This window comes from Lepisosteus oculatus, chromosome 4 (assembly GCF_040954835.1).
Source record: "Lepisosteus oculatus isolate fLepOcu1 chromosome 4, fLepOcu1.hap2, whole genome shotgun sequence".
In the NCBI taxonomy this organism is placed as follows: domain Eukaryota; kingdom Metazoa; phylum Chordata; class Actinopteri; order Semionotiformes; family Lepisosteidae; genus Lepisosteus; species Lepisosteus oculatus.
The window spans coordinates 56,308,024-56,551,816 of record NC_090699.1 but is presented as its reverse complement, the minus strand read 5'-3'; the positions used below and the strand labels follow the sequence as shown (position 1 = coordinate 56,551,816).

The 243,793-nt window shown below is 39.9% G+C and overlaps 9 protein-coding genes across 27 annotated transcripts; 8 read left to right on the top strand and 1 right to left on the bottom strand.

Annotated features, from left to right (window-relative positions):
• Positions 1-296: 296 nt before the first annotated feature.
• flnbl (filamin B, like) lies at positions 297-111,010 on the top strand. Of its 3 annotated transcripts, XM_006630951.3 has the most exons (46): positions 297-698; positions 41,806-42,054; positions 42,443-42,540; positions 44,810-44,957; positions 47,612-47,730; positions 48,994-49,071; positions 50,135-50,297; positions 51,786-51,986; positions 58,613-58,750; positions 60,424-60,550; positions 62,852-62,988; positions 63,854-64,047; positions 64,518-64,631; positions 65,128-65,271; positions 67,329-67,452; positions 68,147-68,307; positions 68,786-68,876; positions 69,128-69,297; positions 69,422-69,539; positions 70,596-70,858; positions 71,518-72,115; positions 73,715-73,888; positions 74,705-74,867; positions 76,464-76,624; positions 78,208-78,375; positions 80,780-80,903; positions 81,504-81,657; positions 82,406-82,595; positions 83,118-83,365; positions 84,363-84,446; positions 85,718-85,820; positions 86,623-86,763; positions 89,013-89,141; positions 89,750-89,923; positions 90,850-91,008; positions 91,445-91,648; positions 92,613-92,765; positions 94,037-94,159; positions 99,992-100,258; positions 101,326-101,463; positions 102,363-102,478; positions 103,939-104,071; positions 105,311-105,487; positions 107,781-107,999; positions 108,283-108,486; positions 108,959-111,010. In XM_006630951.3, exons 1-46 carry the CDS (start codon positions 407-409, stop codon positions 109,144-109,146), a joined length of 7,821 nt encoding a protein of 2,606 aa, XP_006631014.2. In that variant the 5' UTR covers positions 297-406; the 3' UTR covers positions 109,147-111,010. The 3 variants fall into 3 exon arrangements, with proteins under 3 accessions (XP_006631014.2, XP_006631012.2, XP_069045499.1); XM_006630949.3 differs by lacking the exon at positions 84,363-84,446 and having other exon boundaries at positions 311-698; XM_069189398.1 differs by lacking the exons at positions 101,326-101,463; positions 102,363-102,478; positions 103,939-104,071; ... (2 more) ...; positions 108,283-108,486; positions 108,959-111,010 and adding an exon at positions 96,576-96,792 and having other exon boundaries at positions 311-698; positions 99,992-100,077.
• Positions 111,011-111,791: 781 nt separating this feature from the next.
• On the top strand, positions 111,792-113,806 carry LOC107077418 (protein SPMIP1). Its single transcript, XM_015347917.2, has 2 exons — positions 111,792-112,395; positions 113,451-113,806. Exons 1-2 carry the CDS (start codon positions 111,966-111,968, stop codon positions 113,567-113,569), a joined length of 549 nt encoding a protein of 182 aa, XP_015203403.1. The 5' UTR covers positions 111,792-111,965; the 3' UTR covers positions 113,570-113,806.
• A 1,516-nt stretch (positions 113,807-115,322) lies between these two features.
• On the bottom strand, positions 115,323-123,414 carry LOC102682366 (deoxyribonuclease gamma). 7 transcript variants are annotated; one of them, XM_069189395.1, is made up of 9 exons: positions 123,225-123,414; positions 120,925-121,013; positions 120,196-120,288; positions 119,268-119,386; positions 118,670-118,782; positions 118,237-118,394; positions 117,563-117,659; positions 116,288-116,338; positions 115,323-115,717 (listed from the first exon to the last, which is right to left on the bottom strand). In XM_069189395.1, the coding sequence occupies exons 1-9, from the start codon at positions 123,366-123,368 to the stop codon at positions 115,418-115,420; spliced, it is 1,164 nt and encodes a 387-aa protein (XP_069045496.1). In that variant the 5' UTR covers positions 123,369-123,414; the 3' UTR covers positions 115,323-115,417. The 7 variants fall into 7 exon arrangements, with proteins under 7 accessions (XP_069045496.1, XP_015203401.1, XP_015203399.2 ...); XM_015347915.2 differs by having other exon boundaries at positions 115,323-115,644; XM_015347913.2 differs by having other exon boundaries at positions 116,288-116,335.
• A 1,067-nt stretch (positions 123,415-124,481) lies between these two features.
• Positions 124,482-135,942, top strand: abhd6a (abhydrolase domain containing 6, acylglycerol lipase a). Of its 5 annotated transcripts, XM_015347980.2 has the most exons (10): positions 124,482-124,639; positions 125,393-125,436; positions 129,824-129,960; positions 131,206-131,362; positions 131,899-132,012; positions 133,028-133,160; positions 134,118-134,275; positions 135,048-135,102; positions 135,552-135,652; positions 135,740-135,942. In XM_015347980.2, the coding sequence occupies exons 3-10, from the start codon at positions 129,842-129,844 to the stop codon at positions 135,920-135,922; spliced, it is 1,020 nt and encodes a 339-aa protein (XP_015203466.2). In that variant the 5' UTR covers positions 124,482-124,639; positions 125,393-125,436; positions 129,824-129,841; the 3' UTR covers positions 135,923-135,942. The 5 variants fall into 5 exon arrangements, with proteins under 5 accessions (XP_015203466.2, XP_015203464.2, XP_015203465.2 ...); XM_015347978.2 differs by lacking the exon at positions 124,482-124,639 and having other exon boundaries at positions 125,272-125,436; XM_015347979.2 differs by lacking the exon at positions 124,482-124,639 and having other exon boundaries at positions 125,272-125,460.
• A 7,930-nt stretch (positions 135,943-143,872) lies between these two features.
• Positions 143,873-149,024, top strand: rpp14 (ribonuclease P/MRP 14 subunit). Of its 2 annotated transcripts, none has more exons than XM_006630947.3 (6): positions 143,873-143,976; positions 144,551-144,653; positions 145,570-145,654; positions 146,187-146,263; positions 146,525-146,603; positions 148,759-149,024. In XM_006630947.3, the coding sequence occupies exons 2-6, from the start codon at positions 144,559-144,561 to the stop codon at positions 148,813-148,815; spliced, it is 393 nt and encodes a 130-aa protein (XP_006631010.1). In that variant the 5' UTR covers positions 143,873-143,976; positions 144,551-144,558; the 3' UTR covers positions 148,816-149,024. The 2 variants fall into 2 exon arrangements, with proteins under 2 accessions (XP_006631010.1, XP_015203469.1); XM_015347983.2 differs by having other exon boundaries at positions 143,939-144,021.
• Positions 149,025-151,850: 2,826 nt separating this feature from the next.
• Positions 151,851-175,873, top strand: pxk (PX domain containing serine/threonine kinase). Of its 4 annotated transcripts, none has more exons than XM_015347998.2 (19): positions 151,851-152,137; positions 154,388-154,438; positions 155,187-155,234; positions 155,607-155,793; positions 156,288-156,365; positions 157,030-157,103; positions 157,462-157,536; positions 160,223-160,327; positions 161,327-161,428; positions 163,213-163,374; positions 164,330-164,447; positions 164,983-165,061; positions 165,809-165,857; positions 166,361-166,438; positions 166,624-166,710; positions 167,021-167,090; positions 169,017-169,076; positions 170,538-170,568; positions 172,888-172,976. In XM_015347998.2, the coding sequence occupies exons 1-18, from the start codon at positions 152,036-152,038 to the stop codon at positions 170,555-170,557; spliced, it is 1,545 nt and encodes a 514-aa protein (XP_015203484.1). In that variant the 5' UTR covers positions 151,851-152,035; the 3' UTR covers positions 170,558-170,568; positions 172,888-172,976. The 4 variants fall into 4 exon arrangements, with proteins under 4 accessions (XP_015203484.1, XP_015203483.1, XP_015203485.1 ...); XM_015347999.2 differs by having other exon boundaries at positions 151,852-152,137; positions 170,541-170,568; XM_015347997.2 differs by having other exon boundaries at positions 170,538-172,982.
• A 1,407-nt stretch (positions 175,874-177,280) lies between these two features.
• On the top strand, positions 177,281-182,356 carry pdhb (pyruvate dehydrogenase E1 subunit beta). Its single transcript, XM_006630945.3, has 10 exons — positions 177,281-177,376; positions 177,471-177,530; positions 178,636-178,743; positions 178,850-178,912; positions 179,000-179,035; positions 179,377-179,662; positions 180,051-180,161; positions 180,509-180,600; positions 181,040-181,181; positions 181,884-182,356. The coding sequence occupies exons 1-10, from the start codon at positions 177,341-177,343 to the stop codon at positions 182,027-182,029; spliced, it is 1,080 nt and encodes a 359-aa protein (XP_006631008.1). The 5' UTR covers positions 177,281-177,340; the 3' UTR covers positions 182,030-182,356.
• Positions 182,357-183,539: 1,183 nt separating this feature from the next.
• kctd6a (potassium channel tetramerization domain containing 6a) lies at positions 183,540-193,151 on the top strand. The gene is made up of 3 exons (XM_006630944.3): positions 183,540-184,196; positions 184,816-184,938; positions 190,932-193,151. Exons 2-3 carry the CDS (start codon positions 184,912-184,914, stop codon positions 191,616-191,618), a joined length of 714 nt encoding a protein of 237 aa, XP_006631007.1. The 5' UTR covers positions 183,540-184,196; positions 184,816-184,911; the 3' UTR covers positions 191,619-193,151.
• Positions 193,152-194,793: 1,642 nt separating this feature from the next.
• On the top strand, positions 194,794-210,414 carry ccdc71 (coiled-coil domain containing 71). 3 transcript variants are annotated; one of them, XM_015348006.2, is made up of 2 exons: positions 194,794-195,205; positions 205,433-210,414. In XM_015348006.2, exon 2 carries the CDS (start codon positions 205,492-205,494, stop codon positions 206,644-206,646), a length of 1,155 nt encoding a protein of 384 aa, XP_015203492.1. In that variant the 5' UTR covers positions 194,794-195,205; positions 205,433-205,491; the 3' UTR covers positions 206,647-210,414. The 3 variants fall into 3 exon arrangements, with proteins under 3 accessions (XP_015203492.1, XP_015203493.1, XP_069045494.1); XM_015348007.2 differs by having other exon boundaries at positions 194,794-195,216; XM_069189393.1 differs by lacking the exon at positions 194,794-195,205 and adding an exon at positions 203,646-204,033.
• The last annotated feature ends 33,379 nt before the right edge of the window (positions 210,415-243,793 follow it).

The following is a 243,793-nucleotide window of genomic DNA, read 5'->3' as shown; positions in this document are numbered from 1 at the left end:
ATAAGAGCGATATAAGTGACAATTACAGCTGTCAGATACAGTATGTTGCGACAGTATGTCCAATATTTTTTACTGGATTATAAACACGTTTCTTTCTCTGCACCCCTTGAAACTCCTGCTTTGATCATGTTTGTGATTATTAATTGCGTCTTTAGAAAATAACCCTATTTTTTTTCCTACTGAATTTGTCACATTCACTTTTCGCCACTGACACTGAAACTGAATTTGACTTTCACTGCGGGAGGGGGGGAGAGGCGGCGTCACCGTAACTCAGGTCCAGAGTTGCGCAGGCGCGACTCACATTGTGCAAGGAAAGACTCCGAGTTGCAAAAGGCACAGCGGTTCAAACGCTCGACGGAGAAGCCAGCCGAAACAAGTGTCCTCAGTGGCAAGAAAGGAACCCGAAATGCCGGTGACAGAGAAAGACCTGGCTGACGATGCGCCATGGAAGAAAATACAACAGAACACCTTTACCCGCTGGTGCAACGAGCACCTGAAGTGCGTGAACAAGCGGATAGCTAACCTCCAGCTAGACCTGAGCGATGGCTTGAGGTTAATCGCTTTGCTGGAGGTTTTGAGCCAGAAGAAGATGTATAGAAAGTACCACCAGAGACCAACCTTTAGGCAGATGAAGCTGGAGAACGTCTCGGTGGCTCTTGAGTTTTTGGACCGAGAAAATATCCGCCTGGTGTCCATAGGTAAGTCACATGCAGACGACGTGCGAGGGGGGGAGAAAAATAGAAAACGGATCCGTGTGATCAGTTTCACCTGACACCAAATAAAACCGGGCGGATGCAAGCGAATCGGAAGTTTCTAAAATCGATGACACAGGTGCTCTGTACCTTTAAAAGCGGGTGTCTTTAAGTTTAAGGATCACCATTTCTTTAAGGTTAAACTGCACTTAGTTGCTGTCTGTGTAACTTTGTGCCTTGTGCAAACATTATTCCGACAGTCCGAAGTAAAAGCGCATCACCTGTACAAATTAAATGGATATTTATAGGGTGAATAAAGTGCTGCTACTTTACAGTTTATTACTTAATATTGGGTATTAATGTTAGTTATTGCATTGTCCTTGAATGGTGTGGTTAGCTATGATGCTGCTATTGATTGCACTATACAACTAGTTTCAATGTTAAGGTACAACCTGAGTTCTAAAGTTGAATTAAACATATTGGAATATCCTAATCTTATGTTTAGCATGCTCAAATTGCTGGTTGGTTGGAAACAGAATGGGTGTCCGTGCACTGGGGTTTAGATTAAGGATCTGAAATCAGGTTGTGCCGCATTCTTATGCGGTTGTGGCGTTTTTGTTAATAAAGTACTGCAGAATGTGGGAAAGTGGGTCTCAGGGCGCTCTGTACCTTTCACTGGCTTCGCTCTAGAAGCTGCGCAATTCACCTTCGACCCTGGGAACCTCTGATCTCGGTATTTGCCGGAGGCGTCATCAAGAACCGACCTCGTTTGCTTTCCGTTGACTGCAATTTAGACTTGGGAACCTTTATTGTAGTATATATATATACTCCTTGCAGTAAAAAGCCATTTTAATGTAGATTATAGACCGTCCAAGCTAGCAAATTAGTAGCCTTTTACAGAAAAAAAAGTTTAGGATTATCACAGTTTTACGCATTGTGGTGCAGCGCAAAAATGTAACATTCTCTTATCTACTTAAACCACAGGTGATCGTGTGAGATTTACTTCCTTCGGAAACAGTTTGGATTTACAGGATTCCTATAAAAACGTTTCATGTTTTTATAGGAATACAAGGAGGTGTTTCACTTTAACACCTGTTGAGTTTTTTCCTATGATAAACTCTATCTCCCAGTGAGGTTGCGCTAAGAATACAGTTACTGCAGTATTCGCTACCGACTGGACTGGAAGCGCGCTATTAAATAGGGAATTTCACATAACTTGTGCCATGTATTTTACTTAGAATACACGTTTGTAAATTCGTGCGCTAGATATAATCATGGCTGCGCATGAAGTTATCTTTTTTTTCTAAATCACGTTTTTACGTATTCAAACATTCCCGATTTCAATTTTCCTTGTTTTCGGATAGGGATAACTTAAATTTATCAGAGAAAACAAAGCTGCACAGGAATTAACGGAAGAAGGCATGCTGTTAATTTACAGACGCGGTTATGGGCTCATCACAGTGGTCAGGATGACGCACCTGTTGTTTAAGATGGGGGGGCGGTATTCTTTTATCAGCACAGATACTAATCAAAGTAAGCATGACACTGTCTTAAGTCTAGCCCTCAATTAATCATCCGTCATCCAGGATGGTAAATTTGGGGGAAACCAAAACACAGGAAAACATAACCATGGAAACGCACCTATAGTGCGTGAGTGAAGGTCAGTTCGGAAGCCAGGTTCCTGCTGTCTCCATGTGTTGCTTGGAATGAGTAACTCGGAAACCCAGGAAGACAGGAAGCAGAGCTCACACGTGTTAAACAAGGGAAGGCCAGAAATCGGAGATATGCTCTCTGGCTTTTCAAATCTAAGGCAGTGGGTGGAACAGATCTTTATTACGGAGAAGAGTACAGTAGCCATTAAACACGCCTTGTACATAATGCTCTCCAACGGGCTGAAGAGTTTAAAGGTCGACAGTTTAATCGATCTCGCACTCTTATATTTTCTGATAGTGAAATAAGTTCTGCAATGTTTATTTTCTTCTCATCAAATAGAGAAAATTAGCAAGCTGTGTAGGTCTGATTGATGAGAGGGCTTACTCTCGTACTGAGGGCTTTATAAGGACACAGTGTGCTATTCAAAGAACTCATAAAACTGAACAATACTGCTCAGTGAGACTTTTTTGTTGTTGTTGTGAAGCTTCTGTTTGTCCTGTGAGTCTATTTATTCACACTGTTTATCTAAAAGCATTTTGATGGCAAAGGAGCAGACACCAGTTAGAACTTGTAGCCCTGAGTTTCATAAACTCATTTTGTGTATTACTTTTATTATTTTTACAGATTGTGCTTTGTAAAGTACAGTACGTGAATAGTAGGATGTGTGTCCTTTTTTGTGGAGAAATGACTGGCTGTTTACCTTTGCAGAGAGAAAACCACCATTATTTGTTCTGTAGAGTTGCTGTCAAAAATATTCCATGGCAACACTCAACATCAGGCAGGTGTATGCAAAAAGCATATTTTCAAGTAATCTCTACAATGGTGCCAAATCCTATAATGAAACCTTTAAACAACAGCTTTAATTCCAGAGTAAAGAGCACCTAGGACAGAGCTCTGAGATTGAATACCAAGTTCCTGTGCTTTTTAAATGACTGGAGTTAGCTTTGATCAAGACCTAAAGGATAAGAACTGGTCTCTTCCTGACCAAAGTGAATTGACACTTCCTGCCCTGTGGAAAATAAGCCTTTTTTCGTCTCCTTCTTGATTTGTGGCATTAGTGTCTGGTGTTAGACATTAATGCCACAACCAAGAAGAGATCAGGCTGGGGCTCATGGACTGGAGAGGCTGAGCAAATAAGAGATAAGTTGAGAAAACTGGGGTGTTTTGAGACAGTCTGTGTTTAAGGAGAAACATTGCCAGGTCTACAGTACAGTTTGTGTTCCTAAAACAGCTGATGTTGGTTCTGTTTCTAACTTTCATTTTTGTCTTAATACACTCTGTTAAATCTGAATAAACCTGTGGAGATGGCGTTTGTGCCAGAGGCTGCCACATGTTCAAATCAAGAAGACAATAAAGACCCGCCAAAATGTGGGGCATCTACTTGACCAGTTTTGTTGGTTAATAAACTGATTTGTTTTTATTAACAAGAGGTTCTTCTGACATCTAATATGTAGGACTGTACAAACTGCAATGCCTGTGTTATTTAAATCCCCTTTATTTAAATAGTCTAGAGACGCATCATTGCTTTTTATTGAACAGAACAACTTTTCATTAAAAGTCCCCGGAGACCCAAATTGGTCTGAAAGTGATTTTAGATTGGAAAACTGGAAGGATCAAGCAGTTGGACTTGAACAATATTAGCCCAATAAATTAATGTGATTTTCACATTCTTCATAACCATCTGTCTACCATCTCTTTTGACCAGCTAACATATGAAGGTGGATGCTCTGTCCCATTCGTGTAATATAACAGAGCTGTAATCCCCAGACCAGATGTTTTTGACATTGTCTGTAGCACAGCTGCTTGGAAATAATGCTGCTAAAATAAAATATCTGGTTGTGATGAACGTGATCATGTAATTTAATTGCTACAGTTTTTTTAAAAATGCATTGAGTTCACTGGATGCATGAATACCAGGGTCAATTTTGACACTTTTGGTGTTGAAACTTCTTAATGCCAAAGCATTGCTTACCTTTTCTGCAGAGTTCTGATACTGCTATTGCTCGAGTTGAATTTGATCCATGTCTGCATTTCAAAGCCCCTCTGTATTCTTTATAAGGGATGGAAACTACTAGTGAAAATGAGTATATCAGTATTGTGTTACTGTTAAAACCACATATGCCCTCCATAAAAGAAAATTTCAATACCAGAAGCTTTTGTCAGAGGATTTAGCACGTTATATAAGTGCATTACATTTTTTTTTTCAGAAATAGCAATGAATGTTTAGGGTGTGAGACTTCCTGAAATTGCCACAGTGGCTTCTGGCTTGCTTTCGCTTGAGCGCCTTAGTTGTTAAAAACGAACCTTGGCGTAAAAAAAAAAGAAAGATCTTTTAACAAAACGGTCTGCGGAAGAGTAAATTGGATCAAGGGTGATTAGACAGCTCCCCAGAAATATCCACCTTGACCTCAGCCGAATCGGCTTCTGCTGGGAGCAGTTTGAGAGTTATGCATTACTGCTGCAGAGGCTTGGTGAAGGGATAGTCACATTATAACAATTTTGTGAGCCATAGTACTACTGTAGGCGAACGGATAATTCACTTCACCAGCTTCACCAGCCTGCATGATAAACCATTCCAAACTGTTTGTCTTTCTTTAGATTTGCTTTTGTTTTTCATTTTGTTGCTGCATCAGTGCTCTTTGTCAGGCCTCTTCATTTTTATTTTGCTATGGCTATATTACTTAATGCCCAGTTCTTCTGCTGCTGGAACTGCAGGTGTGGATTCTAGTTACTGCTGCAGTGCAAGGTTAAGTGAAATATTATTAAATGCCTATTGACTGTTGGCTATTTATAAAGGTATTACAGATCAGTCGGGATGGGACTGAGCTCTGGTTTCATTCTTGTCAGTGAAGCGCATTGCTTCACCTGACTTGCTACGCTAGTTTCAAACCAGAGTGCCCTCTAGAGATACTGCCCTTCCCGAACCAGTTACAGTAAAGAAAACCGGCTGTTTCAGGTACCGTGAGAAAACAAACCGCCCTGACTCGGAGCTCGGCACAGACTTGTTCAGGGAAACCTGCTGTTGGAAGGTTTTGAAAGGGTTTAATTGAGGTATCTCGCAAACGGAATGGTAACATCCGGAATGGCGGAGGAATTTGGTTACATTTTGCTCTGATTTCTTTCCAAAACGTACCCAAGCTCTGCTTCTTTCCTTATTTCAGATGGCTAGCCTTTTGCGAACTCCTTTATTGGGGTTTGCATTAAAAGCTCACACATGTAAAGTATGCTGTATTATGTTGGAATGTTCATTTTTCACTACTTTTTGGAATTGTACTGTAGCGCCCACGTGAGGGGCTTAACAGCTGCTCCGTCGCCTTTAGCCATGCGGACACAGGGCAGGCTGGGAGCAGCGCCTGAGGGGCGGGACTTGGGGGGAACGGGACTGTATATAAGGGGGCAGGGGCTGTGAGGCAGCCTCCTCCATCCCATGTCTGTGTTGGTGTAGGTGCATTGCTGTAACCCCTGTCCCTGTGTGTGTACCATTCCCCGGTTCTGGTTAATAAATGTGTTGTCCAACCCCTTTTCCTGAGTCCTACGCCTGCTCCATTCCATACCAATCCCCGCGGTCATTACAGTACATTTTTAAGCATGGTTTATTGTTTGAGACGTGAGATGTTGCAGTATTTTCAACTGATGTACATTGCCCCTCCTTTGGGATCCTTTTCATTGCCTAATCATGTGCAGAGATACACTGCTGGTCCTGCAAATGTGGAAGCTGAGGGAATTGACAGAAGGAATTGGGTTCCTTTCTATTGACTGGTAATTAATAGTATACAGGGCCAACACGCATTTCAAGATAATTTCTTTGGCCCATTAAGAATTTCAGCTAATTTGTAAAAGTTAAAATATTTGCTCTGTTTTTTAACAATGGAACAAAGAAACGTGAATCGTTCAAAGTTGTATTGCCTGCTTGTACTGACAAACACACGCTGTGGTATTTCTGTGTAATGGTGTGAGCTGTTGCTGGCGAGGCAACATGGCAACTAGAGCTTCTGCCTCACCTCTCCAGGGAGCTAGGCTGAGCTCCGGCCTGCCCTCTGTGGAGTTTGCCTGTTCTCAAAGTGTAGTTCTGGGTTTTTGCTGGGTATTCCAGTTCCCTCTCCCTTTTCAAAGACATGCTACCTAATTGGCTAATTGGTGCCTCAGAATTGTTCCCTTGTGCTTTTGGATGAGCCCTGCAATGGCCTTGCATCCTGTCCAGGGTGTGGTGCCACGTTGTACCCTACACGTCTTGACTGGGAATCATCCCCCTTTTCTGATAATTTGTTCCCCCAGCTACTCTAGAGCTAAAGTAACTTATAATCCCTCCCTGAATGAAAGACAAGACTTAAAATATTTGAACATTTCCTGTGATGGACAAGTCTCTGCCATTATGGTGGATGCTAGCACCCTGCAACTCACATCTGGCAACCCATTGAAGCCCAGCAGGTATGAGCCTGGCCAGTACCTGGATGGGAGACCTCCTGGGAAAGCTAAGCTTGCTGCTGGAAGAGGTGTTAGTGGGGCCAGCAGGGGGCACTCACCATGCGGTCCATGTGGGTCCTAATGCCCTAGTATACTGATGGGGACACTATGCTGTAAAATGGGGCCGTCCTTCAGATGAGACGTGAAACCGAGGTCCTGACTCTCTGTGGTCATTAAAAATCCCAGGGTGTTTCTTGAAAAGAGTGGGGTGTACCCCTGGTGTCCTGGCCAAATTTCCCATTGGCCTTTACCAATCACGGCAGTTACATCTTCAAACTAATGATTTTCCACGGGGGTGCTGGACAAAGCACGATTAAAACTGCTGTTGGATTATCCATAACAGTGGCAGGTTCAAGGCAGCAGTGACTGACTGTCTCCTCTACCTTTGCAGTTAAATTGCATGTTTGAGTCTTTCGTGGTTAAGCGCTTTACACTGTCCTAGCTGTGGGAGGAGAATGGTGTGAAATTGGGATAAATTCACTTCCTTCTTTTAAAAAAGCTGTGTGTTGCATAGCTATGACCGAGAATCTTTATGCACAGAGATCAGATGGCCTCATCAAGTCTGTAACTCTTGCTTTTTTTATCAATGCTCTTAAGTTAATATGCAACCGTTAATTAATATTGAGTTTCGACCCTAAGTGTTATATTGCGATTAAGGAGTAGTAATAAATATCGAGCCGATCATCAAATATGACATAGCTAACTGCGAGCTGGGTTTCTTTCAGTCTCCTAAATGGTCTCTGGCTTGAATCATGGCAGTCTTGTTCAATACAAGTCTCTTTGTATTTCTGTATCGCTTTCACCAATGTTTTGGCAGACCGGAGTAGAGCTAGATCATATCTGGCTGCAAGGGAAATTGTAGCATTTAGAAATTGTTCACAGACCCACAAAGGTGACACTAACACATTGGCCTCCCTCCAAGCATGTCCCACAGGTGTTTATTCACTTTGATAGGATTTGCAAACAGCCCACGCCAGTCTTGTTAGATTGTTGTTGTTGTTGTTGTTGTTGTTGTTATGTGAAGAACAACAACCTGCATTTGAGGTCCAGCTGTGGGGAGGAGCTGGTGAAATTTAAATCCCCAGATTGTAGCAAAAGACAAGTCTTGAGGGGAGCTGTTTCAGGGATACTCAGGAGCCAGGAGAATCGGTTTGGCATGACCTCTGTAGAGCTCAGTGGTTTAAGGAGCTGATACAGTATATGGGGGTCATAGCCTTGCTTATAGCCATTGTTGATTCAGAACAGATTTGCTCTTTTTAGCAAGAGAATACTTACCTTGATACCATCCGTCTTCCCCATTTTTTTTCCTGTGCGTCTACCTTGTTCAGACGAAGACTTCAGCCCTGATCATCACCATGAAGTAGCTATGTAGATGCATTCCAGTTGCTTTACTTTACAGCTGTTCTGACAGCCCCGACCTAGGTTTTGCAAAGTTATTTGCTGTTCTGTAGAAAATCGATTCGGTGCGGGGGGAGGAGCACCACCACCCGTTTTGCTGATTGTGGCAAGAACACAACGTTTCCACAGTGGTCTTCTGCATTCCCCAGACCTCAGTGAGGGCACGAGCTCTTTGCTGCCTCAGCAAAGGAGCTGTTCAGCTCCCATTGGTTTGAACAGTGCGGGATTGTGTCCTGTGTGTGTCGGCATGGGGCTGCTAGATGCCATACCTCAGTGAAAAGTAAACAGCAGTGGAGGTGATGTGCTGGGCTGTGTGGCCAGTTTATGAATGATCTCATATGTGTGGATTTCCCACAAAGCAAAGGGCAGTTCAGGTGCCTTGACATCACTCCCTCCCCCTCCCTGTTTCAGATGTTTTCTGGATAACCGCCAGTACAAGGGTCATTTGTCGGCTGCTGCTTTATAAATCACCACATTTCAGTCTCTGTTAGCAGTCCGAGCGCTCTTTCTCTGTTAAGCACATCTACATCCAGCTTGTATGCGTTCTTCACTGTTGCATTAATGTTTAACCTGTTGTTCTTCAGCTCTACGAGTTGCTGAACCTTAGGTTGTTCTCACTGGTTGACCTGGATTGTAATGGAGCAAGGGAACTGCCTGGGGGGTACCTTTTAACAGGGCTCTGAGCATTGTGTTCACACATTGTCATTTTTTAGGGAAACAAATCCAGTGGAGGTGGTTTTGACATCTGTCTCGCCTTCTTATTTTCTTGAAAGTGACCTGAGCTCCCAACTTGTAAAAGTCAGTGTGCCACATACACCTTGTAGCCTGCCGCCTTCTAATGGACTTCATTTTGATCAGCTTGGTAAAGTAGTGTGTTCCAAACTCTCTAACCATGAATGACACTAGATATAGGGTTGTCGGGTTACTCCAATCTGAAAAGAACAGGTCTGTTTTCTTATTAGAATTTAGTTATAATACACAATATATACCCTACTGAGTAAATAAACATTTTATTTGGAAATGGCAATCCAGCATGTGTTGCTGTCTTGTTTCTTGTTTGCCTTGTACAGTAGTTACTTGTATCTTTGTCATCCCTGTTTATTTACAGGTATTTTGTAACAGAACATAACATTAAGGACCAAAACATATTTCAGTCCGGTTTCACATAAACTCAGTTAAGGCTATACAACCTGATTCAAGTATGTTAAAGAAATCAAAGGGCTTTCAGATCAGATTCATTACTTTGCAGTGAATTCCCCTTACTGGGGGGAACAAGGAATAGAATCATGTGGTCAGGTGGGCTGTCCCTGCTTCTGCTTCTACAGAAACAACTAAACACATCTGAAAATGCTACCCAGCAGTTGAAGAGCTCTTTGCACTTTGGGAGCATTATTTAGCAGTAATTGCCCCACACCATTTTTTAATTAATGCAACGAGAGGTGTCCTCATTTCTGAATGTAGAGATGAATCGTCCAGTCAATGCTAGGTTTTGGTTCACCCGGGTCTTGATTAGGTCATTTCGAATATGTTTAATTGCTTGGGTTGTATAAAATGGAGAAAGGATTTTTCTTGTGTTTTTATTTTAGGGGGTTATGGTCTTGGTTTTTTGTCATGAAGTCAGCTTCTGAACTTGTATACATCTCCTATATGAAGTTTGAGTACAGGGTACTGTATGTAGCTGCTCTCTCTAAGGTATTTTCATTTTGAGTACAATAAAGCTCTGTATTGTTAGAAAAGTAATCTCTAAGTACACAACTGACCTAAGGAATCTGAGCATGTATCACAGATCTCATTAACTTGCAAGGTCATGTAGGAGCTGAAAGTGAAGAATAAGTAGGGATATTTTCTGGCCTGCAGATTATCAGTCCAGTCTTTTGCAGCAAGAGTATTTTGGAGTACTGAGGTGTGAATGGCCTTGCTTGGTAACAGATTGTCAAGAAAATGATTGTGTTAGAATGCTGCTTGCTGCAGAGAAGCAAGTCATGAAGTTAAGTTCTGGTTAAGTTACACAATAATTAATTTCAGCAGAAAATAACAATTCACTGAAAACAGTAAAAGTGTAAGACACAGTAAAACTTTACTTTTGTGTGTTTAAGGAATGTCTTTCAAAATGGCTGGTTTGAATGAAATGTATAAAGAACTCAAATATTCCATTATGTTTGCTGTTGTTATACCAGTAATTATTTTGGTTTTGTTACAGGGAAAGATTCGGTACTGAAAAAAACTATTGGCTGTAACAATATGTAGCTCCTCTTTTTCAAATAACACCAAAAATAAAGCTGTTGTGCAGAGTTTCAGAGGGTAAAGGCATTGACTTCTCCAAACATTTCCTCCAATGGACAGGTTTTCTGAATTTGGGGATAAGGGGAGAAGGGTTTTTAAGTGCAGAATGGCCCCAAACTTAATTTACCTGAAGGTGGTGTGCAATACCTTGAGGACAGGTTTGTGTTAACCGATTTGTCACTGTAGTCTCAAAGACAGAATCATTTTCGGGGAATCCAATCCAAGGTTTGGATGAATACCCAAGCCCCTGCCCCCAACAGACACGCACGTCTCTGCTGAGCACAAGGTTCCTCTTTCAGGAAGGCTACATCTCTTCCCTGGCCATTTCCAGCCGTCGCAAGCTGATCTGTCTCTTGGGGACGGCACTCTGAAAGGGAAAAGGTACATCAATCACAGGGAATCAAAAGCTCTGGCATTCTCATTAGAAGATCCCAGGAAGAAAGCGCTGCAACATCAGATTGCACATCCCCAGCTTCATTCATTCATGTGCCCGAGCTCATCGTTACTGCTGGGAGCGGATCTAAATTCAGCCACGTGCTAAAATGAAGCTCTTTTATCTCCATCGACTCGTGGCTCCTCCAGTTACCCCTACGCTCAGTTTCCTCTGCGTGGGGTAGGTCATTTTGTTTTTCAAATAATCTTAGCTGGATGGATGGATAATACTCTGGGTGGACCTATCTCTTTTGGTGGCTTTCTAACGGCCTTGCAAGGGAACTCGACTGAGTTCATCGTGTAATTACTACTAAAAAAGGTGTTTGCCGCTGAAAAGTGTTAAAAAAATAAGATTCATCTTTTTTCAGTTAAAAATCTAAACCCATCAATAAATGTGTTAACATTTCTGAAATGGTGCTAGACTGCTTTGATATAAAGAAAGTTTGGTTCTTTCTACAGAAAAGGTGAGATATGCAGTATAAGTCCATGAGTAAAGAGAGAATCGACAATGAAGAAGATAAAAATGATGTTTGCCATCTATTGACTTTTTTGTATTGGCTTGTCTGGAGAATTGAAAGCACCTGGTGCTGTGACACACGTAACCAAATTTGATTTTCCCATTTTTAGTACTTGATCAAAAACAGGGTACTGTTTTTCTCCTACACCAGAAGGTGGCGAATGTCTGAAACCAGATTTGCCAGATGCATTAACTGGCATTATCCCAAATCTATTTCTTTCTAGGCAACCGTCAGTAGTCAGCTTCTTCTAGGCGTATGGGTCAATGATTAACTCATCCGTGGTTTCAGCATTCCGTCACATATACTGTAGGCCATGTGTCAGTGGATATGAGTGTGAATCCCCCATGTTCACCTGGTCTTGCAGCTACTGTGGTTTCCATGACAATGGTAGCCTGTGCCTCCCTCACCTGTTGCTGGTTTTCCCCCCTTTCATGGTATAAGAAAGACTTCATTTTGTAAGTCTGAGCAGCCATGTGTCTTTCTTCGCTGAGAAAGAACACGTTTAAAAAAAAAAGTTAAAATATAGTTTTGAGGGTCTCTCTTATGGCACGGGCGTCTCTTGAAAGCTAACGCTGGGGACAGAACCTTTGAACGTCTTCCATAACATGATAAATCTGCTTCTGACTTGCTTGGCCGGCGGTCAGGGGATCTTTCCTCCCAGGCGGCGACGCCGTTGTGCCCACCTGTGTGCAGCTTGGAAAGAGAGGGTGTTTTCTTTCTAAGAAAAAGGGAGCCATTATGCGCAGTGGAGCTTTCCAGTAATGAAAACACTGGCAGTTGCTATAGTGCTGCCCCTTCAATAATACTACCACTACTAATAATAATATTCACGGTCATGCTGACTTTTTCAAGTGCGTGTACAGGCAGCAAGTGGGAGTAGCTTGCCTAAGAAAATGATTTTCTTTGTCCACGCTGGTTAATCCCCAGAGCGTTCCCACCACATGTAGCTGTTGTTGGGCTTCACTCACAGGCTGAAGAACCTTCACATCCCATTCCCCCCCGCCTTGCGATGGGCTGCAACTTATCAATTTCCATTAACATGCTCTGTCACCTTCTAATTGTTAGTTTTAAGTGATTACAAATGCCTGTTTACCCAAAGCCATTGACGTGCTTCACCTACAATGGGTCCCGTGATTTATGTGAAACGTTGTGTTTTCTCTGTGTCTGGCCGCGGATGGATTTACAAAAAGCCAGTCTTAAATCTCTTAATCTGTGAGTGGGGAGCTGCGTCAGCGTGCGTTGGCTGCAAAGGAAGAAAGCTTATGCCACCCTGAAAAGCAGAAAGGAGGAAAGCACAGTTTTAGCTGTTGAGCCTTCTTCAGGTGTGAAGCTATCTTCAGGTCTGAAAAAGGCTCAACAGCTGAAAGGTTATGTTTCTCCTTCCTGTGTTTCAGCATGGAATTAACCTTTACTTTTTGCTTCAGTCTCTTTGCTCCTTTGGTTAATATGCTTCTAAGAAAAGTCAGGCAAGGAGGCCTTGGCCATTCACTGAAAATCTACTGTACATAGATTTCAATTACTATAGATTCAATTACAATTAAGATATTAACATATAAACCTAGAATTTGCGTGCTGTTTTTGTATGTTTTCTTTTGTTGATTTCCTAGCTTACGGGATCTTCCTCCTTTATCGGGGAGGGTGAGGTGAACCTGGTTTGGGATCTCGCCTCATGACCAAACTGTGTTCCTAACTAAAAGTGTTTTAGAGTTAAATGCAGTGGATTAGTTGCAGCTGTATACAGAATTAGGAATAAGGATTACGTTACAAGTGTATGAGAATTATCAACTGATAACAGCAGTCGGTGCTGATGAACATCAACACCTCAGCAATTTTTAGACTGAGTAAGCATAGATACACCATAAGCTTTCTGTGTGGATCTTTGTATCTTATTGAACAAAAAATAAGCGAGCCTTATACTTAGAAAAAATTAACTTGTTCCAAGGTCAGCACAGGAAACATTCTCCCTGTTGCCATGGCAATCTTGGTAAATAAAATCTCAGTGGTTTGAGCACTGCAAGGCCTTAAAAAGACTCTGGCCTTCTGCCGGTGGCCAAATTCAGAGGCATCCTTCCAGCAAGCTTATGAACAATTGGCGTCTCTGCTATAATGAACATACCAGGACACTGGTCTGTTCTGTAAGCTTTTCCCTAATGTCTTTCATTCACAAAGTGTTCCGGTGAACATCTTGGGTTATTCCTGGACTCCATTTGGCTTGAATCGGTCGATTTCTTGCGTGTGCTTTAAAAGGACAGCTGGTTTGTATTCATGTTAAAGCCATCTCCCGCAACGTTTACTTTGCAAGTCTCCTCTTTGATTTATAATTTCCCCGATTTGCAGAAAGCCACAAGAAAGTAGTAAGTGACTACGAAAGTGTTTTGAATTCTAAAAATGTGGTGGATTACAGGCAGATGTTTCGTGGTTTTTGGTAGTCGGTCTAGATGATTCACACTTTTTAGGTTTCCTAAGATGACCTGACTTGTGTGGTTCCTATTGCTGACATTAAGTGGAATTGATCAGAAAACCATAGATCCGTTAACAGCATTCTTTTTCCGCTTGATCTGTACTTGACTGCCGTAAAGTACTGTATCATGAGAGTGTTTTTTATTAAGCAGTTTAAAATGATTCAGTTTTCCCTCTGATAGCACTGTCACGCTCCAGATGTCTCTGTGCTAGCCTGATGTCTTCCCACAGTTTAATATGAAAGTTTGGGTGACTTATACATGAGCAAAATATGAATTTTGATGTAAACTTGTTGGATCACAACACATGTCACTATACGGTAACAACCTACTCCCCCCAAAAAAAACAGTATCAAAAAAGGAAAAGCTTCCATGTAGTCTCTGCCCTTTCTGTGGAATCTGTGCAATTAGTTTCTATTATTGGTTTCCTGATGAAAGAATCAGTGTTTTTCTTAAACTTTTTTTTAAGCACGTTCATTGCTCCTCTACCATAACTGCCGGGAGCCAAAATATTTACTTTGAATTAGATTATCAACTATTTCAATTGGTTCCTGACTCTGGATAATCCTGTTAGGTCTATACTCAGTCCTGTATGAGCTATATGTAGTAATGTGATAGGATCATAATTCCTTTTATAAAAAAAATAGCTAAAACTCTCCTTCACAATAGAGAGGTCAAGAATAGAAAGAATGAAGCTGACTGTAAGGACGGAAGCATTAATACAATTAAGCAGTGTTACAAGGGTCTTATAAAAGAACATTTGAAAGTATAGATTTGAATCAAAAAGATTGTAAAGAAATGTTTTAAAATAGTTTTCTCTCCTTCCCAAGAGTTACTATATGGATTCCAGAAATATCTGTATGTTACTTGGAAAGCGCTAGTTGGTATTAAAAATATGGTTTTTGAACAAGCTCATTAGGTTAAGAGTACAAAGAACTTTACAACTGAAAATATATCTACTGAAACGTGATTTAACTCATGCTTGTTTTCACAATGCTGCAATGTTGGAGAGTGGCAAGAGTTTTGGCATTGTTTTTTTTGCCTGTTGCGTTTTGTTTTGGCTTCAGTCTGTAATATATGACTAAAGACATTGAAATAAAAAAAATAAACTCGAGGCCTTTTGCATTCATTAGAAAGAGGCAAGTTTAGACACCGTGTTTCAGCTTTCTTTCGGCTTTAAAGATTTGAAGCAGTTGGCAAGTTCCAGTGAATCCATTAAGGTTTCTTTATGCAAATACACATGCCTGTTTCAGACCTGCCGTCCCGAGATTTAAGGGACACTGCCGTCACCAGAGGACCGAGCTTGACTGGGAGGGAGAATGAGTTCCCTGCCACAAAACATCAGCAGCTGTGGAAAACCATTTCGGCTTGCTGTATGTTTTGAGTGTCCATGTCGAACAGCAGTTTGTCACCCTGCTCCTTGACGGATACAGTTTTGTTTCAGCAGTCTTCTGGATTACCGAACAGAGCCAGTTATTTCCCTGAACTCAACCGATATGGCTTTGTTTATAGCACGCAAGGGTTTAAGAGCATTTTCAAAACCTGCGTGACTGCCTCAATTGGAGACTTTGCAGAACAAGAGAACGTTCTTCCACTTAATGTCTCAACATGGGTTCCCACATCGGCAAATGGCAACTTCCTGAAGTGTTCACGGATATCTGCAGCACATTGATTTACAACTTTTACAAGATCTGATGGCCTTTAAACTGTCTCATGTTTGATTCATTCTAAATCAATATCTATTTGTTGTATATTTAAACTGCTGTATGCTTTTGTTTACTATTGCAAAACGTCAAGGGACTGTAGGTGCACTTTGGTTGCAGTGTAATATTCACAATACATCTCTGCCTAGCTATGAAATGCCACATTTTTCTTCTGAGAGAAAGCATTTTTTATTTGCACTCAAAAAAGCTGCTGTGCATAAACCCCTTCTTAGAAAAAAAACTAAGTATTAGAGCACACGGACTCTCAAGGCTGAGTAGCAGGAATTGTATGATTTTCTGATTGCGTCAGATGTTCAACCTTGAGTAAGATGGATGTGGAATTTAATTTGGAATTGCTGGAGTAGCAGGCTGTACTAAGATTTGTTTGCAGTAGAATAGGTGTTAATTGCAACAAAATTTTGGAAGGCCAGGGTAACTGCTTGCTTTAGAATAATTAATAAAGAGTGTCAACATAACCACAGGTCAGGGTTTCACCTTACAGGACCACTAGAATTCTGGGATGCCCATCCAAGCTGGATGTATCAAATCAGCACTCTTCTAGAATAAAGAGCTTTACTCTCACTAATAGATGCACTCAAATTCTTAGGGTAGTGTTACTAATTTTCTGCTATGCTATGTGAGTTCTTGCCATATTGTATCATATTTATGATTTTCTAATGTATTAGTATTAAGTTATTAGTTTTTATCTGTTTGTTTTTGTATTTCGATACACACGATTGGGAAGTCTTGTTACGGATGGTGTCTAAAATGGGCTCTCAAGCCAGAAAAGCATGTGGTTTGGTTTTGGAGATCTCGACAGGGCTTCGGTAGCCAGTTCTGAATGTTTTCTTATACACATCCAACAATCATAAAGGCCCTTTCCCTCTTCCCAAAATGTGTGCCATTCTCTTCCAGTCAGCCACACCTCTTCTTCCATCCACCATTCCTCTCCAGCAAATTCTGCACAGGGGGAAAACAGCAATTACCTCGGTCTGGGAAGCGAAGCTGATGAGCCTGAATCCTGCGCCTTAAAACATGTTTATACAGGCACTGCTGTGTCATCTTGGTGAAGGCAGGTACTTGGATGGGTACTTCTAGGAAGCTGAATGGGCTTGTGTTTCCCTTTCCCTGGGCTTTTGTCTCTTCGACCTGGTCATACAAAAGAGGGTCTTCTGAGATTACAAGTGTGCAGTCCGTTGCACAACAGCCTTCTGTCTGATATTGTGTAACCCAATATGCCGGGTGGAACACAGTAGGTAGAAGCCAGCAATTAAGACCCCTGTAACTGGTAACGTGTTGAGGAGTGAACAGCATGTTTAGGAAGAACACAGCAAAAGGTATTTCAGCCATCAAAAAGTCTATTGGTGGACCCTATTGGTGAAATCAGGATGAGCACTGTAAAACTGCCGCTGCAGTGTGATTCTCAGGGACATACTGATGAAGTCTATTTTAGGTTTTCCAAGTACTTTTTAATACTATTGCCACATCTACATGGATAGATATTCAAATAACTTTAAATCTTTTACAACCTTTGGACATTTCCTCCATGAAGTGGGTATTGGAGACGGTTATATATACATTAAAACTTATTTATAGGCTTCAGGGTTTACAAGGCAAAGTCTCTAATTGAAAGCTCTTTGAAAGAGAGAAGATACTCCTGTCCTGAACAGTTATCTGTTTGGTTTGGTAAGCAAAGTAGTGGACCGTCCCGTCTGGTGTGACAGGGAAGCCCCTTTCTGACCAGGCTGGTGGGAAGGCTAAATGTGACCAATGCAGGCATAGTTCAGTAAAACCAGTGTAGGGAAGCAAGTCAAGCCCTCAATTTCTAATGTTGTTCGAATGTTAATGAAAAATAATTATTTTGCATCTGAGGCCCCAAGCTGTTCTCCACCTGAATCACAGTGACACTTGGGTGACATCTTTCTGATGTCTTTTTCCTAGAAAATCCCATCCTTGTGTAGATAAGCTTTTTCTGGTTTACTCCAGCATTTGTACAAGCAAGGGCCCAGCCCACTGAAAGGCATAAGACTTGGCTTTTGCTGCTGGCGACAATGTACAGTGTCCTTTGATGCTGCCTGGCCCAGCTACTTCTGTCAAGTGAGAACATACAGTGTTTTGTGCCGATTGACAGGATTGAACATGACTTGACTGCAATGAATATCACATTTTGGCAAGAGCTGGAGCATAACGCAATGAGGGAAGAACGCATTCCTGTTTTGTGTGGAGGTTTGATTAGAGATTAAAGTCTTTGCTGACTCTATTGCACCTTGTGGTACTAATTATGCATTTACCCCATGCATAGCTCCCACCTCAAATTATACACTTTCTCACCAGTTACCTCTGGAGCTTGCATGAGTCAAAACCAGCTGGGTTGGGATCATTTTCAGATACCCATGGAAATAAATGTTAGACTTGCAGTGTACGTGCACAAAACTGGAACAAAACAGAAGACTCTAATCATGTCTTCATGCGATACATTCAAGGCCTCAGAGCAGACTATAGTAATCTCTCGTAAGAAAACTGGTGGCAAACCTTTTTATGTACTGTAAGTGGAGGTGTTTGGGAATATTTTCATTACTGCTATTTAAGATTACTTCATAGGCCGTGATGTAGATTTATTACCCATTTAGTGTAGTTTGAGGGGGTTTCCTTTGTGTTATTGTAAAAGCACAAGCAGCTGTCAAGTCTAAGAGTTCTTGATTTCAGAGAAGAAAAGTTGTCTGATAAAAAGTCCCAGTTATCTTAAAATATAGGTGTTTCCTTTTATTCTGCCACTCTTAACTGGTTGTTTGTGCTAACTACCTCCAATAGGAATAAATAAAGCACAGCGCAAACTAGAGAAAAGAAAAGATGCAGAGAAGTGCCTCAAGTATACTGATAATTTTGTAGAAATGAAAGTATTCATTAGAGACAAAACAACAAGGAGGTGAAAGACCATTGTACAGATTGTCCCCTTCAGTTTTCACTGTCTCTCCCTCAAACTGGTATATTTGTGTGGTCATCTCGACTTGATAGACAGTATGAATGAGCACTCATTTCTGCCAAGTGTGCACACTGAAGCCACACATCTCCTCTGTCCCTGCATGGAAAAAGTGACTCGCACACATCATCACTGCCAAGGGTTTCCCCCAAAAAGCTAATCACTCCTGATTGTTCCAGTGTGTTGATACTGGAGCCAAAACCAACCCCATTTGGTGTCTCTAATCCTCGCCTTCTGCCATATGGGGGACAGGGCTCTGAGGTCATTTTCATGCAATTTGGGCAGGCAGAATTAGAAGCAGGGTGGAATACTCCCACCACCGTGGTCCAGTTCACCTACCCTGTGTGTCTAATCTGGCTAATTAAAGATCTCCTCCAAAATTCCCAAGCTTGGTCTTGCAAGCAACATATACTGTAGTTCCCACAAGAGAGTGCAACAGCATGCTTTCTAAGGCCTCGGCACCCTATTTTCTTTATTAAAGATCCAGTGCGCAAGACTTCATACATCTGTGAGCAGCAGTTGTAATTGAGCTTTATGTCGTAAAACCACACAAAACTGTGACCTCCCACTGGGCAAAAGGGAACATTTATACTTAGACCAGGGTGAAGTCATAGTCTTGGAATAATGCGCTTTCTAAACAGCAATCAAGATCAAACCCAGAAATGAAAAAGTGCCTGGTTTACTCCAGTCAAGAACAGCGGATGGGGTGCTTGTTTGAATTAGCGTGCAGAAGCATGTTTATTGCGAAAAATCTGCCAAATGTTTTCATATTCAAAAGGATGTGATAACCAGCAACCATGCGTGGCTGAGATGGCTTTTCTACATTTCACAGAAGCTTAAGGGCCCTCTGGAAGAATTAGAAGCTGGATGCAGCATTTCCTACACAGTGATAGCATACTACATTGTAAATATTAGTTAACTGCAAGGCTAAAGTGGTCACATTAATATTGAATGGATGAGAACATTTCGATGCAGCTTTCTTAATCATCTGGATAACGCTAATGACCCTCTGCCCAATGCTATAGATCTCACTTCACTGTACTTTATTGTTGTGGTGCATGAGAAAAAAATCTCTGAATCCTATTGTATATTGTTAATCTTGTACTGTAGTTGTCAACATGGGTACCGTCTAGCCATTTAAGTCATGTAGAGGTTAAAACTATAAAAACGTGTTGAGTTTTGTGGAAGTTTACGACATACTGTATAGCCAACACCTTAGCTTTTCTGTACTTAGTCAATAGATGCCAAGCAAGTTAAAGAAAATTGTTATTTGACAATTTGGGCCAGTGAAACAAATCAAAGGGTTGCAGTATTTGTGTCATATGCCAGTTTTGAGAAATTAAAATTTTGAGCTGCCTCAGATGTTAAATGATATGTGCATGATCCGGTTCCACTTATTTGTTCTGTCTAAATTTTTTGCGGGAACATTTATCTTAAGAACATTTAATACCATGAGTTTTGCAAAGGCTTCACGGAGTGTACTGTGAAGTATGCACATAAAACGGGCTCCAAATTCTACCCCTCTCCAATACAGTACATTCACACAAACATCTTGTATAGAGCCTGCTCTGGGGACGCTTCGTATGCTAAACTCATCCACCCATGTAACCCATTTTGTGCTTAACTCTGTGAATCAGCAGACATTTGGAAGAACATATTAGAGTAATTGTTTTTAATCAGGGCAATTACCACTTTGACACACAGTTCTTTGTAAGCTGGCCTCTATGCTGGCCTAACATGTTTCCTCTCCTGTCCACGATTCAGAACTACGCAAAACAGACTTCATTAATTACGTATAATCTGCTGGAGTGATGCGGGAATCCATTACTGCCTAGCAGGAGGGCAGGAAAAAAGCCTTTGGGGAAACTGTTTTTTTGCCAAACGTTTAAGTCTGGTGGTTTGAAACCAGTGAAGAGCCCCCTGCTGGAGTTGGCCCTGCCGTCTGTAAGTGATGGGCCCCTACCAAGTCCTCGTTTTCGTGGTGTTAAACAAGTTGTTTGTGGTAACTACCTCCAATAGGGATAAAGAACAGAGCGAACTAGAGAAAAGAAAAGACACAGAGAAGTGCCTCAAAGCCATTTGGTTTAAACATACTGATAAGTTGCATGTGCGGCTCTTAGCTCCCCTTCGCTTTTGGATTTAAAATTAAACGGATACGGAATGATAGATCCTTCTGCTAGTCTGTTCAACCTGCATTCCCGCTCACAGCGTAGATTCCACTGCAAGACGTTGCAATGGCCTTGCCCTCATCTCTTCTTCTTCATCCCCCACTGCGTTCATCAAGACTGCAGAACCAGATTCTACAGGTTACTGCTGGTGCGGAGTTAAAATTGTTCATCTTGCGGGGGGGGGGAAGGTTTTTTTCTTGCCACATATGTCCAAAGTTTTGTAGAAGTTTCTTTTTTTTTTTTTTTAGTGTTCCCAAGTGTTTTTGGTTTGCTTTGGTTTCGCAGGCCACCTTCAGTCCTTGGTTGTCAGTGGGTTGTGTTCCTAGTGAGGTGGAGAGGTGGATAGGTGGAGACATTGTGTCAGTAAATACCGAATAGAATGGCAAATGTGAGAGTCTGGTATTTGAAAACGGTATGATGAAGCCGTGGTTTGGGAGAGCTCTCCAGGCCATAAGGTGCAGGGAACGGGCTTCTGTCCATGCCTGGCTACTTACGATACATGGGTGCTGAATGTCCTTGTTTGCAGAAGGAATGATGATCTCATTGAGGAGGAATTCATTCAGCTAGGTACAGAGTGCTCTGCCCCAGGGACTCATTGTTCGAGACAAAAGGCGGTCAATGGTGATTTCATGTGCATAGTGAGCTTGTTTAAGGGTCGAGGATACTCGGGCAGATGTAGCTGTGCTGGTGGCTTTTGCTTACCAAATGACACTTGAGAGAGAGGCTTTTTACTGCTGCGACACTAACGCATTGCTCTTTTTTCTAAATTTCTTTTAATGTTTTTGGCCCCTGTACCTTATAAGACTGCAGTCTTCTAGTGTCCTTTGTGCTGTTTGTGAATATTAGGAACTGGAAATATTATTGTAGCAGAATTCTGGTTTTCTTTGGCATGTAGTTTTAAAGCAAGTGAGTTTTCTATTTTGTTGCACATAAAAGCGTGGGTCTGTTTGTTTCATACGTTATTTCATTCCATTAAGAACCTAGGAAAATAAAAATGTTTGAATGAATTTAATGAGCCTATCCTGTTGTCCTTTTGTAAGGTCAATTAGATTATTCTTGTTTGTCTTCCATGAAGTGCCGCAGAGATTAAAAGAGAACTTCTAAGTGATGGAAGACTTGTTCGGGAATTAAAACTCTTTAGCCAAAAATCTGGAAAAGGAAAAAAAAGGCTTATTTAGGTAAATAAGTGCTTCAGTGAAGTAACTCAGAAAGAGAATTAGAACATTGAGTTTTGCAGTGGTTTTAGGTGGTTGCCACAGGACTGCACTGTGAGTTTATTGTTTGTAAAGGTGGCAGTTGTGCTTTTAATTCTAATAATAGATATAAATAGCCTGATGACGTGGGATATTGCTGTTGGAATTGTGTCCGCCAGCTGTGTACATGATGAAAGTAATCAGTAAGCAATGCATGGAAACCGCTGCAGAACTGAAGCAGGTCAGAAAAGTGCCTGAGTAGAATTAATACAGCACTGAAGTCCTCTTCTGGTCAGCAGGTGTGCTGATGGTGTGTTTGAACCAGTCGGAGAGCTGAGCCACTGGCTTGTAGCGACATCTTCGCTTGATCTGATTTTGCTCCGGTCCCTCGTCAGCGGCCTGAACGAACCTGCGCCGGTCCTGAGCAGGCTTGTGCTTGGTCAGGCTCTCTGAATGCGTGGAAAGAGCCAAGCAGCAGTGGCAGACACAGTGGGTTATTGAAGAGCTACCAGTGCTCTTGTCTTAAACAATAGTCATTGTTTGTTTGGGCATTGTTTGGCTTGAATGCCCTTTTTTTTAGAAGGTCCTTTTATTTCTCATCTTCAGACAGGGACTCTAGTGTTCTCTTCTGTGGTACAAATGCAATTTGCAGAAACGGGGGTTGGGGGGGTGGAATATACTGTAAATGTCCAGTCTTTTCTGTTCCTTCATAGTGACCCCCTGCTTTTTCTTCTAGTAAGAATGGACCACAATGCTCATTGAACTGCACAATCATGCACGTTTCAGTATAAATGCAGCTTTGACTCTTGCAGTGATCATAATTTACCTGCATTGATGATATGAAGCAATACCATGCTGTTTGTGGTGGCTGCAGAGCTCCTCAAGGTTGCAAACTCCCCCCTGGGAGTGGATGTCTGCAGAGATTATGAGAACCATGTTAGCCCCATGTTAACCACCGTGCCAGTGATCCGAACTGCTTGTACTGCCAACAATGACGACAGCCCACGTCATGTCTCTTTTCCACAGAGCCTTAAACAGCTTCAGTTGCTCCATTGTGCAGCCCATACACAGACGTTTAAAAAAATGCTGTGATGGCAGAGAAAGCTGATGTTCCAAAACATGCATGAGAGAAATGGAAAAAATATTGGCCGACAAGCACAAATATGTCATTTTTTTAAAACAGGGTCTATGCTGTTGTGGTTTCTTTTGTGATTTGAGTTGGATTAAATAAATTAAAGCGCGAATCTATCCGTGTGATAATAAGTGAAGAGCTAACTGAAGTCATTGATCTTCTTGAGTTATCCGTGAGATGACAACATTGTCATCGAAGCCGTTTGGCACCGCCTTTGTCAAGTATAAGTGTGACTTATCGTGTCAGAGGGGATATGTGAGGCAAGAAATGAGAAGGCTGGAGAACGTTTATTAAAAAAGCTTAGTATTAAAAAAAGAAGTCCATTACCAGCAATGACTTGATTGTGTTGCACCCAGTCCCAAAACTACAGAAAACATGAGTGCCTCAGTAAATTACCTGCATTTTCATAGGCAATAAATGTGTTAATTTTGACTACTGCATGGTAATATTTAGTAATTGCTACCAAAATATTAGTTCACTCCTCAGCACTATGTATAATAATATAGTTCATTCATTTCAGGATGCCTCATGTACTGTAATATAGAAAGAAACAAAGTAGTGCGTGCGGTTTGTTTAGCTACTTTTTTGTGTCCATGAGAAGCAGACTAGCACTCCAATTTTTATTGGAAGTGTTGGTTTTTAACAACAATGAAACATGCAGAAGAGCCATAATACTTTACTTACCCTTTTCCTTTTGTTTGCCGCTGAAGTGAGACGAAATGAATGGCGGTCTGTTGCAAATGACTGTATTAGACAATAAAGTTCAACAGAATATTGACTAAAAAGTTCACCAGAGGAAATACACGTTAATACTTCTCTTCCCAATCTTTTCACAAAGAGCCCTTCCCTGTTAAAACAATCAGACTGACTTCTGCTGCAAATGTTATTTTAAATAAACCATGCAAATTGTGGAAACTAGTGGAATTTCAGTGATTTGTGCTCTGTAACACCATTACCATACTGCGAAAAAAGCTTGCCTGAAGAAAAGTCAGTTTTCTGACCTCTTTTTGTTTCACATTTGGCACGCTTGCTCTTTTCTGTAGCATCCTGTTTACAGACAAGGATGGCAGGTGTATCCACCAGTACCTTTTACATGATGAAATTTTAAAATCGCAGCCTGGCCCAAAGGGAAATTAGACAAGCGTGTCTATGGAGGTTTTTGAAATTGTAGGGGGGTCTAGTGTGGTTAGTTTGCTCTTATTGAAATGTAGGTTGAGGATTATGTTAGGGGAACATCTGGACAGGCCAGTTTGCAGATGGTTCCTAGTTTGAACATCCTAAAGTGTTCAAGTGCAGGCTGAAGAAGAGACATATTAATACGTTTATTTTCAAGGTTTTATAGCAACCTAGTAACAATATAGTCAACGTCTTAAGCCCCTCTTTCCCTGTTTGTAATCTCATCACTTGTAATTTAGTATCTGCAACACAATAGAAGAATACTTCTTATAAACCTATACCTTATGTACATAAAAACATTATGTGTTCACATATAAAATAATAGGTTCACTAGTTCAAGTTTGGCGGGTTCGAGACAGAGTACGTCTTGCTTGCATGTTATTCTGTTGAAACCAACCTGCTAAAATCAGATTTTTAGTGACTTGTGATGGCTGCTAGAGAGATATGTGCCTTTTCCCTGGCTTTACTTGTCCTTATATTTGTTCAGTGCAGCTTCTGGTGAAAATTATCATTGAAAAGCTTTGAGCAGGACAAATATGTGCTGTTTAATTATATATGCATTATCAAGTTAGTAGGGAGGTGTTTTGCTGCCACCCAGAAAAAGTATTTATTGCATATTTTCATGATAGCTGTCATATACCTACATGGTGGTAAATTATTAAGTAATTTAATGAATTTGATCACATGATAGTAAATTATAGCACAATTCACGTTTACTTATTTTAAAGCCTGGAACTCAGTAACGAGAACAAATGGACGTGATGCTTGACTGCATTGGAACTTTTGTTGGAGAAACACAAATCAAAAAGAGTCCTTACTTCCTTTAGAAACCCCTTTCCCAGCTATGCTGCATTGTTATTTAAGTTCCCATGCCATGTGATATTACACAGCAAGGAAGTGAGCTGTTTTCAACATGGTTTAATTATTTTCCAATATATTAAAACTTAATACTCTTCTTGTATGTGTGGTGGCTGACATACAGATCCATGATAATCACATTGCAGTTATGTTCTCACTATTCACAATGTGAGCTTCTGAACAGCACACATCGTCCCTTATCCTGTTTGGATTTTTGTACAAACTAAATAGATTACTAATTAGAAACTGAAGAGCGCGTGCATAAACCTTCCTTTCTGGTGTGGCTCATTCAAAAAAACCTGAGATCGCAAAGTGTTCACACCGAGAGAAGTAAAATGATCTGAACTCAAGCGAAGCGCGGCCTTCTTTGGCTGTAACGAAAACAAACTCTAAAGGGGATGGGGTATTTTCGGAACATTTGCATTGTGGTTCCAAGCTTAACCTGCACTCATTTCGGGGGTTAAAAAATTAAACAAGTGTGAATAATAAAGTCAAAGTCTGTTCTGGCATGCGTTGTCCATCTCTGACTTCAGGATGGAAGTCATAACTAGACTTTACGGTTATGAGCAGCAGTGTTCAACCTCTTGTTTGTAGTACTATAGCCTCCTGGGGAAAGCTCTTAATTCCCAGTGCTTATAAATATAATGCTCACTATTGGGGGCTGTCAGTCACCCTGACAAGCTGCAGTCTCCCGATTGCTCACTGAGGTACAAAACAGACGTATAACATTAAAAAAAAAACTTTCCTTTTTCCTTTCTGTTTGTTTATTTAAGTGCTGCCATAAAGACAGATCCAGAGAAATCTAACACAAATGATATTTCCTGCAAAACGACCACAAAGATGTTTTGTCTGCTATTTGATTATAATTGCTGTATCAGATTGCAGTTTCTAACTTGGGGCCCCTTTTGTTTATTAAACTTGTACTTGTATTTGTTTACTTTATGGGAGAGAACTGTAATTAGCAGATACGAGTATTGCCAATCTTTTCTTGCTCAGTACGTGCCGTCTTCTGCATTCCCATGTCAGGCTGAGCCTTCTGACATCATGCCTGTGGGCTATGCTGTGAGTGCAGACACCTGGGAGTTTCTGTAGTGGTTTAAGCACTGTTGGTGTCCCCTGTTCAGGATGATTAAATGGTTCTTCTCTGGAAAGTAATTTGAGTGCAGAGTGTATTATAAGAAGCCGCATCCTGTCCATTGATCCTCGCATTTGATGTGTGAATTCTGCTCCTGATTTCCAATTTGAAAGAACTCACAATCTTCATCCCTACCTTGTCAAGAAAATAACATGCTTTCCTCCATGTAGACTTCCATTTGGACATCACGGCATAGGATGATAGCTCTGGGATCATGGAAAGATCAGGAAATGTTTTTGCCAGTCCCTTCTGGCTTCACGGCATATACACATTCAGACAAAAATGACGAGCCTGATAATGCTGGACTGGATAGCTGCACATTTCGAAGACTGAAAACAAAACTGGGTAGAGGAGGTTGCAAGATTCTGGTTCAGGCTTGTTTTAGGATTCAGTTAAAACAGCAGGGAGCTTATTTTTCAGAAATCAGAACCATGTATGGTAACTGAAGCCTAACGATGCTGCCTTATTGATTGGACGAGTGTCTGATTGAATATCTGGGGTATCCTATTCCATCCACTCCTGAGAATGAAGAGCCTCTGCTTGCCAAAGCCTGTAATGATGGATCAGTTCAGAGTCCTGGGAATGAGAGTTGGAAACTTTTTTTGATGTAGGTTTTTTTCAGGACAACACAGCCAGGTAATTACACGTAGGTACAACTGTTAGAAATGCAGAACCGTAGACAGCCAGTGTGTTTGTTGTAATCCTGGCTCTTGAAGACGTATGACACAAGCTATGCAGCCCCTGTTATTGCAGCTGATAACCTGGTATCATTCAAGAAAGAGCTTGATGAAATCCAAATGGGTGAGATGGGTTGAATGACCTTTTCTTGTTATCTTCCCATGACTCACTTTAGTATCCATCTGAATGAAGGCAGTGCAGCTCATCATCCATTCTCGTGTTCTAGCAGTCCTTCGCTCATCATTCCTATAACCCTTATCCTTTGTATCATCCTAGAAATCCTGTGACTTTCCACTTCTTTATCAGACCTGCAGCAAGATGGATTCTTATTTCAGGACTGCCATCCTTCCAGTCCGATCTTCTTACTGCAGTCTAAACATTGAGTGCAGTATTCATCTTGCTAATTATCAATTAGAAACAATGGGCTGGTGCAACATTCTCTTGGAAAGCAAACATAGGAGTGGACCATAAGGGCTGTAGCTTATAGAAAATGTGAGTTAAACGTTTTTCAGTGAAGTGACCATACTCCTTGACGAGTGTACCATGTATGGTCCGTCTCCTCTTTGCTGAGCAATAACATGGCACAGACTTTTCTACACTGAAACAACATTGTGAGGCATAGGATTTCTCAAGAGAACCATTTCATAACGGCCGTGGGAAAAAAAAGGCGGGGTGTTATTTTTGTAATTGTGCGGGTGCTGTGCTTTGTGGAAAGCGTATGAGGGCATTTTGTTTGAATTTCTGGAAACTTTTAGGCTACTTAGTTAGTAGCCAAATGTTGCGTACAGTGGAATGGCAGTGTGTTATGAAACACTCTGTTGTCCATCACCCAGACGTGATATCCTTCTCTGCTTGTGGTCCTGTCAGCACAGCACTCCTTCAGTTCTCTAAAAAGTGACAGGGAGTTGCTGCCAGAGGCTGAGAGGATAATAGCCCCAGTGTTCAGAAAACGTGCTGACACACTCATTGGTTGAGGCATACGAGGTGCTAGTGTAACAAGCTTTAATCAGTTGGGCGACCCTAAACTAGAATGTTTAGCTTCCCAACAGAATTGGACTGATGGTTAGATGAGAGGGATTTTAAATAAACATCTTTAAGATCAAAGTTTCTTGCACTTTGACAACTTCACAGTAGAATCAGGGGAATTTAGAGAAACAGTGGAGCCATTCAATAGATTCTAGATGCCATGTTTGGCCCCACTGAAGCAGGGTAGAGTTAGAAAAAAAAGCTGAAGGTAGTCCTAAATTCTTCTCTTCATGTTCAACAGGCAGTGTGGGAGAGAGCAGGGGCCGAAATTCCTCAAATGCACAAATTAGAAGCTGGCGAATTTTGTGGATAAGAGGTTTAAGTTATTGCATTTCATAGCCACGGTAATATTTGTCTCTCTCCTTTTTAAAAATTTAGTGATGGGATACATCTTTGGGTTTTTTTATTAAGTAATATTTGAGGTCTGGGCAGGACTGCGCACTGACAAAAAAAGACAACATTTTTTTCCAGTGTAGAACTTGCAGTCCTAGTTGTATAGAAAGGTCCAGTTTATGTGCTGAAGTTGTTATTTCTTGATTTTATGTGATTCTTTTATACCAGAAATGTTATACCCTTGTATGGAAGTACAGAAGAAATGTGTGGATGTGGCCTGTTTCTGGATAAGCAGCAGATCATCTGCATGTGTCATCACTGGTCAGGGGATATTCAGAAGGAGGACATTTTGTGGATCCACAAAACGGGTTTTTCCAATGGGTTTATCTTCCAGAGGCAATTCTTTAGTGCATACTGTACCTCGTTATTTGAGAATATGGCTGCAAATAGGTTTGTTATAAGTGATGTTCATCTCGATTCATTCTGAGAAAAGGAATGCTAAGGAACTTGCTCTGTGAAGCTGTTGGAAGGTACTCAATGTTCATTTTGAGAAATTGGACATATCCTCTCAGACAGCTAGTGAAATAAAGAAAAATAAAGGTGAACTATTTTCGCTAGCTTTCTTTTCAATGAGACTTAATGTTCTGACATCATGGCCAATGGAGTTTAGGTATAACTTAGGTATAATTTTCACTTTTACTTTCATATCAGAGTAGTCTGGACAGAGCATAGTTTACTCATAACCTTGAAATACCATAGTTTTTTTTTATTATCATCTCGGGTCTGATAAGCAAATGATCCAATCATTTCTTCGATCTTATCCGTGTGGATGTCTCCTTCAGGTTTTGCAGTATCGGTGTAACGTTGTTTGTTGTGCTGCTATGGCAACGTAAATATACCAACACTAAAACAGTTTCCCAAATTCCCCATTGTTGAACTTTAGGGTTTCGACGGAAGTGAAAATACAATGTAGCACATTGTATGAATTACAGGACACGCTCATTCTGTAAGTTTTTGTTTTAGTCCACTTTTTAAATAGTTAATCGCAAATATGGGACAGTATTGGCGATACGCAGGTGTGTTTCCTGCAGGCACTTGGAGAGTTCAAAGTTTCTTCAGGGTCGCCTTAATATGAATGAAAGTGTGACAGTTAAAAACAGCTCCACCATTGACACTGGAACAAAGTGTTCCTATCTCCAGCATAAAACGTATTCAAATTTACACCTATTACTGATAAGCTAGCATTTGAAATACCAGTGTTTGGGCATTTCTTCATGGCAGCCATTAAGTAAACTATGTGTGTCTGTTGATCCACTGCTTGATCATCTAACCGATTTGTACAAAGATGAAAGATTCTCTAAACTGCCTTTATATTTTTGGAAGAAGTGATTTGTTTGCCAGCATTGTTTGATTTGAACTATGAAACGATGCAGGTTTAAAGATAAGAAACCACCCATTTGGTCAGCATGGGCATCAGCTCTCCTCATGCCTTAATCTTCTGATCATTTCCAGAATTAAACTCTCATCCTGCACCTGCAGTAATCTAGATGAGCTTGATGCAGTCCCATTCTGGATTTTCCAACTCCCAGTTATATGTACCTAAAGCGTTATATATTTGTTCTTAAGTTAAAGAAGTTTCGTTCCCCTTGACTGTCCATTTAAATCATTCCTTTCATTCCTTGGATTACTGTTTGCTTATTCTCTGGAAATTTTCCTTTCCTGTGGTGTCGATGATAAAAAGATCGAAACCATGTTCTAGGTGGGGTGGGGCCGAAACCTTGTACTTTGTGCAGGAGACCTGTGCAGATTTCTGTGCTTTCTGCTATCAAACCCAAGGTTTCTTTTGGCATCTTAAGAAAGTGTCTCTGTGACCTGGTTTAAAGAAGTAGCTTGTACTGTTGGCATGTCTTCCTTTTATTGTTACTTTATTGTTTACTGTCTCACGCTATGTGTGCTTTTATTATAGATTATAGTATTATTGCACTCTTATACCTTATTCAGGCCTGGCATGAAGCTTTTACACTTGAAAGAGATCTGAGTTGCTCCGTTCCTTTTTCACTAATAATAATAATGCATCGTGATACCGAACTTTGTCCAGTTAAAATGAGAAGAGTTACCGTGAGTCCGTCAAGACAATGGAAGCAAAAGACATGGTCAAGAATGATCAGCTTTCGGTCCCTGCAGGGTCTGATGCAGACGCTCATACTGTTGCCTGATGTTTATAACACGAGTGCAGAAGAGCTGGGTCAAAGCTGGAATTTTCCCACTATATTTAAGGTGCTTGTTTGCTCCATGTTAGCCAGGTCTGTGGAAATGTCTTGTGAAAAACTGCTGGCTGGACCATAATAACCATCAGAGCTCTAGAGTACAGTGACAGCAAATTTTAGGGTGTGGAAGAACTGAAGAGTGATGCAATGGGGAGATAAAACTATTTCACATAAACTGTATATATTTTATTATATATGTGCTTTTATTATATATTATAGTATTATAAACTGTATAAGATCACAACAAGTCTTTAGCTTTTTTTTTGCTTGTTCACTCGTCCCCTCTTTTGTGTGCATTGACTGTAATTTATAATGTTTATTTCATGTTTTTATGACATGTCCCTCTGAAGGGCTGTTGTTTCTTGTCATATTAAATCTGGGAATTTCCTAAAAGTTTGTACCGTGAAGTGTTTGGTTTTTCGTTCAAGCGGTCAGGAGGCTGAAACTGAATTGTCTGGTTAAGACTACTTCAGCTGGTTGAGTCAGGCTTATCGTCTATCTCCAATGTTGTCTGTTTTGTAAGGCCTGAAGAGAGAAAAAGTGGTTCTTCAAGATAGCTCAAGATTAGCAACCGAAACAGTTCTGCTAAAAAAAAACGCTATTCAAATGCAAGGAATTGCTAGCAGTAATTTGCTTCTTGTGTTTCGGTCCTGTGAAGAGTTTGTCAGTCTTTTCAAAAGCAACTGTTATTAGTATCGCTGCTTATCATGGAAGTAGTCTTACCAGAAGAAGCAGAACAAGAAATTGAACAATTAATCAAAAATGATGAATACCTGTACATTCACTGAAAAAACCGACCTTTTAATCATTCCTGTTTAGCAATTTAGTCCAATTAAATAGTGTACCCTCGAATGAAAGATGGAAGAGGCCAGGGGCTGTCATGGAAAGAGGTTGAGTAATGTGATTTAAAAAAGCTGGTAAATGCTGAGGAAGATTTTGAGCAGTTTGGTGGGTGCAGGCTAGGCAACGTTCTTCAAGCATCAAGTGACTGATATTCCTCAGCCGAGAAAGGGATTTTGCATCTGAATGCGTTATTAATTGCTTTTCTTGGTGGCGTTTTGACTCGTCCGCCTGGCCAAACTCCCGTGCCAGGGCGAAACCTTCAGACTTTTGTTTTTTTGCTAATCACGTTAGGAAGGAGGCGGGGAAAATAAAGAAGAGTGAAACAATGGAGCAGTAATTTATCAGAACTATTAAATGTTCCATAAATCTGAATGGGCTCCTTTGTTTTGTAATGCAAGTCTTTAATCCCAGCTCCAAGCCTTCAATTCATCACTTTTATTCCCACTTTGGTATGATTTCCATTGTTCTCCATGAGTAAGGCGCTGTCTTTTTAAATTATTGGTCCTGCGAAAGGTTTATCGGGGTCGGTTTGGAGACAATTTTTCCAACTTTGCAGCCTGTGACGATGTAGTTTTGGCTCTTTCCTCTCTCTTTTTCTTTCCCTTGCACTCAAGTGTCACTTTAATTCCCACGTTTTCCCACAGCTCCGTGGAGCATAAAAAAGCCTTCTTTGAGTTTTTTTTAAACTTTTTATTTAACTGTGAAAGCACTTACAGATAGAACAAAAATAATGTTATATTCTGTTTTATATAATTGACCTTATTTACATTATGCCAGCATTTGGAAATATAATTAGTAAAAACCCAACAAATGGCTAATAGCCTGCACAAAAAGATTGCTTCATCTTCTATCGCAGAATAAAATCAGAAGTTAGTGGGGTCATAATTTTAATCCAGGCTTGCGAGTATTTGCTAAACCTCTCCACTTGTAACCCAAGAGAAAATGTTTTCTTTTTCATTATATAAGTCTCCTTCACAACATTGATCTGTTTGTTCAAATCTTGAGGGGTCTTCATCATGTTTTGACCCTAAAACACATTATTGTCAACACTTTATCTCTCCTATGTCATCTTTATAAAACAAGTATTTTGTGAAGGAATACTTAATAAACAATAGTGTGTATATTACCAGTTGAGAAATGCACACTGAATGTCAAAAACATCAAGCTAACATGATATGTTGCAACCTGGGCCTGTGAGGTTTTTACTCAATGTTGTAATGTTCCTCACCCATACCCTGAGGCTGGACTAGATAGCCATCTCTTCTTTGCTTTTAAGGTATAGACAAAGATAGGGAAACAATCTGAAAAGTATGATAGCAGTTCGCAGTTGTCCCTTCATTTTATGTGAAATTTATACACTAAGGGTGTGTGCAAGTCCATAGAACAATGACTTTTTTTGTGGAAAACTCAGCATGCTCATAATTAGTCCTAGTCCTTCAGTAGATTACTGAACATTTTGACCACATTAACGCCCTTTTAGTGGTGTGGTTTTCATTCATACTTTATAAAACTGGTATTTGACCAATCTCCTGCTCATCTGTTTAAAAAAAATGCAATGTGGAGATCTTTTGCTAAACTGTTTTTGAATGCGTGGGCCTTTCTGTGTGGCTTGTTGTTGTAGTTTGTGTATGTGTTTGCTAGACTAATAATATTGTATATAAAAACTGAACACAATTTGAACACAGGCCTAAAGATAAAAAAATGGAATGTCTGTGGTAAGGGATAAAATGAATGAATACTGTCTTACGTAATAGTGTTAAGATAGTTAAGTGCATGTCTACCACAGGAAAAACAGCCCTCCAAAATACAAGTTTGTTACTCCTGGGGATACTTCTGTTGGACATTTACAAAAGGGTAAAGGATTAACTTGGTTTTTAGAGGCCCTGGAAATGCACTTCTGTGTGGAAACAGTATGGAACATAAAAATTGAAATTGTAAATAAGCAGAAAACGTGCTAGACATAAACTGTAGATATTATCAGAGTTCTTTGTCTATTATCCCCTATGTATTATGCTGGTATGGTACTATGTATTCGAGAGTGTGGGGGAGAACTGCTTCCAATTATGCCCAGAATTCCATTTTAATTTGGCATTTTATATAAGCCAAATCACTTTAGACGCCAGTGTGTGTTGTGCCCAATACATAATGCCCTTTTTGTGTATATTGTGTTTTTTTCATGACAAATTTTTAAAAACTCATTGCAGCTGTAAATGTTACTATGAAAGTAAATATTTAGTCCGAAGAATGAACTCAGTGGCTGTTAGAACTGCCACTGAATGAAATTTTATCAGATTTATAACTAGAGGTAGCAAGGCCAAATGGATTTAATAGTACATATTTTATATAAGTTTAATTATTTTTGTTACAAAACGCAATTGATATTTCTTGCCACTTTTACATACTGTAACTGTCCCATGTCTGTTTTTTATTGAGACTTAAACTTATCTCAGTTTTTTTAAACCTTCTTGATTTTAATATTTTGGAAGGTTTTCCAAAATGTTGGAAGCCTAAGAGACCCTAATGGTTTTTAGTTTGTCACACATCATGGAACTGTTGGATTGACTAGATTTTAGTGCCTCATCTAGGTAACTGAGTTAAATCCTGTGGAGAGAAATCTGCACACATTTATCAACCAGGCTGTTAAATGATAATGTAAACATTCATTTTCCCCTATGCCTGATATCAACTTTAAAGCTTCTTTGAATGAACACTGCATATTACACATATGATGTCAAATCATTTGACTATATAAAAACTGTAGGAATTCATAACACTAAAACTATTTTCTCTCTTAATTCAACCAGGAAATTCACCTTACTTCTGAAAATAGTTGTCCAAACTGAACAATTTGTAAGACAAAAAAACAAATCAACTTAAAGCACCAAAAGAGAGATGTCTGTTGACGAGTTAATACAGATTGTTGCTGAATTGAGACTGTAATTTCATAATTTCAGGTTGCAGTGAATTTTTTATTTTGCCAAAGGGAGCATCACTTTAGCTATCCCAAAAAGATGAAAAGAACCAGGACACTTAGTTTAGTGGTTCTTAAAGAAGCTTTCAAGAAATGTTAGTGATTGCACTTTTTCCATTTTTTTTTAACTTGGCAGTATTATTGCTGTTTTTAGTTAGCTATTCCTAAAAATAATGAGAAATGTGGAAAAGTAACGGCTGTTAATGAAATAAAAAAAGTATGGCTGTGGCTTGGAGTTAATTAATGTGTGCATCTGTACTATATAAGAGGTTCACATTGGATTAGAAAGGACATTCCATAGAGTTTAGAATCCAAATAGTAAGAAATTTGTCAAGTGGTAATCCTTTCCTGGGACAAGTTTCTAAATTTTTGCCAACCAACCAAATTAAAACATCAGTGGTTGGTAGGCCTCAGTGGTAACCCAATCCCTTGTGTAGTTTTGACAGTATCTCTGCAGCAGGCTGGGGTAGATTTCTTCATCTGGTGGACTAACCTGTTGGGATAAATTCCTTCCTTAGCGATGTATACAGTAGGTGCTGGGAGCAGTCTTGCTGGCAGCTCAGGTGATCAGCTGTCAGTGGGTTTTCTGTGGGACTAACCAGACAGCATGTTGTGACGTCTTGGCTGAAGAGCTTTCCTATGGTCTCAGCCTTCTTTCATTTTAGTGCCATATGTACGGGACCTGTTCATTATATTAAAAAAACTATTTCTAACTCAACATTACAGACGAAACGGACTGCAGCATCATTCATTATATTTCTTATATACATAGTAAGATAAGCTCTGGGCCATTGTGAGTAAAACAGGCATAAACGGTCATTCCCACTCATTCATTAGCCATGATAATTCAATTCAACCATCCATTCATCCACTGTCTAATCTGCTTATCCAGTACAGGGTGCAGGGGAGCCCGGAGCCTCTCCTGGCAAGCTATGCGCACGCTGCAGGATACATACTGGATGGGATGCGAGTCCATCGCAGAACACACACTGATATCAGGGCCAGTTTCCCTAACCTACCAGTATGTCTTTGGATTGTGGGAAGAAACCCATGTGAACACGGGGAGAAAATACAGACTCCATACAGATACAGTAGTACCTCAAGAACTGAACGCAGGGCCACAGTGCTGATAGGCAGCAGTGCTTACCACTGCACCATCCTCAGATGTGAACTTATCCAATTTTCGTGTTTTACCTTTCCTGCTGTTATTTAATGTCTATTTTTCTACATATAAAACCTTTGCCACTCAGCTTAAATGGAGCCATCTTCAGTAACTGGTTTATTTGTTTTCCATGGTGAGCACTATCTCAGCTTTTTAATGAAAGAGTACATGTTTTAAGTTATTGAAAAATATGCTAAATAAGATTTTGTTTTTTACTAGTTTAAATGAATTTGTGAAATTGCATAGTTTGGGTGTGAGGTAGAGCCTGTAACGTGACATTACCGTCATTCCGAACACTCGGAGGCCCGGTGAATAAAGAACGACGGCAGTGGAATTTTCTGCTTGGTATTTTTGTCAGGCTGAGTGGACTAGCAGTTTAGCGGATTAGCAACACTTGGGAAAAGGGGACTCTCTCTTTCCTGAGTTGACCCTAAACTTCAGGATAATGGGCTGCCATGGTGATAACCTCATTACCGAGACGACTTCACGGTGGGTCGGCAGAGACTGCGCCAAGTTTGGTAATGGCATCACCAACCCCCTCCCCTCCTCCCCACATGCAAAAGAAACAGCTTCCTTTGCGTTTTCAGCTTGACGCGTCTCAAAGCCACCTCAAAACGACAACCGCTCCCACGTTTTCCAGAATTACTTTTGTTAGAGGTTCTGCTCCAAAAAGTTTGAATTCTGCTGCGCTTTATTTCAAGTCAGATGTTTCACTTCAGGCGTATTATTCATGTTATGATTATCAAAAGGTCTGCCCAGCCAAAGGCTTGCATTCCAGAAGCTCTTTACAGTAAGGAGAATGCGTTCCAAACTTTCATTAAGCTGTGCAACGCTGCAGGAACATAAAACATTCATTGAACCCTGCAGAATGACCCTTTAGAAATGAAGAATTTGAGGAATATGATTTTAGTAACATCAGTGTTCAGTTTTTGTAATTGTAAATTAATGAGAGCATGAAAGTAACAAAGATTCATCCCATGTGTTAATGAATATACATTGTGGCTTCTCACAGCTGTAATAGTCACTCCTCAAGAATGCCGTTCACTGATTTGTTAAGTGCAATAAGTACTATTTGTTAAACTGTATTTGACAACTATATCTCTTCTACTGTATGTTTACTGAACACTTCACATCACTTTCGATAACTGCTTATCCAATTCAGAGTCCCGGACCCTATGCCAGGAAGAAGTGGGCATTCACTCTGGACAGGGTGCCTGTACTTCACAGGGCAGACACAAATATACACCCACTCACACCAGGGCCAGTTTTCTCAGAAGCCAATTAACCAATTAACCTAAAAGTATGTCTTTGGATTGTGGCAGGACACCTGAGCACCCAGCAGAAACCCAGGCAAACAAGGGAAGAACATAAAACCCACACAGATAACCCTCCAGGATCTGAATCCGGAGCCTTAGCGCCGCGAGACAGCAATGCTAACCCCAGTGCCACCGGGGCCGCCTCCTTTTGACCACGTTCATCCAAACGTATGTGTAACAGAGCTCAGGGCAGCGAGCATGTTACAGAAGTGACATCAGCACTTCAAAAAATATATAGTGTTGGATCAGAGGAGCTGGTCCTGTGGAACGTCACTGCTGTCTAGGGAAGGTGTCGTGTCCGTTTGAATCCCGACAGGGCTAGAGAAGAGCTTCACGTGTTGCACTGGAGCCCCGACTCTGATTTTTCAGGCTGACCGTTTGTGTATCCAGGAAGAATCTAGGAAGAAGTCTTTGGTGCAGCTGAGTTTGCTACATTCTAGGGAGTGTGGATCCGCACTTCACCAGCGACTATGAATTAATCCTGGCAGGGCTAGAACAGCTTTCACATTGTATTACTTGGGAAAGTATCCTCGTGTAGGTTAGGACTCCAAGATTGACAATATAATTTGGCAGCTTTATAGAAATCTTTGGAGCTGTGTAAAAAGGTATTACCACTTTGGGACATACACATCTCTTCCTCGTAATGTCCTCCTTTCACCCAAGGTGTCTTATAGACCCATGTCTACTTGGCATTGGACCAACATGCAATGTGGGTTCCAGTGTGTGGCCTTAGTTAATTTTAATTGGAAAAAAAGGCTAAGAAAAATAGAGACACGCTGAAACGAAATGCACATCTTCTTCCAGGGGTGCTGGATTAGACTTACAGCAGCAGCTGATCTGGTAGCATGGTGTTCTCACAGCAGGGATATTCTCCCCCCAAAGCTGTGTGCTGATTGAGATAACATTGAGCAACCCTTTGGGGATCCCCATGTGAAGCCCAGCACTAATGAATTAGGCTGTGCACTGGCTGCAGATCTATTGAACAGAGGGATAGGTTTACCACTGTCTGACAGTGGGAGCTCAGTGCACAAGCTTAGCAAGGCTTTGCCAAAGGAATGTCTGGACGGGTCCTGCTCGTTTGTGAAAGCGCTTGTCTTTGCTGTTAGTACGCCAGTATGGGAGAGCCCCTCGTCCATCACATGCAAGTGCTGCACACTGTTTGGACTGGAGTCATCAAGATGTTTTTCCAGTTGCTGTGTTCCTAGTCCATACTCCTCCTTAAGATAAGCCATGTAATGTGGGATTTGCACCATTCAGAGGTACCAGTTGTTCTTCATTTGCAGTATTTTACTCATTTGGCTGTTTTAAATTGATGGGAATAAGTGTTTTATTGTATTGCGCAGGTTATGTCTCTTTTTCTCAGTATTTGAAAACTCATATGACATAAAATTCCAAATAAATCCTGGGTATACAAATGTGGAAGAGTGAAAGTAAAATTTAATTGAATAGGCAAACTAGAATTCTCTCATACCCAAAACAGGGGCCAATTGAAAATGGCTCGTTTGCACGCTACGTTAGTGGTTCCTGGAGTGCCTCTGTCTCTTCGGCTTTATATTCAGCTGGATTCTGAATTACCACAGGAAACTGGCCACTTGAATTGAACTTTTCTTAATATGACCCTTTTGACCTGTTTCTTCACTCTGTAGTCAGTCTCAGAAGTGCACTGCTACAGGTGGATTTCTGCCTGGAATGATTTAATGCTACACATTCATGCCTGGAAATTTAGAAAGTGTTTTGTCGCACCTCAGTTTCCATAAGAGGTTGAGCTGTTGTTCAAATAAGAAAGAGCTCTTTTCTGGTGAGGAACTAATCAGACACAATTTGCACTAACTCTGAATCTAGCACTTTCACAACAAAGCAATCTTTGCTCTGCAGAGGTCCAGTACTTGCAGACCACACCTGAATGAAGATAATTTGTATGGGGTAGGACATGATTGCTTATGCATATGCATAGATTCTCTGTTGTCCCTGGTTTCTCTATCCTTTTCTAAATGCATTTTCAAGAACAGTATGCAATTTTCTGTAAGAAAAGCCGTTTTAGAACTCCATTTAAAAAAAAATAGAATATTTGAGGGTTCATGTCACTGGTTATAGGAACACGGGTCGAGTTCATATCTACTTTTAGATCTAATTTGAAGTCATATCTGTTTTGTTACAGATTAAACCAGCAGAAACAAGAGCTCTATTGTTGTCAAGTGTACATTGATATAGACTATGGAGGGTGTGGTATTCGTAAATATATTTTATGCAGATGTCAAATGAAAGTAAAAAGGACCTTTGGAAGTTTTATTCTAAACCTTATGTTTATCTAAATTATGGTCTTATTTAAGGTACCTGTATTTCGTGAAGATATTCAGAAAGGTCAATAACTTACACAAATATAGTACAGTACTATGCCAGGTCTTTAACTGCAGGAATATGAAATGCGTGAAGAGACTGTCAGCTTTGTTCTGTAGACTTTCCCTAAACCTGAAGTGCAGCATTCAATAGGTCTTCTGTGATTTCCTCGTTTTCAGTATCCCAGAACATAATGAAAATGCACTGTATGTACAGTATATACATACATATATATATATTTATTTCTGCCTGCTTTGGCATGAGACCCAAAGCCTGCAGATGATTCTGTGCTGTCTTAATTTATTTTGACTTGTGGTTTTTCTTCATCAAATGAAAAATGATGAAAATCCCCTGCACCTAGAGTGAGAATATTGGCAATGTTCATTATGTTACATAAGCACAGTAGATTCCAGCCCTAAAGCTTTGAATGGTGCTGCCTCAAAACAAAGTTACCATGCTCATTAGTAATTTGATGTGGAACACCGCCTATCCATTTTCTGGATGGGATTCCAGTCCACTGCAGTGTGCAAACACACACTCAGTGCAGGAATTTGCCCAGAAGCCACTTCACCTACCACCTGTCCTTGGACTGTGGGAGGAAACCAGAGCATCTGGAGGAAGCCCACGCAAACATGGGGAGAACATACAAACTCCATGCAGATACCGTAACACTCCAGGTCCATAATTCAACCCAGGTCCCCAGGGCTTAAGTAGAAGAAACTGTAAACACATTTTGGCATAAGTGTGAACAAATCTCATATGTTGTACACTTGGGAATAAGGTGGGATAGTTCAGATCATCTGTCTTTTTAATGAAGTAAATGAAGTGAAAAAAATGAAGTGTTTTGTCACATTTCTTTAAAAAAATAATTGTGCCTTGTCAGGGTTCCTGGAGAACATCCTCTTGGTGCGTCATTAATGATCGTCCCCACTGCTTCTTGTCTTTAGCAGTCTCCTCAGAATCTGTTTGTAAGGATGTTTTCCAGAGCTGGTTTAGAATTCAGTAGTGAACTGTGCAACAGAGTACAATGGGATGTGTAAGGAAATTTGGGAACAAACGCTGATGATAGCTAACCTGCCCTTCTGACAGTCCAACTCCGAGTCCTGTTTTTTCCTCTTCTCATTTCTCTTACACACTTCCTCTTTTTATCCTCTATTTACTGGGCTTTTGCTGGTACAGCTCAGCCACATGGATCTGGGTGTATCTGGCGGCATGTTGGGCCAAGGTTCAGCTATGTGGCTCATTGTTTTCCGCAGGGTGACAGGATGTTTGTAGGAGATGGCTGATAGGCTGCACAAAGAAGGAGGGCCCAAGCAGCGAGCCCTGCTCCCTGCAGCGAATGTGTAGGCCAGCGGCAGGGCTGTCCCCGGCTCTAGGTGGGGCCGACGCTGACTGGAATTTCCTGGATTAGGAGAAGGGATTTACTGCAGCTCTGTGCGCTTTCAAATATTCTCTCTGGCTTTTGGCACACTGAAAATGTTAAGAAGCACAGGCATGTGGATAATAAGAACCTCTTGACATTGTTGGTTTCACAATTTCTTACATTTTTGGAGTTTTATTGATTTTTGTAAATGCACAGGAGGGTGAAGTTACCCCAGTATCAGTCTAGCCAGTAAATGCCATGCATGCTTGTCGAATTGAGTCTCCTCATCGTCTACCTAATCCCCCTGTTTTCTCAGCCTTGTGTTTCAGCTAAGCGCGTCTGCAAAAAAATAATGTTCTCATTTGTGCCTTGGATAAAAGAATCAGCAGTCTGTGAATCAATAATAAGATAAGATACAGTCCATTTTCTAGACTGAGAACATTTGTTGTTCCCATCTAAACCCCTTTCTCATTTAACATCACGTTCTCATATCAAAACCCGTTTTCTCTAAAACGTATTACAGAAAAGGTCTGAATTTTGACACTGTGCCCTGTGCAATATTTTATTCTTCTGTGATATGGAGGAAAGGTGCTTTGAAGCAGTAGGTTATCAGACTGGAATCTCTATAAGCCACTGCTCTATATTGAAATGCCTAGCATGTTTGGAGCTGCAGGAGTTTGAGATAACCCTTTATTTAACATAGCTGAGAGACCAAAAAGCTAAGTTAGCAGCTTCTTGCAGACTTGTATTTAGATGGAGTTGAGGCTACACCTCAGCTGTATCAGCTCTTGGATGTTTGTAACTTGTCTGTCTGCTCTGGTTCTACATACTATGTATGCTTTTATACTAGCTGAAATGGGATCCTGGCCTAAGAGTCAATAGAAGGCTATAGAGTTTTGGGATTTTTGCTTAGGGATCTTACTTAAGAGATTCACTACTTCGATACCCTGGAGTTATAAATCAAGTTTACTGTTAAGAGTATGTTTGAAAATACATTTCCAGAGTGTAGTATTTTATTTTACAGCTGTGAGAGATTCTGGCATAATATAACTGTATAGTTGCAATCTTTAATCTAGAGAGACATTTTATGTTAGAGTGCCTCAGTTTCTCATAGTTCTAGTAATGAATTGTATAGATCTGATTGGATAACGTCATCTCTTTCCTTGTGCAGGCATGTTGTGAAACAAATTCAGTTCAATGCATCTATGAGAAACTAGCTTTGCCATCTTGAATTACTGTGACCGTTGTGTCTGCCCTGCTTGCAGACAGCAAGGCCATCGTGGACGGGAACCTAAAGCTGATCCTGGGCATGGTGTGGACCCTCATCCTGCACTACTCCATCTCCATGCCCGTGTGGGAGGATGAGGGCGATGAAGATGCCAAGAAGCAGACACCCAAGCAGAAGCTGCTGGGATGGATCCAGAACAAGATTCCTGACCTGCCTATCACCAACTTCAGCAACAACTGGCAGGATGGGCGGGCACTGGGGGCGCTGGTTGACAGTTGTGCCCCAGGTAGGTCTTCTCCCACCATCACTAGGCATCTTGCCAAGCCCAGAAGTCATAAGACCCCTGTAGGGACGTGCTGTGGAGCAGAGACCCCACCACCTCAGAGTCTAACCATGATGCTAGCTGACTGACTAGCAGTAGAGAGACACGTGACACAAAAACACGTGACTGATTTCCAACACAGACACACAGTATGAACTATGTGCTCCTCTTTTTCTGTTGGCCTTTTGTGTTGTCTGTCTAGCCTTTGTTCTTTATATTTGCTTGAGTGTTTCTTAATGCATTATGTGTAGGACTGTTCAGAAATTTCTGCCTTTCTTCTGGCCTGAGCTCATGCACTGGTGTTTAATGAGGCAGAGAGCCGATCAGTAGCTGTTTGGTCTTGGCATTGCAGGCCTGTGCCCAGACTGGGAGACCTGGGACACAGTGAAGCCGGTGGAAAATGCTCGAGAAGCCATGCAGCAGGCAGATGACTGGCTGGGAATCCCTCAGGTGAGGATGACACAGCACCAGTGCTGTTTCAGCTGATTTCAGTTGAGCTTTTTTCATGCTTTATCTTTTTTTTTTCTCAGTTTAGGATTTGCTGGTTAGTTCTGTTTCTTTATCAAGAAACATTTTTAGTTTAGAATTGCCAGCAGTTAATCCACTTGGGTCAGGCATACCCTGCTGTCAGACTTGTACAGAGAGTTAGCACAGATGAAAGCACGTCTCTCACTGACACAAGTACAAGCTCCGTGTGCCTAGTTCCTAGGAGCCACTCTTCTGTGGCAAATGGGGAACATTTGGCTGAGTCAAACTCCTCCAACCCCATGTCACTTGGTCTGATGTACAGTGCAACTTGGGGAATAAAAGTCATAGCTGCATGTAACAACTCGACTTTTATGTTACAAAGATGATGATTAATAGTAGCTTTACTTCTGTGTTATAAACATCGCTACTTAAAAGCAAATGGTTATACATTTTGAATAGTGCACCCTGCAGGTGATACAGTATGCATTTGTATGTTGGGGTCAGGTTGATTTGGGAATGGAGGTGTGTTGAAGTCAAATTTACTGATCTCTCTGAAAGGTTAAACTGTTCTGCGAAAAGTGGGAAATTCAGAATTGACCACATTCAACTACAGAATGTCTTATGATCTTGGATTTAAGAGGATGTTGTTGGTATACATCTTTCCTTTTACAGATTACATTTACAGACTATTTTACATTTAATTTCCAGTTCTTAGTAAATCAACCCTTACCTGCTTGTTGCAAGTCACTTACATGTTCTAGAAAACATTGTCGTTCCAAAACAGCTCTGCCCCATGGAGATTCTGAACTTACCTGGCAATATTAAGGAAACAGCTGTTGTATTCTGCGTCATGTGTGGGACGTGACACAGTGAATGTCTTTCTGATACAGCAGAACAGAAAGCACTCCCCTGAACCACACCTGTGTTTGCAAGGTGTGGTGGCCAAATCCAGGCCTTATCAGGATCCCTGTGAAACTTCCCATTTGGCAAAGGTGTTCCTGACTGCTGTTAAAAGTGTTAAATGCTGACTGATTATCTGAGATCCTGGTTTTCCAGGAGGAAAAAAAATGAAATTCTGTTTGTCTAAATTTCAAATACATTTTTTAAAATTGTTTCCTCTGCCATCATTTGAGACCGATATGTACAATTTAAGCCAGCCCCTCTTTTGACAAAATTAGAAATAAACACATCCCTTTAATACTGTAAATGCGTTAAAAGGGAACTACAACTCTATTTTTATATTTGGGGGGTTAGAAAGAATCAGCATTGATGAGTGCATTTCAAACCACAATAAAAATAAAATGTACCCAGTAACTTGTAAAACCTCCATTTTACATCACAAAATAGGCTAAATTTCCAGGTATTTGCAGCGCCATTTTCCGCAATTCAGATTGAGGCAACAAAACTTCTGGTAACGTGTTGCGGCCTCTATGACATTGTAAAGAAGCAGGCCTGTGAATACATCTCTTTTTGCTTTTTAGCAATTTAGATCTTTTATTTAGATTTAAAAAACCATAGTACAATTTTTCACCTTCTCCTTTGTAGTCGTAGCTCTTCAGAGCTGGAAGTCTGTTCTATGAATTTGCCTGCTTGTCAGCAGCAGACTTGCAATCTAACCTGATAAGGCTTAAAATTGCACATGCCTGGGGAGGGCTAGAGTTTTGATCTTGAAAATGACAGAAACACAGTGTAAAAGTGACAGTGGTTCTCACAAAAAATAAAGCTAATTAAATCCGATATTCAGCAAATAGAGCTAAACTTTTTTTCCTCTCTTATGAAATACTCAAATTTCCCTGTGAGTTTTTGGAAAACCTTGTCTTTCCCAAGGTGAATGGAAATACAGTGTTTTTCCAGAGTTTTTTTTAGGATCTGTGCTCATTGTTCTTTGGGTGTATGTCTGAGTGCCAGGCTCCTCTGTGTGTGCCAGGCAGATCTCAGTTTTAATCCTGGTCGCTTGTAAGGTTCAAGCATGCAAAGCACCACTCCCAAGACAGTGGATAACTGTCCCACCAGGTCCTCTACTGTGACTGAGTTCTACACTCTCTAGTGGATGAAATAGGGTGTTACTTCTGTAACTTGCTCAGCACTCTGAGCCCTTTTTTACAGTATATGTGTACTCTGGTATCTTATGATTAGATTTTGTTAAAGGTATTTTGATGAGCCATCAAGTTGGTGGTCTCCTAACCTCTTTTATTAAAGGGGAAAGCTGCATTGCCTCTCCTGATGATTGTCCTTTCCGCCCTGTGTCTAGGTCATCACTCCAGAAGAGATCATCGATCCCAATGTGGATGAGCACTCAGTAATGACCTACCTGTCACAGTTCCCCAAAGCTAAGCTGAAGCCCGGGGCTCCCCTCAAACCCAAGCTCAATCCGAAGAAAGCTCGGGCCTATGGACCAGGTAGGCAGCCTCTACTTCTCTCCTCACACTGCAAGGACCCTTTGCACAAGTTAAAGAGTTAATAAAAATGAGGGTTGGCTATCATGTGACGCTGTAAGAAACAATTTTAACAGTGTTTTTTTGAGTAGTACAAGAGTTATACAGTACTGCGGCACATATTGTCTTGGAATCAATTAATAGCAAATGCAGAAAACGTAAATTTTCCCTTTTTTCTCTCTTTTTTTGGGATCATTATTTAATTGAGTTGGTGGTTTTCAGAAATTTAGTTTGAAAAAGTAACTCCCCCCTCACCATTGCCCAACAGCTTCTTATGATAGGAGTGCACAAGCTTTCCTTAAGGAGTATCGTAGGTGTCTGATATGTGTAGTAGTGGTCATTGACTTGTGGCAGAGCAAACTAGACCAGCTAGAAAACAAGGCATTTCCTCCTACATTTCATTAGCAGTTTAAACTAATTTTCCATCCAAACTGAGAGTCTGAAATCCCCAATAGTTAAATAATAAATGAGGACATTTTTTGTTCTTTCTCAGACCGCACTCGTTGGTTTTGTCATCAGTGGGGCATTTGCAAGCACAGTAGCCTTATTCTCAAGGTTTTGCACACTCCTAAATATTTAAACTTGTGAAAGAAATAGTAAGCGACCTAGAGGGACTGCATCAAAAAGGAATAAAACCGTGGGTGTTCATATACAGTATGTGAATGAGATGGTGGAAGCAAAGTCAGTAAAAAAAAAAATGTGATATTTTTTTAACCTTGTAACTGTGGAATCATGGGTGCTGGAATCATGTCATGTAAGTTTGTCTTCAGTCCCATTAATTTTCCTGGCTTATTGTAAATCAGTTTCATTTAACTTCCCAATTTGGAAAATGTCTTCGTGGCCCTGATTTAGATGTATTTTTGTTTCTTTCCGTGTCCGTGTTTGAATATTTATCCTTCAATAAAATATATAGGGAAAACGCTGATGACATAACATCATCACCTAGGGTTTCAGTCTCCTGTTAAAGATGTGTTTGGGTTTTCTGAGTGCTTCACACTTCTCTTAACGGGTCTGAGGCATTCATCACAGTTCCAGCCACTGAATGGGAGCACTGTGTGTGCGCTCATCGACTGACCCTCTGGGAAAAGGCTCCGAGAAACAACACTGCAAAAACATTCATTCATTCTCAGGGCTGTGTAAATAGAGGATTTTTTGTTATTCTTATAAACGCTTTACTGAAGGAATTAGTCAAGATGACTGCCTCGAAGTCCTGATGCTGGTCTAGTTTGCTCTGACATGAGAAATTATTGGCTTGATAAATAATTTTCTAGACACTGGAGAGTATGGGAAAATCAATTAACTAAAGCCTGTTCTTGCCAAGATAAACTTATCGCCCTATTGAAATCTTTCTCTGTTTGATTAATACAAATTTGAGCAATATAAAGAGAAGTCTTGTATTGTTCTTGCTTCAACAGTATAACTCTTAAACGGTTAAGAATTACTTCATGTTCATAGGAAAACTGGAAAACTATAAGACTATTTAGCTGAAAATATATAATTGGGTGTTTGTGGTGGTATTCACTGTGGTAAGATTGGGCTCAAACTGTTTGTTCTCTTAATTTCAGGAAAAAAATCATAATTTATTCCTTTGGTAAAAAAAATGAAAGGGAGTATCATTTGAGAAGAGAGGGTGGCTTGTAGTGGGAACAGTTATTTCTGTTTTTGTTTTGGGGAAACAGTTTTTTTTTTCTTTTCAATGTTCGCATTTAGTGGCTGGCATTGAAAAGCGGTTTTGAAAAGACAGTCAAGGGTGAGCAATCTGTGGGACCCCCTGAAACGACTTAGAACAATTGGTGGAAATACCTGTTCGTTAGTTTCAACAATAGATCGTAACCGACAAGTCCGATAAGCAATCTTTAATTATGGCCTGACCTGGACTTGGCAAATACAAAGCATTCAATGCATTTTTCCAACGGTTCTTTGACAACATTGCATCATGAAACAGGATTGATCCTGTAAGCCATCCTTATTTAATATTGTCAAACTTTAGGGTAGCTGCAGTAGACTGGTAGGTATAATGACTTTCTGTGTACATCCAACTTGCACATGTGTTTTTGTGCTTGTTCTTTCTATTGTGTTTGCTCCAGCTGTTTGGGACATGTTCCGTAAATATAATTTCACTGTCTCATTAAACAGAATCAAGGCTTTCTTTTTAGAAGACTTTAATGCAGGTTTGGCAGGTTGTTGGTATCAAAAAAGGTTGGATTTATCCGCCTTGTGGATATTTTGGATTTAAACTGTTACATGATTTTCATCAGTTTAGTCTGCTGGCCAGGGGGTAGGGATGGTGATTCCAGTTTCTCATGGCAGAAATGTTGCCCATTAGGGAAAGGTGTAAATGAACAAGGTAACCAATCCAATAGGAGATATGCTCCAAGGATTTGTAAAAAAGACATACTTTAAAGAGGACTGAGCTTTATTTCCACAGTGGAGTCACTGAAACTCGTGTAATTAAGGGAGTCTGCATCTCCGAATGTTTCTTTTGTCACTGGCCTCGTAAGCGTCTTCTGAACGACTCATTAGTGTTGGAGACGGGAACTCTACGGCCCGTGCGCTTTGATACGGATTGGGTTGCAGCTCTGTGATGCGGGTGGCGTTTGTGTTCGTCTGCTGTTCAGGGATCGAGCCTGTTGGGAACAGAGCCATGCGGCCAGCAGTGTTCACAGTGGACACCTTCAGTGCGGGTCAGGGTCAGGTGACCATCTATATTGAGGACCCCGCTGGAACCAGAGAGGAGGTGAGTTCGTCACACCCGGAACGCCCCCGGCAAAAGACAGCCCAACACAACCCTGAGTTCTAGAAAACACGGCTGATAAAGGGAGTCTGCGACATCAGCCCCCCCTTTACTTTTGGTAAAAAAAATTAATGTGCAGATACTTGCATCTTCTTCAGTGCTGTCTTATCTGAAAAATGTGCCTGGATATTTCAGCAGCTCTCAGTGAGTCAAAAAAAATCAAATGATTTGTAATCTGCACGCTTTCAATGTTGGCTAATTTTCTTTCTCAAAGAACAGCTGACATGTATTTATGAGCTGCGAGGTGTCTTTTCAGACATTTCTTGTGGGATGGGGAAAAGGGCAAACTAAGCTGAACAAAGTCAACAGTGAAACATGCAGCATGGGCAGAATAAAATATGCTGAAATGCAAGGAAAAATCCTGTGACATAATCTCTCTTGAGCTGCTTGTGTTCAGTGCATGTAAGTTGAAGCAAGCAGGAGGCCATCTGCAGATGGCTTTTTCTTTTGTGTTGCCGTATCTTTTGTAAACATCTGCTCAGATTTCCAGATGGATTTCTCACTTCTGCTTGACTTAAAAGAAAGGTGTTACAGTTTAGCAGTATAGAGGAAACGTGCTCTAGAATTGTCTAGGTCCCAGGGCTATATGCCATAGGTATTTTCTGTTTATCTTTATTAATGGGGCGGAGTGGTGGCTCTGTGGCTAAGGATCTGTGCCTGTGACTGGAAGGTTGCTGGTTCAAATCCTGCAGCTGGCAGAGGAATCCTACTCCGTTGGGCCCCTGAGCAAGGCCCTTAACCCTAACTGATGTTCCAGGGGCTCTGTACAATGGCTGACCCTGCGCTCTGACCCCAGGCTCTCTCCCTATCTGTGTGTCTCATGGAGAGCAAGCTGGGGTATGCGAAAAGATGAATTCCTAATGCAAGAAATTGTATAGGGCTAATAAAGTGATGTTATGTTATGTTAATGATGTGAACAGAATCTTCAACAGAGTCTGTTGCACTGATAGACTGTGAATGAACACTTACGATATTTATTGTTTAGATAATGTCTAACATGAATCTGATGCTAAGTGACTACAGAATAGTTACTCTTCAGTCCCAAAAAGACATATTTTATATATTTTTTTAGAAGCATAACTTTATTTAGCATTTTATTACACGTAATCTGTAAATTGTCCGTTTTGCATATCGTCTTTTTAACTATACTGAGTTGTGTATGTATGGTGGTAGTGTGGATGAAATTTGCTGTCTTCTCCTTACCAGGTAAAAGCTGTCCCTAACGAAGACAAGAGCAAAACCTACAGTGTGACCTATGTGCCGAAGGTGGTGGGGCCTCACAAGGTACACTTCTCCATCCACTGCCACCCCACAGACTAGATCAGTGCTCTGCTCTATACTACGTCATTGAGAGGGAAAGTTCGGGGTGGATAACAACAACCAAGTTCAACCAGCCTCAGCTGTCAGTAATTTGTAATCATCTTGAATGATTACAGAGGCTTCTCACCTTAGCCATTATAAAAATTGTATGTAATCCCATTGTGTCCCTTGCATACATCTTTAGCATTCTACTTCCAGCCCATCTCCACCTCTGCAGCTGCCCCTTGGTCACTCCTCACTCTGCATGAGGCTTAAGGCCAGGAGGACTGGCCTTCAGCCATGAGGGTTAAGCTAAATTTGCTGTGACTAAAACACTCCATCAACCTTTCAATATGCTTAATTCTTGGGTGTTGTTATTCCTAGTGAACAGTTAATTGGTTAATAAGGGCAGTACTTTAAGAACAGATGTTTGGTGTTGGTGCTTAATAACTAAATTAATGACTTACTGTACAGTACTGTTGACTTTTGTCATTTGGTTTTGGAGAATCTTTTAGAAAATAGCCCCAAATAATCAAACTACTGCAGGTTTAGTAACGTCTGTTTCTTTGAAGAAGTTTGGTTTGATCATTTTACAAAGATTCCTTTGATCCAGATTAATGTAAAATCCTGTCATCTATGTAAGAGTCCTTTGTAAACCTTGTACCATTGTAGACCGTGGTATGCAAAGGTCTCTGTAGGGCAGTGACATCCTGTTAAAAACATTAGTGGTAAAGTGGTGAGAAGCATTATTAAAGCATGTGTTAGGTGTATAATTTATACTATTTGTGCTTTCAAAAAAAGATGAACAAGCAATGTTGTGTGAATCCAAAACTTCCATGTGGAAATCAATCAGTCAGTCATAGATATTATCTCTTCTTTGATTTTATTCACCTCCTTTATCAAAACGTGCTGCGCAAGCTGTTTGATAAACTCAGTTATAGTTAGCATGTTTGCGAGCAGGTTGGTCCAGAAGTATGCTCTGGCACCTTGCTTCAGGTCCAGTGCACTGTGATTGAACCGACCTGCCTTTTGTTCTTCTCCTGCCCAGGTTACTGTGCTGTTTGCTGGGCAGCACATTTCCAAGAGCCCCTTCGAAGTGAATGTTGAAAAAGCCCAGGGAGATCCCAGCAAAGTCACAGCCAAAGGGCCGGGCCTAGAGCCTTTAGGGAACATCGCCAACAAACCCACATACTTTGACATCTACACTGCAGGTGGGTGCACTGAGCTTCATTTTTAGACTTCATGTCCTCCTCTGCTTTTCTCTGGAGTCATCCCTTTGCATCTGAAGAAGGTTCTGATTGTCTGGATTTCATGTTAGTGGGGTGTTGAACATTTTCAACTCTCTGTGTCCCCCTGAGTACATGCAGACATACCATGCTGTTAGTAAGCGACTCGATCTCTCCTCCAGTCTGTTCTGAAGCTTGGGTACAGGACTTTGTTGTCTGTGATGTGTGAAAAGAGGAGGGATTCAAAGGTGGGCAGGTTGGAGGAGTCTACGAACTTCTTCGTTCTCCAACGTGGGTTCACAACCTCAAGCCTAGGCATGTGAAAGGCCCAGTTGCGTATTACACATCGATTCGGTACTGTGAAAACAAAATGCCCTGTTCTAAATATGAGAAAAAATAAGTAAATAAATAAAACAGTGGTAACAACAAAATCACAAAATCAAGAAGCTGTCAGTTTTGCAGTTGAAGAAATTCAGCTTTATTCATATTGGTTTGCTTTCCCGTCTTTCTGTTTTGCTCATGTTGGGGGATGTTTGAGTTGCAGGAGACAGAGTAGGTTTGGGAGTGAAAATGGTAGTTTCTGATCCAGTGCCATGAGATTGAGAGTCCTGAGCAATGCCACACATGCCCCCTCCCATGGGCTCAATGTGCTTTCTCTAGGTGTCCAATATTACTTTTAAATCAATTAAAAGAGCATTCCAAAACTAGCAGAAGCAATTACCTTTTATAAAAGCGATAGAGGGAATTGTTTTTATTTTAACATTTTACAATACATTAGCCATTAGCCTTTTAGAAGAGTAGTTGATCATTGTATTTTTACTAGTTTCTCTTTTGTCTGTTATTAATAGTTATAGGTTCTGATTATGTTTCTGCAGTGCTAAGCAACTGTTTCAGGCCGTTTTGACTGTGGCAGGTATGAGTGAGGGAGTGAATTACATTACCCTGCGCTTTTGTCAAATACTGAAGGCTATCTAACATTAAAGGAGTTCCTCACCTTGTGTTTTTGCACTCAGCATTAAATCTTTCCTATTGACATTTTTGATGCAGCAGTTAATTAGGTTGTCAGATGAAAAGCAAGTTGGAAGCTACTCAGGTTTCCTTGTGGTACATTCGCAGAGTAGTGTTTCGATTTTGCCTCGCTGATGTAGAGTATTAACTCTTAATTGTGCTTAGAGGATGCCTCCTTGTTTGCTTTACCTGTGATATCCAATTCTTCAATGCTTTTGCTATAGTATGATGTTGATATTCGTCATTGTTTTAACCAGTGAGGCCCTAAATAACAAACAGAGAACTGGGCAGAAAGCTAAGGGTAGGAACAAACAAGGAATTGATACATGGGAAAACATGATGGAGTAAAGTAGAAAGAATTTGTACAGCAGTACATTAATTCCCGGAGAGCTTAAAGTATATACAGAAACAGGGCGTCCCAAGCACAGCGGCCTTGCTCAGCCTTTCTGGTCGTTTCCTGCACAGGGGCTGGCGTGGGGGACGTCTCGGCAGCAATCCGGGACCCCCAGGGCAACAGGGACTCGGTGGAGGTGATGATGGAGGACAAGGGGGACAGCGTGTACCGCTGCACATACAAGCCGGTCCAGGCCGGCCTGCACAGCATCGACGTCAGCTTTGCCGGGATGTCCATTCCCAAGAGCCCCTTCACTGTGGACGTTGGACAAGGTACCGCAGGGAGAGTGTTCCTTGGGCAAGTCTGGGAGGGGGGGGGGGGGGGCGCTTCTGCCTGTTTTTTCCCCAATATCGGACTAGGTGTCTGGATCATATGGTCGCTCATAAAAAAGCATTTATTGAAAACCCCAGACGGAGGTCACTAGGGTTCTGCAGCATTTGTTCTCATTACCGATATGACAAGGGGGAAGGGAAAGTTTTGCAGACAAGTTGACCTGAGCAGACCTTTCGTACTGTTACCCAAGCTTTGATCTGTTTTTTTTCCCCCAGGTGCCATGCTTGCTGTATGCTTGCTCTAGGGATAAGTCAGGCTGATTGTAAAGGTTAGACCTTGCATGTTGGCTGCCTTCACTTCTTTGGGTCAAAAGCCTTCGGTTTTTTCTGGGGGTACTAGTTAGATAAGGAGGGAAAGCATCAATTCTGTCTGCCAATGCCCCCCCCTTCCCCGTCCCCTACACACACTCAACCAATTTATTTGCTGTTTGTGTGCGTCCAGTCCAAACCCGAATGAGATTTTATTTTTCTTCTCTCCTTGTGCTGTGCTCTTGCACTCCTCTCATAATCCCTGCTTCCTTCCTTGGTAGACCTGTCCTCCCTCTGCCCCCATGCGCCTGTCAGCTGCGCCCTTGCCTGTAAGCAGAGGCTGGGGTAGTAGATTGGCTGTGTCTGTATTAATAACAGGAAATCCTTATATAGTACTTTTTCATCATAAAAGATCTCAGAAGTGCTTTACACATAGGAAGGGACACACCTCATTCCAGCACTGGGTGAAGTGTGTCAGACATTATTCTCCAGGGACCCCACTGTTAGTTCCCTCGCTCTGACAAACAGTGCTTTGGACCTAAGGCCTTGGTTAAATGGTATCTCCTACAGCACAGTGTTCCTTGTCTTGTGGCATTGATTGTCCTCTAAAATTCTGATCTAGAGAATAAAGTGCCACCTACAGGTCCACTAAGGCCACTTGCAGCAGCAACCTGGATTTCCTTAGAGATATTTCATCCCCCGTGACTGACCAGGCCCAACCTTTCTTGACTTCTGAGATCTAACGAGATCAGGCGATAATAACGTTGAAGCTAAGTACTGTGGCATACATTGTGCATGTGTGCGTGATCTTCTTTACGTTTCTTAGAGGTGGTTCGATTTGAGGTCCCTAACCCTAACCACAATAATATTTAGGGTCAAAATCCTAACACAGCCCCACAGGAGGAAACCGGTACAGAATCATGGTCTGTGAAAAAAAGGTACAAGAAGCTTTGAGTAATTGGCAGATTTTGTAGAAAGCAATCTGTTTTGTTCCTAGTGAGAGAAACTGGTAATTAAACAGTGGATGTCAGGAACTCGGGAGCCCTTTACAAACACTATAAAGTTTTTATAAAATGAGTGTGTTTAAGCCAGCACACAACTTAACTGTGTGTGGCTTTGTGTTTCACAGTGCCGGTTGGCTGAAGTTACTGCTAGTAGTTTTTTACATTTTGAAAACCTTGGCTACAATTCTTCTGCTCAAGGGGTGGCTAGAGGTAAAAATAGCTCGTTTAACATAGTTTTCACAGAACAAAAGCAGTGCATACCTGTAAAGCAGGGGAGTTAAGATGGTCAGACTGGACTGTTGCAGAAAACGGAGCCCTCAAATTCAAGGTGAAGAAAACGGTTATCTGGGTTGGAACGGAAATTCTTTCCATAAGATTGAAGACCTGAACAGGAAAATCACCTGTTTCAGAGCCACACTGCTTTGTACCTCATATCTCTGCAAGCATTCCTCCAGAAATATTGCTTATGAATGCAGCATGATCCTCATCAATTGTATCATATTAAACCTAACCTATCATCTGCTTAAGGTGTTCTTATTGATTACTACCCTCATATTGATATTAAATGTAGTGTGCTTCTATTACTTAAAATTTATTTTAAAATTCTCAAGAATTGAGCTTACAGGGTAATTAAATGACAAGCAAAGTCCCTGTCGTTGGAAGTGTTTTTATGGAAATCATAATTTTGATTGACACTAATTTGACTAATTGATTTACAAGAGGGATACTTTATGTTTGGATACAAATAAACAATTGGTGGCAGAAGCATTTAAAATTGTCCCTCAGTGTGAACACGTACTGTTAAAGCATTCACTGGCCAGACTTGTATTAGTGAAATGAGAGCAGGTGACCTGACCTTTACAGTAGGTTACACATATTGATTTTTCAAAAACATGATTTGCAAATGTACTTTTGTTTAAAAGATAAAGTTCTTAGTTACACAGTACCCGCTGTACTCGATAATACTTCTCACAGCCAGAAAGGATTTTGCATCAGCCCTGTGTTTCCTCCGAAAGCTTAGCGTTTTGTGTGGAGGCACTACTGTGCGCGGAGTCTGGCTTCCATCGACAATGAATGTGGAAGCCAGTGAAACGATTGGAGACTCATAAAAACCCAAATTCCTTCTCCGTGAGGCAGGTTTTTCCCCCACTTAGCGCTGCAGAAGCCAGCAGTGTTTATGACACGAGCTGTTTTCTTTTAATTATTTTCATTTTGAAAGAAAAGCGCTTATTATTACTGTTTTCCCTCTGTTTGCGTGCAGAACCAAACAAGCAGCTCTTGCCTAATTGGAGACAAATTGACGCGGCCTTTGGTATGAAGCTGATGTCATCCGCTCGTCCGTTTTTATAGATGTAACAAAAGTCTCTTCGAGAAGCTTTGTCGTCTTTTGCCCGGGTTGATGAGGAAAGCAGACATTCGTGAGCAGAAGTGTTTTATAATAATTTCCAAAATGTCACACAACATGTCTTAATATCCTTACAGTGATGACAACAGTGTTTACCTTGGTCTTTTACATAAGAATCTGAATATCTGGAAAAATTGAAAGTACAGAGTACTGAGGCACAGGTCTCAGTGTAATTTAACGGCGTAGATTAGTAGTAGTTCCACACACACAGGAAGGCTGAGCCTCTGCTCAGTACTAACCAGTGAACAAATCAGTGATGTTTAATTGTGCATATCTTGCTTAATTGTGAACGGTGTGTGTCTCTATTGTTAATGAATCTATTTACTCTTCTGCATTGCAGACTCTATAGTCCCATATGTATTCTCATAGTGCAAAGGCATTGGTTCATCATATATGAGTATATGGTGAACCAATGCCTTTATATGGTAATGTTTGGATTTCTGTGGTAAGCAAAAATAGTAACCTGTGCTAAGTGGTTAGCCACTGGAGATGCTAAAGTTCCACAAAAATAAATGAAAGATTAATAGGTGCTGTGCTTCCTCCTGCACTCTCTGCATAGCGGCCTGCTGGGGCGTGATGGCTTAAATAAACAGGAAGGCTTTCGGTAGCCTTCTTTCCTCCTTCTTCATTCACAATCTAGGTGTGAGGGAGGGCGGGGTTCTTTATCGCTGAGGCTTGAGAGTGAAAGACTGATAAGAAGGCTCAATGTGAACACACTGACTCTGAAACCAAGAACAAATGTCTGCAAGTACGTCATGGAATTGGAGACCATTGTGAACGCTTGTTTAGAAAACAAGATCTAAAAGCACAGGTCACCCCTAGCTGTGATGCAGACTGTTTTATTTTTAAATCTGAAAGGAATAGGGTTTCATCGTCATCATTATTTTGGGCCTTCTGCATGGAAGATAGACCTGTATTCTAATGTGCTAACTAATTGCCAGAATGTTCAGTAAAAAACCAATGGCATTCCTGGGTTTCTTTTATAGACGTACTCTTGACAGAACACTTGGTCTTCTTTTCAGAAGCGTTTCTGTCTTCATGACTTCAAACATGGGTTTGCCTTCTAGCTTTAGGCCACAAGCTAACCGGGCTCATTGGTGTCTCTAAACCTTGCTTGTGGGTGTGCCCTACGATGGACTTCTGTTCCATCCAGGCTATAATCTCACCTTGCTTCTTGTGCTTGCGGGATAGGCTTCAGGTTCGTAGCGTGGAATGTTACTTCAGGGTTTAAATAGTGTGTGTGACTTTCCAGCCTGCTGAGTACAACGGTGCAGTGCTTTGTGTCTCCCTTTGTCTAAGGAATGAGAACTTGTTCAGTTTAGAAGCCTCCACTTTTGCCCGTGGTGCCTGCGGAAATGACTAATTAGGCTTATGTATACAATAAAGAAAATTCAAGAATTGGTGTGGGAGGTTCTTTCACCTCCAAGGAGCTCTTTGGCGTGTCTAACAGGATTGACAGGTTTCACACATCTGCGTGAAAGACAGACCTTTCAGTAACCCCAAAGGAAGAGTATCGTACAAAACAAAATTCTGTGCTGCCTTACAGTCCTCGGTACTTGTTTTGTATTTCTGCTTCATTTTTCTGTCTTTCTTTTTCCATTTTTCAATCCATACTTTTCAAGTCCTAGTCTTTCGCCAGGTGAAGTCCTCTGTGTGAGGCAGGTGGGGAAATAAAATAAAATAAACATTCCCAGATAACTGCTAACTTCTCCCAATGGGCGAGACCAGATTTGTGATTTCAGTTGGTTTTTGCTGGGAAAAAAACAGACAAAAGAAATCTATGGAAACTTTGGAACATTTACATTCTAACAGTAACTTTGGAAGTTACTGTTAGAATGTAGATGCTGATTAGGGCTTTCAAGTGTATTTGAAAAATTTAATTTGTAAGTTTATGTACAGTGGTTCTGGTTTACTACTTATTGTTTTGTGGTGGTATTTCTTAGCAACAATTACAACAGTGTGGTAAAGCTTCCACCAGAAACATCAATACAGTACATTGTTGTCAGTGTTTTGCTGGTAACTCAGCATTCATCAGCAGTAGGAAAAAGATTTCCAAACTCCATCTTATGACGGATGACACTAGAGATTTTCTTTTCTTTTTTCTGCGAGTTAAATTTCCAGCCTTGAAAGCTGTAATGTGCTGCTTCAGATAGATCATTGGGGTATAATCTTAAAATAAAGGAGGAATATTCAGGTAAAAAATGAGACCAAAGGTATTTGCCAGGAGTTCCTGGCCTTTCCTGTAAATGACAGTGAATAAACATGAGACTGAGCTGAGAGAAGGCATCAGACTCAAGGAAAGGAAAGAATTTGTTCATTCCTATATATTTGAAGGGTTTTCGGTGAGAGCTCAGACAGCAGGGGAGCAGAAGGAGGACTATGTTTTCAGTTCAAAAAAATGATGTGTGTGGGTTTCGTTTCTGACAAAGCACAGTTGTTCTTGATTTCAGAGTCGGTGTCCCAGTCTGTCTCTCTGCTAGAACAAAGTAACAGTTTCCCATGTAAGCTATAGTAGGTGTGAGTATTTCATTTGCTTCATTTGTACAGCTCTTTCTGTAGCCCAGACCTCTCTTTTCTCAGCTTCTTCGCTTTAATGGTGACAAATTAGAATTAGGTATCGCTTTTCGGCAAAAGAATCTCAAAGACGCTTATAAAAGTGGTAAAAATCCAAACTCTAATGGACTTTTGGAAATCAAAATAAATGGAACTCTGATAATAATGGTGATGAAAATGGCCTCTTGGAGTGTATGAACCAATCCAACAAGTCCCTTTACCCCACTGCATCAGGAACCTGGCTCAACAGTTAGCAGGTGTTATAATGCCTTTTACATCATCACATACTAATGCAAGAACTCAGGAAAGGCTGCAAATGAGACCACTTACTCAGTTTGCTTGTTGGTTTCATAACGTCTGTTGGGCTAAGAATCCTATTCAGCCTTTCTTGCATTATCCTGGTAAGACAGGTGTCTAATTTGGGTCAGTTAAGAGCTTGGGTAGAATGACCACAGGAGACATCATTTCCCCATTCTTTAGATTCAACAGATTGCTTTAATGTGCCCCAAACCTCGGTTTCTTCCTCATTAAATCTCGCTAGATAAGAAAGGATGCTTTCTGGAGGCACTAGCAATGTGTTGTTCATTGTAGTGTGTCTTATGTATTCATGAAGATGTCTTCTTATGAAGAACATTTTCTGTAAACCCATTGTTATGACACTCCTGGTTCCATAGGGATGAAAGAAGTCAGCACAGGTCTGAGATTTATTTCCAAAGGCTCCTGGAGGGAAAGTCTGTCCTCTCAGAACTTTAACTCTGAAGCCATGTCAATAACTTATCTTTTATACATCACTGCAAGCAGCCAATGACCCCCCGTGTTACCTTATAAACAGGAAAATGCTGTGCTCGGAAAATGGACTTTGGAATGGATGTTTGAGATCGACACCAGAACATAAACTTTGTACACCAGAACACAAACTCCGCAGATTGGCCAACTGCTCAGAAACGTCACCTATTTTTCAAGGGCCTCAAAAAGGAAGTTAGCCTTTAAAATTTGAAAAAATGAATTCTATCTGGACTTCATTGTATACAGTTAGAACTTAAGAAGGAAGCTAAATAAGCCAGGATCTTGGTAGTGAAAATGTAGTCTTTGGCAAATCCGTTTCCATCTCATTATTAAGAGATTTGCTTTAACCGGAGTAGGTAAATATTTGAGGGAAATGAGATGAAACGGCAAAACGAGGCTCATGGAGTAATAGTTTTGTTTTGAGCACCATCACAAGCAAAATGAGACCTCAGGGTTACTTGAGCCGACTGCCTTCACCAGGGCACGGGAGAGCTCTTCCGAGTGACCCTGTGAGACCGACAGGACCTCAGGCCGCCCCTACTCTGACCGGGCCTACGCCTCTTTTCCAGCCTCCAATCCCAACGCCTGCCGAGCCAGCGGGCGCGGCCTTCAGCCCCGGGGAGTCAGGGTGAGAGATGTGGCGGACTTCAGAGTGGACACCAGGAATGCAGGAAGCGGGGACTTGAAGGTCACAATCAAGGGGCCAAGTGAGTAACGGGGCCTTTTTGATTCCCGCCAGTTTTCTAGCCTGGGCGGCCGGAACAATCATTAAACACTGACTGACGCTATAATTTCCACAGAGGTTTAATGCAGCAGCTCACCGCATTGTAGCCGTAAATCTCTTGCTCCGTACTAGACCTCAACATTAAAAAGAGACCCTGCGGTCTCTTGGAGTCGTGGATGTCCACTGGTGCCCATGCCATATCAAAAGAAGATTGGCTCACGACTCCTGTGAACCCCTTCCCCTTACATCTAGCTGGTGATGTAATTGTTATTAAGGCCCACTCCTTCAGAGCAGTATGTCATGGCAACATACAGTATTTGCAATCTGAAGCACAACTCTAAAAACCCATTGAGTGATCCATAACCGATTTATTAACACGATGTACTTAACCCCCATATAAGAGTGGCCTGCAGGCTTGCTTTTTGGAGAAGTCTGTATTTCCTCATTCTCCCCTGCGTGCCGTCGTGAGGTTCTGAGCTGTGAGATGTGAGTACCCTGAGTCCGCACACACAGAACATGAGTAAGAAAACACACAGTTGGCCATGCCAGAGTCAGTGGGTCTATCAAAACCAACAGGCAATTCTAATGTCCAATAGGCAATTCTCCACTGTTCCTATACAGAAGAAGCACTTGCTTTTGCAGATGAAGAAAAGTCAACTGCTGATCAGTTTTAATAATGGTGCTGCCTTGATTGTAACAAGATGCTTGTGAATGGGGAGAACTGGATGAACTGCATTCTGCTGTCTAAAGATAGAGTAGACCATGCCACTCTACAGAGAAAAGTGCCTGAAGGGATGGTTTAACAATCATCATTGGAAATGAGAAGATAATTGCTTAATTTTTACATTATTTTGTGTATCTAATACGAGTTTAAATTTTGAAAAGAAATGTAATAAGTAAGAGCACCTCAGTTTTCCTCTGGCGAAATACAACTACAGTACAAGCTAGACTGGAGACAATTTTATTTTTTACACTGGACTGATATAGGCGTAGCTCTTCCTTTAACAGCCACAAACTTTAGATAAATGCTGCACGCACATTAAGCAACACAAGTTGCATTTGTTTCCACCTTTGAAAAATACCAGAGACCGATGGTGTTAAAAGTAATTAGCTTTAATACAACAGAGGATATGAAACAAATATTAACTCCGGGTTCTGTCAAATTGCCCTAAGGATCTGTCCTGTGTGGGAGTTAATCAAAATGTACTGTATATGGAAAGCCTAACGCAGTTTCTTATTAGGATCTGCTCTCCTTAATGGTGTATTTCATTTAATTTAATTTGGGTTTTCTAAAAAGGGTAATTCTCTTCGAGTGAGATCTAGAGCATGCTAGCACCATTTCCTCTGCATAATATTTGTCTGGAAAGTAATTATCTCCTACATTATTCTGCAGGCCTCCAGGCTTGCTTTGTGCATGCAGCCAGCTATACTGTCTGTACCACTGATTAGTAATACTAGAGGTTTCTGGACTGGCTGGGGTGCTAGTCAAGGCTGTAAGGTTGGCACAGTCTGGATTCTTTTGCCCCAGATGGAGCAGGCAGGACCCAGAGTCAGCACGGTGTCTGTCAGGGTGATTAATGTGGCTGTCAGAGCTGTTGGCAGGAGATGTTTTGACAGGCTTGGTGTTACAATGACGTTCCCCTCCCCCCCGCATAGAAGGCCTAGAGGAGCCTGTGAAGAAGAAGGACATTCAGGATGGAAATCACTTCTTTGAGTACTACCCCCACTCCCCGGGCAAGTACTCCGTGACCATCACATGGGGTGGCCAGCACATTCCGAAGAGGTGAGAGACTCGACAGGTTTCCTTTAGATGCGCAAGGCTGTTGATCGTCCTTGACTTTTTTTTTCCCCTCTGAGAGTTAAATACGTTTAGAAGCCAGAAGAGGCATTTGGGTCCAAGCATGACAAAATAAACAGCAATGTGGTGCTTGTTGTTTATTTTCTGTGGTAACATATCGTAATGACACCCCATAACTTCAGACACCCGGCTATAAATTGTTTGATTTGGAAAGTGAGAGTGTATCACGTTCTGTCATCTTCCCAGTCCTTGGAAGTTCTGTTTATATGACATTATTAAAAATTTCCTTCAGCTGTAGCTACAAGGCACGGCTCTCAGGGCCATCATTCACTTGATGGCATGACAAGCAAAAGGGCCTAGTCGTGTTTTTGTTGCCTTACGTAGGATCTTAAAATTGTGTACGTAAAAGTGTGTTTTGAAAGCAGAGATGTAACAATTAGTTTTAGGTTCTCATTTCTGCTTTATTAATAAGCTTTAACTGTACCACTTGCTGAGCAGAAAAAAATGAAATTTCAGTTTTGATGGTCTAAGTAGCACCTCTTAAGACAACAAGGATTCTTAAAAATAAGACCCATTTGGTCTTATATCAAAAATCACCAATTCTAATATAATTTTTTACTTTTTTCCCCCCCAGTAGTATTTTGGAATTGGAGGGCTATACAATGCTGTCCCTATATGCCATATTACATTATTTTGTAATCTGTCATTTCTTTGTATCACTGGACATGACGCTGTCTTATTGGCTACCTGATTGTTGAAGATGGGTATGCTGTAAACCGAATTGCTGTTATCGATATTGTTTAAAAAAAAAATAGAAAAAAAAGTTATGTTACTGTATGTTAGGCCTGCTCTAAAAGGCCAGAATTGTCCAGAATGCATTGTTAAGGACTATACAGGCTGCCGTGAAAGAAACGTTTTCAAGCATGCTAAAACCTGGAAAGTGCCTGTAGGTGTGCAGACTGACGACCGAAAAGAGCAGTGAATGACCTCATCCAGGTGGGGCTCTGGGGTTTTCCCAGCTGTGCCACAGGGGACTTCAGCAGACAGCCATTTAAGTGTGAGCACCGCATGAAACTTATTTAGGTCTCGTTACATTACCCAGAACAGCCATCTACTGGGAGGCTGGTAGATGTGGACTGGTCATTTCAGAAGGATTAATTTAATGAACAAAAGGGTTAGAAATAGTGGACTTTTCCCCCCCGCCTTGTTAAGCATGAGGAAATTAAGACTTTTTTTTACGACTGGCAGATTTGATTTTTTTATAGACCAACAGGAGAGAAACGTTTTTTAAATTGCTACTGTTATAAAATTAACCTTTTTAGACATTTATGGGGCATTGAGGCATTTTTCCACGTTTTCATTAGAAAACCTTTCAGGCGTCTGTTACAAGAGCTGTGAAGTTGACCTTGTCTGGCTAAAGCAGAACTGGGTTATTTAGGGCATAACTGAGCCTGGCTCTGGTGTTGCACAGATATCTCCTGTGTGCTATCTGTAACTGGAGGCCACTCACAGTCTTTGAGGAAAGTAGTTAGCATCAATGTTTCATCAGTAATTTAAAATTGCATTTCATTATATATATAGTACTATCTACCATGCTAACATCAGTAATATTCTTAATGAGTTAAAAACGTTCTTTCCTAGGACTCTTTGAAAGGAAGATGGAGACATTTTTTTATACTTGTTTCAGACTAAGTTCATTAACTATATTTTGTTTCTTTGATACCTGCAGACTGATAAGTCAGTTTGTTTTGCCGGAAATGTTGAGAATGTGAGAGCTTCTGCCATTAGTGTCATCCACATACTGAGCACTTATTCCTGTTTTTCTGTTTCTGTGCCGTAGTGAACAGGACTGCACACCTGTGTCGAATGCATTTGGTTTAGCAGATGTAGGCAGAAAATTTCAGAGCATATTCAGATTCTACCCATCACACATCACACCCAACTCTCTCAGTACTGAATGTCCGCCAACAGACCTAGTGAATCCATTCAGCAGCCTGTCAGGATGCCTAAGAAATAGCATGGGTTTTCTGTAGATGCTAAAACACACCTTTAATCCTCTTTTTTTTGTTCAGGTGAATTTGTGTGTATGCTGTCCAGCTCACTCTGAACCCCTTCTTTGTGCAACTCTTAAAAGGCATCACAATGAGAGGTGGTGTCTTTTTTTTTTCCTTGAGTCTGGCTGTGACTCCTCTGTATTCGAAGAAGAAAGGCTTGTGTGCTTTTCAAGAGCGGCATTCGAAATTCGAGACCGTGATGCCTGAATGTGGGGTCTCCTCTCCCTGACAGCCCGTTCGAGGTCCAGGTTGGCCCAGAAGCTGGTCCACAGAAAATCCGAGCGTGGGGTCCAGGCCTGCATGGAGGTGTCATCGGCAAGTCTGCTGATTTTGTGGTGGAATCTGTGGGAACCGAGGTTGGAACTTTAGGTGAGTGCGTAACTGCCTCTTCATTTCGATCGGGAAAGATCTTTAAAGCAGTTCAAAGGTTTAAGGCATTTTAGGTGTGGACCTAATCAAACTCTGTGCTGTTTTCGTCCAGTTTGCAGCCTGCAACAGGCCTCGTAAATCAGTACTAAATTGATCAATAATAGACGACTAGCAAACCATTTCTTCATTGACACACCCTATGGCTTAACAACTACAAAAATACATGAAATATTTTTTTAAACCATGACTCTTCCGTGATCCGTGAGTGATATAGTCTTGTCACCAAGTACTGTAACATACCTGGAATGAGCAAAGAAATAACTGAGAGACCTAATTGCGTGATTGCAAATAGGTGCTGTTCAGGAATAACCGAGCACAGAATTATTCCTAGTTCTGTTTCATGTGAAATTGTTTGCCTCTGAACTGCTGTGTAAATGTGAAAAAAGCAGAACAAGAAGTATGTGATAAAAGATTAATTGACAACGGATGACACTGCAAACTTCTGGATCGCTTGATTTTCATTTCTATTATGTATACTAATGAAGGCTGAAGGAGTTGAAGTAGGTAGCTGCATCAGCATGCCTAGGGTGCAAGAGAACAAGTAAAGGTTTATTCCATGCTGAATAGAGAAGAAAAGAAACATAACATTTCGGCCTGTTGGGCCTTCTTTGGGTGTCATCAAGGCTATGTTTTTATCCTGCCGTCAGGGGGACAGTGTGGCTGCAGAAATATTGGGCTCTGGTTTTGGAGCAGGCTGCTGACGGTGGTGAACACTTCTGTCCTGCCCCGGGCGTGCCTCTGTGTGTGAGCTCGTGGAGAGACAGGTAGAGGCCACACCTCTGAGCTGCGTCTGTCTCTCCTGCAGGGTTTGCCATCGAGGGGCCCTCGCAGGCCAAAATCGAGTGCGACGACCAGAACGACGGTTCCTGCAACGTCAGGTACTGGCCCACCGAGCCCGGGGAGTACGCCGTCCACGTCATGTGCGACGACGAAGATATTGAAGACAGTCCCTTCATGGCCCAGATCGTACCAGACACTGGCCTCTCAAGCCCAGAGAAGGCAAGTGCTTTTCCCTCCCTAGACTGTAGTGACGTGGATAGATCTATTCGTTATTCTCAACCCTAAATGGATCCATTTGTGAAAAAAATTGAACTTTTGGCAGATTGTATCTTTGGAAAGTTTTCTAACAAAGTTTCGTCTGGAATGTAGCATGGTTTATTCTACTTACAAAGTCACAGTCTATGGACCCTGCTTGTGGTCCACAATTTCTTACTTCTGTGCCTTGGTGCTGCAGTTCTGTCACAAGGTGAAGGGAGCACATCGTTGTCATGTTTTGAAAGCAAAAAAGTTTCTCATTGTAACGTCTTGAAATTCTGTCACCTTTGTTAAATATGACGAGATGAGAAACTTTATCAGGAATTGGTATCTTAAATCCTTGTAGTAGCACAATTAACCTTTTGTCATGCAAGCTTGCCCTGATAAGGAGTCACTGGTGGAGGTCTAAGTAAGTCTACTGGTTTGTGTTTCAGGTGAAAGCATATGGTCCTGGCTTGGAAAAGACCGGCTGCATCATCAACAAACCAACTGAGTTTACTGTAGATGCTAAAGATGCTGGGAAAGCTCCCATGAACATCTATGCACAGGTATAACTCCTATTGAAATAGTAGGAAAAGTACCGACAATAGAATTGTTTCATGTTCATGCTTTAATGAAAATAATCAATGAGACATTTTCCCACAATGCAGAGGTTTTAGAGTAATCCTTCATAAAAATAATTGGTTTAGTTACACCCTCACTGGCCAACGATATTATGGACCTCCAACGAATACCTTGAGCATCAGGAATAGCTGGAACATAATTTATTTCCTCCTGTCTTCTAGTAGGATTGTTGTCATTTGAGGATGTGTTGAGGACTGATCTTTTAGCTGGGTCCACTAGTGCTCAGTGTTATTGAGAGGTGGGGATTGGCCCATCTCATTCTTCTCAAGCCAGACATGTACTGTATCTCCTGCCACTGAGAAAGTTTGATTTGACTGGTGGGGCTATTTGCTGGGGAGGACTGTGTGTGTTTATCTAGCAGAAGTAGTAATGTTCTAGTGCTGTGTCCTCACGCCCAGTGTCGACTTCTTTGTCCTACAGAATGCTGAAGGAACTCCCATCAATGTCAAGATGAAGGACAAAGGAGACGGCACCTACAACTGCTCATACACACCCACCTCGCCTATTAAGCACACCATAGCTGTGGCTTGGGGAGGGGTCAATGTGCCCAACAGTCCCTTTAGGGTAAGGCCACACCAGGAAATGCCACAAGGGGGCGCTCTGCCAAGGCTGTATCCTCTCATTCTCGTTAAGACGTTTACAGAAGAGCGTCGAATTCTTACAGCTTAGGGCATTATCCCAGGGTATCACAATCCATAGGTTGATGGAGTTTTTTTTTATTATATATTATCTGCAATTGGATGTTATCCTCAATTGGAAATGTTTACTTTTCTGTTAAATTAAAAATACCACTGTTGCAATTGATTGTAAGTGTAAAAAGATAACTCATTGGTTTGACTTTTGAATGTGTTTTTGATACACAAACAGTTGACATTTCAATTTATGAGCTGGGTAAGATTGCCCTGTAGCAGGCGTATTCATTCTGTACTGTGATCTGGGTATGATATCTAATTATTTACAGCTATTTAGAATTACTTTAATTAATCTGTATGGGGTTTCTGAGACTGTGATCAAGTATTTTAGCCATTGACAGGCAGGCAAACTCTGCTGATTGAAACTAGGGTTTTAAGCAGTTGCCTGTAGGTGCTTTGAGAAGCTTGTAGATGTTTTATGTTGAAATTTAAAAAGAAAATATTTGTAACCATGCCTTTGAAGTGATATGTTGCCTAAAAGATTTGAGGAGATGCCGAGGTCATTGTGTTACAGATAATGTAAGACTATGAGAAAGTAATTATTAATCTCAAACAAGCACCTGTGTAACTAATGATGAAGCGAATTGGTATGTGTTTTTTGTCAGTAAAGCGAGTGTTCTTTCCATATTTATCTTGTGAGAGATTAAAAACAGGCAACTTGTTGATCGGGAAAGGTTTACAAGGTCCACATGTCTTCAAAGAAGCTGATTTTCTTCACTTCCCTGAAGAGAACACTAACCTCCTAACTAGTGGACTGTGTCTTTGTCAAGACCCAGTTGGAAACACCAGAGACAGACCACTAGAGTATGTGTCCCACTTGAAGGATGGAGCACTGGAAAGGCAGTTTGTTAATGGCAGCCTGCTTTCAGAGTTGTTCAGCAGAGGGTAGCCTGATCTCCTACTCTCTAAGAGTAAGGTTGCCTCTTTGTGCGGATTTGGAACATGAACTTTGGTTTTCCCAGCAACAACGAAAGTCAAAGACTCTACCTCATGAATGTTTTCTCCTTGCGAATCGGTCTACTGCCTCAGAGCAGCACGGCACATCGACAAATGATTGTTGTTTTATTTTTCATTTGATGACTGAAGAAAAATACATTTCACTAAAAAATAAATTTTATGAATAGATTTCTGATGCAACTTGTTGTTGGTGTCGTAATTGGTGTTTGCATAGACAGTGTATTTATGAGGTAACGATCAACCATTTAATTCCAATTCTCATTTACAGAAGTAGGGGTTTGCCTTTGTGCCTTTAGACTTCATACCTTGAAGGCAGATGACTATTCTATGTACATATTGAATATATAATAGTATCCAGTCTTATCTGTTAATTCTGTTTTTCAGAATATTTTTAGTTTGACTGTGGATTAATGAACTAATTTGTGATTTAAATTTCTTGTGCGTTTTTTTTCTGTTTGAAGTTTCTGGAATGCCTCTGACTGGCTGTGGGTCAGAAGAGTTTGCATTCCCACTCCTTATTAATTCAAATTCTGCACTTTCCAGGAATAATAGATGTGTTTCACGTTTATTATTGTCCATTTGAAAATTGTTGCCTTTATTTTCCGGAACAGTTTGCAGAAGCTCTGAGGTAGATCTAAATTGGGTTTTATCCTTTTTTAATGCTGACATTTTTCTACTGTTTTGTGTTAAATCTCTTTTTGTCTCTCAGTAGCTACATTTTAGTGGAGATCCTTTGTTCCCTTCTTTCTTTGGTTGATCTGCAATTCTGTGATTAACTCCATCAACCTAATTAAAACCTGAAATTCCAGCAAAACGCGATAATGAGTCAAGTGAAAGTTGTCTTTAAAAGCTGAAATTTTTTTTTCCTGTGAGGTAAATGTCAGGTAAAATGTGAAAACTGGGGGCGATGGAAAGATGTTGTGGATGCAGGTCTGAGTGGCTCAGCTGTCCAATGGTGTTGTGTTGTTGCAGGTGAATGTGGGGAAGGGCAGTCACCCACACAAGGTGAAGGTGTTTGGGCCCGGAGTGGAGAGGACAGGACTGAAGGCCAATGAGCCCACCCACTTCACTGTGGACTGCACTGAGGCTGGAGAAGGTAAACAGGATCACAGGGCTGCTGCAATTATTCAACGTACAGTTAACGAAATACAAAGTTTTTCCCCAAACTAGTAATGCCGTAGAGTGGGTACATTTTAATCCAAGGCTGTCTCTTTATGGTGTAATTCAATCATAAACCTTGATCAGTCCTTGAAAATGATTATATATACACCTTTCTGGGTTTTTTTGTTACAGCTCCTTATAGTTACAGTACATTTCATCATCATAACCTCATATTCTGTGTTTAATTTGAACAGTTAAGAATGGGCTACTCTATTAGATTAATAAGTGGTACATCATGGTTTTGCATAGCACTCTCTATTTCTGCTCTTTGCTACTCTGAGAATCTCTGTACATTGTCATGTTTGTGTTGAGGGCTGGAAGTAACATTTTCTTAATTGCATACCAAATATACATTACATATTCCCCAAGGCTGTTAGGTTTCTTTGACTTATTTTCTCAATCCAATTTATATATTCTAATTCTAATACTGGGACTTTGTCAGTCAAGCACTTGTGGAAAACCAGCTTCCAGTTTCTTTTCCAAATACCTTTCTGCTATCTGGAATTGTGGGCTTAAGAGATATATAAGATGGAAAAATAGCACAGACTGTGGCACAGTTTACGTTGTTTCTTCCCATCATCCTTGAGTCAGAAGACAGCCAGTCATCACAGTTGCATGTCTGTTTGTAGGTGATGTCAGTGTCGGTATCAAGTGTGACGCCAATGTTATCAGCGATAAGGAGGAAGACATTGACTTTGACATCATCCCCAATGCGAATGACACCATCACGGTCAAGTACACTCCCCCTGGGGCAGGACGCTTCACCATTAAAGTGCTTTTTGCAGGGCAGGTGGGTGTTATCAGGGAACCCTGGGTATACTAGCATGGAGCAAAAAAACATTTATTACTGGACACTGAACATTATACGCTATATGTATGAAACTCTTACCAAACGGAGATTTGCAATGAAAAATGATGCTCATTCACACACTCACAGATTCTTCCATCCACACTATCAATTGTAAATCAGTTCAAAGTCAGTGCTGAAGTAGTTTCTGATCAGTTGAAGAGTTTCTCTTCAGGGGTGTTAGCAGGAGAGGAGAGGTCAGCAAGGCATCATACAGGGCCTCAAGCTGAGCCAATCCAATCATGTGCAACAAAGAAATTCAATCAGATCAAATGCAGATGCTCATTTTCCCTTTCATAAAAGTGTGCTCTAACAGACCTGATTGCAGTTGAACATGCGTTTCTGCTCCAGCAACTAGGATTTGACATATTCAGTCTCTCTTATGGCTAGTTTACCATCCTCTTTATTGTCTATCTCACAGGAAATTCCAGCCAGTCCCTTCAGAGTCAAAGTGGAGCCCTCGCATGATGCCTCCAAAGTAAAGGCAGAAGGTCCTGGACTGGGAAGATCGGGTGAGATCTTTTTGCTGAGTTGGATGCAAGGAGAATTTTTCTAGGGACCTCCTATGGGAAGCCTCCCCTGATCCATTCGGAGTGAATGAAAATGCAATGGCAGAATAAACCCCCCCGATTTAGAAATCCTGACGTTTTTTTTTAAAACTGCCAACATAATTCTGCTTTCAACTTGGCAAGACGAGCAAGATCTGCGTCTCCCTCAGACAGCTCTTGCAGAATGAGAAGGGTCTTTTCCTGTGCCCCCGCAGGAATGGAGAGTGGGAAGCCCACCCATTTCACCGTGTTCACCAAGGGGGCGGGAAAGGCACCACTGGACGTGCACTTCACCGGGCCCGAGAGAGGGGAGCCGGTCTGCGACTTCGAAATCATCGACAATTACGACTACTCCCACACCGTCCGATACACCCCTGTCCAGCAGGTGGGAGCCCAGGTTGCTGATCTTGTCGGCTAGGGTCCTTTAGTGTGTGTGAGAGAAGAAAGAAGCAATATCCTCTTGTCGTGTCTCACAGAAACAAAGTTCGTGTGCTGTCTTTTGTCCTCAGGGAGATCTGGGCGTTGCGGTAACCTATGGGGGTGATCCCATCCCAAATAGCCCCTTCAGTGTGGGAGTGGCAGCTCCTCTGGACCTTAACAAGATTAAAGTTGATGGCCTTGACAGCAGTGAGTGTCATTTTGTCCACATCCTCACCTTTCCTGTGTTTAAAGTAGGTATTGGCGACCACTTCTGCCTTCTCATTTTACTCCCCGATCTAATTTTTCTGCAATTAATCCACTGCTTTCTCCCTTCCACACTCTGCTCTCCCCTTGCCTCGCCATTCAGTGATCGACTGCTACAACTGTCCATTTTTTTAAATAGTTTGGTCTGCTAGCCAGCTTGGAAGATGACAGCTGCTTCTTTTACATAATTGGCATGTCAGATAATTTGTTGTGCCCACTACACTGCTACCTGGGGACTGTTGCACAGAGATCTTAAGTTGGTTTTGTACTGTTTCACTGTGAATTACTGATATGACTAAGTTTAAACAATGTAAAAGTAAATGTTTGCAGTATTTATACTTTATATATATTATATATACGTTTTTCCCCTCATTTCTCCTGAAACATATTGTCTAACTATTTGCAGGACACAATGTACAATTAACACTTCCTAATTGGATGACAGTTCTATTTTATAGGTATTTTAAGGTTAGCAGAACTTTTGTTTTATGATACAGTGCTCAGTAGCCCTCTAAGAGTGCCAGCTCCCTGTCAGGGTTCTGTACACTGGTAAAACTAGTTAACCTTTCACTGTTAAACTAAGGCATTCTGGATAGATTTGGCCATAACCTTAAAATCGCAACAGGCTTGTATAGATGGCATTTTTTCCCTATAAATTTCGCGAAATCTGCATAGCAAGGCATTTCTTGTGGTCTGTAGAAGAGAAGCAGACTCCTCAATTATAACGATCCTGTTATCCTGTGGTTGCGCCATGCTGAGCGAGCCCATGTAATTAAAGACGTGGTTATTTCCTTCTCAGCACCAGAGCTGTTCTCTTATCATTCAGGAGGTTTTCAAGCAAGACTGTAAAAACACACATGGTGTTCCTTTTCAGGGAACCACGGTTCCCCTGTGCTGTAGGGCCACGTGACCACGGTGCCCCTGTGCTGTAGGGCCACGTGACCACGGTGCCCCTGTGCTGTAGAGCAACACAACAACCCAAATGTGCTTGTGCTGTAGGGGTTGAAGTGGGCCAGGACCAGGCGTTCATGGTGAACACGAAGGGGGCCGGAGGGCAGGGCAAGCTGGACGTGAGTATCGCCAGCCCAGCCAACAAAGCAGTGCCCTGCACTGTGGAGGCCTTGCCAGGGAAGGACAGCAGTGTGGTCAGATACATCCCCAAGGAAGAAGGCTTCTACTCGGTGGATGTCAGCTATGATGGAAACCCAGTGCCAGGAAGCCCCTTCCCCGTGGAGGCCTTACTTCCTCCCGACCCCACCAAGGTACCTCTGTCAGACAGCTGTCTGGAATACCAAAATGCTTGAAAAGTTACACAATGTCAGTTTTACTGTGCAAATGGGAAAGACAAGTGTTTTTTTTTTAAACATAAATACGGTAGATTGAGTTAGAAAACCGTAACTGTAAACACAGTGACTAGATAGAAAAAAAATGCATCTTTTCTTTCTAAATAAAGGAAACAATGTGTTGCCCAAAATCTACTTCACTTTAAAGAATGCCAATTTTAGCTTTTAGTGTATATTTAATACTTTATACTATACATATTGTAGTTTCCCTCATCTCTGTCTTCTCAGACTTGAGGACGACCATATGGATCTGCGTTCAGTGGACAATTAGAAACAGGACTGGAAATTAGACACTTGAAGGATGCTGATCTTTCTGTTCATTGGCTTTAACACTCTCACTAAGTCTCCCTTAGTCTGAGAAAGTATAGTAGATACTTTCAGCATTGTGTGAAGCAACATATTCAGGATTTTATTTTGGAGAACAAATGAAGTATATTTAAAAATCGTGTGCACTAGGTGTTAAGCAGCTGTTAAGCTGCTTACATATTCTTTTGATCCATCCAGTTGTATCTATGGCAGAACAGCTGGTTCTTTCACAGTTAACTGACAGTGCTGGCTATGTTAATGCTGTTCCCCAGGTGAAGGCCTATGGCCCAGGTCTAGAAGGAGGGCTGGTGGGGAACCCTGCGGAGTTCACTATTGACACTAAGGGGGCCGGAACGGGGGGCCTGGGCCTGACAGTGGAGGGGCCTTGCGAAGCCAAGATCGAGTGTTCGGATAACGGGGACGGCACCTGCTCTGTGTCCTACCTTCCCACGGAGCCAGGGGAGTACCTGGTCAACATTCTGTTTGAAGAAGTCCACATCCCCGGCTCCCCCTTCAAAGCGGACATCCAGCTGCCCTTTGACCCCTCTAAGGTGGTGGCGTCTGGCCCGGGGCTCCAGCGGGGCAAGGTGGGCGAGCCGGGCCTCGTCACCGTGGACTGCGCCAGGGCCGGGCCTGGCAAGCTCTCCATGGAGGCCGTCTCCGACACTGGCGCCAAGGTGGAAACCAAGCTCCACGACAACGCCGACGGCACTTACAACGTCACCTATGTCCCTCTCTCTGCTGGCATGTACACCCTGCTGCTCAAGTATGGTGACAAAACTGTGCCAAACTTCCCTGCCAAGGTACGAGTGGACCCAGCTGTGGATACAAGCAAAGTCAAGGTGTATGGACCTGGAGTTGAGGGCAAAGGTAAGAACCGTTATGAGAGTACATTGGTATTATTTAGAACACAAGAATTGTTACAAACGAAAGGAGGCCATTCAGCCTTTCTAACCTGTTTGATAGTCGCGTATTGATCCAAGGATCTCAACATGGCCAGGGTAGCATGTTTCAGACTCCCACAAACCTGAAGTGCCTCCTGTTCTAAGTTTCAAATTGCAAGTCCAAGTAGTTTCCGCTGGTGTCCCCTAGTTTGTGTTGTTTCACTGTTTATTTAAAAGAAATCTGCTGGGATGCCTTTGAAGATTTAGAAGACTTGTATCAGGGAACCTTGCTGTCTTCTCTGTTCAGAAATCCTTCCGCCTCTTAGCGCTCCTTTGAGGCTGGAATGTATCTTGCTGCTCTTCTCTGGACATCAGTAACTTCTTTATAACATGGTCACCTGAATTTCCACAGTATCCTGAATGAGCTGTAACTAGTTCATTATACAGTTTTAATAGAACATCCCTTAAATAACGTTCTACGATTTTAACTATACAGTATATCCTAATATTATTTGCCTTTTTATGTGTGCACATATGGCAACACAAACACATAAGTCTTTTTCATAAGTGGCATCTTCTGTCTCAGTTTCCCATTTTGTATATAAAGTTTTATATAGTTTATAGCTTTAGCTTTATAGTTTATAGAGTATTTGTTTGTTTTTCTGTGAGTAAAAAATAGCAACAATCACATATCCCAATAAATGCTAAATGTCTGATTGAACTGTATAGCCACATTGATTTTGCAATTAACAACAATTTTCAATCATCCTAGTCCTAGCAGGTACTAGCAGAGGTAAATGCACTTATTAATTGGAAAATAAAGTGCTTTTCTGCTCGCTTTTCACTGTCACTGTAGTGACTGAGTATGTCTATATGATTTGTTAAATATTGTGGTTTCAGTCTGTGCTAACAGACTTTGTTGTTAATGATGTTTCTCTAATATCAGTGGAAATGAAAAATAATTGGGTGTCTTTCTCAGAGACATATTCCGTTCTAAAAACGTCAGACGATCCAGAGAAAGGTCTTAAAATTCCAGAGATGTTAAAATCAGCTTCCTTAAGAAATCTCCCTTTTCTGCTCTCACTTAAAAGCAGTGACCTCAGAAATACTTACTGGCAATTAATAGCACATTTGAAATGGCTTACTGATATAAATACTGTGCTCAGCACTGTAGGAAAGGGAGTGTGCCTTGGGTGGTAGCATTTACAAAGGGTGGGTGCAGAATGGGAAGTGTTTGAGGTGGAACTGTTAATTGTTAACCTTTAAAGCACTTATTATATTCAATATCATCTATTACCAATATTGTGGCAACTCTCTATGAATGATTGCAGAAGGTGTGTATGGTTTGTATGCTAAATTCTTCCATGTGTAGGATGTTTAACTCCCAATGGCTCATCTCTAGTATTTTAGTATTTATCAAAAAATGCTGAGAGGCCACTATCCAAAACAGAGGTGGTTTATGATGGAGCTTGAATTCATGATCTGAATTATAATTCATGATTTCAGATCTGGGAATAGCCCAGCCAGCAGCCATGAATAGCCCCATAAGTCTTTTGTCTTCTCACTCTTTGCTCTTTTCATCTAGGAGTTTTCCGGGAAGCTACTACTGAATTCACAGTGGACGCTCGCTCTCTGACCAAGATTGGAGGGAATCATATCAAGACGATCGTTAAGAACCCCTCGGGTGCCTGCACCGACTGCATGGTGAAGGATGAGGCTGATGGGACCTACTCTGTGGAATACACACCCTTTGAGAACGGTACGGTACAATACGTTTTGGTAACAGAGGTTAAAAAAAATCAACCTTAATCTTATCTTTTGAGAGGGGAAAAAGCTCCAAAGTTTTGCAAGATTTAAAAAAAAATGTTTTAAAAAAAGATCTGGGGAATTCCTGAAAGGAAAAAATAAATAAGAATTAAGAAGAAACACTGCAGTGGATGATGGCAACACAAAATATTTTTTGGCGTTCTGTTTTGCACTACAGCCAGTACTGTCAACTGAATCAATCTAGATTCATAATGCTAGCAAACCTAAATCCAGTCTGACAGTAACCATTGACTCCAGACCCAAATGAAAAGCAGATTCAGAATCTTTGCAATATACTATGCAGTACAGAATGGGTTTGACTTTTCAGTTTCACCACGTAATAATCTCTCCAGGTATGCCAGTGCCTCTGGGAGTGATTCAGATTTTCTTTTTCAACACCAATCCAACCCTAACATTATCTGTAATCCTCTGCTCTTAACCCTAGCTAGATTTTAACCCCTGCTGCATACAGATCTGCATGTATTTTTATGCTTATAGGGTGTTCAGAATTGGATGGTTTGGTAGCCTTTTCTGTGGTCATGTAAAATGTTGACAGTAGCTCCTGTTTTTTGACATGTGTGTGATTACATAAATGTCCAGCATACTGCATAAGGAATGAAAACTGGTCATGACCATTAAATAAAATAATAAACTGGGTATTTCACCACTTTCCAAGGCTCTAGCCATTTCATGTATATAACAGTGAGGATCAGTGCTAGCGTGGTTTCCCAGTTTGATGTTCAGTGGCTGTGGTTTGCTGTGTCCTCAGGTGTGCACAGTGTGGAGGTGCTGTATGATGACGTCCCTGTACCCAACAGCCCCTTCCAGGTGGGAGTGTCAGAGGGCTGTGATCCCTCTAGGGTGGTAGCTAAGGGACCTGGGCTCCAGGAGGCCCTAACAGAGCAGCCCAACACTTTCTCCATTATCACCAGGTGAGTCCTTGTGGAACTAACCTTTCTGTTCTGTTTGATGCTCAGCAGGTACGGCTTCTCAAATCTGCTTGGGTTCTACAGTATTAAAAATACCCCCAACAGTGCGATTATGCAATCATGGTATATACCTAATAATAATGTAATAATAATAATGTTTCTTTATTAGCCCTATACAATTTCTTGCATTAGGAATTCGTCTTTTCGCATACCCCAGCTTTTCTCCAAGGAAACACAGACACACAGACAGGGAGAGAAGTTTGGGGTCAGAGCGCAGGGTCTGCCATTGTATGGCGCCCCTGGAGCAGTTGGGGTTAAGGGCCTTGCTCAGGGGCCCAACGGAGTAGGATTCCTCTGCCGGCCGCGGGATTTGAACCGGCAACCTTCCAGTCACAGGCGCAGATCCTTAGCCACAGAGCCACCGCTCCGCCCAAAAAAAGAAGTCTGTTTCCGCCCGGTTACGAACCGGGGACTTTTCGCGTGTGAGGCGAACGTGATAACCACTACACTACGGAAACGGTGGTGTCACTACACTACGGTGGCACCACTACACTACGGTACCTGTAGGTGTCAACTCAGTGAATGGGCTCCACAAAGGGCAGCTGGTTACTCTTTTCCGAATATTATTAATGTGTAATTTTAGCCAGCTGTACACTCATTCCCCCGGTGGGAGGGTTACAAAATAATGGGAGGGTGCTGATGGTTACACTTGTGAGACCGCCATTATTTATTTTACAGTTTCTAGATGCATCTTTTTCAGTTTCTGGGTTAAAGTCATCCATAGTCCATTGTTTGGATCACCTCACACCTGCTTCCATTCAGTCTTGACTTTTCATATTTTCATAGGATCGATGTTTTACAGTGCATTGAACACACTCTTCGTTTCCTGAAACGTGAACTGATTTGAGAAATTGTTCATCCTGACCACTAGCTTGGAAAAACAAAACATTCTGAGAGCTTTAAAAGAGCAGAGGCTCTAGTCGACGTCGGATCAGCAGGAATAGGATCGTGAAACCCTGATTTAGAAAACATCTGCTCGAGTTTAAACAGTTTTAAACAACGTTATGTGGTAACAACCATCTTTGTGTAAAAAAAAAGCTGAGTTCAGCTGATTAAAATCAAATACTTAATATGCCACATTCCTAAGAAATCATTATAGGTTTTTGTTAAATAGGTCAAATAAGTAACACTCACTACTGCATTTATACTTAAATTCCTCCCCGGAATATGTTGATTATATGTTGATTCAGAAAGAGATAAAAGCCTCAGTGTGACAAAAAAAATCGCTTGTGGCATAGTTGCATTTTCTCTAAAATGAGAGAAAAGGATTGTAAGCATTCAGAAAAATCTTGTGTTTAAAACATTCGCAGTAGAGAAAGAGAGGAATGTTGAAGCTTGGAAGACACATCACTTAAAAGTACATCTCCAATTACAAGATGGTACAGAATTTCATAAGGCAGTATAATTGTCTGTTGCACCCTTTGTAATTTACATGAAAAGCTCTATATGATTTGTGGGGCCTTTTTTTAAAAAAATAGACCAGTTTGAAGCCCTTCCGTTGTTTCTGAAGCTTAAAAACTGGTTTGGGTTTTGTGACAGAGGAGCAGGCATTGGTGGTCTTGGAATCACAGTGGAGGGACCTTCAGAATCCAAGATGTCCTGCAAAGACAACAAAGATGGCAGCTGCAATGTGGAGTATATCCCCTATGTCCCAGGGATATATGATGTTAACATCACTTACGAGGGACAGCACATACCAGGTACATTTCAGCCAGAGAGGCGGAACACCGGGGTGGAAGCACACATGGAATAATGCTCTAGGAGCTTTCATTTGGCAACAGTGGTCACCTGCTGAAAGACCTGCATTTACTGTGATTGCTGCTGAACAAACGCTTGCATTGTAACCTGCCTGAGTTGGGATTTTTGGCTAATCTTGAGGAGTGGCCAACTGTGGAATTTGCTTAAATCCCACTAAATCACAAAAATGCAGTTATGGAAAAAGCCAACATAAATGGAGAAGTCCATTTGATATGGTTAGCTCTCATGGAAATGCATTCTCCCCTTCACAGACATTTTTTGGTATGCTTTAGTTATGTTTAAAGTGAACCAATTCGATTTTAGTTTGTATGGTTTATATTTGCTGTTGTTCATTTTATTTTTCAGCAGTGACTTTCTTCTGATTTTAGATTAAATTGTAATCAAGAAAGCAACAGTCATATAATTTTAATCTTAAACCTACTAGAATGCTCATATCTCCTTTATATACATTATCTGTATATTATTTGTGATATCAGTTGTCCAGTGAAAGCTGATGATTCTACAGGAGATTTGGGGTGATTAATTATGTCTTGGGTCTTATTGCTGTATGTAGATTTTCTGGGTTGTGATTTATTCTTTTTTAGAACTCATAACTGAATGACAACACAAATAGTGATGTAGGTTTCTGTTGTAAAAAAATAATGAATTAAAAATTTGGGGAAAATGATCAGCTTTTGTACATTTAAAGAAATCCCTTCATTTTGACACACTTTGCTTGTAAATGCATGAGTTCACCTTAAATGTGAATTCAGATGATCTTTCAAGAAACAACAAAAATTGATCATAATGGGGCTCCTGAATGGGTCAATCAGGAGAGCTACTCACTCTTCTGATTGAAGCTCAGCAGGGAGATGTATCATTGACGCTACAGTATGTACATCAACATGCCTCATTCTGTCCTGAGCTGATCATCAGTTACCCTGAATCAATTGTGTGTCTGTGTAATAGTGACACCAATTGCTGGTCCCATAATATTTGCTTCAGAAAAAAAAAACATGCATGAGTGTGGGAGCATTAATTGTAGTATCATCAGTATTTCAGAAAATACTGATATCAAGAGGCCTTGTGAAACTTTTCTACAGTAAATTTGTCAGAGTATTTTTGTTCTTTTACTTTTTTTTCCAATAATCAGGCATGGTTTCCCATTTCTCGTAGTATGCTTTTCACTGTGCTTTGCTAATGTTTACTCTCTAACATGGTTTTGGCTAACCCCAGTAGATTCTAATAAGAGACCCTGCATTATATTGTTTTAATTATTGTGTGGTGAGGGTAAATTATTGGAAGTACAATTAATCTGTTAATTTTACATTAAATTTACATTCCAGTGGAAACAGGGGCTTGAGGTTGTTTAGTTTGAATGCCAGTGGAGATTAGATGACACAGGAGAATGACTATTAAAAGGGCACGGTTAAGGGAAATGTGATTGGTGCTTCATGTATTAATAAACCACATATAAGAGAGGAAATTTGTCATTCTTGGTTGTGATAAAAGACACTAACTGCCCCAACTTGTGTGTGTGCCACAGGAAGTCCCTTCAAGGTGCCGGTAAAAGACGTTGTGGATCCCAGCAAGGTGAAGATCGCCGGACCAGGCCTGGGCACGGGGGTCCGAGCTAAAATCCCTCAGCAGTTCACTGTGGACTGCAGCAAGGCTGGACAAGCACCGCTGTCTGTCTCTGTATTGGCACCCAAAGGTGTGTACCCCGCCATCTGTTCCTTATGGCACAAGCCATCGCTTTGGGTTCAAAAATAAATAAATCAGTGGCATTTGAAAGGAAGAATAAAAAATGTGACTGTTCACAACGGGCTGAGATTTGAAGACCTTTGACTAACAGCATATATGGCATTGCTGTGTTGCAAACCGACTTGTTGGACACCGACCTTGTGAACAGTTGTCAGTTTTCTGAAGCAGCTGTTTCCCGTGAAAGGCTTTTCAGAAATCCACTAGGAAGAACTTTACTTTCCCCTTATGTTACAGCTCCGGCAGCAACATCATGGCTGTAAAACTGTGATCGTTGAGAGCTGGCAGTCATAGGTCAGCTGGATTTAGTGAAAGTTGACGTATGGGTGTGAGTTGTGGCGAGTTGTGTTCCTGAACAGACTGGAAGGATGTGGGGGAAAGAGGACTGGTGGGGACCCAGGTGCGGTGAAGGGGGAAGGGCTAGACACTCTTCTCTGCCTCTATCTGTCCTGTAACGGCAACAGTTTTCTGTTCTAGCTGATGAGATGGACTCCCAGCCCTGGCGCAGTCACCTGAAAGCTTTTACGGATCTCTTTAAGCTCGAGCCAAAGGGCGATGACAAAGGGACAGGTTGGAAGCTACATATTCAGCTCTCCTGCTTGCCTGCAAATGACAGGACTCGAACAAAATACAGATAAATGAAGCTGCAGGTGGAGGGATCTCTAGAGGCCTAAATGTTGAATAGCTGAAAGTTTCCCTTATGAAAATATGCAGTGGCCAGGTGAAAAGGGGTTTTTGAAAGCAGTTACCTTTCATGGTGCTACATCATTGGTCATGCTGATGATCGTTGTGAGATCAAAAACACACTAGCTGCCCTAGAATGTCCTGTATTTTCATAAGGTTAAAACTGCATCAGTTGGTATGTGTAAGGCAGCTCTCTGATTCCCATGCTTTGGTCTCTGTCGCGAAACTCCAACTGAGTTGTGGTTCTCTCTGTTGTCAGCTGTTACGACTGCTAGAGCTCTCTCCTTCAGCTTTGTGGTACTCAGTGGTGACAATCACTTGGCCTTTGTCTACCTTTCCAAAGACTGGAGACGTCTGTACAATAAAATGTCACACAAAAAAAGTGGAGTCACCTAGTGTCATAGAGGAGCATTGACTCTGGATAACTCTGTCCCACCTCCTGACAGAAAAATTATCTGTAACCTGAAAGCATTATTGATAAATATATTCTCACTTAATGCAGTATGATCGCAAACTGTTGCAGAATATGTATCTTTCTATAGTTTATTTTATCTCTGCTAATATTGTGCCATTAAAGAGCTTCTTCTTCAAAAAAGCTGTCTAGTTATACACTACTGTCTCACTCAGACTGGCTTTAAATCCTGAGAACGGTGTGTTGCAGAAAAAATAAAAGGGTATTCAATGAAAAAGCTAGACAACAGCTGCTTTAACAAAGAAAATGTGTACAATTTTGCACCCTGGTAGTAAAACAGTAAATAACAGCAGCATTTAGAAATGACTTAATTGTATACCCATACATTATTTTCCATTTCATTGGAATTGTTAAAAAAAATATAGAGAATGTTACAAACTTTTTTCCCCTCGAGAGAGGTTCTGAGTTTTGCCTCATTTACAGCACATTCAGTACTGTCTGTAAGTCAGTCTAGCCTCATGTAGAATTTGTGTTCTTAATTAAAAACATTTAGGAAATAAGATATATGGTTAAATACTCCATAACAAAACTTGGGCTCGACTTGCAGATTTCTGTTAAACTGTATTTGATTGTAATTTTCAAATCAAAATCTGAATCAAGAGTTTTAATCGCACATAATTGCAGATTTAAAAATATTTACGGTAATAATGCATGCCTGTACCTGGTTGTTGATTTCTTTGTGATTTGTGATTCTTCTAGCCTTCAGGTTATGTGCTTTATTTAATAAGTGGGAGATTGTTTTTGAAAGCCACCATCTTTGATGAATTCTTCCAATTGATCAAATGATCAGGTTTCAGATTTTTTAAATATTTGTTAAAGATAAGAATGCAAATTTTGAAAATGGTTTGATTATAGTCAGAGAGTCAGATATATGTTTGCGTGGGTGATTAAGACAAAAGTCAACTATTTGTATTCTGGTGTGATGGCGAATTAAGAAAATGATGGCACACGCTACTGAAATCTCCTTTGTTTTGCAAATGTAATGTCTTTATCTTTTGGAAATAGGAGCCATGTTCTCAAGGACTATGGCCTTGTTTTTATTATATGCAGAAAAACAAAAAAGATTGTGTTACCTCAGTTTGTGTGACCTGTGTCTGTTTCAACATCGGGGCTTTATGTGGGTGGCCCTTCTTCAGAAACCTAACCAGCCACTTTTCCTCTCTGCACCAGTTAACGGCCTGCTCTTTGTGTTGGTGTCTAGGTGTGGCTGAGCCAGTGGACGTGACTGACAATGGAGATGGAACCCACACAGTTGCTTACACCCCCTCGGTGGAGGGTCCTTACTCAGTTTCTGTCAAATACGCGGATGTGGATGTCCCTCGCAGGTAAGAACAGAAACATTGGAGGACAGGTGAGATTATGGCAGCACATGAATTAACTAAGTAGCTCGTTAACATCCTAGCAAACCAAGAACCTCCAAGACTCACAAGATTCACAGTCTGCAGCAAGATTGAGCTATTTGCTCTAGTTGCACCCCTTTGTAGAGTGGTCTTCCTTTTTCCAGTTGTGAAAGAATTTTGTTTTTTACCCGCTCATTAAGATTGGAGTTGTGCTATAAACAGCACAGTGGTGTGGTCTCTGGTTATTGCGCAACGTGACTTTTCATTGTACCTGAACTGGCAATTCTCTGTCCAAATCCTTGGATCCCACACACTGGGGTTCTGGATTTTTCCAGGTCTCTTCAAAAATGTTTGGGGAGGAAGGAAAAGTCAGTTGCTATTCGATGAATAACTCTTCAAAGTCGATTTAGGTCTCCAATGTTTTGAAGTTAGTGACCGTGTGGTGATTGAATCAAAACACTGGTCTTTTGTTTTATATAATGTAATCAGACAGTAATGTAATCAGACTGATTGCGTGGTAAAAAAATCACGTTTTACTCCATTGGGTCCTCAAAATCATCGTTGGTTTCTGTTGCTTGTTTACAGTCCGTTTAAATTCCGAGTGTTGCCCACTTACGATGCCAGTAAAGTTCGAGCCAGTGGCCCAGGCTTGACCAGTGGACTGCCAGCCAGCCTGCCTGTGGAATTCACCATTGATGCCAAGGATGCTGGGGAGGGTCAGCTGTCGGTGCAGATCACAGTGAGTGGACACAAGAGTTGACGCGGGCATGAGTTTAAAATATCATGGCTCAGAGGCTCAGCAAAGTGGGCAGCAGCTTTGCTCTCCGTACAGATTTCTATTGATTATTTTTGCACATTATTTTTTGGGGGAAAGAAGTTACCTCAGTAAATTGGTCTTAGGATTGTGAGCAATAAAAATGTTTTCAGCACACAGACATTTCATAGAACCTATTATTCAGTTTGTAGTGACGTGGAGTTGTGATGTTTCGTGGTGTTAGGATACTTATTCTATCAAGGATCAGGCTCATCAGGTTTTACTCAGCCCTGTTAAGTCATCTGTACTGAAGCCAAGAAAACGTCCACATACATTTAATTAGCATGACAAGTGAGGAATCTGGCTTAAATAAAACTCCAGTGGTAATTCCAGTTACGTGATAAATGGGCATTTGACTAGAGGCCAATAAACAATACTTAAAAAGGCAAATTTGTGATGTTGCCTTGCTGGGAAAAACTAGTGCTTTGTAAATTTATTACCAGAGTTGGATAATTGATGATAATTCAAGATTTGCAAAAGCTATTCTAAATCACCCAGATCAGCTCCACTCTAATTTCTTCCCGAAAGGCTGTTAAAATCTGACTTCAGCCGCTCTCCTGGCACCCTGGCTGTCTGTAATACTTGCCCTGTTCGCAGTCATCCCATCACTCTCTCTGATCTTACCCTTGGAAAGAAGGAGCGCCAGCCTGACGTTGTTCTGTTTTTCCATCAGGATCAGGAAGGGAAGCCAAAGAAAGCCCAGATCCACGACAACAGGGACGGCACCTACAGCGTTTCTTACGTCCCCGACAAGGCTGGGCGCTACACCATCGTCATCAAATACGGGGGAGACGAAATCCCCACTTCACCCTACCGAGTTCGCGCCACCACCTCCGGAGATGCCAGCAAGTGCACGTTGGAGGGTGAGTGTGAAGTGTTCGGAATGGGCGAATAATTTGCCAGGGCTCGACTGAACTCCCGCTCATTCTCTGTACGGCCCAAGCCAAGAAGAGCAGTTTGCTCTTTTGCCAGTCTTTATACAGTATGTGGATCGGGAGCTGTAAGAGAACAATGGAGGTTTATGTCCGTTAATTGTATTATTTAAGGCCATGTGTACGAAAGAACAGTTGTCATTTAAAAAAATCCAACTGTAACACATTTTGAAAAAGACTGCTGTTTGAGAGAAATCTGCCTGTGTTGGATATCAGTGGTGAGTTTGCAAGTATGTGTTGCAAATGCCTGTAAATCTGCATTCTTGCAGTAATTATTTCCCCGGTCAGTCTGACCTGATGTCTTGGAATGCTTGGATGCTGTTGATATTGCAGGCAAACTCATACATTTATGCCTTAGTCACAAGCACAGCAGCTTGAATTGAATAGAGAAAAGCATTTTGAATCTCTGTGGCACATTGCTACAGGACTGGTTAACATCACCTTGCTCTCCAGGTCCTGGACTGGGCCCAGTCATTGCCATCGGACAGGAAGTGGGCTTCGTGGTGAACGCAAAGCGTGCTGGGAGAGGGAAAGTGTCCTGTGTTGTGGTCACCCCAGATGGGACGGAGGTGGAAGCAGATGTCAACGAGAATGAAGATGGGACCTTTGACATCTTTTATACCGCCCCCAAATCAGGCACTTACATTATTTATGTCCGCTTTGGTGGTGAGAACGTTCCCAGGAGCCCCTTTAAAGTCACGGTAAGAGCCCTGTCTTGACTGTTTTTTTCTTCAGCTTTATATAACATGCTGTGTCATTTGATCTTTTATATCAAGCATTTGAAAGTAAACTCTCTGTGAATTTAATTTCAAGCTGAGCTGCCAGTGGTTTCATACCAGTGTTAAACAAATGAGGACATATTTTTCTTCATTTTCTCCAGGTAGCACAAGGAAACAGCACATGAAATTCTGCCACTTTTTTTTTTATCATATGACATGGCATTGCATTTAACTACATAACTCTATTAATGTTACCATGACACTATTAATGGTCTGGCACCATTCAGGATCCAGGCAATTCATTTTTTAAATTTAATTGATGTCTGCATGAATATACAGTAGCATTTTCCTTTCAGATATACAACCTAATGCTCACCTCATGGGTAACCCATCAATTAATTGACTTAGCCCTGAGGGCTTTGACACCACAGTCTCCCTAAAGTCTCCAGCATGACCCTCAACAGGTAATGTGTAAGGTGGGAATTCATAGAGCAAACCCCATCATTTTAACCCGGTTGCGCCAGGAGGACAGTGGATATGCATTCTTATGTCTGCCTGTTTTTGTATTGTGTACATCTCCAAGCAGCAGCACCTGTATTTAAACTGGTGGATGTTTTCTATCCCTTTCTGGGATTCTGACTCAACAATTGTCTTATCTTCTCTTCTAGCGTTGAGCTCCGTAGTAATATTTGTTAAATTCTGTTCTTAGAATGAGTAAATACTTTTAGAGCTCTGCGTTGTCCTGATTATGTTCTTCTCCCATGCGTTAACTAGCCCTTTTGTTGGGTTTTTTTCATTGTTTTGAACAACCCAGAGATGTTTTGTGCAACATTGATGGCTTTTGTTTACATAGTGAAAAGAAGTGTGGTTGGTTCCATCGCACGGCAAATTTGAACCTAATCCCAGAGGGGTTTGTGTGTCTGTGGGTGCATCCGTGGTTGGGGCCTGTGTTAGAGTAACCTGCCTTATCATCCTCCAGGCCACAGATGAGGCCCCTCTGGTGCAAGAGCAGAGTGTCCAGCAGCAGCAGGCAGCCCCTGGTCTCCCCGGTTTCCAGCCCTGGGTACTGACAACTTGCCCTCTCCCTCCTTTCCTTTTCACACAGACTGCGAAGCTGAGAGGCCTCCTGAAACCTCCACAGGCCCCTGCCGTTCATTTTTTCAAATCACTCTGAATGATTCCTGTGGCTGCCCCACTGATTACCAGCTGACCCCAACTACCTTTCTTCCTCAGTGTTTTGTCTCTTTTGTTCTACTCCTTTCTACCTTTTTTTTCTTACCAACTAAACATCATAGTTTTTTTTTCTTTTTCCAATAACTGTTTTATAAATTCTTCCCACACCACTTTTCTCTCTGCACAGAGATGGGACTGAGGCCTTTCCTATCTGGTCTTTGCACTGATCTGAGCTGCTGTCATCATTTTAACCCATCGCATTGGTTTTAAATCTAAACCACTCCCCTTCTGTTCAGTTCGCAGTAGTTTTTCATTTGGAAACAACTATAACGGCTATAAAAAGGCTCAAACAGATTTATTTGCATTAAAATTCCTTGAAAGATATGTCATAAGGAGCAATGTGAAGTAACGGTAGACACCTAATATGTAAATATGGATTTAAAAAAAGCTGTATAAGGTATATTTTGATTAACTTTTTTCTGGCTTTCTTTCTAAAATTGAATCCTTCTTGTATAACCAAATGGGGTCATACAAGATGACTTCCACATCCACAGCTAGTGAGAATGTCTATACCTACTTTGTCAGTTTGTGTACCTTTGTGGTGATATTGAAGGAGAGCTGAAGCCAATGTCAGGCTTCGGGCCTGTTCACCTGAATGACTTCATATATTCCAACTTTCTTCCCCCCTGGCTGTCCTTTCTAAGGATATTCACTACATGGGAGAGCAAAGATGATGCATCTGAATGGTTAGCTGTCTGACCTCACCACAGTGATCATTCAACTCTTTGTGTTTCCAGCTGGCTTGGTTGGTTGCGGGTATCTTGTTTTCCTCTTCCAGGACTCTGAGACACTTGCCTTTCCAGGTGGAGACAGTCTGAGAACTCATGTACTCCATGCCTGCTCTGTGGGTGGTTCACTTCATCCCATTTTGCTGTCTTTGTTTCTTTTCCATCGGTATCTTTACAATGAATCATTCTGATCAGATGATCCGGTTTAGCTTTATTGTGCTATGTTCACTTTTGCTTATCCAGATTCTGTCAGAGAAACTATTGGTAGTTTAGCCTAGAGCTATTGTGAGAAACATTGACCATCAAGGATTGTTGATCATGTAACGTTGGTTCGTAGTTGTGATCCTTCTCTATGGTTTTTGTCTGGTATTAGGTGACAGATGGAGCTTACATTCCGGTCAACAGCATGAACGGGACAGGATTCCGGCCTTTTGACATGGTCATCCCTTTTGCCTTCAGTAAGGGAGAGATCACAGGTGAGACTGACCACTGAACTGTGCCTAAAACAGGCAGCTGACATTCGGGACCAACAGTGGGACTAGCATGAGACCTCTTTTCTGAGGCGGCTCAATCTACTTTCTTTTCATCAGGGGGAAAGACAGTTCCGAATCAAACACAATGGTGAAGCAGTTTCCTTTGCTTTTAAAAAAAAAATGGTTAGCTTTCAAAACTAAAGCTGAAAATTTCATGGCCATGAGAGCCTCATGATGAAAATCTGATATCCATAATTTCCTTAAAACATGAGACTCCTAAAGGTCCTATAGGTTATTGAGGATTGAGGAATACTCTCCTTTGACTGTACAGCTATCCCTGGAGTTTTAGGTATCTCAGTCAAGAAAAGAGCCACTTCTTGGGCTCTGAGGTGGATCAGTCCCTGAAGGCATTTGGCTAAACCGGCGGTGAGCTGCCAAGGGGATACAGTCGACAGATCAGTGCTGGGTAACTGGGACCTCGCTGCACAACAGGCAGCTCTTGTAACTCACTATATGCATAGGGGCTTACAGTGTTGTCAGATACAAAAGCCTCTTGTGAGGAGCTGGCCGAATGCTGATCATCATTGTGAGAGGTGCCCCATTTAAAAGAAAGCATCCTCCATTCTCTCTCGTTTCGCTTCTCTCAGAACGAGGGCTCTAGCAGGAACTGTTTCAGTGGCCACCCTTTCCAAATTGTGAGGTTATTAAAAGGGTTATATATGAAAAATGGAGGGAAGCATGTCTTGTAAGTCCCGTTAGGTTCATTGTTTTCAGTAGAGGTGCTCTTAACTTTTTCTCTCCCCAGGTGAGGTCCACATGCCATCAGGGAAGACTGCCCAGCCAGACATCATTGACAACAAAGATGGCACTGTCACTGTGAAGTATGCCCCTACAGAGGCCGGCCTGCATGAGATGCACATTAAGTACAATGGCACTCATATTCCTGGTATGGCTTGGTTTGACTTGATGGTTTTTGAAAGTGACTTTGTCCTATTTTATGTGAAAATAGTTCATCTGTTTTAAAAATAGGCTTAATGTAGCGGAGCTAGTTCGGATACGGTGACGTCATCGCCCTCACTGCACATAGCAGGGACCTCAGCTGCCTGGGCTGAGGGAGGTCTCCTTTAGGTCATGCGGCTAGTTTCCTGTTGCGTTACGCCGGAGACCCGGGTTCGCACCCCAGGTGCTGCGGGACGGAACGGGTGGCGGAGGGCACGAGACCGTGTGGAATCGCAACGGTCACATATAGTCGATTTGTAGTTCCTTGAAACCAAAACCCTCTTCTGAAACTCTAGATTTCAAAATGCCTATGGCGATGAATGGTTAACATTCTTCAGTTCTGTCCCATCGGTACCAGGTTATTTTTGTGCAGACGTTTTGTCTGAGAATCTTTTTTCTTTACTACAAAGGATAAATGGGCTCCCTTTTCTCTTTCCTTAGTCTTAGTTAAGCAATGGCATGTTTAGTGGTCTCTGAAAAGTGTTGAAAGCAAAAAAAGACGATGAAATCCATTCTTGGACCCCAACATTTGTGTTTAGAATATGGTGATGTGTTGGAAACTCTTATGGTTATCAGGGCTGTGTACACACTTTAATCAGCATTTCAAATATCGACCTCCAGACGTGAGACTTTCAGTATTTCTCACAGAGATTAAAAAACATTCACTCATGACTTGAGCTCCAGGCCTCTTTATAATGAAGCATCACTACGGCCACTCTATAGGGAAGGAAACCAGGCAGATGTAGGAGCGTTAGTCTTTAATCTGGCTTTAAACAGCTTTAATCTAAAGAATTTTTGTGGTGAAAGGAAATTCTTAAATGCCATAAGGTTAGGGGAATACAGACTGTGATGGTTTTGAATGGAGTGTTGGGGTGTTTGTGATCTTTACAGTACTTGTCGGTGCTAAGGTTTCTCTCTCACGTTATCATAGCCCAGACATGACTGGACCTTTGTAACACAGATCCAAGTTCCATTGAGTGTTTTTTGTCCTTCCTTCCACCTCTCAGATCAGAAGGGTGTAATAATACGTTACCTTCCTCATAGATAAGGGAGTCTTTGTTAAGGGAACAGACAGAGGACTGTGACTCAAAGTCTAGAAAAACCTAATCACCAGGATTCTTCTTATGTGGTTGGAAAGGTTGGACAAGATCTAGGCTGACGAAATGACTGAGAATTTTATTGTGAGTTTTGGAACTACAGAGTATCAAACAATTTTTTGTGGAAGAGGTAAGCGTTATGATCAGATTCTGATCAACAGTGATCACGCTGGGAACCATATTGATAACATCTATGGCTTTTAGTGGAGTTATAAAGATTTTATAAATGTTTCATTTGCCACCTATATTGTTACTACATCACTGTATAAAATACAGTGTACAGTGTTGTCCTGATACTTAAGTTAAGTGTGTATTTGCATTAAAATGATACCCTGTGACAGCCAAAGTAAAGTTAAGAGTGAATGTGGATTAAGAAGTGAGAACTGATTAAAGCATTTTTTCTACTTCTATTTGCATGCTTGCCTATTCCTTAGTACTTGCATAGACTTTGATTAGATATATGAGCAAAATATACCAAGTGTACTCACAAAGAAAATTAATTCATAGAGAAAATATGACAAATTCAGCATGGTCATTAAAAATCCAAGGGTGCTTCTTGAAAAGAGTAGGGAAGTTACCCAGGTGTCCTGGCCATATTTCCCCCTGGCCTTTACTAATCATGGCATCCTAATAAACCGCGTCTACGTATTTGCTTCATAACTCCTCCACATTGATAATTGGTGTGTGGTGAGCATTGTGGTGCACTTTAGCTGCCGTCACATCATCTAGGTGGGGTCTACACATTGGTGGTGGTGGGGGGAGTCCCCATTACCCGTAAAGCGCTTTAAGTGGTGAAGTGGTGTTTCCAGACAAGCACTATATTAGTGCAGTATATTACCTATATTAATAGATAAGTATAAGGAACTACTATGTATAAAAACATGGCATTATAAGTAAAATTACCAACTGTTTTTTAGTCTAATTTAATTGCATTTTCATCATTTTTTGTTCTGAACGTGTCCCTACCAGTGATATGGGGTGTTTTTCATCATGCCCTTTTTTATACATGGTAAATTGTAAGTGCTGTTGTGAATGGTCAAAATTCTTGGCCAATCTGTTTGTTTCTGAAGGCATGTGTTTATTGCTCCTGTGCTTTCAGAGAGTCCGCTGCAGTTCTATGTGAACAATGCTAACAGCCCCAATGTCACTGCCTATGGGCCGGGCCTGGTGTATGGTATTGCCAACAAGACGGCCACCTTTACCATCTGCACTGAGGACGCCGCAGAAGGTGGGCGGCCATGATGACACAGACAATGGAAAGAGAAACTTTAAAGACCACACACTCACATGAATCACAGACTACCAGAAGTGCTGCTTTTATAGTATCTGGGTATAATAATAATGTGGTACTCTTTTCCAAGGCACAATAAAAAAGGGAAAGCTAGCTTTTATATTATAGTAACTACAGTGCAGTTCATCACCATTTCTATGTGCACTTGACTGAAATACAAAAAACATGCATTAGTTTATTTATTCCATTAGTAATATTGCCAGGGACTTAGTATTGTCACTCAGTATCATCCTACTAGCAAATGTAATACAGCATACATATTATCCTTGCACTACCTACAGAATGCTTTGTTGCCCTTCTTGCATAATGATCTTGTGCCCTGCAGCGATTTACCGAAGCTGTCTTAAGCACTTTTAAAGGAAAAGCTATTTTTTTTTAAATATGATTATTACCAGTCTTTATGCTCCCCAAATGTTTTTTTTTTTTCTGGAGTTTGCAGATGTGCTGCATTCAGCTGTTTGAGTTTTTGAAGATGAAAATGTCCATAACCCTGTGCTTTTTGTGTTTGGGGACGCACTGGACTGAGTGATGTGTTGTTGTAACAGGTGGTCTGGACCTGGCCATTGAAGGCCCATCCAAAGCAGAGATCAGCTGTACTGACAATAAAGACGGCACATGCTCTGTTGCCTACTTGCCTACCCTGCCAGGAGATTACAATATCCTGGTTCGCTACAATGACAAGCATATCGCTGGGAGCCCGTTCACTGCCAAAATTACTGGTAAGCACTCTGAGATCAGGCGACAGCGTCCTTTGTAAATAGCTGTCCTATCTCATCTCTGTCCCTTCATGCATTTAGAGCCTTGAGAATTAAACAGCTCAGGGCTAAGTGGGGACATGTTATGGATGTCTGTGAGGATTAAGTTGGGAAGAAAGCGTTGCTGATTAGTAAGTGTAATTTGTTTAATTTGAATTGAAAAGTTAGGGGTACAAGTGGTGGAAATCAGGTCTCTCTATAAAGCTGCTGAGCTTGCTCTCCATGATGGGGTGAGGAGCTCAGCGATCAGGGGGAACCTTGGATTAGAGTCACTGCTCCTCCGGATTGAGAGACATCAGCTGAGGTGGCTCATGCAACTGCTGAGGATGATCTTGCTTCGGCAGTACGTACACTAAAATTGGAAGACATCTGGTGAGGATTCCTCCAGAGTGCCTTCCACTGGAGTTGTACTGGGAAGGGATCCCGGGACACGCTAGAGGGGTTATGTCTCTCAGTGGGAACACCTGGGAGTCCCCCAGGTGAAACCGAAGAAAGTGAAGTTTGGTCCGCTCGGCTCAGACTGTTACCACCGCAACACTCATCACGAGTAAGCGGTTACAAAATGAGATGAGAGGTGTGAATCAGTCCCCCTTCTTAGTCACAAAAGAAGTACTGCCTTTCAGAGGACACAGAGTTTTTCCTTAGATTCTATCTGTGGAAATTAACACTTACCCTGCAAAACCTAATATACGGGTGAAATACTGCCTCAAAGTTGTTGGTTTGTTTCCACTCAAGAATAGGTTGCACTTCCATTTTAGGGCTTAAAGAATGGATCAAAGAAATGTGCTTCTGAGAGATCCTTCTCTGTGAGCACCTCCTCTAGATCAATGGAAGTTATTGTTGGGATGGAAGGCTCTTTAAGCCAGCCCTTTGTTTTTTCTTCTTCTTAGAGGACAACAGGAGAAGGTCACAGGTCAAGCTGGGCTCGGCCGCTGACTTCTCCCTGGACATCAATGAGACCGACCTCAGCCTGCTCACAGCTAGCATCAAGGCGCCATCTGGACGAGATGAGCCCTGCCTGCTCAAGAGACAGCCCAACAACCACATTGGTGAGATAGCGGGGGCACCATCAGTTAGCCAGCGCTGGCTGGGAATTCAGTGTGCAGAACAAGAAACAATGCTGTTGACTGTGGCTTACAAATGTTCTTTTGTTAGACCTGCAAAGGGGTATCAATATAGAAGTATTGTACAAGGTGTATAAAATCTTGATAGGGTTGTTGCCCTTTTTAAAGTATATTTAAATGTATAAAACCATCTCAAGGCTACACAGATGTAAAGAAAATCAAACAGTTAAAGTTAAATCTGTTCTTAGCTAGATTTATTTCAGAGCATAAAAATGATTTTCTGCTAGAGTAAAAAGCGTTTATTGTCCTGGCAGTACTTAACACTGAGGTCTCTTAGTTTTATACACATTCCTTGAAAGGGAAAAATGGTAGAACCATGAAGAAAACATTTTTCCTGGTATGGTTTGATTTTTCCCTGCAGGTATTTCCTTCATCCCAAGAGAGGTCGGGGAACATCTTGTGAGCATTAAAAAGAATGGCCGGCATGTTGCCAATAGCCCCATCACGATCATGGTGGTGCAGTCGGAGATCGGAGATGCCAGCAAGGTCAAGGCCTATGGTCAAGGGCTGGTGGAAGGACATACCTTTGAGATGTCTGACTTCATCGTAGACACCAGGGATGCAGGTCAGCTTTGCTGTTCCATGATGCTGTAATAGCTTGTCAAATATCAGAACTAATTATTATAGTGGCTTCTTCCTCCAGGATGGCCTAATAAATGCCTTTATCATGTGACACAAAATAACAAAGTTTCCTACATATCCCTGTGATTGAAATGACTTTTACTTTACCGCAAGTGAACGGTGTCAAACGATCACATCACAAATACCACAAGCGGTACCTTTAAGCACACATTTAAATTGGTTTTGATTTGAATAATTTTAATTTTGTGAAACGAGTGTTATCAGATTTTAAAACTGATATATTCTCTTGCACAGGTAGATTAAGAGCTTTTCTCCTGGTAGTGTTCAGGGTGTTTCATTGCTGCTGTTCATAAAGGTGTGTGTTAGTGCCAGCATGTCTTAGTTTTGACATGCTGGCACTAACCAGCTAATTATGGCTAATTGAAGCTGCAATAATTTTCAGCCTTAAGTATTAACTATGTCTCTGCATACTGCTCCAAAGACAATATGAAAAGCCTAAAGGCCATCTACTGTATGAATAGGTGACTTGTTTTAACATTGATTGTTAATTTTTAATGATATTACCCATCTGTGCAAAATCATACATGCAGTGACTTTGCTTGGATTCCAAGAATTTATTCATGCAAATTACAACTCAGTGAACAGTCATTCTAATATAAAGTCCATGTTCAGTTATAACCTCACAAAACCACTTTTCACAAAACAGGGCCTCCAGTCAAAAACATTTAAACAAAATAATCTAAACCCAGAAGAATAAGGTTTAGTGTTTAAGTTAGTTTCAATCAGTAAGGGTTATGGCTGGAGGTCACATCAATTACTATGGATTAGCTACTGCCAACCCCTGGCCTATGTGAGCTGTTCATTTCACCTGTTGGATCTCCCCAAAAGCCCGTTAGAATTTGTTACTGAACTTTTTTCTGTCTTTGGTCATTTTTTCCTGTCTACAGGTTATGGGGGACTGGCTTTGTCCATTGAAGGTCCCAGCAAGGTGGATATTCAGACTGAAGACTTAGAAGATGGAACATGTGGTGTGGCCTACTGTCCCACAGAGCCTGGAATCTACATAGTATCCATTAAATTTGCAGATGAGCATGTCCCAGGTACGATACAGAGACGTGACTAAATTGTCTTCTTTAAAGATAAAACTACATGGTAGACTTTCCATTTTGACAACAAATATACCTTCTTACATTTTTATTTTCCATTATTACCATTTTAATCCCAGCAAATACAAACTAAATCATTATGAGAGGCCAAAGGTTCAGCCTAGGGCCATATAGTATTCTGAAGCTTTGAGAGTTTAGGCTCTGTCTATTACTATTGGACAATCATGGCAAGTTAACTTGACATTTAGAGAAAACTCTAATGTTGTTTTGGTGGTTTCCTCAAATTTATATGGGTTTTCACCCCTTTGAAGCAGTTTCTTCTTACAGGCAGGTTCTTGTCTCTCTTTGTAGATCAGGATATAGACCATCCTAGTCTACAGAAAATGTTTTTGTACTCTTTGTGACCTCTTTGAAGTTGACAACCTGTGAATGCTTCAGGATCTGTCCTCTGTCACCTAAAATCAGTCCCCACCATGTTACTGTTGTATGTTAGTTACATAAAATGGATGATATTCCTGAATGAGATGCCGTCTGAGACTGTGCTTTTCATCCCTCTAAAATCCTACTACACCTGACAATCCACTTTAAAGTTGTACATAGAACAGATTGTGCAATTCCACATATGCTATGCTAGAGATAAAGATTGCTTCCAGGACTCACAGACATACTAATGCTGTATCTACTTATCCAGTATCTACCTACACATTTTGAGAATGAGTAATGTTAAATTGTTCTTAGGTCCTAATCAGATCCTAATACCCACTATAGTGATGGGGTACTATATTGTAAAAAAAAGCGCCGTCCTTCGGATGAGATGTAAAACCTATGTCTTGACTCGTTTTCTCCCTGGGCTTTACCAATCATGGTCTCCTAATAATCCCCATCTATGAATTGGCTTCATCACTCTGTTCTCCTCCTCACTGGTATCTGATATGTGGTGAGCGTACCGGCACACTATGGCTGCTGTTGCATCATCCAGGTGGGGGCTACACATTGGTGGTGCAGGAGAGTCCCCATTACCCATAAAGCCGTTTTAGTTGAGTGTCCAGAAAAACACTAAGTGTAGAGATATTATTGGTAATATTAAGTTGCCTTTTAACATTCTCGCTTGGATTTCAGAATGATATGGATGCGTTGTCATGGATAACACAAAGTCAGTGTGAAACCGTGTCCCAGCATGTTAGTAGTAGGACGCGATGGTATGGAGGCTGTGGTTGCCCTTGTCTACACGTGGAGGTGTGACATGGCCAGTCTTGTCTCACCAGGGAGCCCGTTCACTGTGAAGGTGGCTGGAGAGGGCCGTGTTCGAGAGAGCATCACACGCAGGCAACGGGCAGCTTCCGTCGCCACGGTGGGAAGCGTCTGCGACCTCAACCTGAAGATCCCAGGTACTGTAGGTTGACGTGCCCTTTGCTCTCAGGAATGTTTTACAGTTGTGCTTGTGAATTATTTGTCCTGAAAATCCATCTGGGTTGTCAAAGCAGTACTTCAGACTTGTGCCTCATAAGATGACCACAGTAGTAGATTCCAGTTCTTGTTTCATGTCGAATACGGTCCTGTCCCAGGTAACATTTCTGTACTGTGCTGAGCTAAGAACAGAAGTGTTGGTATCCAAAATCGAACCACGCCAATACCCTCAGCTCTACAGCTTCTGCACGGCTTTGGTAGATTATGGTGCAGCATTTAACAGATCTCCTTGGTTTGCTACATTACCACGAAGGCAATACAAGTACCGAATGTAAGAAAGGTTGCACACAAAAGAAGCAGCAATTCAGTAGTTAGTAGCTAATTGTCATCTGGTTGTTTCTCGAAGGAAACTGGGGCACTGACTTTGACGCCATGTCTAGGAATCTCGTTCTGGACTCTAGACCCACACCTCTTCTAAGGAACTGTCTCCTTTTCTCGGTTTTAGATGCCCTTTCATATAGTTTCTACCCGTGGTTGTCTCTGGTACTGTATGTGTTTTGCTATTTATAGCTTTTGTTTTACTACTCCAACATCTCTTATTGTAATCGTATTGTAAGGCTTCCCATGTTAAATTGTTCTGTTGCTTGTGATATGACTGACAGTCCCCAACTCACTTCTTGTGTGGCTGTCAGACAAATCTGTCCAACAAATGCCCTTTCAAGATCCAACAGGGGGCAAGTAGTTTCACCATTTTCTCTTTCACCACCATTCTGAACATTCTGTGCTTCTCCGATCCTCTTATTTGTAACCTTTCTTAACCTTTCAGTGAGACACACTGTAAGCTACTTGTGGTTAACTTTCTTAAAATTGAGTCACACTGGCAACAAAAAAGTATACTGTACATCTTTAATCTAAGAGGGTTCCTAGATGTAATTTGAGGTGAACACGATTCATAACTTTGTGTGTGATTTATTTAATTCCATAAGTCTCTTAATTTTTTCCCCAAATGCTAAATTTAAATTTAAAATGCTAGCTACGCACCATCCTCCAATATTGAATAATTAAAATGAATACATCTGAGAAAGCAATTTGAGATTTGTAGTGAACAGTTTATCCAGCTAAGTATATACCCTTTGCTGCTCAGGTCTTTAAGGGAGCTTGCCAAGGTGTGACTTTGAGAACAGTTTTTGCCTCATTGATAAGTAGAACCAGATGGGCCAGAAAGCAAATGTAAACGGTACGAAATCCATCAAAAATTTTGAGGGGGCAGAAAGATTTAACCTTGTCCGTGCTGTAATTTCCCTGATGACTACCGCAGTATTGCACAGCTGTTTCTTTGCCATCCTGTCAGTGCTTTGTCAATGTCTGTGGTGTGTTCAGCACAGTCTGGACACGCCCTAGGGGTCCCCAGACCCCAGATCCTCCCCCCCTCCATTCCCCCACCAAAAGTTCTCATCCTGAGGGGTCTGACAAAGAGGGTTTGAATTAAAAACTTGCTGCTAAGGAATTTTACATCATGGGTGATTTCCCGAAATGATTTTCTCTCTGTTTTCAATGCTGTATATTCTAAATGTATTACCTCTTTCAACTCATTGGAATGTATTTAAATTCATGTTGTTCAGGCACCACAAAAGACACCTACGTGGTTGTTAAAACATGTAGGCTGGACACTAATGCCTAGGCACAGCCATGGCCACCTAAATGGTAAGCCCCCTGTCATATCACAAGCTTTATGCCTAAATTTTGGTAGCAGCCCATCACTCCATCATTCCAGCAGCAATTTTGTATCAGACAATATAAGTAAATAGATAAGAAAACCAGGTTTCCAGCTGTATTTTGTATTTTCATTAGTTCAATGAAAGCACTACCTTCTCTTAAATTCAAGAGGTTAGTTCTTTAAGATGCAGCAAGTAGGTTGGTAACTCCCAGTATTTCTTGCATGTGAATATATGACAATAGTTAAAAACAGGCTGAAACAGTGCTGAGTTAAGAAGAATACCAATGGATCTTGCATGTAGGACAGATTTACTGGCCTGATGAAAGCTCAGCTTATGTTTGTAATCTAGGTTACAAAGAGAGAGAGGCTCATATTAACTTAGTCAACCCCCTTGATTTTCAAGGTTTTGAAAAGCTCCGTCAAACCATTTTTATTATCTGCTAGCAATTCAATGCGTTTACAGTAGGATGTTTTGGGAAATTTCTCAAGTCTTTGACGTGGCCTCTGAAGAAGTGAGGAATGGTTTCTTCGGTAACCCCTTGTACCAGTTCCTTAATGAAAAATAAAGTGTGGTAAAGGATGATGTACTGAGTCTCTGACTTCTCTCCTTTCCTTCTTACAGTACGTCCTTGCTTTTCTCTGTCCCTGTGTCTGTCTTTTCCTGTTCCCTCTCTCCTTAGTGACCTGGTTCCTCCTGGCCTTGTCTCGGGAGGGCCTGTCTGGGGGCCTCTATCAAGCCAGGTGCTCTCTGTGGTGTGGTGGGCGCGTGGGGCCTACAAGGGGGGGCTCTGTCTGGTTTACGGGAGGAATAGTCAGCACGCGGATTGGCGCTGCCCCCCTGGCAAGGCCCTCGGGGCCGGAGGGTGCGTTTTAAGCGCTGGGCATGTGGACAATGAGGTTGGCAGAATGCGCTCCTTTTCAAATAATTCCAGCATGCTGTGTTTGTGTGCGAACTGCAGTGCTGTACCCTTTCTGTTTCCTGCCTCTCCTGGTGTTACCCAAGAGTTTGCGTTGCTTTAGCCTGTTCACTGGAATGGCAGTTCCAGAACTGGCATTTAAGGCCGTCATTCCCTATCGGTTATGCATCACTGGGGTCTATTTACATGTCTGCTTCTTCTTTGATTTATTTTACCGGCTTTGCTTATCTTTATCCACAAAATATACAATAACACCTAAAGTTAATAGTCTTGTATTGCAGTTTTCCTTAAGATAGCAAAAGTTTGTTTGTACTCAGTCAAAACATCCTAACTGAAACAATTCCCTGCAAAATGCTGAAAGGAATGTGATAACATACTGTAGTGTATTCATGAATATCAACCTCGGTAGAAAATCTACTTTTTAAGATGTCCTCTTTCCTCATATTTCTTAGGAACCAGGAACAATAATCTTCATTGTGTCTGATTTCTTTGTACTTACCTGCTGTTGTGACTCATCAGTCTCGCTCTGACATGCTACATGCATCTGTACATTAATGGAAAGTAGCCAACTGGAACTACTTCCATTAAATGAAGTGGATATTTTGGCAGATGCATTTTAAAGTTAGGGGTGATGTGAACTTCAAAAAGAGATATCTAAACTCTTGGCCTACCACCAAATAAGACATTTAACCATATGGTAGAAGCTATTTACAGCAACTGATTAAAAACTGTAAAATGATATTATTACTTACAGGCTTGAGCTATATTTTCATATCTAAAGAAATATACGTCTCATCTAGCATATTTATTTGGGATATAGATAAGTAAAAGACTGAACTAATTTTAGGATAACACTTCCTTAAAAATGTCCAGTTAGAAGTTAAATTCTGTTTTGTGCTGGACTGGATGAGTACTCTTGTGGAGTTTCCCCACCCTGTATTTATGGTCTAAAGTTTTGCCAGTAGCCATTTTGAGACCATAAAGTAACCTGGATAACAGGTCAAGGCCACACCCAAACTGGAAACTAAAGTCCACACTGCCTAATCCACTATCCTAGTGTAGCTCATTAAAATGTAGCCATAACCCTATAACCATAAGTGAAGGTTAACAGTAATTCTAACACTAATCCTTACATGGCCATTATACAAACTCTAGTTGCACGGTATGGTCCAAATGTGCTCTGAAAATAATCATAATACAGTTAAAACCTTTGTATTTGTGTCTCCATGAATTACAATTTCTCAAATGTAGATCTTAATACCTTCTGGGGAAAACAGGGTATGGTTCCGTGGCTCATGAAGTGAGCATTTCCACAGTAATATTTTTTGCGTAACTTTTAGCTATTTTAGAAGCAGTGATAATTATTATTGGTAGTAAGTATTTTAGTGAGATAATACAAGTTATTACACTTGCAAATAAATTGGATCACTGTTATGATAAATGCAGCTTACCCTGTATTAGAGTTCACGTTCTTCATTCTTGGTACAGCTAATTTTCTTTACTCTTTATGACATTTTATTACTGTTACAAATGCAGCACTTTATTACAGCACAGTAATAACAGACTGGTAAGTAAATTAAGTATACTCACTCCCTTCCCACTTAACCAGCTTACTCTTCAACTACTGCCATTTGTGTAATTCTGTTTCTTATTTCTTTTTTATCCTTTTCTGTGAGACATATGAGAACTGAGCCTGCGATAACTTAGGGGAACACAAAGGTGTTTTTATTTAACATTTATTTTGCGTAACAGGTCTGCACTCAATGTACATCTAGCGCTTTCCTGAGGGAAACTAACTAAAGCATAACCCACAATGCACTTCTGTAATAAACATGCTAACTCTGTTAATCAAGCTGTGTAGCCAAGTAGTTCCAGGAGGTGATTATGTATGCATATGAATAAGTGGGAGCTCTTATTTTCACTCCTACTGTGTAGCTCGCGAACAGGCGTAAATGCAGATAAAGTGGTCACTAATGGTTTCACGCAAATAAGCAAAATCAAGAATGCAGAACTTGTGAAAATTGAGATTTTACTGTTTTCTTCTGCGACACTCCTGATGTAGCCAGAATACGAGTACAAAATGAATTTGTACTAACATAACTGACATCAATGTTTCTACTGTACAGTACATAGTCTTATTCCCTTTATACACATCCAGATCTGCCAGACAGCAAATACTGGAGATAAAGGTTATAGTTCCCATAACCTTTTCCTTGGGGACTCCTGTATTGACAAGTGTTCTTTCCACTTGTTCATCACCATTATGAATTTATTTGATTTGCTTGCTTTTCGTACTCGTGTCTGCACTCAAGTCCTTATGAAATGTATCAGAAAAATATGTAAAAGATTAATATACATTTTCAGTTTATACAGCTTTTGCAGTCTAGCATCATCTTTTTATTAAACCATTTCATAGGACTTTGCTCCCTGCAGGGGAGCAATAGGAGAGCCCTCCTTTGGTGAGCAGACCGAGTGGTTTATTGTTGAGTAAAGTCTGGAAACTCAGAAACTGATACGACACAGGGTTGATACCAATTGGCAAATTCCCAAATGTAAAATTGAAATGAATAAGATCTTCATCAAATAATAAAACCTGTTCTTACAACACCTCGCCTGAAAGAAAACCAGAAGGGCACAGAGATTCCCTAAGGACTAGGCAGAGACCCAGTGGAGTCAGGAAATGGATTGGGCTGAGCTGAGGTGAAGGTTAGGCGTTCTTTACAATGTAAACTTAGTAAGTAAGGGTGACAGTTTCACTTTAAATAGATTGTTAAAACAAGACAAAGATTAAGACAAGTGTTTGCCGCTGCCACCTGTGCATGTTAGCAAATTCGAATAATAATTTCATGATATAAGTTATATATTTAGCTATTGACCATTAGATATTCTCAAATTATGTTATTGGGTGGTTATGAAAGCACAGCAAACATGCTTTTTCATTAAAGCTGTTCCTGGATCTTGTTATTCACTGATTTTTGCAGAGCTGGTTTTGGGAGATCTCAAGTCAGCCAGTACCCTCGTACGATTCAGCATCCCTCAAGTCCCAGACTCATGCCAGTCTGGCTTTCTTGCTGTACTAAGAGAGGCTGCCCTGCTTGGTCTGTGGACAGCAGCTCTGCAAGCTCCACTTCCCTGTGGTCCCGGCTTTTATACCTCGTCGCCTCTTTCTTCCCTGCCAGAGATTGACATCCACGACGTATCGGCCGAGGTCACCAGCCCCTCGGGGACGACGGAAGACGCAGAGATCGTGGCCGTGGGCAACAACACCTACTGTGTGCGGTTCGTGCCCCACGAGATGGGCGTGCACACCGTCAGCGTGAAGTACCGTGGGCAGCACGTGCCAGGCAGCCCCTTCCAGTTTACTGTGGGGCCACTGGGAGAAGGGGGGGCTCACAAGGTGCGAGCAGGAGGCCCGGGCCTGGAGAAGGCAGAGGCTGGCACCCCAGGTAAGGTTCCGGTAACCCAGCCAGCACATTTCATTGCCATGGTGACCTTTAAAAGTGAAATCCATGCTCACTTTTCCCACAAGTAAATTTCTGCTTTTGTCAAAGAACTGTCTTGAAGTGAAACTTTTTGATCTCTAGTATCCCTTTTTCCTCCATTTCTGCAGGGTATCATCCTTAGTTTGCATATGTATTTGTTTGGTTTCTTTGAGGAAATGGAGGGCTGTAGTGCGGAAGCGTTTTGAAAATGACTGCTTTCCATTTTTATGATTAATTTCTGGCACAATAACATAATAACAGAAAGTTGTTTAAAAATGCAAATTCTCCTCAAACATTTTTGTAAACAAAGTACGCCAGAGTCTAAAACTGACATGCCTTTGGTCTAATATTTCAGAAAGTTTGGAAGCCTTACCCCTTTTCTATTACCGCTTTCAAACGAATTGGCACAGAGCTTTTAAGCTCATTTCAGGCAACTCGGAGAAAGCTATTTTGTCCTCAACACAACACCATGTTTCTTCTTCAAATTATAACCTTTATATTCACCTTCTATATAAAAGCACAGTCACTGTAAATTGATTTAGGCCTTATCTTACAGCGGTGTTTTCCAAAACCAATTGTAAAGAAGCTTCTTCCTTCAATGGTTCAGTCTTTCATTTGCCTTTGTAATAACGTGCTACAGAGCATTTTACAGGAACGGACGTCTTATGTACAGGAGTAGTAGACCACTAGTAGTAGAGAGGAGGAAGTCCCAAAGGGAGAAAATAAATCTCTAGCAGTCTGAAGCCCAGTTGCACCCTTCTCTCCAGGCAGTACTGTGAATTTTGTGCCACTAATTAAAAAGTATTAAAAGACACAAAGTCACTGCTGAGCTAATACGGGTGTGGTGCTTCTGTCATGTTAAAGAGTACAGTATTTAATACACTTGTGATGAGACACCAAGCAGAAGATGCACAATTCCAAGCGGTTAGGCATGTGTACGACGTGCAGGGATGGCTATATAAAATGCTGGTATCAATACAAGAAACAATATGGGGATGCATGTGCGGGAGTGATCTGCGTGTGTGTTCCAGCGGAGTTCAACATCTGGACGCGGGAGGCGGGGGCAGGGGGTCTGTCCATCGCCGTGGAAGGGCCGAGCCGTGCTGAGATCGCCTTTGAGGACAGGAAGGATGGCTCCTGCGGAGTGTCCTACATCGCTCAGGAGCCTGGTAGGCTTGGGTCGTGCCATGGACGAGGGTGGACTACGTCCCTGCTGTTTATTTCCTCAGATGTCTTATTGATAACGGTCTTTTTCACAGACTTCTCCTCTGCCACATTTAATCACAGAAAACTGCATGTTCAGAACCGTAGTGCAGGTGGTTTTATTTTCATTTAAAGTACAAATTTGCACTTTGAAAGTACAAGGCCATTCGATTCATTCGGCTGTATTAAATGAAAAATTGTGTCTTGCTGGGTGGCACAGTGTTTAGCATTGCTGTCCCGCAGCATCACGGGCTGCAGACACACAGAATGCCCCGATGTCAAACAGCCTCTCACATCCTCCAGAGGGCCACAAGTAAACCAAGTGACTTTACCCTGTGTGGGTTTTCCTGCAATGGCCCAAATACAACACAACCCCCCCCCCACACACTCATTAAAATTTAAACTTCTTTTTATACATAAAGATTTATATATTCAATATTCTTATTTAATTTTATGTAATACTTTAGCATGGGCTCAGTTCCTGGGGTGTTGTCTACTTGGAGTTTGTATGTTCTCCCAGCATTCATGTGGGTTTTTGCTGGGTGAACCAGTTTCCTCCCATAGTCCAAAGACACTGGTAGCTTAATAGGCTTCTACAAGACTTGGCCCTGGTGTGAGTGTGTGTGCATTTGTGACTTTATGTGCCCTGTGATGGACTGGCATCCTGTCCAGGGTGTATCCTGCCTTATGCCCATTGTTTGCCATGGATAGGCTGCGGCTGTCCTGCGACCCCAACTTAGATGAACAGGTTAAAAAACAGATGGATGGATGGTATCTTCCTCTGAGTTATGACACTTATTTTTAGCAGCCCATTACCTTTGGGGGGTTTTTAACAACTTTCTGATGGAGTTAATTTTCCTCCCAGGTGACTATGAGGTCTCTGTGAAGTTCAACGATGAGCACATCCCAGACAGCCCCTTCCTGGTGCCAGTGACAGCGCCCACCGATGACGCCCGCAGACTCACTGTTGCCAGCCTTCAGGTGAGGCATAAAGAAACATCTCTGCACTCGGTGTGTCCTCAGCTACCCAAAACGGAGGGACTCCTGGCTGGGAGAAGCTTGACCCTGGGTTAGGAAAGCTCAGGGCTCACTAATATGGCAGTAACACTCAGCCTTTTCTCAAGGATTTAAGTTTAAAAAAAACTGTCTCTCAGGAAAACAGAAAGTAGATGGTTAGGCTTTCATTTCAGGTCATTAAGATTCATAAGCAGGAATAATTCCATTCTTAATGTTCCTGCATAGCCTGCTATTTAATTGGCTTGAGTTTCAGCTGGTTGCTCTTGAAATGTATAATGGTTTTAAGGCCTTTATTTGTTCCACCTCGATTGTAATGCTACAAGAAGGTGTTTATTACTTTTCACTTCTGGTTTTCATTACATCTTCGATGTAAATGACTTAGCTGAACTAATGGGGTGGAAAAGAATCAGGTTATCAGGTGCTAATTGAAACGTGCTTCCAAAACATACAGGAACACTGCACTTAGGGACTGGATTTGCCAACCCCAGCCACACATACAGAAGTCTCTTGGGGTCCACTGGTGTTGCTGGCAAGAGTAATAAAACTGCCCATTGTGCATCAGCACACTTTGCACTTTTTAAGTGGACATGATAAATCAAACCAGATAAGGATGTTATTGTAATAAGGCAAACTGATTTTATATACTAAATAATTTTGCAACATTAACACCTGTCAGACATTTGCATGGGTCTGACTATTTCAAATTAAAAGACAAAGAAATAACAGATCAAGCTCACTCAAGAGTGTGTTCTCAGTCCAAGCTGTCGCAAGTAAAGGAGTGGACCTGACTTTTGGATAGCTGAGGGGCATTCAGCTGCTCGTGTGGGACTAAAGATGTTTCTCTTATGTTTCATTTAAAGGCTTTTAACAGGAACGACGATCTTTCCTGACCATTAGCTGGTTAAAGCAGAAAGAGGGAGACTGCACACTCACCAATTCCCACCCCGATTTCCTTCCTCTTTCCTGTTCCAAGCAGAACCCCTGTCATCTGGTTTACTCTCTTTGTTCCTAGACAGCTGTCCCATAGACTAGTGTGAAGTGAGGCAGCTCTCCCTCTTTAGGTTTTAGCTGGTGGAAGGTGAGCTTTGGTAGCATGAGATATGCATGGCTCTCTGTTTTGGCAATTTGTTTCACAAATGTATAAGATGTCCTTAGTCTTTGAGATTTTGATATTGTATTCATAAATACCTGGCATTACCTTGCAGGCCTTCCTAACGGAAATGGAAATAGAAAAGGCTTATTAGCCACCGGGTCCAACCTGTTGCCTTTAGATTTAGGGAAAAGGCGTTCTGAAAGAGGAATGAATCGTGTTCACATGTCAATGATGTGAAGTTGACTGACCACGGTCCAGTTTGGGTCCTTGTTCAGAAAGCAAAAGGAGGGGTGGGACACACTTGACAAGCATTGCTGTTCACTGTCTTCAGGAGTCAGGCCTCAAAGTTAATCAACCAGCCTCCTTCGCCGTCAGGCTGAACGGGGCCCAGGGCAACATTGACGCCAAAGTTCACAGCCCCTCGGGAGCCCTGGAGGAGTGTGTGGTGTCCGAGCTGGAACCAGGTGAGCCCTCCCCGCTGAGCAGGAGCCGGCCGCGGATCCCATTAGCAACTTCTTTGCAATAATTCGCGCCTTGCTCCATTTCCAAAACGTTTTGACAGCAAACATTTTTTTTTTCATACTGCAACCTGGTTGGCGATTGTGTATTACTTGTATATTATTTTGTATATTACTATATTACATCAGTTTCATTTTTATTTAATTAAACATTGATCAAGTCTTGGAGGCTGGTGAACCAGACCATCAACACCATATACGTAATCATTTATACCATTTTTGCTCTTTATACCATTCTCATAAAAAAAATTGAAATTGCTCAATACCTTTGTTATTTCTTTAGACCATTGAGCTACTGTACTTGTCTGAAGTCTGCAGATGTATTATATTACATCCACAGCCTAAAGAACTTTGCTTGCTTTACTCTTTAGTAACCTTTGCATTATGCTTCAAGAAAGCGTTCTTGTACTGCAGGTCAAAAGAAAATGTCAAAATGTATTAACTGCCCAGTAGCAATAATACATTTATAATTTGTCAGTGCTCCTTGGGTAGAGTGGAGAGGTGAGAAACTATTTGAATTGGAATTTCTCATATTAAAAAGAAAAACAAAATGAAGAAAAGTAGGAATTTGGTCCCAAAACTAAATATGGCATGTAAAATATTTGCAAACAAACTCAAGGGATATGTTGTGTGACCAGGATTCCTCAAGTGCTGCCAGGGATGGAGAGTGTAGTCAGCCAGGGTACTCAGCCAAACATTGACTCCTGCAACCACCCAGGTGCTTCTGTGACAGTGACATTCCTCCTGCTGGGGATAAAGCTCCTGCAGAGTGTTGTGCAGCTTGCATTTAGTCACAAGTTGATTGGCTGTCATGGATCGGTGGCTCTGAGGCACTTGTCTGCCATCCTTGCTGTCCCTGTGCAGAACGAGACTCGCTGCCATGAGCCGAGAGGTACAAACAAACAATTGGCAAGTCAAAATTGGGTAATATGTGCGACAACAAAAGCAAAATGATAAAAAAAAGGAATATGTTCAAGGGAATGATCTCTTGCTTGTCTTTGGAGGGTGTTGCTCTTGAGAGATGCTCTTTTTTTGTTGCTTTCCTGACGCTCCAAATGTCCCAAACATTGACCCTGAGTAGTTACCTTGACCCCTTCAGTCATGCGGCCTGTAGTGAGAACAGGCCTGTGCTCTTCAGTGAGAGTTCCCTGACCTGAAGCATGCTCCTTCTCCTCTTCTCCTCAGACAAATATGCCATTCGGTTCATCCCTCGGGAGAACGGAATCCATTCCATTGATGTGAAGTTCAACGGGAGCCACATTCCTGGCAGCCCCTTCCAGGTCCGGGTCGGGGAGCCAGGGCAGACAGGAGATGCGGGGCTCATCACTGCATATGGGGCTGGACTGGAGAGGGGAACCACAGGTATGGCCCCACGGAACCCCAGTGTCTAACCCCAGTTCCTCAGGCTCCTGCTCACCATTCCAAATAGCACCATGTCCAGATCACTGGGCCCCAATCCAGCCGGTTCCAAAGTGGTGGTGAATTGACCAAGTCCTTGAGTCAGTTAGGTGAAACATGATCCTTAAAGGCTGAGGAGCACTAAGACTTTGATCCTAAAGGATCTCCAAATGACTTAATTTAACAATCACCTGTGCAATTGATCACAATGAAAAGGTTCCAGGCCTTTAGAAACTGCTGAGCTCATGGGCAGGTAGGCAGGAGGACATCCATTCTCTCATGAGCGATACAGTAGCTCTTGCTGGAGGAATGGGTCTTAAAAACGCTGGTGCAATTCTGGAATCAATAAGAATATAATAAACAAAACTGTTGTACTTAAGCTTTGGTTTCCTCCCACAGTCCAAACACATTCTGGTAGGTTAATTGCCTTCTGGGCAAATTGGCCCTGGTGTGAGTGTGTGCTTTTCTGTGCGTGCCCTTTTGTGGACTGGTGTCCCATCCAGAGTGTTTCCTGCCTTAACACTCATTGCTTGCCAGGACAGGCTCCAGCTCCCTTGCAACCCTGGATGAAGTGGTTAGAAAATGGATGGATGGTTGTTACACTTAATGCCTATAAATTGTAATCGAAAATGCGCTCTGCTTCAGGTTTTTAAAAACCATTTGTGGCGTCATACTTGAATGCTATCAGACTGCATTCTAAGCTTTTTTTGTAGCTCTTGAGTTACTGAAAAACGATATAGAGCAGAACGGGAATGTTTGTAATCAATCTTTCATCTGTCACAGTTGAAGCCTGGGGCACATCATTATAGCGCGGTTCCACACGCAACCTGTTGTGCACTGTTCCTTACTCGGGCAAATATTCAGAGACAGTTCTGCCAAGAACTTGTGTTCTTTGAGAGAATTCCCATTTCGTATTCGGTAGATGGAGGAGGTGTTTTTGTTGGCGTCAGGCCTCTTTCAGAGCAATGTCAGGTTCCCATTTTCTCTCCTTTTGGAAGCTCACTTTGAACCAAGCCCACAATTATAGTATATAACGAGGGAATAGTCGATATAACCTTACAGTATGTTCATGTTCGAAGGCAGCAGCTGTGGGTGAACTTGACTTAGAAGAACTGCCACTGTGAGTCGAGACCTTGAAAGAAGGGGAAGGAGAGAGCTTCATGTCAACCAGAGCACAAAAAACATAAGTGGTGGATTTGTTGAAATGCAAAAGCAGAATGTCAGAAGATAAAGCAACATGACTAATGTCGTATGGGAGCGTAAATCAGTGGGGTGTTTTTTAGGCCAGACTCAGAAATGGAATACAATGACCAAGCACAGCTTGTAGAACTGATTACATGATTGCCACTCTGGGGGTTCCATTTGTTTTGTCAAGAAGGCTTTCTCCTGTTTATCTTGAAGAGAACAGGCAGTAGCCGAGTTGCAGATTCAAAAGAAAGATGAGTGTGACTCGCCCTCCTGCTTCAACGGGAACAGAGGCCCTCATAAAAATAATCACACTGCAGCAGTGTGTCCACAATCTGAGGCCTACTTGGCACCCATTGTGGACACAAATAACTGATGAATATCTCTGTTTAAGGATACTGGAACTCGACACACACAAATCTGAAAGGAATAGTTCTCTCAGTGCTGTATGTGTGCATATGTATGATGTGACTCTATCTTTTACTTTTGATTTTCACAAATTAACCTCTCTAAGTGTTCTGTATTAGTAGAATTGTTTCTTCATCTTATTCAAGCATGTTGGTGCCATTCCTACTTAAAACAGTGGAGGGAAGATAAATTCTTTGCAATATAATGGCTTGCCAAGAATAATTGTACGTTATGACATGGAGGCCCCAAAGTTAATTCGTCCTTCCTAGCAGCTGCACGCTTGCAGTGATCATTGATGGAGCTCCTGTGACGGAAGAACCTAAGAATGGTTACGAACAAGAGGGAACCAATGGGCCCATCTAGCTTATTTGACTGCTCAGGAGCTGATCAATTAAAAAATCTCACAAGAGTTACTTGAAGGGCACCAGGGCGCATGGGCTTTGACATCATGTTGAGCAGCTGAGTAGTTTGGGCTAGACTCCCACATTCTCAACCCCTGTAAACCCCTGTGGCTCTTTATTCTCAATCGTCAGTGCACTTTGTTAGTTTCCACTTTTGTCTTCTGGAACCCAAGAGCACATACAGTATATTTAAGACTGAGTAGAATTGGAAGACCCAGTGCCGTGCTGTTGGTAACCTTCATTTATTCTGGATGGGGTTGCAGGTACACAGGCGGAGTTCACCATCAACACCACCAAAGCTTTGCCTGGATCCCTTTCTGCCACCATAGAGGGCCCTTCCAAGGTGAAGATGGAGTGCCAGGAGTGTCCTGAAGGCTACAAAGTCCAGTACACGCCCATGGCTCCAGGCAATTACCTGATTGGCATCAAGTATGGTGGACCCAATCACATAGTGGGAAGCCCCTTTAAGGCAAAAGTAACCGGTGAGCTCTGAGGCTACTTCTGACATGCATTGTCTATGGAACTTTATTATACCACTAGGGCAGCAAAGGATTAAAAAAACAAAAATTGTCAGCGTAAAATTAGAGGATATGTCTGAACCACTTAGATGCATTAATTTGTAAAATGCCAAGGGATTGTCATGAAACTGCCAATACGTGGTGTGTGAGAGTGAGATTAGAAACACGATGAAAGTAGAGGCGACTTCAAGGCTTCTCAAGGTGAGCTTTTTTGCACACGTGTGAAATGCTCTGTGTTCTGCCTCAGGGCCTCGACTGGTGACGGCGAGCAATGCCTGTGAGACTTCCACATTGATGGTGGAGCCAGTGACGAAGACGGCCTCCACCAACGCCTACAGTGCAATCCCCAAGTTCTCCTCTGATGCCGCCAAAGTGGTCAGCAAAGGTGCAGGCCTGAACAGAGCTTACGTGGGCCAGAAAAGCAGCTTCTCTGTGGACTGCAGTAAGGCTGGTAAGGACATCTCACGGCCAGACAGCCAGGAGTAATACCCGTCAATGTACAGTATCTTACCTCTGCTATGAGGTCTGCTGCTCCTACCTAGCTTTTCAATCACAGATTTGTGGGAATCAGACATATGTGTTCTATGATAACATTCTGGAAAAAAAACATCTCAGATTATATTCCTCCAGTGTTTCGTGATTTCAGCACTTCAGCTGCTAATACAGCTTTCAGTATTTTTTTCTTCCAAGGAAGAAATAATAGGAGTTCAAACATACACAGCTCATAATGCCAAATGTTGACCATTAGAAGGAGTTTATCCAGCACAGAATGGCTGAGGTGTGTTCATAATGCCATAATGCCAGTCTGAGAATGCCTTCTCCAGCTCTGGGGGTAGAAAAATATTTTTTTGCTGCTTACTCGCCTGTACTCATTTAAATGCCCTTAAGTTCTGCAGAGGGTCATGAAGACTACTGTTTTTCAGGTAAAAACATGCTTCTGGTTGGGGTGCACGGGCCCACCACACCGTGTGAGGAGGTGTCGATCAAGCACCTGGGAAACCAGCACTACACTGTCAACTACATCGTCAAGGAGAGGGGCGACTACATCCTGGCTGTCAAATGGGGTGACGAGCACATTCCAGGGTCTCCCTTTCACATCACTGTCCCATAATTGCCGCAGACACCCTTTTTACAGAAAAGACTGGGAGTGGGGCTGTGATACATGAATAGAAAACCCATCTGAGCTCCATGAGGCCCAAATCAAACAGCTGGAAACTTTGCGTTTGATGAAATCGGTCTGAACAAAAATAAATCGGCTTAAATTGTAGACCCCTTTCTCCTGCTTTGGCAAGTGAAAATGTTCATTTTCCAAAAACAGATTATTTTGTCTAGGTCACAACCCTCTTCTGAAAAGAAATGCCACTTAAAAACACAATAGTTATTTTTTTAGAAATAACACTCTATTAATCACTACTAACATCAATGTAACTGGAAAGTTTGCTTTTTAAAATTCTGTTACTACTGATGAATATCCCCTTGCCTTTTATTGTTTGTAGGTTTACAGATCAGTCGTCCATGCATGAGTCTTAACAGAATTGTGATACGATTTGTATAACCTCCTGCTGTCTGATATTTTAATCAATATAAGAACTGGACTGTAAAGTTTACATGTTTTAATTGTGATAAAGTATTTAAGAATGCCTGCTTTGTGCTCTAGTAAAAGCACAAAAAATAGATCTTAGCTCTAATTCTTCATGTTAATTGATTCTGTGTTAGATGAAGCTTACATTCCTAAGTTTCAAGATTGAGAATGCACACAGACACATCATCAGAAAAAGCCAGAGATGAGTCTGTATCTGCACCGAAGTGTATGGTAGATACATGATTAAAGATTAAGCAGCACGTCTTCATAAAATAAAGTGTTTTTCTCTACCATAAGCATGTTTCTAGTGCAGACAAAACACAGGAGCTGGAAGGTGACACTGACTCTGAAGGTCTACTCTATTTTTCTATTTTCCTCTTTGCAAAGTCTAATTTTAATGTGGTTTGGTTACTCCTCATGGGATTTGCCTCAGGTTTGTACTACAGAAAAAAATGTCAGCTTTTGTCAGCTAGGCTTACAATGATACATTTTCCAAATGCCAATAAGATGACTTGAACTCTGTCCCCTTTGGTTTGTGTGTTGTGTGAAATTCTGCAATCACTTTGCTCTGATCTTGGTAGCACTGTAGAGACATGTACAAGTACATCTCATGTCATACACTACTCCATATTCTTCTCAGCCTTTATCTTTGTCGCTTTGAGTGGTGGTGCTGTAAGTCTGATTGTCTGATCTTTTGAGATGTGTCCCTCTGTACATTATCGGTATTTTGATCACTTTTGAAAATGGGTTTTAAAAATCGAGGGAGCTGGAAAGTACACCACTGGTAGAGATAGGTGGCTGTAAAATTGTGGCATTTTTTGTTTTCTGATATTTGAACGTGCTGTAAAAAGGTTCCTTTTGGCTGTTTTATTTCATTGCAGCACATAAATGCATAAAGACCTTTGAAACCTTCAAGAAAAGTAAGGATAAAGATTGAGTTTTTGTCAGTCACCACAAAGAATTTTGACCAATTTTTATCATCTTCTGTACGTCTTGTTATTAAGAATATCTGAACACTCAGCTTTACACTACATTTTCCCAAAGCACGCCACATTCCTTACAGATTCATATCTTGTGGGTATGGGGACAATTCTCATCCAAATCATTTAGAAAAATAAAGGTTTAACCAAAAGCCTTGGACGTATATATGTATAACTTCTACTGGTATGTTAAGACACTCAAATGATGTTATTGCTGAATGAGGCTAGTTTTGATACAGATTTGTTGTCTTATAAAATTATTTTGTAAACGGTGAATGTTTGAACTAAATAAAACAGAAAGAGCTGTTTTTTGCATTTTGTATTAGCCTGTGTGCCTTAATGTTAAAAGAAAGAAAATGCTTAGAATTGATGTACATTTGGTAATTGAAACAATAAACAAAAAAAAAAAGAAATTGCTACTGATGATTTTGTGTTATGGCTGTCTGACAGGCAGGCTGGCTTTGATCTTTATATCTTTCTGAACTTTCACATTGTCTGATTCTTCACTAGTGATACTGGTTTGTCTTTCCCTATTTGACACTTAACTCAGGAGATTTGGTATCTGTTTCCTTTTTTCTGCATCTCTTTTAGACTTTATTAAAAATAGTTTGCATGTCAATCAGTTCATAACATTTCTCATTAAAAAAACTTCATATCTCCATACAATCTTGAAAGGAAAAAAGTTAAAGGTTTCAGTTTTTGTTTACCTGTGATACTATAATATATGGTCTTAATATACACTAAAGTGATAAAAAATTAAAAGAACAAATAGAAAGAGTGACATCTTCTGGTTGGACTGAATATATAACTAGTTCAGAAAAATACAAAATAAGTCATTGAAGTGACGTGGAAAGAAAATAACTATTACATTAAAATAACCCCTTGATTTTACACTCAATTATAAAGCTATTGTTGTGAACATTTGAAATATTTTTCATAATTTGCATGTTGTGTGCTTTGTCTATTTTATCTCTACTGTAACCACCTCACTCTTAGTTTTTCTGGTCTTATCCCAAGCTGCTGAAATGTTACTAGAAGATTCATGGAGGGTCAAGGTCCTTTTGAAAGACGTAAAGGCATTTAATTGTACTCCAAGCCAGGTTCTTGGGAAGTGCAGTTACTCTAAAGGCCTTTTGTTTTTCTTCTGCCTATCAGGGCCGTGTGACTTTGTAAAGCTTCTCTGACTTGGAGAGAGGCATGCTCAGGCCTTTGGGTAACCATGGAGAAAGCACAAACAGGAACTGTTCTTGGGTTTCTGTTGCTGCGCTGTCTCTATGGCAGTAGCCTCCTGATGAAGATAGGCTTTCCTCTCTCGGCTCATACACCAGCACTCTGAAACACCGCCTGCTGGAGAACAAGGCCTGCAGAATGAGGGACTTGCTGACAACTCAAAATCAAAACTGTTACAGGGAACTGATTGAGAAGGAAGCGTACACCCGGCTGGCATGGAAGATCAAATACGGGAAAGACTATCCAAGCAAATTTGCCTCTACAAAGAGGAAAGACGCCGAGACTTCAAAACTTTCCATCAACAAAACTATCTTGCCTCCTCTCGTCCAGGATCAGAAGACTCCAGAAGAGAAGAAGAAGAAGTCAACAGAGCTGAAAGTGGGGCCTACTAGTGAAGCTCCTCCAGTAATGAGGTCAGTGACCCCCCAAACCAGAGGGGTCCTGTACCAAGGATTCTCCAAAGAAGGTAAAGGCAGGTCCCTCTACTTACGGAACAGAACAATGAAAAGCCCAGAGAAGAAGTTTGAGCACCCCATCATATCATCCTGGGAGTATGGCTGGAGACTAGGTGAGTGAGAGACACCAGCATCAAGAAAAAGGCATCTTGCTCTGTGCAAAACGAAACCACTTTTAATCTGTTACTGAAAACGATGCACTTTTTCTGTTGTTGTTGACAAAAACACTGAAGAAAAGGGCAATAAAGTGAAAGTCAACAGAATATGTTACACAGCTGTTCATGAAAACATTTTTTTCTGTAAAGACTTCTCCTGAAAAAGTACTTTTTGGAGGGTTTGGAAGACCAGAACCTTGTTTCTGGTCTGGGAATGCCAAAGAATTTTGTTAAGCTACATTTTATATTCAGGGACAACTGGCTATATTAAGCTAGAATTTGTCATTGTAAGTTCCCTATGTTAACTATGCTTTGCATTTTAATATAATATTGGTACTCTTTAGAGGTGGATCCATTTCTTTTTAATCAGCTCCTTAATAAGTTCCTTGTAAAAAATTGTGAACTTGTAAAGTGTACAGGCCTTGCTCTCTGATTTATATCTGTAGGTTTTTCAAGTACACTAGAATGATTTGTCTTTCTACAGATTTCTGTTCACTAGGCATATATGTACAATGTCTTGCTCATCATTCAGTTTCACAATCTAGACCTGTGTTTTACCCTATTAGGACATGGTATTAGTTTGATGTCCAAGTAATACTGTTGACAATATTTCATTGACTAGCTATAAAACAAATATTTATAAAATCAGGCTGTTTTTTTCAGTATACAGTAACTACATGGTATAAGGTGGTATTCTTTTGGTAAGTACTCCTTCAAACTCCATTTCAGTTTTTAAGGTAAGAAGACCATATAATACCTAGAACTTAAAAACATAACAAAATAACACAGCACAACATGTCCGTTTTTTGGCAATCTCCATTTTTATTAAGAAATAATGTGTGTCAATTCTGTTGCAAGAGCAAATTGCAAAACAAAGCTAATTTTACACATTTTTTTGTCTTGCATAAAATTCCAAGTAAAATCTGGTAGAACCCAAAATCAATAAAATAGGAAGGAGTAATGGTCCATGAATAAAGAACACTGAATTTATTTTTAACTTACTTTATTTCTAGGAGATTATGCCAAAGAAGACAAATCTCCAATCAAGGGAAGATCTAGAATCGTAAAGGACACATTTTATGCCAGAAATGGAATTTTCAACTTCCCTTCTCCAACAGATCAACTGGGATAATGAGGAAAAAACATCCACTGTTTCTTTGCTTTAAATATATTATTTTTTGTCAGCCAATATTATGCTGTTCCTATTGAGGATACTGTGAACATATTAGTCTTTAATACAGAAGCAGAGGAATAAACCTCAGGCATGCTAAGATTAATGGAAAGACTTATAATTCCTCAACTCTGTTCACAGGATAAAACTACCTTAGAAAAGCCATCAATGATCCATTTCATAAAAAGTGAAAAGCTCTTTTTGACCTACTGTACATTAATGCTGGTTGGTATTCTCTGTTGGTATTGTTTGATGTTCTTCTGTGTGTGTGTGTGTGTGTGTTTATAGCAACACACCTCCCTTTAAATTGCAATTAGCTGCCACAGGATGTTCACAAAAACACTTTGGCAAAACATATTCGTTACCCTATGAGTATCGGTCTTTTTATCATTCTTAAGAAGTGGCAAAAATAAGTGCATAACCATATACAAAATAAACAGCAGGAGTGAAATATGAGTTCAAGGAGTTCTGGTGATCAGCAATACCTGTGGTTGAATTTGTACTGAAAAAACACATTGGATGAAATGTTCCCCTTGTTTCTTATTTATCAGACTCTTTTTAACTTCGAAACGGAATCAGCCAAAAGCCAGCTTAAATGACATAGAAAATCCACATGAAAATGTGAAATTCTATGTATTGGTGAGTGCAAAAGCTAGCTTATTGCTAGTTCTACAGACTCCTGGAAATGTGTGTGAACAATAGCCTTACCTGTTACCTAGCAACTGTGAAATCCAAATACCCTCGAGCCAGCAGTACATATTTTATGGTTCCTAAATAAACTGCCACACTTTGGTCAGAGTTTCTTTAAAGAATGAATCCCGTTCCTCTGACTCATCTTCAACAGATGCCCTCAGCAAGTTCAGTCATGTTTCAGATACTTAGTAGAAGCTGTTTTGTAATAAGTGGAATTATTTTAATTTTCCATCTATTAATAGTTGTTTCAAAGGACAGAGGTTAGGTTGGCTTCTGTGGTTGTTGTGTTTGCCTTGCCTACAAGGCAAAGATTTTTTTCCTTCAAAACGTTTGCATTATTCAGACTCCTTCCAGAAAAATGGTATATTCTGTGAGGAAATATTTGATTATTAGTTATAGCACTAAATCGATAATGAGTTTCAAGCGTTTCTCCATTATTATCATCTTCTATCATTTACAATCAGGGTGCTTCTGAGTGGCCAACCATTGGAGATAGGCAAGAGCCCTTTAATTATGGAGAATGTCATTAGCCATCTGAAATCCCCCCCAGCCTTGGCCCAGTACTGATCAACTGATGATCAATATAGTTTTGTCAGCATTGTCACCCCTAAGGTAATCTCACTTCCCCCAGCTGGCACAAAGCTTCCTGCAGGAACTATGGAACAGGACAAGAAGCAGCTGATGGGCTTGACTTCAGAGGAAGGTGCCCTTGTCTCTCCTGTGCTGGTGTCACACCCTCGTCACAACAGTGAGGCAGCTCCATGAGGTTGGGGTGATCAAGGTCTAGGATATGGAACTGAAAAGGCAGAAAGCTGCAGTTTTAAATGCCTACTTTGCTTGTTTTGATAAAGTGGATCACCTTTATTTATAAAGGTTTGTTTTTCAGAAAAACAATAAACAAGGAAAGGGCACACCAAATTCTGGAGCTATGTGCTTCTGAAAACGTATGAGCTTTCCAGTAATGTGTTGGAGTGCAAGAATCTCATAAGTCTAATTTAGAGAACAATAAGAGGAAATTGAATGTATTTCTATATTATCTATTTATTTCACATCTAGCATTCTGACTTTTGAAGCCTCCTTATAATAATAAAACTCACAGGGTGCGAACATGGTGAATCAGAGTAGAGGCAGCTCTGTGTTATACAGTTTCAGGCCAGTAGCTGCAGACAGATTTTGTTTATGGTTTGTTAGTGGGGAAACTCTGCAGGAAGTGCTCCAGTAGAGTAAGAGGCAGAGCTCGTTTTCTTCCGTGCTCGTTTCTTTGGACTCTTGCTCAGGGGAGACGGTTCTCGGCCTGAGATGACGCTGAAGGCCACTGGGAAGTGATCGCTGACTGCTAGAGCCTGTGGGAGACAGGCGATGCAACATGGAGCCACAGGGCATGACAAGATCATAATGCAGACTGGTCCTCGAAATCTTGGGATGGAAAAGGAGACAATCTAACATTGCTGTTCTTTAACACAGTTGCAGCTATGTAGTGCAGTTTAACTTTGAAACTGTGAAAGACTTAAACATTAATAATAATAATAATAATAATAATTCCTTACACTTATATAGCACTTTTCTGGACACTCCTCTCAAAGCGCTTTACAGGTAATGGGGACTCCCCTCCACCACCACCCACCTGGACAATGCGACAGCAGCCATAGTGCACCAGTACGCTCCCACCACACATCAGCTATCAGTGGGGAGGAGAACAGAGTGATGAAGCCAATTCATAGATGGGGATTATTAGGAGGCCATAATTGGTAAATTTGATTAGGATGCCATTTTTAATGACCACGGAGAGTCAGGTCCTCAGTTTTATGTCTCATCTGAACGACGGCGCCTTTTTTATAGTATTGTGCCCTCATCATAATACTGGGGCATAAGGACCCACACAGACTGCATGGTGAGCGACCCCTACTGGTCCCACTAGCACCTCTTCTGACAGCAACCTTAGCTTTCCCAGGAGATCTGCCATCCAGGTACTGGCCAGGCTCATACCTGCTGAGCTTCAGTGGGTTGCCAGTTGTGAGTTGTAGGTTGATATAGCTGCTGGTTAAGAACATTAAAAATATTAAACTATGATCAGCAGTTTATTTTTCAAAACGGCTAAATTCCCAACTAAAATATTTCCATTTATTCACAACCCTTTAATTATACAACAGAGATTAAATGTAAACTATGTAATACCTTGGATACTAATCATGGAATACCGTAAATCACATTTTCTAAAAAACAGATAACTGTGTTCTGTCTGAGGTGAAGCAATCTGAGGTAACATGTTTTCATCCATCCTTCTTCTAACCCTTTCTTCCAGTTCAGGGTCACCAGAAGGGAGCCAGAATCTACAGTATTCTGGCAAACAAGGGTGTAAGACAGGATGTTTATTTAATGATTTAATTAAGTTCAGTTGGGAAAAAGAAGTCAAAACAGGCGTGAAGGGGAACTGCTATCCCAATTTCTCAGACCCATTATTAAATCTCGGGCACAAAATAAATTCATTGGCAGTACAGAAAAATTTGACATGTTGAATTAAGCACAAAATCGTGAACTTTGTGAAAGTACTGTAAGTTGCCATGTTGTTGCGAACCACTGGTCTCGCTACGGGCGAGAGGGAGAGTCCCCATGAATTGAGACGTGATGCAGCCCTTCGTGCTCACTAGTCACTAATGTAGTGACTAATGTTAATGAGATGTACGAGTGAATAGATACAGGTTGTGCAGCAGACATTTCACCACATAACTGCTCCAATGTGATCTGCATCCAGATTTAACAAGTATATGTGTATTTGTTGGCAAAACTGTTTCAAAGTTGAGAGCAACATTTCTATTGCATTAAAAGATATTTTCACATGCCTGCTTACTTACAATACAATAGGGCTGCATCATGTCACTGGACGTTTTGTTGCCTTGTTCTGAATCGCAGAATATGGAACTGTGCACACCTGGAAATGTAATCTATTTTGTGATGTAAATTGGACGTTTTACACGTGACTGTGTACATTTTACTGTCATTGTGGTTTGAAATGCACTCATCAGTGTTGAGTCTTTCTATCTCTGAAATATAAAAATAGTGTTGCAGTTACCCTTTAAAGCTCTTCACTGAATAGACAAATATTTTTTAAAATACTCTTTGTCTAGTATTTTTATAAGAAACATCAACATACGACATACTGTTAGCAAACAAATGTAACAAAGTCCTTACCAAGTTTAAAAAATAAGTAAGAAAAAGTGTTTGGTGTACATATGCTCTAGCACAAAATTGAAAATACAATACCTCTTTCTCTGTTAGTCCATAGGCAGTTTTAAAGTCGTATATTTTCACTGATTTTGGATCCACAGCTTGGACGAGGTTTTGCCCATGAAGAACAATTCTGCAGGAAGACGGATGGGATTGGACCAACACGTTCCAAAAGCAATTCATTGAGCAACCTTATGGCACGGGCTTTACAAATTGGTTAAAAACTAACAATGCCCTGCCAAAATAAAATGAAGACCTGTGTCATGTGTGAGTTTAAAGTGTGGCACCTTCCTGGACGACTGAGGCAAGTGTAACATGGCTTACACGTTAATTTCGCTTGTGTAACGAACAGTACTTTCCGGACCCTATGCGGACGACACAATCCGAAGAAGTGGGGAAACACTAGGGAAACGTCATGCAGGAATATGGGGCTGAAAACAGGGGGGCGTGTCCAAACATTCATTTGGAGCGATTATAAGCACAGCAGTGTAGATATGGGCCTCCGGCAAGTATTCTTAATTTGAATGAATAGAAATACAGATGAATGTATGTACAGCTGAATAGTTTAAGACCTGAGGAATGATTTTGATAAATTGACTAATTTTAGTGATCAGCTCCAAGTTCTCAGCTGTCTGACGTTGTTTCACCTCGATCTCCTTACAGTAGCTCAATGAGGCTGTGGCTGAATAAAGCTACAGAGCTCTGCCTACCTATCGTAAGCACAGTGAGTGGATTCCTTTACAGTTGTATCACTTTCATCGTTGATGAGCCAAACAAAGCTGCTGTTAGACTTCAGCCGGATGTTCCTCCATTTCTTCTTGGGTACATAGCCACAATCTGCATTGAAGTCGCCCATGATAATAATATTCTATAAGAACAAATATAAAATGGTTGCTCAGAGCCCATCCTTGAAAATCAACCACTAATTATCACCTCCCATACATTAATGCATACTAGTGCAAGGGCTATGTGTTTTCTTTGAAGGCTTTTAGGAGCATGGATCTTTCTTTTATGGTCCATAAATGGTCTATATGGTCCTTGATTTTTTTCTGGACGTTTTGTTGATCCACCGTCCTTCAGATGATCTCAGAAAGTTTAAACGGGTCACCGAGTACATGAGTTCAACAGAGGATGAAGTCTGACCTCAATTTTCCAGCGCTGTGTTGTGTTCATGTAAACATCATAAAGAGCGTCTATTTCTCGGACTGCAGCCTCCGGTGCAGTGTGGATCGGGATTATTACAAAATTCTTTATTGCTACAAAACATTGAGAATCAAGAGCAGAAAAAAGCTGAATCCTGTCACGTTTACATAAATTGGAACTTCCAAAGAGACAAAATGATCCCTGATGCTTGCTACTCCGTTAATTTGGCAATTGTTATCTTCAAACGTACAGTATAAGGAAGGCAATTTTGCGGCCTTTTTAAACAGGAGCAGGGGCATGGCTGCCCTGTCACCTTCATTTTTAAAAAGAAGTAAACAGCAACAAGGTGGAAGACACCTGAGAGTGGCTTTCAAGGTAACTCATAGAAACAAACATGGTGAAACACAGTGGCAGCAGAAATTGTTTTAGACATTTACGGGTAAGTGGCAAACATGTCTGCAGTGTGTCAGTGACACAGCTGTCTAAACATGCTAAACAATACCATATGTAAGAGGCAGAACCTTGCACCTCCAATTGGAAATTTACCTTTCCGTTCAGTAAGGTTATAGTAGGAGAGAATTTACAGTAAGTGCTGTACCTGTTCTGGAGGATGTAAACCAGGAGATAAAAGGCTCTCGTGCAAACGAATCTTCAACTTCACCTTCTTCCTGCTGGTCAGGGTACTGATACACAGCCTGCAGCGACACTAGCTTTTCTCTGTGAAAGGGACAGCAATAAAATTACCACACATTTTCAAATATTCTGCATCATTTTCTCAGCTGTACAAGGAAATGTAGACATTGCAGAAATGCTGTTAATTGCTAAGGAGTTGCGAGTACTTGTGTTTGCTGAAATGTTGTTTACTATTCACTGAAATAGTGAACTCATTCTTTTGTAATTAAAAAGGCAAATATTCATACAAATACTGAAGAAGTGCATGAAGAAGGTTTACCTAAGTCATCTGGTCTTATCATCGGCAGTTGTTTATAAGATTCTCAAACATATTTGTAGTTCAGTAAAATCTGTTTTTTTTACATGCATCTTGAGTTTACTAAATTGTATACATTTTTCAAAATATTTGGTATCATTTTTTGCTATTCTAACTTGTGATTTGTATAAATATTTTGGATTCTAAATCAAATAATGTCTTTAACTTACTAACTTTAAAACTTTAAACTGTCCTTCCTTTTCCTATTTTTGACTTGCTTATAGAACACCGCGTAGTGAGTCCTTAGATTGAGAATTTCTGTCTGTTTTTAACAGTTTAACAAGTTAACTCTGGGTTAAAGCAAGTATGTGTTGATAATGTTCATTATTGTTTTCTAGTGGATAAATATTGTTACATTTATACTATATTACCATGTTATTGGCACAGTTACCATGATAAATTGTATATAATGTGGTAATAAAATGCAGTCTTTTTGTTTGTACAAAAGGTTCATATTCCTAAGAGTATATTAACAACTGCAGGTACCTTCTGGTTATATACCACGTCAAAATGCTTGGGATTAAAAGGTCAACAGTACCTGAAAATAAAGGCATATTGCTCTTTGTATGATTTCCTTCCCAGTCTCTCACTGATGACATATTTATACTGATCCTTCTTCCGGTTAAGTTGGCTGTGAAAAAAAAAGCATCACCTTCAAACAGTATGAACTGCTGTTCAGTGCGATGTGAGAAAGAAATGTGCATTAAGTTGTTTGATTTTACATTTCTCAACCATGTCTTTAGCACTCATTTACCTGGCCGGATTAGGGTCTATCAGCCGCCTGTTAAATAACGGAATGGTGCACAAAATAATGACAACCTGGCAAACTAACAAAGTCAACAAAGCTTTACCAAGTCCAAGGTATGTGTGTAGCTGTTATATTAAAAAAAAACACTTGGATCACTGAACTCAGATTCATCAGTCTATGATGAGAATGTCACTTTGTCCCGGAGAGGCTAGATGAAACCCTCATAGAACACAAGGCAGAATTACACTCTATGTAGGATCCCAGTCCGATGCGGGACACAGACCAAAGCTGTCTTTACTGATCCACCCTACAATTTCCATCTGTTTCTGATATAGTATCATGGCCCTTTGTGCATGCTTCACTTGATCTCTTTATTACCTCTGTCGATAGAGATAATGAATCAGCATTAGAGATTCAAACTAGTATTTATTTCTTCGTTTCCGGCATGATATGGTCGCCGTACAAAAACCGCCCTTGCTGAGTTAACTTCATTGTGCATAAAAATATGTAATAGTGTACCTGTTCAGGTGGGTCATGAGCTGTGGAAAAACCTTCCCACTGGCATCTTTGATTTCCATCACCAGTGCGATGTCACAGCGGGAAATGCACTACAAGGGAAGACGTGACCTTTCAAACAGTGGACATGAAGACAAGACAGAATTCCCAGGTCTCTGAGTCAGCAAAAAAAATAAATAAATAATGTCAGCTGGATAAGGAAGAGCTTCTTCTTGAGAGTCACTGAATCAGCCTAATTGCGATTTGGAATGTGCTGATTACCGAAAGGTGAATACAGATTTTTTTCATAGTACTGTAAATTGAGTTCAGCATGATGTTTACAGCATTGCATTTAGGAAATGAAACAAACCTCGGAAGCAGGAGCATTGACCTTAAATATCTGTTTCAGCTGTTCTCTGTGAAAACTCACTAGCAATTAGGGGAATCTCACAATCTTGGACAGTCTTTTTTAATGTGAAAAGTCTTCAATTCACATTATGGATTTAGATCAATGTCTTGATCTAAAATTGTTAACGGGAGCACTGATTTGGAAACTGTACATGTGACGTTTGGAGTGAATGCCAATATCAGTGTACAGGGGTTTCTGTCACTTGAGACAAACTGAATCAACTTACATGGAAGAAACTCTGGCTTGAAGAAAAGACAATTATACACTTTTAAAAAAATCAATTCAACAGTTGATGCCTGATGTTTAAATGGGAAAAGATCATATGAATACAGTCTTAAATTAAAATAAGACAGGCTTGATCAGGGATTTGAGATGAAGATTTGACAGAATAAGTAGCACATACTACAAGTAGTATGGAACCATGATTATAAATTTGACATAAAAATTGAATCAAATGTTTCAAGCAATATGGGCTTTGGGGATCAATGTTTCCTAAATAGGTTAGCTTTGTTCTCCATCTCAAACTGTTGCAGTTCTGTCCTTGACCACAAGATGATGCCAAAGCCCTGTGTACGGTATTTGGTGCGGCATATAGACTGAGATGGTTCTGGAAATTGTTGCGGGTTGTAACGCAGACAGTGTGTCTGCCGCACAGGGTTTTAATGCCCGGCTCCAGGCAGAAGATATCCCTCATGTTATATTTGCCACTGCTGCTAAGTTTTTTTTGTGAATAAGGGGCACCCCTATATGTTGGATGTTGCCTGGACAGTGTACCCTGGTTACCCTTGCACATGTGTTACTGCCCAGGTTTCTCTCTTAACAACACAGTGGTAACTAATTAATAGACTAGTGGGTCTCAAACCTGCTCCTGGGGGAATAGAACGTCTTCATGTTTTAGCTCCTGCCAAGCTGTTAATTGCAAAGTAATGTATGTTGATTTTCTGTTAAAAAAGATATTCCATCTTTTACAAAGTTCTACAGGGCTTGTTGTTGGTAACAAACCTGTACAGTAATTTCCTATGTTTCAGAACTACCTTTCTTCAGGTGTGAAAAAGAACCATTCATTGAATCACCTCATTTTTGGTCAATTTTGATTTGAGCGCTTTGGTCAGAAAGCAGCAAATTTGTAATTAGCAAATTCAGGTCAGACTGCAGTAAGTTCTATGTGCTGAAGTGTTTAGAAATAACTTACTTCAGGGTGTTTTTAAAAAAGGTTTGCTTAATGCAAAAAAATTGATGAATAAGCAAGCAGATCAAGCACCGGTTGTCCTGAGCACCCACTGAAACAGCACAATATGAATCATTTCAGCAGTTCAAGTAGAATTCATCTGTAGTTTAGCATTAATATCATTATCATTTAAAAAAAAAGTTCAAATAGCCTTAAAAAGCCAACTGAAATCAGTAAGCCTGTTATTAAGCACAAAACCCATAAAGGACACAGGACCAGAAAAGGTCTTCTTTATTCAGAAAGTGGAAAGAACCTCAACCACAGCAATTCATAACAGGTAAAGTGTTCAGAATCAGATTGTATCATACTCACAACACACTTCTGGGCAAGGTTCAGAATGGGAGAACATCAACCCACAGGGAACTACTTAAATCAGATGTAATTTTAACTTGACAAGTTATGACATATTCAAAGTGAACAAAGTAACTAATTGCATTTGTGATCAAATAACATAATAAACATAATAAAATAAAAAGGGTTTGTAGAGGCTGTATCTGCAAAAGTTCGATATCAAAAGCAAAATAAATAATACATATTTAATAATAAACAAAAGATGTCTAAAATTAAATTACTGCAATTGATATCATGTACTTTGTTAGACACAAAATAATATTTTGTTAAAGATGTCTGGGATGGGACACCCATTGAAAATTAATCTTTCTCATATGCATGAAGGTTTTCCCTTACCTTTCCTATTACATCCAAGATTTCTGGCTTAGCTACTTTGCTTTCTCCAAATGATTGTATGTTGAATGAGCATATCTTTAAGGTCAATGCCCCTGTCCAGATGAAAAACAGCAAGGATACCTGTAAATACATCGCTAAGAGCATCTGAACCAGGCAATAATTAGCTTAGTTCTGTCCCGTTTACTGTCACCGTCAGCTCTATAAAGACAGTGACAGTACGCTAGGAGATAAGAGTTATTTCCTGTAATTGTCACAACTGCTACACAATCTCCTTCCCCTAGTGTCTTATTTTAGGCAGCCTGTCAGCTGTGCAAGCAAAAAAAACCCATCATAAGTTCAACTCTCACACAAGTATTCATTTTGAAGAACTAATTACCAAACGGACCTCACTAACGAATTTGGGCTTCACTTTGCATGGGCAGAATACCACCCCCTTTGACTTTTAAATATGTTAAATCCACAGAGAGTGAACAAATGCTCTCATCCATTTGGGCACTGAAATTATTTTCTAACTAAATTATGTAGGTTGTCTGTATTCTGCTTAAGATCATTATACATGCTGTTATTTTTGGTACGTTTGTGTATGAAAACCATTTTGCTTACTGCATATGGAACACCATTCCACACTACATCAGCGATGTTGAAAAAGCTCAGTATTTTGGAAATAAGTTGGACACCTTTGAATGGAGCTGGCATGTCATAGAGTGAAAGGAGTGTGTTTTTCGGTCACCAGGAGTCAGGGGCTGTATTGATGTTAACTTGCAAAGATGAGCCAAAGGAGCCCTAGTGTTGATGTAGTTTTGTGCCTTATCCTCAGTGTTTCCTGCCCTGATCTGAAGCCCTCTTAACATAATAATAATAAAAATTGCTTACACTTATATAGCTCTTTTCTAGACACTCCACTCAAAGCGCTTTACAGGTAATGGGGACTCCCCTCCACCACCACCAGTGTGCAGCCCCACCTGGATGATGCAACGGCAGCCATAGTGCGCCAGAACGCTCACCAGCTCTCAGTGGAGAGGAGAACAGAGTAATGAAGCCAATTCATAGATGGGGATTATTAGGATGCCATGATTGGTAAGGGCCAATGGGAAATTTGGCCAGGACGCCAATACAAAATAAATACCAGCACAGCAAGGCAGCAATGCTAACTACTGCACCTCAGTGCCGCCCACTTTTCTGAATACTGAACCTATCACATCAGCCTTGGTCAACATAAACTTTCCAGAGGCCTGGAAGAGGTTGACTCCTCAGGCTGTACCTGATATCAGTCTATTCAGCCCAGCTGTTGTGTTCTGCCCTGTCCTTGACATTTCTGGACCTCTTTTACTGCTGCTGGGGGCACTGAAGAATCTGGGTTACACACGAGATTATTAAGGTTTTGAGACTCTCAAAACCACTTTGTTTTCAAACAGGTAATATCGTGAATCTGTGACTTTATGTGTAAAATATATGGGCTGGGGCTGTTTACCATAGGTTCCAGGTGGTTTTGAAGAGAACTGCAAGAACCAAATAGCAATACAGCAATAATGTTTTTTTGTTCACTCTGCACATTATCTTGTCTGTCTTTCATTTTTTATTCTTGTCTTTGATTTGAAAACTTTTTGTTTGGCTTTATGAGTTTAATTTAAATGTGAAATGAACTACGACAAGAGATAATAATTTAGTAATGGGATATAATACAGTAAGTAGTGTTTGGAATTTTACAATATCTCATTAATAATAAAGCTGTTAATTTCGTGAATCTCTAAAAACTTCAGATACGAAATTTATTTTTCAATGTAATTTTGCCCTGTAACTTAAAAGAAAAAAGAAACAGTAACAGTAAACTGTGGTCGTTATAATAGACTACCGTTGAAAAATCATGATTAAGATGAGTAATTTGCCATAATCTCTGGTATGCGGAGATGTAATATTACTATTCAGTTTGTTCAGTTTACAAGAAAATAAAATACTGTATACTTCTGTGCTTATGCGTGCAACTCATTAGATAGGTTTTTTGTCGGCAAAAGCCGACAGGTCTTAACTTCCCTTTAAAAGCGTCGCAACAAAGTGATAGCACTGCTGCAGAATGGGGTTTGAATCAGCACAATAGATAAAAGATGTGTTGGGAAATATTCGTGTGTTTTGAAGTCCGCTCATATTTTTTCTTTTTTCTTTCTTTTTAGTGTGAAGGTGATTCATTGCACGAAATTGAAGAGGATAAAAAAAGGTAAAGGGACTCTTCTAAAACCAGGTGCAAGTATTGTATTAATTACAAAACGACCGGTGTTGTAATTGTGTAGATTTAGCAAGGTAAATGAAGGCATTTGTGCAGCCCTTTGCTCTATTTTCGTATAGAATATTTTCGTTTCGATTGACTAACGATGTTATTTTACATAATAAGCGAATTTAAGTCGGAGCAGGTGCTGGTGTATAACGATGTTTGTTTTTGTTGATACTGTTTGTATTAGTATCTATTTCATATGTGAAAATCGGACTCGCGTTGTCTTAACTTTCCCTGAATGATTTTTAACCTGTACTGTAAACAAAAATCGTACTAGCGGAACTTCTGTAGTTTTAAACAGACTCCGTATGTATTTAAGGATAAAATGTTGTGTTTATAGTTAAGAGCGAACTAGAATTGGTTGATGCCTTTAAATTCGTTTGTTATTTCAGTTAATACAGCGCTTGCCAAGGGGACCGGTTTAACTTGAATAGATTTTTATTACTAATAAAACTGAGTGGTAAGAATGACTGTGCATGTTTTAGGGTAATATTGAACTGTTGTAGCCTTCGTGTTCTGTAAGTTGTCAGCAGCGTATCGAAGCACCTTTAAGCTTTATGACATTAACATTGAACTTTGACGTGAAATCGTCACAGGAATGGCTGGAGTTATGCAATACGATTCCGATGAACGAGGTCATCTGGTGGAACCGAACTGTATCCCAATAAAGCTAGCATTAAGATCACAAGTTGGAAGTTACTATCTACCGAGAAATACTAGCGGTTTCATTAAGCGCTACTGCCGTAACAGTGAGACATACGTTGTCAGCAGTTTCCGTATTGTAATGCATTCTTGTGAGAGGCAACGTTGCACATCTTTTCTGCTGATATTTGCAACCATGGTCTTTTTGCTGATGATATCTGAGCATACTGGGCTATTTCTAATAGTATCCCGAGTATGAAAAAATTGTTTAAAAAGTTATACGTATTTTGGATCTTGATTTAACGTTTTCTGGCGTCATTGTCCTCGTCTGATCGAGAGAACATGACACTGGAGTACCTTTCTCAATTGTGTAATCACTAAATCAAAGCATAAGAAATGGCCGATTGGTGATAAGACGGTTTAGCCTGTGGCATGTTAACCATGGAGAAAATCAAGAAAGGACATCGGAAAAGCGCCAGTGTACCCGATTTAGGAAGAGAACAATATCTTCATGTCTTCGGTATGTCGGGGGCTGGACTAAGTCACCTTGGGTGGATCCACAAGCAGGAGAGGGAGATAAGTCTCCTTTATAAAAGGTTCTGTATCCAGGGGGCAGACAAATTGCTCAGTGATGGGGACAGCAGATCCCAATGTGTGGCTGTGGAGGTCCAAGTGGGCTCTCTGGACTGAGGTGTCTGGTCCGTTCAGAACTCTGCTTGTAGTGATTGATGGGAACCTGACTGCACGGCGCTACGTTGATCAAGCCCTGGGATTTCATGTGTGACCTTTCCTGTGGACAGACCATGACATGCAGATGGACAGTGCATGTGGATTCCTTGCCAGATGAGGGTCAGTTACTCGCCAGATTTGAGCCCCATTGAGCATTTGTGGAAAACACTGGAACGTCTTGTGGTATCTAGGGTACTGAGACAAGTGAACAAGCACATGCTCATCCAACCTCTTTCTGGGACAGAATTCCACTAGATAACATCTACAGCCTAGTGCAGAGCAGCTTGTATTATTTCTACAGTGGTCACATGCTACTAGCCTGTGACTTTTACAGGAGACCAACGTTGATGACGAATGTAAATTCATTACTCCGATTAAGCTTCGTCTTATCTGTTTAAGAAAAGTTGGTGCTTCTCATGCACATTAATCATTCCAGATCTCCCTTTTTATTCTTCAGTATACAGTACTGCTCCTGTACATTATGCTGTACGGCTGTAAATGAGGCCTTAGGCAGATCAATATTTCATGTGTTTATAAAGGACAGCCATTGTAACTTGAGGATGTACATAAAGTGAACCTATACTCATAGTACCATGTTCAGCACAGCAATTAGACATGTATTAGAAACTGCAGTGTTTCAAACATGCTGGCGAATTTTGAAGAATTCATTTTGTCTGCTGGTTCCTTTGGGCCATTTCTCAAATAGGAGGGTGCTTGCTGTGCTCCAGAAAGCTAGTTCCACAGTACTCATTGAACAGGAGAAAGGTTACAAACAAATGGAGGCCATGTGACCCAGCTAGTCCATAGGCAGTTAGTTGTTAATCGATCCAAGGATCTCATTCATCTGTTTCCTGAAAGAAGAAGTGATTCTACTTCAACTTGTGTAGGCTTTATTTCACAAAGGTGGAAATATACTCAATGAGTTACATAACGTTCATTTCCAGCAGTCATACCTGCAGACACTGTAGTTCTTTCATTCTTCCTCAACAAAGAGTTTGTTTCTGTCCCTTGAGCCTTCACAGCCTCCTTTGCCTTGGACATAAATCCATCACTAATATACCTCATGCATAAAAACAAAATAACACTGTAATATTACATTAATTTCACAGTAAAACAATTAAAAACTGCTAATTTGTTTTTCAAATGATATATACTGATTATATAATAAACTAAGGTGGATTGTCTGTTTAATAAGAAGAAGCTAGCCCTTCTGAATGAGTTTGTAAGATTTATTTAAAGCTGTGTCTGCAGTACCCTCCTTTGACTTGAATAAACTTATTATTCCTCAGATCTTTAGCATTAATTACCATATTTGTGGAGATAAATTTGGTCTTGCTTTTTGTTATGTTATGGTGAAAGGCATTGGTTAGGGTGTACTGGGGACTATGAGTTTGACTATCCTGGCACAGTAAAGAGTGTGATGTGAAATTCAAACTTTCAAGAGTGTATTCGTGATACATTTGTGTTCTGTTTTCTATGACATGCTTGCTTCAGTCTGCTCATTTTTGCCTATGGGCATTTTTTAAGTATGTATTATAATACTCATGGGTGTACTTAGGATAGTCTGATGTCCATGTTATCCTCTGCATTATATGTCTTTTTCTGTCATCATTTGCAATAGTTTTCCTGGGTTGTGTTTCTGCATGACCAACCGTGCTTGTCACTGTGCTGTTTGGATGTAGGAAAGACATTGTCAGAAAGCTTTTGCCTTAAAGGGCATCATGCTCCATTGCATTTGCAAGACCTCTGCTTTACTGTGATTCTCCGTTGGAGGACCACAATTATTCAAGAACCTGGGACACTTCATTAAAATGTACACAACATGCTTTATTGTAGGTAAGCGTTCTTTGTAAATTTAAATCCTGTTCCCGGGTTAACCTTCAGGTTATACCTCCAGGATTCTTCTCAAACAAAGACACTATGATTAATCGTTGAAAACATAAACCACAGCTGACTTCTCTTACAGGAGACAATGTCTAAATTTGGAACTGATTGATTTGTGGAGATGAATCATTGAGGACGGTTAACTTCATCTAGCCTCATCTCAACCCAACAGCTCAATAACTTTTGGATGAATACAGGATGTGTTTGATAAAAAGTAAATTAAATCTCCATTTCCAAAAGCTTTTCATTGCTATTCGTACCTATTATTTTTTTAGTCGGGCCCTGTCTCACTCAGTTAACCTTATTCATATTCATGGATGTTTCACAGGGGAAAAAGCTCACAACAACTTTCGCATTTGTCTTTCATTACATTTTCTCACTGCTAGGGGACATCACAGAGTAGTGGATTATTGTGTAAAGCTTTGGATTTAAGACTGAAAGATTGGGCAGATGCTGCTGTTGTACCTTTGAGTGAGGTACTTTACCCCAGTTGCTTTAGTCCACCCAGCTGTAAAAGTGTGTGTATGTGGGGGGAGGAGTCATTTGCTCTCTGTAACGTGCTGGTTATAGACACAGTTCTGACTTGACGAGCCACTCTGCTCTGGTATGAGCTTTTGAATTTTTTAAATAGTCTTAATTTCATTCATAATAGGATGTAGAACCCCATTTTCTCACCTGTCAGCTGTACCCCAGCTAGCAAGAGGCACATGCTGGATGGAAACTATGGTTCTTTAGTTTTTATAGATGAAATAACCTCGGACATCCAGCTCAAGTGGTGAGGACTTCTTGAGATGGGTAACATCTTGGCTGATAATGCCGTGTCATACAGTAGCTCCTTTAAGGCCAAGTTAATGTTCCAATAATGTGTTGTTTTAACAGCAATTAGCAATTTTAATCTGAAGGAAATTTGAATAAGGTGTATAATAAGGTCAACAGGGAGAAATAAGAAATCCCACATGCCAAATTAACTCAAGGCGTTTTCTTTGAAATATGCTTTTTTTTAAAAAAAAAATGATTAAAAGAGATGGAGAAATGGAGGTAACGTCTTGCCTGAAATGTTTTTTTCTTGTTTCTGCAGGCCGCGCTCTTTGTGGAGATGGATTTGGATGTTGTGAACATGTTCGTCATCGCTGGGGGGACGCTGGCTATTCCAATCCTGGCTTTCGTTGCCTCTTTCCTCTTGTGGCCCTCTGCGCTCATCAAAGTCTATTACTGGTAGAGTCAGTTGTGCCGCTAATTACCGCTTCTTGTTAATCTGAAAGTCACTGAGAGGACAGCTCGGTTATATTACCTGCATTCATTTACCAGATCCAGTTTAAAGACGAAAGGAAATTGAATGTAGGCAAAATGGAACACAATGCAGGGCACAGGGCTCAAGCAGTGATTCATTTTCCTTAAAGCATTTCACAGTTTGCTGTTCACATGGCCCACTGAAATCTCCATGTGATACCGCTAAAGTTGTTTATTCTAAACTGTTTTCTGTATGGCACTTTTTTCCGTTTTACATAGAAGGCTTTATTTCATCTGTGAGAGGCATTCCCTTAAGCTTTGCTCTTTTTCACAACCGGTGCAGCTTTATCGTATAAATTTAACACAGCCTAGTCTATGGACTATCGAAAAAATCACAGAAAGGCAGACAGTGCATTTGTATGACCTTGTCCAGTGTCAGAGACAGCTACTCATAACTGCGTCATGTTATGGATCTGGAAAAATAGCCGATGCTGTGTTTTAAGGTTTGTATTTTGTGGGTGGTGACGGCTTTATAGTGTCCTTGCAATACTGCCTCTCTAACATAAGGAATTTGTGAATTGTCTTTTATATCCTAAGAGGTGCTACTGGCGTATTATTATAATTTCAAGCAGAGGGACTGATTCCAATCTGCTAGACACGGGCCACTTGAGGCTTTTTCGTTCAGGCATCTCGTTATTGGCATAAATGTCAATGTGGATTAATATCACATTTAGAAAAGGCTTTATGGCTGCTTTTAAAGATTCTCATTTAAGATGCAAACCAACATGTTTTTTAAATAAACTTTGCAAGAAGTTACAGGGTTTTTTTTGCATTCCTGTGTTACAGCAAGCAAGAAAGTACGAGTAGTCATGCTTTTGATTGGTACAGTACCTATGTATTAGATGTATGGATCTTTCAGTTGTAGGCTGTCGTAAGCCCCTGCAGATGACGTAGTATAAGTTAAAGGGTGCTCATATCGGTGTCATATTAAAATGAGCATGCCTACAATGGAAATCTACAGTTTCTTCACAACCATTAAGAGGCTAAGAATGAATCTTGGCATGGGATAGCCTCTTTGTCAGCTTGTACATGGTACTTAAGGCCAAGCTGCCAGATTGTGCTGTGCTTGTGTCTTGTCTGTCTTGGTGAAGCATGGACGGCCTCACTGTATCCAATGATGACATGACAGGGCTCTATGTGTTCTAAGGAGTCCGTGCTCTGATCCCCCAGGTACTGGAGAAGAACACTGGGCCTTCAGGTGAGGTATGCTGACAGTGGGACATACCGCTTCTGTTACTCCTACAGAGGAAAGCCTGGAACCCGGCCTTCCATTCTCATGCTGCACGGCTTCTCCGCACACAAGGACATGTGGCTCTCTGTGGTTAAGGTGCAGCTGGACCCTATCAGGGTGTTCTAGCTAAATAAGATGGCATATACAAATTCTTCACTTATAGCAAATAAGACCACTATGAAGAAGAAAAAAAAGTTATAATTTACCATATGCTATTTTGTAGAGCTAAGAGATATTCAAATTGAGTTGCTTCTTTTTATTTGCAGATGTACTTCAATGAGGCGCCTTGTCAAAAACTGTTCACTGTTATTGTATTTTTGAGCAGGACGTTTTACTTTGACAGTAGGGGTTTCTCAGTTAACATCTCTATAAGAATGGAAGTGTACTCTGCTTTCTCTCAAACATGGTCATTGAATTGGACATGTCACCACCCATGTGTCTTAAAAGGGTGACTGCTTTTTCAAGAGCAGGGAAGTACTGCTTTTAACATGAGTAAATGGGCTGATATTATAACGTGAAATTATAAAAATATTGCTATACGCAACTCAAAGCTAACAAATATCTCTATTTGGAGTGCAGTGTTTATTAGCCAGCTTTTTCCTGTCTTAACACTACTGTTATGGTCCGTGCAGTTTCTACCGAAGCATCTTCACCTGCTGTGTGTAGATATGCCAGGGCATGAAGGCACCTCACGCACTGGTGCTGAGGACTACTCCATTGAGGGCCAGGTCAGGAGAATACACCAGGTACGTACATCCTCTCTCCTCCCCTTTTAGAGGTCTGCTGTCTGAGAGTCAGTCCATCTGTAGTTCTGGGGCATTTATTCTATGGTCTATGCCATTCCCTATTGATTTACATAGTCTAGGTAATGCAGGACAGTGCAGAACTGCAACAGAGCACTATAGACAGGATGAAAGGCACATAAGAGAGGTTCTTGTATAGTGCATATGGGATGTTAGGAGGAGGGCTTTATATGTTTGGATAAAACCTCCTCTCAAAATCCTTTGTTAAGGGAAATTGATCTCCCTTAACATGTTCCTATATGACAATATCCTGAGGCCAGACTTTCCTCTTCTTTGAACTTCAAGGGTATAATATCCTTTCTGTGTTATGGTGACCAAGCCTACTGAAATTCAGAATGAATGCATCTTAGGGTTGTGTCAAGGCACGATTCCTAAAAAGGAATGATTAAAGGTTAATTCCATGCTGAAAAGTAGATACAACTGATAGGCCTCCCCCAGTTGTGATTATGTGTCCCAAGAGTGACAACAGCCTTCTTCATACCTGAATATTTTTTTCTTTGTTTTTTTCAGCATGAAATTAACCTTTACTTGTTTCTCCACCAGAAACATAATAATTTGTATGAATTGGGAAAAGCAATGATCCCAATATAGATCTCTGTGGTGCTCCACTAAATACCTAATACAATCCAACTAATCCCCTAATACAGTCCCACTAAATACCTAATATTAAATACAATCACCCCTGTTGTATTGATTTGACTTGGGTCTTACTTAGTACATAGATAGAGCACATATCTTCTCCTAAACAAAACATGGAGGATGTCCATCTTTACCTTGTACCTTTGCAGCCATGGCCCCCTCTCCCCCCTCCCCCAGATAATTCTCAAACCCTGCTTCTGTGTGTTTTAGGTTTTTGTTTTAGGGTCATTACTTTGTGACAGTTAGGGTTGGCTGTTCTTGTTGGTACAATATGGCACTTGTTGCCAGAGCAAGTAACCTGTTTTCCTTTGGTTGCTAGTTCATAGAAAGCATCCATCTGAATAAGAAGCCCTTCCACCTGGTGGGCACGTCCATGGGTGGCAATGTGGCTGGAGTGTATGCTGCCCGCTACCCTTCAGACATCTGCGGCCTCACTCTCATCTGTCCAGCTGGTGAGTCTGGGGAAAGTGCTGGTTGAGGCTTCGGTTGGTTGCTACTGTCACAGCTTTTCGAATGTGGTGATGCAGTGAGAGGCCTAAACTCATTCTAGCATGCACATGATCTAATATGTATAGTTGGTAATGCAATAGGAGGCCTGAACTCAGCGTTGGTTCTTAAAATAAACGTGTTGCTTTTTGTTTTCAAATTTCTTATACAGCCTATTTATTATTAAGGCACTAATACCATAAAGGGAAAGGGGGAAACCTGCTTCTTCTGAATATTCTCTGAATGACTCCCTAAACAGATTAAAAAACACATGTGAACCTGTTTTCCCTGTTCCATGTAACACATCACTAAACCAGCCAGAGTTTTCTCTAGCCTTGTGGAAACCACATAAAAGAAATAAATATTTCTAAACCTTAAGTTCTACTCTCCCTTACCTAAATCCTAAAGTTACTTTCTTTTTTGCTCAAGTTATCTAGACAAATTCTGTTGTATGGTTGGGAAAAGGAGGAGCTCTCTCACAGTACTGTCTGTTGTCCTTCTCCTGCTTTTAATTCTGTGTTCTCCTTACTCTGTTTACTATTGTCTACTATATCATGTTGGGACCTACATTATCTCTGTACCATCCCAAAAAGGTTGTTCTAATAATCTGCCAGAAGACTGCTGGATTCTGGTCATTGTGATTGATTGCCTCAATTGATCAGATAAAGAACAGCTGTGGAGGTACAATCTGGTCCTGATCAAATGCCCTCATGTTGAAGCTGGAAATATATTACGCAGAACCACCAACTAAATCTGCTCTAATACAACAGGAATGCTGTTAGTCAGCAAAGTGTTGAAGAAACTCAAAAGCATAAACATTTTGAAACATGACTTTTCCTAGATTGCTAAATGTGCAGCCCATGCACCTCGTCTTCCTCATCATTCACTCATTCACTACCCTCCTGTCCTGTCTTCTTGCTCAGGTCTGAAGTATCCTAATCCAAGCAAATTTGTGAGACAGCTGCAGGATCTGGAGAAGACACAGAATGTGCATGCCATTCCCCTCATCCCATCCACGCCCGAGGAGATGGAGGAGATGCTGAAACTGTGCTCTTATGTTCGGTTCAAAGTCCCTCAGCAGGTGTTGTATCTTCTGCTGCAAAGCTCTTGGAGCACATTTATAAGAACTTCTTGTATTCCCATGTTACAAACCTGATGCCCCACATTACTGGAAGAGCACTTTGTTTGAATTTGAGTTTCCATGGTTATTGATCGTATTAAACCCTAAGTCGTACAAGACGATGACAATCCTGTTGGTAACAAAAAATTTTCATCCTTCACCCTTATAACTTAAGGCTAAATTTGACAAAAATATACAAACAGTACATATTAGCATTACATTAAACAGTACAAGCATGAACCCTTTTTAAGAAACTGGTCATAATAATATGGTTTGATTTGAAAGTGCATTTCAGAAACTCAATAACTAAGGGAAATCAAGAGTAAAAGCTATGTTTCAAAAAAGTGTTCCAACCAACAATATTCACTGTATTCTCAAAACCATTAATTATGTGTTCCTTTCCTGTACATATAGACTTGAGGTGAAATATTTTCCATCATCATCCTATTATGTAACTGTTTTCATCTGTAACAGTAATTCATATTATAGATGATTTTATCTTTGTTTGGAATCTGAAAAAACATTTGCAGGATGGCAGTAACACTTCTGGGCAGCTGTGTGCAATAAAATCTTCTCCCTCTGTCTTCTAAGTTGAAGTCTAGTTCCCCTTAAATTCTGAGCACTGAGAAATGTGATGTGATGTGAGGTGAGAGATTTGAATATCTTGGAAGGCAGAGGATTTGAATTGTTACAGTATATTGTGGTTTTTAAACTTTTTTTTTTACCACTCAAGATTCTCCAGGGCCTGGTTGATGTTCGAATTCCACACAATGATTTCTATCGAGAAGGTCAGTGAAACCATTAATGTCACTGGGTTTGTTAATTCATTAAAAGTGTGCTCACAGACAGTCTCCTTTGAATTATTAATTCCACTTTAAATGGTGGGATAATGGCATAGACCTTGTTATAAATCATGTATTCATAATGTTCAGTGTACTTATGAGTCTGTTTAAAAATAATTCCAAGTTAGTCTTCCTCAAAATTATTCACCTTTTCCATCATAAAACAGCTTATTAAGTGTTTAAAATCTTGAAACGAGTCATTTTTATACTATTTAGTCTAGCGACTGAAACTAATGATATGTAATGACCTTTGATTTTGCTTTTCTAGTAATGGCAAGATATTGCAGTGTTTTATTTTTTTTTACTTTTTTTATAACTTGCAAGAGACGCTCCCTCCTCTTCCCTTGCTCTTGTCTGAGCTCAGTGTTTCAAACATTGTTTCACATTTCTTGCAGTGTTCATGGAGATCGTTGGGGAGAAGTCCAGACACTCCTTACAGGAAAAAATGCACCTGATCACGGCTCCTGTGCAGGTCATTTGGGGAAAACAGGATCAGGTAATAAATTCATTTTTTTTTAAATCCTAAAATTCTGCTCTTGGAAGAAGTCCTTTGAAGCCACTGATACACCTCTCTCTCTTGCAGGTCGTGGATGTCTCTGGAGCTGCGGTCTTGGCTGATGCTATCCCAGGGTGCCGTGTGGACCTGCTGGAGAACTGTGGCCATTCAGTGGTGATGGAGCGGCCCAGGAAGACTGCCAAATTACTCTTGGACTTTATAATATCCCAGCAGAACACAGGGACAGGGAGCGACAAAAAAGTCTCCTGAAAGAATGCAGAGAGTTTTTTTTTTTCAAAAAACCCAACATAATTCTGTAAATAATTAGTATAATTTCTGACCCAATCATCTGTCTCTCAGGGAGCCCCTTTTAGTGACAACACGCCCATGGATCGAAGTCCCTGAGAATGGTGGGATATCTCCTGAGTGGTAGAAGCTGTGACCTACTGTAAGTTTGCTGTGTAGTGGAACAGCTCTTCAGGGCTTGTGCTGTCTAATGGACGCCCTCAGGTGCAGGCCTCTGTTAACATCCACCAAAAACAACTACGTTTCCTGCCCTGGCTTCTTCTGCACTTAGGCGCTGTTAGGGTACAGGGGTAGAAATTCCTTTTTCCTAGTTTTTATCTGACTTCATGTTTTTTATATGTTGTTATCTTTTCAATGTAAAACTATCAATTTGGTTTCATATAAGATTAGAACAGACTGGATCCTAGTGGATATTCATTCATCCATGTTTAATAGCATCCAATTAAGGTTTTGGATCACTGTGCCATAAAACCATTTAATCTAGTGGGTATAATTTTTATGGTTTCAGATCTAACTAGTGCGTTCTGTCCTGGATCACTTAAGACAATATGCAGTAATTTTATGTCGGAATGATAAATTCTGAGATACCTATTTTGAACTTCTAGCAGATAAGTAAAAAATGCCCTTCTAGACTTAAGAGATTAGGATTTGTAATGACTGCGTACTAAATGCATTTAATCCTTTGTGTTAACCTGGAATGAATCTGATAAACTGCTTTGTAGCTTAGTTGCATGTATGCATATTTCTGCCACTTACCTTCAAGTCTTGGATATCTTAGACAGATAGCATGCCCACTTTGGGAATGGTTAAACAGAATTCAGCTCCACTCTTACTGTACTAAAGTCAAGTTAGTTTCATTTCTACAATAATTACAGAGTGTGCCTAATTTTACTCTTACATGTGTTACTTTAGATGTTTGCTTTCACAGTTATATTTTCAAGCACTTTTTGTAGGCTCATCTACAAAAACAAGATCCTACAAAGAGGCGGTGTGAACTTCTTAAAACTTTTATTTTTCTCATTAAGAGAATCGAATTCTCATTTTCGGTCATTCAGCAGTTCAGGTTTACTGCAAAGTAAGTAGATCCTGAGAGTCTGAGTGAACATAAGCTACACTGTTATGCAGTACATAGTCCACAAAGCTTGAGCTTAAAGCTATTTAAGCAATAACCATAGAATGATGAGAATATGCAATATGCATATGTGAAAAGATAATTATGATACCATGGTGCTATTAACAGGATGAAACCACTTTGGATATGAATCTTTGATTGTTGATGTGTAGTGTTTAATAATGACGTAAGTAAATGGATTCTATGAATTCTGTGCCTGCGGAAAATGAGAAAGGTTTGTATTTTAGTACCGCCATTGAACATATGCAAAATACTGTATGTTTGCTGACTAAAATATTAGGAACCCCCCCATGATACAAATAAATTGTTTCAGTGGCAGTAAATGCATGGTTGGGCTGAGTCTACCATCTGGCCTCCAGCACATCCCCTTGTAAGAAACAGTTCAGTTCCAAGAGCTGATGCCATCAACTCAGCTTTATTTATAGTGGGTACTCCCACTTGGACAATGGGATGGGACTGGACTATTGACATTTCAGGAACTTGTGGAATGCATGCCACCGTAAGCCCACTGGTGCCCAGAAATTTGTTTAAGGATGTTCCTAATATTTTAATCTTTAACCTTTGTATATGGCTGTAATTTTAGAAAAACTAGGCATCATAAGAATTGTTGCTTGCCTCGTCCTCTTGAAAGATATAGCTTCTGGTGTCCCAACCTAAGAATTGGGTTGATTCTTGCCTCAATCTCGTTCATTCCTTTCCAACAGAAAAATAAATTAATCTGACGCAATTTCGTTATCGCTTTCGAAAAAAATGGAGTCTGCATTTTTTGTCATATAGCTACCCGGGTACAGTCTCCTGCACTGCACAGAGAGAAGGAGGACCTGCAGGTATGTTCTTCTCACACCTGATAAGTAACAGGCACCTGCAAGCTTGTTTCCCTAAAGGCTAAGAAAACCTCGGCAGACTGATGCCCAAACTACCCCAGCAATGCGGTGCCAATTGTGCACTTGGGGGATCCCACTCATAACTTATATTAAAATGCATGGAACATGTGACATGTCATATTACATACTGTATTATACTGTATGTAATGATGAAATAATGAAGAAGCACACTCGCTATGAGATAAAACATACAGAGGTGAAGTAATTGTAGGCAGTGCTTTATTCAGAGCAGTTTTTGAATAAAAGGGTGAGGAGGTGTGGTGATCTACATTTGGTCTTGGTCGTTCTCGGAGAATGGTTATTTTGTGGAATCGAAAGGCACTTTCATATAGTGTGCAATAGTATGTTATGATGTTTGTGTGTGATCTAGAAGGTGCCCTAATAAAATCATAGACTGCAGTTTGCAGTTTTAAGGAAATAATCTGTAAGTATCATATGGTTGACAGTTCCATAGAAAAGTCCCCGGGTCCATGTAACACACATGTTCAGTAAAAGGTTTTTCCCCTTTCTGACGTTTGTGTCAATCAAGCAGCTTTTTTTGTAGACATACAATGGAAAATCAGAAACAGTTCACTATGATAAGACATTCTGGCTGTTGGCTGAAGCATGCTGATGTACATGCCACTATACAGTAGGTGTATCTCTAATCCCAAAAGGAGGTTGTCAATAAGTTTCCTTCAGTCTGTTGTTCAGTTTTTTTTTTACCCTGCTCAGAATGGGTTGTGCATCTTCTGTACAATATGGAATGGGAGTCAACCATATTGTAGTCAAAATCGCTTGTTTTCGGACAAGTGCTTGGAGCACAGAGTGAAGCTCGCACACCCCTGATGCGCGGGAACAACACGTTTATTTACTTCCGTCTGTCGGACCTTGACAGACAGAGACAGCCGCTAAAGCGACCGGTGCGGGCGCTACAGTATTCTAATGCTAAACCACGTGATTGATGGAGCGAGTCGAGCGACCATCACTTCTATACTTCTAGTTTCTAGAACAGCCGCTAGATAGCGTATGATTATTGATTTGGAGGACCTAGAGTCCATCGCAAGCATGTTGTTTCAGCTTGCTTTTCATTAGTCACTAGTGTTTCCCTCCTTTGTTGGCCCTAAGAATTTCGTAGGCCCTGGGCACTGTGCCTACAGTGCCTCATGGGAAATCCGGCACTGTACACCAGGCACTTTCCCCTGCAACAGAACTCGCTGCACCACCTACAAATATGTATCCAATACCACCCTCATTCAAGGCCCCTCTGGATAATTCCGGATCACTCAGATGACATATTGTATCTCCAGCAACCTTATTTACTGCACCTCTTGCAGAAAATGTCCAACTATCTACATTGGGGAAACGGGAAGGAGACTGGGAGACCTCTTCAGAGAACATGTCAGGGCTGGAGAATCAAAGATCTCTCCAAGCCCATAGTTTCTCATTTCACCTCCAGTGGTCATGATCACACTGATCTCTCTGTCTGCGTTCTCAAAGAAGGGTTTCTCAACTATTGCAGAAAGACATCCGAAACCAAAATTATCCTGAAACTATCACACCTTCCCCCTTCTCTCAACAACTGACTCGTTTCCTTCAAATCCTCTCTGTTCATTTGAGGGTTTTGACTTCACACCTCTTCACCTCTCTCGACTTCGCACCACCTGAGTGCCCACTCTGCTGCTCTCCTCCCTCCTCCTCTCCATTCCCGGCTTTTGTTCTCCCATGCTTTATTACCTGCTGACTTTCCTGCCTTTCTCACACCCGAAGGCTCCACAGTTGAAGCATTGTGTTTCTTTTCTTCTGTTTTCAGCATGGAATAAACCTTTACTTGTTCCTTTGCAATCTGCGCATGCTGACGCAGCTACCTACTTGAACTATTTTAAAGTCTTTGTTTCTTGTAATAGTTGATAGCATTAACAGCTTGTTTATTAGCCTGGTATGAACTAACAACTACTAATGTTTAGTTGGTAACAAATGTCTGACCGTTCTCATATATAAATTATTTATTACTGCATACTAGAGTTTTAATAGATTGTTATGCATTTATAAAGTGTTGTTTGTAGCCCTTGAGCTGAAGTGTTGAATCTCTGTGTTTTCTTTCATTTAAGATAAGGCAGCAAACTGGGGGAAACTATTTAATGATGTACATTTTTAAATGTATTCAGTACTATAGTGTAACAGAAGTGTTCTTGATTTAAGGACAGTGGAGGTCTGGGAGGTGGTTGACATACTGTAACTGCAAGAAAATTGCTTTAGCGTAATTAAGTGAATTTGTCTCTTCCACTGCTAAAAATCCAAAATTTGCAACATATTTCTCAGCGTGTACTAACAGAAAATGCATGCCTGCTCATTTCCTGTGAAACGTCTATGTCTCTGCTCATCTCAGGCCAGGTACAGAGGTCATACCTAACAGTTGGAGAGTCTCAGTCTGACAGACTGCCTAACCAGGTCTGGCTTTAATTTCAGAGCACAGACAGATATCCATGTTAATTTTCATGTGTTAAATAAAAATACATTCAAAAGAACTACAGATTTAGGAGTTCAAATATGAATACTATGAAATGAAGATGGTTAAGTGTAATACATATTTTACCCATGTGTATAAGCTTAACTATACTGTATATAGCTAAACTTTTAGAGCATTCTATTTTACCTCTGTTTAAATAATGCTGCATCCAGGACCACAGGTAAATGAAATCACTATTCCTCTGAATGCAATACAGACTGTGAAGCACAATTAAGCAAAAACCTGACCCTCAACATTCAAATACAGAATATATTTTTAATTAGTTCACTCAGTATATTCTCTAAGCAGGGACTAACAGTATCGTTTTTTGTAGTCCAGAGCACTGCTTTTAATCCTCCTGCAGCCATGACATAAAACCCTATATGAGCTACAAAGTGTTTTATTGTGCTCTGAATTCTCTGCACAAAGCTGTATGGTTGTGAAAAAATGCACAATTGGTAGGACCAAGTCAAAACCAAGTAAGGATATCATAATGCAAATCAAACAGTTTTGCACCTTCATCTGTTTCTTTTGTTTACTGTACCACTGTCTATTCTGTCATCTTTTCTAAAACACCAGTCACTGGAGCCCAGAAAAGCTTAATAAGCCTTCCTGTCTGAAAAGGATGTATTGCATTTGTTCAGTGCATCTGGGCTCTTCCTGCAGAGAACATCTTGGCAGAACAGTGTTTTCCCCCAGCCCTCTGCCCCCTTTCTGAGATCTTTGACATTTGTCTGTACCAAGGGATGGCCAACCCGGGTCCTTGAGAATCACAGTCCAGCAGGTCTGATGGGTCACTCATTGCCCCCCCAATTCCTAAACACCTGGAGTATCTCAAACACTGGAGAGGGTGAGCTATTCAATTCGGTTTTTGAGCGGTCATTTGGACCACAGCTTTCTTATCCTGATTTCACTGAACCAGTTAACCCCCTAAATAGATCAGAATGCACGTGTTCAGTCTTCAGAAATGTGAGGGTGACCCAAAAGACCTGCTAGATTCCAGCTCTCCATTAACCAGGGTTGGTTTACAACTATTGGCCTACACTCTGTGCTGCACTGAAGCAAACTGGAACAATCCTGCAGATACCTGCTGATGTTCGGATTGTTGACTTGATGTTTTGGACAGGATGTCTTTTGGTTTTTGTTCCAACCTGAGTAGTCAGCCAATTCCCCTAAGTCTTTTCTTAATTAGATAATTAACAAATATTGGGTTAAGAAAATAGAGAATAACAAACAATACTGGGTGGGATAATCAAGAATAATAGACTAATTGTAAAGATTATACCAAGAATATACACAACAGGTTGGTATAGTAAGAGGCATTTGAGATCTTTGTTCTCTGACACAGCTCAGTCAACTCAGGCACAAATTGGAATAAACTAATATTTATTAAAAAATAACAACATAAACTAAATGCACAACATAAAACATTCAAATTACTCTATTTATAAACAAGACATTTCATGTCTTGGAAAAAAAAACCCAGATTACTTTCACAAAGTATGCACCAATCCTAAATAATGCCCTCACAGGTCAACTGTGAAGAACTAAGCCTGCCTTCTTAATTAAAGATTTAAAGACCTACAGTTAAATCTCTCCCTCTATAAATCCAGATGCTACAAAGTGAATGGGATGCATCTCCCTAAATGCATCCTTTGACCAGGTGAGATTGTTTTTAATCTAGGGATTTTATATACAAGAAATAAAAGTTCCCTGAGAATAACAGAATGGCAAACTCTCTTAACAAGGTTCAAATATTTATCTAGAATCTTGTCTTCATTGGTTGATCCAAACCAGAACCTGTAGCCTGGCACTCCTTTTTCTCTCTCCTTGTGTTTTGCAGTCTGCCTCATCTCCTCCCTGTTCTCTTTTTACCCTCTCTCTGTCTTTGTTCCCAGACTGTTGATGACTCTTAATTATTTGCCAAGAATTTAATGAACCAAGGTAAACCAGACCCATTACAAGTCAGAGAACACCTCAGGTGTCGATCCTTGTCTTTAATTCTTATGACTCCTCAATAGCCACTTCCTATAGCTTTGACAATATATAGGATTTTTCAAAAGGTCTTTTAGTTGACTAGGCAAGAGCCAGACGTTCACTTCATTAAAGGTTCTGTTGCGTAGAAATCACCTAGAAACATGTTAGAAATGTTACATTGAATAATTAATTAAATAAATAAATGTAACAGAGAACATGATCAGAACAAAAATCAGAAGGCACTGGGCCTTGCAGGAATGGAGTTTGAGATACTATATAGTGTACCTTGAAAATTAACTTAGTCCTCAAGATTTTTTTTCTTTAGGTATTATAATTGTATATAAGTCTCAAGCAAGTATTGAAAATTATCCATAGTAGGTATTTATTGTACTGCACACAATTACCATATTGTGTTTATTGGTATATTTTATGGAGTTTTCATTGTGCTAAAATATAGAAACAATTCTCATTTTTAATATTTTATTGTAATTACTGTAGAAATGTGTATGTAAATAGTATTATGATTAGTAATAAGCTCCTCATGACGAGAATAGAAACTGTTGTTCAAGATGTGACATGCTTAATTTCGTTGTGCATCCATTTTCTAACCACTTCTTCCAATTTAGGGTCAATGGGCACAAGGCAGGGATGAGACACCAGTCCATCACAAGGCAGTACAAATGCAGACACACCAGGGCTAATTATCCCAGAAGCCAATTCACCTACCACCAGTATGTCTGTAGACTGGGGGAAGAAACTGGAGAACTTAGATGAAACCCACATGGGAAATCACACAAACTCCACATAGATACAGTAGCTCCCCAGGAATTGAACCCAGGGCCAGAGCACTGCAAGACAGTTAAGCTAACCACTGCGCCACCCACTTTCATTTTAATATCAGTTAACTGGTGGATACAATGAATTGCCTCCACTTTTAGTAGTGTAACTAAAATGTTTTCTGAAAGACAGTATTTTTGTATGTTGTAGAAACTTTAGTTTAAATATTAAGAATAAATATTAAGGTGGAGTAAAGCCGTGTACGAAATTTGGGAGCAGAATTATTATGTTATTATGTAGGTGGATGCTGCACATTGGTGGTGGTGGAGGGGAGTTCCCATTACCTGTAAAGCGCTTTGAGTGGAGTGTCCAGAAAAGCGCTATATAAGTGTAAGCAATTATTATTATTATTATTATTATTATTATTATTATTATTATTATTATTATTATTATTATGATGATGTCTAAATGACCAATCCTTCACAAGTGACCAAACAATTTAGCCGAAATAACGAATCGTAATGCTTTTCCGTGTATTAAATTCCGTGATGTAGAAAGTAAAGATAATTTTATTTATTTACTACTGGAGACGTGGACTGAGATTTGATTTATATTAGGACGTCATATGGACCTTTTGAGGACATTAGGTACAGAACTGTATACGAGCACAGAGCTAGGTCGGACTGCAAAGGCTGTAGAACAGGAAGTACGACTTGAAACGTGGTTACAGTGCGGAGTTTAATCTGAGTTAAGGTGTCAGGTAATGTGAAGAATTTTTAATCAAACCAACACCAGTCTCTGACATGTTGAGTACTACAAATCTGTTTACTTTGCTCTGTATCATTAGGAGCCTTTTTCTTAGCTTCTGCCTTGCAACACTGAATCAAAAGCAAATGCTGTCTTAAGTAATAATGTCTTCTCACAGAAAATCTCGCAGATATTATTATTATTATTATTAATAGAATGATATATTTGCGAAATACTGACAGCATTTCTTTTAGTCTTTTTTCCTATAACATTCGCGAAATCGTGAATTAAGGGTGCAAAAATAAAGCAGCTTTTAGAAACTACTTTCTCGCTACAGAATATAACGGGGTTGACTAAATTAACATTGTTAGGAAACAACTGTGTGAGTTGATCATACCACACATTGTTGCTGTATTGTAATTTTATTTTTTGTTATTGCATGGTTACAAAGTTTCTCACTTAAACCCAAAGCAATACGTTATGTTGCTCCTCTAAAGTTAACAAACACAGTGGAATTGCAGGGCCGTGCAATCTGTGCAGAACATTATTTTCTGCTGTGTGATTACGGGATTTTTCTCTTTGTTAAGGAAATAGCATGAGACGCTCTGGGAAACAGGAGGAGGAACCTGCAAGTTATGAAAGGCTTGTTTTGAAGAATGCATCAGTGTACCATTATCTGAGGATCTCCCTGTGAGTGTGCCGGCATGTTTTGTTTTCACGAGCATTTCTTGGTGTCTCCTACAAATTGTTTGATCACGCATGAACGCTCACCTGGCACCTCATTAAATGTACTGCAGTTAATCTGATAATAGCAACGAGTGTTGTTTCCAGGCTGTTTCAATGTCTTTAATATATTTTTTTAATTGTATCGTAATTTACACCATAGCTAGGTTTTACACTAAAATGTTCACAGACGTGTTCTGGAAATCATTGTTCAACTCTGACCAGTATTGCTCAACTGATGTACGGTGTTGTTGTTTGATTTTAAAACTGAAGATTATTTTTCTAACATCCTACACATCAATATGAATGTGTTCAAATTTATTATAAAGATGTATAGAAATATCTAGGGAGATTTGGTGGATCAGTGATTAGTATTGGTGTCTTGCATCACTGGGGCCATGAGTTTAATTCCAGACCTGGGGTGCTATCTGCATAGAGTTTGTATGTCCTCCCTGAGTTTGTGTGGGTTTTGGCTGGGTGCTTTGGTTTCTTCCCAAAGTCCATAGGAGGATTAATGGGTAGGTTATTTGACTTCTAGGAATGTTGGCCTTGGTCTGAGTGTAGGCGTTTGTCTCTGCCTTGCAATGGACTGGCGTCTGGCCCAGGCTGTATCCTGCCTCACTTTCGTTGCTTGCTGGGATAGGCTCCAGCTGCCCCATGACCCTGAATTGGATCAAGTGGTTAGAAAACAAATTGCTATAAATACATTTTTTTTAAATCATCCCTCTTTTTTTTAAATCAAGCTCTCATGAGAATTCGGCTGTGATTTTGCAGGTGTGAGAAATGCATTGCCAAATATCTAAGCGACTTTTCTCTAGATGCAGACAGGGCAGAATTTTGTTTCCTTCTCTGTTGGTGGAAAACTCTGGCCTTGTTTTTACAGAGTATTCCAAGACAGTGACAAAAGACTCAGTGAGGCCCAGTTCAAGCAGCTGATCATTTCAGCCCTCAGAGACCTGTATGGAGAGGTATGTAAATGCAAATATAAGTTTGATGTACCAGATATACAGAGCTAGACTCCATCTTGATATACAGACCCAGTTTGGAAATATTTAAATGGACTTTTACCCAAATTGACAAATTTATTTTGTTAATAATTTGTTAACTCTGTTGACAAATGGATCTACAGAATAATACAGTACAGTTCATACAGCTTTTAGGCCATATTTTAGAAGAAACGCGTATCCTCTGTTCTATAAGAAATAATAGATGAATATAGTGTCTTTGCTACTATCAATCCTTGTGTGTTTTGTATTTGATTTTCAAGCAGCATTTTGCATGGGAACATGACCATAAATACCAGAAAGTAGGTGCTTCAGAAAGGAAAGGGGAGTGCAAATATCTGTTGCACAGTTATGTTTATCAGCGTTTCATTAAGGGAAGTGTATTGTGAAATAAAGAGAAAGGTGTTAGCTTTGCTTGATATGTTTAACGTGTGTTGCAGTTTTGTTTTAATGGGCAACTCCAGAAATAGACACAAATAACACAGATGTTTTGTAGATTGGAGCCGCCTTTCCTTTCGATGTTCTAAAATTTGAGGAGAACACGCTGAAAGCGATAATACGAGTGTTGAGCAGGTAAAGTAATATTGCTTGTCTGTAAAAATGAAAAATGTGGAAGCAAGCATAGTAAAAATAGTCAACGAGTCAAATGTCCTATAGTTCAAAACAATTAGAAGTGTATTCAAGATTTTTATATTATTGTTTGGTTATACAATTTATTTATATGTATGATTTATGATTTATTTTTTTTAAATGTATTTTAAAATGTACAGGATCGACAATGGTGTTTGTCCACAGCCCTTCCTCTGAGTCACTATGCAAATATTTTTCTTCCAGTGGCCTTGTGAAACTGTGGAGTGCTCTGACATTACTAGGATCCTATCAAAATGAACCATGTGCCTTTAGGATTATTCAGGTGAGTTAATTAGTTGAAATAGCCAATTTGTTTTTGAATGTACAATATTCCCCATCTTTTAAAGTTACACCATGTAAATGCTCAGTGTTTTGCAAAGTTCTTTATATTTTGTGGACTATTTTATATTTTGTGGGAAAAAAACAAAGGGAATGAGTATTTTGTCTGCTTTCCAGTAATCATATTTGAATTATTTTAACTTTATTTTCTTACAAAGTGTGAGCACACTCTATTGACAGATTTATCTACATAATAATAGCCTCAGTTCATACAGCTTATTTGCCTTTTGTGTGTCTTACAGTCTGATTGTACATTAAATACATACTACATTACATACATTAAATACAGCACACTAATGTCAGCACACATGGGAATTATAAACATTAAAAACATATTTCACTTAGGCCTAATTTACACCACCGAAATTTTGCCTTGTTCTTCATAGACTGCAGAGCAAAAAATGAACAACAGATGGCAGCAATAGGTTTGTAGTATTGCCTTGTGATGAATGACTCAACAGAAAAATACACAAAGGGCTGTGTATGTAATAAGATATACATATGTGAGAAAAGGTTTGTGAACCTTTTGGAATTAACTGGATTTCTGCATGAAGGGCTCCTAAAATGTGATCTGATCTTCATCTAAGTCATAGTAATAAATAAAGACAGCCTTGTTTAACAAACAACCAGCCCTGCCATATAAAAAAATCACACAATTTTGGTTAACTGCTCTTCCCAGTAGAATTCTGTTGAAGTGCAAAATTGCCCGATCAAAAGAGATTTCAGAGGACCTCTGAAGAAGAGCTGCTGAAGCTCATAAGACTGGAAAGGGTTACAAAAGGATTTCTAAAGACTCGGGCCTCCATCAGTCCACAGTCAGGCAGATATCTTACAAATGGAAGAAATTCAGTACAGTTGCTACTCTCCCTAGGAGTGGGCGTCCTACAAAGATCAGTGCAAGGGCATGCCGTACAATCCCCTGACAGATGACAAATTAGGGTGACAGCTAAGGATCTGCAGGCATCTCTTGCACTTGTTAACGTCCGTGTTCATGAGTCTACCATAAGAAAAACACTGAACAAGAGTGGTGTTCATTGGAGGGTACCACGGAGGAAACTGCTCTCCAAAAAATATTTTGCTGCCCTTCTCAGTTTGCTAAAGACCACCTGTATGTTACACAGCACTACTGGAACAGTGTTCTGTGGACAGATGAGACAAAAGTTGAACGTTTTGGTAAATATACACAGCGTTATGTATGGAGAAAACAAAACATTGTGAAGCGCGGAGGAGGGAGAATTATGGTGTGGGGCTGCTTTGCTGCCTCAGGGCCTGGACGGCTTGCAATCATTGAGGGACCAATGAATTTCAAGTTGTTTAAGGAAATTCTATAGCAGAATGTCAGGGGTTCTCTGATCTAAAAACATGCAACATGACAATGACCCAAAATACAGGAGTAAATCAATAACAGAGTGGCTCAAACAAAAGTAATTCCATATTTTAGAATGGCCAAGTCAGAGTCCTGACCTCAATCCCATTGAAATGCTGTGGCATGATCTGAAGCAGGCCATTCAATCAAGACATCCCAAAAATATACATGAACTGAAACAGTTTTGTATAGAGGAATGGGCCAAATACCTCCTAACCGCTGTGCAGGTCTGATCAGCAGCTACAGAAAGGGTTTGGTTGAGGTTATTGCCAATAAAGAAGGTTTCACTAGTTACTAAATATGAGGGTTCACATACTTTTTGCATCAATGACCTTGATTGTTTAAAGCATTTATTCAATAAAGATATAGCAATGTTATAATGCGTGTGTTGTTTGATAAATAAGACTGTCTTTATTTATAATTATGACATGGATCAAGATCACATCACATTTTAGGAGCCATTCATGCAGAAATCCATATAATTCATATAACCATATAACCACAAACTTTTTCTCACAACTGAACACTTGAATATTTTACTTTAGAGTTGCTTTTGTCACAGACAAAATCAAATCAGCACATGCTACTTATTTCATCCTCTTAAAGTTAGCTACCAGTTATTGTGCGTATTCATATCTCTGTACAGACAAAATATTTGCAAGAAATTTGAATGTTATGAATCCATTTCTGGATTCTCTAGAAAAAGCGTTAACCTTGAATCTCAATTTTGCAGGTGTCGCCACTCCTGTTAGCTTTGTCTGGAAACAGCAGAGATTTCGAACTGGACTGAAGTGCTCTTGCCGCTTGAGATAAACGGGAATACATCAAAATGACCTTTGTTTGGAGGGGAAGCATCTTGTCCAGACACTTTAAGCATGTCGCCCTTGCTGTTGGCCCCACTGTGACCATGGGAACGAAGGATCCTCTGCAGACTTCTGTCCATCCCAGATTGATCCATGTTGGATCACAAGCCACACTTACAAAGGCATTCACTACTAGGGATGTGGCTCTGTTTGCCGAGTTAACAGGAGACATCAACCCCCTCCACCTGGATGTTGACTTCGCTAAAAACACTCCTTTTCAAAGGCCGGTTGTCCATGGAGTTCTGATTAATGGGCTTATATCAGCAGTTTTGGGGACTAAGATGCCTGGCAGCGGGTGTATATTCCTTTCTCAGGAAATTCGCTTTCCCGCGCCTTTGTACGTCGGAGAAGAGGTTTTAGCAGAGGCCGAGGTGAAAAGGCTCAAGAAGTCCTTTGCCTGGATTTCCGTTTCCTGCTCGGTAAAAGGCAAAGTGGTCATGGAAGGGGAAGTCCTGGTCAGGGTGCCAGAGGTCGCATTTCAGAGCCCACAGTCGGATAATAAGTAACTGAGGACAGAATGTTTTATTGTTCTGTGCTGAAAGAAAGGTTAGCTGTCTGCATGAACATGTATAGTCCATAAGCTGGCAGTGCTTACATAAAAGAAAAACATGTTTTGGGAGGCTTTGGTTGAGTCACTGACTTTTTTGAGTTCTGCCATTGCTGGAAGCTAAATATGGAATCAGTTTTTAAAAATAAGTAGTTATGATGATAAGGTTGTTTTACTTATTAGAAAGAGGAAAATACAGTTCCTTAAAAATGACTAGCTCAGAGTGCCCTTTAATTGGTGGATATAAATAACACTTCCCTGAAAATTTTGTAATTTATATTTTTTTGGTGGTTTCTCTCAACATTAACTGTTACTGGAGGTTTCTGGTCTCACAAAGAATAAACTGGCAAACAGGATTTCTTGGGTTTGTGGGACTGGAGAATAAGAGGATTGATCTCCATGACTGCAGTTAGGCAGGTTAGCTACCTTGCTCAAATGTTACATACCTTGTGGTTTCCACCTGCTGCATTGCTGAAACACCTTCATTGACACAATCCTGACAGAAGCTCTTGGCTTTTCCCCTCTCCCTCTTAATGCTAGGAATCTTGTATAATAAGACAAGGACATGAGTAAATGTCCTGCCAGCACCTGAATAAAAAGCATCTCTGTCCCAAAATGTCCTAGGAAGTACAGTACTTCAGGCACGTATTCCTCAGCTGACCGCATTTTTAAAAAAGACAAAAAGCCATAAAAAATGTTTGCTCATTTCTATCCAATGTACATGAAAATAAACTCTTTAACATGGCTTTGTGGATGTGAGTTATTCTGAAGTGTGTATAAGTAAGAAATACCACAGGGAAGCAGATAATTCCTTGTATTTGTATAGAGCTTTTCATCCTAAAGCGTTTACGACGAAGGCGGGGACCCAGTTTATCCTGGGTCATGTGCAGCACCCCCACTGCAGAGAAGATCAGGACTAGAAGTGAGAAATTGCATCCCTTATCTCTTGAATTGTATTGGAGGGGAACCTGGGGGGAGACAGATCTACTGGTAGCTGAACACCGTGGTTCTGTCTGTTTTGACCCAAGGTAAACTTATTTTTGGCCTTATAGATGTATGAAAAAAAGCTGTTTCAGTACAGTTAGGAAGCATAGTGTTATTTTCCCCAGTTCTGTGATCACTAGTGACTGCTGTCTTGTTTTGATGGCTCTGTACTTGAGCTCCAATCAAAATTGAAAAACCTTGGGGTTATATTCGATTCTGGCTTAACATTCGACCCACATGTACAGCATACTGTCAAAACATCTTTTTTTCACCTTAGAAATATCGCAAGACTACGCCCTATGCTATCATTAACTGTGGCTGAAAAGCTGATCAACATATTTGTATTCTCTCGAATTGACTACTGCAATGCTCTGCTCCCTGGGGTATCTAAATCTACTCTGAACAAGCTGCAGTATGTCCAAAATTCAGCAGCCAGAATCCTGACCAGATCTAGTGCAAGTGTTCACATTACTCCTATCCTGGAGTCCTTGCACTGGCTTCCGGTCAAATTCCGCGTAGACTTTAAAATCCTCATGCTCACCTACAAGGCTTTACATGGCTTGGCACCTCAATACCTGTCTGAACTTTTATCGCCCTACTCCCCACCTCGCAACCTCCGCTCTTCAAATTCTGCCCTCCTTACTGTCCCCCAAGCCCGTCTACATTGTATGGGCGACAGGGCCTTCTCCTGCTATGCCCCCAAGCTCTGGAACTCCTTGCCCAAGGATATTAGAGAGTCACCTTCTCTAAACTCCTTCAAATCCAGACTCAAAACCCTCCTTTTCAGAAAAGCCTTTACTTAACTGCTTCCATTCTTCACCCCTCTGCTCTTCTTAATACCATCTTCCACGGTCTCCTCTATTGTTATTGTTGTATTGTTGTAATTATAATTGTGTCCTGTCTTGTGAAATTTTCTTATTTATTGTTGTAGTCTTCTTATTTATTGTTATTGTCATCCTGTAAAGCGCTTTGAGAAGCCACCTTTAAAGGCGCTATATAAAATAAAGTTTATTATTATTATTATTATTATTATTATTATCTGTGAAGTGATAAACCTGACTGGTGTAAACCACATACTGACTTGGCTTAGTTCTTATTTAGTAATGTCCACCCAGTTGTTGAAACCATGACGTGATTTTCTAGAATTAGGAAATAGCTGAATCCATGACGAAAGCGTAGAACATCTATAAATGAATAATTGTAGCGGTACATTTTTATCTTATACATTTGTATAAATTACATTCCACTGTTAAATGATATTTAATTGCTTTTGCAATTACTACTACATCATTAAGTCACGAAAGCAAAGCCGCAGGCCAGGGCGCAAAAAAAAGTGTATTCCCGTCGTGTTCAGTGATTTTCATGTAATTGCTTCTTTCGAAACCCACGGAAAGATTTTTTTGCTACCGGCTAGTTACAGGAACCCATGATTGACGGGCACTAGGACAGCAGCAGAGAAGCCCACCTCTCTCACAGTGACAAGCAGTTGAACTGTCTAGAGCCGAGCAGAGCCCTACTCCTGACAGTCAGCAGGCAGCTCTTCCTGTAATAATATCCTCGCTTGTACACTTCTGACCGGCTGCTGGAGTTCCCTTCTTGCTCCCTGGACGCTGGGAATGGCGTTCATGGAGAAACCGTCCGCGGGTAAGATCCTGCTGGACGACACCGTGCCGCTGACAGCCGTGATCGAGGCGAGTCAGAGCTTGCAGTCCCACACGGTAAGCGAGCGAAGCGGCGGAAACGGAGAGCGGAGTTCGGGGATACGGAGCCCAGGCCGCCGAGAGCTGGGGCGGTTCTTTAAATTGTTTAACGTACCACCCTCGGTGTCGCGTTTTGTATATGCTGTTAATGAACTTGACAGCACGACTGGCAGAAAACCAACAGTTCAGACAATTACACTTTTAACCATTCAACAGTGCAGAGTTTCATAATCTGGATTTAGCGGTGAAAGAAGTACAGTAACGTGATGCGCATTTCGAAGTATCAGTCATTTCTTAACTCCAGCAAGTCATTCAAACGAATTCTGGTTATATTATCAGAGGATTTATTTGCTTCAGTCATCACTTACTATTCTAGATTATGTACCTTCACTGGAAACCATTTTTAAATTTATTTTGCCAGATTTATTTGCTGTATCTTTTCATTTTAGGTGTAGTATTCGTACCTAGCTTCGACGTAACATTAGTGTAAACCACGCATACTGGAACGATTCCAGTTCCCTACTGGGAATCGCTAGTCATCACTTTTTGGTTAATTATTTATCATCTTACGATGTAGAAACGATATTATACTGATTCAGAATTAAACTGCTAAGAGGAACTGCGGGCTCATTCTGGTGTCTGCCTGGCCGTTGACTGTTTTTCTTGCTTTCTTGGAGTTTTTACATCTGTGCTGTTCTTTCCGGTAAAATTCTCAAAAGCAAAGTGAAATCCTTTGCAGTCTAGAAAGAGTTTTATTATGCTATTCTTTCAACGCTGATTTGGAAAAACAGGGAAATCGGAAAATGGGCCTCTTACTACTCTGCTAACCTGAACAGTCAAACCTGTTTCCGATGTCAACTGCAAACACCAGTTCTGTACAGAGAAGGAATTTCTCTTGTTATAAAGACTTGAATCGGCATTTACTGGATCTGTTAGGTTTGCACTTGTCAGTAAAGCTTCTTCCTCCTTAAAAATTATTGTAGTTTCATAAATGTTGAGTGATTCAAATCTAGGTCTTGTAGGGTTTTTTTTTGTGTCAGTTTTGTCCAGATAGGAAATGAGACTGATTTTCCTGAAATGCATGTTAACATTCATCCCCATACTCTCCTGGAAAGGCAGGGTTGTTGTTAAGTTGTGAGACAAGGAGATCAGAATACTCATTTACAGTTAATGGTGTGAAACATTAACATCTAGTGCTACAGTAATAAGTCTGCTTCACGCTGATTAAATGATCAGTGCTTTGGGTCGCTGAAACCACGTTTGATTTGCATTAACTCTGATGCATACAGTGATGAATATTAACCTGGGCTACCATTTGTCAGAAAAATATATTCTGGTTAGAAAAACTGTGTTTTTTCTAATTTATTTTGCATTTTAGTCCATTTAGTACATTTAAGTTGTTTTATATGAATGCACATCTCTTTCAAACAACACAGGTGCACAGATGCACAACAGTAAAATTATGGTGCACTCAGTGTTGATTAAACTTTTACGAGCGAGACTAGGAAGACTGGGTTTTGAGTTTGACAACAGATGAAATGTGTTCGAATCAACGTTACAGTGAGGTCCCAGATGTGTTAGACATGGAAAAAACAGAAGTGTTGTGTGTAAAATGTCTTTATCATTGCACGTGTTTTGTAACATCTTAAATATTTGTAAAGCACTCGAAAAGCAAGAACAGTGTAAGATTATTTTCGGAAATGACATGCAATAAAACATCAAGCTATGAATCCTCTTAAAGTTTGGAAAATGTGCTTTTAAGTTGTGTGAGCCTGTACAGTGTTACAGAAGGTTAACAGATCATAGAACTAAATGATCTCAGGACAATTTTCCTGCCGTGTTGGAAACTTCCTTTGACACAAGCTGTGTGGCATATGGAGTTCCCAAGACCTCAGCAGAACCTAATCACATGTCAAATGCTTTTTGTAATGTTTGTTTGAAGGCAACATTGTAAAATGTATTGTATAAGGCAGAAGCAAGATGATAACAAATGTGAAGGCCACTACTTCCTGTAGTTTTGTGACTGAAGAGAAGCAGACATCAGCATGATTCTTGTCACCACATTTTTTATGATCCGAGGTTACGGAGTGCTGGGGTAGCATTTGTAGATACACTGCATTTCACTAAATGAAACAGTCTAAAGAAGCTTATTTCCACAAATTCGCCTCTTCCCCTTCTAATACCCTCTTCCTAAAAGCATCACAAAAATTAAGATGTCAGACAGTTGTAGGTCTGATGCTGAGCTTCACCTTTCTTTTTCTTTTCAAGGAGTATATTATTCGTGTACAGAGAGGTGTGTCCACAGAAAACAGCTGGCAGGTAAGCAGAAATGGACTTGGTTAGCATAAGGTGCAGGGAGTAAAGGAGCAGATCCAGCCACCTTCTTGAAGGCCGAGGGATTTGTTTGTTGAATCTTCCAATACTGTGCAGCCAGCAACAAGTAAAAACCTCCAAAACAAAGATCTTGTACTATTATTTTTATTTGATCCTGGAATACAGTTGCCATAGGTAGATTTGTTTTTTAATAACAATGTAAAGATATCCTTACTCTTTTATAGTGCTTTTCTGGACAGTGAGGTTATATTTCCTCTTAAACACCCAACAGTATGACCTTAACTCAATTACAAAAGAGACCTCTGATTTTTAGCATATCTTGACCCTCTGAAGTTCCAACAATGAACACATATCAAAATTCAGTCAGACATAAAAAGACTTTAGTATGCCCTCCTGAGTCTACTAGATTTAGAATCCCTAAGATTTTGCTTTTCGAAATTCCTTTTAATGGTCATAGCCATGATACACTGTCATCCTGTTTATTTCTTTCCATTAGGTCAGCTTACAGATAGTAAATTGCTTTTCTGTAAAAGGCTGTCTGGCTTTGTTTACTGCAAACCCATGGTAGCGCCTTGTGCAATTTTACCATAATTGGATTTCAAAGGATTACCTTTGTTAAGGGAAAGAATGTCCTTTTTCTATTATTGACAAAGAATAATGCAAAAAGAAATGTTCTCTTTTTGTAACAGGCTTTTTTTGTCCACAGTACTAAAATGTTTGTGTACTTTCTTAGGTCATAAGAAGATACAGTGATTTTGACATGCTGAACAATAGCTTATTGGTGAGAACTTTTTCAGTTTTATTGTTTTTCACAGTAATTGCTTGGGTTGAATTGTAAATCATATAATGTACTGTAGGTGCTATATAATGCTGCTAGAGCAGAATAATACAGGATTGTTTTGTGTTCTTCAAAACCGGAAAGAGATTTTAGATTTATTTTTAGAAAATCTGTTTTATTTCTTCTTAATGTTCTTAATTGTTCTGACAAGTGGATTACTCTTGCGGGGATCAGTGAGTGGTTGTATTATTTTGGATAGGTAATGTGCCCTAAAGCTTTGGCAAACACATTGCCGCTGTGAGACCTACTGTATGTGAGGTGTCTGCCCCAGCTCTTTCTGAATTTTCTCTCACCCTGTTCCCTTTTTCTATACAGATCTCTGGCCTCAGTCTGCCCCTTCCTCCCAAAAAGCTGATCGGGAACATGGACCGAGAGTTCATCGCAGAGAGACAAAAGGGTCTCCAAACCTACTTGAACTTTATAACAACACATCACATCCTGTCCAGCTGCGAGCTGGTCAAGAAGTTTCTGGACACCAGCAATTACTCAGCAAACTACACAGGTGGGCAGAAATATACATTGCTGGAGGATGAGTGGATGAGTCAATCGCCTGCTTATTTTGGCTCAGGAGTGTATTGGTATGCCATGTGTACAGATGCATGTTGGAGTTGATGTAAAGAGAAGGTGGAGAAACCAGCAATTCCCAAATCATGTTAATGAGGTACAATCCAAACCTTTTTATTTTAGTACAGTTTGCAGTACAGTAAATGCGTGGGCTCCACATGTATTTGTATATTGTATATAACTGTATACATGTGCTATCAGTTTTTTTGCCATTTTATTTACTCTCCCTTTTATTTAACCATTACTTTCAGGCTGTTCTACTTATAATGGAAGGAAAATTTAATTTGAAGCCTCTTTCTAATCATTCTGTTGACCACATCTGTCCTATTGAAAAGTTCCGAGTGTTTTTGGTTTGGTGTTCTATAAACGCTTGTCAGTTTCCGCTGTGCATTATACCAGAGATACTAATCCTTATTTTTCCCCTGTCTACAGAAATTGCCCTACAGCAGGTTTCCATGTTCTTCAGATCTGATCCGAAGTGGGAGGTGGTAGAACCATTAAAAGACATAGGTGAGATAGTTTGCAATACTCCTAGATTCCCCCTTTAGTGTTTTATTGTTAATTGTGCTCTTCACTTAAATTATGTTTTGCATAATGCATGCGTGTCTATTTTGGAGGCATATAAAATCTGCTGGGTTTTTTTTTACCGTCTGTTAGAGAGACCAGATTATTATTATCGGCTATCGAGTACGACATTAGCTTCCTTATCTCTGTGCTGTTGAATTTTAAGTGGGTTGTTTTGCCATTGTAACACAACCGTTTTCTTGCCTCATTAAGGTATTTTAAAACACTCTTTTTATGCCCAGACCTCTTCTTTAAGAAAACACGATGAACAACCTTAAAGCAGGATTCGGTGAAGGGAGGCAAATTGTGAAGGAATGAGTGTGGCACCCCATCTAGTTTGGCAAAGGAGAAGCAGTTCTTTAGTAAATATTGAGTCTGGAGAGACGAATCATAAGGCTGTTATAGTGTTGTAACAGGAATGCCATTGACAAGTGCACAGAACTATATTATATTCGCCATAATTATCAGTCTTATTGCGTTTCAGTTTGGCATGTAGGAAGACATCTTCCCATTCTTATTCTGCTTTCGTTACTCAAAAAGGCTTTTATACTTTTAATTACTGTGTGATTGCATTGTTGTGGGTTGTTAACTCTTGTTCTATGTTATGAAGGATGGAGGATACGGAAGAGGTTTTTCCTAATTAAAAACAAAGATCAGCCCAAGGAACGTCAAGTCCTTAATTGGGTGAGTGACGTGTTTCATACTATATATTCTCTGCAGCTCGCTCTACATTTACAGTGTACATAAGAGAGCTCAGTCACCAGATGTATAGAGACTGTGTAGTACAAGATTGCCTAGAATTCCTGATTTCAGCTATTGATCTTAGATGAAAGACAGAATTTTAAATAAACAAAATACAAGGTCTTTTTCTTGGGAAGGGGGCCAGTTTTGCTTTTTTCAGTGTTGTATATACTTGACTGGAGATTATATGAAACCTTCAGGTAACAGCACATAACATTCGATAGTCGTTAATTATGGCCTTTCATCTCAAGTGAGGATTAGGAGTTTAAGATAACAGGTTTTGCTGGTCCTTTTCTTGCAGGCTGACCTGGGTCCTGACAAATTTCTGTCTGACAAAGACCTTCAGTCCACAATGAAGCTTCTGCCCACTGTGTCAGTAAGTACAGTACCCCGCATTTGTTAACTATTAAGAAAACGAATACATCTTTACATTCTTGACTCTTTTATTAAACAATTTGCAATGCAGTGATAATGCTATTCTCTCTTAGTAGTTTACGAGTGAGTAGGTTAATAAGACCTGAACAGAATCACAATTCACTGTCACAAATTGCAAATAACCCCGTTTTGTTAGGTGCTCTGTCTTAAAAAAAGTTGCTCTATAGTTTATATTCATTGGCTTCACAGACCAAATAAAGTCTTTCAAGACTTGTCATGAGACATCGTATTAACTGGGATCATTAAGATTGATTTTAAACTACATGTGAAAGATGACTTTGAAACAGGGAATAATAATAATATCAACAATAATAATAATTCCTTATAATTGTATTCAGTAGAGCTTTTCTGGACACTCCACTCAAAGTACTTTACAGTTAACAGGGACTCTCCTCTACCACCAGCAATGTGCAGCCCCCACCTGGATGATGCACTAGTATGCTGAAAGCACATCAGCTGTCAGTCGAGAGGAGAACAGAGTGATGAAGCCAATTAATAGATGGTTATCATTAGGAGGCCACGATAGGTAAAGGCCAGAGGGAAGTTTAGCCAGGGCATCGGTTACTCTTTTCAAGAAACGCCTTGCGATTTTTAATGACCAAGGAGAGTCAGGTCCTCGTGTTTGAGGTACGAAAGATGGCACCTTTTTTACATAAAAGTGTCCCCATCACTTTACTGAGGCATGAGGACCCACACAGACTGCAGGGTGAGCACTCCCTACTGGTCTTACCGACACATGTTCCAGCTGCAGCCTTAGCTTTCCTAAGAGATCTGCCATCGTGGTACTGGCCTGCTGAGCTCCAGTGGGCTCCTAGTTGTGAGTTGTATGGGGATGTAGCTGCTGGCTCCGGAAGTATCCTGTGCCTGTGAAGCAGCATAAAGTTTTGTTTTGCCAGATGGACTTAGTTTTAGGCAGCGGTCTTAACTGGAAACAGTCGGAAGCTTAATGTGCTGTGGATTCAAAAGAAAACACTCTGGGCAGCTGAGAAAAGAGACAGTCCTGAAACACAACATTCTGGGGAGAAGCACAAGGGAGAAAACTCATTGAATTGATTCTGACATAACTTTGAAACCCTTTCTCTCTGCTATCAGAATAACCTGATAAATATCAAGCTTTAGGTTCCTGCAGGGATATAATCCATTGCTAAGGCCTATCTCATGTTCTGCAAATCCCTCAGAAAAGAAGTGCATTACAGTGTTAACCTTGTGCTAATGAGGCTTTTGTGTGCTATCCCTCCGGGTTATTGATGGCTTATCATTTAGATTCACATTTGATGCTGACCTTGAAACAGAACTTTGAAGCAGACAACACTTAAAAAAATCTGTCGCAAATTCATTATAGATGTTTACTGCATTAGTCTGAAAACTGGCGTGTTTTCCTGGTCTCTGATTCACAAAGTGCTGCATTTTTTCAATTTCTCATCTTCTCCTTAGAAAAACTGCTTTAGGGTTAAAAAAACCAGGAGTGTCTCGGCTGTAGTCCTGTGAATGTCCCATGACTTCACTTGATTATGTTTGTGATTTAGCTTGTGGATGACATAAACACATGCTACAGTATGAAGAAAGATTGTATTTTCAGTTGCTGTCCCAGAGAATATGTGATCGAGTAGACTTTTATCTTGCAGAAATAGACTCATTTTAATATATAGATGCTTTGAAATTACCACCAAAATATTACAAGCACACTAATACCTTTGATTCAGTACAATAAATGAAAACTTACCTTGGTGTATGAAAGTAAGTTTAAGAGTGGAAATAAAAGTGCTGACTGTCCTGCAAGACATAATATAGACTGGAAGCAAAATAACAGAAAGTACAGTCTACTGAGGTTTGGAGCTTCGTTCTGGGACCTGGAAGATGGCCAGAGTCCAAATGGCTTAAACTTGTCGGCTTTCAAAGTTAAGGTTCACTAGGTCTGGGTAAAAGGTGAAGCCAGGGTTCCTAGCCTGAGAACCTGGACTGATGCCAACATCATCAGCACTCAAACTGATATTGACGCTGTTGTAGAGTTGATAATTAGAAGGTAATGATTAGTATCACTTCAGTCTTGTCAGAATACATCTATAAAAATATGAGGGTGCATCCTTTAACAAAACCTAAGCCGTGTTACAAGCCAGATAGTGCTAGATTAACATTGTGATTTCTGCAGATATTCGTTTCTATTTGTATGCTGATTACACACAACTTTTTGTCATACCTACGAAGAATCTGACCCCATGGTTACCAACAAACCAAAGTGAATGGTATCAAGAACAAAGCTCTGCAAGATGTCAGATGTGACACTTTTTTGCAAAGAGGAGCACGTTGTTTTCCTTTATGTAGGTGAGGTTTATTGAAACATATTAGTAGGTTAAACACCACTGAAGAAATCCTTGAACTTAAAATTCCTTCTTTGTTGAAATGTTCTGTGTGCTGTAATGTGAAGTGCCTAAGATTCCCTGTCATACAATAATGTGGTTGGAACTCATACTGCAGAGCCCGCTTGCTTCCTGCAAAGATGGGACAGAAGGATGTCTCAAAATTGGATCTCTTGATTTCCGCAGCGCCAGTGGCAGGGTGTGGCTTTGACGACAGTTGGGATACAAGCTAGCACCTAGCAAAATGTTTTATTGCTTTTTCTTTTCCAGCATCCCTTCATTTGCCCTGTTACCTTTGCTACAGCGAGCGAGTCCTCGGCGCTGGTGATCAGGATGTTCGGCGAGAAAGGCACGCTGAGAGATCACATATGTAAGGTAAGCTGCTTCATGCCTCTCTCAGCAGGCCTCAGAACTTCACGCCAGCTTGCCCTGCTTTTCACTAATGCATTTTCTCATCTTGCCTTTGTCGTTTGTCAGTGGCACCTCGTATTCTTGCTACGAAATCGCGTCGCACAACTTTCTTTTGTCAAGATGATGATTATTTTTTTATTATTTTCATTCCATTCCCTGGTATGTAAAGGAGCTTGATGACATTTTTGGAATTACATTGATTCCGGTGTAGGTACCAGAACCTGGGATTCATTTAATTCTTTGAAATATCAGCTCTATGAAATGTTTCCCCTTGTTAGCCTCAAACACTTTTTTTTATTAAGAGTTTTTGACTGAGTTCCATGAGAGTTTACATTTCTTATATTATTGCAGAGCCAATGCTATATAATAATATATGTAACATATCATACTATGTACGCGTCATTTCATAAAAAAGCAGTTATGATTTGAGAGAAACAAAAACACTAATTTTCGGTGCACCTCTAATTCACTAGTGCTTTGAGTGTTGAAATCCCAAAATGTGGCTCATAACAGAGAATCTAAGAAGAACTGATTTTATATGACAAGGTATGAGAATAGAAGAGTTCATTCCATGAACAAAATGCATACATTTTATTTGTGTTTATTTGTGAATTTACATTATGGTCAACCTGCTTCCTTCATGCTTATTTCTTGCTTCTTTTTTATTTTCATGACTTCCCCCACCCTTCCTGTTGTTTCAAAATGCACCCTGATGTGATTTGGCTGAGCATGATCACACTTGTTTACAGCAGTGCCAGAAGCAGCCAGTGCTGAGATAAATTGCTATCTAATCCAATCCTTGTCTGTTATTAAATGTAGAAGAATATCCAGAATGCTTAGTAAATTCTTGCAGCTGATACACTGAAATCATAAAATGTAAGATTATGTTTTAGATTGGTTAGTGTTTAGTATGCAATTTTAAAGCAAGTCTTCAGTGATTCTGTCTGTTGTCTTTCTTTAAAGGCAAAACCAAAAGAGCCTTTCTTGAAGAAGTACTGTAATCCCAAGAAAATCCAGGGCCTGGAACTCCAGCAAATTAGGACATTTGGAAGACAGATATTAGAGGTACGGTATAAATACATTCTCTTGCATTTTTTTATTGTCCTTCGGTTTATTGCACGGTTTTGCCCTTGAGAAAAATACTTTCTGATGTTCTGACTTAAGGCATAATTTTCGACGCAACCAAAACAAAGTTTATTTTCAAAACAAGTTTGTAATTGTATATACGTCTGTTATCATGCAGTATATCAGTCAAGCTTAATACTGAAAAAATGGGTACATAGAATTCTTCTGGTTAAACCCATGATCTGTGCTGTTCTAAGATTGGCTTATGGTTTTGATGTGTCAATTAGATCTGGATTTCAAGAGCATAGGAAGATCTTGTGAGTTATGGGGGAGTAGTTTATTAGTGTGACTGATCACATCTGAAAGAATTACACATCAGCATTGAGTTATTTAAGGATGAACTATTAAATCTCTATAGCCTGGTAGTATTTTCCCAGTTATACTTAAGATAATCAATGTTATTCTTAGGCCCCAGGATACCACATTTCACCTTTCACTTATGATGGGATTTACTGTGTAGTCACAGCTTGGAGAATTACGAATGTAAGATCAATTCATTAAAAAAAACAGACACAAGATTGAACCAAGAAACTTCTGTATAGTCCAGACCATCGAGTCTTATTTCGTTACCGGGAAAGTTCAGAAACAATACGGCAAAATAAGAATACAGTACTTATAAAACAGAGGCATGCAGGGGAAAGCCAAAATGGCTTTGGAAAAGGAAGTTAAGTTTAAAAAATAGCTAACTAGCTTTTGATTACCGTCTATTAAAGGTTAATTCTCAAAATGAAAAGCCATAAGAGTGTCATCATGAAGCATCATCTTAAGGGTCCTAACCTGTATGGAGGTACTGTAAGCTGTGGTTTACATTCTGACCTAGTTTGCCAACTAGTTAAATCTACAGGTGATAAACAATAGGGAAAACTGAAATATCAGAATTAATTTTGAATTCACTGAATTTGTGTTACTGAGATTTATTAACCAGTCTGAGAAATTGGAACTGCACTTCCCCTTTAATTAAGGGACATTATGCTTAAATTTGCCCTGTCTAGCATTACAGAAATTGTGAGGCAGTTCCAGGTATGTAAGTGCCTGAGTATATAATATCTTAAGGGGTCTAAACAGGGCCAACCAAGGTGAGTATTTCCAGATCTGCAGCAAAATGAGGACTCCGGGTCACAAAAATCTAAAAGATCTCATTTACTAGGGAAATCGGAGACAGTTCTTTACATAAAAAGTTGTAGATATCTGGAATACGCTTTCCACCTAGGTGATTAATGCCCAAGCTCTAGGCTCCTTCAGGAAATGACTAGACAACATTTTAGATTCACTTAGCTACTAAACTGCCAAAATAAACAAAAAGACCTCCTCTTGTTGGCAGCCTTTCTTCGTATGTTCTTGTTTTTTTTTAATAACAGCCTCCAGCCTGTCTTTTAGAGTCATTAAGAACATGGCCTGAGCAAACTGTCTTTATGTTGTAGGCAGAGAGGGAATGCCTTTTTCACAGTTCCGATGGCGACTGACTTGCACACATGCACGTGACCTCTGTGCTCATTACAGCTCATTACAGCGTTCCTAAAGGCCTCTGGCGTTCGTGTGTGGTGGTGTGTGCTTGTCAGAGGTGCTTTTCATCGTTGCCCATTATCTTCAGTGCTCTCAAAGTAGAAGTACAGTGAATATAAAGTGTGCCTCACAACCCTGTCTCCTGTTTTCTAACTAAAAAAATGTAACTGTTTTATGTTGTTCCTTACATTCCTCTCTTTTATTTTTTTTTCTGCTTGTAGGTCCTTAAATTTCTTCATGACAAGGGATTTCCATATGGCCACCTCCACGCATCTAATATCTTGTTAGATGGAGACACCTGCAAGTTGCTAGACATAGAAAATACTTTGCTTGGACTTCCTTCTTACTACAGACCTCATGCAACGCAGTTCAGGAAAATCAATGTAAGTAAGGATGGAAAAGTACTTTTTGTGCTCTTGCTCTATTGCTCTGTGCTCCATTTTTCGTGTAACTTATTAGAATCCTATCCTGTGCCCTTTTGTTATAGGAGACTTTTTTTTCCTACATGAAGATGTGAAGTTTTATCTCCACATTATTGTGGAGGTGTAGCGACTTATACACATTATCTTGCAAAGTCTTCTCCAAACAAGCTGAATGGATGTGTGGAGATGAAAACGACGTGTGTTGAAAGCAAAGTTTTTTTTTATTTAAAGTTTTTTTTTATTGAACAGTTCTCGGTCTAGCTGCAGAATTTGTAATAAGAAAATAACAGGGGCGGATGCTTTTCTATATTGCATTATTACACATATTGGCTAAACTGTGCCTTGCTGAAGAAGATTTAAATCAAAGAGGAGTGTAGGAGGTGCAAGGTCTGAGTCAATGCAGAGTTTCGTCATAGCTATAACAGTTGAAAATGGAGACTAAAGAAATTTTAGTAACGACAATACTGCACCTCTTACAAGGTCTTCATTGCTGTTCGTTGCTGCCCTTTGAATGAGAAGTTAATTTGTGGTTCTGACTGCTTGGTCATTAAAAAATCAGTAGTTTGAAAGAGGTAGGGGTATGATCCCCAATGTCTTGGCTAAATTCCACACAATCTGGCCTTGCTTAAATCTCCTGTTTATTTCAATTGCTGTATTCTCCCTATTCACTGACCCATCTGATCTGCTGTGCAGTGGGGCCGCAGGTGCAGAGCAGTTGTTTGTCATTTATACAGGTGGTTGCTGCACTGCGATGGTAAATAAAACGAGCCTCTTCCTATGTCTACATAGGAATTTTCAGATGTTTTGGGATGAAAATTGCTACACACATGCAAAAAAATTGTTATATTAGACATTTTTATTGAGTTTGTTCCTTGAATGTTAATTGTTTGAATGTGCCGTTTGGAATATTTTTTAGACAACAGAAGACATTGACGTTTACTCTTTTGGGCACTTGCTGTATGAAATGACGTATGGGAGACCTCCAGATGCGGTTCCAGTTGACTGTTTTCCACCTGCTCCCTCCACGTCCATAGGTCAGTCCAGAAAAGGCCTTACTGTTATATAGCCTGCTTTGCCAACACGCAATTCACAGGTATTTCCTTTCCAGCAGTTAGGAAACCTGAACTGGATTAATCAATTCACTTCTGCGGTCATGTTTGCTTTGTATATTCTTCTATATCTTTGGTAAAGGAATCAGTTGTGTGGAAATATAATGGAAGTAGGGAAATTTAAACAGGTTAGTAAAGCATCATTGAAAACTTATGGTTTCTCTGTGTATTAGTGTCCCTCCAGTGAGTGGATAAGTACGTCTAAACAAGGAGCTTTACTGTGTGAGTCCTGTTTATCTTCAAGCTGTCAAAAACAGCAAAAAAATGGCACGGAAGTTCTTCTTCCCCAAACTCTTATGTAGCGTAGCATAATAAACAAAACACAATTTGCAAAGGCAGTATATGGAAATTTCGGTAGTACAGCCGTGTCTCGGATGTATTCATTACTCTGCTGCCCCTTTGGGTGATGTTAATGTCTGTAACTCCCATCTGTGAAATTGAATTTCTGGTTGTCTTACAGTGTCTGTGTTGCAATCCATCCTCTCCACCGAAGCCTGCAAAGCTGGAATGCCAGCTGTTTCCCAGCTCTTGCAAAATCCGTAAGTTAGCCTGAGGTATTTCTTAGAAATTAGGATGTGACTGTAAGGTCACTAGTTCTATTTAAGTCCTTGCTTGTTCCATGGACCATCTACAACAGTGGTTCCCAGTTCTTTTCCTAGAGCACTGCAATCTTGTAGGTTTTCAGTCCAGCGCGACTCTTAACCTGCTTGAATTATTGGCGTAATTGGAGAAGTTGATCAGATTTTCCCAGGTCTTCAGTTGTTACTTATTCATAGAGAGCTAGAAAACGTGCAGAAATGTGTTCCTCCGAGACGGGAGAGGGAAGCCCTGATCTCCAGGCTTGAGTACTCACAGCCTCACTTTGTTCTAGAGGTGAATTTGTATGTGCAGTGGCTAGGGAGCTGCATAAATTACTTATTCTATATATCAAAAGACTAAGTGACTAATGACTAGGGGAAAGTATCAAATAGAATTTTACTGTTCGATCTATAGTGTAGAAAATCTTTTTCTAATTAAATCTAGAAACAAATTGCAACATGTATGCTGCTTAAATATTTATGGCAGGTAAATCTATAAAGTTCCAAGGAAAAAGGGTTATATACAGTACTGTTATACATTTAAGCTGCAAACATGGGTGTGACAGTGTTACAGGTATTTCCTCAATAAAAAGCCTAAGGAATTGTTATCATGTGCATTATATAAATTGACCCTTTTTTATCCTTGTTTTTGGATATACTGTATATACATTCTGTAATACCACAGAACATTTTTTTTTCTTTTTCTAGGCTTTTTAGTGATATTCTGTTATTCAACTCGGAGAGACCCCAATTCAAGGTGAGAAGGAATAGCTTTTATCTGAATGAGCCGCATAGTATCAAAAACAATATTCACATAATGTGCAGGACATTTACTCCTGCTTCTTTAATACCTACAGTATGTATACAGTATATGGGTGGAGCGGTGGCTCTGTGGCTAAGGATCTGCGCCTGTGACTGGAAGGTTGCGGGTTCAAATGCCGTACAATGGCAGATCCTGCGCTCTGACCCCAAGCTTCTCTCCTTGTCTGTGTGTCTGTGTCTCCATGGAGAAAAGCTGGGGTATGCGAAAAGAGGAATTCCTAATGCAAGAAATTGTATAGGGCTAATAAAGAAACATTATTATTATTACATTATTACTATTATTATTATTATCATTATATAACCTGTTATAGAATGTGCAATGCCTTTTTCTTACAAACAGTCCACAGGATCTTATAATGACCAACTAGTATTGAAACTGGGTTAACATCCCACTGTATTCAACTGCATCATATAATTATTTTGTCAATGAAATTGCAGATTTCAACTAAATTAAAGGATGCCTTGAAGAGTGCTAAAGAAAACCTGGAAAGAAGACTGCAGGAAGAACAAAAAATGGTGAGCTCAGTTTTCCTCCCCCAGCCTGTTAGCTGTGGGGGAATTGAAACCAGAGCCTCAGGACTATGTTTTTGTAATATTAAATATGTCCGAGGCTCATGTCAGCATGAGCGTTTGTTTTTGCAAGAAAGTTGTGGCAGAGCATATTCAGCAATCACATTTGCATGTTTCATTTTCTCTCTCAGATTCACCAGCACAGGAGACTAACCAGGGCGCAGTCTCATCATGGCTCAGAAGAGGAGAAGAAGAAAAGAAAGATTTTGGCAAGAAAGGCAAGAAAGTTTTAGTTAATTGAAAAACATAGTAGTAATGATACAATGGCAAAATCATCTTTTTTTTTTATAAAGCTGTCCTTTTTTGGATCCGAGCTGTCAACCTTTAGAAGTTTAGCTGCTTGTGCCTTTAAACAGGTCCAGGGTTTGAAAAAGCAAGCCTGGAACTGGTTTCATTTTTGTTTTGTTAGTGATTGGCACAAGATCTTTTGACATGCTTGTACATCTAATCCTTCCGTTTCTGACTGTTTTGAAAGAATTTATTAGAGGTCAAAGAAAAGAACAGCATGTCCTGTTTCTTCTTTAACAGAAATCCCGACAGTCGGCATACGAAAATGAGGAAGATCTCTCTATGAAATGTAACAACTCAAACAATTCTGGTACGTAATGATCGATTCTTTAAAGTTGCAAAGTTTGAAACCATTGTTATAATGAGTATTTTTTATAAATGAACATGATTATTAAAGGTGAATGTTAATATATCAGACAGCTTTGTTGTTAATTTTAATGTCTGTGTATGATGAAAACTGTGGAGCACAGTTGTCCCATTGTGTATACACACCTACGCGACACCCTTCAAAGTTATGTGCATCAGTTAAAAACTTGTTCTTTGTTCACGTGGATAATATAAGCAAGTTTCTAAACAAGAAAAGGCCATTCAGTTTATATTTTAAATTTGATAATAGCTTATACTATAGCTTGATACCTGGCTCTCAAACTGTACAACCATTTCTTGAAACAAATGATGGTGTCAGTTTTGCTGTAGATTCTTAAGCAATGGAGTGAATTTATTCTTAAAGAATTTGAATGCTGTAATCGGGTCCCCAGTACAGTTCTCTTGCTGTTCAAGACTACAATGATGCAGTTATTTTGGCCTGCCTTTTAGCCTGGAGATGTATCCGATTGCTGGACTGAGCAATCAGACTGAAACATCAGTTGCTTTTCTGCAGCATGATAATCAAACTTGTACATTGTATTCAGTTTGGGGTCTTACTTGTGCATGGTACATTTTTAATATAGCATTCTCCCATTTAAATTTTTAATACACTTTTTCATTCTATATCCTTACTATTTTATTACTACACCATATTATCTAGAAGGCATAAATGATCTGTCAGCTTTGCCACCTAAGTGCCTCTCGCTCTGTATCTTATATGTGTTCTGCATTATTTATTGTTACATGTGATGTTTTTTCTAACTGTACTGTATGCAAAACCATGTACTTGGCATTTAATGTAGAAATCTGCTCAGGGTTGAATACTATTTAAATATTTTGGAATTTCCTTAAAATGTTAAACAGACTAAAGCCTATTCAAAATCTGAATATGTATTTTTGTTTTGCCTGTATTGGTTGTAGCATATTATAATTTAAGTAAATTCGGATTAGGGCCACATTCAACTAAGGAGGAAAAGGCTCCCCCTGATGGTGTTATGCCACAGTGGAGATCTCTATATACTTACTGTAATTAAATATAAGCAACTTACCATAAAGAAAATACTTTCACCACAGTTGAAAAAAATCCAAGCTTAAGTTGAATTTTGTTAACACCAAATATGTGTTCTACATTTTGGAACAAAGGACAAAATTTCATCCATTCTCTCATAATCATCATCATAGCCATCCTCATTCTTACAGCATGTTGACAAGTATAAACCTGTCAAGTGTTATTTAATTTAGGTTTATTCTTAAAACCTGTGCTGTGCTTGATATATTTTTTCAAAATATTTTTTCCACATTTTAGTTTAATTTTTAATTAAACTGACAGGCATGTTTCGTTACAGTTTAAACTTCTGGCAGCAATTGCAATTGGATACAGATTACTAAAGTGGTATATATGCAATACAGTATATCCAAAATATACAATAAATAAATCAAGGGTGTCCTGTTGTGATCACGACAGGTTTACAGATCTCTTATGAGTTTTAACCTTGTGATAAGATGTGTGTTTGGGGTTTTTTTCCAGCCGAGCCCTCAGTAGCACCTTTTAACCCTTAACTTAATAATAAGAAGAATTTGAACTGTCTGTTCCTGGCTCTTATTCATGTTTTTGGGCATTAAATTAAATGCTTGAAAGAAAATGCAGATGTTCCAGTGAAGACACTTCTTAGATAAAGGCTCCGGTGTTCTAATGAGGGCGGGATGGAATGAAAACCCGGGACCAGGATTGGGAACCGCTGGTTTAAGCAAAGATGCCATTCAGTGATGAAATGCGAAGTTTACATGAAAGAAATGAAACAACAAAATCTTAGAAGAACTAAGGCCCAGCAGCTGTGTGAACTTTGATGTGTCTCATCCCTCTGTGCAGGCTCAGGAGCCAGCTCTCCCCTGACATCTCCCTCCTCTCCAACTCCACCACCCACAGCAGGTAATACCCAGGCTGTCCTGCTTCAAACACTTGGGCTCACACTCTCAGTTAATCTGTTAGATTAGCACTACCAGGTAACTGTGCGTAACTCGAGGCTTAATTCAGGAAGTGCATTGTACAATATGTGTTTTCCTTTTTTAATTCCAGTGTTTTTGACCATCTGTTGCTTGTGTGATGTTAACAATGACCTTAATATGCCGATTCATAACAGAACAAAGTTTCTTTTAATAGCCACAGTTAGATTATAGTATAAAAGTAATTTTACTTATATAGTATGTCTTTAGTAACATCAGGACTAATTGTTAAATTCTGAACTAGTCAGGACATGTGTAAGTAGTATTGAGTTGTTGGTTAAACAAAGTTTGATAGAATAAAGGGATCATTTGTTTAGATATTATTTTACATGCAGGGGCTACAAAATCTGCAGAACAGTTTCTAATTAATGTTTTCACAGGATGTACATTGCGACACTGCTGCTGTTAGGTGCAATAAAACAGCTATCAATTACAGTGTGTGAAAATCAAACCACAAAACAAAGCCTAAGTTCCTCTTTGAGCTCCTAACCAACTTCTTCTGTTCCTTCACCATACACACCGGGCAGCTAAGTCTCTATCGGAGACGTCTACCAGAACTCATGGTTCCACCTAGGATCCATCCATCAATTTTCGGCCAGTAGCTTCTTAGTCGCTTCTTCCCCTGCTTCCTGGTTTTTAAATCACCTGACCAATTATCTTCTCCCCAGTGGTCAGGTGTGTCGTTGTTAGCAGCTCATTCTTTGCAGCATACTGGGGAATGTGCTTTAGACAAAGATCTCTGTCTTGTCTGAACCTACCAAACCCTTACAATGTGGACAACTACTGTAATATGAAGTGCTGTATGCAGTATATATGTCTTTGCATGAAGGGCATCAAACTTTTGAGCTAACTGAAAGGCTTATCTAAACTCAAACCATATCATACAGAATACAGATACAGCTCTAAAGATTTAGTCCAGGTTTCCATCCATTTAGAGCTTTTCATAATATTTTGTATATAAAATAAACCATTTTTAGTTTAACAACTCAGAATTACACCACAGCAGGTCCTAATACCTTGTAAATCTGTAGGTTCCTACACTAAGCAAAACGTCCGCCTGTGTGAAATTCTTTTCATTGCGGGCATTCTTTTTTAAAATCCCTCAAATATGTATTTTGCTAACATGTATATACAGTATACTAACAATTATTTAAAAAATAAAGGCCCCCTGATTCCTGAAATACCCATTGAATTCCCTTGATAATGGGCAACCATAACTATAAAACCATAAAATGTGCATCTTTTCCCTTTGACACCTCTATCAAACTTTGATTTCACCACAGAACTAATCTAATAGTCAACTTTGTTGTGCGTTCTGATTCTGTTCAAGCTGTAATGAACAATAACGTTTTCTTGCCTCTCTTTTCCTCCTGTGCTGTCTTCAAAGTAGAGCATGCTCCATTTTGAACATGTGTGGGGTAAAGTAATTTCATACTGATTTCTTTGCATTTTAAAGCTGCAATATCTCTGACTCAGTTACCTGTATAATGGATTGGCCCAATTTTCTTGCCTCAATCTGTTTTGAGCTCCTGTCTTTAAAAAGAGAAATGAAAACATAAAACCATGTAAATAGTGATCTATTTGCAAGTTAGAATTCTTGTTTCTAGATATTCATTACACTTCACTTCCTTTACTAATTGCTGTTCTTGACAGAGATTAGGAGATTTATGTTCTTAAAAGGAAGCATAGGGAAGTAACTGTGCATAGAATTTTTTAAAGCTTTACAAAATAATTTAAGTTAGAATATCTTTTTTAGCAGGTAAAACCATGGTAAAATATATGTACATGTAAGAGTTTAAGCAGTCCATTAATCGCTACTTTATTTGGAGTCCTGGGACATTTGGATGTGTAGCAGCAGATTGTAGAGACGGGCACATTTCAGTCAATAATTCGCAACTTTATTTGGAGTAATGGGACATTTGGATGTGTAGCAGCAGATTGTAGAGACAGGCACATTTCCATTGGAAGTATTACAATATACTGTATGCAGGTGTCTCAATTCAGTAGGTCTTATAGCTCACCCTAATTCTCCTGTTTCTAAAGATCAGGAAAATTAGGAAATTATTGATCAATTAAGAGAATAATGTGCTCAATTAAGGAACTCTGGTTCTTGGGAACTGTTCATTTATTTTCTAAATTGTTTTAAATGACTTGACAAATCACCCCTTTAGGTGATCACAGTTAAATTGTTCCAAGACTTTATAAATTGATGATTTCATGGTGGCCTGTAAAAGCTACTGGAGTGTAACTCTCCAGGAGCATGGTTAGGAAATCCGGTTGTGATGGAAGGAAACACTTGTTCATTCTGATATTTCAGAGCCTGGGTCAATATCCCCTTTCATCCCATTGACGGATTATTTTAAATGAGGAATTTATGAATTAATCAAAAAGCTGTAATGTTATAAACATGATCCTCTTGTACATTTCCCTTTCTCCATTTAAAAAGCAGGAGCCAGTTACAGTCGTACCTTCAGAAGAAACTCCAGTATTTGGCCTTAAGATATGACATGTAAACAGAATATAATACTTGTGGTCAGAAGGGATTATGCACCTTTAAAACGTGTCGCAATCAGCAAGGTGATCAACTTAAGACACACATTTGTTATGCTGGAAAGCATTATAAATCCAGTTTTAATCATTTCTGCAATATTTTGAAATACCCAATTGAAGACATACACGAGAAGGATATAACATCTCACAAGTGCCTTAATGGTGTGTTCTCAGGTTTGTGATCACATTGTGTTGTCTGTGACACCTGAATGGTTTTTGTTCAGGGGGGTTTGCAAAAAGGAAAGATTTTCCCTTTACCATATTATTAGCTTTTAGCTTTATTTAAATTTGGTACTATTGTCTTATGTACTAGGATTTAGAAACCAAGGTTTGTTTGCCATTTATCCTTGTTGATTTGTCCAGGAAAAGGCAGTAACAGCAGATAAAGGTCCTAATAGTATATTAAGAATTTACTATAAGTTCCCAGGCTTTTGATTTTAGAAATACGTGAAACAGCTTGGTGTAGGTGTGCGATTTTATACAGTCTAATCTTTCCTGTTTAATTTCTCTGTAATAGTTGGCTGCTGGATTGCAATCTACAGCTGTTTCTTCTGAAATTTCTGTTTCGGTGAAACCCCTGTTAGGCATATTTCAGTGTACAGTCGTTCACCCAGGCACTGCCCGCTTTCAAGCAACAGTTAACAGTAGTTTTACATTAAAGTATGTTAATATATATATGAGTATTATTCACTAATAAGTAAGAAATAAGGTCTGGGAATATGAAACAGGATAAAGGGAAGTGACTTGGATTTAGCACTTCCATCCATGAGATTCTACAAGAAGAAAGAAACAAGGATAAATGGCTCTATCATTCCTCAATATTCACTCATTCCCATTTTGATTTGTAAAAGCATGAAAAAGCACACCTGTTTTTGCTAACCCCCTACAATGATATTATACTGTGTTTCTTATTCAATGCTCATTGATTGATTTGCATTTTTTTATTTCATCACTATTAATAAAAACTATTCATAAAAAATGAATCAAAACTCATGTCGAGATCAGGTTGATTAAAAAAGGTACCTCATCTTTATTTTTCAATGACCCTGACACAGTCTCCGCCTTTGAGTGACAGTGCCCTTTTTAGACCTGAACGAAAAGTAAATCATTCCGTAACACGGGTTTTTCATTCAAGCCTCTCTTCCGTATGTTCCGCATTGTAATGCTTGCTTCTCCGATTTAAACAGGAGTGCCGCCAGCACCCCCTCCCCCTCCTCCTCCTCCTCCTCCTCCACTGAATGAGCCAGGCCTGTGCCAGTCACCCCTCTTGCCTGTGAGTGACCCAGGCCGGGGGGCCCTGCTGGGCTCCATTCAGAACTTCGCCAAAGGAAGACTGAGGAAAGCCGAAATCAAAGACCGCAGTAACCCCCTCATCTGACAGGCTTACACACTGCCCATGTGGTTCTCACTCTGCTGTCTTGCGTTTCTCTCTTCTGGTAACTGTTGTTCTGTTGACCACTTTTTCCTAGTTTTTTTTTTTGTAAAGAGTGTAATTACAAAACGTTACTTTTGATCAACTTGAATACACTTGTGCCACCGGGGGAAGTTAGGTTACACTTGGGGAGACGTTAAGGAACACTAGCCCGTCGACTGTACTTTACTGTGTGGTTCAGCTGGAGCGCTTTGTGTATGTGCAGCTTCCAGCGAGAGTGCTTGAGAATGTGGCTGTTTGGGAGTACTTGAAGCAGTGGATGTCTATACAAGCGCTCAGCCAAGGTATAGCTGCAAATTAAAAAGGGTGAAACTGAAGTCTCTGTGCTCAGTCACATTGAATTTTATTAACCCCTGTTCCGTTTTTTCCTCATCATTGAATTTCTAAGAAAGCCGATGTCCTAAGTACACGTATGTTTTATATCAGACATCCCGTATCACCTCTGAAGGCACTGAGCCCCTTTTCTTTGCCCTGACAGTGATTTATGCTAAAGGAGAATGGCTTGTTTTTCACTGTTACATTTCATTCTTCTCACAAAGGAAAGAAGGCTGCATATGTAAAGGGTTCCTGGGTTCTGCCAGAGCCGTGTCAGGCTGAGTGCCAGTTTGTATTGCCACCATGAGAAAAATTAGTGTACCTATTTCTGGATTTAATTCTGGCTTCTCTTGGTGAAGTGTGATAAATGCATCTTTAAAGATCTCAGCTCAAAGGATAGGTCAGAAAAAGAAAGGCCCATTGGGATGATCCGGCACATATATGTGTAATTGGAGTCATTTTCAGCACTTCTGTGTTTTATTGATGTACCCTGGTCACTTCTATGTATACACATTCAGATAAGCAAAACCCTATGTTGTACTAAAATAATTTTAAATACATGAACACAGCATGTCCTCTTTAAAATGTAAATTAATTAAAAAAAACAACACAAACAGGCCTTGTCAACACCTTAGTGAAAAATGAATTTAAACTGCTGTTGTTCATCCCTTATTTTCACTGCTGTACCAAGGGGCTTTTAAAACCAACACTTTAAAATATAGGAAATGAAGGGTCCCAGAGGAGTAGAGTTTGAACTGAACTAGCACAATCCCATACTCTTCTGTTGTCTCCTTACAGACAATTGAGTACCAGTAGAATCCAATCTTTCACACCACCTTTTCAAATATATTATACACTGCTGACAGACACTCACATGTCAAAAGCAGTCTGCTGCTTTTTAGATCAAGATTGTTTTTTTTTTATTTATTGCAACCTGGTTTTGTTAAATTATTGAATGCTTGCATATACATGTTGCATATTCCGTGTTTTAATTCATATGATACAAGGCAAAGATGCTTTGTTTACCAATTAAAAATGTTTGGTTTTTCCCATGGGAAGTTCATTTTTTAGAAAATTGGAAGGTGTCTTAATATCTGCCTCGTTGTGATTATAGTAATCATATTGAAAAACTGTGCAACAAGAACATCATTCATTTTAGATTCAGTTATAGCATGTTTCACAAAATGTATGTCCAATACAAAAATGGAAAAGCTTAATACTTTTTCACCAACTTAGCTGTTCTTGATTTTAATTTCAGCATGTTGTTTAGCTACTTCCACCATTATTGCTTTTCCTGGCTCTTTTACTCGAATAAATAGAAAGCATCTGTGATTGGTTTTGACAGATTAACAGGTGTTATTTTCTGGTTTGATTGATGATCCGTGTGTTCAAAGAAAATAAATGAACAAATTCAAAATCTCATTAAGAGTCTTGCCATGTAGAGGCAATTAGGGGCAGGTAAGCAAACTCCAAATGACCTGTCTAATCTACGTCTGACAATTTGGCATTGTGCATCATGCAAGCAGGCATGAATGATCATGCAGGAGACTGACATTTATATCACCAATAGACGTACTTTGCTAAAAATGGACATTTACAGTTTTGAAGTTGGTCTATTCAGTGACTGTACTCTACAATTCATGAATCTAGCCATTTGGTCCATGCATTTTAAGACAGATTATATTGTACTTTATGTCCGAAAAGCAGAGATCATCATTGCTTCAAGTACATGTACTGTGTGAGTGCAGAGCTACAGTATCTAGTTGCAGGCCAGTATACACATGCTCTGTTTTGGTGTAATGAGGTAGTAAAATTTAGAGCTCTGTTGTAATATGTTAATGATTTAATTTGCGGACTACTTTCATGCTTGTGTTGTGCATCTGAAAGCATAACTCCCTAGTGTTTTGTACTTGCAAGAGAGCAAGTGAATGATTCAATTTTGACACAAAAAGTAAAGCCTTAGACTTATAAAGAGATGCCCGCAAATGTTAGTTCTGGGATTTCCATTCATTGGCATCATTGGGAAGCCTTAAAAAATGCATGTTAGTCTTGATATTTTTCTGACCTACTGTATAAGCAACTTATTCTTTTTTAATTGATTTTTTTATATTTTGCTTTGGAGTTGGGCACCTGGCAAAACAAGCCATTCTCTTACAGCATACATTTGGACTGTGGTTCAGTTTAGAGTTCACCTTCTAACTTTTCTTGGGGAAATGTAACAAAGTGCATAAAAATGCCATTTTTGCAAACCTTTTTGTGATGTATTTTTTGTCACAAGTGCTTAAGATATTTTTCTTCCTTAGAATTAAACATTTTATCTATAATTATATAGAGATTATCATTGTGATGTATATATGTACAAATCTTTCATGTACCTGTGGAAAAAAATCTGTCAGACTATTTTATTAAAATAATGGATGAACCTTCTTTGCCTTGTTTTTTGTATAAGCCTCATAACACACACTAGAGAAAAAAAAGAAACTGGAAACGAGAATTAATCAAGAAGAGGTACATGAATGCCAAATTTCTTCACTGTCACAGTAATTATATGAAACATCTTAAGTATAATTAGTGTAAATACAGTATATCGCATGATTTGGACTTATGAACTACTCTTAATATGAAATGAAGTTGAACTCTACTTCATTTTGGAAAACAGATGTTTTCCAAAGTAAAATTCTGTTAACAATTATATTAATTTATAGCAAAAGATACACTAATAATAATTCCTTACACTTATATAGCACTTTTCTGGACACTCCACTCAAAGCGCATTACAGGTAATGGGGACTCCCCTCCACCACCACCCACCTGGATGATGCGACAGCAGTCATAGTGTGCCAGAACGCTCACCACACACCAGCTCTCAGTGGGGAGGAGAACAGAGTGATGAAGCCAATTCATAGATGGGGATTATTAGGAGGCCGTGATTGGTAAAGGCCAATGGCCAATTAGCTTTCCCAGGAGGTGTCCCATCCAGATACTTCAGTGGGTTGCCAGTTGTGCGTTGTAGGGTGATATAGCTGCTCGCCAAATGTGGTGCAATGTTTGTTTGTTGTTTCAGGATTAAGACAAGTTCACCCATTATTCAATACTATACCTATCTACTTTCAGTTCTGACAGTTCTGTCACCCACTTCCCACAAGGCAATCTATATATGCAGTAACCTGTGTTACTACATTAGGAGCATCACAGAGGCTGGCCTTGGAACTATTGTGTCTTGAAATTTAAGTGCTGTTGGTTACATGCAGTGTCATATACTTCACTGCAAAATAACAGCTGAAACCAAATACTGCATAAATTCTGTGGCCAATGAAACTGCAAGCAGGTGGATGAGTTAGGCAATCATTAATACAACTAAGCTGATTAAAGTCTGGGTTAATTAAGAGATAAGGTAAGATAAGACAAGACTTTATTGATCCCGTAGGGAAATTGATGATTACCTTTAAAATAAAAAAGACTGTACTATTTTTCAAACATTTGTGCAACATTTTATGGACACCTGTTTGGTAGCCTATTTGTATCATGCCACAAAATGTAATTGCACACTGTGCAAATACTTTGTATTTTAAACATAGATATAGAGTATTATTACAGATTAGAGTAATATTATGCATAGATCAATTGTTGTCTCAAGCAACGCAGGGAGAAGAAATGTATTGCTCCCGAAACCGAACCAGCCAGCCTTAATTAAAACAGTGGCTCACATTGTCCTTGGAATGAATTCAATCTTTTGCTGTCACAAATTGAGACTTCCGCTTCCTTTACCGAAAGAAGGGCAGTGATTGGTTCTCTGATTTTCCTCTCTTCCAATTGACGCCAGTATCGCGCTCTGTTATTGGTTTAAAAGAGGGATCCAGGGGGCGGTGTTGAAGTTAGAGGACAGGTTCAAGATGGCGTTGTTTAGGAGCTTGGTTCAGTCTGGCAGGGTAAGGGCTTCTCTAAGGTTTTGTTATGGCTATTTGGTTATTTGAGTCGTTGCTTCAACTTGCGGTGTGTTTTTGTTTTCTCTGCCCTCAATAGAGCGTAGTCTCTGTGACACTGAGGAGGGAGTTTCACAGGACATCGCCGGCTTCTTTGCAGGTACTTTTCTACTTTATCCAAAGCCGCAGGAATGACGGGAGAAGGTTAATTCACCCAGTATATTCTATGCTTCCCCACTTCTGGTTGAAGCTAAGCTAACCTACATTTTGTAATGCAGGTTTACGCCTTTTGACAGGTTTTCTTGTGCGCTGTCACGGATAACTTTGACATTGTGAGGGACCTCTGAATTTGTGGGTGGTACCTTTCCGTTTTGTCTTGTGAGTAGGCGATAGGCTGCTTCAGTACGAGGAATCTAGAAACGCTTAATGTAGTAGTACGTAAGCCGGTAATTGAGGAATTCGAATGCCAGACGAGTACCAACTATGTATTGTACCATAAATAGCGTCTTCAATATGCAGTGTTAGTTGTGTTTAACATGCTTAATTCAAGCCTTCTGATGCCACTCGCTGTTTTGAGCAGATGAGTGCTAGCTTAGTTGCTTGTAATTTTTTTTGGGGGGGTTCATTTGATTTTCCTAAAGCATTAAGTAGGGTAAGAGGCTCAACTCTTTTTGTTGGCCTAAGGTTTTGTGATTTCCCCAGTTAAGCAATGTCCAATTATAGAACTAGTTGACCTGGTTTTCATTTTACATCTGAGCTTTGCCTTTTCTAGATGTCAATCTTGAGGCAGCTAATATTGGCTTTACAAATCAATATCCCCCTTGGTTCTGGTGTCTTTTGCATTATCCACTGTGTGCAGTGCTAAACATCTAGCAAATGCCTAATGCTGTTAAACGAAACCAGAGGCTGCTCTGGGTACACATTTCAGTATAAAATCCCAATGTTCCAAAAGTTTTGGTATGGTGGCTATCTTGTGTGCATGTACTTTGAATGCACCTTCCCTGCAAGGCAGGATTGAGGTCCCTTCAAGAGGATACAGATGTGTGTATGAAGATCTGCCACCAACTGGGCCAAATGGTCTCCTTGTTTGTAGGCAGAAATACTTTGCTTACTTTCTGACAAGTGACTATCTTAATTTGGCAAACTTCTTTGCTTTTTAACTTGTAAGTAGAACCTTAACTTGGGTTTGAGGTCTTTTAAGTTAAATTGGTATCTGGGACTTTCCTGTTGCATCATCTCAACCTAAGTAACCCTTTACCTTCAAGGTGACTGTTCGTGATGCTTTGAACCAAGCAATGGATGAAGAGCTGGAGAGGGATGAACGTGTGTTTCTGCTTGGTGAGGAAGTAGCACAGTATGATGGCGCTTATAAGGTAGGCTAACATCCAGAACCAGTTTGTGGAAATACATTTTGTAAAGGACTTGTGCCACATGGGTGTTGGACTTAATTGCCATTGTTACTGATTTTTTTTTTTATAGGTTAGCAGAGGACTGTGGAAGAAATATGGGGACAAACGTATAATTGACACTCCCATTACTGAGGTGAGCATTCTCTTCTTAAATGCTGATGGGGATTTTCTTAACCAGTTGCTGTTCATTATGATAATGTGGCATGTTACTGTCTTCTAGATGGGTTTTGCTGGCATTGCAGTTGGTGCTGCTATGGTGAGTTGACTTCTTTTCGTTAGAAGTCCATATGACTTAAGTATTGCTGTCATGTCTCTCTCCAACCTCCCTCATGCCTTGCTAGCCATGAACCCCTTGTCAACTTCAATTTTCTAAATGAAGAACAAATGGTATCCTTAATGTTGCATTCTGTAAAACATTTGCATCCATCTGTACCTCTACAATCTGAATGTTGGCCAATGACCTGTGTCTGATTTACTATCACTAGCCACATGTCTGTGAACAGCTTTGGCTGTCTGACCTTGGTGTTGAGGAAATGTGACAACTGGTATAAAACTGTCAAATGTTGACATGATGCCAATTTATTGATTTCTTTCCAGGCTGGCTTGAGGCCTATTTGTGAGTTCATGACCTTCAACTTCTCAATGCAAGCCATTGATCAAGTTATAAACTCGGCTGCCAAAACCTACTACATGTCTTCTGGTATACAGCCTGTCTCCATTGTGTTCCGTGGACCTAATGGAGCTGCTGCTGGGGTGGCAGCCCAGCATTCCCAGTGTTTTGCAGCTTGGTATGGGCACTGCCCTGGTCTGAAGGTGCTCAGCCCTTGGAATGCTGAGGATGCCAAGGGTCTGCTGAAATCGGCTATTCGAGATGATAATCCAGGTACTGTAGCTCTAGGGCATTAATGTTTTGTCCTCTTTACTCCCTCATTGGGCAGACTTTTTTTTTTAGGACTTTAATACTATGTTAACATGCTGTAAAAAAGCAGTTTGGTTTATACTCTTCAGCATTTGATATTAAGGTGATTTTTTTTTAGACTTATTTCAAAATGAAACTGTTAAAGTTGGCTAAGGAAATCTAAATCTCATTATGATAATCGGGATTGGTGGTTTATAGACCCCACCCTGAACTACATACAATGAGGGAAGGAATAGTCAATTTTAAGTGGCCTACAGAAAAATCAAAGTACTGATCTTTACAACTCCCAAAGGTCTGCCTGCCTCAAGCGCATAGATGTGGAATTTAAAATTGTGCCTTTCCTCTCCGTCAGTGGTGTTCTTGGAAAATGAGATGATGTATAGTGTACCGTTTGAGATGTCTGAAGAAGCCCAGTCCAAGGACTTCCTCATACCCATTGGAAAGGCTAAAATAGAAAGACAAGGTGGGTGCAAATGAAAACCCTAATTCTTGCTCTATAGGGGGATTTTAAAATCCATCTCCAGGTGGAGGGATAGTCTTGTAGTTGGAGAACATTCAACTTTAATACAAATTGAACTGTAATATGGGTTAAAATGTATGGAGCAACCTGGTTAGCAGAAGCTCCAGGGTTTGAGTTGGAGGTTCTCAATCCTGGTCTTGGAGAACTATGGTCCCAAGACTCTTCAGTAAAATCTAAAACTGGTCTAATTGCATGTTCTAAAGTTTAATAGAATTGGCAGTCCTGTATTCCTTACCCAGGGTTTGAAGATTTTGGTAGACTGAATTAATCTAGTTTTTTTTCCCCCTCAGGATCTAACGTTACACTAGTTTCACACTCTCGGTATGTGGGTCATTGTTTGGAAGCTGCAGCCGTTTTGGCAAAAGAAGGTATTGAGTGTGAGGTAAGCCATCCATGCTTTGACTACATGAAAGCCAGTAAGGTCTTAACTGCATACACTCTAGACTTGGTGTTCTACAAACATCTCCTGCCATTTCAAGGTCTCCTCTGTGAAATGTGGAACTCAAGTTAGTGGTGGATTTAAAGATCTACTTAATTCCAAATTTCATGTTGCCCTCTTAAGCCTAGGGAAGATGTGGCCATTGCTGAACCCTAGTCCTCAGCTGTGATATGCTCACGGAGTTAAAGATGGTCTTGGTGTCTGCCTCTTGTAAGGCATGGTGGTGCTTTGACCAGTGGGTATGAAAATAGCAGATGTACAGGTGTTGTAGCAAAGTGTCTCCAGCCCCCTCCCTGCCCCAAAAAGGGATCTTGGTGGGGAGCAATTACTGAAGCTACATGTTAAGAGAACAGTAAGTGATCTACTGTAATGGTCTCTCCAGGTCATTAACCTTCGCAGCATTAGACCTCTGGATATGGAGACTGTTGAAAACAGTGTGAAGAAGACCAGCCATCTAGTGACTGTAGAGGGGGGATGGCCACAGTTTGGAGTGGGAGCTGAAGTTTGTGCCAGGATCATGGAAGGTAACTTGCTCATGCATTCCTACAATGCAAAACATGGTGTGGATGTTTCATTTCTCTATAGGGATCTTAAAAGTAGCATGTGTTTTTTTTTTTTTGACCACTCTAAATGTGGGGCTACATGTCCTGAGTAAACCCAGAACTGCAGTTTGTGTATTTCTGTGAGGAAATTGAGCCACCCTTTATCCTAGAAGGGAGTCACTTGGCAAGAATTAGCATGTTGTAGCTTTTTAGTTGCAAACAAAATAATTGGGTATGGCCATTGTGCCAGATGTACACTCCAGATGAAGGCAAGTTTAGACTCTCTCCCCTGGCTAATGTCTGAAACAAGTTGCCAAATTTCTTTTTGGAAGCATGAATGAATCTTTTGCCATTTCGCCATCCTAAAGATGTTTCCACCTTGGATCCAATGTGATCAAACTTAATTCCAAAGTGTCAATGCTGCTTTTAGTGGTAACTGCAGCCACCTGGGTCTTGCATAGAAGCATATGGGTGGCTTGGTGAGGGGAACGGCCCTCAATTTAGGGGTTTGAAGTTGGCGAGTTGGTACCATGGAATTTTTTTTTTCAAGCAGAGTTGCAGTTTTACTTGGGCTTTGAAGATGTGTCCAGCATTGTGCAGCCATGTTAGCTCCAACTTAATCAAAGCTGCCAACTGTACAGTTCTGTATAATTGAATGTGCTCAACTTTTTTTTTTCCCTTCAGGTCCGGCCTTCAACTACTTGGATGCTCCTGCCAGCCGAGTAACGGGGGTAGACATCCCCATGCCCTATGCCAAGATCTTGGAGGACCACAGTGTACCTCAGATAAAAGACATAATATTTGCAGTGAAAAAGACCCTGAATGTCTAAGTACAGTGACAGACTTCATCTTTGCATTGTTTTGGTGACACTAGCACTTAGTACATCTTGTTCTTCTGTTCTTTCAAAAAGAACATCTTGTAATATGCAGAAAGGACAGTTTTAAACAGTCCTGGTATGTCCTTTTGTATGGATTCAATCTGTACTCTTGCTTCTGTGCCATTTTGGGTTCAAAACCTGGAGTCTTCAGTGTTTTCTTGCACCATATCTATCTTTTTCTCCTTAAACTATTTAAGCGCACAGGTTAAAGGTGTGGTGCTGGCAAACTAAAATCTTGAACAATATGGGGAAAAATCAAATTAAAAGATGTTAATGCTCCACATGGCTTCCTTTTGTTTTATTAAGTGGGTCCAGTGATACTAGAGAACAAGGTCTAGAGTATGTTTGTTCTGAAAATGCTTCAAGGTGTGCCTTGGGGTGGGGGGTACTTTCAACAAGTTATTTCACCACTATTGTGAAGCTTTAATTACAAAGGCAAATGTCACAATTTACAGCTAGAACTTGACAAAGCATAATGTTAAAATGTGGCCATGTGCAATAGAAACTGTCCTTTTGTTGGGGGGGCAATTTTCATTTTGGGTCCAAGTTCCTGGAAGGTATTGGCTCTGCACAAATGAGGTGATAAAGGTGTTTTAGCCTGCAGCATGTGTACATGTTCAAGCAGGCACCAGTGCATGTTGCTTAACTTGGATTTTAAAAGTAATCCAAGTTCTACAGACTTCTTGTAATTGGTGAAATACTAGGAGATGAAGTACTTGTTAAGGTTATGTTGGCTGGTTTAACCTCCGTACTTGTGGCTCTGAAAGCCGTGTGAATGGGTACTTCATTCTCATACCAGAGTGGTGCAAGATTTAACAATATACAGGTATGCCCCTGAACAAGCAACACTTCACTAATTATCTTCTTGGCAGGTGTAATAGTAATCCTTCTGCCATGGTTTGAGAGACCTCTAAAGGTTTAAATGAACTGTATTCACAGGTGGCTGTCAATTCTATTTAGCTTAATATACTTACATGTTCAAGTATGAAAGAGCTGTTACTTTCACTTTAAAGCCTTATATTGTGTCCAAACTACAAGTGATCTTTCCATTGGAGTCCTTTTTTAATAAAGCACCCAACTACTCTATTTGTTGTACAAAGGTGCAGTGAGACCAACTATATGCTATTATATTGCCTTTTCAGAAAAAGGCAGCATTGGGGAAAACGTCATGAAATGCCCAATGAGTGTTATAAAGTTGCATGTATATTTTAAGCTGATCTTGGAAAATGTGGCAGGAAGACAAGTAGACTGAAATGACACCTGAGAAATAGTCCCACCTTGGCTGTCATTAAAAGTGGATCTTTGGGCCCCAAGAGAGAAAGGATTGAATGAAGGTTGTTGTGAACCATTTCAGTTTTTAATAAGATGGCAAGTGGAAACTTCCACCACGACCAGTAGCTTAAATCATAATGGGGAGATACATCCTACCTCCCCCCTATCAATCCCAAAGTAAATTCCTCTGACGTTTTCCCGGTAATGTTAACGGTTGCTTAGCTGCTGTGCTGATGAGCTCATTCTGCCTCCTACACAATTTCAGATGAAAGCAGGAATAGACTAAAGGGTATGGAGACAAGCTACATTACGAATTCAACGCTTTTTTTTTCCACAAATCATGCTAATGAAAAATAGTACTTTTGTTAATGCATAGGAAATAAAAAGCGAAATTTGTTTACTGCTTTTTTTTTGTTAAACACGTTTAGCCTCCAACGCTCCTACTTAAATGTGCATTTTCATCGGAACTTCTCCGTAGCCTATCAAGTGGAAGAATATTAGTGGTGACGTGCTGCACAATAACAGACACCACGTTTCCGGTTCCTTCCGTACCTTAGATGTTACTTGGCGAAATAGAGAACGCTAAACGCATTCCTCCGAAAGCGCTTCGAATGTGCTTGGATTTTCTCTTTTTTATGAGCAACACTTCCTGAGCTCCCTCTGGAAGCAGAAGAATACCCGATAAAAGACGTAGAGAAAGTAATTGCTCGTCCCTCTTCTGTTGCTGCAGTGGAACAGGCGGAGTAACACTGCTTCATTCAGGCTTCCAAGTCCAACTTCGCGGAAATCGGTGCAAAGTGTCGTTTCCCTTATTTTGGGAGGACAAATATCACGGGTCAACAAACGGGTAAGGATGGAAACGCGGCTCTGCGTGAACGTTTCGCCTGTTTAATTGACACAGCGTGAGATAAAAAGATCCCCTTGCTTAATGACTTAATGATTTGCTTTGCAGCTGTCCCTGCGGAGGTTACGTTGCATCGGCATCTTTACAGTTTTCAAAAGTGGTCTGCAGAGCAAAACCAAACCAATACAGTATCCACTATTACATTGCATTATGCGATTAATCGATCATTTTTATATGTCCAGATCCGTGGATCATTTATTATCCATGTCGTGTCACATCCAGTATAGCGAATACCCTTAGCTTGAATGTGCAGTCAAACCTTCAGACAACTTTCACCATGTCCGCGCTTAATAATTATTCATGCAATATTCCAGTTTCACTTTTGCATGGCAGGGCGACATGGCGATAGATTCCAAACCCATTCTCCTATTTTAATGTCCTATAATATTTGCGCGTTTGCCTACACGTTGCAGGTAATGTCTGTTAACGGGATAACAAAACAGACGATCGTCTGTATGTGAATCATCCATTCCATTTAACCTATGCATGAATACTCGAGAGGGATAAAAAAATCCGTTAAGAATCAACTTTAGTCGAATAATTACGTTTTTCGCTGGTGCAGGCGAACAGCACAAAGACGGAGGCATTACACGGGGGAAACCAAAAATATTCAGCCCGACATCTCCGTCCCTGGGGAAGGAGCCAAGCGTTGGAGCAGATGGATAATGGAGACTGGGGGTACATGGTGAGTGAGTGATTAATTCTGAATGTTCCCCTTATGGTTAAGTGTGAAAATTATATTAAAGTCCACCATGACTAGAACTGGAGTCAATCCTGATTTCTAGTGTAAACAGAGGGCACGTTCACTGGATGGATACAGGTTAGCTTCCCAGAAGAGTATGTTGTGCAAGGGTGCAAGTACCTGCAACGGGACTTTGAATGCAAGCTCCATGTTGGCTGCCCTTAAGGATAAAGGAGAATTTATACCACAGAGTATGGCTCCATTGGAGGCTCACTAGCATTCAGTTTGCCATTTCTGGTGTCCTCTGTGTTACTTTTTCAGAAAATAAATCTTTTTAAAACAGAGGAAACCAAGTCCAACACAGCTATATTTCTTAAAAAAGAAGGCTGCAATTGCAGAGTGACATGATGGAGATATTATAAAGCTTTCATTTTTTTGCACAGCAACAGACTGGTCTGATGGTGCTTGGATTGATTTCTGACTTTGCCCTTTAAGCACCGATTTTTTTAAAACGTATTTTGAGCACTGACCAGGCTGAACTGTGTGGACTTTGGTGCTGCTCTTTCTTCTCCGTTCTGCTTTGACTTTTCAGGGCCGGTGAACGGCTTTTAAAACCGCAGATCAGAGAGTCTAGTCAGTGCCTTTGATGTATGCAAATCTGTTACTTATCAGACCTTAAAGCTAATAAAGCTCTTCATTACAGTATGCCTCAGGGCTTACCTGTAGCTTCATGGCCAGAAAGGCTAAAACAATCTTTGTAGACTATTGACCTGTAACGCAACAAAGCGAAAGAAAGCAGTGTTGTGAAAGTAAATGATCCAGTGTTTTGTAGCACAAACGCCTACTTTGGGAACTTAAGTCCTATTGTATTGAATTTCACCTTGATTATTAATGTCAATCCTTCTGTTAAACAATTGTATTTGGATTCATGACTATTCCGTATGGTGAAGTCCTTGCTTTGCCATCTTAGTGTCTGGATATTCAAGTACTCATGCTTGAGTTACATTTTTAGCAAAGGAATCATTCACACTTTTTATTGTGACAGTTTATATGGCAATTCGCCCTTTTGGTCAGTTGGTAATACTGATTATATTTCTAAGAGACATTTTAGACTGATTATTAATTATTATTTATGGGCGTGATAGATCACCCAGACTGCTTCAACAAACTCACCTGCATAATTGTAAGGGTATCCAATGTTCATATGCAGCAATGCTAGATAATTGATTGTTAAAAACGTATGCCATGTAAATTAATACAATTAATTTCTCATTTTCTCCACCTGGCTTCTAAAACATAATTGCCTCTATGGGTCATCTGGGTGAGTGTTACACTGAAGAGATGGATGGAGATATAATATACTATACATGTTTTTCATTAGTATTATATATAGATGTAGCGAAATGGTAGAAACATATTATACCTGAGAAGTTTTGGTTTAGAGCCTATGCAATAAATCGACGATCCTTCCTTGCGTCTGTGAGAGGGTTTGAATTGTTGTGCAGTCATCCCTGGTGAACAACTGGATGTGAGGACGATCTAAAGACGCTGTTTTGTTAACCGGGAAAAATATTGGTAGCAAACGCATATTGCCAATTTGAAAAAGGTACTTCCAAGGCTTCTCACAGTCTATGCTTAAATTTGTGTTTTTAAAAGGAATTATTTTATTTTTTTGTGTGCGCTCCAGGACAAAAAGTCCTGGTCTTCCCCTGGTGTTTTCGCTGATCTTAGTGGTGCTGGTGTTGTGGGTTATCGCTGGGTTCTTTTCTTGTAGTCATCACAGCTGACTAACCCAAACCTTATAAAACAGTCTCGCTGAAGGCACGGCAGGGCTTTGGTCCAGAATCATGCTGCCATAGCATGTCCATTCCTTTGAGAAATCGTTCAATGTAAACTCGCATGTGGACAAATAAATAGAGTGAATTCTGGCTCACAAACAGTTTTGTACTTGAACATCTCTGCTGGCGTGTGCTGGAATTTTTTGTTATGAACAAATTAACCGTGTTTCAGTGTTAATTATTCCATGTGGGCGTTCTAATCTTTCTACTCATTTACAGTGTGTTAAATCATAATATATTGCTTTGCAATTGTAGAGATTTTTTTTTTAGTAGACATTAAAAAATAGCAATTCCTGATGGTTCAAATACTTCTAAAATTAATAGTGTCTCTGATGTCTAGTTAATCTACAGTGTAGTCCAGATTGATTGAAGGAAACATAATTCTTCTGCACAGCAATGTTTTCTGCTCTGAGTAATTTCCAGAGTTGTGTGAGGGAATAAAATAGACTTCTGCTGTACTCATTTAGTTTGGATGTTCAGCCCTCTGGTGTTTTGGCACTTGTGCAAACAACAGTGCTCATTCTCCAGATGTAGCTGTAGGGTCTGAGCATGATTGCAGCTGTGTAACTTGAGTGGCTGCCTTGTTCTGATGTGGCTTTAACAAAAAAAATGGCTTTCCCAAAAAACATTGCTGTTTATATTTAGAAACCCAGATTAAGAGCAGTAAATTGCTACTTTATAATATGTAACACTGTATGTCAATGATGCGCCGTGGAGTATATTTGAAAAGCTAAATACAGGGCTCGGCTGAAAATATGCAAGTCGTGGGAGAGCCAGACAGTCTGTGGGCCAGTTGGTCCAGGTGGGTGTGAAGATACAGAGCTCTCTTTTGTAGAAAATTAGACACTACTTGGGCAAGACAGCCTCAGATCAGAACCATAAATAGCTGACACCTATGACCTTTCTTACACTGAAATCAGCATGAGGAGGTAACCATGGCTGCTGTATCACAGCGCTGGGGTCCTGCGTTCAATTCCTGGGGTGCTATCTGCGTGAAGTTTGTGGGTTTTTCCCATGTTCTTGTGGTTTTTCCACCCTCAATCCATAAACCCAACCTGGTAGGTCGATTCTGGCAGAACTGGCCCTGGTGCGAGTTTGTCTGTGCCCTGCGATGCACTTGTACCCCGTCCAGGGTGTGCCCTGCCCTGCGCCCACTGCTTGCTGGGATAGGCTCTGGCTTCCCCGCCACCTTGTGTTGGGGGAAAAAGGGCTCAGAAAGTGGAAGGATGGAGGTAATGTAAGTTGCAGACTGCTCAACAGAAGTATGGAGACACTCTGTGTCTGGAATACTGCCTGTGGCCGCTTTGAAGGGAAGGGCAAGACTGACAGCAACAGACTTAGCGACGGGGACAATCTGAAGGGTCAAATGTAAGGGGACACCCGGGAGGGAGGAGCCAGAATGACAGCACATAAAACGGCTTTAGGACCGCTTTTTCAAATGGGCCGAGGTCTGACAGTGCTGTAGGCTGTGCTCAGCTCAGTCTGGGAGGTCATTATTGGCCATTATAACCAAATGCGGACCAACACCTGAAGAAAAGGGTAAAAATCTTAGCAGCAGTGTTCTAACAGTTTTTACGCACTGGAGTGTCCCGTGAGCTCAAATGTCAATGTATTTGGGGGTAAATGTGTTATGTGAATGTCTGTCTTGCAGCTTGTTATTATTTCATTTACAGTGGCATAACAGCATTTCCACTTTCTCATCACAATGTAGACAGGAGCTAGCTATTCGAATTCAGTAATTGATTCCAGTAAATGATTCAGTAATTAAATGCAGTAGTTTTTGCCCAGATCCTACATTTGTTTTGTATTCTGCTTGTAGAAGGTCATATTTTATACAATGCCACAGAATACCATATTTAGAGAATAATTACTGAAACAAGGGTTAATCATTGGCAAAACTAAATAGGAAATAAGATGTTATGTAAGATTGGTAGTCTGTAATTGGTAGTTTTCCTTCTACCAAGTGGATATTGCATGTAGTTTGAGAGACAAGATTATATTTTTATGAACATCCTAGAGGATATATGGACCATGTAAGTGTTTAACCTGTTTGTTACTGTCATTTGCGGGGTTAACATACAATGTTTATTTATAAAACACTCTGAAGTTGAGGCAAAAATAAATTATTGATAAATAATTAATAGTAAATGATAATGGTAAGATGACAAGTCTCATTTCTGAACACACCAGTTCAAATCTGTTATCCATTAATTCTTTAAAGTGGAATGATAGAAGAAAATGAATTAAATAGCAACAAGATATCACATTTTGTTATTTACCTACTCTAGGGCATATTTTGTTCACAGCTGGGGATGTGATAATGTATACATTACAGAGACTTTAAAACAGGCAAAGCATGCATTTGTCATGTATCCAGAGTTTATTATTGTTGTTGTCTGATATAATTTAGGAATTTTTGGAAAGTTAAATCAATAAAGCCTTCTTTATTCAGAAAAATATGTTCTTGATACACAGCCCTGAAATCCTCCTACTTCATTAATACAAGGGCCAAGTGTGTTTTAGTGAGTTTGACAGTTTATAAATGCTTAAAATGTACTGTATTTAATTCAGCTCAAGTCTCCAAGTTCCTCCTTCTGTTCTCTGGACACTGAATCATTTTCTGTGTTGACTGGCATTGCTCAATGATTCGTCTCACTGAGCCGAAGGACTTGGAGAATCAAATAAATGATTCATCCAGGGACTTGTTGTTAGTGGGATTCACTGAAACGATTCGTTCAAAAAGAAGGAATCGATCACAAACTGCCATGCTGGTTTTCCAGCATGATCCATGGATAATTGAAGCTGTTACTTAATTCACACAAATATTCCTGTTTGCATCCTCTAAAATTTACACTATATTTAAAGGGTTCTTTGGCTTCTGTTTGACTTGCAGTTCTCAATGAAAGTCTCTCCGTCATGATCGATTTCCTCACCTTACTGGGCAGTTGTTATACAGGTTTTAGGCATTGTCTTTTCATTGCATTCTTTAGTCTTGATAATGGCTTGCTCACACATCAGGATTGCTGTAAGCTCTTAACGTTTTAGCCTCTTCAGTAGGCCACAGGTTTGAATCGGAGTCCTGGCAATCTCCAAAGTATGTGTATATTTCCTGACTGCTAGAAAAGGTTTTGTTTTCCTTTGGTTAATACTGTGCTAATGATAGCAATCAAAACATTTTCATATAAACATCCCATTATTAAAAAACTGTATTTGCTGATTATGTAAGATTGATTTTTTTTGCAATATTTTGCCTTTTCGTTTCAGATGTTTGATTTAGTTTAATGGTATTTTATAAATTAGCAAAAATCTCAGGGCTCTGCGTAAAGGCAGTGATCTGATTTGATTCATGTGGCTGTCTCACCAGGTAAATGATAATAGATGTTCAGAATGATAATGGTATCTTCACCACAGGCTGTTTGGGTTCACAAATGGTGTCGTGGAATACATTTCATGGAATGTAAAATATGTATCGGGCTGAAAACCTTCCTATAGAGAAAATTCCTGATCGTTTTGAATATTTGTGCGAGGAAAGGAAAGGCTTGCACAAGTTCTATGAATAAGTGACAGAACTTCTAAGTGTTTTTCTGGATTTGGGCACCCCAGTTGAATGAGTTTGTAGTGATGGGGGAATAAACATGACCACATTGAGCATGTTTAAGTAACAGAGCACTTTCAGCACTTTTCTTACAAGTACAAATATGTCTTTGGTTGTATAGACACTGGCTTAAGCACTTAACCAGTGTACTGAAAGTTATATAACTGAAGACAATTTGCTTTAAATGTGTGTTTACACTGTATTATTTATTTTACTTTGTTTCATCACAAACAAAAGCCCTGTTCCTTTGTTAATGGCAACTCAGGATGTGAATCCCAGAATATGACACTGGTTTTGCCCATGTAGACACAGAACAAAGGTTACTCTTAACACCGTGTACTTAACGCCTTATGACCTCTTTGTTGAGCTCTTGCTGGTTTCCCCTGATGGCCCTTTCATGACTATATTTTTGTTTTCTGTTCAGACACTTGTCATTCCCTTGCAATGGCAGACCATGAAGAGTTCTACCTTGGGAAGCCCCTGACAGGTGTAAGGTGTATTGTATTGTAAACAGGGCCAGTATTTTAGCCTGCTGCAGCTCACTGCCATACCTCTTTCTGCAGATGACCGATCCAGTCACTCTGAATGTGGGTGGCCACCTCTACACCACCTCCCTCTCCACCCTCAGCCGCTACCCTGACTCCATGCTGGGGGCCATGTTCAGTGGTGACTTCCCCTCCACCCGGGATTCGCAGGGAAACTACTTCATCGACAGGGACGGGCCCCTCTTCAGGTACGTGCTTAACTTCCTGCGCACGTCGGAGCTGACGCTGCCCGTGGACTTCAAGGAGATTGATCTGCTGCGCAAGGAGGCCGACTTCTATCAGATCGAGCCCTTGATCCAGTGCCTGAATGACCCCAAGCCCCTTTACCCCCTGGACACGTTTGAGCAGGTGGTGGAGCTGTCCAGCACGCGCAAGCTCTCCAAATATTCCAACCCTGTGGCCGTCATCATCACTCAGCTCACCATCACCACTAAGGTGCACTCCTTGCTGGAGGGCATCTCCAATAACTTCACCAAGTGGAACAAACACATGATGGACACCCGGGACTGCCAGGTGTCCTTCACCTTTGGACCATGCGACTACCATCAGGAGGTCTCCCTGAGGGTGCACCTGATGGAGTACATCACAAAGCAGGGCTTCACAATCAGGAACACAAGAGTGCACCACATGAGTGAGCGTGCCAATGAAAACACTGTGGAGCATCACTGGACTTTTTGCAGACTGGCACGAAAGATTGAAGACTGATGTGCTGTTATTGCTACCATTGTGTTATTGTCATTATGAACTTGCAACACTAAGCATATCTTTGGCCTATAAAAGCCTGGGATTCATTAAGATCTTAAAAGAACCTTTGAGTCTTGTTTAAAAAAAACACAAGTGTAACTCTTAGATTTACTTAAAGCATGTTTTAAAAAGTGTTTTATAATAAACAATAATGGAACACAGTAATGAAATGGCTTTTTTTTTTAAACCGTAATGTTTTGTATTTAATTGAGAGCGCTGGCTGATTAAATATTGCTAATCGGTCCATTCTCAACATGTTATTGGATTTATCTGCTTAGCAAACGCCCCCTCTGTTGCTAGTGTTACTCTGCGTTGGTTGACAGCAAGAAGTGCTGAAACCCTTTCTGCTTTGTGTGATAGAAGGCTGTTGTGCACCTCTGGGAGTTCCAGTGTCCGCCAGGACTAGGTGCCCATTTAGTTCCTCTGCTGTGTATAGTCTTCTAGTGTGGCATGGCTGTTGATCATCCCCCAGGAATGTGCTGCACTCCAGCAGTGGAAGCTCTTCACTGCACAAAGCATTGTGGAGTTCTGGAACAAACTACCAAACCATGTTCTCCAAGCTGATACCATGGCTTTTGTCATGAAATCTCTGTATGAGATCCATGGATCAACTAGCCTCCAAGTGACCAAATGAGCTAGATCACCTGAATGGCCTGACACTTGGTTCCAAATTTTCTTAAGTGACATTCCTTAAACCCTTAGGCACTTGGGATTCATTCATTCATTAATTCTATACAAATGCAAGGAACCAATGACAGTGATGAGTGTGGTACAGATTGTATTGTATTCTTTGTATTTGATAAGACTGCTGTTGTGCAAATTGTAGACATGCTTTCTCAAGCTAGATTCATATACACACCTTAATCCGAGCAATAAATATCAGTGCTGCTGTCGCTATTTTAATATTATTCCTCCACATGTACATGTACACATTCCTGTAGCCAATGAATACAGTGGATAGATTGCTTTTGTGTGTTTTTTTTTCCTTGACAGCTATAGCTTTTATCTCAGGAGCGTGTTTCTACATCTTCGTTTTACAGCTTTGTTAATTTTGTGGGGGAATCAAAATGCTTAACCTTTAAGATGTTCATGTGACTAGAAAACAGTAGTGTTATGATTTTAAAAGGGTCTTAAAAACCCACCACAGTATAGAGACTTGAATGTATTAATCATGCAAGTCAGGGAAATCAAAAAATGTTCTGCCATCTTCAAAGCTGCTTAAACTTTCAGGATCTCTCCAAAAAGCGAAACATGAATAAGAACAATGTTTTTTTGGTGTTTTTCTGCCAAGAATCCCAGTAGCCAATGGCGTGTTGCTTTAGCCAACCACTTTCTATGCTTGTTTTGACATTGATTGATTAATTAATTACACTAAATTTCTGTATAATGTGGTATATGTGTCTAACTTTTATTGCATACCTTAAATACCTGGTAGTTATGATGATAGTGTTAGTGATTGTAATATTGACAATAATAAAGTATACTATGGAAAGATGGAGTGTGTGCTTCCTGCTGGTTTAAATATCTCTTTCTGGGAGTATAATACTAATGTAATAATTAAAGTGTTTTATATGATTATCCATCTATTCATGTTGTAACTGATTTATCCATACAGGGTCATGGGAGAGCAGGACCTCATGCTGGTAAATGACTGGAAGGCATGATAGACCCTGGATGGGATATGCAGGGCATAAACGATTATCTAGAATAACTCAATTCTTTTTTCTATTATTTATTTTGTTCAGTAGTGCTGATGTGTAGTATTCTAATATGACATATTCCTGTGAATCGAGGACACTTGAGACAGTGATGGCAGCTGCAGAAATGAACAGAGCTGTATAGGGGCAGCTACGACCTTGAAGAAAAGCTTTTATCATGGAGTGATGACTTCATGAATGTCTTGGAGTTCACCAGGTCTGATGTATCGCCAGGAATAAGAGGCACCCTACGGAGGTCTTGGATATTGATGAAATGTAATCCAGACCCGTAGGTCACAAATCCAAAATCTTCAAGTGAAAACCACACAGTTGGCTACCCTAGGTGTGGAGGACACTTGCATTTGCTTTGTAGCTTCTGTTACAGAAATGTACAATCTGGAGCATACTTTTGCGTTTGCGCTTAAGTTTTCAACCTGGGTTGAACACTGCCTCCCAGGTCAAGATCTTAGAGCCCTGCAAGCTTTCAGGGTTGTGTTCAGCTCGGGGTGAAAATGACAATGTAGGTTAATCAAAAAGCATCATTGACATTTATCATGAAACACTGGCTAAATGACGTATTTCTCTTATTAAGGGACACTGTACTTTTTTTCTGACCCAGAAAATCAAGGGTAGGTAGCAGCAGCCAGACATACAATTGTTAGGTGCAATAATGATGCCTGACTCTGCTGACTCTTGTAGGAGTAAATTTCCCCTCCCCCACCCCACAGATTGCAAAACAGAATTTGCTTACTATCAGAAGGGGTTTGAAACATAGGGGAGCGCTGTTAGCCTATTTTCTTGTTTTGATATGCAATACTGTAATTAGTCAATTAATCTATTTATTGAATGATACCGGATAAAAATAAAAAAAACACCTGTTTTGCTGGGCATGGATTGTTTTTTTTTTCCAGAGCTCAGCATTACTTTTTTAATAAGAAATCTCTCTGATTTCCTGTCCAGAAGCAATATTTTGAATGCAGTTTTGAAAACACTGTATATGTGGTGCCAAGATATGACAACATGCACCGTGTTGCTGACGTGATTCACAGTGAAAGACTATTATTAGCTAGAAACACTGGAAAATCAGCTAAGCCTCGACAATCAAGAATAACAGAAAATATATTAAATTGCATCAATTTTCTGAAAATTCCGGATACTGCACCCGCTTCACTAACAGTAATTAATATGCCCCTCCTCGTTCTATTGTGACGTAAAACCCCACCCTGTCAGGCTCCTCCCCCATCCCCATCCCCCCCTCCGTCAATCAGCGTTTATCCCCGCCCAGGTATTCATCTGTACCCTCCCTTCTTGTGTTTTACATCCAATAAGAAGCTTTAACCACGCCCACCTCGCAGACCCCCTCCCACGTTCAACCCACTTATAGTGTGACCACGCCCACGCCCCGCCCCTTCGTGATGCCTAAAATGTAGCTAAGCCAGCACTCCCCGTCCCTTCCACATGCGAAGCCACCTCCCATGGGACGGCTCTTGCTTCCTTTTTTAGACACTGAGCCCGTTTCCTGGGTGGTCGTACTGTTTGTACCCACCTACTTCGAATTATTCCCGCCCCTCTTTTCTGCCTGTTATCTTTATCTGCAACTCCCCCTACTGTGAGGTGGCAGCCATCTTAACTCGGTCTGGCTCTCTTCAGGGAGATACGAGCTAGCACTTGAGACGCCGATAGGTGCTAATAAAAAGTGAGACCGAGAGAGGTGCCGAGTCGCATTCTCCTGTTTCTTTGTTTTGTGAGACGCAGACAGTTTCCCAACAAGGAAGAACTTGACTTCGCTTCTGCGTTTCAACAGTAGTTCTGTACTACGGAGCTTGAGGACCTATCCCTCCACCATTGAAGGTAATACCCGGGTGAGAAGGAAATATATATTTTTTAATAATGATTTTCTTTGCAGCGGGACTATGCGTAACGTATTGTGGCTTGTGATGTATGCGTTTCCTTTTTTCCGGATCTTTGTTGGTATTTTTATTTCATCACGAAGAAATCCGGGCCATCTGGTCAGTGCAACAATAACTGAGAGTAGACGGGAGAATTGGTTTTGTCAGAGAATTTAAAGAGGTATTCCTAGCCGTGACGAATGACATCTCTTGAACAAAGGGTGTAAAAATGAAGTTTTCCCCTTTTTTTTATGATGAGGATGCATTCCTAGGAGTTGCTGCCTGGCTGGTAGTGCATATTGGCTAATGACGTGAAGTTCAATGCATGCTGAGCTTGTGCCTGTCTTCTAGTTTCATTTGAGCTGAAGGTAACTTTTGGAGATGTCCGTGCTGAGCTACGAAAGTGCCCCACGAAATGCATCTGGACCAGCGAAACAATATAACTTTACTGCTGAAGTCTCTCATGTCGCCGTGATTCGTGTGGCTCGCCATGTAGGCATTTATAGAAAGTCACGGGGTGTTTTGTCCAAAAAAAAAAAACAGAAGTTGAGCACGGTGTTTTTGAGTTCTTTGCATGGTGTTTTTTAAATAAAGTAGCGCCTTTCTCTCACGAGTACTGCAACTGAGGATAAGCGTCGTGAACGCAAAATACGAAGTTGGTCATGTGTGTTTGAGAGGTCTGTGCAGTGCACCTTTTTTAATTTGGAGGTGAAAACTCCCCGATAAGCCTGTGTGAAGTGCCTGCTTTTTTTTACGATTTACATGAATCGTGGCAGTTGGGTTCGTGAAAAACAGGTTTTGACAAGTAGTATCCGGTTCGAAGTGGCTGGTCCACATTTTAAAAAAAAGAACATGTAAATGTGGCTTCTAATGGCTTTGTGCTCGGCTTTTTTTACATCAAAGAGTAACGGCGGTTCTTATGTGTTTTCTAATTGTGAGGAATGACTATTGCTTGTTTGAATACCATATCTTGAAAGTCGTGGCTATGATGAATTCGACTTGAAAGGGTTCCCAAATTGTGTAGATGTTACTGGCGTTCAAGGTGTGCGTCCTGGATTAGCTTGGTAACGTTCGCCGTTTTATTTTATGACGGCGTGTCCGATTGGCGATCTACGTTCATTCAGTTCTAGCTCGAGTTCTACCTGTGAGAGAAGACGCCAAGGATACTGAGGACTACCACGCCGTGACGCTTGCGAGAGAGCGCAGATAGTATCGTGCTTAAATAAGGAGACATGAGCGACCTCTACTGGTGTGAAGTGGCGGCGCATTGGTTTTGCACCAATCTGCGCTGCTGCTTCCTCTACGTGCCTGTTCTGCTCGCCCCGCCCCTTTACGCGTCTAAGTAATCTGCACATCCCCGGTCTCCTGCTCCGCCGCATTTTGAACCATATTTCGATTTTGCTAGTACCTGAGATTGGCGAGCCTACAGCAGCAAATTAAGTGAGAAGTCCAGAATTTCAGGTAGCCAGGAAAAACCTAGGGCCCCACTCATAGTGATGTATTCCTTAACACTAATGAAATGAAGTCCAGCACCGTAAAACAAAAGGATGCTTGTTTTGTAAATGACCCACATCTGTGTTTTCAGAAGAAGCTAGTTCTTCCAGTCTCTCTACATCCCTATCCTCAACTATGGCCAGCAGCTTTGGGTAGAGACTGGAAGAAGGAGACTGTGGGTAAACGTGTCAGGAAAGAGGTATTTCTCCGTAGGGCTGCTGGGATTACTCTCCGTGACAGGGTTAGGAGATCGGCAGTCTGGGAGGATTTTGGAGTCAAGCTGCTCCTCCGTAGCTCGGGCATCTGATAAGCATGCCCCCACACTCCTCTGGGAAGAGATCCTGGGACACGCTGGGGGGGTTAAATCAGCTGGCCTGGGAACACCTGGCAATCCCTCGGGAGTTGCTGGAGACTGTTGCTGGGGAAAGGGAAGTCTGATCTGCTCTGCTCTGCTCAGCCTGTTGCCGGTGTAACCCTCACCAGGAAACGGATGGACTGACTTACATAGGAGTTTAGAAAATAGCCTCGAAGCTTGAAAATGTAACAAGAAGCAGCAATCCACTGCTCTGCACAAGCTTCTGGTGTGGATAGCACCACTGACCACAAGACACATGTATCCGAAAAGGCAGGCAGATGGTAGATGCTTGTAAAAAAAAAAAACGATTCTAGTGTAGATCATAGTCTTATGAGCTTCAAAGCTAGCACTAGAGTGAAACAATGAATGGGGAGCAAAATGTGACTTTAACAACAGAGCCTTATACAGTTTTAAAGATGTAGGATATTCCTTCTTAAAGTATACATTTTAAGTCGGTTAAAATAGTTTAAATTTCGTTTAATGGAGCTCAGTGATTTATTCACTTGAGATCACTTTTACACAGATGTGATACTGCAGTTCTCACATTTTCATCTGAGACCACATTGAATCTTTAATGAGTGAGGTGGTTATGGTATTGATAAGCTCCCACAAGTTGCTGGGGAGAAGAAAACCCTTGTCCCACAGAACGTAGTCTGGTGTCAGCTGTTGTCCTGCGTCTTGCTGTGACAGGTGGGCCCTTGGCTGAAAGCAATGGGCTACCACATTTAGTGCAAGAGCACAGCACATTTGTGACTGACATTAAAAGCTCTGGCTTAGTGATGGTGACCCAAATATACAAATGGGCATTAAAAATGCAACATGCATGCAATTATGTGTTGCGTTCTACACTCCTTGCCACTGATCCTTGAGAACACCAGTGGCCTTGGAATCTTGTGCAACTTTCAGACATCATTTCATATTCCAAAACCTCTGATCATCAAGAAAGTGGCGTGAGGTGGACATGCTTTTGAGGATGATATAATGTCATAAGTCCCTTTTCCCCGACATCAGCGAGTTGACTGATTCTAGAATTCTGACAAAGAGGGGATGTGGCCTCTGGTAAGAGGTAGTAGTGTGCCTTTGTTCCATACTTTTATTATGGGTGGGGTTCTAGAAGGTTCTTGACTTAAATTGCTTTAAATGCATACAAAACAAATCCCTGTTAGAATTGTCAGCTGTGCGTTTTGGCTAGAAACCCTGCTTGGGCAGTCAGCTAGTATTGAAACCCGACCTCAAAGCTTCACTGTTAAGTTCAGTTTTATCATAACGCAGACCTTGTAGAAAGTTGGTTGTAGGGAACTGTGGTTTTAGCTTCCATTTAAAGAGGTATTGTGACTAGAGAATTTTCTAAGACACTGAAAAAAGTGCATAAAATGCCTTGATACAGAACAACTGAATAAAAGAGTGATGAAGCCAGTTTAAACAGTATACAGATGAAGCCATTCAAAATGCGCGGGCGATACCGCCTTATTTTCCGGTACACTGTACGCAGTCTACCGTGAGTTACCGGTCAATACCGCTAGCAAAATAATAGTATCCGGAATTTTCCGCAAGGTGGCGCTAATAAAGCTCAACCTCTCATGTTTGAGCTGTCGCCATCAAAGTCTTTAACGAAGATATAACTAATAGTATTAATAATGAATGACCTTGGACAAGCTGTAAGTGTAAACTCAAAGTATTGCCCTGGTCCACATTCTTTTTTTCATTGACTGTCTTTGTAAAAGTAACACCACAGCATTTTGCAATCACACATTTGTTTCCAATCATGCAAAGTACAGTAATTTTTGAGAATCGATTCACCATGCCTTTCACATGCTCATAAAAGAGATTGATTTAGGAACATAAACATATTACCGTATGCAAACTGTACTGTATACAGTATGTATATGTATATTTAATGTCTTAACTGTGCCCGTTTAAGTATTGAATATTTATATTAAATTTTACCACTGAAGGGAAATCTTAGTGCCTGAGCATAAAAAGAATAGGAGCACACTGCAACGCGTGTGAAGGCCATAAACGATATTCATTTTGGAACATAAACATACAGTATATGGCTGGTCTCGGTACTTTAAAGAAAACATACACGAAACATGGTTTCATTATGACCAGAATCGGTCTTGAGATATTTTTAACTTGATTTACAGTATTTGAGAGGTATGTCTTGACACCGATACTACGTAAATACTGCTCATGTATATGTTTCTAGGTTTATATTATGCATTTCATACGGTCATATTACTTTTGAGCAACTGATAAGAAGCGCAAAACGGTATACCCAGGGCATTTTAGTTTTCGTTTTGTTTTAATGCAGTGCGGGGACTCTGCTTTAACTATATCGCCGTGGATTGATTAGAGATATCAAGTACATACAAGTCATTTTTTAAATGTTGTAGTTTGTCTTGTAAAAATGTTATGAGAACATCATCTGTCAACAATTACACAGGTTCTGTTTCCATATTGCGGATTTTGGTTACGTAATATTATTTTCTAATTTCACGTTGTGAATATATGATTTGGGCAAACAGAGCCGCAAAGAAGTACGTTATGGGTTGTTGTTTTTTTTTGCAGTTTTATCTAGAACAAGCGATGCTTAAACCTTTGTCTGATTCTTGTGAAACTATCCACACGACAGTTACCTAGGAGTTGACTTCAGTGATGTCACTGATGGGATGTTTCTAAAAATCCATCCACTGTAAAATGTCTTCTCCAGTTGTCCTGCATATGTATTCGCTAATGAAGCTGTGTGTTCTGAGCCTGGTTCTCTACATTTCTGTATGAACCAGCTTAGAGGGCTCAAGACAGCTTGTGTTTAAATTGAGTGTAAGGTAATTTATGCTTCTAAAGTCATGGTCAGCATTTATTATTGTACTGTGCTGTAAACTTGTTCTGTGCCTAATTACATTATTTTATAGCTTTATCAAATCTGTACATTGTCTGTCGATAATGTTTCTGTAGTGCTTTTTCAGCACTCAGCATGTGACAGTGCTGGTGGCGCTGTGGGTTAGGTTCCTGACTCCCATGTCACACGGTCTGTGATCGAATCCTATGGAACTATGACTGACTTTATTTTTTTAACAAACATTTCTTTGAAAAAATGAAACGTTTCCCTTGGTCAGAGATTAAATAAAACCTCACTCGCACCAAACAAATTTATATTTCTAAATATCACAACATGATCGAATTTAAGTCTTTTTAATAACAATGAATAGTCACCTATGCGTTACAAAATAAACATTTATATTGATTTAAATCGCGTTTAAATATGTGTTTAAAGGCGATATACTGTATAAAAGCGTTGATTCTTATGGAATGTGTTCTGCCGGGGATTCAAAAAAAATTTTTTTTTAATCGCGTATCTAAGGAAAATTGCAGTATAACTTTGTTCATGCACAAACAGTGGCATGTTACATTATTAATTTGGGTGTCTCCTCTTGCCAGAAAGCTTTAAATTGCATTTTGAGTGCGGTTTTTGACTTTTTCTAAATTGCAACCCATAAATAAAGCTGATACAGTTTAGACTTACTGTATTTCAAACTGTATTACAGCAGCACATTGGACAATGCAACATAAATTGCAAAAATGCACTTGGAATCTGTCCAAGCCCTACTACGAAAATTATTTAAACTGCGACACTTATCATTCATCTTTAAATAAACTTTATTTTATATAGCGTTTTAAGCGAATAGGTAATTAGATTGCTCATAAACCTAATCGCTTTTTCTACATAAACACAGCGTGATTGCTCTCTGAAAATGCTTTTTCTTTATATTTAGGCTCAGATTTCAACTATAGATCGTATTATTATAAACTTTCTTGGAAAAATGTCTTTTATGTAAACCATGTTTGCTATTAATTCATTTAGGGCTAGAATACGTTCATTGTCTTCCAATCGAGTCGAGTTGACATTGGAAGCTTGTCACGCCCGGATTGTTACACCAACGCATTAGCATGTTAAAGCGATTTCATTGTGGAGCCTAGCTTTCTTAACTAGTAAGTACTGTACTTCCTACTTTGAAAATACCTGTGAAACCGGTTTAATTCGTCACAGCCAGCACTCCCGCAGAGAGGGGGGTTGTACTCGTTAATGTCTTAGCACAAAGCAGAAACTGACTGTATTTTCCGATGACATACAAGTGGAAAGATTACAGATTTTAATCGTCTTTTTTCTGAACCAGGGAAAATCTGATCATGTTTCTCTATAACAATAATAAAAAAACTTTATTTTACATATCCCGCTTACACATCGCACGACTTTAATAAATCTATTCTTTATTAATACTAAATAAATAATACTAAAAATACTACAGCAAAGAGGTCACTTGATTTTTGGAATAATTCCAAATAGCACAATGATCCACTGGCATCCCTGAAGTCTGTTTGGTCCATAATCTTCCAAATACAATCACTAAGCAATTATAAGAATTATACCATCCTATTTCTTTGTGATGTCCTGTAAAAACTAAACCTATTTTTATAAGGGTTTTACTCAAAAGATTTCCAAACACACAAAGCATTTGTGAAGTACTATAGTATTTCTAAAGGTTACTGGTACAACATCAATCATTAAAGCTTAACAATAAAGTTTAGATTGCTGACTATGGACTAACTACATTAACTAACTGCAATGCAACAGTATACATTTTATAAGTAAGAATATCTGGTTGAATTCTTGCATTTGTAGCCAATTTAATGCGAGAGATTTTAAGTTTTAACAGAAGAAAACTACGAATATGAAAACAGCCATAACAACAAAAAGTACTGTGCAAATATCAAAAGGCTACTTCAGTAATGAAATAATAATCACAGTAGAAACCAGACACTGTTTACACCATATTGTTAAGACAGAAATGTTCATGTACAGCTGGAAAAAACAACTTCTAAAACAACAGTGAAGGCTGCAACATGCTTTTCCACACTTGTAAGGATAACCTTAAAACTTAGGCTGTTGAGTCCAATCAATTAAAGCTGGAGTTCTGCAGGTTGTACGGGCTTAAAAGGTAGATCGGTAGTTTATCTGCAATATAGTCCAGTACTTTAGGTGTTTCTTGGTTTAATTTTCCTGCTTATTAATGCTTACTTTCCTACATTTCCAATGCAGTTCACTATCATTATACACAAAAGCCAAACCATAACCTTTGAAGCTAGCAGACTTCAAGAAAACACCTGTTGGTGTTAAATGGTGAGGTTTTATTATAATCTAAGGTATGAAAACAAACTAGCTACATTTTTAACACACTTTATAATACACCACTTTTTTGTTGTATCCCAAGTGATTTGAACATTTCTGTTTTAATTGAACTTCTAGAGCTATTTCTCCAATGTTTAGGAGGATATCGCCATAGTAAGGGCATGCTTGTCATATGCTAAAAGAATAGCTTAAAACAGGAAATGCAAAGTCTGTTTTTTTTAAAAAAAGCTCCTTTAAAGCCTGTGCCCCAGAAGGTCCATTTATGTTGAGCTGTGAAAGTGCTTTACAGTAAAAACCTTGTGTAAGTGGTTAAAAGCAATGATCCAGGGACCAAAGGTGATTCAGGAGCCTAGAACCAATATTTGTGTGCTTGGTGCAGTCAGATGTTGAAATTTGTTCCCCGTTTTTGAAAAAGTCCCACTGTATGCTGTTCCTTTTATTTACAATAAGAATCTAGGAACCTCTAGGAGACATCAACTGCAAAGTGACATGACTGAGAGCCTCTTGAGTCCTGCAGATACAGGGTACCTCATAATTTTAATGAAATCAAATGTGTACTGTACGTGTAAAACTGAAGCTGACCTACCAACCATCCCCTTTTCTGCAGAGCGTGTTTAATTGTACTCTTTCAGCACATCGGTTTTTTTTTCCACCCAACAACTTTCCAGAGGAGCTTTAAATATTTTAAATAAATACACACAGTATTGCTCATAAGGTCTGCTATTTGAGGTCCAGTTATTTAGATGCATACATCTTATTTTATCTCAGCTTTTCAGCTGAGATACACAGATCATACATAAACAATGCAGTAAAAAAGTCCCATCAAGTATTTAATAATTAGGTATAACAGTTTCCCTTTAGGCCTCTGAAAATACCACCTTCTACCTTGTGAATACCAGTACCTCCTAATTGTCTAAAGGCTTTATTTCTTAAAAGCATGACATTAAAAACTGCTCAACTTTACAGCTGCATGTTTGCTTGCAGCATTCCAATACCTCTCAAGCAGTGAAAACAAATAACCTGCTGCCTATTATGGAGAAAAAAAAATCTGTTACATTCCCAGATCATAGTCGTTAACTTTCCCAGCTGCAAATAAATACAGCAAAGAGACAATGTTAAGACACTCAAAACAACCTTTTCATCGTTTATACGTCAACGTATAAACGTCAAAATGCGCGACGTCGTAGCCAATTACCTCCGGTACGTGTCTGTACCGCGCACTTCGAATGGCTGCATCTGTATATGTCAGTCATTCAAGTCTTTCTCAAGGGTGTGTGTTTTGTAAATGGAAGTAACAGGCCCATAGCTAGCATTGACTGCGAAGTCTGTCAAAAATCCCCCTGTTCCACTTGTTGGATTGGAAACAAATCGGGCTGATGAGCTGGCCATAGAAGGAGTGAAATTCTGTTGCCGATGCAGAACTTGTTAGACAAAGTGTGCAGTGTGGAGGTGGACGTTATTTTGTACTGGAGCATGACCCAAGCCATGAAGTTGAACGAACTATGACTGGGTTATGAGCATTGGCCCCTGGGTTTTGTTCCTGCCATACTTCCCTTGTTCTTTGAATGCATATTACTGTATGCTGTCCAAGAGCATTCCGGAATTGCCTCCAAAATGCATCCTTCTCCAATTGTTACTGTTTTTTCCCATCGCAGCACTGTTACGTTTAAACTGGATCCATCCGAATTTGTAGATGAGACTGTAAATGCTGTCTGCACCACTGGAGTTGTCACCCTGATGCTGAAGAATTGTATGTATTGATGGTCTGTGGGGACAAATGCAGTGTTCTGTAACTTTCTGGTGGCTATTTGTGGAGAGATTCTTTGGTTTTCAGTCAACAAGTTTTAATTTACTTGACTGATCGGGGAATTTAGAGCAAAAGAGCATATGTGCAAAGACTGATAAATGAAAGATGACGTTAGTCATGGATATACAGTTTTATTTTAGCCTCATTTTAAGAAATTGGAAGTTGTGGTTGGCTGTCTCCCAGTGCTGCAGAAAATCCTGGATGGATGTGGTGCAAAGTTGATACACATTTGATTTCAAGCACTCAGAATTTTCACCTGCCATCCAGATGGGCTTTGTGTAAAAGATTGGAGCCATCATGGACTTATAACTGCCAGTACTAGCTAGCTTTCTTTTCTGGTTTGCTTTAGGTTTTTAGGCAATTTGTGAATAAGCACATTCTTTGCAGCTAGGCTGATTGGTGATTTTAAAATGAAACCTGCAAAATACATCCGCACCATATCCCCTTATGTTTCATCTTAATTTTTTTAAATTTAGTTAGTTCAATTAAACAATTTATTTGATAATGTTTTGTACTGGACTTGCTTTTTAGTGACTATCATTTTATTTGTGGTTCTTGATCTTTGTCTGGCTTTAGTGTTCCATATGCTTTAACACAGAACAAGGTTGGTTTGAAACTTAAACATTCATTAATGCATCATTAAACCTTTTATGGTGTTGCAAACAAGAAGCAGTTATTTGCCCTGTTCTGCTTGTCAGCAGCTCACTAGTTCAATAATCTGAACTTTTTTTGTTTGCCACAAGCCTACTATGCACTGTCAACAGATTAAAGAATCTTTTTTTTTTTATCTAAAATGTCAAAGAACTGGATCTTGAGGGATTTAAGGAATTAAAATTTGTGATGTTTATTCCTGATTTATAGGGAAATTCAAAACCTGAATCTGATTTAAAAAAAAACTGATAACAGAAGTCTGGCAAGTGTATGTTGTCTAACAGCCCATGTTAAACCTAAACTTAAAACCAGTTTCCGGTATACAAATATCAATCTTTAAGGTTTCTATTGGTAGAAAAGCTTCCATCAAGCATTGTTAAAGATCAGAAAAAGAGACTGGGAGCCTTGTATAGATCCCTGTGGTACTCCTGTTTTTCTGTTCACTAGTTTTCTCTTCCTAATCCACTGTTATTTATGGATTCTTAAAGCTTTTAATTCATGAGTCAATGTACATGGTTCTTCATCTGTCATTTTGAGTTTTTGCTTGACTTCTGTGATGTCTTTACCCATTGGTTAGGACATCCCACTTTGAAATTCTGGAACCAACAAAATTTGATACTCCGAAACGTCCTTGAAATAATAAAACCATCATGTAAGTGAGTCTTAATATTTTTTATCTTTTTTTTTTCAGGGCTGATCTCAACAATTGACTTTTGAGGATTTTATGTAGCTCGGCCATTGGCTTATGCCATGAATAGTAAAGACGATATTGTGGAGAAGAAGGCGGTTCATTCTTGGTCCAGAATTACATCAGCTGGACAGACAGCTCTCTTGGAAGCCTTAAGAGTATTCAGTCCTATGTCCAAGGACCTTCTGGATACTGAGACGCAGCTTGTATCTTTCCTTCAGGGACTCAAAGACGAGGGTCATAAGGCCACTGTTCTGAAGAGCAAAGACGTTTATGGTTACGAGTCGTGCACAGCAGAAACTCCTTCAGTGGAAAAGATGTCAAAGCCTTTAGATACTACTGGTAAGGTTACAAAAGTATTAAAACCTGTAAAGAAAAGAGCCAGAAAAACTGTTGCCAAGAAAAAAGAAATCAATTATGCTTTGTTGAGTGCTGCAGCTAAGTTAGTATTGAAGAATCAACCCAAGATCCTGTTGACTAACCTTTCACAAGAGTCTCTGAAGCGAACAGTTGCAGTGCTTTCCAAACCATCGGCTTCCACTGTTCATGTGGTTAATTCTACAAAAATGCAGCCGTGCCTGAAATTGACAAAACTAACGGCACCCTCAGGGAGCCCTACAGCAAGGCTACAAATCCATTCGGAATTAGGGTCGCTGGGGATTTCTGTGCCCAATTCTAACTGGGCGCCAAAGCCAACAGGGACATCGGCGCAACCTTTGGAAAACTCTGGTAAAACATCAAAGGGACCACAGGCTGACAAAATGCGTGTAAGTTCCTGCCCAGTGAAAATGGCGGTGGCCCTAGTGGGTGATTCTACAACAGTCACATGTCAAAATGACAGGGTGTTGAAAGAAAGTAATAGCTACAAAATGGTTCCCGTCAGGATTGGCAAAACAAACGCACCAGGTGACAAACTAGGATGGAGCGATAAAGATTCTGTCAGGGTGCTGAACTGTCAACCGGATGTGGAGGTGAGGAAAAGGAAAAGACTAGAGGAACCAGAAGAGCCGACTGCGAAGACGAGACCTAGGAATGGTTCGTGGGTGGGGAATGGTCAGGATGAGTCTGGGCTAAACGAGAACAATCTCAGGTTCAAGGTAATCAAAGTTGATGACTCGATTACAGACGAAGAAGTGAGACGAAAAGCCCAAAAGATCTTACAAGTAAATCTTTCTCCTGTGATCGAAATACGACCGCTTATAGCTCAACCTTTTTAAACCACAGTGGCGTTTTCATAGAACCTCTCTGCATGATACCTAGAACTGCTTTGTTTTTCTTAAGGTATCAGTGAGCCCTTGTTTTATGGATCTGTGTGGCATTTGTTTTTTTTATTTCCTGGAAGATTAAAGCTCTTTATCCTTTAGTGTCAGCAATTGAAATGTCAAAACAAATTGGTGAATTTCCTGGGCATATGCATCTTGTCCAAAAAAAAAAAGCAAGTAGTTTTGTTACTCCTCCTGTAAAACTTGAACATGAAAGTTGTGTATTTCTTGAGCTTGTCTTTGTATAATTAATTGGTCATGAACAGTCTACCATTCTATGGTGAGGTAGATCACCCAGCAAGGAAAGGGGAAAACAAACCTCAATTAAAAGGGCAGGATATGTGCTGCTTGCAGCTGGTGATCTCTTGGAGTGCCAGTAAAAAGCCTATGGTGAAGGATGATGTTGATGATGCTGGCTGGAAGTTCAGTTGGTATTTGCCATTGTAAAATAGTGTGAATGTAGAGCATCAATCATGAAGTATGTAAGCCACCATTTCTGTACGTCTTTCACTTTTTTTCTGAATTGTGAAAATGACGATTTGGGACCATTTACACCTTTGGCACCTCTTGAGTGGTGTGCACAATCTAAAGATTCAGTAACTGGGGCAGGCCCTGGTCTCGGAGGGCCGAGTTTGTCTGGATTTCATTCCATCTCGGACCTTGGTGACTTAATTGAACCAGTGAAGTGAATGAGTTAGGTGTGTTTTGGGGGTCTTGATCAAAATGGTGCCTTTTAAAACCTGCTGGAACCTGGTTTCTGAGAGCCAGGGTTGCTAAACCCTGTTGAATTATATTCCACATGCCCGATAATATCAATGATTGAGGGAACTCGATGGCGGAGTGGGCAGCCAGCTAATGAGTGAATAGATGTAATATTTTAGTAACACTAGCGGGTTCTTCCACTTCTTTCTGGGTGAGCTCCCACACCATACGATGGTATGTCTTTGAGGAGGGCTTTATGTGAGAGGGGTCGCACACTCCACTGAGCTCAGTTGCTTACTGTGGAGCTTGCATCCCCAAATGTGAAATTTCATGATTAGCGATGGCTACAGTATCCCATTGAGCCTAACCTTTTTGCCTATGGGCAACGGGAGGAAATTGGAGTGTCCCATAAAAACCCACGAACCCAGGAACATGCAAACTCCAAAAACATGAAATTGAGATGTTTAAACCAAAGACTTTTTTTTTGTCGACACAAAAATGAAAGAAGCTTTCACTTGATTTCCAGTGTTACTATTTTTGAAATGGGAACAAAAAAACAAATTGAAAGGGATACTGTAATTATAATTTTCCATTTTAATGTATGGATCATTGATGCTTTTTGAACGGATTGTTTTGGGGGCAGAACACCTCTTCTGGATAGGCTACAATGTGGATCTCATTCCTAAAGATGCATCCTCCCATTCGATGGCACACAATCATCTAATAAACAATGAAAGCTCTGTTTGACAAATGCCCAGTGCTTTTGGACCATGGATGTTCTAGGGATCAGCAAAGGGATGAATAAACTTGGATGCAGTGAGGTCCTCTATAAAAACCCACATGGTTTTTCACAACCCTTCAATATGGTGCAATTTTAAACTGAAATGTATTTTGTTTTTTGTAAAATATTGCACTGTGATATTTTGGTATACATTTTTTTTATTTGATTATTTTTTAACTTCCATTGTAAAGGAACAAAAAATGCTTAATAGATAAGCCATGCCATCTTTTTACTATGCAGTATCCATAGGAAATGTTTTTTTTTTCTATTACTAGGAGGCATAAAATCTGGTATTTTTTTAATGGGGTGAACTTTCTAACTTTATTATTTTGATTTTTAACGTACCTTTTAAGGTGCCATATTTCAAGTACCATATTTGGTAGAGATGTATGGCAATATGTTTAGCTGTATTCACATTTCAAAGTTGTTTTTTTCTTTGACAATATAAGGAGTATTATAAGGATCACTTGATTTTGAAAGTTATGGCTTATTCTGGAGTTTTTTTTCTTCCTATTTTAAGTGATCCCTTCTTCAAAGTCTAAAGTTAAGTGTCTTTATTTCAAACTTTTCCCAGTTTTCTTAGTCTGCTGAATGTAAGCGCCTTTTGATACAGAACACAAAGATTGCCCTTCTGTTTGTTTAAGGCAAAGTGGAATTGCTCTGCTTCTCGTCTAGAATGACAAATTGTCTGACGTTATCGTGCACCAGAAATGGATGCTTGCCTTTTATTGCCAAAGTGAAACAAGTGAGTTGTGTCTTCTTGCTGAAGGGACCTTTTGCCCCGATAGAAGAGGTTACATTTATTTGGCTTTCCACAAATGGATATTGCAGCAATTAGCCTTTTGTGGAAAAGCTTTGAGAGAGACGTGCTGTAAAATATAACCAGAGTGTCCAAAGTAGCTTAGAAACCGCTGCAAAACTTTTCTTCCCTCTACTTTCCAAATAACCTTCAGCAAAGCCACAGTTAATTTCTTCAAGTAGTAGAAACAGAACTGCAGTTGAAATCTGCATTGCGTTTTAAAGATGGTTTTATGGTCTTTTCATTTCTGGTACACTACCTATGGTTTTGTTTATAAAGGATGAACTGTTTTTGTGAACACATTCTGTTTCTCCTCTTTAACATGTATATACAACTGATATTCAACAAAGCTGAACCTGTACCAAGACTGTAGGCACAAAAACATCCTCCGAGTTGCCCCAGTGTTTCTCGCAGTCTTAATTTCGAGGCTGTACAACACCGTTTCGTGTCCAGTTCAGGCCTGACCACAGTGGTTTCCCAATAAGTCAGAGGATTCGGTGGCAACAGGGATATCTTTCATTGGTCAGATTGGTGATGCATATCTGAGTTGTGCTGCAATCAGTCTCATCTCTGCTTTCCAAGGCTGCACGAGCATGCTCTTAAGTTTAAGGATAAATCCAGCTGCCTGTGGTTAGTTTTACAGGAGCAGTTCTGTTGGAGTGTCCATTCCTTTTTATTTTTGCTCACCTGGAAGTATACAGGTGATTTTGCCATGATGCATTGTCATTGTTAATGTAGTACAGTCCAAATAGAACGTCTGCTTTTTTTTCCCCAGCATACATTGCTTGACATAATTTTGGGCTTTAAAATCCACACAGGGTTGCCAAGCTGTTCCGATTTTGTAACGGCTTTAATCAGATGAAAACTGCAAACCTGTGTTGGGGGGGAATGTCAGTTGATTAAATGGAATTTGTCACTTCCACAGCACTTGATGCAAAGTAATCTTTAACGCTCTTCTAATGTTCCTGCATTAAATTATTGAACTGCGTGCAATATCGGCAATGTCTTTTAGTTTGTATTTATTCATCTAAAGCTAAATTTTGCAAGAACCTTGGGGCAGGGGGACATTCATTGTTGCACGGCCACGATTAGATCTTTCAAAAGAAACTCTGCTGTTTTGCACCTTTTTTTTTTAGGTTCTGCATTTTATTGGAACACATTTTTCCTTGGTTCAAACGGATTATTTTTTTAAATAAAACTAACAGTTAGTGGTTAAGAAGACTAATTTCATATAAAATATAATCTCTCACGATTGAAAGGATGGCTTTGCTATATAGGAAAATTCCTCTTAATCGTTTGACGAAGACTATTTTTCTTGTTCTTAACTCCAGTGATTCTCTGTGAATAATGTTAGATTTTGTTGAAAGGATGTACTGTCAGTGTTGAATATTTGGTATTACTGTTCAGAAATTGTGAAAATAAAAATTTGTTTAAAAAACTCTCCATTTTGTTTTGAATGGTTGCTGCTTAACATGTTTTGTCACTTCCTTGATGTACCAAGGTATTGAGTATGTGATGTAAGCTTAAGGGAATTTGGGGGAATTTCCTTGTCGATTTCCGAGAACAAGCATACGCTGAAACAGGAATGGAGGCTTCTGAGGAAATAAAGCAGCAGTCCAAGGTTTAAAAGGTGAACCAGGTGCAAGCAGCGAGGTGTATGCAGCCGGCAAGGTAAACAGGCAGCCAAATGCTCAAATGGAAGGACATGGTAAAGAAAGGTGAAGTAAAAAACCCCAGACCATTACAGTGCAAAGGCACACAAAAAGGGAACATCAATGATGGGGTCGAGGTAAACGAGTAAAGTTCGTTATTGACTAGACCGCAAGTGGAGAGCATCCGGGAGACGTGGTCAGGGCGAAGCAAGAGCCAGGAATCGGGATTAGCTGCTGTAACTGGCTACAGGTGGAACAGGCTTCCTGTCTGTGTATCCTTGGCAACTGGTACTGACTGACAGGTGAGTGGAGGCATGGCCGGCTGCCACGGTAACACTAGCTTAATCCACAGCACTCTAGCTGGGGTGAGTGATAGAAATAAGTTGGCTGTTAAATAGCAGGTTGCGTGGATAATGTTAAAGGGGAACTGCAGTCCCAATCACTCAGACCGGCTGTTGAACATCAGTCACAAAATTAACGTTCTAGAAAAAGTCATGTAAGAATATGGTGTTCCTAAAGGTTTCTGTAGCTCTGGTTTTACGATTTATCCTGGGGAAAAATAGAAACACAGCAGGCCACGTTTGTTAGTAGCATTCCCCATCAGTGGACTGCTCCTATGATGCCGTGGTACTAATGATATGGTTTTCAATCTTCCCCCTGGACACATAAAGGCACAATCGCCAGTACACTTTAATGGAGGCTGGGGAGGGGGGGTTGATTGCAATATGACACAAGTCTCTGCACTTGTCACATTTCAGAGCTACAGTGTACCCTATTCAGAATGCATAGATGCTGCTGTGGAACAAAACCATTGTTGTGTGGGTATCCTGGCTTTCCAGAATCTGTAATTGAGACCCATCTTTGTTTTCGATTTGTCATCCTATATCAATGTTGGGCCCTTCTTGAGTGGTGCCTGTGCTAGAGAGTGTTGTTGAGTCCAGGTTCAATAATACTGCGGTCTTGAGGACCAGTGGAGGAGTGTGTCAATCTTTGGCTCAAGAATAATTGCTTGCACGGGGCGCAAGAACAAAAGGAGGCGTGTGGGGCAGTGAGCCATTGTTCTGCCATTTGCCTTTTTCCTGACAAATGCTGAAACAGATTAAACAAAACATGGACTTTTCAGATGTTTTATCAACCTGAGGTCAAGTTTACAGCAATTCATGTCTTCATTAATTTCTTTATCTTGTGTCTTATGTCTGGGGATGGGCATTTCCTAGTGGGACCTTGTTCAGTAAAGGCATGACCCGATGCAAGGAATTCATTAACGCCTTGCTTTAATTGACTAATGGCAGTGGGTGGAGGAGGTACTCTGTTCCTTTAAAGGGCTTCTGTAAAGTATGAGCAATAGATGAGATATTTGTCCAGATTTTCAGATTGCACAAGTGCATTTTTCAAATAGCTGTTTTTTTTTTATTCAACTCCTCTTGAAATTAGGAGATTACTGCCTTAAACAAACCCAGGTTTAAAAAAAAAAGCTATGGGATTGGAGCAGTTGTGAGAAGTCACAGAGCATGCTTCTTTTTTTTGCCAAATACTCATATTCTGCCATCATAGCAACAAGTAGCAGCAAGCAGGTAAGCAGCCTACGCATGATGATGCAGCTACCCACCTGAACTACCTCTGGCATCATAGCGTTGTCAGTTCAAAGTCCTTGTTCTTGAATTAGTTTTAAGAAATCTCCAATGGTTATTTCTTCAAGGTCAATAGCGTAAGAAGCTCGCAGGTGTAAATAATTAAAGTTTACAATTAGAATCTCAGACCCTGACACCTGCTCGCCTTGCAAGCAAATAATGAAGGTTAATCATACAACCCCTGTTGTAAGTGAAAACCAGGTGATGACTTTTTCCACACCTCTAAGACGAAAGTCCTATAACCTAGAGTTGGTCTCTTTAGTGCTCAAATTACCTCGTCATGTGCTGTTCTCTGGTCTGTCAATGAAGGAGCCACAGTGCTGTTTCTAATCTATTTTTGTCTTTTACACTGACTTGTGATCTACCTTTTCCATGGTTAAATGATTAATGACTTAAAGATTTATCAGAAATCGGTTTTGTCCAAGCTACAAATTAGCTTAGACGATTGCTGAGCCATCCTGACTGCATCAAAGGTAAGATAAAAATAGGGACACCTGAACAAATGCTTCATTGTCTTAGGTTAAAGAATGTGGTACTGTGAGCTGAAGTTCAGTATTCAGAAGTGTTCCAAAAAAATGTTAAATCCTTCTATAGTTCTTAATCATCTTTAAGTGTCGATTTAGGAGAAATGTTGAATTCTGAATGATGAATTTGAAGATTCTTGGAGTCCCAGAGTTGTATTATGATTGTTGGTTGTATTTTCACTTTTTTTTAGATCATATTTCTTTCTAAAGCAACTTACATTTTGTACGGCAAGCCATTTATTTGAGCAACCTCTGTGAAGCACCTTGCTCAAGGACACAACTGCAGCACTCACCTGGGATTTCAACTCCCAATTTTCCAGTTCAGTCCAGAGCACTAACCGCTATTCCCCAATGTACTTTGCTCATTAAAGCAAATATGCCAAAAGCAAGGTAATAATTCTGAGGGAAAAATGTTTATCTGGCTTCTCACCTCTCAATGGGTTTCCCGGAACATAGAGATGCAAAGACGCTGGTATACTCTCGATGGGGAGGTCAGAATGTCCTCCAACAGTCATAGGAAAAAAGAAACATCTCAAAGGTCATGAAAGGATCTGGGCAATCTTTGAAGACTGACAAACTGCAAAAACAAGAAGATAAACATCTTCAAAACCTGTCAGTGAAATATAGGTAGCAACTCAAACCCTCTTGACAGATCAAACAGTGAGAAGATGATTAAATGGTGTGAAACAAGAAGAAAGACTTGGTTGCCTGGAGACTAACCGCAAAGAGAGGTCAAAAGAGCATAAAGTGAAGTGTTGGGCAAAGCTACTTTAGTGAAACGGTACTTTGATAAAAACAGTAATTGGTTTAGTAAATCCCGTGTATGGGAAATACTGGTATATAATCACCCACTCGTGATTTATAAGGCAGTTATATCACTGTCTTTTATACTGCTCAGTCTTGACTTTGTTCAGAGGACCTGAGAGACATTTCTAATGCATTCTCCAGCTGTCAGTTTTCAGAGAGTGGTATGACACCATTTTGTGTTAGAATGGACTGGATCATAATGCTTACACAAGCCTGGATGAAATTTTCTGCCTTTCTACAGATGAAGTCTGTAGTCCCTGTGGAGTTCGGTTCCACAAACAGGGCTAGTAATGAATGACTGGGCCAGGAACCCCATTACAGTAAATCTTACTGGATGTTTAGAAACAAAAATGTGACCTCAAAGATCCTACAGGCCTCCAAAACTGACTGAAAAAATAAAAAAAGATTAAAAAATGAAAGCATTTTTCAACTCATTGTGTTTGTTTTGTTCCTTGTAGCTTATTTATCTGAGAAAGACTTTTAGCTATTATTTTAAGGATCCCAGGGAACTGGCTTTAACAACATGGCTTGGCAGTTTCCAAGACAAGATTGGACACTTCACCTTCAGGCAGATTATGGACTTTGTTCCATAAGGAGTTATAGCACTTATTCAAGCTGACAGATGTTCTAGAAAAGCATGTAGTCAGTCTTATTTTTTTACTAAACACTCTTCTTTAGTTTTTATCCCAGAATGTTACCTAGCATTGACATTCATACTTTACAAATAAAGATGGTCACTGCCAGACCAAAACTATTGTATTGAAACATGCACCAGAGGTCACAAATTTGAACTGAGGAAGTGCATGTTAAATCTCTGAACAAAAGGTACTTTCTTTACACTAGGTCTGGTGCAAAGGCAGAATTAGCTATGCATCCATGCTGTTGAAGGCAAAGCCTAACCTTGCTTTCTTTAAAGTAATGGAGGTCAAGATCCTCAGATGAATCGGCTTCTTACTATCCAAGAGCTAGAGTGACAGAATGGCATCCTGTCTGTTTTAAGCCATTCTGGTGTTTATTTCGGTGTTTGTTGCGTTTGAAATATGGTGGTGGCCAGATACTTGATTAGAGGTAACATATCTATTACTGAGAAGGACGGATTAAGGAATGTATACATAAGAACAATTGCAAATCCGATTAACCCATCTCACCTGTTTGGTAACCTGTTGATAATTGATCCAATGATTTCCTACAGACATTCCTTGAAAGAATCCACAGTATTAGCTTCAACAACATGGCTGGGTAGCTCGTTCCTTTGGTAAAAAAGTGCCTCCCTTTTTTTCGTTTTAAATTCACATTTTCCGCATTGTCAATGCACTAATTCCACTTTGTTGATCTTTGTAACTCTGGTTGCATGTATGTTTGTAATACACCTGGTGATTGCAATACTGTTCTAGGACTACCTAGGACTGTTTCATACTTAGAATGCAATACAGCATGCCACAAGATGCTAGATTGCATTGCATGTATTAAGTATGGGGAAACTCCCATACATTGCAAGTTAGAATCATGTGAAATTGAATGGTTTAATGCTTGTGGATGAAATACAATTCTTTCGTTTTATCCTGATTGTACATTGAAATGGCATAAGTTTTTAAAAATTCTAATTACTGTAGTAATGCCAAGGCAGTTACAGACTTGGATTGTCAAGTGAGCTCAGAAATTTCCTTACAGTTTCCAGAAATTCCAGTCACTGGGCCTATGGTCATATTTGTTTGTAGCATTTTTTCCTTCTTAGAAACCTGTCACTGGAAAGTAGGTGATTTAGTAAAATTTCAGGCAGACCCATAATTAATTATGTTTAATCTCATTAGAATTTTGTTTTTTCTTTCACATTTGGCTTCTTTTACATGACTTTGATGCCATTGGTTTAGAACAGGTTAAGGTATTTTGTACTATAATTCTTATAATTGTATTGTGCACGCCAAAGACAGCACATGTATAGTTTCATTTGAGTGCATTACATTAATATTCTGGTGGTGTTTCCATCCTAAAAATATAATTTCTGGGCATAGATATTATTGGTGTTGGCACAGCAAATGAGGTTTGAAAGCCCATGAAAAGAAAGGGACACTTTGTGCAATCTGTTTTTACAAGCCATAATTACGTCCTGATGAATGTGGATCATTTGCATAGATTTAGCCAGTTTTAAAAACTGTAACATTTTATTCCTAAGCACTAAAAACTAACTAGAGTACAGTAGTGCTGTACTCTACTGTACATGTAATACACAAAGACAAAAAATGCATTAGACCTACTCTAGACCATCGAGTACTTTCTAAGTGAGCAGCAAATTCCTGACACACTCTTAGCTTCACAATATCCCAGTGCAACTTTACAGATGACAGGAGTTAAGTGCAGAAGTACCATAGAGTAGTTTTAGTTAGCACAAAAGCTGCAAACATTTGGATATACTGAAGCCTATTTAGTACCTTAGTAGATATCCCTGTAAGTTAGGCATTACGATAATCTAATATTGATGATGTGAAAACACGTATTAATATTCCAGCATCAGACACAGATCAAGCATCTTAACTGAGCAATGTTATACAGATACCCTCGTAACATTGTCAAAAATCACCTTCACTGTGTCACAGTTAACTCCACAGTTATAGCCAGCAGTCACATCACTCTGCAACTCACAACTGGCAACCCACTGAAGCACTAAGCAGGTGTGAGCCTGGTCTGTACCTACATGGGAGACCTCCTGGGAAAAACTAAGATTGCTGCTGGAAGAGGTGTTAGTGGGGCCAGCAGGGGGCGCTCACCCTGCGGTCCATGTGGGTCCTAATGCCCCAGTATAGTGACGGGGACACTGTACTGTAAACAGGCGCAGTTCTTCGGATGAGACGTAAAACCGAGGTCCTGACTCTCTGTGGTCATTAAAAATCTCAGGGCGTTTCTCGAAAAGAGTAGGGGTGTAACCCCGGCGTCCTGGCCAAATTTCCCATTAGCCTTAACCAATCATGGCCTCCTAATAATCCCCATCTATGAATTGGCTTCATTACTCTGCTCTCCTCCCCACTGATAGCTGATGTGTGGTGAGCGTTCTGGCGCACTATGGCTGCCGTTGCATCATCCAGGTGGATGCTGCACACTGGTGGTGGTGGAGGGGAGTCCCCATTACCTGTAAAGTGCTTTGAGTGGAGTGTCCAGAAAGCGCTATATAAGTGTAAGCAATTATTATTATTATTATTATTATTATTATTATTATTATTGTTATTGTTATTGTTATTATTATTATTACCTCCAAGGTTTCTAGCTTCCATCCCCAATTTTAGCACCTTCAACAAACACAACTTACCAGTTCTGCAAAAGACATGTTGGGCGTCTATGAGCATAACTAGAGTCATATCGCAGTTAAAATAAAGAAGTTGTTGTTTCTATATCTAATTATTAAACACCTGTAAAGTGCATAAATTGCAATTATATTATTTGAACGGTCTACAAGTCAGTGTCATTAGCACAGCTGATAGACCTAAATCCATGATGTTAAATAATTTGCAGTGGACCTCTTTGTCAAATTATTTGACTAAAGGTGAAGATCCTAACCCTGACCCTTGTGGAACACCATAAATAGAACAACATCAGTTTTAAAACCCCTAAGATTTATGAATTAGCTCTTATCTGTTGAACAGGAGCCAAACCAACAAAGGCCAATACAACGTATCTCTAGATAATTCTTGATTTGGTCCAGTATGCTGCCGTGATTGACATTATGAAAAGTTGCATTTTAGGCAGGAAGGAGGAGAATATTGAGTGTGCCAGGGTCAGAGGCCATCAGCAATTCATTAACCACCTTAACAAGGCCTGTTTCAGTACTGTGTCTAAAACCTGATTAAAAATGTGGAAGGAAGTCATTAGATGCAGGATGAGATTGTAATTGAGCTGCCACTGCCTCTTCCAGATTTCTTACATCCAATGTCAAACTGGAAATAAGATGGTAGCTGTGTTTTTTTTTAGCGCAGGTGTGAGAGCAGCAGCCTTTAAGCTATACCTTAAGTACGAGCATTCTTGGACACGTTGATGAGGTTGGTAACAAGTGAGCGCTATCTGGCAGGTGTGTCTGATGAAGTGATATGTAGCTGATTTACCATCATCGTAGTACACTTTATGCTCTTTGCCTATTGGAAACACAGCCAGAACCTCAACCAAGGTGTCTTTGACCATATTCAATTACTTCCGTGCATTTCAAATCCATGAATCCAGAATGCCTTTGTGCCATTTTCTGGGGTTATTTTGTAAAACATATGAGGTAAAAAAGCAATGGATGACATGACAATAACACTGTGATTCCTTCAGTGGTCCAACTAACTTCTTGAGCAATTTGTGGTCGTTTAACCGAGTGGCAGTCAACTGATTTCGGACTGCTTCTAGCTGCAAACAATTCACTTCCTGCCCACTGGACATGCAAGATAGCCAGTAAGGCCTGCTGAGTCTTATTAGATTCTTTCTGTGCAGCAACTGTCTGCACTAGTGGCTTCGAAATGTCTTTCTTGGCTCATTATCAACAATCTTAGAGCAGCGGGATGCTTTCCGAGACAGCAGGAGTTGCTGTCTCCCTCAACCACCACATGGGTAAGCATTTCTCTACGGATAGGGAGTGAAGCCACTTTTTCTTCGCTCGTGGGCTATCAGCCCTAAACATCATACCGAGGTAACCACCAATGAAATAGTACATCTCTGGAGTACAAGCTCTCTTAAAATTCTCAAACCAGGGAGATCCCTATTCGGTTCTTCCTCCAACTGTTGAACAATGTATCTCATAGATAAATCTCCAAATGTTACTGGTTTTCTGACAGTGTTTTTAAGGCTTGGCATTTTCACGTTAGAGGCACTCACAACCACGCTACCAAGCCCTAGTAGTCTGCAGTATGTGATCATACTACTCTCTCGTTGGAACTGTAACGACGTGGCCCTGAGCTGGAAACTGACGCATCTTTATGGCAGGCTGACGAATCCACTTGCTTGGTCCCAGTGAAGGCAAGAGGAGAGGTGAGAGCTGGGGACGCGTTGGAAAACAGACGAAGCAGGGGAAGGTCTGTGCAGCTGGGCTGAATGAGAGGGGGGAGGCACGTTTCAGCAGGGCTGGGAAGCTGTGCTGTCGAGCAGAGCTGCAGCACAGAGATGCTGCACAGTCCCACAGGTCTGACTGGCTGTTAAGCAGTCATGGTAAAAAACGGGGCAAACGGGGATCTGGCTGCCTGCGCGATTCTGTCTTTAAACTGCGATCATGCAGTCAAACCGTATCGGGCAGATTTCAACTCGTTCTGATATGCTGGTTAATGCAAACAACGCTTTCTTATATAGGAAGGAAGCTCAAAGACAGAGCACCTGACCAATGGCAAAGCAGGGTTTAAGTAACCTGAAGCTGACGTGACAATTGCCGGTTAAAGTGGGAGCAGGTAGCAAGGATAGCCGACCCGATTGAGTTCTCATGGCACCAGGAGGTGTTTGACTCTGCTTGTGAATGTGGCTGGTTGCTGTGGAGACTGGAGGGCTGCAAGCTCTGGCTCGCTCAGGCATAAGAGAGACTATTCTTAGTCTGTCTTTCTTCCATTTTGGGAAGAACACACATGTGCATCCCTTCTACACATTATTAAAATGGAAAAAAAAACACTAACCCACTTTCAACAAACACAACTCCTATGGTTTAACTGCCACCTACAAATATATTTTTATTCCGTACCTGCTGAGCTGCTCTGCATGTGCCAAAAAGCAAATGTTGTTTTAAACTAATGATTCAAATATATAGTTTAAAAAATGATTTGCTGTCTTATAGCTGGCTCATAACAGTATCGACAATGGAGGAAATTACTCTGGGGAAAAAATTACCTTCAGACAAAATAATAAAGACAACTGTAATTTTTCTAACAATTGGCTTGAGTGATGTTTGTTTTTGGACAAAACAGTGAAGCAAAGGACATGAATAATTAAAATGAATGGTCTGCCCAGAATACTGTATGTCCTTCAATTGATATTGGGATCTTTGAGCAGATCTCAAAAATGTTCATGAGGCAGTAAGAAATGTGGGTTACAGCTACCAATACAAATGAGTGGATAGGCAATTTTTAATTTTATATTTTTTTGTGCTATGCATTCAACATTTATTAGAGAATGTTTTGCACATGGTATTGATTGTATCTACGTAGACATAGAATCCTTTTGCAGTTCACAACAAGGAAAGATCAATGAAAAGTTACACTAAGAGAAAGGAAATGATTTACAGAGAATACAAAAGGGACCAAGATGATGTAAAATGGAGAGAAGACAGCTTTAAACACAGGTTAAGAAATGTATGAGATGAGCCATAAGAGAGAAAGAAGTATATTGTTGTTGTGGGATTTAAAAACTAAATCCAAGGACTTTTTCAGTATTTCACAAGCAAAGGATTAAGAAGGGAAGATGTAAAAACTTAGGGATACAAATGGTCTGACAGGGAGATGCAAATATTTTAAATTAGATGTTTACCTTTTAGATAACTTTACACATGTGTTTACAAAGGAAGAAATGAATAGTTTGTAAAAAGACAAAAGCATTTGTTTCTATCACTTTCCAGGATATCAGAAAATTAATGTGCTCAATTCAGATAAACAAATTTCCAAACATATATTATTATTATATTTATATTATTATTATTATTATTATTATTATTATTATTATTATTGTTGTTGTTGTTGTTGTTGTTGTTAAAGCAAAGGGGAACACATTGCATCTCCTGTTTTTGGAAGATTAATTTAGGAATACACATACGTGATGTCAAATAATTCATTATTGTAATTATTAACTATTTAGCTTTTGACAAAAATACAAATTATGATACACCCATAGAAAGAACCATCAATTTTTACTTTTTGTATTAATTTGCATATGAGCAACAATAATTTAAGTCCAGTATTAATATCATTGTGTTTTGGGTGATACATTTCTTATAGGCTTTAATTCCACACACTGTAGCTGTCCCCATAGGCAGTAAAGTGTTTCTCTTATGTGGCAGCCTGTTGACAGAAGAGGTTTCAAAGTTTCAGAATTTTCAAATTCTGAGTTTGTTTCTTGGTGGTGTTTTAAGCCTCAACAACAACAGCACCTTGCAGCTTTTGGCAAAAGAGCAAATTTGATATAAGCATCCTTATACAGTCCTTATGCATACAGTGCATTTACTGTACTTCATTGTTGTGATGTCACATATCACAGATAAGTAATGGGAGGTTGGAGTGTGTTGTAGCAGTATTAATTTCAAGGTTAACACGGTCGATTCACTGCATTAGAAGTAGTTTAAAGCTCATACAACTTCATCAAAGCCCAACCCATCAAATTACAAAGATTGTTTTGTTGACATTCCAACAGTACAGTACAATTTTGAGAAATGCTTTTTTCATTGCACATTACATTTATCTGCAATAAAGGGGGAATTTTGGGTAGGTCTGACAGGTGCCAGCTACAAGCTTTGGGATAAGAGTGCTCCAAAGTCAGTGCAATACTAACTATACTAACTGATGTCAGTGCATTCCCATGATTCAACGTGGTAAAATGTGGTAAACCAATTAAATCATAGGAAAATCCATGGTCAGACCATACTAAAACCATGGAAATAGCATGAAAATTCTATGGGAAATTTACCTTGGTAGATTGTCATAAACAGTTACCAATTGAATATACAATTTGTTTCTGACATTAAGAAATGCTGCAAACTACTATAAGAAAGCAGACACCATGGTACAAACAGTTTTAATTACAGTATTGTCTGATCTTAACCCCTGGAGTTGAGCTCTGAGTGAGGCTGGCTGTGACTAATTATCAGCACTGATTGTTGGGAACGTCCCTCTGAGAAAACCCCAGTACAAAGGATTACGGTAGGTTGTATCCTACAGGAACCATGCATTTAAAAACAAATGTTTTAAATTTCTCAAAAACATAACCAAACAAAATAGCACCTTTGCAGTCTGTTAGGTGAAGACAGGGCAGTAGCTTTCACAGAGTGTGTGATCTTTGTGTCTTTTTTCAGTATAATAAAATATTATAGGTACACAACAGCAATATGACCATCCCTCTAAAATGAATTTTTCGGAATGGCAGCATGTATCATTTCAAATAAAAGGGAACATAATTTAGACAAGAAAGTCTAATAAAATTCAGTAAGACTTCCATCAATTGACCCTGCTTTAACTCAGGTGAGGATATACAGTAGGCATCTCCACTACTTCTGCATCTGCAGGAGAAAGACAAGGTTAATGAAGAGACTGGAGAAGACTCTCCACTTTCCCTGATCATAATGAATGTCTAAACTACATAATTAAGACTAGAAGAAGCAAAATGTGGAGTTTATCGGTATGGGATCTGAGAGCAGTATCTCACTTGCTGATCTAAATAGAGTATCTGGAAAGTGCTGATTGCAGTGGAGTCTCAGGACTGAAAGGCTTTGTCAGTTACCATGTGAATTATAATTCTATCTAGATCTACTTGAGAAAATCACTATGATGTCTAAACACCAAATGGAATTCTTTTCCTTTTAGGTTAACTTCCTATGTAGTAATATTATAACGATTGAGTTGTTGTGCATGTTCTGAAAATGATAACTTGGTGGTCAGTAATTTTGCTAAGACAAGATTTACAGTATGCAGGCCAGGGGCCAATGCAGGAATTATCTTTAATAAAGCCTGGAATTGCATCCAATATAATGCTAGGCTCATTGACCAAACCATGGTTGAAAAAAAAAAAATCCTCTTGAACCAAACTTCTGTCCTTTTGTAGTAGCAGAGTGTTCAGAACCAGTGGGGAACCCTTGAAAGGTATTAGTACGAATCTACAGAAATTGGCAAGGAGTTCAGATGGTGATATGGATTGTTATCATGCTCCAAGTTGGTAAGTTAAGTTCTGTTATTGTCAACATGTTCAAACACCATTGTACCATTTGTAAGTCCTGTCTGAGATATATTGGACTCTCTCAGGCTTAAAACTGAAGGGATGCATACTACAATTGACTTAACCCTTTTCTTTATATTGTTCTCCTCTTCCTCTTTACAAGTCAGTATGAGAATAGGAATGAGAAAACAAAGAGAATAAATAATTAAAACAATTAAGTAAAGCATTGCTTTAAACAAAACAGGTGGTTGACATCTAGGATTATTTCAGTCCAGACAGATTTCTAATATTTCAGGTGAACGTTATGCCTAAACAAATATAGTAGTTGTTATGATAAAAATTGGTAACAGGTCTTAATATCTAACAATAGAAAGAGACCGAATTCCCGCCTGAAAAAGTCCTGAAACTCCTATGAAGGTTCATGTTTGCCAGAGGGTAGTTGTTTGCCTGTTTTTTTCAACAGGTTTCTTCTTCAGCCTCTTGGGTGTTTGCTGCCAGTCATTCAACCATGTTTTTGTGAGATAATTCTTCTCTATTCTTTTGCAGACGAGGAATGTCACTTTTAACACTTTGCTTGCATGTTGTGTTTTATGCCATAAATAAAAGGTTGCAATTACAATCTGTGATAATTTACCAATGATTCAATCAGTTAATCTAATCAACCAATTTTGATTTTCTTTTTATTCCTAGCACCACACCATTTAATAAAGTTTTATGATTGGTGTTGTGAGAGGGATTCATTGCTATTGTATTAACAATATTTATTACATTTAAGATTTCTAATCTCAGTTCCGTATATATATATGATAGAAAATGCTTTTATAATATTTCTCCTTATGTCATGAGTCCACGTGCCTCCACATTGATTTCTCCATCTATTTGAACCTCATAGCCTTGGATAATGAATATGAATGTGTGTATTAAAATTTTCAGTTTAAGAGATACCTGAAAATCCAGTTTGAAACAAGCTGTTACGCATGTTTTTCCCAGCAGCAAATGTTTTTATTCAGCATTTTTCATGTCTCCTGGCCTGTGGAAGCCATTGTAAACATGTGTTGTCATTATGCAACCTGAAAAGTTTCCCGAAAAGCAGGCATTTCTCTAGAAATGAAAAAAAAATACATTTGCTTTTTCGTGCTTTATTTACACTCGTTTTGGTCAAATAAAGAGCAAAGTATAGCGCAAAATTCTATAGTTGTATAAAATCTTTATTTTGTGAATGGGAGGCAACAATAGTCAATAATACTGCCTCCATACTCCTTGGTAGAAGAAAGAAACATCTTCCTCTCTGTTTCCACATCTGCCTTTGCGCAGAGAAAAGTGCCCAAAGAGTGTACAGTACGTAAAGCAATTGAGCGTCTCTGGCAGAAGAGCAGATGTCGCCCACTGTTTATGTGTTCTGTGAGAGCTTAGTCAATGTTTCTGTCGATCCGTGGCTCCTCCCTCCAGAGAACAGCTGCACAAGCGATGCAGTCGGCCAGCAGCTTTGACAGCACCTGCCGTGCAAGCTGTCCCTATTGTGTGCCCCTGAGGAACCCGGCAAAGGCTTTATCGTGGTCTTCTACACAGTCATTGTGAACACATTTTGAAGTGACGTGGCCTGAGTAACACCCCTACTCTCTTTGTTAAGGTCCAAGGGATTTATAATGACAATGGAGAGTCAGGACCTTGGCTTTACGAAGGGCAGTGCCTTTTTTTGCAGTATAGTGTTGCCATTGATATACTGGGGCATTATGACCCACTCAGACTGCAGGGTGAGCACCCCCTACTGGTCCCACTAACACCTCTTCCAGCAGCAGCCTTAGCTTTCTCAGATACTGACCAGGCTCACACCTGCTGAACTGCAGTGGTTTGCCAGTTGCAGGGTGATATACTGTGGCTGCTGGTTGCTCTTTCACGGTTCTTAAATACAGCATGTTGATATGACTTGACATTTGGAAGACTGAGTGAACAGTAGATTCAACCCCAAGAGCCATTGTGTATTATTTTGAGATCTGACTTTACAGAACTGCATAGTCATTTTTCAGTCAGATTAACATTTTTATTAATTCATTATCCCCTTGGTCATCTAGTCGATAGATTATTCAACAGAGACTGGGCATAACTAGCTTTCCAGAACTTCTCTATTGCTAATTATATTTATACAATAAAATAACAAGAAATCAAATTAAGAGTCTTTTAGAACTTGTTTTTTAGGCCAAAAGGGAGGATGTTTTGTAGCACTTCGTGTTCGTACTTCATAATTCGAGTGCTGATTCACCACTTGCAAGCTCGGAAATGCATAATGTATGGGCAGGAAAAGGAGTGGTAGTAAGGCACTGTTTACGTAATGCTTTGATGAATAATTTGTACTTCAGACATCCAGGTATGGGCAATGTTTTCCTATTTTTCGTCATGTAAGTGTGCTTAATATTTCCCAACACATTTAAGAAAAAGAGGTATATACAGGCAGCAAAACAAAATTAAGGCAGTGATTTAAAGAAAAATTGTGGTGTGCAATATTAGTATGCAAACTATTTACCCTGTCTTCTCCAAGAAGGGACTAGATGGGATACTCAGATCAATTAGCTCCTAAAACCCAATTGGACTAGATGGGCCTAATAATCTCTTATGTGGATACATTCTTCTGTTCATATGGTCTGCCAGTTATCATATGGTATAAATCAAGACCATTTACAGTAAATATACAGTAAGTGATGTACTGCCGACCATGTAAAACAAACCCCCCATAAGTCATTTTAATGAGTTATTTAGGTTTAGCATTAAATGCAACTCTAATACACAATGTCATTTTCCTTCTCTCTCTGGTGAAATTGTTATATTCTCATTTCACCCCATGTGAGAGATGAGAATTATTTAGCCTACTGCCTGAAGCATTATACTACCCTAGATACACTTCAGACCTCCATGCTTTGGAATCTTTACCTTTCTGGTTGTGAGCTAAAAACAGAAAATAAAGCCAACTGTCTTTTCAATGTGATCAGTGATCGCTCAGGTTTGGCTTTTCTCCTGCTTTCCTCTTATTGTTGGCTACTAAGCTGGTCTAAGCTCCTCTATTATTTTTCTGGTTACAAAAGGAGTCACCTGTTATTTTTTGAAAAAAGGATAGCATTGGATAACACGCCCATGGGCTGCTCTGCTGGTTGTACCAGTACTGAGCTACCAACACACAACGACACAAAAGCTTTTCTTTTGCAGAACAGAATCTGGACTTCAATCGCTTTCAAACGCTTGGGTCATCATCGCTTTTCATAATCACCAAAAATCCAAGTGCTCATTACTGTGTTGATGAGCACTACACTAGATGTGGGTGGTGTTCAGAGCTGTATTATAATCATCCTTCTTTTGGAAAATTCTAACATCATTTCTAACACAACAATAACGTGATGGTTGGCAGAAAAAATGTTCACATGACATGGTGCAGGGTATTTTTTGTGCTTAGATTTTTGGCCTGTTATCTATGCTTGCCTTATCTTCTTTGGTCTTCTGACACTTGATCTCTGGCTTATTCTGTCTACCAAATTACTAGGTATGGGTGAAAGGGTCTTATCCTATTATGCTCCTAATTATGGAATACCCTATTGAATTCATGATGGCTGAGTCCTTGTCTGTTTTTAAATCGGACCTTAAGACCTATTTGTCTGTGCTTACATTGATTTCAATTGTATTTTATGTTATGATTTTACCAGTGCTACATTCCCTCATATCTTATGCTTCCTGCACATCGCTTTAAGATATTTTGAAGATAAAAGTTGATTTACAAAATAAAGCGTATGATTATTAAAGAACAGAAAGTGAAAGAAAGAATAAAAGAGGGATTCCTGGGACACCGCAAAATTCACGGAAAAGGCTCAGCCAAAAATGGAAAAAAAAGGTATTAGGAAAGGGCTGGATTCATCTGGCTGTCAAGATAAGAAGGGAAGGCATGCGTAGCAATATTAAATTTATCATTGGAGACTAAGGGTATCTAATGGTCTTCAGTTTGAAATAGTGCAGTATATCTCTGACACAGGGTGGGACAGCCTATCTCCACTTTAACAAGAAGAGACGGTTGGATCATTAATCATGCAAGTCTAGTCAAACGCATCTCCCCAGGTACAGTACACTCTAAAAGACTGCAACAAGGGTGTGAGATCTGTGGCACAGAGGCATTGTTTTTTAAAGACATGAGGCACTTTGTTTCCCTCCTGAGTTTTAATTTCTTTTCACCAAGCTTAACGTCCAACAGGTTGAATCACCTCATCACCTACGCCCAATAAACTCTTAACTAGAGAATTCATTTAGTGTCTTTTAAAGCCGTTTGAGTGTGTCACTGTCAGCCTGAGTGATCAATTAATCAAAAAGAGACCAAAAACATGTAATCAATAAATATAAATTCCATACACTTATTTAACAAACACATACTTGGAAGAGTGATAAGTTTCTTTTGAGGTTCAGTACAGGACATAGTTTATGATTAACTGCAGTATTTTGAATAACTTCCCACATCTCCATTACTGCTGCCTCTTTAATATCTGTTTGCTTCCCTACATCAGACCAATAAGTTTTAATTTTTTATGTGACAGAGACTGAATTCACAGTTTTAATTAAAATATAATTTCTATAAAAGGAGGATCAATCTACTGGAGTTGGAGTTGGCTCTTCTAAATAGACTTGATTTTAAAGGGTGCCGTAAAACAGTATGTTTTTATTGAAGGCAGTTTTGATTTTGTTTTAATCCCAAAACATGTATCTTGTTTTTCAAGACTTACCAAGACACATCAGTGGGGGAAGCCTTAAAGAGAATATGCAATTAAAATTTAATGAGGGAAATGTATGAAGACCTGTTGAATAAAACAAGCAAAGCACTCCCACTGGAGTTCTGAATCTCAATAGGCTTAATCCAGCACAGACCTGTGTCTGGAGCAGCTCTTCCTCAAACAGCAAATATGTTATATTGAATTTACAAAGAATAGTGAATAACTGTTTTTTTATTTGTTTGGTGAGTGGACACAATAGGATATCAGAAAACAATTATTCCATTGAACATTTTTTTGTGTGCAAAAAGCATTATTTTTTGGGTAGCTTCTTAATTAAACTACAATGCCAGGAGATCTTTCTCCCACATGTATTCTTTTCTTGGGCATACTTCCTCTGGGATTGTGCAGAAGTAGGTTAGACTCCCAGGTTGGCAGTATTTATAGTTTTCTTCACCTCTTGAGAAAACTGCTGGAAAGGTCAGCCCTCATCCTCGAACACTAACTTGGATTTGTCATTAAAATATTTTTCATTAAAACAAATGATTTCTCTATAACAAGTAAAGGGAAGACAATTTGGAAAAACATGTAGAATAAGCAGTCTGGGAAATGGCATAGACTGAAACTACTCTTGTACTGTAACTCTTGAAAGTGTTGCAAATTTACATCTTTTCTGAAGAAATAATGACAATTAAGATATGCTGAGGTATAGGGATGTTTCCCAAGGAAGAATTTAGTTATGTTAATGTGAGGCCAGTGAACCAACCCAATATCTAAAAGGAATACTATTGTTGAACCTTTGCATTTATATTGTGTTTTCTCCTTAGAAATTCAGAAGTTGATCATGAATAATAATGACAGGCCTAGAAATGGTAATAATGTATCCATTTCATGTATTTAAGAATAGATCTACCATGTTTCAGTTTGTGTGGCAATCAATGTTTATAACACACTGAATAAATAAGGAGCAAGCCGGTTTACAAATGTATTATAATCATTAGAATGCTAACTAAATTGTGATTGATTTGTGTGCTTTAGAGATAATTGATTTGGTTGTGTAAATACTTTTTCTCTCAAAGTCATACAAATACCTTTAGCTATTATCTCTGCAATTGATTGACTCATTCTATAATCTAATTTTTTGAACAACACAGTTCAGACGATACAATCTATATAGTTTCTGCTGGGTTATGTTCTAAGTGTCATTGTGAAAATGCATTTCATTTCAGCTGTAAGAGCCTCTGAAATTAATATTGCACACATTAGACCCCTGCATGTATCCTTCCCACACGCCACAAAGAACATGGAATAATGAGTGGAGACTGCACCAATGAAGTGTATACACAATCAACAGTAAGACATGGCACTGGATTTAAGCCTGCCTTATTTGTGGGATTGCCCCTAGAAAATGAGTTACAATGTCAGACAATGTATAATTCAAACCATTAGATTAACTATCCCATGAAGAGATCTTTGTAGTCACTAGAAAGAAAAATACCTTTCTCTTCTCGCCAAAAGGAGACTTTTGCAACTCAGAAAAAAAGCCAGAGGTCCAAAGCTGTCTTTTCAAAATAGGGAGTTGAACCATCAGTACCAGTGAAAGGGTGGTGGATGTCAGCTGTTTAGGTTGGCAGGCAGTGTGGCCTACCTGGGATTGCCAAAAGAGACACACGAAATATGGCCATAAGGTAAAATAGTGTATATAACTTTGAAAGACCAACATGTTTTGGAGTTCTACCTACAGATGCAGCCATTCAAAATGCGCGGGCGATACCGCATTATTTTCCGGTACGCTGTACGCAGTCTACCGCGAGTTACCGGTAAATACCGCGAGTTACCGGTAAATACCGCTAGCAAAATAATAGTATCCGGAATTTCCGCAAGGTGGAGCTAATAAAGCTCAACCTCTCATGTTTGAGCTGTCGCCATCAAAGTCTTTAACGAAGATATTACTAATAGTATTAATAATGAATGACCTTGGACAAGCTGTAAGTGTAAACTCAAAGTATTGCCCTGGTCCACATTCTTTTTTTCATTGACCGTCTTTGTAAAAGTAACACCACAGCATTTCGCAATCACGCATTTGTTTCCAATCATGCAAAGTACATGAGTGCAGTTTTTGACTTTTTCTAAATTGCAACCCATAAATAAAGCTGATACAGTTTAGACTTACTGTATTTCAAACTGTATTACAGCAGCACATTGGACAATGCAACGTAAATTGCAAAAATGCACTTGGAATCTGTCCAAGCCCTACTACGAAAATTATTTAAACTGTGACACTTATCATTCATCTTTAAATAAACTTTATTTTATATAGCGTTTTAAGCGAATAGGTAATTAGATTGCTCATAAACCTAATCGCTTTTTCTACATAAACACAGCGTGATTGCTCTCTGAAAATGCTTTTTCTTTATATTTAGGCTCAGATTTCAACTATAGATCGTATTATTATAAACTTTCTTGGAAAAATGTCTTTTATGTAAACCATGTTTGCTATTAATTCATTTAGGGCTAGAATACGTTCATTGTCTTCCAATCGAGTCGAGTTGACATTGGAAGCTTGCCACGCCCGGATTGTTACACCAACGCATTAGCATGTTAAAGCGATTTCATTGAGGAGTCTAGCTTTCTTAACTAGTAAGTACTGTGCTTCCTACTTTGAAAATACCTGTGAAACCGGTTTAATTCGTCACAGCCAGCACTCCCGCAGAGAGGGGGGTTGTACTCGTTAATGTCTTAGCACAAAGCAGAAACTGATTGTATTTTCCGAAGACATACAAGTGGAAAGATTACAGATTTTAATCGTCTTTTTTCTGAACCAGGGAAAATCTGATCATGTTTCTCTATAACAATAATAAAAAACTTTTATACTAAAGAATATTACTTAGTAATATTAATCATCACATTACTACCAAAAAAGTCGCCCCAACAACAAAGACATGATTTCATCATAACACCCTGCCAAGTGGCGAGATATGATTCCTTTGTTGTTTTTGCATAAAGGTTTAAACGATTTTTATGGTTTGGTTAATAATGCAGTTTGTAAATCCATATTTACCAAACAAATGATAGCTGGAAAGCCTGCTTTTAGCAAGGGCAAACCTGATGTTGAAAGAAGTTGTTACTCTACAAAACCTTTTTCGTTTAAAGCAACAGGTGGGGTCATCTGCCTTTGGGAAATATCATCCCGCGAAGGATATTTTATTCTTAAATTCAGGTTTGGGGCCTTGTTAGGACAAATAGGGACTTTGTTAATTTGTTTGTCACACGAATCATTATCTTCAAGTATGAAGTGCACAGTACAGGGTTCATGTTCTGCTGTCATGGTGGTCTGAAAATGATTTCTTTTTGTATATTAGCTCTCTTCTCAGTACACCGTATAGCTCTGGCTGTATGGAAGGTTTTGTGTTATCCTGAGGTATTCCAGACAAGAAACATCTCTGAAGACAATTCCTTGGTTTCATGTTTCAGCAGGTTGTTTTGAGTGTCTGAACATTGTCTCTTTGCACCTGTAGTTATTTGCAGCTGGGAAAGCTAATGATTATGATCTGGGAATGTAACTGAGATTTTTTTTCCATAATAAGCAGCTTTGCAGCAGGTTATTTGTTTTCACTGCTTGAGAGGTATTGGAATGCTGCAAGCAAACATGCAGCTGTACAGTGGAGCAGTTTTTAATGTCATGCTCTTAAGAAATAAAACCTTTAGACAATTAGGAGGTACTGGTATTCACAAGGTAGAAGGTGGTGTTTTCAGAGGCCTAAAGGAAAACTGTTATACAGATGCAGCCATTCAAAATGCGCAGGCGATACCGCATTATTTTGCGGTACGCTGTACGCAGTCTGCCGCAAGCTACTGGTAAATACCGCGAGTTACCATAAATTCTTCTATAATACGACAAGCAAAATAATAGTATCCGGAATTTTCGCAAGGTGGAGCTAATAAAGCTCAACCTCTCATGTTTGAGCTGTGGCCATCAAAGTCTTTAACGAAGATATTACTAATAGTATTAATAATGAATGACCTTGGACAAGCTGTACTGTAAGTGTAAACTCAAAGTATTGCCCTGGTCAACATTCTTTTTTTCATTGACCGTCTTTGTAAAAGTAACACCACAGCATTTCTCAATCACGCATTTGTTTCCAATCATGCAAAGTACAGTGATTCACCATGCCTTTCACATGCTCATAAAAGAGATTGATTTAGGAACATAAACATATTACCGTATGCAAACTGTACTGTATACAGTATGTATATGTATATTTAATGTCTTAACTGTGCCCGTTTAAGTATTGAATATTCATATCTAATTTTACCACTGAAGGGAAATCATAGTAGCTGAACATAAAAAGAATAGGAGCATACTGCAACGCGTGTGAAGGCCATAAACAATATTAATTTTGGAACATAAACATACAGTATATGGCTGGTCTCTGTACTTTAAAGAAAACATACACTAAACATGGTTTCATTATGACCAGAATCGGTCTTGAGATATTTTTAACTTGATTTACAGTATTTGAGAGGTATGTCTTAACACCGATACTACAGTGCTTAAGTACTGCTCACGTATATGTTTCTAGGTTTATATTATGCATTTCATACGGTCAAATTACTTTTGAGCAACTAATAAGAAGCGCAAAACGGTATGCGTTTTAGTTTCGTTTTGTGCTGGGACCCGTGGATTGATTAGAGATTTGAAGTACATACAAGTCATTTTTTAAATGTTGTAGTTCGTCTTGAAAAAAAGTTACGAGTACATCATCTATCAACAATTACACAGGTTCTGTTTCCATATTGCGGATTTTGGTTACGTAATATTATTTTCTAGATTTCACGTTGTGAATATATGATGTGGGCAAACAGAGCCGCAAAGAAGTACATTATTGGTTGTTGTTGTTTTTTTTTGCAGTTTTATCTAGAACAAGCGATGCTTAAACCTTTGTCTGATTCTTGTGAAACTATCCACACGACAGTTACAGTACCTAGGAGTTGACTTCAGTGATGTCACTGATGGGATGTTTCTAAAAATCCATCCTCTGTAAAACATCTTCTCTAGTTGTCCTGCATATGTATTCGCTAATGAAGTTGTGTGTTCTGAGCCTGGATCTCTACATTTCTGTATGAACCAGCTAAGAGGGCTAAAGACAGTTTGTGTTTAAATTGAGTGTAAGGCAATTTATGCTTCTAAAGTCATGGTCAGCATTTATTTTTGTACTGTGCTGTAAACTTGTTCTGTGCCAAGTCACATTATTTTATAGCGTTTTTATAGCGTTATCAAATCCGGTGGCACTGTGTGTTAGTTTCCTGACTCCCATGTCACATGGTCTGTGATTGAAACCTGTAAAACCGGTTTAATTCGTCACAGCCAGCACTCTTCAGGTGTGAGGGTCTTCTGCTCAGAATGAAACGCTAAAATGTTTGTGTATATTCTAATGGTAGTGGGGGCAGGGTGTGTGGGAACAGGTTTGGTTGAAATTGCATTGGAGATCTATGTTCTTCACACCTGAAACATTTTCTCTGAAAGCATTTTCTTCGCAGTTTAACCGATCTTGTTACAGCATGTTACAGTTTACTATTTTTAACCATATTAATTTTAAGTGCTTAATGTAAAATCTTGTAAAAATATATTTTCATTGTTCAAATATACATTAAGTCTGACTATCATATAATAAGTTAAATACAAAACTAAAGAAAAAATAGGGTTAAATATAATTCAAAATATTTTGCTAACAATGTTAACTGTTTATGAATAATAAAATGTATTAACTAAGGAGTAGGATGGCACAGTTGTTAGTATGTTTTTTGTTTTGTTTCTTTTTCATAAATACAACAGTAGTACCTGATGTCTCAGTGGCTTTCAAAATTAAATTATGCATGCAAACCTGTGAACTAGAAAGATAACTAAGATATCCATCCATTTATAATGGTGGCAAAGTGGTTAGCATTGCTATCTTGCAGCACTGGGGTCCTAGGTTCAATTCCTGCCATCCTGTGTGTGTGGGGTTTATATGGTTTATGGGAAAACTGGCCCTGGTGTGTGTGTGTTTGTGTCTGTCTGTCCTGTGATGGACTGGCGCTATGTCCAGGGTGTATTCTGCCTTGTGTCCGTCGCTTACTGGGATAGGCTCCAAATCCTCTGTACTGGATAAAGAGATTAGAAATGGAAGTAAAGGCACTGTGCGGATGGAACTATACACGGTGTTAGAAACCCACTATGAAATGGCAGCATCTCACTGAGAATAAAATATTTTATAGTGCTGGCTTAAGGAAACAGCCTTTCCACCTCTCTTGCACATCAGTATCCATACCTAGTTATTTAAACAAATATCGTGTAAATTTCGCTTTGTTACTGATAGGTTAAGCTTTCGAAACTCTGCCCCAAAGTCATGTGACTGATTTTTCACCCTGTTTCGTTGGTTAAATGCAATGATCACAAGCACCACCATAGTAACTGGGATGTGTAGTTTTTAATTCCGTTTGAATTATAACTGTACGTACTGTCTTCATATTTGGCCAGGGCTTTAAAGAGAAGGCGCGCCAAAAAATGTCGGTGCCGTCGTCTCCGCTTTAAAGGTACCCCCGTGCTGGAAGAATTTGACCTCAGAACGTTTGCCCAGCGTAGTTATAGTGGACATAAAAACAAGAGTTCACTGGCATTATATCCTAGAAGACACAGACCGGCGCCAGACCGGTAAATGCTTGATGAACTAGGGATTGGACAGTTTCCAAGTGCTTGTACAATCGATGGAAATGTTCAAATAAATGTGCAAAAGAAATAAACAAAATAATCATTTATTTCTTTATCATAGTGGCTTGGTAATGTCCTCTCTTTGCTAGTTAGTGGCTGTGTTTCTGTGTTGGGCGGCAACGGGTGACTGTTCTCAGGCGGAAGATGTAAACAATAATTAAATGTGATAAAGTATAGTTTGGATGTTTATACATTCATGTTAATCGTATTCTTGATTTATTTCAATAAGTGTTCATGTTTCATTTGCTAACTTAGAGCATATTGTGCAATGAAGAATAAAATAGCTGCATGACAAGTGACTTCCTACTCTCAGTGGAAATTAAAAGGTAGCCTGATAAATTATAAGACAGTAAGAAAGGTTCCAATCAGGAGGAGACAATTCTTTCCATTTTTTTTGTTTGATTGCTGGTAGCAAACTGATCTGAGGATCTACTCCAGCTCTTTCTCTTTTTATCATACAGTACATTTTATTTTCTTGCTTTCTGAAACACAATATAACAAAAAATAACCTCACAAACTCAAAGAAAAAATCCTTGCTCCCCCCCTCCCCTTGGCAGTACTTCCTCCCATGCTTTTAACTAAGGGCATCTAAAATACTGTCAAACAGCTACAATGGTATCTCTGTACAAGGCTTTGACTGTGTCAATCACAGCACCTACCGTTCCCTTACCAGCAACAACATGGATTCTAACACTCAGACATTAAAAAAAGTCAGGCCAAGAGAGAAAATACCGAGCTTTACAACATGCGGTACCAGTAACATTTTACCCACAGTAGACTCACCAACCAGATGTGTTTCAGTTTCTGTGATAAGCTTAGATTAATCATATCCTCTCCTCTAGTAGGAGCACCAAGTGTAAACATGTAACGTCCCTATTAAAAATAATGGCAAAACAGAAGTTCACTCTTTCTAGAACATACCTTCCTATGGACACTCCTAAAATGTATAAAATAGTGTCCACAGCATCTCATAATAGAGGCAAATGGGGAACTACAAACTCATTTCATACAATGCCATCCATGAGGGGTTAAATACACCCTGAGAGAAATTAATTTCTGGATAATTCAACGGCTGTGATTTCTGGAATATGTATTATCCCAAATATTTTCAAAAGAAATTGAATCATTTCAATGAATCTGTGCCATTCAAGTACCTGCTCCAGACAGTAACCACTGCTAAGGGTTTATATGAAGCTTGCATTAAAAAATGTCATGTTCCCATAAAAAAGTCATGCCTTGGAGTATAGACCCCCAAAGGAATGCCATAGACTCAAACTGCAAAATAAACACATACAGAAAGAAAGTATTTGTATTGTAATTGCAAATCCTGGTATGAGTGATTGGTATGACTTTCCTCATTACAAATCTCTTATTAGAATTTAAATTTCTCTGTAACTCCAGGTCAGAACAGAGAAAATGTAACTGCCTTAAGGAGTTTACGATTATGAAAAATAGAAGGATAAGCATGATACGTATGTCTTCTGTCATTTTCTAAGTCATGTTACTGAGCACCAAATCTTATTGAGAATATGAATCCATTTAAGGTTTATACCATTAAAGTAAAGGTTTATTCCATGCTGAAAATGTTTGTACCAGACTTTTTTGAGGCCTGTTTAATTGTGTCTGAAGTAAATAAATTTTATTGTTAAAAAGATCCTTGAAAATGTCACTACTAAAGTTAGCTGGTACTGTTGGTATTGTAAGTGGCAAGTAGAGCTCATATTTTAGATTTTGTGTAGTTGCTAGCGTTGAACTGTGTGTTGGATGCACATGAATTGAAGGAATGGGCAAACATAGCTGATGCGGATCCACAGAGCCAGCATATTAAGATGTTTATAATTAGAGGCAATTTGTTTAAATAACTAGGTATGGATACTGATGTGCAAGAGAGGTGGAAAGGCTGTTTCCTTAAGCCAGCACTACAAAATGTTTTATTCTCAGTGAGATGATGCCATTTCATAGTGGGTTTCTAACACTGTGTATAGTTCCATCCACACAGTGCCTTTACTTCCATCCATTTCTAATCTCTTTATCCAGTACAGAGGATTTGGAGCCTATCCCAGTAAGCGACGGACACAAGGCAGAATACACCCTGGACATAGCGCCAGTCCATCACAGGACAGATAGACACAAACACACACACACCAGGGCCAGTTTAAATCTAACCTCAGAACCTTTCTTTTCAGAAGACTTAGTGTCTGTATCTGCTTCATTTTCTAATTTTGGTAGCACCTCTAACTGCTTGTCTTTCTTATATGCATTTACTTTGTAATCTGTGGTCCTTTTATCTGTTTTTACATCTACTGTATTGCTTTGAGATGCCACCTTTAATGGTGATATATCAAATAAAGTTTTTTATTATTGTTATAGGGAAACATGATCAGATTTTCCCTGGTTCAGAAAAAAAGATCTAAAGTATACTAGTTTGTCACTCTTCTCATTCCCTTTGCTAAATGACTTTTCATACTAATCTGATCAATCTAACTGCCAGTTTTCTGTGCTTTCTCTATCCTGCTAGATTTGCAATTATTCTGAAAATTTTCATCTTGAAATAACTCATTTCTAAATACCCTTTTCACTGTTAACATCTTGCAGCAACTCTGCGACAAAATATAAACTCTGACAGTTCATCCTGCTACCAACATTAAATAAAACAAATCTTAAGATTTCTATATTTATGTCTTTATTTAGTGGTTTCATTAGTGACAAAGGCTAAACTTTCTTGGGAAAATGTCTTTTATGTGTTGCGGAAAAAACTGACTTGCTTTAACAAAATATGTGTACAAATCCTTTCACCTGGCGTAGTTAGAAATTATGGAACGCTCTGTTAAAAGCAAGGGAGTTTTTATGTCCGTTGCAGTTCTTTTGCAACATGAATATAATTATATCGTTATTAATTTCTTGAGATACGCGATTCCATATTATATTCCCTTTTAATCAAATTCTAAAAGTATGCTTGTTGACTCCGGCATCGCGTTAGTTAAAGACTTCGATGCTTAAAATGTTTAGGGAGAAATGGAATACTGGTGTGTATGTTTTCTTTAAAGTACCGAGACCAGCCATATACTGTATGTTTAAGTTCCAAAATTAATATCGTTTATGGACTTCACACGCGTTGCAGTATGCTCCTATTCTTTTTATGCTCAGACACTAAGATCTCCCTTCTGCTTTGTGTAAGGATGGTATCAAAAGCAATCTTAAGTGGTGAGAAAGCTGTGCTCAATGTATTTAAGGGACTTAAAAGTAAAAGGAGATGTTTCATATTGCTTGACTAATTTTAAAAACTAAGTTATAAATGCAGACGCTCCCTCGGTGCGCTGCTCTGGTGCGCCAGCTCTTACACAGTGCCTGTCTGCCGTAAGCGTTACAATATACATACCCAACACTGCTTGTACCCATCTGTCATGCAAATAAAACACCTTGAATTGAATTGAATTGAGGGGAGAGGGGGGGAATACTAAAGCCAATACTGGCTCAATACCCTCAATGGGCTTTGACGTGCTAATGCGTTGGTTTAACAGTCCGAGTGTGGCAGGCTTCCAATGTCAACTCGACTCGATTGGAAGACAATGAACGTATTTTGTGATATTTAGAAATATAAATTTGTTTGGTGCGAGTGAGGTTTTATTTAATCTCTGACCAAGGGAAACGTTTCATTTTTTCAAAGAAATGTTTGTTAAAAAATAAAGTCATAGTACCATGGGATTCAATCACAGACCATGTGACATGAGAGTCAGGAAACTAACACACAGCGCCACCGGATTTAATAACGCAATAAAAACGCTATAAAATAATGTGACTAGGCACAGAAAAAGTTTACAGCACAGTACAATAATAAATGCTGACCATGACTTTAGAAGCATAAATTACCTTACACTCAATTTAAACACAAGCTGTCTTTCTGTATGAACCTCTAAGCTGGTTCATACAGAAAATGTAGAAATGCATTAGCCTGATTTTGATTAAAAAACATATAATTAAACACGCATTTGCGATTTAAATCAGAACACAATTTAAATCAATATAAATGTTTATATTGTAATGCATACTGTCCAGCCTCCATTTCTCTATAAAAATGTACTCTGTTGCACACACACACACAATAGAAGCAGGAACCGCTGTCAGAAGGGAAGATATGTTCAAAATATCGCAAATATCGATCATGTTGCGATATTTTGAAATATAAAAGTCAATTGATTGTCCATAATATTGCTATTCTATTTTTTCGAAGAAATGTTTGTTAAAAGAAAAGTCCAGCACCAGCTGGATTCAAACACACAACCTGCCAGTTGGTAGTCACACACCTAGACCAGTAGGCTACAAGACAGCTCGCATGAACAGGCAGGCGAAACAGCTCTACACAGTCCTGTCGCAGTACACGGATATAATCATACCGTTATTAAATTCTTTAGATACGCGATTCCATATTATATTCCCTTTTAATCAAATTCTAAAAGTATGCTTGTTGACTCCGGTATCACGTTAGTTAAAGACTTCAAAGCTTAAAATGTTTAGGGAGAAATGGAATACTGGTGTGTATTTTTTTCTTTAAAGTACCAAGACCAGCTATATACTGTATGTTTATGTTCCAAAATTAATATCGTTTATGACCTTCAGATGCGTTATGCTCCTCTTCTTTTTATGCTCAGCTACTAAAATTTCCCTTTAGTGGTAAAATTTCATATAAATATTCAAAACTAAGCGGATTGAAATGTGCACAGTAAAGACATTAAATGATTAAATCTTTTCACTACCAACCAATGCACCACGAGTGCCCCTGTCGGTCATTTTGGCCAGCCAATCAATTGCCCTGCGGTGCCCTGCGGGTTGGTTACTGTACTGCAGGTTTTTACCGCTCATTTTGAATGGCTGCATCTGTACCTAATGATTAAATACTTGATGAGACATTTTTTTACTGCATTGTTTATGTATGATCTGTGTATCTCAGCTGAAAAGCTGAGATAAAATAAGATGTATGCATCTAAATAACTGGACCTCAAATAGCAGACCTTATGAACAATACTGTGTGTATTTATTTAAAATATTTATAGCTCCTCTGGAAAGTTGTTGGGGGAAAAAAAACTGATGTGCTGAAAGAGTACAATTAAACACGCTCTGCAGAAAAGGGGATGGTTGTTAGGTCAGCTTCAGTTTTACACGTACAGTACACATTTGATTTTATTAAAATTATGAGGTACCCTGTATCTGCAGGACTCAAGAGGCTCTCAGTCATGTCACTTTGCAGTTGATGTCTCCTAGAGGTTCCTAGATTCTTATTGTAAATAAAAGGAATAGCATACAGTGGGACTTTTTCAAAAACGGGGAACAAATTTCAACATCTGACTGCACCGATCACACAAATATTGGTTCTAGGCTCCTGAATCACCTTTGGTCCCTGGATCATTGCTTTTAACCATTTACACAAGGTTTTAACTGTAAAGCACTTTCACAGCTCAACATAAATGGACCTTCTGGGGCACAGGCTTTAAAGGAGCTTTTTTAAAAAGACAGACTTTGCATTTCCTGTTATAAGCTATTCTTTTAGCATATGACAAGCATGCCCTTATTATGGCGATATCCTCCTAAACATTGGAGAAATAACTCTAGAAGTTCAATTAAAACAGAAATGCTTCAAATCACTTGGGATACAACAAAAAAGTGGTGTATTATAAAGTGTGTTAAAAATGTAGCTAGTTTGTTTTCAAAGGAACAAGTAATAGGTTTATTCCATGCTGAAAAAAAGAAGAAAGAGAACACAACGTTTCGGCCGTGGAGCCTTCTTCAGGTGTGTGAGAGACAGGGCAGTAGGCAAAGGTAAAGTAGCGGGAGAACAAAGGTTGGGAGGAAGGAGGAGTGAGAGGCAGGAGCAGGGGACAGAAAGAGAGGCCAAGAGGTGTGAAGTCAGAATGGGTGCAGAGAGGTGTGAAATGAATCTTCCAATGAATGGAGAAAATTTAAAAGAACAGTAATCTGTCGTTAAGGGAAGGGAGAATGTGTGATCCTAGCTGCAGAATAATTTTAGTTTCGGTGGTCTTTCTGATGTATGAGTTCGGAAAACCGTCTTTGAGAACACAGACAGAGAGATTAGAGTGGTTGTGGCCGTCAGAGGTGAATTGAGAAACAATGGGTATAAATTTTTTTATTATTGTTATAGAGAAACATGATTAGATTTTCCCTGGTTCAGAAAAAAGAGGATTAAAATCTGTAATCTTTCCACTTGTATGTCATCGGACATTAACGAGTACAACCCCCTTCTCTGCGGGAGTGCTGGCTGTGACGAATTAAACCGGTTTCACAGGTATTTTCAAAGTAGGAAGTACAGTACTTACTAGTTAAGAAAGCTAGGCTCCTCAATGAAATCGCTTTAACATGCTAATGCGTTGGTGTAACAGTCCGGGCGTGGCAAGCTTCCAATGTCAACTCGACTCGATTGGAAGACAATGAACGTATTCTAGCCCTAAATGAATTAATAGCAAACATGGTTTACATAAAATACATTTTTCCAAGAAAGTTTATAATAATATGATCTATAGTTGAAATCTGAGCCTAAATATAAAGAAAAAGCATTTTCAGAGAGCAATCACGCTGTGTTTATGTAGAAAAAGCGATTAGGTTTATGAGCAATCTAATTACCTATTCGCTTAAAACACTATATAAAATAAAGTTTATTTAAAGATGAATGATAAGTGTCGCAGTTTAAATAATTTTCGTAGTAGGGCTTGGACAGATTCCAAGTGCATTTTTGCAATTTACGTTGCATTGTCCAATGTGATGCTGTAATACAGTTTGAAATACAGTAAGTCTAAACTGTATCAGCTTTATTTATGGGTTGCAATTTAGTAAAAGTCAAAAACCGCACTCAAAATGCAATTTAGAGCTTTCTGGCAAGAGGAGACCCAAATTAATAATTGTAACATGCCACTGTTTGTGCATGAACAAAGTTATACTGCAATTTTCCTTAGATACGCGATTAAAAAAAAAAATTTTTTTGAATCCCCGGCGGAACACATTCCATAAGAATCAGCGCTTTTATACAGTATATCGCCTTTAAACACATATATTTAAGCACGCGTTTACGATTTAAATTAAAACGCGATTCAAATCAATATAAATGTTTATTTTGTAACGCATAGGTGACTATTCATTGTTATTAAAAAGACTTAAATTCGATCATGTTGTGATATTTAGAAATTTAAATTTGTTTGGTGCGAGTGAGGTTTTATTTAATCTCTGACCAAGGGAAACGTTTCATTTTTTCAAAGAAATGTTTGTCAAAAAATAAAGTCATAGTTCCATGGGATTCAATCACAGACCGTGTGACATGGGAGTCAGGAACCTAACCCACAGCACCACCGGCACGGTCACATGCTGAGTGCTGAAAAAGCACTACAGAAACATTATCGACAGACAATGTACAGATTTGATAAAGCTATAAAATAATGTAATTAGGCACAGAACAAGTTTACAGCACAGTACAATAATAAATGCTGACCATGACTTTAGAAGCATAAATTACCTTACACTCAATTTAAACACAAGCTGTCTTTAGCCCTCTAAGCTGGTTCATACAGAAATGTAGAGAACCAGGCTCAGAACACACAGCTTCATTAGCGAATACATATGCAGGACAACTGGAGAAGACGTTTTACAGTGGATGGATTTTTAGAAACATCCCATCAGTGACATCACTGAAGTCAACTGTCGTGTGGATAGTTTCACAAGTATCAGACAAAGGTTTAAGCATCGCTTGTTCTAGATAAAACTGCAAAAAAAAACATAATGTACTTCTTTGCGGCTCTGTTTGCCCAAATCATATATTCACAACGTGAAATTAGAAAATAATATTATGTAACCAAAATCCGCAATATGGAAACAGAACCTGTGTAATTGTTGACAGATGATGTACTCGTAAAATTTTCACAAGATGAACTACAACATTTAAAAAATGACTTGTATGTACTTGATATCTCTAATCAACCCACGGCGATATAGTTAAAGCAGAGTCCCCGCACTGCATTAAAACAAAACGAAAACTAAAACGCCCTGGGCATACCGTTTCGCGCTTCTTATCAGTTGCTCAAAAGTAATTTGACCGTATGAAATGCATAATATAAACCTAGAAACATATACGTGAGCAGTATTTACGTAGTATTGGTGTCAAGACATACCTCTCAAATACTGTAAATCAAGTTAAAAATATCTCAGGACCGATTCTGGTCATAATGAAACCATGTTCCGTGTATGTTTTCTTTAAAGTACCGAGACCAGCCATATACTGTATGTTTATGTTCCAAAATTAATATCGTTTATGGCCTTCACACGCGTTACAGTATGCTCCTATTCTTTTTATGTTCAGCTACTAAGATTTCCCTTCAGTGGTAAAATTCCATATGAATATTCAATACTACAACGGGCACAGTAAAGACGTTTACTGTAAATCTTTCTACGACAGACCAACGGACCACGAGTGCCCCTGTCGGTCAACCAATCACGTACCGCGGTACCCCGCGTCATCTTGTGTCAAAATGCGCGACTCCCTAGCCAATTACCTCCGGTACGTGTCTGTACCGCGCACTTTGAATGGCTGCATCTGTACATCTGTCACGATTATAGTCCCTCTTTCTTAAGGATGCTCTGGCTCTTCCTTGTTTGCCTCATTCCCCGCACCTGTCCCCTGATCCCAGTCCACCTTAAAAGCAAGGTGCTGACGCTAATCCGGGCTCTGCATCTGATCTCCGTATTGTGCGAGTCCGGGACCTGGAAGTGCCTGGTCCTGTTAAGGTTTTATTCTCTGCTCCCGTTCCCGTTCCCGTTCCGCCGGTTCTGACCCGGTTCTAGTTTTTATCTTGTCTGTTTTTGGATGGACCCCCCGGCTTTGGACTTTGCTCGTGTTTGCACTCTCCCTTTGGATTTCTACTGGATTGTTTGCCCAGGACTCACTCCCCTGAACACCAGCGCACCTAGGACATGTCCCCCCTGTTTTGATCCCCGTTTCCTGCATAGCTTTTTCCCCAGTGTTTCCTCACTATTCCGGATTGTGTTGTCCGCATAGGGTCTGGAAACTTGAACTGTTCGTTACAACATCCTTCTGATACATTGCAATACAGAGGCTCTGCTCTCTTCCTATAAAGCAGAGGTTGACAGTTAACTGCAAGCTTTCCCTTATCTTTGATTAATTGGTGAGGTGAGTTCAGACAAGAACTGCAGCCTTGCACCTACAGCCCTCTTACAGCTGTTTAAACAGTGATAAGATTTTATAGAAGTCTACCCTAGTTCTGCATGATATGAAAATCATGGTCATGTTTCTTTACATGGATGTCTCTTGCAGGTTAGTGTTGCAAATATCTGTTCTCAGTTGCTCAAAATATTCACGGAACACCACATAAAGTAAAAAGTACTGAGAATATTTTGATCTACTGTGGTGTAATATTTTCTATGTTAGTAGGATTTTCTGTCTGTGTAAGGTTTGCACTGTATGAAGGGTGTTCCTGTGTGAAGGACATGCTGTATAGTCACAAAACAATCTGACAGACCGAACAAGCATACTGTTGTTTCACATATATGGTCCGTAGGGAGCAGCAAGAGGTTAACTCTAAATATATTGATCCTAGGATACCCCAACACCTTTGGGGCCCTTGGAGGATATGTATGAAAGGTGCATGTGAACAACAGGAAGTAGATGAGATAGGGAGAGAATCACTCTGTCAGTCTGATCTCCAGGAGGTCTCTTTGTGACGAAATAGAACTCTTTTTAAATCTTCACTGAACTGCACTGTGACTTGTTGTACTGTGGAACCCATTTATTGACATGAACAAATCAGGCAGACCGTCAGGCAATCAGGCATGTCTGAAAGAAATTA

Coding starts and splice junctions, on each gene's coding strand:
- flnbl (XM_006630951.3), top strand. CDS start 407: ATGCCGGTGACAGAGAAAGACCTGGCTGACGATGCGCCATGGAAGAAA. Junction 49,072..50,134: donor AGGTGGTGGGGCCTCACAAG/GTACACTTCTCC, acceptor TCTCCTGCCCAG/GTTACTGTGCTGTTTGCTGG. Junction 58,751..60,423: donor GGTCACAATCAAGGGGCCAA/GTGAGTAACGGG, acceptor CCCCCCGCATAG/AAGGCCTAGAGGAGCCTGTG.
- LOC107077418 (XM_015347917.2), top strand. CDS start 111,966: ATGAGGGACTTGCTGACAACTCAAAATCAAAACTGTTACAGGGAACTG. Junction 112,396..113,450: donor GGAGTATGGCTGGAGACTAG/GTGAGTGAGAGA, acceptor CTTTATTTCTAG/GAGATTATGCCAAAGAAGAC.
- LOC102682366 (XM_069189395.1), bottom strand. CDS start 123,368: ATGCTCTTAGCGATGTATTTACAGGTATCCTTGCTGTTTTTCATCTGG. Junction 120,289..120,924: donor CTCATGACCCACCTGAACAG/GTACACTATTAC, acceptor TTTTTTTCACAG/CCAACTTAACCGGAAGAAGG. Junction 118,395..118,669: donor CACAGCGCTGGAAAATTGAG/GTCAGACTTCAT, acceptor TTGTTCTTATAG/AATATTATTATCATGGGCGA.
- abhd6a (XM_006630948.3), top strand. CDS start 126,958: ATGTGGATTCCTTGCCAGATGAGG. Junction 126,982..129,823: donor GGATTCCTTGCCAGATGAGG/GTCAGTTACTCG, acceptor TTGTTTCTGCAG/GCCGCGCTCTTTGTGGAGAT. Junction 133,161..134,117: donor CACTCTCATCTGTCCAGCTG/GTGAGTCTGGGG, acceptor CTTCTTGCTCAG/GTCTGAAGTATCCTAATCCA.
- rpp14 (XM_006630947.3), top strand. CDS start 144,559: ATGAGACGCTCTGGGAAACAGGAGGAGGAACCTGCAAGTTATGAAAGG. Junction 145,655..146,186: donor TCAGAGACCTGTATGGAGAG/GTATGTAAATGC, acceptor GATGTTTTGTAG/ATTGGAGCCGCCTTTCCTTT. Junction 146,264..146,524: donor ATAATACGAGTGTTGAGCAG/GTAAAGTAATAT, acceptor TTTTTCTTCCAG/TGGCCTTGTGAAACTGTGGA.
- pxk (XM_015347996.2), top strand. CDS start 152,036: ATGGCGTTCATGGAGAAACCGTCCGCGGGTAAGATCCTGCTGGACGAC. Junction 152,138..154,387: donor AGAGCTTGCAGTCCCACACG/GTAAGCGAGCGA, acceptor TTTCTTTTCAAG/GAGTATATTATTCGTGTACA. Junction 155,235..155,606: donor TGCTGAACAATAGCTTATTG/GTGAGAACTTTT, acceptor TTTTCTATACAG/ATCTCTGGCCTCAGTCTGCC.
- pdhb (XM_006630945.3), top strand. CDS start 177,341: ATGGCGTTGTTTAGGAGCTTGGTTCAGTCTGGCAGG. Junction 178,913..178,999: donor TTGACACTCCCATTACTGAG/GTGAGCATTCTC, acceptor ACTGTCTTCTAG/ATGGGTTTTGCTGGCATTGC. Junction 180,601..181,039: donor AAGAAGGTATTGAGTGTGAG/GTAAGCCATCCA, acceptor TGGTCTCTCCAG/GTCATTAACCTTCGCAGCAT.
- kctd6a (XM_006630944.3), top strand. CDS start 184,912: ATGGATAATGGAGACTGGGGGTACATG. Junction 184,939..190,931: donor ATGGAGACTGGGGGTACATG/GTGAGTGAGTGA, acceptor CTCTTTCTGCAG/ATGACCGATCCAGTCACTCT.
- ccdc71 (XM_015348006.2), top strand. CDS start 205,492: ATGAATAGTAAAGACGATATTGTGGAGAAGAAGGCGGTTCATTCTTGG.